At 37.2% G+C, this 288,358-nt stretch overlaps 2 protein-coding genes and 1 long non-coding RNA gene across 5 annotated transcripts in view; all 3 read left to right on the top strand.

Annotated features, from left to right (window-relative positions):
• Positions 1-24,280, top strand: part of LOC141376089 (uncharacterized) — a 1,000,182-nt gene extending 975,902 nt beyond the window's left edge. The window contains exons 2-3 of the long non-coding RNA XR_012385233.1: positions 17,889-20,018; positions 21,080-24,280. This is a non-coding gene — a long non-coding RNA (uncharacterized lncRNA). The remainder of the gene's footprint in view (positions 1-17,888; positions 20,019-21,079) is intronic.
• A 35,414-nt stretch (positions 24,281-59,694) lies between these two features.
• On the top strand, positions 59,695-197,705 carry nrp2b (neuropilin 2b). Of its 3 annotated transcripts, NM_212966.1 has the most exon segments (17): positions 59,720-60,371; positions 73,015-73,189; positions 94,107-94,288; positions 117,062-117,289; positions 120,308-120,463; positions 121,103-121,272; positions 130,354-130,509; positions 150,320-150,464; positions 153,330-153,679; positions 156,067-156,211; positions 174,512-174,589; positions 178,211-178,354; positions 183,822-184,087; positions 184,191-184,287; positions 186,015-186,047; positions 192,804-192,866; positions 195,968-197,705. In NM_212966.1, coding segments are annotated over 17 exon segments (2,763 nt in total). In that variant the 5' UTR covers positions 59,720-60,301; the 3' UTR covers positions 196,273-197,705.
• A 34,032-nt stretch (positions 197,706-231,737) lies between these two features.
• abcb6b (ATP binding cassette subfamily B member 6 (LAN blood group) b) overlaps positions 231,738-288,358 on the top strand; it is a 143,054-nt gene continuing 86,433 nt past the window's right edge. Inside the window, exon 1 of the mRNA XM_073912547.1 lies at positions 231,738-231,998. The gene's annotated coding sequence lies outside the window, so the exon portion shown is untranslated. The remainder of the gene's footprint in view (positions 231,999-288,358) is intronic.

Genomic DNA, 288,358 nt, shown 5'->3' with positions numbered 1-288,358 from the left:
TTTCAATATCATAATGAAGCTCTTAAGCCACGCCCCCAAATCCATTTAAATACCCTTAATAAGTGTTCCATTCACTGCCATTTTAACTGGTCTACATGCATATCTTTGCATAACAGTGTCCTATAGACTTAGGGGTTGGCTCATTGGACTCAGACAACCAATGAGCTTTTCAATATGATAATGAAGCTCACAAGCCACGCCCCCAAACTGCTCCCATAGACTGCCATTGTAACTGGTCTACATGCATATCTTTGCTTAGCAGTGTCCTATTGTCTTGGGGGTTGGCTCATCTGACTAAGACAACCAATGAGCATCTCAATATGATAATGAAGCTCACAAGCCACGCCCCCAAACTGATCCCATTGACTTCTATTATAATAGGGCTGGATGCATATCTTTGCATAGCAGTGTCCTATTGGCTTGGGGGTTGGCTCATCTGACTCAGACAACCAATGAGCATCTCAATATGATAATGAAGCTCACAAGCCACGCCCCCAAACTGGTCCCATAGACTGCCATTATAACTGGCCTAGATGCATATCTTTGCATAGCATTGTCATAGAGACATGGGGGTTGGTTCATTTGACTTAGACAGCCAACCACATTCAAGTTCACTTTGTAACCTCGCCCATAGCAACAAAACAGAGTACCCTAGCAACCGTTCATCAACAGCTATATCTCAGCATCGGAACATCGTAGAGACTTGGGGATTGGCTCGTTTGACTTATGCTAGCAAACGGAACTTCCTATATGCTACGCATGCTAGCAGTGACTAGCTACATGCTAATATTGACTAGCCAAGTACTGTAACTTGCTAGAAATGCTTACTAACTATAAATATTTCATCAGGCATGTATGTGAGGCTTGCCTAGTAACCACCCAGGGTACCCTAACAACTGCCTAGCAACCACCCAAATTACCCTAGCAACCGCCTAGCAACCACCTAGCAACCGCCTAGTAACACCTTAGTAAGGGCCTAGCGACCACTCAGGACACCATAGCAACCGCCTAGCAACGCCTTAGCAACCACTCAGAATACCCTAGCAACCACTCAGAACACCTTAGCAACCACCTAGCAACCACTCAGGACACCCTAGCAACCGCCTAGCAACACCTTAGCAACCACCTAGCAACCACTTAGGACACCCTAGCAACCGCCTAGCAACGCCTTAGCAACCACTTAGAATACCCTAGCAACCACCTAGCAACACCTTAGCAACCACCTAGCAACCTCTTAGGACACCTTAGCAACCGCCTAGCAACACCTTAGCAACCACCTAGCAACCACTCAGAACACCCTAGCAACCACCTAGCAACCACTCAGGACACCCTAGCAACCGCCTAGCAACACCTTAGCAACCACTCAGAACACCCTAGCAACCGCCTAGCAACACCTTAGTAACCACCTAGCAACCACTCAGAACACCCTAGCAACCGCCTAGCAACACCTTAGCAACCACCTAGCAACCACTCAGAACACCCTAGCAACCGCCTAGCAACGCCTTAGGAACCACCTAGCAGCCACTTAGGACATCTTAGCAACCGCCTAGCAACACCTTAGCAACCACCTAGCAACCACTTAGGACACCTTAGCAACCGCTTAGCAACCACCTAGCAACCACTCAGGGCACCCTAGCACTGTTGCTAGCATGATGCTAGCAACTCGATTAGCATGTTGCTAGCATGATGCTAACACGATTAGCATGATGCTAGCTACATGCTAATCATGTTAGCTTGATGCTAGCAACTCGATTAGCATGTTGCTAGCATGATGCTAACACGATTAGCACCATGCTAGCTACATGCTAATCATTTTAGCATGATGCTAACAACTCGATTAGCATGTTGTTAGCATGACGCTAACACGATTAGCATCATGCTAGCTACATGCTAATCATGTTAGTATGATGCTAGCAACTCGATTAGCTTGTTGCTAGCATGATGCTAACACTATTAGTATCATGCTACCTACATGCTAATCATATTAGCATGATGCTAGAACCTTGATTAGCATGTTGTTGCTTTTTGGCCAATACGGTGATGCATTTTCCCCCATCGATTTGCCACGCAAACCCCATTCACATTTCCTTTAGGAAATGTACAATTCTAGTTATCATTATTATTTTAAAATAGTCATTTTAAATCATAAATGTTAACCACATTTTCTCTTTCTTAGTGCCCCATATCCTCTGGAATTAAACCCAGTCCTGCAGATACGAAGGACACAGTCACACCACTATCCTGATAGCGAGTCGATGCCACAGTAGAGCTCACAGCAGTGTAAACCGGTACAGTATCACTGATACCGCATCCCTGAAAATCTGTTCACCATGAAGGTCACAGGCAGAGTATTAAGATGCATGGCTCGGGCGTATTAAAGCACAGTTGCATCTGGCCGGTTTAAATTCCATTTCCTGTCCTCGTATCAGTCTAATGGTGCTTGCAAACACCGGAGCAGCTGTTTCCCTTCTGGCTGAGGTTCCCCACCATACCCACTCTTGACCCAAACATATTGTGCAGAGAGCAGAGGAACGGCCAGAAAGCAAGAACAAATTAAAGCTTGGGAAAGAGAGATTTCTGGCATAGTTTGGTTTCCCCTCTCTATTAGGCCTTTCAGGAATACAATATTCCCTTTGTCTCTTGTGGTTGGCCCACATTCCAAGAGTGGCTAAAGGCTGTTGCGCTTTTTACTTCCTGTGGTCAGGCTTACTGCCAGGGGTCTTATGATACAGGTTCATCTAAAGCGTCCCCAGGGTCATGCCTGGGCCTGCGGAAAAAAACCCAGGACACAGCGTTTAGCAAACAACAAACTCATTTAAATGGTGAGTGAGCAGTCCGTGATTTTGAAGTATATCTTTAATTCAGAGGAAGAAGTGTGACGACTGTGTGACTACTTGCAACTAAACCAAGCATGTTGTCATCATGTCTCGCACTTTTCATCAAGGCTGATGTTATTTTGGAGAGAGTTTGCGAGCTGATTGCGAAAGAGTCAAAGAGGCAAGTTTCTTCGTTCACTCAAAATGCAAAAAAACACGAACAAATTGACCTGTATTCAGAAATCAAGCCTGATCTCATCTGGTTTGTTCTCGCCTGATTCATTCACTCAATCACTTAGTTCACACTTTTCTTCACCTCATTCTTTCTCCTCCTGATTGTTGGACCGCCAATCCCTCCATTTTCCTGTTTTTGTGTTTTGAGGGGTGTTACTGTTTTTTTGCTCTTTGCAAAGTGACTAAGATAAGCCCTTCCTCAAAGACTTTAAATGTTGAAAAGATGACTTCCTCAATTAATTAAGGACACAATGTGCTGGAAACAGTCATGAAGACCCTGGTAAATGATTTGATTAGCAGTTTGATATATTAAAGTGTCTGCTGCATGACCTCAAAAATCCTTGTCACAAAAATAGAAAGAACTGTTTTGTCCATATAATGCTATAGTTTGTACTGTTGAACGGTTAGTTTACCCATAAATGCCATCAATTATTTGTTCCAATCATTTATTTCTGTTTTCTGTTGAACACAAAAGAAGATTTAAAATTATTCTGTTTACTGAGTGTAACCACAGATACAGGGACACTGGAGTGTTACAAAGTCACGTCGATCAGCTAGTTTGTCTATAAGCTAACATACGAGTGATGCGCTGATGAATCCCGGTTTTAAATGCTCCAGTATACTTGTATTTGTGGTTACACTCAGTAAACAGCGATGAGTTTGGTGAACTGATGACCTTCACGCCCACAGTTATTTCTGTTGAGCACGCTGAACACATGGCAAATAGGCGCTGTTTAAGAATGTGCTGAAATGTTAGCGAATGGTATCGAATTCCAGTATCGTGCAACCCTAGTTAGCACTCCAAAAGAATAGTATGCTGAATTCATAGTACTAGAAAAATAGTTTAAAAGTACATGAATAACAAAAATAGTCATCGTTCTTGGTGTGAATGGCCATTGTTTGCTGAAACCAATTATCAAAACTCTCACAGTTTGATTAAAACTGTAAATATTAAAAGGCACTTTCCTAAAAATCCATTTCTGTTTATGCTTTATTTTAAAACCCCATTTCCGTCAACAGTACTTTACGACACCATTATTGGAAACAAAGCTTATTGATATATCATTTCAATGAATGTTTTGTTTTGTTATTAAGAGATTTTAAATGAGAACTACAGAACATGAGAATATGGATAGCCTCAAAGCTAGTTTTTGAGTGTGGAAACTTCTGCCTCTTAAAACCATGCCAAACAGGACAAAGATCTTATCTGCATTTTGAGCTGTGAAGATAATACAGCCAGAATCTTATATGCTTCATTCTGCATAACGGTGCAACTAGAGCAATGCTACGCCAACTGGAGCCTACAGCTAATTGCTTTGTTTTTGCACCATGTTACTGCTGTCTAGGGAGCGTTCTGTCTGCATACTCCTGTACTTGGATCTCACAATTACTGTCAAAAAGGCATTCATTTCCAAAGAGAAAATTTTCTTTTGAAAGAAAAAAAAAGTGCTTGGAATTTCTTCAGCTGCCAGTGACGGTGTAAATAGTCTGCGTCGGCATGTGCTAGCATTTAAATGGTTTTGCATTAGGGAAGTTGAAGTCTAATCCAAAACCACTGAAGTGTCCAAGCGGAGTGATTTGAAAAGGCAAAGCCATTTAGATCTGCTCCTCACAGATACAGAGCTCTTGAGCAACCCTCAGAGAACCCGCAATTTACGCCACTGGAAGATCGCTTACGTTCTTCACACAGCTATTTGGGTGAGAAAATGCAGAAAAGGGATTTTCCACCGCACATAATTTACAGCCCAGATTACCAACATGTGTTGTTTTGTGGTTCCTCGTGATAACGGGATAAATAAATATTTAAATGCATAAATAAATGGGGGAAATGCCTTCCACCGTTTTGGTGCACTCCAAACCATTGCGAGAGCAGAAGATGGAGTCACTGTGGTAACGAATGCCGTTGACGGCATGTTGCCGTGCGGGAGCCAGACGGCACAAGTCTCTGCCACTCTCACGCACTCGCCACATTAATCCGCTCTGTTGGAGAGTCTTATCCTACTTGTTAACAGGGTGTAAATTCAAATCCTCTCCGGTTGAAATGCGCACAGATACACTTCCAGAGCGGGGTTTGGGGCTTTCTAGCGGGGTGTCCTTAGGAATATCATTGACGCCAATTGCCAGTTGCTATGGAAACCTCCCACACAGCAACGTGGGTCACATCTCTCCGGCCTGTTGGCGGCTGTGAGGTCCAGGAATACTGGCCCTCTCTAGTCCTCATTGGAAGTGGTGCGATGAGCTCATGTTGGAACACTCTGCGGAAAATGGGAATACAAAATAATTGAGGCTGAATGAAGTTTTAGTGTGTCTGATGAGCTGAGAACAGCAGTGTGAACACTGCATGTGTTTAACACATACACAATGCTAAACATCTCCCAAACTTTTTATGGTGTTTGTTCAGCACAGTATAATTCATTCCCACTAATGTAAACACCCAACTGGCTCAATCTAAAATTGTTTATATCTTGGCATATAGAAAGGCATTCCTTTCAGCAAAACTAAACAGACAGGTCATTATTGTATTCCGATATCCATTTGTGGCGTGAGTGGTACAGTACGGTACGGTATGGGTCGCCATTATCAGGCTTGCGTTTTTACTGCCAAAAAGGTACAGAAAGTTTCAGTCAATGTCATTCTTGGTCGAGGAAATGTCTACAGTAAATCTGTATGGGTCATTCACATATCATTTGAGAATTAAGCACTTCTCACAAAACAGATGGTTTATACACATAACTAATTGTGTATAAATGTTCATTACTAACCTTTCTATGAACATAATGTGATTATAACAGCAGATTAATGAATTATGTAAAATAGCCTACTGTAACGTCTGCAATTATATAAAATAAATAAATAAATGCAAGATAAAGTATATGAACACATACAGCCTACAGTCTCCGATATGTTATCGATTACAGAAAAGCTACACACAGCATACATTTAGTTCTTATTTGGGTTCAAAAACAACATGCAACATGTAGCCCACAGTCAGTGCAAACCTCTCATCTGTATCTTTAATCTTTAACAGCACAGGTAACCTCTGTTAGAGAGTAATTCCTTTATTCTGTGTTCATTATACTCCAGAAGGTGATGATAAAAGTTAAACATGACAGTTTGTTCATGTTTTAGGTTGCTGAAAGAATTATTTGCTCCTTTGTTTTTTCCGGCTTCTCTTTGTTTTTCACGCGTCATTCTCACGTTTGTCCATTTCTGAAAGGGTTGGATGTCAGAAGCACTTCAAAAATCACGCACACATTATTATCATCAGCTCAAGAAGTTTGTTATTTCAAATGTAGACGTGTGACTCATTCATGTGAGAAAGCAAAACCGTTCGGGCTATAGACGGCCTTTTAAAATAACCACAGAGCACAAGGTAGATTCTGCTCTATTTGGCTTTGTGGCTGCTCATCAAGATGATGACAAGGTTTGTTTAAGCTTGGGTCGACCATGGCTTGTTATTATATGTAAATATTTTATGGTGTAATCTCTGCTAGATAAGCTGTGTTTTTAAAAATATTTTTCATTTTCATGCCTCTGTATGAGCTGGTGATGTTTCTCTATAAGCCAATAACGTTTGGGCTGCGCGTCTTGCTCTGCCTTTGGTACTCTTTTGTTGTGCTATGTACCCTTCCGAAAGGGTACCCAAAAAATGGTATGGTATGATTTGTTTTGGGGAACCTTTTGACAGCGGAAACAGCCATAAAAGCAATACCAAACCATATCATACACTCAGTGGAAACGGGCCATTGCTGTTTATGGCAGTGAATTTAAGCTAAAAATTGTTTGCAGACACAAATATTTGAGAAACTAGCACCTTTTGGATTCATAAACGCATTAGTGGATTTTGGCTATAATGGGCATTTAGCAAAATGTATTTTAAGCTCATCTCTCAAAAGATCTTTCAGGGAGATTAATTTACACGCTCAGAGATGTAAAATGGTCATTTTAAACAATTGGACAGTTGAAGTAAAACACTGCGGGACCGCTCTGTCTTCTTGTTGACTCGGAGAGATAAGTGGTGAGAACATGCAGAACCGTGTCCGAGGGAATGTAAACAACTTGACACCTAGCACCGCAGCGCTTAGACTTGCTGGCGTTCCTTTCCCTCCTGCTCACTCTTTCATACTTACGCCACACATCTCCCCTGCTGTTAACATGTATGTTTCAGTTAGCAGGTCTGAGTAGGATGCATCGCAGCACAGTTTATCCGGGATCCCCAGAGAGGGCCCATATGTCGCAGTAATGTAACTTGCAGAGAAGTTTGCTGAACTTGGGAGTAAAAATTTCTGATCACGTTTCTGTTTAAAAGCGCTTGCCTGTCATTCATAAATAAATCTGCAGTCAGGAGATTGTTCTTAAAGTCAATCACAAAACTAGAATAGATCTATTTTATATCTGCTGGTTCTCCTAGACAATAATGAGATTAAATGGAGGGGAAGTGGGGGATTTAGGCTTAATTCTCCTGCTTTTCGGATTTTTCTCCTGAGAAAGGACAATCACTGTGTCCTAAGATATGCAGAAGAGATGTCAAAAAGTCAGGATATTTATTTTTAAATGGAAATTCGGCAACCCAAATTATTATATATCTTAAAATGGTATAACTTTTTTTGTAGAAGAATGTGTTGAAGACCAATTATAAATATTTTATTCTGAACAAATGAATAACTTTTATTCTGAACAAATAACTTGCCTGAAATATCACACTGATCTTTGTGACAGCATTGGCTTCTGTAAATGGTGAATTTGATTTGATACTGTAAAAAAATGATTAAGCCTCTTAGTTTAGTCAGTCAGAAAGCTTTTAAAGCACTTTTTTCCCTAGTCAAGCCAAAAGCTCAGACAGCATGATAGATTCATTTTGGAGCTGCTTATGACTTTTAAAGGTGCATAATGTTCATGATTTTTCATGTCAACAGCACACAGGTTAACACAAAACATGTTTTTCCATTCCAGAGTCCTGCTTTCGAATAGTTTTTTCTATTTAAAATGCACTAAACTGATCTTGTTGTTTGTTCAGGTTTTCGTGCTCTGTTTTTGAGACAATCTGTCAAGGTAAAACTGTGCTCGAGACCCTTGAGACTTTTAATTGCTTTGCTCCAATTCATGCCCAATTTAACATGCAAGCCTTTGACCATAAATGCATTTGACACCTTTTTTAAGCAATCATATCATTTGCACAAGTCCTCACAGATGGCAAAAATTCACATGCAAATCTAACAGACTTTCTGCAAGCCAGAGTGCAAAACATACACTGGATGTGTATATGTACCAGTTAGAGCAGCTCAATATATCACTTTAGCATCGATATCGCAATGTTAATAGTTAATAATCACATCCGCTTGTTAAGTGTGACATCAAGCGAAGTGCTCTATTAAACTGATTGGGGAGACTCGTAAAATGGTAATTATAGACGTTTACAAAGCGATTTAATAGTTTCGAAAATCACAATCGCAATATACATGTCCATGCCTAATATCCAATGGCCAGAAAGTTACAGAAAGTAATTTTTTTTATAAATTGTTAAAATTTTAGTATTTATGATGCAGCAAGCCCAGAGATTGTTGTGTACAATATGGCTTTATATAAAATTAACTTTAATGTGTGATATGACTAAAAAGTGAGCATAAACGAATGATTTCTCAACTCAAATGAGTGGCAGATGGAAACAGTATTACATACGTCACCACTTAACAAGAGGATTGCGAGTATTCGCAATGTTGAGTCTGGATTATAATATTTCAGGTGTTTTTTTTGAGGCCTGAGACTGTGTGAGGGATGTAAAAGCATTTAGGCATAAAAAGTTGTACCATTTGTAACTTGACAAATTAATAACGATTAATTTTATTGAATTGTTTATAAAACAAAGACTATGCAGTATAATTTTACATTTGATTATTCAATTACTGTATACATGACTACAGTTCGACTCCTTGGAATACAATAAAAAACTGTATATTAAACACTGTTATATTTTTCTTTCTTAAATTTATCTGTGCTTGTAGATCGTTTATTATATACTAAGCACTCCCCTACAGACTTATCCCAATCAATCTAAAATTATAAATTCTTTTCAAATTCAAATTCAAATTATCTTGAAATTATAATAATATTGCAATATTTATCGTATTTACGGTGTCATGCAGCCGTAATACCAACATATATTTATATTTCTTTGCATTCCCACACACCTTAAGGTGGCTTTTACATATCCATCAAGTTTTAGAGTGGCTGTCTGTAGTATTGGAAACTTAGTAACCAATAGTAAACAAGCATAATGGAGAGAACAGATTGATTGCCATCTCCCACTATTCACAATAACTTTTTTTTTTTTTGCAAAAGGCCACCTGAAGTGATTGAGTTTTGCCAATTAAGGGATTTTATATTTAAAATTGGACATTTACATCATTCGATTCACATGCAGTACTTCAAAATGTGCATTAACAGGCCATATATAGTTGTTACATTGCTGTTTTTGTCAAGTGTATGTCAAAGTGGTGAGCATACAGTGACTATGTTTACATGGACATCAGTAATCAAATTATTTTCCTTAATCTGAATAAGACAATAACATGATTAAGGTGTTTACATTAGTTGCTCTTTGAATGTTTCTTTCATGATCCCATTTTACATGTTATAGCAAGTAATTCGATTAACATCATTGCGTCACCACGTTTCCTCTAGAGTTTTATGTAATTTTGGGTGTTTAATTTTTGATTGGTCGACTTTAATTGCACTTTGGCAATTTCACTTTAATTCAGAAACATTTCATTGTCGTTTTAATGGAATTGTTTTAATGGAATGGGTGGGGGAGCATTTTGTGATGTGGGTGTCTGCACAGCAGAAATCCTACACGATGGTAAGAGTTTAATTAAGGTGTATAAATGTCTGTACTGCACTTCAATAATGCAACTAAAATCGGCATACTCCACATGTCTTAATCCGATTTCTGTTTAGTTCTATTATGACCTTAATTGGATCAAAATAAATCAAAAATCTCTGTTTACATGGTACAATCTTAATCTCAAACCTTTGCCAACTCTTGCAAACTGCTGTTGTTCCAAGTGGATGCTGCACTTTGATGGTGGTGTGGAAAGACCCCCCTCATGACCCTCATGATTGTGAAGTCCTTTGAGTGTATAGCCATACATGATAAATGCACTAAATAAATACAGATTAATTGTTTATAATAGAATAGAACACAATACTAGTTTGTAAATTTGCTCTTTTTGCCTTTGGAACCCAAAATGTTAAAACATATATGTAAGTTTACATAAAATTGTAGGTGTTTAGTTGAAAAAGTTGTCGTGCAAACGTCTAAATTTTGTGTGAATGCCTTCTTACACACCCAGTAAATGCCCAAATGTCCAGTAACCCAATCAGCACCAACACAAAACACAAAAAAAACATTCATTTATACTTATTTTTTTGCTATAGAAAATCTCTAAATAATGTCAAATTTGGTGGTCAAGTTTCAACACTCTATCGAACAAGCGAGAAACATTTTTCGCTATTTTTTTTATTGTGCATAGAAACTATAACTCATTTGTCATTTGTCTGATTATCTCTGTCAGAAGTTTACTTACACTGAGACGTCTGTCTCCTCTCCAGTCATGAATGAACTGTGCAATGTCTCACTGTTCAGTATGTCTCCCAAGCAGCCCATAGCCAGGGTTTGGGTTTCTTATGTTTCTGTTATAATGCCCGTGTGGCGTTCCTCAGAGGACTGGATCGCATGGCCCTTCTGTGATGTGAGTAATTACGCCTGAGCTGTGAGAAATGATTATCACCTGGCTGCAGATTGCATTTCAGCATCTCAGGTTCCTCGTTTATGAGCAGTTTAGCTCCTAATGCCGGCTTCGTTCACCGGTTTGCTCTATTTCACACAGTCTAAAGAATGTCGGAAATCTCGCTCTCTCTTTTTACCAATGCGTAGACGGCTGATCCATGTTGCTGAGTGTTTGGTTACTCTACAAGCCATCCCTAATGCCCTTGAAACATTCCAGGATTGGAATTTTAAACAAACATCTTTTAGAGAGAGCGAGAGAGCAACACAGTCCCTTTAGAAACTAGAGATATATGAGGTTTCCAACAGCAAACACACTGAGAGTTCTCGAGGCGCTGGGCCGTCACCTCTCAGAGTCTCATTAGGGCTGAAAAATGTCACCCTCATTAGAAATGCAATTAGACTTAATTGAAGTCTAAAGCAAAAATAAACGACGGGGTCATGTTTATTATTTCACTCTCACCTCGGACATTTTTTTTTCGCTCCTCGCCAATTTTCTCAATTGGATTTCCTTCTTGAGTGTGTTTTCTTTGCCTGAGTGGCCCTTTCACTTTTATCGCTTTACTGAGAGACTGAATTATTCTTTAGCAGCCAAATGAGCGATAGCTTCATCATCTGTAATGTCTGAACACACACCCTGGAGTTTCTTCATTTACAAAGTCGTGCTCAAGTTCGGAGTGCGAAGGCTTGCTGTTCCAACGTGGCATGTTTTGTGCAGATGGTTGCTGATTCATGATGATTAATATCACTTCAAGTTTGTTTTTGTAATTCATTATGAATTTAAGTAGAAATAAATAATTATAATTGCCAACATTATACCACCACAAGCTGCTTTTCTGAATGGGGTATATTCACAGCACTGTTTTTCAGCCAATGATAAACTTCCAAGGAAAGCTTAATGTGACTATTTTCAAGAGCATTGATGTTGTAATGTAATTACAATACAATCAGTGTAATAGACTTAAGCATTTATTTATTTGTTCTAGCGTAAAATGAGATGAAAGATTGTGTAATCGCTAGCATCGTCAGGAACAGCAGGCAAGCATTGAAAATGCTGGGGGCAAAATAAACTGTCATATTTTAAAGACATGGCGGGGGAAATGGAATATAATGCAGTGCTTCTTGTCCAATCTGAGACCCACTTTATATTGAAAATTTATCAGGCAGTGAAGATTTTTATAATGGAAAGACAGTTCACTGAAAGTGATGAGACTGGCTGGCTAAAATTAAAAGTCTGCGTGCATATACCCCATTAACTAAATGTTAGGTAAATCTACACCTATAACCTTTTTTTCTAGAGATGTCCTTTTTTGGGATATTTATATATCCTCTAAAATGTCAGGGATTTAGAATTAGCTTTTTACAGTCCTTAATTAATTTTATGTGTTCTTGCATTACTTTTAGCTTCATTTTAGTGTGATGTAAAATGTGTTAAATGTTACTATATAATATTCTCGACACCCCTCACAAATCAATATTTAATTTAAATAATAGTACAATAAATTTGTGGGCATCTTTCAGGCATCCTTCTGTCTGTAGAGACAATGGAGTTTGCAGTCTGTGGTAGTACCAAACCCAAATTTGGAACTAATTAAAAAAAAAAAAAAAAAAAAACACCAGAAAGATAGCAGAGCAAAAACGTGTACACCCAAATTAATATGTTGGGGTAAAGTATGAAATAAAATGAATAAACTGGAAAAATCTAGAGAATTGTAAAAAATATACATAAAGTTTAGTTGACATTTTGTAGTTTTTTTTTTGCAATAAATCCTTTGGATTAAAATGCATTTTCTTTTTATTTCTAAAGGCATTATGAGATCAAACTCTTATTTCATGGATCTAATTGTTCAATAAAACAAATGCACAAAAAAATGATTGCATTTATTCACTGAAAAATGCATAAGACTATTCATTTTCAAAAGGGGGTGTGCTAATATATGCTGAGAACTGTATAAATTAGATATTTATACAAATTTATTGTAATACAAAACTTTAGTGGAAAGAATTGATTTATGTAGTAAAGTCATATCACATAAGCGATACCATTTACCCAGCACTGTTCTGTAACAAGATCAATGCTTTAATTCAGCAGGGAAGCATCCAATTGATCAAATTTTACATACATTTATATTAACATATATAATTATTATCTTAGTATATGTTCCCTAGCCCTTTCCTTTACCCCTACTCTTTGTTTTGCGCGTTCACATGAAGAAGTAGTGGTGTCCCAATTGTCTTTAGCTTGAAAGTGTAGGGCTAAGGGGAAGGACTAGATAGCCCTTGAAACTGATTTTTCAGGACCACACTCGAAACCAAAGGAAAAGAAAATTTCCTAAAATATACTGCACCATCTACAACAGCAGCATGGCTGCACGCGGAAGTCAGGAGATGCACAAATTAGTATTTTTTGTCTACATTACAAATTTCTACAACAAACAAGCACATGCTTAATACATTCATAACCACATTCATGTGTTTACTGAGATGCTTTTTAAAAAAGCTAAAATTATAAACGCTTAATTTTGCTATCTATAATCCATAATAGTAACTACATCCGTATAGTAGTCCCACAACATTCTGTCACTCGATGACACTCAAATACCCTGTCAGAATAGTCCAGTGGCTGGGAATGGGCTTTTTACAGTGTCTGCTATAATGTTAATGTTGTTTTTGTGTGTTTACATAGATGAATAAGGCCACTGTGTAAATGCGCAGTACTGTTACAATCTTATTGTCACATGTCGTTATGATAACATAATATATGCATTTAGTGATTTGATAACACAACTGGAATAACTACAGCAGTAGTCAATCTCATATGAAACAAAAGATCGCAATGACATATGATGACGTGTGCAGGCATTGTAGTGGTGTCCCATTTCTTAGGGGTAAATTTTGAAGCCTTTTCCCTTCACACTCTATTTCAAGGGCCAAGGGAAAGGGGTAGGGGTACAACAATAGAATTAGGATTGGACATATATGAATAGCTTGATTTCTGAAGAATTGTGTGAGTTTTAGAAAACCATAAAGATGCCAACCATAAAGGGCAACATGGTGGCACATTGGGTAGCACAATCGTCTCACAGCAAAAAGCTTTCCCCCACAAGTCCAAAGACGTGCTGTAGGTTAATTGGGTTAGCTAAATTGGCTGTAGTGTATTTGTGTAATAGAGTGTGTATGGGTGCTTCCCAGTAATGGGTTACAGCTGGTAGAGGATCTGCTGCGTAAAACATATGCTTGTTAAGTTAGGGGTTCATTATGCTGTGGTGACCCCTGATTAATAAAGGGACTAAGCCGAACAAAAATTAATAAATGAATATTATACAGCATTACAGTTTTATTGTAACCTTCATTACAAACTTGAATTGATTTCTATTGAACAGTTTCCTATATTGTGCAGCTCAGTTTTAACCATTAGGAACATTATCCACTAGAATCCATCAGCCAGAAATATCGCCACGACAGAGACTGTAGAAAGTCGATGTGCTATATTGGGTATGTTTTGTCAGGTTGAACTGTTTAAAAATGTTGTCTAGTGGACATTATATCACACCTGTGTCTTCTGCTGTTATTCAGGCCCTAGACACTGGATTTATCTCTGAAAAAAAAAACAGTCCCACTGTCCATGTTGAAGATTTCCAGTTTCCACAATTGATAAACAAAGTTTGACTTCAGCCTTATACATTTGAATAACACCATTTTAAACTTTCTCTACCTCTGCCTTCATGCCTGAGATAAAAGGTGACGCTTGCTTCCCCTGTGTTCTCTAGCACAGACTTTTCTGAATGCATATACCCAGCCATCTCGGGCCCTGCAGACTGCCAGGCAAGTGCTTTATTCTGTGGCGCTATCAGCACTGGAGGAAGACAGCGGTGAAATTTGCCGTGAATCAGCACTGTGCGTGTTAATGTCTCAGATCCCCTCCCGTCCTCATTTCCTGTCCTGAGAGAACCAGGCCGCACTGTGACACTTCACTCCTCTGTAGTCAGCAGACGAGTAGGGCTCTTTCTCTCGCTGTCTCTCTTATCTCTCAGCCCAGTCACAGCCTCACATACACAAATCACTTTGCCCCATTTGAGTTTCCAGGGATGGGCTAGAATAGACACACTCGACTTGACAAAGTTGGCTTTTCTAATGGAGACTGTCTGTGCCACCCTAGAGGGGGAAATGGTTCGTTTTGTCTAGAAATTTATGGGAAAGGAGAATGAAAGCAGCCATCGTTTTATTGTTTTGCTGTTTCTGTCTTTTAACAAAATGTTTTATATACATTTTTACATATATATATATATACATATATATATTGATGTATTGGTTGATCTAATATAACACTGATCTGCAAACGCTATGTATGCAACAGTATGCAACATATGTCCAGTCAAGTCTTTATTTGTATGGCCCTTTTACATTTTAGGTTGTGTCAATGCAACTCAAAATAGATGTAATACTAAAAAGAAAACTTTATTCTAGATTGTGGAAACATTTCGGAATGTGAGAAAGGGAGGAGAGTAGTGGTAGAATGCTGCTGTAAGTCTAGTATAATTAAACTTAATTCTTAACTTAGTTCAGTTAAATACAGTTGTCACTGCTGAAAGCCAATCCACTGAAGGGCAACAACCGAAGCAAAGAGCAGTTCTTTCAGCCCCAACCAAGCAAGCCAGAGGCCACAGTGGCAAGGAACCCAAACTACACCATCTAGCAAGCCTTGGGAGAAACCAGGCTCAGTCAGGGTTACTAGTTTTCCCCTAGCCAAATGTAAAGTGGCAGAAATGCAGTATAAAATGTTGGAGGGCTTGACAAATTTGAGCATCAATTGAGGAGAAAGTACAGGTCCAGGTGGATCCCCAATAAGTCAGATATGGACTGGATCCAAGGTAATGTGAGCTTCACAATAAGGAAAAACAGACAGAATAAAATGCGGGGTTCAACAATAAGGACTGCTCGTTGACCCGGGGCCAGCTTGTCAGATGCTCGGGCCAGTGTACAGAATGGTTGTACTGCCTTGTCACAAAAGTTTGACTGCGACTCATATGTGAATCCAGCAATCGCACTCTGATTTGCGCCAAATCAATTGGTCTCAGATTGCCTGAATGAGGTGGTCTCTGCTCGATTGAGTGGATCGATGTTAGTGACAAAATTTTGAGGAGAAGTGGAAGAAAGTGAAAGTGAACAGCAACAGGAGAAGAAGGCGGTTGAGGAGGGGGATTGGTAAAATGAGATGCCATATCAGATATCAGAGGTGCTGAATCCGAATCCAGCGTGTTCCGACACAAATTAAGCCCTGGGTGACTATTTTTGTGGGTGTCAAAATTAAAGTGCACAATTTCGTTCAGAACTAATAATTAGTTAGACTAATATATATATATTTTTTTACAATCCCATTTGTTGATATCATAAAAGAAAAACTCCACGATGGTGTTATTAAGACTTAGAAAAAGGTCAGATGTGTTAAATTTACTGTCCTGTCCATATACTTTGTGTTAGAAACACTTTGCATAAGCGGTAATTAACTTTTTTTTGTAATTTGATGCAAACATGATAAAATTCATACTGTTGAGAATTATTACCCCCTTTCGTTTTTGTTTCTTATTTAAATATTTTCCAACTGATGTTTAACAGAGCAAAGAAATTTTCACTGTATGTCTGATAATATTTTTTCTTCTGGAGAAAGTCTTATTTGTTTTATTTCAGCTAGAATAAAAGCAGTTTTTAATTTTTTTATGAAACATTTTATGGTCAAAATGATTAGCCCCTTTAAGCAATTTTTTTCGATAGTCTACAACAAACCATCGTTACACAAAACTTGCCTAATTACCCTAACCTGTGTGTTAACCTAATTTACCTAGTTCAGCCTTTAAATGTCACTTTAAGCTGTATAGAAGTGTCTTGATAATATTATCTACTGTCATCATGGCAAAAATAAAATAAATCAATTATCAGAAATGGCGAGGCAGTGGCGCAGTAGGTAGTGCTGTCGCCTCACAGCAAGAAGGTTGCTGGGTCGCTGGTTCGAACCTCGGCTCAGTTGGCGTTTCTGTGTGGAGTTTGCATGTTCTCCCTGCCTTTGCGTGGGTGTCCTCCGGGTTCTCCGGTTTCCCCCACAGTCCAAAGACATGCGATACAGGTGAATTGGGTAGGCTAAATTGTCCGTAGTGTATGTGTGTGTGTGTGTGAATGTGTGTGGATGTTTCCCAGAGATGGGTTGCGGCTGGAAGGGAATCTGGTGCATAAAAACTTGCTGGATAAGTTGGCGGTTTATTCCGCTGTGGCCACCCCGGATTAATAAAGGGACTAAGCTGACAAGAAAATGAATGAATGAATTATCAGAAATTAGTTATTTAAACTATTATGTTTAGAAATGTGTTAAAAATCTTTTATAAAAACTTGGGTGCAAATAATTCTGACTTCAACTAAAGTGTTAAAAAAGATTTTTAACACATTTGTATGTACATACACATAAATGTACATTAAAAAAATCAAAATATAAAAGCTTTTAATGATTTAAGATTATGTTGACCTTCAAACACAATCCTAACTTGTTAAAAGGTTCCATTGGATTGTTACTAAGTTATGTTTTATGTATTGTATGAATCAGTTACAATGTATTCACAACAGTATCAACAATGAACAAAAAAGACTGAGGACTATGAATCTTTCTGAATGCCTAAATAGAGAATTCAGTCAAATATACACCAACTCTGATCGTCCATATGTGGTGGTCAGTTCCCATACAAATGGACTGTTTTTCTCATTTTACAAAATGACCCTTGTTGGCTGTAGTCGTTACCCACATGGTTTGCTGTAGCTCATTTCAAAGCTTGCTGAGTAAACCCTCCGCAGGTGATGAGTTGTAGAGGCCATAAAATGCACTTGGCTGTGACTAGTTTGGACCAGTACAAGTCCGAGTGGGCCCATTATCAGAGCCGCTTCACTGATTCGCCAGGAATAACAGAGAAACACTGCTTCAAGCTGTGTGCTGGGAAAGGTCAAAAGGGCACAATGATGACTCTAAACCTAAACTGTCCAGACACCAAGGGCAGGTTGAAAGACAATCTTAGGGCGTACTTACACTACATAAAGTTGCCTTAGCGATACAAGTGCTAAAGCGATATTGTTCCCCCTCCCTTTTCCCCTTATGGCCTACACTTACACTGTATTTTGCCTTCCAAACCTGAGCATGCATATGTCATCGATGATGCAACTGTTCAGTTTAACAGGGAGAGAAACACTCTCGTTCAACACAGTGAACATTGCTTTATAGTTAAATCAATTTAATTATTGAGATGCAGTGACACGCAGGCAGGGCCGGCGCGTCCATAGAGGCGACCTAGGCGGCCGCCTAAGGTGGCAGTATACAGAGGGTGGCGTCCGCGACAACTTCCTTACCACCCGCATCCTCAATTATGTCCGCGACACCTCCCTCACCACCCGCGTCCTCAGTTATATTCGCGCATTGACGACAGAATAGAAAGGACGGCGTCAGCGACACCTACATCAGCACCCGTGTGTCCTCAGTTATATCAGCGCATAGGGCGGCAGAATAGAGGTCCGCAACACCTCACTTCATTCTCATAACCGGTCACTTTCGTTATCACATTGGGGTTGAGGGCGGCGTGATCATCCTTTGCCTAGAGCGGCAGTTCAGCTTGCTCCGGCCCTGCACGCAGGCAAATATTTTGCCGAACAGATCCGCAACTTTTGACGTTTATAAATAAGCATGAAAGTCCTCATGCTGCATGTATTATGAGGTTTGCTGAAGATACAGCTGACATGCAGCGAGGGGTTTGCATTTTTAATAAACTACAACAATTTGTGTAAATAAATGATTAATAAATCCTTTTGAAACAGTCCCTTAAAATTGACATGAAAAAGTGATCTTCAGCTTTGAGCTCAGGCATGCTTGCATTCACACTACAAGCGTACTGTGCCAAAACCTAACCGAATCACTCTTTAGGACACCTCTTCTAACCAGGCCAGGGCCGGCCAACTGAACCCCACCTAGGCCTGATTCGGAGCACTCACGCTTGTCAAATGAACCTGAAAACACACCTGGACACGGTTCAAATAGCATAGTGTGAGTGCACCCTCACTTTATACCAGATCTCTGCAACCTATTACACTGGAGAAGGTCACATTACACAATTAGTATTTTTATCATGTATTACCATCAGATATCCTAAAAAATAATACAAATAGACAAGCAAAATACTGTAAATGTGACTGTAAACTCTTGATTCAATCATAAGATGTATGCTTGAAGCAAGAAAACCATATTACTTTTATTAAAATAATTTATCTTACGACAAGCAGTTTAGCTCAGAATGATATGTGAAAGAAAATGTAACAACAAATATTCTGATTAAGAGAAGTTTTTGTTCAGTTTTTGCTCATTTGTGTACAGTATATAATACACAATGACTACAAAGGATTTTTCCCACCTGCCTTATTTAGTTCGGTTGAATCGCACTAGATTTTGTTTTCCCTCTTAGTGCGATTTGTGGGCAGGTGTGAATGTAGCAATCACACTCGAGTGCGCACCAAAGGTGGGCCAAAAAAACCCTGGAGCAGTTTGTTTGTGGTGAGAACATGATCCGAACTATAACAGACCAAACCGCAAAAAGTACTGTGCCTTTTTGGACTAATCCAGCAGCCGTAGTCTGATGCACTGTGCATTATGGGGTGTGGAGAAAAAATATTTGTTGATAGCACTTTACCAACAATTTTAAACAGTAAGAGAGAGAAAGGGGAAAAACATTACCTGATGGATTGTTAGTAATATTTTTGAAAGATGACCATGTCGCAGCTTAGCAAAATCAATTCAAGCCTCCTCCTGAAGTGACTTGTGATGCTCCTTTGCTGTTTGCAAGCATTAAAACATTGCTTTCCAGTCACAGCTGTGCTTCATTCTTGAAATGTACAGCTTGTCTAAAGTGTTGTCTACAAACTATATAGTATACTATGACCAGGGATAAAATCAGTCTGCACAGTTGTCGCTCTATAGTAAAAAGTGACGTTTTGTGTCTGCCGGTTTGTTTACTTGCGGGAGTTTCATTGGCATTTTCTGCATGTTAATTTTGACAGTTAGAAAAGCACTTTAGGAAATACATTCAATAACATCTAGCTAATGAGTGATGTGGAGTTTGTCACATGACTACAATTTGGTTCTTTCCAGCTAGTTCGCACCAAGTGTGCCGCAAGCCTACGTTTGAGTGAAGGTTTCGGCCGTTAGATCGCCCCCTGGGGGCTGGCTGCAGTACAAGTCATAAAGCCCGCCTCCTCCATGTTAATGAAGGAGACTTGAGCCCAAATAAAAAAAAAATATTACACTTGCAATAAAATGTCCCGAAAGATAGTTCTGGTCGATTAAGGCACTGGTTATTGTGCTGAAATAGGTGCAGATCTTCATTTTTGTAAACAGTTTGTTTTTAGCAGTAATTTAATGCTGGGCGTGTCATCGTGATTGACAGCTGTGATTGACAGTTTCTCAAAGCGCGGCGTCTGAGCTTCGGCAGGAGACTGAAGTAGACTGAAATGTTATTATTCGATTTCTGTGTTATTTTACCATGACAAAATGAGTTCAGCAGTAAACTATAGTTTCTGACATACATGATCCTGGTGGAACACTTTATTCGCTAAGTTCAGGGCTTTTTTCGGGCTTTATTAGTTTGCTGATACACGCCTAGCCACCCAGATAGCAAAACACAGTTCCGGCTAGATTCTCGCCAGCCGGAGACTTATCTCTTAGAGCTCAGACTGACTAATGTTACCTCTGCTGGACCTACTCCGGATGCCTGGACTCACTACCCAATTTCAGCCCGAGTCAATCGAGCCAGATGCGGCGGCCGAGCGAGCAGGCGCTGCCGCATGCGAGCCGGAATCAGCCCGCGACGCCGCGAGTAAGTTATGCGCTGCGGCCTGGAGCTGGCGCGATTGAATATATAAAACCCTCATATTTGTTAACGTTATTACATCCATTTGTGTTGATATGACAGCAAACGCATGCTGAGAAGTTCGGGGGGCGTAGTTGATTTTACATAAAGCGTTTGATTGGAAGCTCGACTCTGCTCATTTTCGCGGCTCCTCCTCTGGCTCCATCAGACAATCCTTCTGCGCATGTCTGGCTCCAATTTCAGCAGTCTGTTGCGACAGTTTGTGCCCGTCAAGCAGGCGTTTTGCCCTCAAGGCGTTCAATGGGAAAAAGGGCTGTTGCGTCGTCCATATTTTTTACAGTCATTGGTTCGCACCAAAGTAATCAGTGTGGTGTGAAAAGCACCCAAATATGGCAGAAAAATGCAACAATGTATCATTTGTTGCCCTTGGTCTGGACACAATGAACCCAACCACAGATCTAAAAGCACCCCAAAACTACCTCGAAATGAACCTTGCAATTTCTAAACAAACAGTCATTCTCGTTTTTTATTTAGGTCTTCAAGGAGGTGAATGTGTTTAGTTTCTTTACTGATGGATCCAGAATCATCCCACGCTGGAGCACCATCAGGATCATCTCCTGATTTTAGGCCTTGATGATAAGTCTTGTTGCAATAGGAATATGACCCAGATGGGTCATTCTATTATCTAATAACACAGCGCCTCAGTCTCAGCTGCACCAAACCTCATCCAAACATCTGCATGCAGCCGCACAGCAATCTGCATAAGCTAATTACAGCTAATCACATTCAGTAGGAGATGGAACTATTGAAAAGACCTTTAAAAAATATTGGCACCGTTCTTCCTCCTCGATGACGTTCATTAAAGAGATGGGGAGTGTTAGCATGTGGTGTTTTTGTTGCTTGAAGCAAGAGTGTTTCAATAGGTCTGTGTTTGTTTGCTTGAATATGTTTAGTTTTAATTGCTGAAAGCAAATTTATGTTTGAAGATTGCTCCCAGGTTGTCCAGAGTTCACCATGGCAACACCAATCAAATTATAAAAAGTGTATTAGGAATCAGCCTTAGATTCATCGCCATTTTAATAAGCCTCATGCCTACCGCTGAGGAAAGAGAGGGAACAGAGATTGTCTGGCTAATCTTATGGTTATGTAGCAGTCCGTGACATTTCTCCAAGACATCTCATATAACCTAGCCTTCCCTGTGCATTGCTTTTTTAATATAACCTTGACCTGGAAAACTGAGCCTTGAAAATAAATGTGTTCTTCAGAAGAAACACAGGTCAAATTGTAAAATCAAACCTATGATGTGCTATTCTCACACCCAGACAGTACAAATACAAGATTTCATCAATAAATATATTTACACACACATTTGAAGGTTGATTCATTGGCAATGCCATTTACTGCATTGAGCAACAGCACGCAACTTTTGGTTAGGTTGTCAAGTACTCATGCTTTGCTCACAGAAATTAATGTTCTAAAACTTTACTTAGGTGGTCACAACCTTAGTAATAGGTACACTTTTATTCTTTTTAAGAACCAACTTGGACCGTTTAGGCAAAAATATGTAGTTTTGAAAAGATACCACCTCAGTGACAGCTTTCATATTTGTTGAGTGTTGACTGGTGAACAAATAACGCATTACAGCTGCACAATCGGTAAAAAAACCTAATTGCAATATTAAAAAAAAAAACTAAATACAATAATATAGTTGAAGTCAGAATTATTAGCCACCCTGTTTATTTTTTTCCCTCAATTTCTGTTTAACGCACAGAATTTTTCAACACTTTTCTGAACAATATAGTTTGAATAACTTTTCTAATAACTGATTTATTTAACTTTGCCATGATGACAGTAAACAATATTTTACTAGATATTTTTAAAGACACTTCTATACAGCTTAAAGTGACATTTAAAGGCTTAACCAGGTTATGTTAGGTTAACTAAGAAGGTTAAATGATGGTTTGTTCTGTAGTCTATAAAAAATAGCTTAAAGAGGCCAATAATTTTGACCTTAAATGGTTCTTTAAAATGCTTTTATTCTAGCCGAAATAAAACAAATAAGACTTAAAACATAAAGCAAGTAACCACGAGAGCAGGTCAAAGGTCAACAGAGAGAGAAGCAGAGCAGTGATGGGTTTATTACAGCTATCTTTTTATCTCCACTGCAGTGAAATATGGGCTCATGGGTTCTGCTGTAACAGTTATTTAGATCATTTTAATATCTTGTATAGTAATAATCAAAATAATCACAGCTCTTGCGATTTAAAAATCAGACCTTTTTAGTTCACGATTTTAGTTTAAAGTTGATTAAACAGCCCCTATTTTGCATTATAAAAGGTCATATTTTGGTTTTAGTTGTCTCCAACAACAGACTGATATGTATGCAAAGCCACACTTTCACTGTCTTATCGCATTTATTTTTACCTAATTATCCCAATCACTCCCATGAATATCCCAATGACTCCAATGATTCCTTCAGCGATTCATTTGTTCCCAAACCTCTGCTTAGTGCAAAGCTTATCTGCACTGATTGAACTGATGACACAGACTGTGATTGGTTGACTGCGTTCAGCGTGAGAAACGCCAACACGGCTATGAAATAGCAGCCAGAGAGTATGTGAGAGTGCACTATAGCAATGCAGTTAAACACCAGCATATTACTGTACTCTTAAACCTAACCCCAAAGTAATAACAACGACACACATTCAGTATTAATCCACTTAATGGCAAAAGTTTAACAATTTTGAAAATTGACCTTGCTGCGCATTTATGAACAGTTGATGGTGGCCATAGCAAAGGCAAACAGCAGAGGATCACAAGTTCAGATAGAAGCACGCGTCGCGTTTTCAACATGGTTTTGGACACAATGTGTGAACAGCTCCATGAACATTTAACCTGAGATACACAGTACAAGCATCTATAATAGATATGTGATTGTGACGCGTCGAGTTACAACAGAAAATTAAACACATATTTTGCAAACTACACAGAACAAGGCAACAATTTTAATTGCACTTACATGTTATGATCTGGAGAAAGAAGAAACTGGTTCATATGAACTGTATCCTAAGTCCCTGTCAAAGTCTGACAAAGTCCCATACATAATAGTCTTTGCTGCTCCTTCCTTTAATTGTAAACAACCAAGGAATCCTGCAAAGCAGGGTAGGTTAATGTATCAAAAATCTGAAAAATGACAGGAGCAAACACAGCACTAGGTTAGCTATACTGTGGTATTGCTGTAAAAATAAAATTTTACCGTTTATTCCCCAGTTAAATCTCCATCTGTTAGTAATCTTCATCACATCACATCATGATCAGTGCTGTGAACGCACACTCCACTAGTGTCTGAAGCACAAGCGTTTTCACATTTTACCGGAACCGATACTACATATTTGGGGATGTACCTATCAACGTCAATGGGTTCAAGCAAAACATCTGAACCCAGCACGATTCATTAATTTAACTCTGAGTCGACTATTCTGTTAAAGAATCAATAGCTTTAAACATGACGCACTTTCAGATTTAAACATCAGCTGGATGTTTTCATTCACTTAGTGCTGTTACACACTGCATTGAAGGTCATTTTCAAAAACCCATAAAAGTGGCTCTTTAATTGTGCAGGCCTAATATGCGTGTAGATCAGTGTTTCTCAACCATGTTCCTGGAGGACCACCAGCACTGCATGTTTTGCATGTCTTTTTTGTCACATCCATTTCAGGTCTTTTAGTCTCTGCTGATGAACTGATTATCTAAATCAGGTGTGTTTGGTTAAGGAGATATGGAAAATGTGCAGAGCTGGTGGTCCTCCATAAACGTGGTTGAGAAACACTGATGTAGATGATGTCATCATTTATCACAATATCAAGCTGACTCCTAGAATAATGTAACTGGGCAGAAAAAATACATAAATATTAATAATTTTCAGGAACACTGGGGCATTGTAACCTAGATGTTGAAAATGTTTCACATTATAATTTGGCCATTCTGGTTACAAAAAGTTAGTGACAATGTGTAAATACAGGAAGTTTCATGTCTCTGCAGCACCTCAATGCTAATGAATGCATAATAGATACTTTTTCAATTGCTGACCGACTTTAAGTTCTGTAAATAGAGTGCTAATGCAAATCACCAGAGAGGGGGAAAGAACAGCAGCATTTGTGTGCGTGTGTGTGTGCATGGTGTAATGACTGCCGGAAAACCCAAAAGAACCTGACAGGTTGATTGATCGTCGTTTGAGATTGCTGACAGGAAAAAAAAAAAGTTTGCCAAATGTGACCGTTTGTTTGATCTGGGCACCTATTAGCAATAGTGTTTCAGGATTTCAGGTTTCAAAGGCTGCTTTACAAAGATCCAGCATAGACTGATGCCATCTAAAAAGGGAGAATAGATTCAATGTGCTTTCTATTACAAAGTTGTCATCCAGTTGGGCTTGGACAAATTGCAAAAGCAAGAAAGATAAGAGATCTCTTCCAAACACTGGAGGACACAGGCGGCTCTGTTTCACGTTTCTGTGTCCACACTGCAACAGACGGGTGACCTCTACCGCAAACAAACAGCATCCTTGACCTGCCTGGCAAACATGGCTGAAAATTGGCCTTTTTTATGCTTGCCTTATCTGACTTTCCATAACAGCTTACCCTCCCTGGAGCAGCCAAACACACTACGTCACACACACACACACCAGTAGTAGCCGAGTACACAGAGCACTGTAGTCAGCATGAATGTAGCCATTGATAACAAAACACAAGCTGATGTTGTTCAAAGCTCCCCGCCGCACTGCAAAAGACTCAAGGCACACATGTTTGGCAGCGGGTGCTGCACGAAAAACATCTTTTATTGCTAGCTTTGGCTTTTGTCACAAATAACGCGCAATATTTCCCCCTCCGTGCCTTGGATCAAGATAAGTGCGGCGCGAGGGTGCGTTTGGCTCTGCACAAAGACAACAGGCCCTCTATGACACAGTGAGAGATTTGGCTTTCGCCCTCCATGTTGTCTCAGTTGGCCAGGATGTATGTGCCACATAAAATAACACATCAGGGCAGCTATAAAAGACCTCATATCTTTCGCTAGACACTAAAACGCAGTCTTGCGAGATGTTTGAGAGCATGTGTGCTGGCGTTCAGCAGTCGTTAAGCCTCTTAAAGGTGTGTGTTGGTTCCCCGGAAGCTCCAGTCTGAGGGAGTGTGTCAACGCTTTAATATTCCAGGGTAATTCTCCTCAAATATCTCCTCTCATTCCCAACCGCTGAAATCCTCTTAACGGCAGAGTCGGCAGCATCTATTCACCACGCTTTTCCATCCTCCTCTCTTTCCATTTCTCTCCTTCATCTTCTCCAAAGAAGAAAGAGCTCGGCTGTGAGTCTTCTCTTTCTTAATCATTTGTTTGCGTTTGTTTACTGAGACGCACTTCTTTAGCCGCAGATCAATTGCGCACCAGTGTTGGAGGGAAGCTGCTTCTTTGTCACTCTTTGCCAGATCTCAGACAGATAGGCTGAATGTCAAGTGCATATTGATGCACCGTGTTGAGGTTTGGGTCTGGAATGAGTCCCACCGTGACATTTTCTCTCGCGGGACTATAATTGACTTGTTAGAGTGTCTGTCAGGTAAACAGATGCTCACCTGGTGGGGTCAAATCGGCAGGTCTCCACCATCCAAAGCCCATGTCTGAGAGTCTGGCATATGTTTACAAACATTCTCAACCTGATTACCGATAAAACACTTCCCGCTGATGGGTTCCACCACATCTGGTGCAAATCCTACACAACAGGGAAATGGTCTGTCTAATAAACGCTGTAAACAGGTAAAGGCGACTGTGGTGTAAATCTGTAATTCTCAACACTTAAAGTCATCCTGATTTCCATGTGCATTTGTTTAAAGTTTATGAATTATTTACATGCTAGCACTCAGTAAATATGTACATCAATACTCAATACATGCGCGCACACGCACAGCTTGTCAGAATGATAAAACGGGGCTATTCAAGGTGCCCATTTTGCTTGTTTATTGTGGGGTGGATGCACTTTGTGCTCAGAATGGCACAGTAATGACGGAGGCTCTTAAATTATGAAACAAAGGTTGGTGCTCGTCAATTAACAGCCATTTGCACACACACGCAAACAGTCTTGTCGGGGAGAAGGAGTTTGTTTTTGCCATTGACAAATGCGTGTTGGTTTGTTTGTGGGTTTCTGCGTATCTCGGCAATTACAGGGGATCTTGAGACAAAGGAGAACACTTGATGAATTAAGCCTGATTTATACTTCTGCGTCGAGTGATCGGTGTGACCCACAGTGCATTGCTGTGCATTTATACATCTGCTGATGTTTGTGTTGCTCTGCAATAACACTTCTGAAATGCTTGCTGGCAGTAGGTGCTTATTGTCCTCTCTTTTGAGTTTCTTCACTGGTGTTTTTCTGAATGCTACCTTAATGTACAAGTAGCTCAAATTCACTAATTCAGAGGCGAGAACTTTAATCATAAGGTAAACACAAAACAAAACTTTCCATATGGAGCTCCTTCATGACGAACTTCACACTTGTAAACACTCGAACGGTTTTGCACGGCTCTCAATCACGCCCACACTTGTAAGCGCTACTAAAACAACCAATCACAGAGCTTGCGCTATGTGTCGTTACGACATGTAATTACATTTGTTAAGAGGTGCATGTCAGCGTTGCTGACAGGCACAGCGAGGACCACACGAAAGAGCTGGAGCATACATGTGTGCTTAACAGAAGTATAAATCAGCCTTTAGTCAAGTTAAAGATGTCACCACAGACATGCTTGATATTGAAATGATCCGCTAGTTTTACAGTAAAAAGTGATGTAGTGTTGATATAGTGGGAGGTACAGTATGTGGGCGTTTGTGCTGCTTAATCTGCTCACTGTAAGAGTGTGTTTAGAAGGAGGTGGTTCTGATCACTAATAAGCAAAGGCAATCTGTTTATTTGTTTTGTCCCGGCACCCTGTGTGCTCAGTATCTTTAGGGGCTGTTGAAGTCTTAAGAACTTGCTGAAATCTAGAAATACTATTCCAAGGACCTATGTATTTGGAAATCCATACACTCTTAACACAAATAGTTGACTTTAACTGAAAATTAGAAACTCATTGCCTTAAACAACAAGAAACTAAACAGCCAAACTACATGGAAACAAAAGAAAGTAAAATAACAAAAGATATCACTTTAATGTTTTGATTTTCTTTTTTCTTTCTAGTCGTGATATGCTAGAGAGCAGAACAATACAGATATTTTAATTTGGAAACAGATTTATTTTGTATTTTACAAATTTAATAAATAATAATTAATCTTACATTACCTAGCAGGCACACAACATCATAAGACATAAATATTAGGTTAGATTTAGGTCATGATGTCAGGTGATCAAAATTCAATGTCTAGCCAGCATCTAAGGACAATTGTCACCGACTCGGTCCCAGTCATTACCATCGCTGGCCAGCAGAGGTCATCATCACCAACTTCTAGACATTACGTCATCCACTTAAACTGATAAGCACACACACCTGTGTCTCATCCTACTAACGACCCACACTCACAGATATAAGCCAAACTCTCACTCCAGTTCAGTGCGAAGTCTTGTTCTGCCCTGGCTAACATTATGGAACGGTTCCTCATCCTTGCCTACTTTCCCGTTGACTATGTTGGACTGTATCTCGACTCTGTCTTGCCTGCCGCCTGCCCTGAACTCTAGCCTGTTTCCTGACTTTGATCCTCGCCACCTGCCTTTGACCCATGCCTGAATACTCCACTTGTGTTTGCCAGCCGCCAGCCCTTCGACTAACTACAACTGTGTTTTATGTGAGTTTGCACACGCTTAACATCCGTGTGCTATTTGTTATTAAACTCTTTTTAATAAATATACTGCAAATGGATCCCTCTGTTTCAGACCCTCCATTACAACAATGTTGTTTTGGCGTCCAGAACAACTTCAAATTACACTGATTTTAGGTTAAGTCGGAAAGTGTCCAAAATCCAACATCTGATAGATGTTATAGTGGTGACAGCCACACAATGTCAAAGTGTAACATAATTAAACATTGATATTTGGTTGATTTTTTTTGGTTTTACGTTGAACCCTGATGTCAGCCTGATGTTGGGTTCTAACGTTAACACTATTTTCATGTCTAAACAAAATCCAACGTCCCCACGACATTGGGGTACAACGTCAAACTGACGCCCTGGTGACATCCTGTGCCTGCAGGATATGTACACTTTCTAGAATCCCGCAGTATGTACTGTAAGCAGAAGAGAAAAATCGTTGATGTGGTATCTTTCCAAGATACAATTAAAGTCCCCCTTAATCGCAGGAGTTAATTGTAACAATAACGCGCAATATGCATAATCCAGTTAGTAGTCAGAAGTCAGCTTTATTTTTTTCTACAATTATTATGGATCTGTTAAGGCTGTAAAACCCCTCACTACACCCTTTCTACACTTTTCTCAGACAAGCATTTACATTTTATACTTTTCTCTCTTGTTTAAACTCTCTCTTTAACTCTCTCTTAAATTAAGTCCACTATTATAGAATAAAACTAAAGATCAAGACCTGTTGACAGGAGCAAACATTCATCGCTGTATGCAGAAGGTTCATAAACCTTTAGTTTTTGTGTGGATAATATTTTTAGTGCAGGACCACTGTTTATGCAACCATGTTCTCTTTTAGTTTCTGTTACTTGCGTAACATTTTTTACACTATCTTGATTAGTGTTAATTTACACACTGAACATTGAACGGTTTGGAGTCTGTAGATTTTTTTTTTTTTGGTTTTAAAAAAATTCTGACTCACCAAAGCAGTATTTATTTGAACAAGCATATTGTAAAATGCATATATAATAGATATATTTTAAATTGCAATATTTATAATATAAATAATATTGCAATTTAAAATGGTATTGTATATTATTTCACATTTTAACATTAATTCATTTCATTAATGTCATTGAACAATTTTCAGCAGCCTTTACTCCAGTCATCAGTATCGTAAAACTCTTTAATAATGGGCGAAAGAGTATTATTTTAAGTAAATCATTTAACCAGAAATGTGTATAGTTGTCTTTACTGTCACCTTTTACCCATTTAATGCATCTTAATACTTTAAAATATTACAAAATATGGGCAACACGGTGGCTCAGTGGTCAGTACTGTCGCCTCACAGCAAGAAGGTTGCCGGTTCGAGTTCAGAGTTGGCATTTCTGTGTAGAGTTTGCATGTTCTCCCCATGTTGGCGTGGGTTTCCTCCGGGTGCTCTTGTTTTCCCCAGTCTAAAGACATACGCTATAGGTAAATTAAATAAACTAAATTGGCCGTAGTGTTTGTGAATGTGTGTATGGATGTTTCCCAGTACTGGGTTGCAGTTGGAAGGACCTCCACTGTGTAAGGGACTAAGCCGAAGACAAATGAAACTAATTTAATATATGTCAATCAAAAAAAATTCTAAGAATTAATGATTATTTACACACCACCATTTAATGAACATTTATTATTCTCATGAATATTAAGCGAAACATTAGATAATAACCTTTAGATAAAGTTTGAACACCACTAAGAAGGCCAATAAGTCCCCAAAGCAATGTCTGTAGCAATAACATTCTCTTTTAGAAGTCTATTTCAAATTCCAGTTAATACCAAAACCCAAATCCTCATTTTCCAAGACTGTCAAAACACAATATTTGGACATCTGCACCGTTATTTCACACTCTGATAACTCTTTTTAGAAGAGATGCCTGGAGATGCCGTTCCACTGAATTCTGTCTTGATGAAAGTAATGAAGCTGAGAGAGCGAGAGAGCGAGAGATAGAGATGGGAAAATACACTGATGTTTGACCAAAAAGCTTTGGCTTGCCATCCAATCAGGACACATTAAAGCTAATGGAGTTGGAAAGCCATGTGTGTACATGTGTGCTTTTGTGGGTGACGAGGCAGGATGGGGGCACGCTTGGATTCGGCTGCCGTCATATTCTTTTTGGGGTTTGCCTAACAAAGTAAGCACCCCTCCTTCTGCTGCTTTGTTCAAGACCCCCCTCCACTTTACAGTCACAGCCCGCAGGACCGCAGTCATTTACTGATGGCCATTTGTCTTTTGTCTGCCTTTTACAGCGCTGTTATAAAACTTGTGGCGTTGCTTATGCCATAAAAGAATAGAGTTAGAGTGTGCAGAGGCGCTTCATTAAATCTATTGTGTCATTTCGAGAAGCTTGTTCGGACGCTTGGGTAAAAGACAAAGACGGGATGGGGAATTACTGTCTACTGTTGGTTTCCTGAGCTCATCAAGCTCTCATTCCCTCCTTCAAATAAATCAGACCTCTTTCAGATGGTAGATCAGCTACCTGTCAAGTACCTCCCTCTCTGCTGCCTACCTTTTCTTATGGAAAATAAGCTGTACTTTCACTTCCATGAAAGTGTTTTTCAACAGACAATACCTAAGTTCCTGCATTTGCTTCTTTTTTTATTTTTTCAAATTTACTGCAAACACAGAGCTTTTGTCTGTGGGTATGGCTGCAAAACTAAGGATTACTACTGTATTTATTTATGGTTTGCATATTGAAGGGTTGGTGGTTTTGATCTTATTAAAGGATTAATTCAGCAATATTTTTTACTCACCCTCATGTCGTTCCAGTCCCGAATGACTGACTTTCATCCGTGGAGCACAAAAGAATGAACAAAAATGTAGTTGGTCGTGTTTTTCCGTTATGATGAATGTGAATTGAGGCTTTAAAGCTTCAAAAAGGGCACAAAGCACTATAAAAGTATTAAAAAAGAAGACCATGAAAAATGTGCACTCCAAGTTCCTGAAGTTATATGGCAGCTTTATGTGAGAAGTAACTATTGGTTATACACTGATTAGTTTCCCTTCCGGTGAGCTGTTTTAACTGGATTATTGACTAATAAGAGAATAAATCATTAGGGACAGAGCACCTATAGTTCTTCTTCTTCTTTAGAATGAATCGCAATTTTGAGGGTCTAACCATGCTGGAAAACAGCCCCACCTATGCACATTTGACGGAGTGGCCCTCGAGCTGCGTTTCATGCACATATACGAAAATTGGCACACATATCCAAAACCTACCCAATACCTTTCCTGGAGCGAAATCTCAAACCCAACAGGAAGTCAGATATTTTTAACTTCTTCTGCCAAAAAAGCGCAGTTTTTGTCATTTTCAGGCATTGTATTTTAACAAACTTCTCCTAGAGATTTAATAAGATCAACAGCAAAATTAGGAATTGTCATCTAAAGACCTTGGCGATGTTAAATTGTGAAGATCTAGAGTTTTTGTCGAAGGGCATGTCTGTGGCAGCCTCACAAACTTTGATATTTTGCCACGAAACAGCAAGATGTTATAACTCAGGCATACATTGTTTAATCTACCTCAAACTTTGATAACAGTCCTGACCTGAACACGTTCACATGCCAATATCCAGTTACAGTTATAGCGCCACCTGCCGGCAACAGGAAATTACATGTTTTACAGTGTAACAAACTCTTCCTAGAAATTGTATCAGATTGAATCCATGTTTAATCCAAAGGCCTTTGTGATGTGAAATTATTATGTAATTAAATTATGAAAATCTAAAGTTTCGCCGAAGGGCTTGTCTGTGGCGGACTGAGAAAGTTCAGTGATTCCCCTGGGAGGAGGAAGTACTTATAACTTAGCCACATAATGTCCAATCTGCCTGACAATCAACAGGTTCGATGAGATTCCTCTCCTGAAGACATCTACAGGCCAATATTGTGTCACAGTCATAGCGCCACCTGCTGACAGAAGAAAGTTAAACAAATGTTATTTTCTCAGTTTTTGTTTATATTTATTAGCTTAAATTATTATTGTCCATTGTGCTCTGTCTTCCTAAAGCTTAGTAACGGTGAGCCCGAGTGTGAGGTCCATTTTATTGCTGCTTGCAGCTTTAATTTAGACTGGTTTTGTTAACTGGGTTAATTGACTTAATGTAGAACACAAAGAAAAAATTGCATGCTGTTTGTTCGAACTACTTATTTAAAATGAGCTGAAACAACATCATTCTTTAAATTTTGGAAGGAAAACTACTTCTATCACTACAAAAAACTAAATGTATCACTACAAAACACAAATCAAACCCAAGACTTTAACAGTGTTAAATAGCAACAACATTGTTACTGGATGTGTATGGGAGGGGGGTGGGTGGGGTTTATATTCTTATAAAAAAATTGAATTGTCATAATGTTATCAGACCATGTCGTCTAGACTTTTTTAAACATGCCATACCTGCTTTATTCTCTCTATAACAAAACAAACGCAAAACAAAAATGACCACAGAAAGAAAACGGCAGTAAAGTAAACATCTAATCAAATGGATATGTTTGCATTGTGGACGGATAATAGGAAACAGACAGTTACACTGTGTCCTAATAACACGCGATGCAACAAGAGTTCAGAGACAAGTAATTTTTCTGTCTGCACCAAAAACAAAGCGACTCAACAGAAAATTTAAATATCAGCCATTCATTTAGATATCATCCACTGGACTCCCAATGAAATGGTAAGGGTTATAATATAATTACTACATATTTAACATTATTAAATCTACATAGACTAAGTAACTGTTGTGGTTTGCACTGAGCAGACTTGGGTAGTAATAAATTACTTTTACTCTGTTACATTTATTTGTGTAAAATTGTTGGATGACTAGAACTTTTTAAGTATATTTTAACATGTGCTCTTTTCAACCCAGGCTCATTCTGAAAACATGTCCCTATATACATTTCTGGAGAGCACTCAATACGTCCCAGGAGGTAAGTTTTTTTTGCTGTATTTGTTTTCACGAATCTGCCAGAGGCTGCTGTGTACACTTTTTAGAGATCTCAAATTTCTCTTGCGAGTTCCATTCACGCTTGCTCTTCTTGCGTAAATCTACCAGAGGCCTCTGTTGACTGACTGACTGACCAACCGACTGATCCAACCCTCCCCCTTCACTAAACCCAACCGAAAGTTTATCAAAAACCACCAATTGACCAGCGCCCACCCACTTCCCTAAATCCAACCAACATTGTTTTGGAAAGCAATCCAGAAAAAGAAAAGCCCCTTGATTATTACCATGTTTTCAGATTTTACGACATTCTCACCGTTATTTAGGTGTTTATTTTATTTTTTGGCTTTTGTTTTTGTCTTACCTGATTTCTGGAACCCTTCTTTGCTGGACTCGAATCCCTTCATCGCTGTCAACTCCTCTCTGCATATCAAGTCCACCGACATATGCTACAAGCCACTGGGCAAACTGGTAACAGCGGGAAAGTCGTTCATACAGAGCTAAGTGATCAGCTGAAAAAGGGCAGCATCATACCGCCCTGTAGCATTTATTTAAAAATGAAATGCAGACATACGTACTTCTAGCTACAAAATTCATGATCTCCAGAAATGTATACATAGGGCTACGTTTTCACGTTTTGGTATTTTACACTTAAGTTAATTTTTAGAAAAAAACTTGGCCTCGTTCCTCAGTTACTGTCAAATGGTAATAAATATGATTCATATGACGTATTCACAAATATCGCTGCATGCTGCTTTTTTTTTTTTTTTTTTAGAATTTTTTTGTTTATGTATAAAGCTTAAAGTAACAATATTTACTTGCTTTAATATACTTTTTTGCCCTCACTCGAGTAACTTTCAAGATTTTTACATTGAGTTAAAAAATTACCTCAAATACTTGTTCTTTTGCACATGAAAAATATATTCTTTATTGTGTGTCATGGCACAACGTCATGTGTAGTTAGGACACTATTATTATATATATATTATATATATATATATATATATATATATCAAGAATATATGTATCTATATTTAAGGCAACATCTGACTATGTTATTGTATACTTTGAATTAGTATGTTTCTTTCCATGATACATTGATTTGTATGGTATGAAATAACTCTTTCGTCCTTAAACATTTTTAAAGCATATTAGAGTGGCTTGTACACATCGATTTTAACTTCCCTTTAAAAAAACTTTATTTTTTACATAAAAATGAACCCAAAGGCTTTCATAGACAGCAAGCAAGCCTTTTTTAACCCCTCATTGTAAGCTGTAAAATAGGAAAAATCTTATTTATAGCTTATCTAAATTAATAATTTCTGTAAGATTTGTGTTTGTTTGTTTTTTGTCAAACTTAAATATGTGATCCCCATTCCCAGCATTGCTATGGAAACCACTATCATCCCCCTCTAAACTAATAGAGGGACATCAAAGCATGTATTGAAAAGCTCCCCAGGTTCCCTGTTCACCACACTGATTGTTCGTGAATCCATTCACTGAGCCCTCCGTCCACACATCAAAGATCCTTTAGCCAATAATGTCACTATTATGTTTCTTTGCAAAAGAGCACAAAAGCAGTGAGGATTTAAATGGAATTATATTGGAATCTCTGTGTGTGATTGTGAAACTCTGCCTATGTGTGTGTATGTGGTTATATACTTGCCTGATGTTCAAATCCTCCTAGACCTGTTTGAACGGTGACAGGCGAACACTAGTTGGTTGTGGGTAATGGTGGTGTGAGGTGAGTTTGAGTGTGTAGGCTTCTTATATTCAGTGTAAAGTGACTATGGCGGAGCCAGTGGGTAATTCTTCAAGGGTTGTGCAGGGAGTGTGTATTGCTTGTTCATGTCTTTCTGATCCATCACACTTTGCTTAATACCCATACTATGTTCTTTTTAAAGCCAACAATGGCAAAAATGAATTATAAAAGGAAATAATATATATATATATATATATATATATATATATATATATATATATATATATATATATATATATATATATATATATATATATATATATATATATATATATATATATATATATACTCTTAAATATACTTTCATATTAAAATGTATCTTGATGTTTATGATGGTATACAGATGAAAAATACCCATTCTTGGCTAATTCTGGCACATTTTACCGTAATGTTTATTAATGTGCATTAACCCTGTAAACAAATAAACCTAAACTAAAAAAAATAAATAAAATAAAATAAAAAATGTTAAACTTGTATTATAATTAATCATTTGGATGTGATTTTGAGGCCTGTGATTGTATTATGATTTTAAAAGCATTCAGGCTAAAGAAATTGTACTATTTGTTACTATTAATGATAAATGTTATTGAATTTTATTTTTATTATTCAATTACTGTACCTGAATACTGTTAGGCTTGTAAAATGAGAAAACGCTGTTTCTTAGAATTGTATATGTATTTTTTATTGTATTTTATATATGATTGTAGATTATATATCAAACAAACATATATATATATAAGCTTAAAGTGACAATTAAAGACTTTACTAGGTTAATTAGGCAAGTTATTGTACAACGATGGTTTGTTCTGTAGACTATTGAAAAAAAAAAGCTAAAAAGGGCTAATAATTTTATATTTAAAAAGGTGTTTAAAAAATGTATAACCGCTTTTATTCTTGCCGATACAAATAAGACTTTCTCCATAAGCAAAAAATATAATCAGACATACTGTGAAAGTTCCCTTGCCCTGTTAAACATCATTTGGGAAATATTGAAAAAGAAAAAAAAAATTCAAAGGGGGGCTAATAATTCTGACTTTAACTGTGTATGTATATAAATATAGTTGCACACACACAGCACAACAGAGATGGCAAAAGTACACAAATCCTTTACTCAAGTAGAAATACAGATTCTCATGTTTAAAACGACTCTGGTAAAAGTTAAAGTATTGACTACACTTTTGTACTCAAGTAAATGTAAAGAATGGCCTCAAAATGTAAAAAGTACCCATTATTATGACACATTTTAGTTTTATTAGGTAGTTAAATATCCGGTCTCCCTGATTTGATTGTTTTAGTACTAAATGTACAAATCTTTACAAAAAAACACAACACTTTTTTTTCTCTATATTAGATTGAAAGATCAGAGAAATCCCATGCAGTATGATCGTAAGTGGACAAAAGACTATTTACCTTAAGCATTTGTATGGCGTGTTTTTAAACTGGAATGTGTCTTTCTTGTTTACTGGTGATCTGATCTAGGAAAATGTGTCTTATAACCGAGTAAACAGGGCAACATCAGTCATGTTAAATTCACCGTCTCCCTCTGTAGTCATCCTTGCCTTTCTCATAGTAATCCTCATAAATTACCCTACATTTGGTGCGTGATAGCCTTGGTTGAAAAAATCGCACACTGCAGCACGCAGGAACAAAAAATAGACAGACTGCATCAAAAAGGCACTCAATTGTGCAATGACAAGAAATAATATAGATCGTACCACAAAACACATGAAAATTAAAGTAACGAGACTGATTTAAAAATCTAAGGAGAAGAAAGAACAGATATTTGTGTAAAAATGTAAGGAGTAAAAGTAAAAAGTTGTCAGAAAAATAATTGGTGGAGTAAAGTATTGATACCAGAAAAATCTACTTAAGTACAGTAACAAAGTATTTGTACTTAGTTACTTCCCATCTCTGCAGTGCAATATGGCTGTGTATCAGCCCTGGTGGGAGGCGTACCCAACCAGGGCTGATATACAGCCATATCGCACTGCTACTAGTGTGATATTGCATTTATACAACAGTTTGACGGCATTATCATGTGTATATATATATATATATATATATATATATATATATATATATATATATATATATATATATATATATATATATATATATATATATATATATAAAAAATATCTAATACGGAGAGTCTCAAAACCCTTTTGTATGAGGAACTACTTTCTTCCAACATTCAATCACATCTGCAGCTGACATCAGAACAGCAGAAACTAGCTCATTCACCATCATCACTTTAGAGCTAGTATTTGAATGATTCAGTGTAATGTCTTAAGTGATAACAAAACAGGTGATTTTGCTCACATTTCAAGATGATAAAGCTGAACAGCTTAAAATGCCATCAGTTTACAGAGATTTCCCAGTATTTCTCTTTTGCAATCGGGATATCACAATAAATAACCCTAAAAAGGCCAAAGCAGCGCAATCACTACCAGATTACTGTTGTGTTTGCGATAAGGAAAAACTTTCTTTTTTCCTTATTTTAACTGAACTAGTCTGCAGAAACAAACAGATGGACAACCAAAAAAGTAATTCAAGGTTATACAAAGAGTGGCCAATACAAAATACACACATTTCCCAATGCTCGAGTAATATTTTATACTCAATACACTACAATTACTATGATATAAATGATACTATGGTATACAGCACTACAACATAAACAAAGGAATGATTGACGTTGAATGTCACTTACCTGTTTAATAATGATTTAATCAGCTATAGTTAGAAATTCTGCATTTTTATCTTCTAAGGACTTATTATGTGGTCCTTATTTATTTTAAATAGGCACTATCCTTATAAATAAATTGCATAGTTGCAATCTAAACAACTACATTCTCGAGTTAAAAAAAGCTTCAAAAGTACATTGTTGTTCTACAGCTGCAATATTTGTCAAACTGTAGTGTCAAAACTGTAGTCCTCTGCTTGTTGCTGTATGTGGGTGGAGTAATACACAAGGGTAAAAAGGGTGAAGGGATATATCACACACACACACACACACACACACACACATACACAAACATTGCCACTGTTTATTTACAATACCGATATTTAAGGTTGTCTTAAGTTCATTTTCAAACATGTAAAGTTAAGCAGTTCTCTTTACAAGTGCAGAAAAACAGCAAGCACCCTGAACTCAAAGCAGATGCAGATTGTGAAAGTGTAAAGAAGCATTTGCTGCAAACCAAACCACTCTCAACACCAGCAAATTATGGGATCATGGGAGAACACAGTGCAGTACTTTACTCTAAAACACAAAGCACATGTCACAGCCTTTGCGATTTGAAAAAAATGCAGACAATTTTTAGGTGCCAACAAATATATGTGAACATATTGTGTGAATGTGAGGAGAAATGACTGTTTATTCATTCATTTGTTTTTTTTTCGGCTTAGTGCGTTTATTAATCTGAGGTTGCCACAGTGGAATGAACCGTCAAATTATCCAGCATATGTTTTGCCCAGCGGATGCCCTTCCAGCTGCAACCCATCAAAGAAATGACTTCTTAAATTCACTACAATTACTTTCTGAGAGACGTTTTAACATCGTTTATCTGCATTGTCAAATTTGTGATTTGGAAATGCGTTTGCTTGTTTGTTTTTTTAAAGTGTTCGCTCTGTGTCCACCATCACTTATTGTGTTATATACCTCTGAACTCCTCAGTATCAGCCTGCGTGACTAATAATCTCCACTGAGTAATCCAGCACACGAATGAAGGTCATTTTGTTAAATTTTTGTTAGCTTAGCTAAAGCCAATAATCAATAGCTCTTCATTTGAGCGAGGCCGTGATTTCCTTACTGGGTCACATTAATCACAGTCTGTTTGAATGGATCAAAAGCAGAAGAAGAAACAACAATTAATCATGTCTAATTAAAAATTAATGCCATCATTCAGTTTTCATCCTTCCTTCAGTTTTTCCACATAACCTCCAGTGACTGCTGGATTTCCATTGATGTTTTTGTGTGTGTGTGTGTGTGTGTGTGTGTGTGTGTGTGTGTGTGTGTGTGTGTGTGTGTGTGTGTGTGTGTGTGTGTGTGTGTGTGTGTGTGTGTGTGTGTGTGTGGGTATTGGGGCAGAGTGTTTTGAGGGGTAATGGGATAAGGTAAAGCAGGGGGTTTGTGGGAAAGCAGCAGATGTTGACCCCCTTGTCTCCATCTTAGTTCGCCGGTGTGACGCTTCTCAATCAATTAGCTCGAGTTAATCAGTCACTCATATCAGATGCTCAGTGAACCGTCTTACTGACACTCCAATGCTAAATTGAATCTGAGGGCCACACACGCATGCACACAAACACCGGTTTGTTTTTGTGAATTGTGGGGACATTTCATAGGTTTCCATTGTTTTTAAACTGTACAAAATGACCTTTCTATTGCCCATACCCAACCCTACACCTAACCATACCTTTTATAGGAAACCGTGTACAATTTTACTTTCTGAAAGAAATAAAATAAAAATTCTGTATAATTTATAAGCCTTTTTAAAAAATCGGGACATCAGCAGAGTCCTCATAATTTATCATAACCATCTCATACACAATTGTGTTCTGACACACACTAACGTTCGAGGTTACAGAAGTAACCCTTCGTTCCCCGAGGAGGGGAACGGAAGTGCCATGAATGGGAGGATTCGGATCAGAAGCCGCTTATCTGGAGAGTATTGAACGGGCCAATGAATGAAATTAATTGGCAGCGTAAGCTTGCGCAGGTGTGCGACATCTGCAATCATCTCAGCATATAAGCACACCTGAAGCCAGCAGACGCCATCCTTTTAAGCTGAAGAGACTTTCAAACAGCTAAGGGACAGTCATTATGGCGACGGAATATGGCACTTCCGTTCCCCTCCTCGGGGAACGAAGGGTTACTTCTGTAACCTCGAACGTTCCCCTTCGGTTGGGGAACTTCAGTGCCATGAATGGGAGAATATGGAAAGCGCCATAATGACTGCACCTTACCAACACCCCCGATGAGGAGATAGTCAAGCAAGCGTGACGCACCCACATCATGGGGGGCGCGGTCCTCCAACGTGTCCCTGGCCCTAATTTATCCTACTTCAACAGAAGTTTTACGGATTTAGATACATTTTTTGGGAAGTCGTGAGCATCTAGATAATTCTAGGAAATACGACAGTACGTTGGGAAGCGTGCAATCCCGATAGGGAGGACGCTGCGGAGGCCATCCGTTACCCAAGGGGGGGATAGATGGCAGAATTTACCTATGGACTAGCCCTAAAAAGGGGGAGTACGCATAGCAAAGAGTGGTTAGCGGAGAGGGAAGACACGGGTCCGCCCAGGGGGGGGACTTAACCGTGGCGGAATAAGCATATGGGATCGCCTAGTGGGGATCACGCATAGCAGGCACCTATACCCAAAACGCGGGCTGACCAGCGGGCAGACCTACAACGTAGTGGGCCAGCAAGTGACTCCTCCGCTGAGTCAGTGCTGGGGGCCACGGAGGAATCTGCAGGGCTCACCTGACGGGGAACTTTACTGACAGATAAAAAAGGCGCACGTACCTCCGTGTTAGGGAGAATGGCGCAGCAAGCGTGTTTCAACACCCTACCGAGTTGTCTCCTCAATCACCAAAGGGTTACCTAATACCCTTGAGGAAACCGGCTCCACTCGCAGATTGTAAAACCTTGCAAATGTGTTGGGTGTCGCCCAGCCCGCAGCTCTACAGATGTCTGTTAGAGAGGCGCCGCGTGCACGCGCCCAAGAGGATGCAACGCTCCGAGTGGAGTGTGCACGTACTCCCGGGGGACACGGCTGACCTCGACTCGAATAAGCGAGTGAAATGGCATCCACAATCCAGTGGGATAATCTTTGTTTCGATACGGCACTTCCCTGCTGCCGACCGCCATAACAGACAAAGAGCTGCTCAGATGATCTAAAATTCTGAGTACGGTCCACATAAATGCGCAGAGCGCGAACTGGACAAAGTAAAGAAAGGGCTGGGTCTGCCTCCTCCGGGGGCAGCGCTTGCAGGTTCACTACCTGATCTCTAAAGGGGGTGGTAGGAACCTTGGGCACATAACCGGGGCGGGGTCTCAGGATAACGTGAGAGTAATCCGGCCCGAATTCCAGGCACGAGTCACTGACCGAAAATGCCTCCAGGTCCCCGACCCTCTTGATGGAGGCCAACGCAACCAGCAGAGCTGTCTTCAGGGACAGAAATCTTAGAGATACTGATTCGAGTGGCTCAAAGGGATCGGATCGCAGACTCGTGAGAACGAGGGCGAGATCCCAAGAGGGCATGAGAGGGGGGCGAGATGGATTAATTCGCCTAGCACCCCTAAGGAACTGGATGACCAGGTTATGCTTTCCCACGGTGCCGCCAGCTACCGCGCTATGATAAGCGGAGATGGCGGCCACGTAAACCTTGAGAGTGGAGGGCGACAGCCTGCTGTCCAACTTCTCTTGAAGGAAAGAGAGCACAACACTAATCTGGCAATTTCAGGGGTCTTCTCTGCGAGAGACGCACCATTCAGTGAATAGACTCCACTTCAGGGCGTAGGCGCGCCTCGTGGAGGGGGCTCTAGCCTGAGTGATGGTATTAACCACCGCAGTCGGTAGGTTACCTAAGTCTTCCTCGCGTCTAGGGACCACACGTGGAGGTTCCAAAGATCGGGGCGAGGGTGCCAGATGGTGCCCTGTCCCTGAGAGAGTAGGTCCTCTCTCAAAGGGATCCGCCAGGGGAGGGCCGTCGCGAGGAGTGAGAGCTCTGATATCCAGGTCCGGTTGGGCCAAAGGGGCGCAACTAGCAGAACCTGTTCCTCGTCCTCCCTGACCTTGCACAGAAACTGCGCGAGCAGGCTCACTGGGGGAAACGCATACTTGCGCATGCCCCGAGGCCAGCTGTGGGCCAGTGCATCCGTGCCGAGAGAGCCCTCGGTCAGGGAAAAAAACAACTGGCAGTGAGCGTTCTCGGGGGAAGCAAACAGATCGATCTGGGCCTCCCCGAATCGCGCCCATATCAGCTGAACAGACTCGGGGTGGAGTCTCCATTCTCCAGGGCGTAACAGCTGTCGTGAGAGCGCATCGGCTGCACGATTGAGCGTGCCTGGGACGTGAATGGCGCGCAGCGATTTCAGCCGCGGGTGACTCCAGAGGAGCAGACGGCGGGCGAGCTGAGACATGCGGCGAGAGCGCATACCCCCCATGCGGTTGATATACGCCGCCGCCGCCGTACTGTCCGTCCTGACCAGCACGTGTTGCCGCTCCAGCACCGGTAAAAAGCGGTGGAGAGCGAGGAACACTGCCAACAGCTCTAGGCGATTGATATGCCAATGCAGCTGGGCACCCTTCCAGAGGCCCGCAGCCGCATGCCCGCGACACACGGCCCCCCAACCCGTGTTGGAAGCATCTGTTGAAACAACAACATGGCTGGACGCCTGTCCTAGAGGCACACCGGCCTGTAGGAACGAGGGGTCGTTCCAAGGGCTGAGGGCGCGGCGACACAGCGCAGTAACCGAGACCCGGTGTGTGCCCGCGTGCCATGCGCGTCTGGGGACCCGATCGTGAAGCCAGTGCTGAAGTGGTCTCATATGGAGCAACCCGAGCGGCGTGACGGCGGCTGCGGATGCCATATGCCCCAGGAGCCTCTGAAAGAACTTCAGTGGGACCACTAGTTTGCTGTCAAGCTCCCTCAGACAGTTCAGCAACAGGCGAGCGCGTTCCTCGGAGAGGTGCGCTACCATGGTGATCGAGTCCAGCTCCATCCCGAGAAAAGAAATCCTCTGCACGGGGGCGAGTTTGCTCTTTTCTCGGTTGACCTGAAGCCCCAGTAGGCGGAGATGCCGAAGCACCTCGTCCCTGTGCATAATCAATTGCTCCCGCGAGTGGGCTAAAATCAGCCAGTCGTCGAGATAACCGAGTATGCGAATGCCCGCGAGCCGAAGGGGCGCTAGGGCACCCTCCGCGAGTTTGGTGAAGACCCGCGGAGACAGAGAGAGCCCGAAGGGGAGGACCTTGTACTGCCACGCTCGACCCTCGAACGCAAACCGCAGAAATTTGCGGTGGCGTGGAAGAATGGAGACATGGAAATACGCGTCCTTCAGGTCTATGGCTGCAAACCAATCCCGAGGACGAACGCATTGGAGAATGCGCCTCTGCGTGAGCATTCTGAACGGCAGCTTGTGCAGACAGCGGTTCAAAACGCGCAGATCTAGGATTGGCCGTGACCCACCGCTCTTTTTGGGTACGATGAAGTATGGGCTGTAAAACCCACTCTCCATCTCGGCTGGAGGAACCGGCTCGATTGCACCCTTCGCCAGGAGGGCAGCAATCTCCTCTCGCAAGACAGGGGCGGACAGGGGGTTGACCCTGGAGAAATACACGCCCGTAAACTTGGGGGGCCGTTTCGCGAACTGAATCGCGTAACCGAGTCTGATTGTGCGTATGAGCCACCGCGAGGGGCTGGCCCGCGCTAACCAGGCAGGCAGAGCCCTCGCTAATGGAGTCATCGCTACAATCGCTGACGTACCAGCGGTGGGGCAGCGCGGAGTGGGTGTGCTGATCCGGGAAGCACGAGGGTCCCGCGGAAAAGCTGGAGGAGAGCGATTCGCTCTGGCTCCGCACCCTGACTCCGGAGAGGGGGCTGGAGGGCTGAGGGAAGGGAGACCGTCCCCCCAGCGCTCGTGAGCCACTGGCGAAGCACGTAGAGTCTGCGAGCCGGAAGGCAGCGCGTCCCGGACTGGCAGAACTCGTGCAGTCACATCCGGGGAAGGGAAAAAGTGCTCTTTTACTGATGTTTTGGTGGCACTGAAAAGTACCGTTGTTATCGGGGCCCCGCCCTCCAGCGGGGAAAGAGCAAGTTTCCTCTTCTCCGGATGGCCTGTCTCAGGGACGCTTCGCGGTCCGTTTACTGGACTTAACGGCGCCCTGGGCAGGAGGGGCTGCCTGCTTTCGAGGTGAACGCCGCGCCCGCTTGGCCGGAGGCGCAGGCGGGGGCGGGGCAGCACTCGTTGGCGGGCGCCCTCGGCGAGGAACAGCGGAGGTGGATGGCTCGGCGGGCGGAGCGGGCTTACGGCCACGCCGATAGATGACATTGCCCATCGCATCCGACTGCTCTTTCACCGCCTTGAATTCCTGGGTGAATTCACCGACGGTGTCGCCGAACAGGCCAGCCTGGGATATGGGCGAGTCAAGAAAGCGAACTTTGTCAACGTCGCGCATATCGGCCAGGTTTAGCCAGAGGTGGCGTTCCTGAACCACAAGTGTGGACATCGTCCTCCCCAGCGCACACGCGGCGGACTTAGTAGTCCGAAGAGCATAGTCGGTCGCGGTGCGCAGCTCATGTAATAAGCTTGGGTTGGACCCGCCCTCGTGCAGCTCGGCCAGCGTCTGCGCTTGGTAGCGCTGGTAGGTGGCCATCGCGTGCAAAGCAGAAGCAGCCTGGCCCGCAGCCTTATAAGCTCTGGCTCCGAGGGAGGCAGACAACCTACAGGCTTTGGACGGGAGGCGGGGCAAACCCCGCCACGTAGAGGCGCCGCGCGGACAAAGCGATAGCGCGCTCCACTGACGGGATCGCCTCATACCCCCTGGCAGCTCCGCCGTCAAGGGCGGTGAGGGCGGAGGCACTCGCAGCACGGGCAGAGAAAGGTGCCCTCCAGGACTGCGTGAGCCTACTGTGCACTTCCGGGAAGAAGGGGACGAGAGGCTTCGAAGGCTTCGCCTTCTGGTCCTCTACGTAGCACCCATCTAGTCGGTCCGGCCGCGGAGCTGGGGGATAAACCATCTCCAACCCCACGGCCGAAGCAGCCCGGGAAAGCACGGCTAACATGTCCGCTTCAGGATCCGATTTGACAGCGCTCACCTGCCCGGAGGGGGCGAGCGGGTCCGGATCTTCGTCGGACAGTGAAAGCCCACCCTCCGATGCCGCGGAGGACATCTGATCTCCGGTGTCAGCGAGTGTGAGAGCTACCATCTGGTTAGACGGATCACTCTCACCACCCGAAGCTTGGATGGAGCGCCGTGAGGAGCGAGAGGTCCGCGAGCCCGTGGGCGGCGGATTAGCTCCCGCTGAAACCCTCAGATCTGCCCGAGCGCCCGCTGCTTTTTTAGAACAGGAGGCAACTGGGGTGGCTCGCTCTCTTGCGAAAGTTAGCCGCGATCTTAGCTGTGCAACGGTCATGGCATCGCAATGACGACATGAACCGCCCGCGAGCACCGCATTAACATGCTGGACCCCCAAACATGCAATGCAGTGATCGTGTCGATCATCCGGAGCCAGGAAACCCCCGCATCCAGAAACGCACAGTCGGAGCGCCATCCTGAAAAGGACGTGCTGCACGACTGTGTTGCTCTTTTAGGAAAGTTGCAACTATACGCACCGCTCTGGAGGACCGGACCCAAAGAACCGCAGGCAAGGGAGTAACCCAGCTCGACCGTCTGCCACCGCGAAGACCCACTCTGGACCGGGAGACACACTCGTTCGCTCTGAAGTGCTGATCAACAAGAGGAACCCTCATCGACTCACTCAGAAAGGATCTGAAGCGAAAAGGATGGCGTCTGCTGGCTTCAGGTGTGCTTATATGCTGAGATGATTGCAGATGTCGCACACCTGCGCAAGCTTACGCTGCCAATTAATTTCATTCATTGGCCCGTTCAATACTCTCCAGATAAGCGGCTTCTGATCCGAATCCTCCCATTCATGGCACTGAAGTTCCCCAACCGAAGGGGAACTATGATCATCTCGTTTTTCAGTTTCAGTCTCACAGCCCTCAATCGCTACTTAAAGTCCAAAAATGTTAAACCTACTCCATGATGAACAGTTAGACTTTTCTTTTTAAAGTCTAATTAAGCTTTTCCTTTTTCCTTTCTTTTTCCAATCTGCTTATTGTTCGAGAACCATTGCACCCTGCTCAGTTTAAACAGTGTTGTTTAGTGATTCATTACTTTAAGTGCCCCTTTATCATGCACTGTCTTCTGTTGTCTTATTGTTATTGGCATTCTCAATGGGTTTAGTTTAGGATCCCAGTTCCACAGAATGCTTGAAAAGCTGCTTTAAATTAGCTTAATCTTTAAAGTAAATAACATTTAAATAAAATAACCTAAAATAAAATGTAAGTAAAATAAAAGAGTAGTTGCTACCAGTTTTTGGCAGTTTTTATACACTCACCGGCCACTTTATTAGGTAAAATTTTTTAGTACCGGGTTAGACCCCCTTTTGCTTTCAGAACTGCCTTAATCCTTTTTGACATAGATTCAACAAGGTTTCCAGTATTCCTCAGAGGTTCTGGTCTTTATTAAATTATAGCATAACGCAGTTGCTGCAGATTTGTTAGCTGCACATTCATAATGTGAATCTCCCGTTTAACCAGATCCCAAAAGTGCTTTATTGGATTGAGTTCTGGTGACTGTGGAGGCCATTGGAGTACTGTGAACTTATTGTCATGTTCAAGGAACCAGTCTGAGATGATTCACGCTTTATGACATGTCGGGTTACGCTGCTGGAAGTAGCCATCAGAAGATGGGTACACTGTGGTCATAAATGAATGGACATGGTCAGCGACAATACTCAGTAGGCTGTGGCATTGACACGATTGGTACTAATGGGCCCAAAGTGTGCCAAGAAAATATCCCCCACACCATTACACCACCACTAACTGCATATTTTCTTTTTTTTCTGAAAATTCTCTGTAAACCCTAGAGATGGTTGTGCATTAAAATCGCAGTAGATCAGCAATCTTCTGAAATACTCAGACCAGCCTATCTGGCACCACACATGATTAGAAATTTGAGTAGTTGGACAGATATACCTAATAAAGTGGTCAGTAACTTGTTTACAAACAAAAACCATTCAAAATCCTATATTTATTTGTATATTTTGGAACTTTGGCAAAATTTTGTACTTTCTGTTGACTTAAAGTTAATTTGTGCATTAAATTAAGAAAAGTGCTATGTCAACATTTAGCAACACCAAAATAATCGAATTACAAAATTATTCAATTTGCTTTAATTTTTATGTATATCTTGGAACTGACAAACTGTTTTGGGGTCTATCATTAGACAAGCCATAATGTAGAGCTTTTAGCAGAGAACGAGGAAAAAATCCACATGTTTCAATTGCTTTTGATTTTACTGCATCTCATAAGAGCAGAGAAAAATGACCCAACAAGTGAAAAATGCAGATGTGTGAATTTTTGTGTACATTACTCAAATTAATTACCCAAATGGCGACTCGCTTTGATTAAACGCAGTGAACACACAGCAGAAATGTCTTCACTGCATCACTCCAACAGTCACACGACACGCCATTCATTACGCAATCGCATGATTGCTATCTCCGTTTATACAGCATTGTTTTACACGTTTACTTCTGATTAATCAAATGTTTATGATAGCAACCCTTCTTACGAGGGGAAAGTAGTACAGATTTGCAAGCTTGCTGGGCCTGGGGTAGTGCTGCAAATATTAATCTCAAACAGTAACGCACAATCATCAACTCCCCTCATTTATACTCATAACTCAAAGAATATATTACAAAAGTGCTGATATCAAAGCACTCTGTGGCTCCTGCACTGATGTATGTTGTGAAATAAGACTTTGCTGCTGTCAAGGCTTTTTCTGTCCGAACAGCTTAACTCCAGCCAATAAAGTCTTTAGAGTCCAATAAGTTCCACTTCCTAATGCACAGGAACCCTAACGTTTACCAATCAAACAATCGGATGTCTGTTTTATGACTCCAGATTGTGTTCTTTGTAGTCTCCCTCTGATAAGATATAAAGACGTTCTTCGCTGAGGACAATCACCTATTTGTCCGTCCTGCTGCTTTTGCTGGACCTTGATGTTTACAGTAAACAAGCGAAAGACCTCGACACAGATGGGACTGCTAGTTGCAAACATGTAATTAGAGTGAAACCCAATAGGAAAGATATTGTTGGAGGGCCAAACATCTCATTCATGCTGAGCTGCAGATAAGCATTGCTATAGGAGACCTAACTTAAAGCTGAGCAGAGTGAGGAGGAGGAGACCCCCGTATTTGATCAGTGTTCCTTCACATTCCCTGGCCTCCTTGCTTGCTTAGATCCCAATCAGCTCGGTGGGATTCCAGAGACGGCCTTATCAGTGTTAGAAACCCTGACCTCCGACCCCCAGGCTTATCAGTGACCAGTATTTGAGGTAGAGGGAGAAACCCATTAGTGGATGCATTTACTCTAGGTGTTTCAATAACAGTTTGTGTGTGAATATGAGTTTCATGGCTCTCTAGTCTTTTACACCTGGTACAAAGACAGGTTTTCATGAGCCTGATCATGAGCTGACAACACTAAATACAGGTATAAATAGGATATAAAATATTTTAAGTGTGTCAACTTTTCAATGTTTTTATTTTTATTTTTTTTACGTTTTCCTTGTGTAAACACTTACATTAAGGGAAAAAGGTATTGAACATGTCATGTTTTTGTTTTGTTTCTCAGAATAATATTTCTAAAGCAGCTGTTGACATTGAATTGAACCAAGAATTGGTTTCATACAGGTCTCATCTATCAAATCTGATCTATATTTTGTATTCTCTATTGGATTCAAGTTAGTTAATTGGCTGGGCCATTCTACAGCTTGATTTTCTTTTTCTAAAACCATTTGAGAGTGTCTGTGTTTTGAATCATTGTTTTGCTGAAATGTCCTCCCTGGTTTTATCTTCATCATCCTGGTAATGAGTTGTTGGAGAAGCTAATATTTACGATGACAGAGGGCAGAGGGTTGCTGAAGAACTAATGAGAGGTTTTAGCTGCTGTCTGGTCTTTCACTGCCTTTTTTGCACCTCACTTTCTTCATTTGTTCAATACTTATTCCCTGCGTCATTTCATTTTATCCAACATAACATTCTTTGTGTATCTTGATTTCTTTCAAACCAGGCTCATTCTGATAACGTAGCCCTACATACAATTCTGGAGAGTGCCAAATACATCCCAGGAGTTACTTCTTTTCCAGTTTTTGTTTTCGCAAATCTGCCAGAGGCTGCTGTTGAATGACCGACTAACTGACTGACCAACTAACCAATATCCCCTCCCACCTCTTCCCTAAATCCAACCAATAATGTTTTAAAAAGCACCAATTGACCAGCGCACACCCACTTCCCTAAACCCAACTGGCAGTGTTTTCAAAAGCAATCTAGAAAAAAAAACTCACTTTTAGCATGTTTTCAGATTTTGCCACATTTTCACCCTGTTAATTACTTCGTTGTTTACTGTTTGACTTTTGTTTTTGTCTTACCTGATTTCTAGAACCATTCTATGCTGGACTCAAACCCATCACAGTCAACTCTGCTCTGCATCTCAAATCCCACAAGTATGTGACGAGCCACTGGGCAAACTGGTAGCAGCGTAAAAGCCATCCATATGGAGGTAGGTGGTCAGCTGGTAAGTAAAAGGAATGCCATCATACCTCCTCGTAGAGTTTGTTTTAAAGACAAAACGTTTCTTGACATCTGGTTTCATTCATCTGGCTACATCATTCATGATATCCAGAAATGTATATAGGGCTACGTTTTCAGAATGAGCCTATGTCATGCCTGTCAATGTTGGGATGTAAAAATAAGGGATATGTACACGATATGCTTGTTTAAAACAAAATTAGTTGTGTTTGAAAAAATAATCCAACTGAGATCGACATCTTTAGATGTTATTATTTATAATAATGTGTATATGTCTGTGCAAACACGCACGCAAAACCTATACTTTTGCTTATCTTTAAATCGCGTGTACAGAATTGATTTGGGAAATTTTTATTACTATATGACTGTGGATTTCATAGGGGGGGGCCAAAGGTACTTGTAATAAAAAGGAAGGGAATTGCACATTTCCAAGTGTTTTTATGCCTAAATAAAGCAAAAGCACAGAACAGATTCAAATTTAAAAGCAAGGGGGTTCCCCTGGTGGCTCGGCGGTATAGGTTGTGTATAGGGAGGATCGGCTCTTTAATGTTTATTGCCACTCTTTTATAAAAAGATTGAAAATATGGGAGAAATACGAGAAAATATCATTATGGGATAGCAGGATAGACCTGTAAAATACAGAAAAAACCCAAGAAAAACGGGAGGGTTGACTGGTATGGCCTATGGTGATTTCTTTGGTTGTTACCAACTTTTGGTGAGTTTCAAGTCAACAGCACCTTTTTCCTCCACTGTATGTGGTCTGACAGAACATTATTAGGGAGGCTGTGAGAAAGTGCACCTAAACAAGACGTATAAACATTTCTGTAACAAAACGCATGGATTACAAATGAAATCAAAGCTGCTTTTCTCCTCAGTTATAAGCAGGGTAATATGGGTTTGTTGAGTTCTCACTGAGTTCTCCTGCACAAGCAACGTAGAGTATGTTAAAATAAATGGAAAGAGTCTAAATGAAACTTAAATTTAGATGCATGCTAATGTTTAGATGCATGTTACTGCAAGTTTAAATGCAGGTTAATACTTGGTGATGCAAATGTATAATCTAATTAATTACAGAACTTTGCAATTAATCAGTCTACTTAATCACACATTCAGTTAAATTTAGAAATTACCAGTTATTATTAGCACTATCACCTCACAGCAAGAAGGTGCCTGGTTTGAGTCGCAGCTGGGCCAGTTGGCATTTATTTGTGAAGTTTGCATGTTCTTTTCTTGTTTGTGTGGGTTTCCTCCGGGTGCTTCAGTTTCCCCCACAGTCCAAAAACTTGCATTATATATGTGAATTGGATTAATTAAATTGGCCGAACTGTATGAGTGCATGTGTGAATGTTAGCGAGTATGGGTGTTTTCCAGTACTGGGTTGTGACTAGAAGTGCATCCACTGCGTAAAACATATACTGGACTTGTTGGTGGTTCATTCCGCTGTGGTGACCCCTGATAAATAAGGGACTAAGCCAAAGGAAAATGAATGAATGAATGAGTGATTACCCCAAAAGAAAATAGAATTTCAAGGAATAAACTAATTAGTATTTTGTAGTTAACCAGTTCCACAATTTTTGACTCTTGACACCAAGTTTTTAAATTTATTATTTTGGCAATATGTATTGTCAAGTTATTCTATAACAATGGTTTGTTCTGTAGACTATTGAGAAAAAATTGCTTAAAGGGGCTAATAATTTTGACATTAAAATTGGTTTTGAAAATTTAAAAACTGTTTTTATTCTAGCCGAAATAAAACAAAAGACTTTCTCTAGAAGAAAAATTATTATCAGACATACTGTGAACATTTTTTGCTCTGTTAATCATCATTTGGAAAATATTAAAAAAAGAAAAAATAGTCAAAGAGGGCTAATAATTCTGACTTTAACTGTACATAACTTTAGTATTTGTGATTCTTTTAAGAAACTGACCATTTCAATCACATTACATGCAGTGAAGTAGAAAATGTGTTTATGTGTGCAATGTTTGAACAGAAGACTTCCTTTTTTTCTTTCTTTTTATTGTATTAGGTGCTTGATTTTATTTGTAACGATAAAAAACTAGTCCGTGCATGAGAAGTATGTGTCTGCCTTTTATCATGTGGAATAAAGGTGTTTGCCTTCAATGAATTGATTTAATTTCTACTGCTGGGTAAAGCACTGCAATTTGATTTGTTCATCTGTCTGATTCATTTAGGAATTAAGTTAATCAAGCATATCCAAACCTGTTCCCTTTCGGTCTGTCCTGCAGAGTCGAGCTCTAACCCAAATCATGCAAACAGCAAATCAGCAGCTTAAGAATGACTACAAACTAAGTGTGTTGGAGCTAGTTGACGTTTGTTGTTTCAAATTACTTAATTAAAATGAGCTGAAACAAAAATTAGCTTGTTTTTTGGGGGTTTTATGTTTATATTCAACATTTGGAGTTAATTAAAATAAATATAGGTTAATCAAAATGGATTGATGGCTAGTTGCCATCAAAAAAAATTGGTTAGTATAGTCTTTTCTGCATTAAACATGATAAAAAAAAATTGTATTATTCTTTCTAATTAATTAAATCAAAGTTAATTTGACAGCCCGAAATTAAAGCTAAGATTAAAAGATACCAACAAATACCTAGAGATCAACCTTCTCTCTTATTTCGGGATATTTGACAGCTCTTACAAATAATATCCTATAGTCTATGTCATATGCGTGACAGATGGGGTATATCAAGTTATTACAAAAATGAAATCCCAAATCAAAGAGGAGGAAATTGTGTTTACTGATATACAGGGGCCTCCGTTAATACGGTATCCCGAAGGAGACATCGACACACTGCAGAATGAGCTATTGTGAAGATAATTACAGACGACTGAATATCATTTGTCATCGTTATTCATCAGGTTCAGATATTATATTGTTATTTAATAATTCACTCATATTCTTCTGGTCCACAATGAGTTGACTGAAATTCAGCCGGCTGAAATGATTATGCCTTGATTCAGCATAAATGCGGATGCAGCCGTTTAATTTGATGTGAGTGTTCCAGCAATAGACTTTAATTCTCCCCGTTTGTTCCCTGATCCTGCCATGCTTTCATCTCTCTCATCTCGCCCCCTATTGGTTCTTAGGTGAACTGCACTGGATAATTCCCACCAAAGTTCATATTAGAGGACTCTATAAAGGACTGAATCCTCATCAAAGAAATAACAGCATTAATAACATCACTTGTGCACCTTCATAAACATTGCATGTTATATAATCCCTAGACTAATTAAATTCCGCCCTCGTTTACAGGTTACACTATTAGCGGAGGACCAACACTGCTGGTAAGTAGGTATTTCTCCAGGCTGGTTTTAAATGAATGTGAGCGTATGGAGACGAAAAGGCCTTGTGGGAGTTGGATGGCTTTGTGGATAATGAGAACTACAGTTTCCTCCACCACTATTCTTCTGTATGAACCCCAGGACACCGCTTCAACCTGCAGTGATAATCACGCTGGAGGCGGACACGGCTGACACACAGCAGTAAATAGGGGAATAAAAGTCCGCTCCTGCAGACACCCGGACATAAGATCTACGGCGTTCAGATTTAGGTTTACTGCACCCAGCGCAACTTCTGTACACAAACAGGCAGATCAGAGAGGATAGATGTGATTACTGGATATGTGTATGTGTGTGTGGGCAGTGGGTGAAACGGAGAAGCAGATATAACTCAAAGAGTCTTCTGAACATGGGGACACGCTGATGGGGTGTGTTTGTTCCCGGTAAATAGGCAAAGCTATGTTTCAGCCGAGCCACATTAGAGAGTTGCCTGTGTGTGTGTGTGTGTGTGTGTGTGTGTAGTGCTGATATAATAATTTACTGTTGTTCTGTGCAGAGGTGAGTTTATTGAGGAGATCAGGGAGTGAGGATATGTGTGTGTTTTTGTATGCGTGTGGTTGCTGTACTCATTTAGAGAGACATGAGTAATGAAAGGTTAGGATTTATCTAGTTTGTTTTGGAATAATGCAATCTTTATTAGACTTGGCGTAAGTGGATATTAGTGTTATATTTTAGTTATTTTCACTTTCTTCACCAATGACACTTTCTTTTTATATAAAGTTTACATATTGCTATTGTAGCACAATGGTGAAATTCATCCAACTGTTCACAGGCTGACATGTTTACGCTTGGTAATTTATCCACATTGTGCTTGGACAAAACTTAATACATTACAGTTTCGGTCAGTGATTCTGACCCTTAAAAACCATTTCAAACCGCTTGAAGCATCACTATTGTGATGAAAGGAAGTTCATAGGAATTGTGGAAGAGATCGTGGATACCATATTTGTATCCTGGATGACAAAAGCAGCCTTATTTTGCACTGGGACATTTGTGGGAACACCAAAATATATTTTTCATGTGGATATTTTGTAGATTTTAAACTGTAAATACATCAAAACTGAATTTTATGATATAGATAGATGACTTGATAGATAGATGGGTGGACTGACGAATAGATGGATGAATGGATAGATAAATTGATAGATAGATGGATGGACGGATGGACGGACGGACAGACGGACGGAGGGACAGATAGATAGATAGATAGATAGATAGATAGATAGATAGATAGATAGATAGATAGATAGATAGATAGATAGATAGATAGATAGATAGATAGATAGATAGATAGATAGATAGATAGATAGATAGATAGATAGATGAACTGATGGATGAATTGATAGATGGATGAATGGATTTATTGATTGATCGATATTTTTTTTCACCTTCAAATTCCAGATTTCTAACTGTTGTATCTCAGCTAAACGTTGTTCTATCCTAACAAATCATTTATCAATGGAAAGTGTATTCATTCAGATGATGTATAAATCCCAATTTCCCAAAAAATGACTCTTACGACTTGTTTTGTGGTCCAGGGTCACACTTGCTACTCATCTTAACAAACACTGGTAGCCTTTTGATACTTGTATCCACAGTAAACAGATTTATCTCTGGTTCCACTGTAGATCTGCTTCAGACCAGTGTATCAGCAGTTTTCTTCACTTTGGGTGTTTCTACTTCAGATCTGATGTGGGCAGAGAGTTGATGCCCATTCCAGCTGTGGTACACTATTTAGCCCCAGGGCTTGCTTAGCAAGGGTAATTGGATCTGAGTGTTAATCTGTGCAATACGTCTAGAGCTGTTCACTGTACTGACAGTGAGAAACTCATTCAGGCATCTGACTTTTACAGGAGTGTTTTGGCTGGCTTCAGGCCCAAGTATACTTCTCTTTCCACATTTTGCTGTTTCGCGCACAACCATTTAGTTTACTCAAAGTTTACTCAACCACAGATGAGCATGGATGGATGAATTTGACACATGGGGAGTAACAATTGACTTGTTCTTTCTTGACTTTTATCTTGCATGGTATGTAATTGTTCACAGGCATTTCTGATGCTAAAAACTGAAAGATTTTTGACCTGTGTGGAAGGTGTATGGCTTAGGTATCAGAGTGTCCAAGGGGTCTTAAAAATTATTAAAAGTTGATAAATCAATGTAGAGAAATTTAAGTCCCTTAAAAGAATTAATGCTGTTTTGCAAGGCATTATATGTTATATAATTTGATTATGCAATGTATAGTTGTATGCTAACGTTTGCCTGAAATGAATCTGAATATTAGGATGCTGTGTTGTTTTATGAAATCAATGAAATGCTACTAGATTTGCCATCATGCTTATTTGTTTACTGCAGTAACATCATTGTTTTTGCAGTTCTATAGGCGCCAACCGGCTGAATTAGCTAGATTTAATTGATTTTTAATCAGTGAATAATGTTTTAGTTTTGGAGTAGTTTCTTGCATTATTATTTGGTAAATATACTGTAAGTTAAAATCTCATCAGTGTTTCTGGTTGAAAAGTAATATGTATGTAGAGTCTTAAGAAGGTCTTAAAGGGGATTGAATTTCAGTCTCTAATTCTTGTATGGTTATACTTTAGCCTTTATCAGCAAGCTCCGTCAGACTTTTAAAGCGTTCAAAATGAAGCTGCAGGACTGCTGACTCTTACCAGACAGAGGAATTGTGCAAGTCTAACTCTTAACAGTCTTTTCTGAGCTACCTCTATACCTTAACAATGTGATTGTGAAATATATTAGATTTATATAGACAAATCAGTTCAAACAACAGCTATTTGTATCTAGCATGGCTGAAGAGTCAGCGTTTAGCCATTATGGTTCCATGCTGTGAAACTCCTGATGAGTTCCTTATGGCCTATCTTGAGACAATTAGAACTTTTTAAAGTAAAGCAAACTTTGGAATTTGCTTTACTTGATTATCTTCTTGTTATATTCTTGTGTAATATTATCACATTTTGTACAGGTCAAATAGGGTCATCTTAAGAAAACGTCTTTTGTGATTGGATCATTCTAGGTATTTCCTGACTCAAACAGGCAAATACATTCCTTTAACATTTGATGCTTGCACTCCTTTTTTGAGTATTTCCTTTTATTCAATTATATTTTAAATAATGCAAATTTTGATAATGGTGGATATTGCTATCAAAATCAGTGTTTTTGTTCTTTTCAAGCAGAATAATCTTTAAAAAATTATATATTTATTTATTTATATGATTCTATAATTACTTAAGTTACAAAGTTAAAAGTATTTTTACTTATTTTTACTTGGATACACTTCACTGTAAAGCATTATATGATCAATTAGTCCTTATGTTTTTAGATCATTGTAACTTATTAAACTAAGTTAATCATGTTCTAGCTTAATTGTATAAGTTACGCAAGTTGTTTTAAGTCAGTTTAACATAAGTTCAATGAACTCATGAGGTTAATTTGATTCATCGTAAAAATTTAAGCCAACCAGGATTTTTTTTTACAGTGTGGAAGACAATTGTTTTGATTTTTTTGGAGCCTTTACTTAACTTAATACTTGTTATTTCAATCGTTACAAAAAAACAAAAAATCACCAAGATGTTGGTAAAATTCATAACATTATATCATTAGGTTATAATTTAATGCTATAATGTTAGTCACGCAGTTGTGACTTAAGTTATGACTTAAGTTGTTAAGTTGTCTTATTTGTTTATTTATTTAAGTATTTATTTATTTTAGCTATTTATTTATTTATTTATTTTAGCTATTTATTTATTTGTTGTATGTTTAACTTGATGATTACACCACTTGACAGTTTTGTATTTATTTATTTTCCATATATCTGTGAACCGTTAATGTACTTTCGTTTCCTCAACAACCATTCGTTCCAGACATACATGCATCAGTGGTAGCTGTAAACAAGCAGATGTGTCAGCTTTGGCTGCAGTTTGGCTCAAGTAGGACTTAAGCTCAAATGGCGTAAGAAGATGAAGTAGAGCCACTGCTGGGACCGCAGCGGGGACTTTCCTCCATGTATGGCCGTCAAAAACCTCAGAGCTCTTTCCCGCTCACACACACACACTCAACACTTCCCCCGTGAGGCTGAGTGTGGGGATAACCCCACCAGCCCGCACAGAGGCTCCACTGTTGTGCAGAGATCTCCTCATGCTCAGCCTGGCATTAGCCAGTAAGATGGATGATCACAGGTCTGCTGTGGGTCGAGGTGTGTGTGGACAGCACAGGCCAGGCCTGTCAACACTTCAAAGAGAAGCTGTTATTTCGCCCTGATCCAAGACCAGCCCTCACTATACCCAAACTCTGACCTCATCCCTGATAGGTGACACCACAAGACTGTGTAAAAGAGCAAACCTTTATCAAGCATTGCTGTTGACAGGCCCAAGTCCCCAGGTCAAATAGTCCAGTGTTCTCAAGAGCTGAGAGATGGAGTCTATCAGAGAGATAAGAGATGGTGACCTGTCACTGAGGGCTTCTATAGCCATGTTTCCATCCAAACGTGTGAATTAAACTGGAGTATTGCAAAAATATTTTGCAAATAAAAATAAAACAGGATTTCCATCCAACAAGTCACTGTGCGCCTCAGAAAACAATACGCAGCGAATACATGGTGGCTTTTTTTTTATGAAAACCTTTCATTGAGAGGTTGGTGATAATGACAAGAAGTCCAGTGTTGCAAAAAACAATCGTGCGTTCTACACTTTTCTTTCTCCTCAATTCCCAGAATTAACAGCTCAGGCATGGCGTAGCACATGACTAATCATCTGACTTCAATATAACATGACCTGAAACTGACAAGGCATCAAAGCTAAGAAAAACTTCCCTGTGCTTCCCCAGCTGCCTGCTGTCACAGTGTCGTGCTTGTGCACAGCGTCTGCAGGATGCCTGATAAGGGTAAAGTTTTATTTTGGGATCTGCAGGGTAATGCTGTGTCATTAAAGCCACTGTAGTTAGTGGCGGACTGGGGCCCTCGCTGGTCCCGCGTTGGGTGGATCTGAGAAGATCTGTGCACAAGAACATATCTGAGAGCTTGGGTTCTTCGCTAGCTTTGATGTGCACAGTGTGGTTTATTCTAGCCCTTCTTTCTAAACCAAACCTCCCGCTGTAACTTACTTTCTCATTTTTATATTTCTCAGCACAGGGGGTCTAAATTAAAGGATCCTGGATGAGCCAAAGGGACATTTCTCTCCCCAAGATCTGTTTTCTCTTCTCCTTTTTCTCAGTGACCCACACATCCTACCACAAACTTCTCCTTTTTTGTTCTTGTTAACTGTGTGTGTGTGTGTGTTTATTTTCAACAGTGCATCAGTCAGAAGGAAAGAAAAACAGATGTTTTTAGTTTCTGTCAAACATCTGTCGTCATGGAACGTTTACCATTGGATTGTTCGGTTTCTTGTATTTTTACACAGAGTTTGACCCCCGTACCCTTGTTGATCTTTCCTTGGCTTTCTGTCAGAAACATTTGCATTAATTCAACCTCAGCCACACATTACCATGCACAACGCCTTACCTAATGTATGGCTCAACTCAGCTTTTTTACTTTTCTTCTTAAAGTCAACTGGAGGGCATCAAAACTGCTAGCTCTCTAACATCAATCATGGATCACATGGTCAAACTTAATGGCAGCTTATGCATAATTATCATAATTACAACAGTTTCAGTCTGTTGTTCCCCCTATGTGGTTCAGTGATATAGCATTTTTTCCGGTTTATTCTACAATAGTTTTTTTGTTTTCTGAAACATTTCATTTGCTGTCAAGATCAGTGTTTTTGTTCTTTTCAAACAGATTAACCTTATAAAAACTTTTTTTTTTCATTCATATGATTACATAATTACTTAAGTTACGTAGTTAAAAGTGTATAAAAGTATTTTATTTTACTTAGATGCACAGGGATTATTTGTTTTGATTTTTTTTAGTGCCTTAACTTAATACTTTTTATTTCAATCAATGCAATCAAAGAATATCACCAATATGTTGGTGAAACATAAAATTATATCATTAGGTTATAATTTAATTTTATTATGTCGTCAAGCAGTTTTGACATGTTTATCCTGCAATACTTTGTTTTTGTTTTCTGAAAAGTTTCTTAAGATTTTTAAAGAGTTTTGGTATAGTTGGGCAATTGATAAGTTCCCAAATCTAATTAATTGTTTATTGATATTTCTTTTATTTTTTCAAAAAGTAGTTTTGACCTAAACTTATTCTACAAAACCTTTTTTGTTTGTTTTCTGAAAAGTTTCTTAATATTTTAAAGGGTTTTGGAAAAGTTAGGCAATTAATAAGCTGCCAAATCTAAATAATTGTTAATTAATACTTCTTAATTTTTTTTCACAGTGCTGTGAATATTTGAAAACTTTGATCTAAAAAAGTCGCTTTGTTCATTAATGAGACGCTAAATATTTAAATGAGACTTTAAAAGGACTTTTTAAACCTCATTATTTGTCAGCGTGTAGCCTACATCGTCTACCACCTTGAAGAAACTCTCCAAACCACCTTGTGGTTTCGCACAGCCACGAGCGTTTGACGAGCCCGTGTGGCTGTGGGCGCTTGTGTTTCCCTCGCTCGCCTTTTTATAGCGTAACTGCGGGACTAGTGGCTGGTCTTTAATCAGAGACTGGAGAGGCGGGCCGAGGTGCTGACTGTAATGCGATAGCTGCGCCCGTCCTTAATGCTATTACATCCACATGCTGCTGCCGCGCAAGACTCAGCGCTCAAACGCAGAGACGCGCAGTGCCAAAGAGACAGCGCGCGGAGGATCTCTATCCCAAGACTTCAGTCACGGACCCACTGTACGGAAGACCACATCCGAGCTGCCTTTCTCTGATAGTGTTTCTCATATGCGAGTTATAGAGCGCTTGGTGGTGGATTCTGAGGCGACAAGATCGGGAAAACGCTCCATGTCACTTGGGTTGGAAGGCGAGAGAACGCGCGGCTCACCTCACTCCTCGTTCACTCGCGCGCCGCTGTAGCTCGAGGAAATCAAGCCAAAATATGTTTTCGCTCTGAACTCTGGCTTTTAAAGAGAAAGCGGTTTAGCCTTTTTTGTTTTGTTTGCGTTGCTTTTGTTTAGGATACAACCGGAGATGTTAAACAGCCTGGGTTGAATTTACGCATCCAGCATTTTGAAGCACACCGAGAAATCAAGCGGAAGATATTGTAATCGGACTCAAAGACACAAGTGGATACAACATCAGTGGAGAAGAACATTTACAAAGAACATCACAAGAACTTCAGCTTTTTCCTCTACGCGCGCTGGGTGAACATTCACCCAGGAAAGATGGATTTATTCGCAAAGCTCTGTGGATCTTTACTTGTCTTGTGTGCGGCATTAGTTTATGGACAGGAGGGTAAGTTCTTGTTTTTTTATATTTTCTCTTTTTTTAGTTGTATTTGTCAGTGCAGGTTCGAATTCACGCTTATGTTTTTACGTGACAATGTAGTAGGCATATAAGCTGTGTATTAAATTATTCATAATTATAGGCATTTATATTGAATTTTGACTAGGTATATTTTCGTACCTAACTGTCAGACAAAAAACGCCAAAATGTGCAACATTTAACATTTATTATTAACCCTGGCTGGAAAATGAGGAAGAAGTAAACTAGCAAACTGAAAGGACGAGCCTCTCGTATTCTAGTTCCAGTTTGTTTTAGTGTGATTTTGGTGAAAGCTCATCTCGTGCGCTGGCAGTCTCCTGCCCGCTGGAGGTGACGCGCGCTCGGCATGAGCACCCACAAACGCTACGCTTCATACTGTACTCCACTATGCTTTCCAAACACCAGTTTTGCATTTTAAATAACTATGTAATATGATTTCTTGTTTTGTTTTTAAGAATAGATTTTTTTCTTCAAAAACGCACATATGAACTCCTGAGTAAATTACGCAGTAGATTCCCTCCGCAATACGATTGGGGTCCAAAATTAAGCAACTTGTCACCTAAACCCTCAAACGTATGATATATATATATATATATATATATATATATATATATATATATATATATATATATATATATATATATATATATATATATACCTCCTAATCTACAAAGTCGTAACCCATCATTTACGGTGTTTTTCCAGTCATGGTGTTCTCGTGTCATGGTTACTTAGTCTTGACGACTGTATTTGTGCAGCCGCGGGCACATGAAGCACCTCCAGTGACTATCATGAAGAGGATCAGCGCAGATACAGAATGTAACAAACATTTTGGCCAATGGGCTATATAAATGGTACATACGTTTAAACATAAGCTATAAGTTGATATTTTCATATGTTAATGACCTGGTTTGACATTTTTGCACTAATTGCTGATGATTCTCATTTTGGAAGACAGATTTTCATGCTGAGAGTTTTACTAGCGGGATTTATTATACACTGTCTGACTGATAACTCAATTTTACCAAATATACACTGAGGCATCTATTAACAGAAACAAACTAAGTAACGGTCGCACATGTTCGCAGTTCTGGTGGGAAGCTACGTGTGGCTTTTATAAACGATTTTAAACTTGCGTAAAATAAGTTATTTTTCACGGATTCCCTGTGATTTCTTGTTTCAATTTTAAGAGAAAACTAATGCTAAACAGTTTCAAGGGGACTTTTAAAGGGCCTTTTTATTGTGGTGGTAGTCCACACGTCTTTGTGACAATACGTATGACTAGTTTTATGTTTATCATTATTTCAAACTCATTTTTCTAGAGTCTTTATTATATATCTCAAAAGGAACTACACCCAATAGCTATAAATATGACAATACGAAATAGTTAAACAGCCTTACTAAATATTTTTTAAAGTACTTTTGCTGAGTAGTTATGGAAATAACATGAATAATATAAATTGAGTCATTTCCCGGTCAGAACACATGAGATAACCTACTTAAAGCGGGATTTGTTCACTCAAATATAAATATTGTGTCATCATTTACTGACGCTAATTTTGTTTGAAACTGCCTTCTGTGGAAAACAAAAGGAGGCAAATGGTTTAGGATTGACAGTTTCAGTCACCATTCACTTCTGTTCCATCTTTACTTCAGACAAACAAAGTGAGTGAAGACCTCCAAATGTGTCCCTTTGTGTTCCACTGAAAATCCCGAAGGGGTATAAACATAGACACAAGTGTCATTTTGGGGAACACTGTTTCATTTAAGCTTTGTTCTTAAACTTTTTTGTCTCTTTTGACATATTTTTCCACAAGTAAAGTCCTTTTGGACTAGCATTTGCTTAATTTTTCAACCAAATGTCGATGGAAGTACTGCCAGACTCAACAGATCTGTGTTGGGATCTGCACCTGATCCAAGAGAGAGCTCTCCACGGGGGTCTTTCTAAAAGCCCAGCTATCTCTCCAACACAACAACAGTGCCTTAATTAGTCCTGTTAAGCTTCAGACGGTCTGAATCAGACGCATGAATGCTTTTGAGAGCGGGAGAATGGCTTAGCCATCTACTGCTGGGACAGGAAGCCCTACTGAAGTGAGCTGGACTCAGCAGCTGATGAAGCACACGCTAGACGATAGGGGGGCTCAAGCCTCTTGTTCTAGTGCGGACAGAATGTAATAAGACAGAGCGCCGGAGCTCTAAGTGTCTCATCACTGCTATTAAATATCAGCTATTCATCAGCAGATGCTCGCTCAGTGAAAATGAGAAACCTTATTGACTTCTGCCAGTCAGCTGCTGATATTTTCCAGCTCCTCTCCCGTGGCGGCGGTTATGGCTGTCGAGCAGTGTGTGGTGGTAACATGCAGATGCGTGTAAATCTACATGTTTGAGCCTGAGAAACGCTGTGTCCGGATGCTTTTCCATATTTTCTTGGTGTGCCTACTGGTTCAAGTGCAAAAGAGCGTGCTGTTGGCAAAGCCTTGGCCACCTGTGCCTGGAGGGAACGCTACGATTGATTACCTGCTTGTGCAGCTGTGCAGACACACCTGACCACCTGCAGATCCTCAACGCGCTCCAGAGAAACTATAGCTAGCGCGGCAAACTCCACGGGTAGCTGCTTTGGAAGCGAGACTGCCGCGTGTCGTGCCGAATTTCCGAGGGAATATGAGAGCAATTCTCTCCTGGCGCTGGTTGTTTTCCGTGGCGTACAGAGTGAATGGGATCTCTTTAAAGTTTCATCGGATCCCTGCTAAGCCCATTTGTCATGTTCGTTTTCTGCTGTTCAGTGGCTTTGAGCTTATTTCATTTTCCATATGCACATCTTTGGTTTTCTAGCCGATTGGTTCTGAGTTTCACTTTTGAGTTGTTTATCCAGCTCTTAATTTGAGTCACCTGCTTGTAGTCTCACTCTCTCTCTCTCTTTCTCTCTTTCTCTCTCTCTCTCTCTCTCTCTCTCTCTCTGTATGTGTGTGTGTAGCGTTAGGTTTCTTCCAGCAGCACCTCCTCTGAGCCCTCTTAGACTATTGATACTGATGAAAGGCAGATGTGGACTTCTGGCAACTTCTGTTGTTCCACAGTCCTCAGAGTTTGATATCAGATTAACAGATGAGTTCAGGGAGATGCATTCCATGTCTGTTCTCTTCAGATTGTGTGTATCTGAGTGCAGATTGGGATGAAACAAGATTCTGATAGAGTTTTCTATAGAACCGGAGAGTTTAAGCAGGAACCAAAGTTTCAGTCTGAGCGATGGGACAATTAGTATCTCGAAAGTTCTTGCGATGTATTGTCTATTTGAACTGGTAAATGCTCTTAATCTCCAACAACAACTGCTATTATGTAAATCACTGCAGTTTGTTGTCATGTCTGCTCACCGCACTGTTTTCTTCTCTTTTCCGTCTCGTGTAATGGGTAATATTAGCACTCCCTCAGCAGAAAATGGGCTTGTAAATCAGCTTAAAGAAGGTCAGATATTTGTATTCACGCCAGCAAATGTGCCGGCATTCGTTCACTCACTCTCGTGTGGCAGGCTTTGGAAAAGTGCTGAAACAGTGCTATCGGGATGAAATTCAAAACAAGCAAGAAACCCATAAATAATGCAGCTCCATTCTCATTCCTCCACCCACCTGCTCAGCACCGTTTACAGTTACTTATGGCCCTGGAGCGTGGGGGCCGACGGCAGGCCTACCCACCGGCAGCATCCTCAATCCTGCAGGAAGTGAGGCGGGGAGAGACGACTCGTATCTGAACAGAGGAGAGGAGCGGGCCTGTGCGAATTGACAAAGTACCGACACCGGAAGCTCTGACAGGATGAGATCTGTGGCTGTTGTTGTGTGTACTCAGCAGAAGACCCAGCTGACTGGGGTTGTGTTGAACAGTGAGCATCCATGTGCTGAGTCTTACGCTTTGTGAGGATAGACAATACTATTGATTTGACCTAAAATCAAAGCAATTGATTTGTTTGATTTTGCCAATCGAAGGAGCTCTATTAGAAGATTTGGTTTCTATTGAACACCGTGACAGTTTGATGTAGTGTGGGATGTAACTCACAAGGTTTTTACTTAGACATTTGTTGTTGCAATTGATGCAGTTCAGTTGCCAGCGCTTGCAGTAATTGTTGTGACCTCTAATAAGGCAGTTGACTTATTACACTGATTGATTTATACTGACACCTAGTGGTGTGGATGTAGTATTCGCAATGTTTAAGTCCATGTTGTTTTCGTTATTCTTACTTTCTATGTAATTTTTTAAAAATTATTTTAACTGTCTTATCAAACAACACGTCTCTGTTTGCTTCCACTGCTCAAAAGTTAAGCCAATACATCCCAGGTATGGCCACTGATAGCTTTAGAATGATAATGATCATCAGGGATTGGTTGTGTTTGCCTTCATGAAACCACCTCTTCCATAAAGAAAATAAATAAATAAATGGGATGTGAGCCAAACTCCAAAATCTTATTTCACTTTGGTAATCATGCTAATTACCAGAGTTGGGTGTAACACGATTCACAGTAACACAATACTGTATTCTAATTACATTTTTGAGGAATGCAGTAATGTAATTAATTACTTTTTAAATGTGTGTAATTTGATTACAGTTTCTAAAATCAATGTAATTGCGTTACTTGCGTTACAATTAAAGTTTTTATAAGAAAAAATACCTTTCAATCACGTTTTTTACTGCAACGTCAGTTAATAAGCATGTGCTTTTCAATTGCTGAAGAACGCGAGCTGAAATGTCGAGAGCGGTTGCTTCTTCTTCAAGTGGAAATACAGACATTACTTTGATTTTATTGTGCGTAACAACAAAAATATTGTTGTGAAATGTATTTAATGTCCTGACTTTAAAAAACTTTCAACGTCAATGTGAATAGTCTTTAAGGAGTACAACGGCACCCAAAAACATGGCGGCCCAACTCTGCCAAAACAGGCTAAATTAGGTTTTTGTGCATGAACAAGAGTGAAGGGATCTTCTGCATGTGAAGAGAAGCATAGATGCTTGAGGCAGTTCACATATCTTTTATGTGCGCGCATATCGGGAGCGCATATTGCATGCGCATATGGGGTATATATGGAGTGTGCTCGCATTTTCCAGGAGCCCTAGTTGAAAACTGCGAGTCTCGCAACAAAAACTGACTGATCAGCTTCATGCTTTGTATGAAATATACACATTTCGGTAGACTAACTACTGTAGACGAACACAGAACACCCAAACACTGCAGTGTTTTTTCATAGAATGGATGTCAATGGTTTCAGGTATCTAGTTTTCTAGTCTTCTTTTGTTAAAAAAAAAAAAAAAAAAAAAAAAAACAGGCTTGGAACAAGTGAATGATGAGAGAAGTTTTGGTTGAACTCTAAGTCTTTTGAATATGTCAAGCTGCTGTGATCAACCCATTGTAATGCTTTTCATTGAATATTAAAAGATCTGGGATTTATTTGGTATTTTTAAAGGTAGATTTTATATGTTTTAAAAGTAACTTCAAAGTAAAGTAATTAGTAATGATTACTTTTTACATTAAGTAATCTGTAATGTAATCAGACTACAAATTTCCAGTAGTAATCAATAATTTGTAATCTATTTCTACCAGAAAGACGGATAAACGTTTTACTATTTTATTGAGAAAGTGTAAAACATTGCTATTTCAGTTTCTGTCCTTTGTGTGTAGTCCTTTGGCATAAGCCCCATCAATGATGCGGGTCTCATGAAGACCTGACAAATACTGCCCGAAGATGAAGGCAGGGCCCAACCTGGTGGTGATGGGGGGGATGAAGGGAACTTCACCTATGAACAGCAAAATAAATTGTTTAGACAGCTTATTTATATAGCTCGCTTGATTATTATTGGCTGAATTGATATTATGAAGAATGACATAGAATTAGTCTTCCTGGTAGAACCTTCGCTGAAGCTTTCATTACTTTTTAAAGTAATTTACCCAACACTGCTTCTCATGCTTACAAATGTATGACTCTGGTTTCAAAATGATCTTCATCATCATTCTAAAGCTATTAGCGGCCAAACCTGGGATGTTTTGGTTTCATTTTTGAGCAGTGGAAGCAAACGGAGACATTTTTGTATTTACAGTCTATTTTCTGGGTAACCTGCATTTCCATTCCCCAACATATAACTTTCAGTTGTATTTGGTGCATAGCAAATCATTCACAAGAATGGCAAATGCATCTAAAGTCCCCCCATACACAAACCGGATGTTTACTGTGGCCCATTCGCCAGGGCTGTGTACTGCTGTGATAGCATGTGGCAGAGCCTGTAGATGGATAGACTCTTTTAGCAGTACAGACACAATAATTCATGAGGCCACCACACACACAGCAACACAACACTACTGCAGTATCTGTCGCTCTCTCTGAATGGAGCGGAAATGAATCTCTGCACTGTCAGACCGGTTCTGTTGAGAACCAATGCTCAGGGAGGAAGAACACCTCCTAATGAGAGCCGTCAGCCTGTCGACCCTCCTCTTATTTCTGCATACACAAACGAATCGACCCTGAACATATGAGAAAGTGATGATGCTGGGATTGTTCAGGCACAGCCAAGAGTGCATTTGGTGCAAAATATACTTCTTTTTGAAATTGACTACTAAGTAAGATTTCCTGAATGACTATAGTTAACCTGTTTTAGCCTAACCCAGTTCGGATGAGATCTGTGTACATTGGTGTGGTGTTGAAAAACAGCTGGATGAAGTGCAACAGAATGGAACTGAACTCAAGAGCCCTGAGATGTGTTTTTAAAACGTGGGTTATTTTTAGCTTGACATGCTGTCTTGAGTGTCTTGTTGTGGGACACTTAGAAACTGCTTGAGATCTGATGCAAGCAAAGAACACAACAATCTGCATGTGTGTGTCTGTGTAGCAATGTCGGAGGGAATTTAATGTTTAACTCTTTGCACATCTTTGGCATCACTTTTCAGTCATGATAACACAATGTTTCCAATTAATGGGGTTTCAGTGTAACCAATGTTTTTGCATTTGTTGTAAATACTAGGGGTTTCAAACCTAGTTCCTGGAGGGCTTCAACCCTGAATAGTGTAATTGCAATCCTGCTTCAACATACTTACCTGTAGCCGCAGATCTGCACAGTTTAGTTCCAACCCAAGTTAAACCCACCTGATCAAACTAATTGAGTCCTTCAATCTTGTTTAAAAGCTACAGGTTCTGAAATCCGCTTGTTAAGTCATGACGTGTCATTTGAATTGAGAAAATATTCATTTATGACCACTTTTAGTCCTATCACGCATTAAAGTGGATGTTATATAAAACCATTGTGTACACATTGTACACATGTACACAATTTATAAAAAATTAATCACTTTCTAGCTGTCGGAAATTAGGCATGGATATTTTGCGATCGTGATTTTCGAAAAGTATTACATCACTTTGTAAATGTTTATTATTAACATTTGATGAGCCTCCTCATACAGTTTAATAAAATGATTGGACCTGGAAGCCGCTTCGTGTGATGTCACACTTAACAAGTAGATAGTACAGAAACCCAAGATACAAAAGCACACCAAGAAGCAACAGGAAATAAACTGTTAGCTAATTATAGCAACAAACATATAACAACAGTATTTAAATCAAACACGGCCTTGCCTGACCAAATTTTTAAAATTTATCCACTGTCACTTTAGGAGTGTTGATGGTCTTGATCTGCTCAATCAGTGCATTAACGATGTGCTCAATCCAATCAATACAATTTAAACCAAAGTCAATCTTTTTATTGTTACTGTTTTATCATACAAACCCACTGACTGGGAAAAAGTTAAGGACTATACAGAGTTATAGAAAATACAGATTTTTTATCCTAAAAACTATTCCAGTAAAAGCACAGAACACCAGTAACTGTCAAAAATGTCATTTACAAATACATCAACATCGCATAAAATAATGTTAGCATCACCATTTTATATATTAAACAGGTAATAACGGGTAATAAACAATTCAATAAAATTAATCTTTATTAATTTGTCAAAGTTATAAATGGTACAAATTATTTTGCCTGAATGTTTTAAAAGCCTCAAACAGTCACATACCTCAAAAAACAATTGTGAAATGATCGATTTTAATTCAGACTCAACATTGCATGTACTCAAGATGTGCCTATTGCAAATGATTGCATTGCGATATCGATGCTGAAAAGATATATTGTGCAGGTCTAAAATAAATACTCACTATTTACTCATCCTCAAGTGGTTCCAAACCCAAAAGTAAATATTTTTTTTAAATGTAGATACCTGTAGTCATTGATGTGAAAAGTAGAAAAAACATATACTAAGATAACAATGCCAGAAAGTTTAACCTGGTGCCATAAAATCAATCTGCTGCATTTGATGCTAATGCTGCATCTTTAATACAATGTAATCAACCCAAGAGTTGCAATCCAATCCAATAGAAAAAAAAATCAAAAGGCTGAAACTATAAGCTACAATTTTTAGCTTCAGTAGGTTATGGATAACATATGGTAGTTCTAATGGTTTAAAACAATTAATTAGATTTTGGAAATCACCATGCGACCCTCCCTTTAATGTCTCACCACCCCCACTTTGGGAACCACTAATCTATACCACTGTTTTGAGGTGATCTACACTACACTAATTGGTCCCAACACAAATTGATTAAGTTAACTTAATTGTTTTTGCAAGTTTAAGGTGATTGAACAAAAAAGTTAATAATTGTGTCGTTTTAACTAATTGTACTTTAAAATCTACACGCATTATCAAATCTGTGCATTAACGATGTGCTCAAGCCAATCAATTCAATTTTCAACAAAATTTTTTTTTTTGATTTTTTTTATGTTACTTTTTATGATACACATCCACTGAATGGGAAAAAGTTATAAAGTCTACAGAGATTGTTTTATCCTAAAAACTGTTTTAGTAAAACCACAGCACACAAGAAACTGTCAAACACGACATACACAAATACATCAACAACACAAATTACTATTAACTCACCCTCAAGTGGTTCCAAACACAAAAAGTAAATAATTTAAAAAACTTTAGATACCTGTAACCATTGACACCCATAGCTGGAAAAACAAATACTATGAAAGTCAACCATAGTAGGAAAAACAAATACTATGGAAGTTAACCATAGTAGGAAAAACAAATACTATGAAAGTCAACCAATGTAGGAAAAACAAATACTATAGAAGTTAACAATAGTAGGAAAAACAAATACTATGGACGTTAACCATAGTAGGAAAAACAAATACTATGGACGTTAACCGTAGTAGGAAAAACAAATACTATGGACGTTAACCGTAGTAGGAAAAACAAATACTATGAAAGTCAACCATAGTAGGAAAAACAAATACTATGGAAGTTAACCATAGTAGGAAAAACAAATACTATGGAAGTCAATGGTTATAGTTTGCCAACATTGTTTAAAATAACTTATTTTGTTTTTTAACAGAAAAAGGAAATTAAAAAAATGTGATCAGTTTTTATTCTAAAACTATAATCACACTTTTTCCTGTGGTCATGTTTTCTGTTGTGAGTTCTGTATAAAAAGCGAAAGATGACTGGGCTTTAAGTCCAGTCCATCATGTTAAGTACAGTCTAACACCTCTCTTGTCATCATAGCGTTCCAAAAACTCTGAATTTGAAATTCTGTTATGTTGCGAACACCTCATGTCGTCGCCCTGTTCAATATTTGACAAGTCACTGTGTTAGAGCAAAGGTGAGTGCTCTGCTCTGTTTCAGAATTAGGATGCATTTTGTCTGGTTTACTTGCAGTGTGCTTTGCATGTGGAGTAAATCCGCAAGGTATGAAGAGGTCGCATCCCACCACATCCATCTTGTTTTCTGACGGTGAGAAAAGTCGGTGACTGAGTGTGAGAGATCAAGTGTGCAATACAGATGAGTTGTAATTGTTCACAGAAAGCGCTGTGGAAACCAGCCACAGACCTCAAACTGTCAATCAAAGCTTTCACTTCCTCTGAACTCCTTCCCAGCGTCCCCACTGGGCCGCTATGTGTGACGCTACAACATCAGCTCTGTGCATGTCGGTTGCGGTGTATTTGTTGTGAATTTCAAGTAACGGCAGCAAAATGCGTGCCTGTGTCCGTTCCTGCCTGGCCACTGCTGGCGTACAGTAACAGATGAGCAGGACCACACACAATCCGGCACCACAGGATTGATTCATCAAGCTTTGGGTGATTGTGCTTTCATCTACAAGCAATTGTTGTTCCTTTGGTTTGCTAAGATCTGAAAAGTTCTGATGAAAGTCATGAAAGTTCCTGAAAGCAAAGAAGGTCAAGGTGCTCCAAGATTGGCCTGCCCAGTCACCAGACTTCAACATTATTGAGCATGTCTGGGGTAAGATGAAGGAGAAGGCATTAAAGATGAATCCAAAGAATCTTGATGAACTCTGGGAGTCCAGCAAGAATGCTTTCTTTGCCATTCCAGATGTCTTTTTTAATAAGTGATTTGAGTCATTGCAGAGATGTATGGATGCAGCTGTTCAAAATCATGAGAGTCATACACAATATTAATTATTTTTCCACTGCATTATGACTTTATATTCTATATTGTACATTTTTTCTGTTAAATAACAAGACTTTTGTTTAGGCAAAGTCAAACCTTACTGTCCTAATTAAATAAATAAAAAGCAAGACATGATCATATTTTATGTTGGTAAAATAAGCGTAAGTAAAATAAGTAAAATAGAGGCCTTTGCCTTTCATATAAGCCACTTCTGATACCAAATGATCAACTAGAAGTCAAGTTATTTGTTGTTCTCAAAATTTGGATAGGCAAGAAGACTTCTGTCAGATAGTGTACATCTCTAATCCTACCTAAACCCAACTTCTACTTTACTGACTATTAATAAACAGCTAATTAGTAGTATATTAAGTTAGTAGTGTTAGTTAACGGTTTGTTAATACCCTTAATTGTGACCTAAACTAACGTGTTACCAATATATTTTAAATGAATAAGCTGTTGAATGCATTCTAATTGGCTGATTGACATACTGAGGTGTGCGGGTATTGTCTGATAAATATAAAAATTAAAGTAGTTCCAGGCAGGTAATGGCTAAATTACAGTATAAGTAACTATCCGTACACACAGCAGTGGTTTAAAGACAAAAAAAAAAAAATTTCATTGACGTCAAATGTGGTGAAATAGTACATATAGACAATGACTTTAGTTGTAGTAACCATAGTTTAAGCAGAATAATTGACTCCAGTCCAGGCATGGGACGATAACCAGTTTCAAGGTATACCACGGTTTAAAAAAGTAAAGGTTTTAAAACTGGCAAAATTTTCTGTTATACGGCATATTATATGGCATTTGTAAGGTTTCGTTTTAAGTTTTTAGGACAAAAGAAATCCAGAGATGTCGTTTTAAATTGCAATAAAATCCATGTTTTTGAAACTAATGAAGACAGCAGAAGTCTGAATGATTCATTTGAAATATTTAGCCTGACATGTTTACTGCTCCAAAATATTTAAAAGTTTCTCAAAATAAAATATATTATGATCAAAAGGGAAAAAAAAGGTTTTGTTTTTTACCCAGACATTTAAAAAGTGTATATTTTAAAGCAGTAATCACAATAACGTGATGTTTTTATCAGGGGTTAACATACTGTCTGAATCTTATACCAGCCCATGCCTATACCAGTTCATTGATTTATTCGAAAAGAATTAATACCCCATCATTATTTATTAATTACATAAACTATTTTTCCCATTTTTTTCTCCATCTAATAAAATAACATAATTGGACCCTTCAAACTATAATTTCCTGGACAAAAACATTCTTCAACACACTGTACCTTTTTGGGCTACTTCTCGAAGCTCAGTTAAATCATTCAGTGCCTGTGCGCGTTAAAACATTCATACGCCGCCTCTCCTCGAACATGTGTGTTCATTGCACGCCGACATTGTACCGTGCTAGCAGAGGTTAAACAGCTGTGCCTCAATACTACGATCAGAGCAATAATAAATGAGCGCCATATCAATTATTTGAGCTGTGGGAGCCGAGGGCTTGTTCGGGAAGAGAATGGTAAACACAGACAGGGGAGAAAGAGCGAATGAGTGCACTATCTATGCGCTTTCCACTCAGAAAGGCGTCTTTGTGGCCGTTCTCCGCACCAATGGGTTGACCTTTGACCTCATGCAGACACACTTCCTGTCACTAAATAGTTAGTTCTTTGTCATCGAGTGTTTTTTTACTCTTTATTGTGGAGATACTGGTGAAGCTTGTGTCTTAATGTTTGCAGATTGCTTGATAGTGATGCGGTTGTATGGTAGATGACAGCTGGGACAGGCACATTTGACACTAGAGACAGGAGATTCTTTGATTTTCCAGCTTGTGTTGATTTGTGCTGAACGTTGGGACACAGAATTGAGGCTTTTAGTTGTCAAGTCGTGACTGCTTCACTTATTGACTTGCAGAGGTCAGCTATTTCCTTTGAGTCGCTCAGAATCATTTGTGTCATATTGATTAATTTGTACCGAATCACTTCAGTCAGTTTGAAAAATGACCGTCCAAATGAACTGGTTTGAAGTTAAAATGTAATTAAGTTTGCACAGATTCAAGCAGTCAAACTTTTTTTCACAGTGCTGGCGAATCACGTATTTCACATTTTATCTCCACAGAACCGTGTGGTGGGAGTTTTGATGCCAGTGATGCAGGGTACATCACTACACCTGGTTACCCGCTGGAGTACCCGCCTCACCAGAATTGCAGATGGGTGATCACAGCGCCCGAACCATCCCAGCGGATCGTCTTAAACTTCAACCCACACTTTGAGCTGGAAAAGCTTGACTGCAGGTCAGTTGATTAAATGTTTATTGTCATTGTGTTTATTCTAGGTCAGTAGTGGTAATATTTACTGATTTACTGACGGTTTCATTTTTAGAATTGTGATCGATGAACATAAAACCAGTCATAAATCATTTAAATAAAAAAATAATTATACATTTACATAAAAAATTAAATATATAAGCAACTAATTGATTTATACTTTGTTATGCTCTGACAATATTTATTTGTAAATAAACAAACCATTGTTATACAATAACTTGCCTAACTACCCTAACTTGCCTAGTTAACCTAATTAACCCAGTTAAGCCTTTTTGTCACTTAAATGTCACTTTAAGCTGTATAGAAGTGTCTTGAAAAATATCTAGTCAACTATTATGTACTGTCATCATTGCAAAGATAAAATAAATCAGTTATTGGAAATGAGTTATTAAAACGATTATGTTCAGAAATATGTTGAAAAAATGTTCTCTTAGTTAAACAGAAATTAGGGAAAAAATAAGTATTCTAATAATTCTAATAGTTCTGACTTAAACTATATATACTGTATATTGCATTACATATTAAATATCACATAATTTAACATACTATAACATTTCTCATAAAAATGAGATAACATTGTCATAACATTCTTAAATATTTTACAGCTCTAAAAGAAAGTATATCAAAGCAAAAAGTGTTGCATTTCTTTCAATTCATCTTCTTCTCTCTTTCTGTTTTTTTTTATTAAGAGACTTCTATTAAGTGTGCTGCTTAATGTGAGCCATATCTGTAGTGATTTCTTTTAAAAACAAAATGAGTTGATGTGAAAAAGACTTCTGATGTTTCTTGCCTAGTGATTATCGGAGCCTTCCTGCGATGCCCCGCTGAGCCTGGCTCTCGTCGACATTACACAGTCTCTTCACTTTAATTAAATACCCAATAAACAAAGCTTTGACACACATTTCTGGAAATCATGAAATGTGCAGGCTGGAGCTCGCAGCGTGTGCTTCACCGGCAGCTGTGTCCACTCCTCCCTCTATTGGACGACAGCAGAAATACACGCAGTCGTGGTCTGGATTATGAGAGTACACAGAGCTCAAGTTGTGTTCTTTCGCAGTCTGGGCGGATTTGTTTTAAATCATAAAGTGCGACGAATTTGAGGGGAATTAGCAAGACTTTGACATTCACGAGTCTTGTTTTACAAACCCTTCTCGGCAGAGCCATAAAGCCTGTCAAAACCTGCCAGCTGCCTCACTCTTCTCACTCAATGCTGCCCCTTTGTCCTTTTGGCATTTATTACCATTTTGGCTCTATTAATTATACATAGAAGTGTTTTTAAAGAGAGATTTGCGGGAACGGCTTCTGACATTCCTTTGTTGAAATTGGAGCATTAATTTTTCACAAGCTTTTGTTGAAAGTGTCTTCTCCGAGCACTTCCAGTGAGCAAGAGATCAAAAGACGGAGACAGGAAAGTCTGATTTGTGTTTCATTCCAGCGCTTTGCTTACCCCTCGGTGGTTTGGGGTAGTACTGTTGTTATTTTCGTCTCTGTTTTTTTGTTGTTTCTCCCTCCACCCCACTGTGATTGACAGAAGATGCGGCACGTTCCATTACATCACACATCCTATTCCGTTCTTTCCTCCCGCTGGGGATTTCGTTGAGCGTCCATTAGTAAACAGAACTCCATATTGAATCAGACACGTTGCCACTTTTGGAAAAGAGGAAAGTGGACAGTTTTCCAGTAGTTCTCAGGTTAACACATCCAGATCTAAGACTTAAAACAGATGTGTCTTTTTATCTAACCTTCTGTCTTCACTTTCTTCTTCTGCTGCTGCTGAGCTACAAATGTTCTGACTAGACTTTAACGTCTTTTGAAGATATTTAAAGAGCATTGTTTGTCTTTGCTTAACTTGCTGTCATGTTGTGAGTGGCGAGCTTATTTCTTTGTGGGGCTGCTTGGGTGTTTTGATTTGGTTAATTACTGATTAATGGATTTTTAATCTAAGAAAGTTAAAGTTTAATGACTTTTAAAATATAAAACTGATACATTTTAAATATGTTTATCTGTCAATTCCACATTTAACATTACTGAAAGTGTGTTATATAGAGAAATTCATATTTGATGCTCTTTACAGTACTCTTGATACTATTGAACTTGGTATTATGGTATTTTATTATTATATACTGTGTGTATATGTTGTTGATTAGATATATTACTCATATCATTCATTCATTTATTCATTCATTTTCTTAAATCCGTGGTTACCACAGGAGAATGAAATGCCTGCTTATCCAGCAGATGTTGAACGCAGTGGATGCCCTTCCAGCTGCAACCCATCTCTGGGAAACATCCATACACACTCAGTCACACTCATACACTACGGCCAATTTAGCCTACCCAAATTACCTGTACCGCATGTCTTTACATTGTGGGAGAAACCGGAGCACCCTCAGGAAACCCAAAAGGACGCATGAAGAACATGCAAACTTTACACAGAAATGCCAACTGAACCAGCCGAGGCTGACCCACTCCGTTACCATTACACATATCTAATATATTTATTATTTACAAATAAATATAAATGAACAATAATAAAAAAAAGATTATGAATGATCAGTTTGTACATTTTTTATTTATTTAAAATATAATTTTATATATTCAATATTATTTTAAATGATTTTATTATAATTATATTATTATTAAATATAATTAATATTATTTTAAATATAACATTTTTGAAATGCTTTATTATTATTATTATAAATATTATTATTATTATTATTATTATTATTATTATTATTATCTGTATCGTAATAGTTATTAGGTTATATACTGTTTTTAAATATATTATATATTTTATATACTTCTTTTACAAGTATTATATACTATTTAATATATAATTTATGTTTAAATATATTACACATATCTAATGTTTATTATTTACAATTAAATGTAAATGTAAATAAACAATATAAAATATTTAAAAAGTTATAATTATTATTTGTATTATTTAAAAAAAAAAAAAAAAAAAAAAAATATATATATATATATATATATATATATATATATATATATATATATATATATATATATATATATATATATATATATAATATTATTTAAACAATTTTATAATAATAATAGAATTATTAAAATAATAAAATAATTAAAAATACTTAGTTAAATCATTTATTAATTATAAATAATATATATGATTATGCTATTATTAAAAATTACTATTATTATTTTAAATATTATTTTTTTGTATTCTGTATATAAATACTTTATTATTCTTATTCTTCTTATTATTCTTTTTATAATTGTTATTATAAATGGCGGCGTTAAGGTGCAGGGGGTAGCGTGGGTTTCTTCCGGGTTATCCAGTTTTCCCCATATTCCCCCCATGAGTAAATTAATGTATGGGTGTTTCCCAGTGATGGGTTGCAACTGGAAGGGCTTTCACTGTGTAAAACATATGCTGGATAAGTTGGTGGTTCATTCCGCTGTGGCAACCCCAAATTAACAAAGGGTCTAAGCCAAAAAGAAAATGAATGGATTATATACTATAAATTATTATTATTATTATTATTATTATTATTAGTAGTAGTAGTAGTAGTAGTATTATCAGTATTATAATAATCATTAGGTTAAATACTTATGTTTTTAAACATATATAATATAATTTATACACTTAATGTTAAGTGCTATTTTAATTTGACGCCATCCTGACCCGGATTTCTATCTTTATATCTCTCTCTGAAGCGTCTCTGTGAGCATTTAAAGCACATAAAGGTTAAGTATGATTATTTACAGCCTGTAGTGCCCAAGTCTGATGTAAGCTACTGTTACGCCTGATCTGTAGGCCTCATAAATGCACAAATTATATATCAGCCTCTTCTGTTTATCACAAAGCCAGACTCTTCTTGGCTAAAATCAACACTCTTGCTCTCATGTTTCTTTAAACTCCCTGACTTGTTCCCTGCCGTTTTTCTAGCAATTATTGTTTTTGTCCCCTGGCCAGACAGATGAATTAAGGACAAAGTTGGGAGTATCGAGTTCTGTTGGCGTTCCAACTCAATTGCAATTGTTAATGCCTAGTAAACACGATCACTTCTTTAATAAACAAGTGGTTTATCCATTAACATGTTTAAACACAAATATCTGTTGATTCTCTGGATTCACACTAAAGAGTTGTTGCAACAATCTCTCTGTGAAGTGAACGGATCCTTTAGTTGTGTTGTCGAGATTTAAGCAGACGAAGTTAAACAGTTGTGCATTTACCTGGATGAAATACACTTGAGTAAAAGTACAGATTCCAAAATAAAATCTTACTCTAGTAAAATGAGAAAGTTCTCATTTTTCATTTTACTTGAGTCAGAGTACACAAATACTTGATTTTTAATGTACTTAAGTATTAAAATAGCTTATTGACGAATGTTAATTTTGGAAAATTGTATTACCAAAACGTGTCATACTGATTATTCATTATGATTATTTATGTGCAAAATGTTATACAATACAGCATATACAAGCATATAGTATCTAGCAAATACACTAGTTTATTACAAAAACTAAATGTGCACAACATATATCCATATATAAATAATATATATTATATAAATATAAACATACAATAGGACTATAAAAAGACATGCGATTTAAAAAAAAAATGTGTTAACATATACATAAGAATTAATTTACACATTCAAGTTTTATATCTATGATGTGTTAAAGCAGCTAAAATACATGATTATTAAGTTATGTAATTTTAATTTAATGTTAACCAACTTCAGTGAATTGTTTACTGGACACTTACTCTTTTACGAATTCTTTAATTCTGTGTGTTGTTTACTAAAGATTCAATCTAAATGGATCATTTGAATTAGTGAGCTGTTTACTAGAGGCTCTATGAATGAATCAGCTGAATGAATAGATCAGCTGAATCAGTAAGTTGTTTGAGATTCACTCTGAATGGATCAATAAAATCAGTGAGCTGTTTACTGGAGACTCTTTATGAATGGATCATTTGGATCAGTGAGTTGTTTTCTGGGGACTCACTCTGAATGGATTGTTTCAATTAGTGAGTTGTTTGCTTGAGACTCAGTATGAATGGATCAGCTGAATCAGTAAGTTGTTTACTTGATAGTCGCTCTGAATGGATCATTTCAATCAATGAGTTGTTTAAATGAGCCTCTATGAATGAATAACTTTGGGTCAATGAGTTGTTTACTGGAGACTCACTCTGAATGGATTGTTTGATTTTATTGAGTTGTTCACTGGAAACTCACAATGAACGGATCAGCTAAATCAATAAATTGTTTACTTAAGAGTTACTCTGAATGGATTGTTTCAATCAGTGAGCTGTTCACTTAAGATTCTTCATGAATGGATCACTTGGATAAGCGAGTTGTTTACTGGAAACTTACTCTGAATGGATCGTTTGAATTAGTGATTTGTTCACTGAAAACTCACTATAAATGAATCAGCTGAATCAGTAAGTTGTTCACTTGAGACTCACTCTAAATGGATTCTTTCAACCATTGAGCTGTTTACTGGAGACTCTATGTTTGAATCATTTTGGATCATTGAGTTGTTTACTTGAGACTCACTATGAGTTGTTTACTGGAGACTTTTTAGTCAGCTTCATTTAGGAAATGCAGACTAAAAAGTATAACATTTTGTTTTATAGTGTAGTGATGTAAAGTTTCCTACAATAAAAATAGTGCAGATACTTAAAAAAAAAAATCTCTAAGTACAATAGTGTAGTGAAAACACGTAGTTACTTAGTCCACCACAGGCATGAATATAGACTATACAAACGTTCAACCCTGCATTTTTCAACAGCATGGTCTAACTCAACAATTTAGTTATAAGAGAGTGTAATTAAGATCATTCAGTGATGTTAATTAAATATTTGCCTTTATTAAAATCTATCAAACTGGATTAATACCACATGAGCAGATTTTTAGGTTAACATTTCATGATTTGTGATGAAAATACCATTTGATATGCTGTGTGTGCAATGCGATAGTGCTGTATGTATCATAAACGCTCACCCTTCACACATATTGCGGTATAGACACTGTGGGAAGGCTATTTATTTGATCTGTGTTGATCCCGATGTAGTAACAGCTCAGTATCTTTCCACTGGACATCAAACTGGCTCCATCAGCAGCTAAGTGCCATACTTAATTTATTTAACCTGGAGCGTTTTCCCTGTCAGATATGATTATGCAGCTCAGGGATCATATCCAGGCATGCCTCTCAGTCCTAACTGACAGATGTTTATATGCACATGTGGCCAAAACTGGCTGGACTACTGGGTTTCCCCTTTAACCTCATGAAGTTTAGTCTGCATGTCTGCAACACCACACCCTGATGCCTCATCTTTCCACTCATCTCTCCTTCAACTCCCTTTTGCGTCTATTCTTCATTGTAATTTTCACTCTCCCTCCACCTATCTGAAGCATGATTGTATAATACAGCTATAGAAATATAACTTGTTAGGAGTTGAGAGACCACTTGAAAATTAAAAGCATCTGGTTTTGTTGGCTTTATCTATTAGGGCTGTTGGGCATGGGTTTTAGTAAAATTGTAAAAAAAAATGTATTTTATTATCGTCTGGTAAAGTTGGAAAGGACGAGTAATTTGGAGAATTTTGGATGACAGTTGGAGAGAGAAACAAATGTTTTCCTTTGTTATAAATTATAATCAGGGTAACTCCACCAAATATTGCTTTCTTAACTCTTCAGAAGTTAAAACATAGATATTGTGCCATTTTTTGTTATTTTAAGCAAATAAAAAAATACTCTAAAATATTTTGGAAGAAATAAAAGTACTTTACATTAGGGTTGGGCGATGTTGACCAATTTGGCACCGTACAATGTCTTGTGTTTCAAGTCCGCTATGAAAATAACTAAAGCCATTTACTGTAAAGTCTGTGGGAGGGGGTTTGCAGGTAACAGCGTTTGCCACTGAGTCTACACGTACTGTAAAATCCTTAATTTAATCCTTACCATACTGTCAGCTGTGCAAGTGGCAGCTATATGAAAAATATAACACCGCTCATGAAAAGACTGTTTTTGCTATTAAGATGATATTATATAAAATAAAATAAAAGTTATATATCAATATAAATGTGGAGCGGGCGATGGATCGCGATACCGCCTCAGCATCATGAAGTTTGTCGGACATCGGCGATGGAAGATGGCATCATCTGTCGGCCCAACCCTACTTTACATAATAAAAAAATTACACAAACATAACAATATTGTCATTTGTAGCATCCTTTGTACACAATGTTTTAGGCTTGTCTATATTTACTTTTAGAGAACACACTATTTTATACACAATATTATAATGTTTTAAATTCAGAAGAGATTAATCGATCACATCTTTACTATCTGCAACTTAATTAGTGTAGTAATATAATGTTTTAAATTCAGAAGAAATTAATTTAACTGCAACTTAATTAATATAGTAATATGATTTACTTTAAAACACACTATTATATGGTTAGCCACCATTGTTTGGGCTATTTTCACAGTACTGAACACCACAACTACCACTCATCAATTAAGATTGTTTTACGAAAAGGGAAATATGGGGCAAAACATTTTTTATTTTTTTTCATAAGCCAGGACAACATTAACAGAACTGAAATATGGGACTCTCCTGAGAAAAATTGTCAAGCTAGCTGACTAAGGACTAGCTTAAACTAGTTAAAGCCTGGTACAAAAGAATCACAATGGATAACCTTTAGTTTTGGTCTCTACCCTTCCATTTCCCACTTTATTATTCCCCTCTTTCTTTTCCTTCATACATTGAATCTGATTAAAATGACTCGCCTCTCAAGCTCAGCCCTTTCTCAGCATTGCTTTGTTTCGCACTCACCTCACTTTCTCATTGCACAAGTATACAGTGTAGCAGGTGTACAGTGAAGTAAACACTGTTGATAATTCAGCCACACTGGCATTTCCAAAACAAAAGGACTAAATGCCACTTTGGAAACAGGCCTCTTCCAAACTTTGATATACAGCAAGGGTTTAATGCCAGGCAGAGATTTAAACTCACTACTGATCAACTGTTCACAAACTCAAACTCAAAACGGTTCGACGCACTAAACAGCTTTGCAATAATCTTTATAATATATACAGCTTTATAATCTAATTAATAAACATTATACCTGCTTAATATTAAAAGTACACATGCTAAGTGACTGATGTTTGCTAGTCATTTTATTTAATTTTAGATCTAAGGTAAATCGTCTGCTGGCACTCTCAGTATGACTATAAATGTCAAGTAAAGAGGTATTCAAATTGACACTGGTAACATTTAAACTGAAAAAAGCACATGATCAGTACCTGAGGTCATCATTGTCATAGTAGTTTATGCTGTTGTTCAGCTGCGAAATCGCAGAAATGGAACCATTTTTAAATAGAATTTTTTGTTGTGGAGTTTGGATAGTTTTTAGCATGGAAAGGATATAGCTTATATCTTGAGTTTTAGCATTGTGTGTAGTTAGGACATGGTGTAACGTAATGGTTTTCCCTTTGATAAAAACCTTGCTCCCCACTTGCCAGACAAAGTAAGTTACGCAGTTTCTTGTCAGGTGCTCTTGTAGTTATACAATTCTGGTAGTTTCAGTGTTAATTGCTGCATGCTAACTCAAAATATTTGTTATGAATAAATTGTTGTGTTTATTGGATTGAATGAGTTTATTTTTTTAATTACAGGATGAATCTTGGTGTGACAATGTAGGCCTATTGATTCAATTACTTCTATTGATTCTAATTACTTTACTTCTATTGACATCAGTTGTATCTGAACTGTACCTTTAGCTAAAAGAAGACATTTGAAGTGTTGTATATTGGTATTAGTCTTTTACCCCTTATTGGTCTTTTTTCCCCACTCATAAGGAGCACTAATTACTCTGCCTTCCGATTTGGAACAGACTTTATGTCTGTAGCTCAACTATAAAAGCATTTGGAACAGTGCCATTATACTGTAGGTCATGAAAAGGATAAGCAGAAAAAGATAAAAGAGAGATGAGATGTACACTGTTTATTGTCCAGTTGCCAGAGAATGTGATGAAACCCAGAGCTCTCTGAAAAATCAGGTAGGTGACAGGGACCAGATGCAATGTAAAAAAGGTAAATCTGTCAAAGTTTACAGGTACAGCTCGGAGCTTACATGAAATACACTGTTTCCCTCGTCATAGCGGCTTCATTCAAATTCATTGGGTTGTTTCCTGACTCCTAGGCACAGCATAATATGTGTCCCGCTCCTAAAAGTTATAAATAGATTATTGTGGAATAAACATAATAAGCATGGGTTGATTTATCGTGATATATCTGTAATGCAATCAGCAAAGCTCCTCGACTGAATGACATGGCTATAGAAAAAGGGCTGAGCAGGTTGAAGTCATGCTTCCCTCTCTCTCTTTCTGTATCCCTCTCTTTCATCTTTATCGTTTTCCCCTTCCTCTATCTTTACTCTCTCTTTTCCTCCCTCTGGCACAGTATTCCAGTTTTTGATATTATCTAATCACCATATTAATACACAAGGAATAGATATTCCATTCTCCTCCATCCCTGGGATTTTATTAATTCAGTAGAGCGATAACATCCCTGAGGCTTCCTGACTGTGGAATCCACAGTTTGCACTTTATATATTTTACCTTGAAAATTGGCAAATTAAAGTTATAGAGTTTTCAGAGATTCTTTTACCTAGTCCAATATAGCAGTGGCTTTCCAATTTATTATTTTTTTGTGTTTGTTTTGTTGTTTTTTCCATCAAACCCCATATTTTACTTTGGAGATTGAATAAAGATTAATAACCTCACTAAATGTTCTTTAAAATATTTTAAGTTGTATTTTTGCTAATTTGTTTTGTTGATATATTTTAAGGTATGAGAGCACATCATAAGACCTGTCCATGTTTTTATGTCCATATCTGTTTTTGCAAGCTATTATCACATGGGAATAAAATTTAATATATGAAATAGCATTCATTCATTCATTCATTCATTCATTCATTCATTCATTTTATAATTATATAATTAAAAATTAATTATCACTTTATATATTTTTACATTTTTAATTAAACATTCCCCAGAACTACAGCCTAAAGTGAGAAAAAATAATATCTGAATGAGAGCATATTTGAGCATTTGAAATGTTGAAATGAAATAGTCCTTTCAATATTTTCAATATTAACTAATTTAATTTACAGAAAAGGTACTATATCATCATATATATATACTGTATATATCATTATAATGATATGAGATGACATATCCTTATATGAGATTTTTGTAGGGGTGATTTGGCCTAAAGTCTTGGTTAATTGAACATTTTAACTCGATTAAGCTTAATAAACCATTATTTTATTATTTTATTTGTTTATTTTATGTTTTTGCCCTAATAGTTCACAGTTTTGAATGTAGGGTGCATTACTTGATTTAAAAAAATTGAAGGAAACGCACACTATTATCTATGATTATTTATTGTACATCAACGTTGAACAACTAAAATTAAAACACGGCTCTCTGCAACGCCCACTCTTGTCACCTCCACTAAACTGACCAGACACACAGCTTCCGCTAAGCATTGTTGTGACGTGTAGTAAAATTTTTTGAGAAATGCGTGGGTATGCGACGGCTGTGCCGGACCGTATGCGTGCGCTTAATATAAGAATAATATAGTAAGTATAAAAAAAATATAATAAGTATAAATCAGCCTTAACAAAGCGGGGTCAGGTGACTCCACACACGGTAGAGAAAGTAACTGAAAAAATTAACCTGGAAAATTAGATCGATGGCGATGCAGTGGCGCAGTAGGTAGTGCTGTCGCCTCACAGCAAGAAAGTCGCTGGGTCGCTGGTTCGATCCTCGGCTCAGTTGGCGTTTCTATATGGAGTTTGCATGTTCTCCCTGCATTCGCGTGGGTTTCCTCCGGGTGCTGCAGTACAGGTGAATTGGGTAGGCTAAATTGTCCGTAGTATATGAATGTGTGTGTGTGGATGTTACCCAGGGATGGGTTGTGGCTGGAAGGGCATCCGCTGTGTAAAAATGTGCTGGATAAGTTGGCGGTTCATTCCGCTGTGGCGACACCGGATTAATGAAGGGACAAAGCCGACAAAAAAATTAATGAATGAATTAAATTAATTACAGGTTTTGAATGTCGATTTTAATTAATTTTCGATTAATCGCCCAACCCTAGATTTTTTTCACTTTTAGAACAACTATTTTAGGGCGGCACCTTGGCTCAGTGGTTAGCACTGTCCCCTCACAGCAGGAAGGTTGCTGGTTTGAGTCCTAACTGAGCCAGTTTGCATGTTCTTCCTATGCATGGGTTTTCTCCAGGTGCTTCGGTTTCCCCCACAGTCCAAAGACATACAGTAGGTGAATTGAATAAACTAAATTGACCATATGTGTATAAATGACTAATTCTGTGTACTTTGCTGCATAAAACCAATCCCGGAATAGTTGGTTCATTCCGCTGTGGCGACCTCTGAAATAGAGACGAAGGAAAATTAATAAATGAATCACCATTTTTGCAACTAAATACTTCTCAATTAGTACATTCAGTTTAACTAAATGAATTCAGTTTTAAATTTTAAACTGTTTAAATGTTAAATTTTTAACTTAAACTAATGACTTTAAAAAAACTTGGAAAAAAAAATCACTAAAACTATGGTAAATGAAAAAATGCTATTAAAAAAATGAGAAGTAATTCAAACTATGAATTACATACTCCAATCTCAATGCTCACCTAACGCTGATTTCTACTTTACACTTCACCGAGGGGAGTCGAGTCCTCTACGGCAATGCTCAGTAAAGTCTCTATTGTATTTTCTGATGAAGGCGATCTGAACTGACGATTGGCCGAGAGCATTTTTAGACTCCTTAACTCTGGCCACATGCAGAGCTGTGATCACAGACCCCGGGACACCCCACCGTCTCCAGCTGCCTTTGTTCCTGCACTAACCTCACAGGGGACAGTACTGATACTACTGTCTAAGCACTAGCCTCTTAGTTGCTCGTGACTGACGTGAGCATCTATGAAAGGAACAATTTCACACAGCAATTTCCTGCTCCGTCTCATCGTGTGGGGCTTTTTTTCATGATAGATTTGACAAATGAAAGCGTCTAACCTCACAGCTAGATTTCCTCTCGAGCGAGGCCAATGGTAGTGGATGATATCATGGCTCCGTGAGGCTCTCTTGGGGTCCCGCTGATCAATGCGCGATTTCCGCCTTTAATGAAGAATCGATAGATGGTGTGAAGCCGGACAGGACTCAAGGGGGTCACACAGGTCTCCCACACAAATCACTTCATCAAGCATATCTATTATGACAATTATAGGCCTTCTAGAGTTACAGATGAGGATTGATATGCTGATAAATAGCATAAAGTAGACTTATACACACACACAAAAATGTTTTTTTGATTGTTTTTAGTGATTTTTAGCAGGTAGGCAAGAAATAAAAATGTATAATGTTTATTTTGCTAGCTCACATTGTTATTCTTAAGGTGAATTCCAAATCTGTCCAAGTCAGTCCACTGAAAAAAAAATGAAGGATTCAGATGCAAAAACCTCTGAGTGCCATCTGAAATTTTCTTCTAATGTTAGCATTTCTCTCAGGCTCTTATGTCTTGATTCAGTAATTTCACTTTTATGGCGAAGATTAGTTTATTTTTTTCACTTTTAACATGAAATAACTAAACATAAATATAAGAGGCTGAGAAAAAATGCTAATTGAAGAAGAAAATTCAAGATGGCACTTTAATTTGGTACATATTTCGGTAATCTTTACTTTCTGCTGTTCTTCTCTGTTGACATTAACTTGATAGCTTCCATAGCAATATTTTTAGCCATGCCCCTCTTACCATTAGTTTGCTATGAGAGAATGATGCTCAGAAAGAAAGCTTGTCCCCTACTCAATATTCCATTTCAGTTGAAAGAAAATAATTTTAAAAATGACATTAAAATACTGCATATTTCCTGATGATGATGTAGTTCTCAACCTTTTACCACCAAAGCCCTTATGCTAAGGCTGCACGATATTGAAAAAATATTTTGTTTTACTGCGATACACAATGCTCAGCATTATTGAGTACACCCTATTTTGAAAATTAATGTTTTTCACCATTTCTCAGTGAATATAGGCAATTTATTTTGGTAAATTTAAATAAACCAGATTTATTAAACAGATATATTTATTAAGATAGTATGTTAGTCACCAAACATATATAGAAATTGAAAGGTAATACAATTACATTTAAACAAAAGATTGCAAAAAAAATTACAACCTACAAAATTTCAACTAAATTTTTCTTTTTTTTTTTTTTTTTTTTGCTTCCATTGATTTTTCTTCTTTTTTTAAACTTTGCATTTATTCTTTTTAACATATAGTGTTGAAGTCCGAACTATTAGCCCCATTTTGATTTTTTTTCTTTTTTAAATATTTCCCAAATGATGTTTTGAAATTTTCACAGTATGTCTGATAATATTTTTTCTTCTGGAGAAAGTCTTATTTGTTTTATTTTGACTAGAATAAAAGCAGTTTGAATTTTTTAAACACCATTTGAAGGAAAAAATTATTAGCCCCTTTAAGCTATATATTTTTTCGATAGTCTACGGAACAAACCATCATTATACAAAAACTTGCCTAATTACCCTAACTTGCCTAGTTAACCTAACTAACCTAGTTAAGCCTTTAAATGTCACTTTAAGCTGTATAGGAGTGACTTGAAATCTAGTAAAATATTATTTACTGTCATCATGGCAAAGATAAAATAAATCAGTTATTAGAAATGAGTTATAAAAACTATTATGTTTAGAAATGTGTTGAAAAAATCAGCTCTCTGTTAAACAGAAATTGGGGAAAAAATAAACGGGGGCTAATAATTCTGACTTCAACTGTACATTTGGGTGTACTAGTTTTTGAACCATTATTGTAAGTTATTTTGTTAGATGAATATAAATTTTGTATAGCTTAATATTTAAAAATGAACTTAAAACTGTTCATTGCGATATGAGCATAATGTCACCATATATGATTGGCTCTACTTTGAAATATTTCATTCATTTAAATCTACTGGGATGATCAAGTCATTTTCTATGCAGTGGATTTGCATAAATTATAATAAATTACAACCAAAAATAAGTAAATAAACAGGGCTTTATGTTTTGTGTCATATCTTACAGCAATTGAACAATCAAATGTAAAATAGCATGGTCATCATTGTATAAATAACTTAAAAATAATAATATTTAATCATATCTTTTTATCCTTACTAAATAATCTAATCCTGCATTGTGACTATCACAGATACAAACATTGCTATAGCAATGCCCACACTATATGTTTTGACCTTAGAATAACAGTAAGGTGGTTCAAAAGAGCTTTTGTCATTGTAGTAAATTCCCATTCATAGCAAAACATATGAGAGTGGAGTAACCAACCTAGAAACTGTGGTTCTACATGGCACCATTTGACAGAGGTGTTGTATAGCACTTAAAGCATTTCCCCTATGATCACGAGCCAACGAACCACTTTTAGTGCTATTTAGCACCATTTTTTCAAAGTGCACAGTATTCCATTATAACACACAATTTAAATTCTTTATTAGATTTTGTAGACGTTGTCCAAGAATTCTCACATTTCAGATTGCAGTGCCAACCTCTGTTTCTCTCTTCATAGCCTTTTTTGGTTTTACGACTAAACAAATGGCTGATCTGAGCACAGTCTGGGAACGCTCTGAAACAAGCACTTAATATTTTAGAGGCACTTTCAGGTTTTTAATTCTTCCACAGGGTAAGATTGAGGTTTTTAGGCAAAGCCTGTGATTATTTACTTTCAGTCAAATGAGCGAGACTTACTTGCGCCTGGGGTGCATCTGAATCCATTCACCTACTGTAAATACAGCAGATGATGTAGGGATCAATTTACACAGTACATGTGCTCACAGTCAAGAACATTGCTTTTTTTAAAGTTTATATGGTTCAATAGCATGTGCCACTTGGTTGGCAACTTTCGCACCACAAATTCATTCTTTTTTATGGATGGAATATATACATAACCTAAAGTGTCGAAAATCTCAAATGTGTTGAAACACAGGGCAACTTTTTAAACAATGTTATTTATTTATTTATTTATTTAACATGGAATGTCCCATTGAGAGACAATATCTCTTCTGTATGGGGGTCCTGGTAAAGACAGACAGCATAGGACAGAGTTACAAAAAAATACATGTCACAACACATGGACACACACAAAAATAATGTAAACCATAATCTATTATTAAAACACATGGACTGTTCTAAACTGACACTCCTTAAAATATTTTTATTAATATAGCAATATATGCTAGATTTCATATGTAGTATATCTTGAAGCTCATTCCAGACATATGGAGCATATTAAAAGAATGCAGATCAACCTAATATATAATATATAACTCTCTGTGGGAAAAAAATGGCATCTTAAGTAAGAGTATATCTGCTGATCTGAAATTATATGTATTTGAGCAGTACACAAAAAAAGCTATATATGAACCATTCTCCAACTACAGCACTTTTAGCCTTGTGAAGTTGAGCAAAAAAAATTTGTTCAAAATTAACGTAACATAGCCTCATAAGTTTAAACAATTTGACTAGTTTTAGGATCTGTAATAAGACAAATTTAGAGAGAAACATCTTTTTTCATCGTGAATTCAACAATTGTCATTTCCACCACATTTCCACCTAATCTTTTTGTATCTAGTTTAACCAATCTTTCCACAATATATAATAATTATACATTTGTCAATGAAATAAATAAATTATATGCTGAATTGTGCACCTGTCACATTCTAAAATTTTATATTAATTTGGTTAAACTTATTAGAAAATAAATAAACTGAATTTGTATATTAAATAGAACATGAACTTTGTGAAAACACTTTTAATGTGTGATGAGAACTTTTTAAATATTTTTCAAAAATGTGTGTGGTGATGGAAATGACAGTGGTGGAAATGACATTTCAAAATTTTATTGTGAAAAAATGAAAATAAGCTTCACCGATTAGCTTTGAATTGATACTAGCCTTTTCTGTATACAAAACACTTTTATTTACCTTAATTTTTGTTTGGTTTTTAAAAACATCTTTGAAGGTACAACATGTTTGGAAATGACGTAGAATAAATGTATTTCCTTATCAAGCGGTGTTGATAAAAATTTAAATTCCCTCCATCTTGAACATGTGCTCAGATGCCACTATTTATTTTCATAGAAACCTGCTAAATAATCTTTCACACAAACCTTTTAAAGCGACATTACAGTGTTGTGGTGAAAATGACACTGATTCTGTGCGACAGCTATATTTTGTATAAAAAATAATATTGATAATAGTCTCACATTAATAACTATAAAATATTAAAATGATTTACCAATGCTTAATTAAGATATATTAAAAGTTACCAGATAAATAATATTTTAAAAGATTATTTTCATTGTTGACATTTAAAACTCTTCGTGTGCGTCAAGACGAAAACAGTGATTTTGACACCTAAAAGAAGGTTGAATAATATGAAAAAATACATAATAGAAATGTAATAACAAAATTTTAATTAGGTTTTATTGTTTGACAAAGAAAGAGGATTTTGAACAAAATGATATATATTTTTGGATATAAGATCAAAGGACATAAAAGTGCCCATTGTTGAATTACCCTTATATACTGTGGTAATTTATCAACTACAGTTTTAAAAATTAAAACTGAGGTATGTCGTTTTCTCCTTCACTGTAATGAGGTCCATTCTGTCTTTTTACATAAATTACAGTAATGTTGTTAGGTTATTTTGCAAAGCAACGTTGTTTGGCTACTTTTTGATTATGAATGGGCAGCAATATTGTATCTGTAATTCATTGCTCTAATTATTTGCACTGTTTCTTACTTGGTTGCCCATTTATGGCATAATTTCCCAAAGCTCAAAACGTTGACCTTTAAATCATCAGCAAAAGTACCATCTAAAATTTTCTTCTAAAATTATTTTCCTCAGGCTAATGTGTGTAGCTTTAGTAATTTAAATTATATAGAATATGTGTTTTTATTGTCTTTAAAGTAAAATAACTGAGCATAAACAAAGCAGGCTGAAAAAGTTCCCATTTTAGAAGTATTTTGGATGGCATTTAGATGTTTTTGAATATCCATATTGCAGTAAGGTGTGAGATGTAATGTAAATATTTATGTACTGCATTATTAGTTTGTTTATCCCAAGTCTGATCAATTAAATGGGCCTTGCTATCTTTATACCTTCCTCCCTAGTAGGTGCTATTATGCTGTTGGCTAAGTAAACCTAGTGCCAGTTAAAAGTAAATACTAATGGTAGGAGTATAGGCGAGAGCAAAATGACAGCAGCCAAAAAGAATCAGAATATATGGCAAGGTTTCTAGTCATTTGTACTGTTTTGAAATGTAAATATTTTATGTTTAAAAATATTTAAATATTTCGTAAGTATTACTAAATATTTAGTTTATGTAACTATTTTTGTAAGATCATTAAATAAACAAATAATTTAATTATATATACTCTAGGCAAATGTTGCAAGAAATATTGTTATATTCAGTACTCAATATCATTGCATAAGTCATATTTAGATCAGTCGATCCATTCCAGATCCTGAAAAAAAACAGGAATCAAGCAAAAGTTACCCACAGCTTTGCTAAAACTTTATTGCAGTCAATTACTAAATATTTTAACACTGTCAGCAAAAAAAAAAAAAAAAAAAAATGTGTGTGTTCACCCTATCAGATGCCTGAATCTGCAGGGGACGTGTGGTGCTTGATAGCTTTGTCAGGTGTGAAAGAGAGTCCTGCCTCATAGATGCAACGTGTGAAAGACAATTAACATGCGGCTCTGATGGAGGAGGAGGAGGAGGGGTAAATCTGAAGATACTTCCTTACTCTGCTGTGGTCAAGTCAAACACATGATTTAAAAAGCTCAGGGTGCTAAATACAGTGTTTATCCTAATTTTCTAGTGGAAAAACAAGTGGAGGAGTCTCAAAATTAGTCTTTGCTACGAAAAAAAATGTGGCATTTATTTAGTATGAACACATTTTTTGGGCCGGTCCTCAATGCTGGCATGCTCACCCCAAATAGATTCACCATAGTAACAACATTCAGTAATAAGATCCATGAAAATTGAATTAGCCTCACATCCGCAGTAAATACAAGCGAATGTTTGTGTTGATGTTTGCCAGCCATGTGACTGTTACAGTCCCACACAGCATGTGTCCTCAGTATTAGGTGAAAAATGTTTTTGTAGGACAGTTTTGTGTGGAGTTAATTGGTAACTGTGACAAATCTGAGGGAAAAAAGTGAGAGTACTTTTTAGAACAATACTGATTTGAATTGAAAAGCTCCTAAAAGTTGACCTAAGGTGATCAGAACTGTGTGGTTTAGTTTTATGCCAGCAGAAGATTGTTTTGAGAGTGTTTTTGTGTGTTTAAGGCTGGTTAAAGACAGCTGCTGGCGTCTGTCAGATGCTTCCTCTCCACTTTCATCTTCTCTTGCTGTTATGTTTTTATGCTCTATCACAGGGGGTCCTGTCATTTTTGAGGAAAGAGCCAGAAGTGCAAGAGCTGAGGTGGGACGTGTTATCAGAGCCACTAGAGGAGGGCTGTACAAATGTTTGATTGGAGAGTGTTTGGTGCTTTTTGCTCACCATGAGATATCATTCTTTACTCGTCTCAGATTATGTGAACCCAAAATCCAGTCAAATAGAAGACAAACAGACAGAGTTGATGTAATTAAGTTGCTATATGCTCAAGGCAGACTGAAAGGTGGAAAGTTCTTAAGAGGTCTTCAAGTTTAAAGGTTTCATAGGCTTTGGAATCAATACATATATAAATGTGTTTATTAGGTCTGCACAGATAATGAACTGGAATAAAATAACATTTAATTGATCAGAATTCAGTTAATTTTTTTTTGATCTTATTCTAAATCAAATTCCAGTTCATTGTCCTGTGATTTTTTTCCTGGGTCACATATTGTATATAATCACCTTACTTTTATTATTAATGTATTGCTAAACAATCACAAGAAAGGTGAACATCATTTTTGACCAAATTACTCTTTCTAATTGTGTCTTTTTTAATGTTTTTCAAGGAATTTCATGAGAAACTTGTAAGACTTCAGTCGACATGTCAGTGAATTATAACTGAGAACACCATTAAGTCTCCCAAAGTATGACAGAGCAATGTATTTGTCTTTTGGGAACACACAGCACACTGAATAAATATGACAGAGGACAGAAATCATGGTTTCTCCAACTCAAGGCTCATTGATTTCTCTGTCTGTGCGCTCATCTCTAGTTGGAGCAGTGTTTTAGACAATGACTGTCTAGCGCTGAAGGGTACAGATGTTCTGAGGGTCCACAGGCTTGCTGAATTGGTGGTTAAATGAGGCACAGCATGCTGTGTGGAGTCACACTCCTCCGCTAGCACAGAAACATAAACCTCAGCCTTATTAACGCGACAGCACTGTGCTAAGTAGCAGTGTTTTTACCCTCGCTGCCTGCCAGCTGGACCCACAATTACTTTAAAAAAGAAACTCTTTCACATTTTTAAAAGAAAGCAGATAATACAGTACACCTGTCTTTTCTATTTCTTTTATTATTATTATTATTTATAGTACCTGCCATCAGGTCAATTTTAAAAAGCATTTCAAGGAAGAATCCATTTAGTAAACAGGCAGAACCTGCCTTAGCTGTGTATAATTGACATAGTTTCATAGGTAATTGAGATCAAACACCTTTTACCCACAATCCCATTGTAATTTTCTCTGGCAAGGCTTATCACATTTCGAGAGTTAACAGGAGAGGAAAAAAAACCAGAACAAGAAAAGACCAAACTCATTATGTAGAGGTGGCAGAACAGACGGACCTTTAACACACACTGTGTTGTGTGTCTGCTCTATCTGCTGTGTTTACAGTAACGCAAAGACCTTTTAATGCCTGTTTGCGAGGTACTTTTATGGACGGGCTGCCTTCAAACTGGGCTTGCACTATAATGTCAGGATCGATGGATGGTTATATAGATAGATGGATAGATGCATAGATAGATAGATAGATAGATAGATAGATAGATAGATAGATAGATAGATAGATAGATAGATAGATAGATAGATAGATAGATAGATAGATAGATAGATAGATAGATAGTTAGATAGATAGATAGATAGATAGATAGATAGATAGATAGATAGATAGATAGATAGATAGATAGATAGATAGATAGATAGATAGATAGATAGATAGATATTGTGTCCATTCCCATATATATGAATGGATGGATGAATATATAGATGGATGGGTGGATATGTAGATGGATAAATATATAGATGGATGGATGGATGGATGGATGGATGGATATATTTATTGATTGATTGATTGCTTGCTTGATTGATTGATTGATTGATTGCTTGCTTGATTGATTGATTGATTGATTGATTGATTGATTGATTGATTGATTGATTGATTGATTGATTGATTGATTGATTGATTGATTGATGGATGGATGGATGGATGGATGGATGGATGGATGGATGGATGGATGGATGGATGGATGGATGGGTGGATATATAGATTTTTTCATGTTCATGTTCAGCATTGTTCTGCTGCTTAGTGAGGGGAAGAGATGGTGTTTTTTTATTGTGTGCCCTTAGCTGTGACATAGATGAACTTGAATTGGTTCTACTGCACCTTTACTGTCAGTAAAGGAAATGTGTCCAGAGTTAGTCATTTTTAATTACCGCCGTATCGCCGTAGTATACTACTCACCTCTATCACCATAGTATGCTACCATGACCAATAACAAATTGTTATTCTCAATGCACTGTTGAAACTATTCATTTTGACACCCCTAATAAACATGCCTTGTTTGTTCTGTTCTAAAGATATGACTTCATCGAGATCCGGGATGGGAACTCAGATGGCGCCGACCTTTTGGGAAGACACTGCAGTAACATCGCGCCCCCTGCGATCATATCCTCAGGCCCAGTTTTGCACATCAAGTTCGTCTCAGACTACGCCCACCAGGGGGCAGGGTTTTCGCTGCGCTATGAAATCTATAAGACAGGTAAGCACGCGTTACTCAGCATGATGTACTGCATCATTAACAATGTGGTGCCAAAGCTTCGCCTGCTGTTTACACATCTCTCCTGTGTGCTTTAAGCAAGAGCCCTGTGTTCTTGCTCTTGTACTAACACAGCGTTTACAGCGTGGGGAGAGTTCATGTGGGTCCAGCGAGCCTGTTAGGAAAGCTTGATTTCTCTTAACACAGATCACAAATTCACCTCTTCGCACAGGAAACACGTACTTCACCTTTTCCTTTGTTTACCAACTAGTTCTTGGATCATAGACTGCGATGTGTTAAATCCCACCTGCCTGAGAAGTGTTGATTGGCTTTTGTCAATCGGAGGGAAAAGTCCCTATTGGTCAGTGTGGTGTCACTGGCAAACCACCGCTTTTATTACTTGCTGGAAAGGTGTAGATTTGCTTTTGGAAACTGGAGAGAAAGGCTCTCATTGGTGAGTGCAGGGGCTGGAAGACAGGGGTTGCCATTTATGACAAGTTCCAAATGGGGTTTATGGCTTGGAGGGAAAGACTGTTATTGGTTCAAATACTGTAGGTCTCTATAATCTCCTTTTTTTCTAGTGGGATTTGGTCGCTGTTTGTCTCTAGCTGGGATTTGCACCACTAATAATGGAAGTCCGAATTGCTTTCAAACTCAAATTTGAACTGAGGTAGGAAACAGGGTACTGGATTGTAATATGAATGTAAAAGTTAAGGCATAAATGAAAACAAACTGGACTTTACAACATAAAATAAGTATAAAAGGTTTTTACAAATCCTTTGGTTGAGTTTTAATGTAAAGATAGTTCAGCTGTAGATAGGTTGGATGTAAAATCTTATAATGATGTTTAATTTTTATCATATTTAATAAATGAGCTAGGAAGAAATTTAATTTTAATTTATTCATTTATTGTTTTAAATTAATTAATTTATTTCTATTGTATTTACTGTATTTTATGTATTTAATTATTTTTAGTTATTTATTTTATTGTATTTATTTAATTTTTTTTATTTATTTACATATTTATTTTTTATTATTTATGAATTTATTTATATTGTTTAATTGAATTTTTTTACTTACTTTTTTATCTATGTATTAATTTTTATATTTATTGTATTTATTTTTGTGTATGATTTTTATTTGTGTTTTATTTATTTATTTATATTGTATTTATTTATTTTATTTGCTTATTTATTTACGTATTTTTAATATTTATGGTGTTGTTTTTATTATATTTATATTATATTATATTTTATTGCATTTTATTTATTTGTATTATTTATTCATGTATTTTATTTTATGTATTTTATTATATTTTTATTTTATTTTCATTTAATTAATTAATTAATTAGTTTATTTATTATTTATTTATTTTCATTGTATTTACTGTATTTTATTTATATTTTATTGTATTGTATTGTATTTAATTATTTATATATTTATTTTTATTATTTATTAATTTGTTTTATTGTATTTTGTTTTTATTTTTTATTAATGTATTTGTTTAATTTTTATTGTATTTATTTACATATTTATTTGTTAATTTATTTATTTATTTATGTATTTTTATTCATGGATTTATTTTTATTGTATCTTATTTATTTATTTTAATTCATGTATTTTATTTTATTTTATTTTATTTTATTTTATTTTATTTTATTTTATTTTATTTTATTTATTTGTTGTAACCATTTAAAAATCACAATCAGCAATTAAAAGGAAGCCAGTATTCAAGTTTGAAATTCAGGTTGCTTTTCCATTATTGGACGTTATTGTGCATCTGGCCAAAAAGCGTAAAATATTTTATTCTGTTGTCAGTATTCATTTGTTCTGTTTTAATAAGCATATGTTATTGCTTCCAAAAAAACACCCTGCCGTTTTGCATTTTGTCATTGTACAGTATGTGTGAAAGCCCTCTGTGTGACCATCTGACCTCTAGTGCCTTCAAACACGATGTGCGATTTTTGTCTCCTTCATGGAGCCTGGTCGACATGCAACAGCGCAAATTCAGATCAAGGCGGCTGCTAGCGGGCAAAATAAACAACATGGAGACATCACTAGTTCCTTTTTCACCCTTCTGAAAGCATTCCGGGAATGCCTCTTTAATTGACTCCTGATCTACCCTCCCTCGAGGCCGGTGTTTGGAGGGGGCAGGGCAGCTGGGGTTACTAACACAACATGTGTGATAGCCTTTCCTCTTAGCTCCCTTCTGTAGTGTCCTGGGATAGCCATGCAGACCAGCTGTCATGAAGCTGGAGATGCACATTGGTCGGAAATGATCAGTTAGCAGTGTGCAGGGGTGTAAAATACTTGAGTAATTCTACTTGATTACTGTACTTAAGTATTATTTTGGGGTATTTGTACTTTACATTTCAAGCTGACTACTTGTGCTTTTACATGAGCAGATTTCTGAATAATTAACTGCAGTTTTTATTTTTAAAGTTTAATTTAAATTACACTGTAAAACATGCAGGGTTCCACACAATTCATTATTGTTGTCACAACACAAATTGATTAGGGTAACAAATTTAAGTGGATTTAACATAAAACAATCAATAATTGTGTTGTTTCAGCTTAGTTTAAATAAGTAGTTTGAATAAGCAAGAAGCAACACAGTGGCACAGTATGTAGTGCTGTCGCCTCACAGCAAGAAGGTCACTGAGTCGCTGGTTCGAACTTTGGCTCGGCTTGGCTCAGTTGACCTGTGTGGAGTTTGCATGTTCTCCCTGCGTTCACGTGGGTTTCCTCCTGGTGCTCCGGTTTCCCCTACAGTCCAAAGACATGTGGTACAGGTAAATTAAGTAGGCTAAATTGTCCAGAGTGTATGAGTGTGTGTATGAATGAGTGTGTGGATGTTTCTCAGAGATGGGTTGCGGCTGGAAGGGCATCCACTGCGTAAAAACGAACTGGATAAATTGGCGGTTAATTCCGCTGTGGCGACCCCGGATTAATAAAAGGACTAAGCCTACAAGAAAATAAATGAATGAATGAACAACCAAGAAAAAAAAAAATATTTTTTTAACTGAGTACTGTAAAACTCAATAAGTTAAGGTAACTCAAACTGTTTAATGAAACCGATTGCAATAAACCATGTAAGTTAAAAAACTAATCCTAATGAGTACTGTGAACTTAATCCATTTGAGTAAGTGAAGCAATTTGAGCACAATAAAATTCGATAAATAAAGAGAACTCAAACCAACTGAGTACTGTAAAACCCGATAAGTAAAGGCAACTCAAACCTTTTGAGGAAACCGATTGCTACAAATCATTTGAGTTTAAAAAATTTCCATCTAAGTTGAAGTAATGAGGTATTTAATTAACTCATTACATTCAACGCTGAGTTCAAAACTCTTTTCAGATGAGTAGAATTAGCTTTCAGTAAATTTTGAGTTAGCTACACTCACTTCATTTGATAAAGTTGACTTTTGGGTTTTACAGTGTATGTATAGTTTAAGTTTTACATAACTGTGCATCATAAATCAGAGAAACTAAGCATTTTCAAGTGGTCTCTTAATTCTGTCAGTACCTGTGCATGTCCATTACTTGTCTGTTAAGTATATTGGCAGAATGCACAAGATTGAGTGTAAAGGACATCCTGTCATGACAATTTGATTTAGCCTATAGTTAATATTTTACCACCAAAAAAAATGCTATTAATATTTGATTGCTTTAATAATAGATGTTTTTATGAAATGTTGGAAAAAAAGCAACAATCTATTTTAAATCAAATTTAGATTGTGCTTAGTGATCGTACAAGGAGTGAATAAATGTTAAATGTATAATCTTATTACATATTGACTACTATATGCAACACAGGCTCATTGTGGATATGTATCCCTGTCTACATTTCTGGAGAGTGTGAATTCTGTAGCCAGAGGTATGTCTGGCTGCATTTTGTCTTTAAAAATTAACGCTACGTCCAGTAGATGGCTTCTGTTCCTTTTAGCGCCAAAGCTAACGGCGCACCTCCATGTGCACGGCTTTTCCAGTGTTATCAGTTTGCTGAGTAGCTAGCACATACGTCAGCAGACTTTGGACGTGAAACAGAGTTGACTGTGATGACTGAGTTCAAGTTCGGCTAAGAATGTTTCCAAAAACTAAAGAAGCTTTGGAAAACACTAATGGGTTGGTTTTAGGGAAGGTGGGTAGGTTTTGCACAGTCAACAGCAACCTGGCCTGGTTGGATGAATTGTATATAGCGCCCTCTAGTGGAATTTCGTGAGTAAAGGACAAGTAAAAGAAATTATGAGGTCATCAAAAAGTGTACACAGCGGCCTCTGGTAGATTTGCCAAAACAAAAACTGAAACAAGACATAAATCCGGTTACTTATTTCGCTGTTCCCAGAAATGTAAACCTGGCTATGTATCTCCAGTAAGCCTGGGTTTATTATATACTGACAATAAAAATAAAAGAATATCAAATCAAGGGCTTCATTTTTTTTGTTTTTCACATTTGAAAGATGTTTTTAACCAGAGAAGTGTTTATCTGTGTGACAAATTAATTTGTAATTTATTTTTTTAGAACAGTTCAGTTTTATTCGTTTTTTTTGTTTGTTTTTTTTGTGAGACTGCTTGTGCAAATACAATTGAACTTTATTTTACTTTATTTTACCCAAATATTAAAATACTGTCTTCATTTACTCATCTTTAGCTTTTCAAATTTCATTCTTAAAGTGAACAGAAAAGAAGATATTTGGAAAAATGCTGGTACCCATTGACTTTCATGTTATTTATTTCCTACTACTGAAGTCAATGAGTGCCAGCAACCAAACTTCCAAACTTTGAACAGTCTTCAAAGTGTCTTCTGTTGTGTTCAACATAAGAAAGAAACTCATAAAGGTTTAAAACCACTCCAGGGAGAGTAAATAATGAATAAATAACGAAAAATAATGTTAGTTTTTTAGTCATCTATGCCTTACAGTATATTTTCAACCAGATATTTGTACTTTTAACTGAGTAAAATAATCACTCTGTATTTGTAATTTTACTTGAGTATCATTTTTTATGCTTCTTACACCCTTAGCAGTGTGCAGTTGGGTTTGGGCAGGAGTGACAGTTGCTTCTGACAGACCGCAACATAAATGCACCTTCCTAATGAGATCCACCAAGACAAAGGACTAGCTAAATTCAGTCATTAGTGTGAACACCCGACGCTGGAAGACATCAGTGAACACTCTATCGTGAACTCAGGCCCCACACCTCCTGCTTTACGGAGGAAGTGATGACACAATGCGCCGAGTGTGATCTGATAGTGTGAGAGCTCCATAGCAACCTGGCTAACGCGGCGCAGAGGTACGAACAGAGACAGTGATGAACGCTGAAACAACGGCAGGTCGCAGGTTTTTTTTTTTTTTTAATCATAAACAAGCAATAATGATGAGATCCGTCGGTGTGTGGAAGCTCGCAGTTGCCATGGCATTAACAAGATCTCATTATACTCCGAGGATGCGTGTGAAAATGTGTGGGAGAGTGTGGATGTGTGCGCGTTCGAAGACAAAGAGATTTTATTGGACTGAGTTTTGATGAATTTGAAGAACTAAGTGTGTGTGTTTATGACTCTAGGAGATGGTGTCATATGACAGTTATTATGCATGTGGAGACAAGAGTTTGAAATGTACTGAGGTCCTGTTACACACCAATATTATTGCGTCACCTTAGAATTATAAGGTTCTAGCTGACATTTTTGTCAAAATTGAGTTATTGACATATTCCTATTAAATCACAACTTATTTACATTATGGGTTGTTTTTGTTTAAGTTGTTTACATATTAAAACTTTTATTTAATAAAATAAAAAAAGGTTTTATCTACAAAGCCGAACTCTAGCTTGGCTCTATAAGGATCTTTGTGTGAGCCAATCAGCATTTTCAATGCACAATCAGGATCGGCTTTCTTTGTCATTTCGCCGGATTGCTCCGTTGACAGAGGGGAAGACCAGAAAGAAACACAAAATCAGTGTCGACTAAATAATGCCGGACCTCATGAAATTGCGAAGAAACCTGAATCTGAAAAGAAGTGTGTAAATGTGAGAATTTAGAAGCAGGTTTTGACATTTAGATGAAATGTTAAATTTGACATTGTTGAAAATGAAACCGTTATTAAAAAATGTAATATATTAAATGTGAAATATATTTATTTGTGTATATATATATAGTCAGCCAAACATTTTTCAGTGTTTATTAAGCTTGTTTTCTTTTAAATTCTTTAAATTTTATATTGAGGCAAATACTTCATTCAATTCATGGGGCATATAATTCAATAAATAAAAATCAATAGTTCATATAAAGCATAAAATTCAATAAATATTACCATATTAATACTTAAAATTATCACCTGCACTGGATAAAATATTTAGCACAGCCTTGAATGCTTAATTTGAACAAGAAAAAACATTCATCCTAAATCATTAAATAAATGTTATAGAAAACAAACAAACAAAAAGTTTAGTTCCAACCCTAATTAAACATGCCTGATCAAACTATTTGAGTCCTTCAGGCTTGTTTGAAACCTACAGGTAAGTGTGTCGAAGCAGGGTTGTAACTAAACTGTGCAGGGCTGCGGCCCTCCAGGTAGTGGCCTTAACACCTGTGATATACAATGATGGTGGAGTACATGGTAGTGTTGATGCTTGCTCAAGAGTTTGCTAACACTTTTTCAGCAAAGTGTGGATTTACTTCACCTATATTAAAATCAATACTTAAAACACGTTATATTACACATAGGTCAGCTAATCATCACACATGGATATATACACTAGATATCACATAAGGACTCTTAGTATGCATCAATAGCACCGCCACATTTGTACAGTGCTCCCAGGACAAATGTCATTCAACCACAGTGGCCAAGACAGTGTGCCGATGTGAAGATGCTAGGCTTTAGTGCTGTGTACAGGTGTAGTGATGAGCAAAGAAAGAAAACAAAGCACAAAAGCAAAACATTTCATAGGTAGATTTCGTTTTTTACGTTTTTGTATGTTACGAACTTTTGTGCTTAAGCAAGGATGTTATTGATGATAATTCACCTACTGCATTCACCATAAGGTAAATGAGCACCAACTCACACTAAACTCTTGGCTTATACTAGTTTTGTTGAATAAAATAAGCAAACAATGTTTTAAAATATGACAACAAGCTGCTGCAGTGCCAGAAACGTGTATTATTGTCGGCTAAGTGACTGTCGCTCTTAACAGGGATTCATTCTCAAACAAATCGCTCCCTCCATCAAAATGAGAAGTGAACGCAGGAAAGGTGCTGTGTTTCAGGAGTCAGCACACAAATTAAATCAAATTCAACAGAGAGGGAGGATAATACATTTTCAAGCACACAAACACATGCTCTTTGTCGGCAATGCCCGTGTGGTCACTTATCCATCAATGTAGAAAAGTTATGTAAAATTCGAATTTTCGTCATTTAAAAAAAAATAATGCATACTGACCACCGGGAAAACTCTCAATCATAGATATATGTGTATATGTGTATATCTCTGGCTTTTGATGGCCACAGTCCTCCACTGCTCCTTGAGGTTGATTTATACTTCTGCATCAAACGCCGGCGTATGTTACGGCGCTGACACATAGCCCTTCGCCATGGCCGTCGGCGTCGCTGACGTGCACCTCTCAAAAAATGTAACTACACGTCGCAATGACGCGTAGCGAAAGCTCTGTGATTGGTCGGAATGGTAGCGCTGACGAGTCTGGGCGGGACCGAGAGCCGCATGAATGGTGCGAGCCTGATGGAGCGATTGTTTACAAGTGTGGAGTCCCGTGAAGGAGCTCCGGATGGAAAGTTTTGTTTTGTGTTTACCTCATAGTTAAAGTTGTTGCAGTCCGAAGGTTCCTGCCTCAAAACGAGTGAGTTTGAGCCACTTGTACATCCCGGAAGTGTTCAGGAAAAGCAAAAAAGTAGCGAAGAAACTCGACACAGAGGAACATTTACACCTCACTGCCAACTAGCGTTTCGAAAGTGTTAATGCAGACCAACAGAGACAGCGCGCAGAAGTATAAATGCACAACTACGCGCGTTGCATGCGCCGAGGGTTACGCCGGTAACTTGAAGCCGAAATATAAACCAGGCTTTAGTCCCGCATTCATTTCAAAAGAGCGCTACCCTGTACTAAAATGGCAGGTCTATTGACGCATTCCTTCTAATAGACAACAGCAGGGCAGGCGACATCTAATGTAAATATGTATGATCATCACACAGCTATTCATCACATCCTTACAGGTATTTAGTAATAAAGTAATGGCATATTGTCCTGGCATATGTAATTCAGCATTTTTGTAGATGTGCTGTATGTTAATGTGAATTATTTTGAAACACTACTTAAAAATAATAATAATAATAATAAACTTTTCTGTTTTTAATACAGTATTGTCTTAGCTTTAAACGTAGGCTTATTTTGATTTATGCTCATTTTTCAAATATTTTATTTCATATTTCAAGTTTTTTTTATAATGTGCTTTAGAACGTACACATTTTGAAATATGTTTAAATATTTGCCTTTATGTTATGATAACTTCAAATAGGGCAGTGACCCTTGAATTTAGAAACATGTAATTTTGATTTTAATAACAAAATGAAACAAAGATATTAGTAAGAGAGAAACTGGAAGAAAATACAGAAGGAAAATTCTTTAGAAAAACAGCAGAAGCTGAAACATGTCCCGGAGTGTAAGTGTTGTTTATTTATTGTGGTGAGAGAACTGGATGTGTCCTGGCGTGGTCAGGGCAGTTTTCCCTAGCAGCGATAGGGATCTTGGGTAAATACACAGCCTGAAGGTGTGTCCGCCTCGTGCCGTATGACCCGCTGGGAGGAAACATTGCATCAATTCTCCTCCTCCTGCTGCACACACTAAGGAAATCAGTATCTTGTCACCCTTGAGCTGCCAAAAAAAATCTACCTGTGCCTCCACACTTGGAGATTTCAGCCATCACCCTTGAGAGCAAAATGATATGTTATTCCTTCAGCTGTTTGAAACTTGTGTCTTGCAGAATGAATGCGCAAAGTAGGCATGGCTCATGGGGAAAACACCTCAAACCAGGCATTAGTTTTCAAATGGCCATCATCAGACGCCTTTATTATGTTGTTAAGTTGCCGCGCTCAGTGTTGGAAAGCCCAGTGACCTTACATTGTGACTTACATCTGAACCTCATTCATAATAACCACTTAGTTTACTCAACCATGCACATAGCCACATGGTCCTGTTGCCACGGATACAATCTAAAAACTCGCAGCCAATCAGACCTTCATCGGTGGAGTTGGAGAAGAGCGAATTACAGCTCACAACACAACCGCCCTACAGCCATAGTGGTGTTGCTGTGTAGCGACTGAACCCTGTCTACTATTAGAATTAACAGCCTAATGGATGGTTCTGCCCTACTGATGTGTTGATGCTTTGGGACATTCACCAATCAGACCACACCATTAAAACAAGATAAAGAAGAAGAAGAAGAAGTGGACAAAGAAAGAAATGTGCTATATTTATGTTAGAAACCCAGCAAAATTAAAAAAAAATAAGTGTTTTTTTTTTGTTAACAACTGTTTATAGTGTATATGCACAGTTAGTGTTTCTTCCCATACCGATACACTTCCGGTAAATGGTTAACGTGACTTTTTAAAATTGTCATTCCATGTTGTTTTCCTCCATTCTCTTCTACTGTTATCCCAGATAAACAGAGTTGCGTGGAAGCATTACTGGGTCAGATGAGCTGTCAGACAGCCTTTACCCTGCAGTGGTAACATTCTGCATCACTACAGCTTGTTTCAGAGAAAAAATAAGGCTTCTTAATGAGTTATGGGTGTGTTTTTAGCACAACGTGCATTAAACCAATCAGATTATCATCTCCCATTCCCTTTAAGAGTCAGTTGTGTCGTGCCATGGCGCATTTGCCAATTACATGGTGGACTTTGTAGGTGGAAAAGCTGAATGCTTCACTGAATACTTCACTAATAGTTAAACAGACCATCTGCAGCACAAGGATAATGAACGAGCCTCCTCCATTCGGCCTCTTTACTTTTATTTCTCTTTAAATCTTATTCCTTAACTTTTGTGAATAAGGAAACAGTATTGTACGCACTCAACTGAAGACATCCATCAGCCTACATATTTTGTTTGTTAAGCACACAGATTAGCTTTAAAACTATTTTTAAATTCAGTTCAAGCAAGTGAATCAACAAAAATAATGAAGTGTGAGAGTTATATCCAAACACAAATCTTATTTTTATGCCCCATATGGTGATGCAAACGTCTCCAAAACACGACAGGTGGACAAATCTAAACATGCTTTTATTAAAACAAATATAAAAATGAATATAATAAATAATACTGCTAATATTAGCAACATTATACAAATGAAAATTGTCATGAATCAACTGAAAACGCCCCCTGAGATGGGGGCATGGAGGCAGTGGTTTTTATATTTATATTTATGTAGAAAATAATAATTTTTGGAATATTTTAATCCTTAATTTTTTTTTTCATATGTTAAGATATTTGTGTATTGCTGTACATCCTGTGTGTATTAGGCAACGTGTAACCCACATAGGCACATAACTAACGTGCTCTGCGCTGGACTTTAGACAAGCTTTTAGTTGGTTAATGATGCGGTCCACTTCAGTTCCATAAAATAGTAACGTGCCTTCGATGTGCCTTAACACACCTCTATTTTAGACCAGCACACCCATAAGTGCACAAAGTGGCGCAAATGGATTTGAAATTTAAAGAACTGGTGCAAAACGTGAAAATAAGAGTTGCGCTGGTCTGAAAATAGCAACAGATTTTGTCAAACATGTCTTGCTCCTTATTGCGTTGGGTTTATTAATGGACCCAATATGGTAAAACTGTTAATTTTAATGTTTTAGTTTTCATATGTTACTGTATAACTGTTGTTTTTATTCACAAATTTCATATACCTTTAGGACAAAATTCTAAGGTAATAATAAAGTTGCACCTGACATTCTAAAATGTAGGAATCTGCCATATAAATATTCATAGCAAGCTCATATATGCGTATTGCATGCCAGTACACCTCACATATATATTACTGTAATCTCTCTTACACACGCACACTCATGCACACATTCACTCATCCATGACAAACATTCCTATTCTACCCAGCAACGTTCCTTAATAACAGCCGCCCCATTTCCCTCCGGCCACAGACAGATCCAGCCACGCACGGCCCAGACGCGGCTTTCCCCTGCTGGAAGAGGGGCGGGGGAACAGTTTCCCCATCCTTCTGTGGGACGCCTGTTTTTACCATGCTCACAAACATGAATTAATGAGAGCCAACAAAAAAAGGCTGATGGCGTCGGGGTCACTCATGCAGTGCAGTAGCGGCTCAGCAGGGGTCTAGCATACTGTCTGAGGTGGCATGAGTATGAGGGGTCACCGCGGGACTGGCAGGGTCTCGTATGTTGCAACGGAATATACTGTACGCTCTGAAACAAGCTGTAGTGATGCAGAATGTTACCACTGCAGGGTAAAGGCTGTCTGACAGCTCATCTGACCCAGTAATGCTTCCACGCAACTGTTTATCTGGGATTACAGTAGAAGAGAATGGAGGATAACAACATGGAATGACAAAAGAAAAATAAAATAGACACATTTATTAATGATATAAAAAATGCTATTAAATAGACAATGATTGAAGTAATTTTAAATTATAGTAAATTATAGTAAATTTTAATGTAATTAATTACAATAATACAAGTTTTTTTTATTATTATTATTAAATATTTCCCAAATAATGTTTAACAGAGCAAGGACATTTTCACAGTATGTCTGATATTATTTTTTCTTCTGGAGAAAGTCTTATTTGTTTTATTTCGGCTAGAATAAAAGCAGTTTTTATTTTTTAAGAGCCATTTTAAAGTCAAAATTAGTAGCCTCTTCAAGCTTTATATTTTTTTTCAATAGTCTACTGAACAAACCATGATTATACAATAACTTGCCTAATTACCCTAACCTGCCTAGTTGACCTAATTAACATAGTTAAGCCTTTAAATGTCACTTTAAACTGTATAGAAGTGTCTTGAAACATATCTAGTAAAATATTGTTTACTGTCATCATGGCAAAGATAAAATCAAATCAGTTATTAGAAATGAGTTAAAAAATTGTCTCTACGTTTAACAGAAATTGTGGAGAAAAAAAAAAACAGGGGAGCTATTAATTCTGACTTCAACTGTTTTTACTTTATAAACTTATTCAATTTCTTTTTGGCTTAGTCCCTTTATTAATCAGGGGTCACCACAGCGGAATGAACCGCCAACTTTTCCAGCATATGTTTTGCACAGCAGATGCCCTTCCAACAAACATTTGTGTTTTTAAATAAAAAGTCTTAAAATGTAAACAACTTATAAGAAACACCCCATAATGTAAATAAGTTGTCATTTTATAAGAATATGTAACTAAATAATAACTAAATAATAGCTAAATACTAGAATAATAACTAAATTAATAACTAGAATAATAACTAAATTTTGACAAAAATGTCAGATAAAACCTTATAATTGTAATGTGTCAAATTAATAAATTAAATAAATAATTTAAATCAAACATTATAGTAAATATTTCTTGTAATCAATTACAGCAATAATACAATAAATAATTGAAATTATATTTACTTGAGTAATTGATGATTGAAAAAAAAATAATAAAATAAAGCTCTGAATGACATCATTTCCAAATTTTATCAGACTTTTATCAAATAAAAGAAATATCACTATTTTACTTAAACTCACACCTTGTCAATCTGGTAAAACTAGAGAAACTCAGAATTTTCAAGTGATTTACAATAAATACAGAAAAAAAAAAGTTAAGTTGTAAAATAAATGAACAAAACAATTTGATAAATTTCATATTTCAGTTGTATCTTCTAGACAAAGGGGTGTAAAAAAGGTCTAAAATTTGTTAGGTTTGTCACATTTTTTGTATTCAAAAATATAGGATTATGGAGCCTTTTCACAAGACTGTTATGACACGTTTAACGGTCATCATATTCTTAAATCCTTGTAAGTTTTTAATGATTTGATTTTTAAAAAGCATGAACATTTATATGCATTTATGAATGTATTATATCATCTTTGCGTCAAATTACAAAAAATTAATTACCGCTTATGTGAGGTGTTTCTAATGCAGCCTCTTGGGCTGAGAGTAAATTTGACGTCATTCTCTCCTCTGACTGTCGTCATCAGTCTTACACTATTTTATTGTTTTTCTGAAAGTCTTGATAACACCATCATGGAGTTTTTCTCTTATTATTTTGAACAAATATGATTGTAAAATAATTATTTGTTGTACTCTCCGATTCACTGTTTATCCAACCATGACGCCTTCAGCTACTGAGAAACCTGGATATGTGAAAATGGTCTATTTTATTTTATTTTATTTTTTATTTATATTGTATTTTTAACTAGAATTACTCTAATAGCTCTGTTATATAAAGTAAAAATATTTCAAATCAAATTCGGGATTATTGCTCCCCACATTTAGTAGATATTAAAGCACTTCAGTTTCATTCAGGAGAAACATCTGAGGCTAAATTGATGCTTAAAACTAAACAAGTATCATCTGCGGTATTAAATTTGCTTTTAAAAAGCCTTACACTGTATCATGATCTATGTTTGTGATGAGAAAACTCACCATGAAGGCTTTAGATTAGACCCCTCAATTGCTTAAAAAAAAATAAAAATATATAGGAATAAGATTGCAGGATCAGTCCCTGTCATTGTGTCGGGATGTGCTGGGGAATTGTTTTAGAGCTGTTTCACCAACACAGACAGTATGTAATGCGTTATTTATATCGCTGAGCATTGCAGATGAGAGAAACAATAAGCAAAGGCAGAATACGGCATTCAGAAGGGTGACGTGTACGAGCAGGTGCTAATGGAAACACATAAGGATGCGAGACGGACACTTTCAGACGCACGCACATGTACACACACCAGTCTTGAACAGATGTATGGTGCTGTATTAGTGTAACATTAGCCCTGACCTGCTGTCTCTTTGGGACCCGTCTCTTTTTCAGCTGCCAGGGTGCCAGACAGAGAGGCTGATTTCCTGTGCGCTGTCCTCATTGAGCGGGTGCACGGTCAGAGGCCATTCTACACCCTATTTAGGGGACTTCAGGCACCCATGTCTGTCATTTTAGACTTCCTAAAAATATTTGATTAACTCAGCTGTCAGCGGGACAATCTGAGCCTGTTTCTGACCTTGAAGAATAGACAAATAATAAGGGAGCTGTTATGATTAAGGTTAATAAATGATAAAAACACATAACTCACAATGCATTGCAGGTATATAGATTTCTAGAAATCAAATATACATATGTATGACTTTGATGTTGCTAGTGTAATGGTCGTTTTGAGCTGCAGGGGTGCAGTTTATAAGATAAAGTCATATTGTTAACGGGCAATTATGTGATTTGAAGCTACAAAAGTAAGATATGAAGTTGCAGTTGTTTAAAAGCTAATATTTAAAAGTATTTTTAATGAGAATTGTAAATTTATCTTTTACAAAAAAAGCTTCTCACTGGCCTTTCCAACTTGTTTCCTTATCTCTTCTGTTAAAGGCGCGAGCGGTGATGTTAGGCCCCAGTGTTTTCACCTTTCCCATGTGCTCCTTTGTTCTGTTTCCCACAATTTCATTATGTTCATCAGTTTCACCTGTTCATGCCCTGTGTGTTATCAGTTTCATCATGTCATGTGTATTAATAGTCATGTGTGTTGTTTAATCGTTGTCCGGTATTCTCTTGGTCATCCTTGTCAACACCCCATGCCGTTCCTGAGTCGCCTGTGTTTCACATGTCCTTCATGTGCATGTTTATCAATAAATCTACGTGTTAGATACCTTCTGCGATCCTTTGCCTTGCTGAGAGAGCCCAGGCGTGACAAACATGTTTGTAATTTAAAACTATGGCTGCATGCAAAATCGGCTACCACTCAGTAGGTACTGCATTTGAATTTAAATTTACTTCTCGACCATAAGAATAATGTGTACTATACAGTATGAATAAAAGTTGTATGAATGGAACTCGGATGTATTACATCCGCCATTTTGTCATGATCACTTGACCTACCCATGTCAGTTGGATCGCTTATCTCCCATTCATGAATTCTCTCATGGGGCATCATGGGATAGCGTAGCGTACATCGGATGCGTACTTCAAAAACTTGCCGGAAGAAGTAGGTCATCCGGGTACTTCTCGCATACTGTTTTTCAAATACTATGCATTCGGACATACTACATTACTTCGCACGGATACTGTTTTTAGTGTACTATATAGTATGAAAGTATGCGATTTCGAACACAGCCTTGGATTTTATTTTTATTTTCATTTATTTATGCTTTTAAATTACATTGTGGGACTTTGATCTTTCCTATAACAACGTTTAATGTCTAACTTTTAACTTTTTTTTCGTATATATATAAATATAGATGTAAATACATATAAATGTACATTTAATATACAATATAAATATTAACATTTAAAACACAAATAAATGTCTAACTTCTAAATTAAAAATCTAGAAATGAAAAGAAATATTTATTTATTACTGGTTTTGACATGTATCTGTGATCCTGTTTACTCCCCAAAAGAGTGTGATTCTGGAATCTGTATATAGATTAATATAAATCTATAGCTGTAAACAGTAAATGAGCCCACTTTGAAAAAGTTACGTTTCTTGACATTTTTAATAGTTAGAAATGATATTTTTTTCTGGGTTGGGGCTGTAAATTATGGTACAAAAACCTGGTAATAAACTGCCAGTACTTTTTTCTGTTACTTTAGATACTTAATTATATAATGTCTATGATTCAAACTACTAAAATGTCAATAAAAGTCATCCTGTTAAGCTGCAGAGTACATCAAAATTAGACAAAGCAGAGATTAAGGTCCCATAAAACAATTCATGACATCAGAAAAAAAGGAACACCAGTGATACTAAATTTAGGAACTGTTTATTATTGGCAGTGTAATGCTAAGTAAATTTGGTGATTTTAAATTAACTTGCTCTGTAGAAGAATTCATGGATAGAAAACTTTACTATTTTATGCTTACTATATTTCAGGTTGTTATCAAAAAATGTTTCTTTTTTATTTAGTTTTTTTTATTATTAAATATGTACACATTTTAAAACACAAACAAGTTGATGAAATAACTAACTTGAAAACTAAAAATCTAGACATTAAAGAGCCAAATGAAATGGTCGACTCAGAGTTGAGTAAATAAATGTTGTTGGGTTCGGATCTTTTGCTTGAACATGTCAACGTCGATAAGTACATCACAACAAACTGGGTCTTGAATGAATCACCGCAGATTAGCTTTGCACAAAAATCATATGGGAGTCGTTGGGATAATTAGGTAAAAATAAATGCATATTATAAGACAATAAAAGTGTTTTTTGATCTTGCATGTACATCAGCCTATTGTTGGAGACCCCCAAAACCATAATATGATCTTTTATAATGCAAAATAGGGGCTCTTTAATAATAAAATCTGCAGGATTTATACAATGTTTTTAAAATATCACTAGTTGCAATTAGGAGAAATCACAGATACTTTTATTTGTTGTCCTGAAGTGGTTTTAATATGTATCTGTGATCCTGTTTGCTCTCTAAAAGTATGTGATTGTGTAATCTGTATATAGCTTAATGGAAATCTATAGCTGTAAACAGTAAATGAGCCCACTTTGTATAGATTGGTTTGAACATGGGGTTAAATTTGTATTTGGTTGGAATGGAGCTCCACACATGAGTTCAAGGTTTGCCTTGTTAACTATAAAATGGACTTTTTTCCATGCCACATTTGCTATTTTTTGCACAAAAAAAGTGCTTCTAGGGCAGATACTGGAGTTTAATTTGTAGCCTTATGTAGCCTTACACCTCTAAACCTCAACGTCCTCCACTCTCTGTGGGCGTCCAGTCGGCGCTGAGGCTAAAATCTCAGACTCACTCTTGTGCATGACCGAGCATGTCTATTAGTCTCAAGGGCAAGTCCAAACCCGTCCACCTGGGGTCACAGACCTGGCATGAAGCCCTAAGACATTAAACTACCCTACTTTAAATAGCTTCATGTAAGGATATGATAGGTGTGAAGGAAGAAATCAGTCCTGGTAAATGTGCATTGGTGATTTTGAGGTTATGCGAAGCACATTTGTCACTGCAGCTGCTCTGCAAGCGCAGAAATAGTTATTGAAGAGTTAAGAGTCTCAGATCACTGAACGTTTGTTCTCTGATCCGTTACCCTCACAGCTCCTGTCAACAGCTCCTCAAACGCTTTTGCTTTCCCTCTTGTCTGTACTTTGAGTTTTTAAATAATGCAAGTGTCACTTCCTATGGCTCAAACTGAGAAACCTTTGAGGTTATAGCAAGGATTGTGTGGGATTTTGTGGTTTGACGGCATGTATGGATTTTTGTCCAGTGTGTGTGACTCTGCTCAGCAGGACTCGGCTCAGCTTGGTTTGCTGTATTTTGGCATGGTTTAATTTTCCACTGCAGTTTACTGTCACTTCAGAGTGAGTGGGATTATAGACATATTGTTATATGAAGCTATTCAGTTTTTGTGTTTTTTTTTGTGATTGCTTGTGATTGTTTGGTCTCGGTTAAATAGAGAAATTGAATAAGAGAACATTTTGGAGTCTCATAGCCATATCCACCAATTATGTAATAAACAAACCAATAGCAGTTTCTAAAAATTTTGCTTTGGGAAATAGTTTCAAACTCCTAAAATTAACTCTAATGGCCCAATGCTTTAATGATCCAATGAGCAGTACAGTACAGTACGAGTCGGTACACGTCACCTTTATGAGGCTTGCATTTTTACCGCCAAAAGGGTACCATGGTCAGTTCGACTATGGCTCGTTTTTATATGTATATATTATTACGGTGTAATGCCTCAGCCTTTTTTTAATGGCGCTTTCTTTGTTTTCATTCCCCTGGCTTGCTGCAGGAGAGAGTGATGTATCCCTGTAAACCAATAGTGTCCACTTGCTCGTCTAGCTCTCCTTTTTGGTACCCTTTTGGCATGCTACGTACCCTTTGCAAAGGGTACCCAAAAAGTGGTATGGTTTGGTTCGCTTTTTGGTACCTTGTGACCGTGGAAACGGCCATAAAAGCATACTGAACCAAACCGTCCCATACCGTACCACTCAGTGGAAATAGAGCATAGAGGAAATTAAAGCACAGACTTGTGTTACAAAATTAATTCGAAGTAGAATCCTTAAAAGGTTAGTTTGCACAAAATGAAATTTTCAGTTGTTTATTACTCATCCCCATGACAATTCCCTAATATCTTTGTTCATCTTAAGAACGCAAATTAAGATATTTTTAGCTCTCTCAGAATATGAGGTAGAAGATGTTGGCAAACAAAGTTGTTTTTACAGTTGTATTTTATTTATTTATTTTTTTTTTGGTTTCTGTGGCACAAAAGTGTTCTTGGAGTTTCTTAAGATTACTGTTGAACCACTGAAGTCACATGGTAAGTTTATGTAACTGTGGCTGTCTATGGAGGATGCTAAAATATCGAAACTTGTGTTCTGAAGATGACCAAGTCTTATGGAGAGTGACTAATCAATAATACAGTTTTTATGTTTAGGTAAACTAATTATTTGCCACTGTAAATGTGCAAAGACAACAATAAAAACCCCAGAGAATTAACCTTGAAATATTTATCACTACAATCACATTGCCACAATTTGGTAGGAAAAGACTTTAGTAGCTATGTTTCCATCCAGAGATGTGAATTAAATTTATGCTTAAAACTAGAATATTGCATAAAAGACATGCAAATAATGTAGCGTTTCCATCCAAAAACTCAAACTAAATGGTCTCTTTCTGATTTACTGGTTCCAAATATCAAAAGTGAAAAATGAATTTGCTGTGGTGGGAGAAGCTGCGTCAATCCTTTCCTTATTTAATAAATGACTTGTGCCTCAGAAGAAAATGTCGCTACGCAATGAAGGCGTGGTGATGTTTAAAGGTGTGAGACGCGGAACACAGACTCTCTTAACAGTTCTGGAGGTCATTAATAATATAATAACACTAATATTGAAATGGTTATGGCATTTTATAATGTCCAAAACAACATTTCAGATGTTTTACAGTGTCCTCAGCCTGCTAGTTTGTCTATTCACACACACTTTTATCATCACATGACCTCTTAAAACAAAATCACATGACTTTTTTAATGCGCACACTGGATTTTTTACAGTAAAAGTGTTTCCATCGTAGTTTATGTGCTTCTTTTCTTATCGAATAAAATGTTTATCCTACTCAGTTATGTGCATACATTTTTAATGCACATTTTCAAAATTGATGGGCATCTTGGCGTTTCCATTAACCATTTTTTATGTGCATATCCAAAATGCACATAAAGATAGGTAGGTATCGATACTTTAGCATTGAATGAAGTGAAACTACTTATTTAAATCCAGCACTTTTGGTGTCCTGCGTCTCCAAACAATCATTAATTGGCAAGTGTTAACATTTAACATTTTAGTAACAGTATGGCTTGCTTGCAATCTCAACTAAGGTGGTGCTAAAAAGTACCCAGTGTCATTCACACTAAAGTGAGCCATACCGAGATGCTCCATGCAAAGGAAAAGAACACTAAGTGTTAAAGTTTGTGTATGTGTGTGTGCCTTTGTGCATTAGTATGATGGCTGTGACTCCGCATTGCTTTGAAGAGGTGGCGTTACACACGAACGTGCTGTGCATTGTGTCAAAGGCTGGCGTGTAGGACATGTGTCACATCTGAAGGTGAAGCATGACTGTGCATGTGTTAGCATATGAGCAACATTAACTTTCGTAATACAAAGCCAACCCAGGCTAAGAAGCAATATAAAACTATATAGGTTTGTGGTAAAAAAAAAAACTATAGTTTTATTCTAGTTTCGTCTCCTTAAAGGGATAGTTCACCCTCAAATTAAAATTCCATCATTATTGCAAAGCATTATAACACTTTTATTTCTACTATTAAACATAGGAAATTTTCAATTACAAATGTTCAGTTTTTGGACAATTAAAGGGATAGTTCACCCAAAACTAAAAATTCTAAAGTCATTTTCCCTCTGTTTACTTCTCAACTTTCTTCTGTTAAACACACAATGAGATATTTTGAAAGCTGGAAAATTTCAAAATATCATTTTAAAAAGCTGAAAAGAAGCCTGTGGTCCATGACTTCCATGCTATTTGTTTTTCCAACGATGGAGGTCAGTGGTTACAGGTTTTCAGCCTTTTTCAAAATACATTCTTTAGTGTTCAACAACTAAGAAAGAAACTCATAAAGGTTTGGAACAACTTGAGGGAGAGTAAATAGTGAGTGAATTTTCATTTTTGGTTGAACTCTCCCTTTAAAGTAAAAGAAATGAGTACACTCAGGGCAAAGTACTTTTTTTTCTTTGTTTATGGTAAAAAGAAGTTTGAAATACCTAGCTAATAGCAGTTTAGTGTTGGCAAACATCCCAACACAACCCACACTGCTAAGAGTAGCATGTAGATGAATATGCAGGTATATAGTTATCTTCTGTTGATGTTTTAAAGTCAATTCAGGGAACCTTATTTTAAAATCTAATCTTTACAAGAGCCTGAAATATTAAATATGCTTATGCAGAGATGCGTATTATATAACGTAATGTCCTAAGATGACACTTTAACTCGCTCAGTGCTGTCCCAACTCTCTATTTGTGTCTGTTAGACTAAAAACCTCTCCTTCATCAGGCGCACACATGCAGTATGAGAAACTCTTGAGCGTCATCTCCGACTGTACTGCTAAAGCAATATTGACAGCAGCTTCAGGGATGGGAAATCATTCTAATTCAGCACTTTTGCAGATGAAGGGTTTTTCAGTACAGATTTAAAGCTTCGCCTTGATGAATGTTCCCGTTTTCATTTCCGTCAATATGTTTTTCTCAGCGAGCTAACCGAATGTGTCTCTTTCTCTATGTGCGATTGACACAAGAAAGCAAGTAATGTGCTTGCTCTTGCCCCTCCAGAACAAGTCCACTTGCTGACATTTTGGTCAATACAAATCGCATCAAGTCTTGCACGTAACCATGCGTTTTAGTTTCTTTACTGCAAAAAAATTCATAAATAAATAACGATCTAAATATAAGAAATAAATGAAGGATTTCAGAAGATACAGACAAGAAATGAGACTAATGATCTGCCAGGGCAGTAAGAAAATTATATGTTATTCTGTCTTAATTTGAGCTTAAGCATTTAAATTTTAAAACAAGATTACTGTATGTATTAAATCAAGATCTGACATGCATGTACACAAATTTTTATTCAAATTAAAAATTGAATGAACTTACATTTCCTTCAGCTTATTCCCTTTATTCATGGGGAGTTGCCACAGCAGAATGACCCAACTTATCTATCATGTGTTTTACACATCGAATGCCCTTCCACCTGCAACCCAGTTCTGGGAAACACCCATACACTTTCACATTTACACACACACTAGGGCAGTGTTAATTTTGACTGCAAATTTGATTTAGTTTTAGTCTTTGTCTTTTCACAAAAATTCAATTTTAGTCATATTTTAGTCTTCTGAATCATTTTAGCTTTAGTCTATTTTTAGTCGACTAAATTTCATAACATTTTAGTCAGCTAAATCTACTTTACAGATTCCCCTATGGAAGATGATGTAAACGTATTCCACCTCTACTGTGGATCAAATATGCACACACCAAGATTAATTACGGCTAAAACATCCAATTATTATGGCTTAATTTTAAGTCTTAAAATACAGACTGGTCTTAAATGATGTCTCTGATTGTAACTAAGCTAAATGTACATGTACAATAAGCGACTTTAAGCTTTACTAAGTGCGAAAAAATATAAATGAACAAAATAATCAAATGAATCTGACACACTCAAAAAATGATGTTTGCTGTTTGTTCAAACTACTTATTTTAAATGAACTGAAACAACACAAATATTGATGTTTTTTTAGGGACAACTTAATAGTTTTGTGTTCAATCCACATACATTTGTGAAACTATTATGTTAACTTCATTCTTTCATGCTGTCTCTACTCAAATCGATTCTGTGGAACCCAGCATTTTTAAAGTAATGTTTGTTTAAACTACTAATTTAAATGAGCTGAAACAACACAATTTTTGATGTTTTTAAGGGGCAACATAATAGTTTTGAGTTCTATCAACTTAAATTTGTAAAAACTATTATGATAACTTTAATTTTTTTATATTTTTCCAACTCAAATCGATTGTGTAAAACCCAGCATTTTTTACAATCTAGACTCAAAAAAATTATATTATATTTGTTTGAACTACTTCGAACTACTACTTTTGAACTACTACTACTACTACTTGTTTAATGAGCTGAAACAACACAATTCTTGATGTTTTTAGGGACAACTTAATAGATTTGTGTTTAAGCCAATGAACTTTGTAAAAAACTATTATGGTAATTAAATTCTTTCATGTTGTCTCAACTCAAATCTATTCTGTGAAACACAGCATTTTTTAATGTTTGGTCAAACTTCTTATTTAAAATGAGCTGAAACAACACAATTCCTGATGTTTTTTTGGGACAACTTAATGGTTTTGTGTTCGAACCACTGACATTTTTTACTTAATTCTTTCATGTTGTCCCAACAAAAATCCATGGGACCCAATATTTTTACAATTTATTCTTAAAACAAGATCAATACAACTTATGGGCTAGAAATAAGCTTGTTACTCTTGACTAGATAAGGAATTTTTCGGCGTGTTGTCCTCATTTATTTTCTGATTTCTCTTCCTCCAGGCTCCGACTGTTCCAGAAACTTCACCAGCCCTTCAGGTGTGATCGAGTCACCTGGTTTTCCTGACAAATACCCGCACAACCTGGAGTGCACCTTCATCATCGTGGTCCCGCCTCACATGGACGTCACCCTCACCTTCCTGACCTTTGACCTGGAGAACGACCCCTTGCAGGGTTCGGAGGGCGAGTGCAAGTACGACTGGCTGGAGGTGTGGGACGGCCTCCCGCAGGGTGAGTGGAGATGCCGTAATCCCAAAGAATTCGGATTAGACCGCGCTTTTCCAAAGTCCAGACCACCCGTGACTTTAAGAGGATTGCTTTTTTTCTCTGACCTCATTGTCTGCTTTGAGATCAGTACGTTGCATGTCTGCCGTACATAATTTGGTCACTTAATGATTTCTAATCCGCATAGCATTCACTGTCACACTATGGGCCATCTGGTTGGTTGATCTCCCAGTCTATACAGCTGTTGGCTCTTACCCTGTGACACGCAGCACCCGTCGGTCGGCCACTGTGCCAGCGTTTCTGCCGGTGTGCATTGCTGTCGTGCTGTTACTGCGGCTGCCGCTGGAGCTATTTTGGTATTGAGCGTTGGCAGATGAAAGCGGAGCCCAGGGCCTTGCTTTGCCTTATCTGCGTCAGGCGGGGCCAAAAAGCCACGGCACCCGTATTCTTCCACAGAGGAGACTGAGGACGGGGGTAACAGCAGCCATGGTAACCTTTATCAGGAAAGTGAAAATGGGGCGTGAATAACACTGCAATAGGATTTAATCCTTGTCTGGAACAGAGCGCTATGGAATACTCTCTTTTTTTCCCCAGCTGTCTTATTAATGCTTCAGCCCCTAGACCCCCGTTCTGCCCCCACCCTCGTCCTTCTGCCTCTGGGATTGGCTTCATGTTGTGGTGCTGAACACGCACATCTAATCAGACACTTTATAAGTGTCGACTAAAACATGACAGGGTATTTAGTGTAGTTTAATAACTCGGCTTGCTCTAGATCATCAGGTTCACCAGTTAGTAGTGGAGTTTTCAAAATTTACTGTAATAAAATCATTCTTGTTAATGTTATGTGATGATTATATATAAACTGTTAACTTGAGAAATGCAAAAATTATTTATTGCAATACTTAATTATTTTACTTAAAAGCCAAGAAAAGTACACTGGGGGTGTACTCACACTATGCACAGTTGCCCTGAACTGGGCCGAAACATCCTTGTTCACCCTCCGGTCTCCCCCATCAGCCACCACTCACTATACACTCAGCTTACATCACTTACAGCTATACAAGACTCAGCTGAGCACGCTTACATCATCAATGATGCGCTGTTCAGTAAGAAACGCTCTCGCTCAGCACAGTGTAGATTTCTTTAGTTACATCGTTTAAGTCGTTTGATATTCAGTGACACGCAGTCAAATATTTCACCACTTTTGTTGCTCATAAACTATCATAAAGTCATCTTGCTGCAGGAGTTATGAAGTTTGCTGAAGGTGCAGCTGTCGCGCAGTGAGGGGTTTGCGTCTTTAATAATCTACAACAGTTTGTGTTCATTGAACAGTAAGAATGATTAATAAATCGATATGAAACAGTTCCTTAAAAGTCACGTCTCGTTTTCAGTTTCAGACTTAGGCGTGCTTTGCACTCACACTACAAGTGTACCGCGCAAGTGAGCTGCGCTCTGGCACACCTCTTTCAACCGAGCCAGGGCCTGCCAAGTGAACCGCGCCTGAGCCTGATTCAGAGCACTCTCAAACGATCTGGGAAACAGGCCTGGGCACGGTTCAAATAGCATAGTGTGAGTAAGCTCTAGTTCCTAGCGTATTGTATAATAAAAAGAAATTAACACTGAAATCTCACAGCTGCTGGTAGCCCATGTACAAACTGGGGAACACATAAATTCTTACATTTTAAACATACATGTGAAGTTATTAAACATAAATTGACCATTTCTAATAAACATAATTGTACTTCAACAAACATAAATAAACCATCTTATTTAAACTTAACAGTACTCCAGTACAGTTAAGTACATTCTTCATTCAGAATGTAAATGTCACTTAGGTCAGCCATCTGTTTCTGTGTTTTAAGGTTCGTCTGTAAAAAGATAAGCCTGCCAACATTTTGAGGATTGTTGTTTTTTAGAGGAGTTTATTACCTTCTATGCTATTCTGCCTTCAGACAGTGATATTGCTGGGTGATGGCGCTGCAGATGTGCAGTCATGATTGGATATGTTTCCGTTTGAGTAGGCTATACATGTAAAACGATGCTTGCACACAGTCATTTTTTTGTTCATCGTTTTTTCTTTCTCAACACTACACTCAACGGCAAATGAGAAATGTCCCAACACCGCAGATTTGAAAAACGCCGACCCTTCATCGTACTGTTGCTTCACTTCACCTCTGCTCGCCATGTTAAAGTGTGCGATCATGGTTAAGCGCCCCCTAACTTTAGAGCATAGTGATTATATATTTACTCGCAGGGAGGAGTTTCCTCATCTCAGCTCGTAGACTTACAGGCACACACAAACAGTCAGAGAGAAACAAAACGCACATACATTATTTAAACGTAAAACCGAAAAAAAAGCAATTCACTAGCACATACTGAATCTTGGATGTCGTACTGAATGGTTCAATATTATATTGAGAATTTTGGCATCCATGCCTATATCTGTTCTGTTTTTTCATAAAACAGGCTTTACATGTTATACATTTCGTTTATGCAACAAAAACATACTTTAAAAACAATACTTGCTTGGTTTGATCGTCAACACCATCAAATGTGAAAGACATTTTTTTTCAACCTAGCATTCGAGAGCACTTGCGGTATTAAAGCCCTTCCCTCTCCAAAAGAGAAGAAAATCAATGTACTTGATTGATACTAGGTTATTTCACCCATCCGGGACTGTGTGTGTGTGTGTGTGTGTGTGTGTGTGTGTGTGTGTGTGTGTGTGTGTGTGTGCGCGTGTGTGTGTTTGTGTTTGTGTGTGTGTGTGTGTGTGTGTGTATGTGTGTGTGTGTGTGTGTGTGTAGGATGGATTCATTACTGTGAGACAGCAGCCTCTCTATAGCATTATAGCCTGGCCAAACTAAATCACACACCTCTGTTGACAGGATTCAGAGAAGTGGTGTTGTATAGGTTTTAGCCACACAAAGTCTTATAAATGGTCAGTAAGAGCAAAATTAAACCTGTGCACATCCCAGCACTGAGAATGAGTTTTTGTGTCTGTGTGTGTGTGTTTTTTTTTTGCAGTGGGACCTTTGATTGGACGCCACTGTGGTACCAAAATCCCTTCTGAAATCCAGTCGTCCACTGGTATCCTGTCTCTGTCCTTTCATACGGACATGGCTGTGGCCAAAGATGGTTTCTCTGCACGCTATAACATGACTCTCAAGGAGGTCAACGACAGTAAGTGGTCCTTCATGCTTTGAGAATGAACAGGTAATGATTTAAAAAAGTTGTTTGTTAAAAAGTTGTTAATATAAAATACAGACAAATATATAAATTTTTATTATATATAATCAAATATATACATTTTAGTAAAATAAAACATATTTTTTTTATTTTGATTGTTTATTTAAACCAATTTAAACCAAAAAAGTTAGTTAAATATGTATTTTTTTAAATATGTTATAATATATAAATAAATTGAAATGTATATTTAAAATGTTAAAACAATACTGTCTCAAAATTATAACCAAGCAAAATTACCAAACAGTATTATAAGAAATATAATTTTAATTAAATTTTTTTTTTTTTTTTTTTTATTTATTTATTTTTGTAATAAATTTTATTGTTTTTTATATATAGAATTTGTTAAACTAATACAAGGGCCAGACTATTTTTTTTTTTTTTTTTTGTTGAAATTTCTATCATTGCTTTAACTTTTTCCCACAATAGCATTCTAGAAATGTATATTTTAAAACAGCAAATAACTGCTAAAGTTGGTTGTATCCATTTTTTTAGTTCCTCTTCAACATTGCTGTATATTTGCATGTCTGTCCTATACCCCAATGATAATATGAGAAAACTCTCTGTGCTCCTCAGATTTCCACTGCAGTAATGATCTTGGCATGGAATCAGGAAAGATCAGCGATGACCAGATCTCTGCATCGTCCAGCTTCTACGACGGCCGATGGTCTCCAAGACAAGCTCGACTCAACTTTGACGACAACGCTTGGACGCCCAACGAGGACAGCAACAAAGAATACATCCAGGTGAGGTTTCAAGAACAAGTTTGTGGGCCTGTACCATGACAATGGCTAAACAAACTCAGGGTTACAGGGTTACTTAAAAACTGTCAGAACCAAATCAGTACAATCAGGCTTTGTCAGTAGTAGGATTCTTATCAACTTTCTTGAGTTGTAAACTTTTCTATAAATGAAAACATGAAGGCAGGACGTCAGTAGCAAAAAAGCCAGTCAAACACCTTGAAATAAAGACACTGTGATTTACTTTTTTAAAAATATATATTTTATTACAAATTTACTTTAAGATAAAAGACATCTATATGAGCTAATAAACAATCAACTAATAAAAAAATATGTGCTTTATAAATGTGAAAGTTTGCGAAAGTTTCCAGATTTTGTGAAAAGGTGAATATTTTTGATAAAATCATACAAACTGCATGCTATATTTTATTTACTTTAGTACAGTCCTGGGTAAGAATTTTTTACAAACAGTCCACTGGACAGAAAAATAGTTCAAGTTATTAAAATAACCTATTGAAACTTTTAAAGTTTGAAGGTTAGGGAAAAGTTGTAAATTGTTCTCCAGTAAACATGCAAGTATCTTGCCTTGCTTTGGAAGGGCAGCAATAATTGGAAAAATATATATTTTTCAACAGAATCAGAAATCTTTAAGCATCTTCATGCTGTTCAAAAGTTTTCACCCCCTAGCTCTAAGGGGCCGATCACACCGAACGTGCTTTTTGTGTTGAAAGACACTTTTTTTGAATGATTTACTAACTGCAGCGAGCATTTTGTGCGCGGTTTATGTGCCCTCACGTTTTAACTGCCTGCTGCACCTTGCGTTTTTGTTTTTGTGCGTCGTGCACTCTTAGTTGAAAAAAGTCAACTCGAAGCTAAAAAGCACGTTACATAATTTGCATTTGTTTCATTCTCCAATCAAATGAAAGCAATGGAGGTGTTTCCATTGAGGTGCCTTCAATGTCTTTTGAAGATGGAGCAGAGACTTGTGGTTGCTGTTTTGAGTTATCTGGAGCTTTATGACCTCACAAATCTTGATTATTACAATATTGATACATATTAAAATTATATTAATATCAACAGCAATACTCTCGCACAGTACCCAGCTGAATTAGTCGTTGCATACCAACATAAAAAAGTGCACCATGCTTCTTTTTTTTCTTGTTAAAAAGGCAGTGTGGTGCCATTCGTGTTTTTGGAACTTAAATGCTCGTTCGGTGTGATCGGCCCCTTAATGCCTCGTGTTTCCTTCTGGAGCATTAGAGCCTTATTTTTATTTTATTTTATTTATTTATTTTAACGGTTGTGTTTGAGTTTTCCTCAGTGTAAAAAGATGGACCTTAAAATCATACAGTCAGTGCCGGAAAGGTTTAAATATCCAGAATTAGGAATCTGCAGGACATGGAGACTTATCTGAATAACAGAAACAGTTCTGAACAATTGAGACAACCGTGGCAAAGCCAAAAGACAAACATACACGAATATCGTCCAGTTAAACACACAGTATTAAAAACTTACAATTACTATTACTAAAACCTAATAAATACTTTGCAGTATTCAACTTTTGCAGGGGGGTATTTAAATAAGTTCAGCTATTATTATATTTTAGTAAAATTGATTTATATAACAATTATTTTAATCATATAAAAATATTATAATAAACCATCTTTGTTTAAAGCAAGGAAATTTCCTTCATAACATTTGGTCATAATTTAATTTATGGTAAATTTCTTGCTACTAACAAACCATTAAACATGAATTTTAGTTCAATAAACTACTAATTTGCTGCTTATAAGGTGGATAGATTAGGGATGTAGAATAAGATCATACTTTATAAATATTAATAAACACTTCAAATCTTAATAGGCAGGTAATAAGCCAGTAGCTGAAGGAATTTCACTCAAAAATGAAAATGTACACATTATTTGCTCACCCACAAATGGCTAGAAACCTTTGAGTTTCTTCTGTTAAACAGAAAAGGAGATAATTTGGAGAATGATAAAAACCTGTAGCCATTGACTTCCATAATAAGAAAAACATACTGTACCATGGATGTCGTTGGTTACAGTTTTAGCTTTCTTCAGAACATCCTCGCTTGTGTTCAGCAGAAAAATAGACATTTGCTGGAACAAGTGAAGGGTGAGTAAATGATGAAAGAATTTTTCATTTTTGGGTGAACTGTCCCTTATATTATAAAATAGCGAGAATTGATACTAAAAGCTACTGTTTACCAAAGGTACAACAGAAAAAACAACTTTTTACACCTATGCTGGTACCTTTAGCATTAGTAAATCTAAACCAAAATATAACCTGCCCTGAAGCAGTTTAGCAAATGACCTTGAGTTATAACAACTAAAGCCCTATCTAATCCAGTGTTGATGCCTGCTAAACTGAAACCTACCTGAATAACCAGCTAAATCAGCTTGGTGGTGTACTGTAGGCCCTCTGTCAAAACGTCTTTCTCAAAGTGCTTGAGAAGCTTGCCAGGCCCAGATGGATTTGAGATTTCGGATTGTGTCAGGAAGTCAATGGGGTCAGGAGCTGCGCCAGGCCTTTCGAAACGAGGCTCATTACTTGTGGTGTTACTTTAAGTGGTGTGTCGTATTTGTGTCAGGATGTTGCTGAGTTGTGGAGCCCACAGCTGTTGTGTTGTGTTAACACCTGACATCACTCGCTTGCTCTCAGAGTCCACGGCCCAGACATCCATCTTGACAAACAGCTGTCGTAAATGCCAACATGCCCGAGGAACATACTTCACTTGGACGCCCCGCCTCAACTCGCCTCGTTCTGTTCTGTGTGTGTGTGTGGGTTCAGAAAAAGAGGCGTCGTTCTGTTTTAGATGCAGTGTCATTGATCTTCATTGATTCATCTAGGGTTTCAGGGTAAATTAGTTGATGTAACTTGTAACTTAAAGGAATACTATTGATGCAATATAAGCTCAGATTTATTGTCAAAGGCATTTGTGGCATGATGTTGTTTTTTACGATGAAGAAATAGGTAGAAATGCCCAGCACCCCCCAACAACTACTGGGTTTGTTTTTTTTTTACTTTAGGTTTATAGTTGTAATACGGTACTTGCATGGTAACAACCATTTTCAGAAGTCCCAAAAATGCTGTTAAAAATATCCACAAAAAGGCCAGATTATAGGGAATGTCATTTCAGAGAGTAAAAATGTTTTATTTTATTTTATTTTATTTTAAATTTTATTTCATTTCATTTTATTTTATTTTATTTTATTTATTATTTATTTATTTATTTATTTATTTATTTATTTATTTATCTATCTATCTATCTATCTATCTATCTATCTATCTATCTATCTATCTATCTATCTATCTATCTATCTATCTATCTATCTATCTATCTATCTATCTATCTATCTATCTATCTATCTATCTATCTATCTATCTATCTATCTATCAATCAATCTATTTATTTATTTATTTATTTATTTATTTATTTATTTATTTATTTTATTTTATTTTATTTTATTTTATTTTATTTTATTTTATTTCAATAAATTGTTACACTAAGACCAGGACCGGACTTTTTTATTTAATTTTATTTTTATAATATTATTTTTATTTTATTTTTTATTTTTTATGTTCTTTTATTTAATTTTGTTATATATATATATTTTTTTTATTTATTTAGTATTTTATTTTTTGTTTTATTTTAATAAATTGTTACACTAAGACCAGAGCCAGACTTCTTTATTTTTACTTTATTATTTTTTTTATTTATTTATTTTAATAAATAATAAATAACAATACAATTTCATTAAGTTTTTTTTTTTTTTTTCTTCTTCAACTGAGCGATGCGACAAACTATGTTCTGGGCTAATTAGCATTACCCCACATGCTGATAACAGAGTTTAACCCAGAACTTCCCTTTAACATCTCATCAGTTTTTCTTGTGTGCTCTTTTTCCCTCCATTGTTTCTCTCTGTCTCTCTTTATTACTATTCATCAGGGACTGGTTTCACAGACGCAGTAGGCTGCATCTCTCTCTCTCTCTCTCTCTGGTCTCTGGGCGCATGCAGGGCTTTATGATGCACGGCCCGCTCTGATGCTAACAGCCACTTGATTGATGAGGGTCCTTTCCTAGGAATAAATAGTTAGCAGCAGTCCTGGGTTCTATTGATTTTTGTGTCTAGGTGTGTTTCTCTGTGGCCCTAAGCAGCTTTGCAGAAGGTACTAGTGTGTGTGCGTGTGCTCGTATCAGTGTGTGAAAGCCACACCTGTCTCTCTGACAGATAACAAACGCTGCAGTTTTCCCGCTCATGTTCGGATGACATCCCGCTGAGCAGGGAGAGCCGAGGATCATGGGTAACAGCCCTCCTTTAGGACGGGAGCTGAATGCCTGATTAAGGCGAGACACTGCAGGCTAAATTTTATTATTTTTTTAATGCAGCAGTCAGTTATGAGGTTTTGGCCTATTGGGCTTTTCTTTTTTTTCTGTCCAATGTAAAGAAAACATCCACCTAAGTCCGCCACAAAGTGTTTCTTTTGTCGTACTTTTGAAATTTGCAGACATAAACTGATAATGTAGTACATATATTAAAAGCCGTTTTCACATGCATTGAGTCATAAATCTCCACTTCAGCAGTACTTACAGCACACCCCTCAGAGATCTATCTTTTAAATTCATATTTTTAATAGGAAGCTATACAATATTATATGTGTGCATGTACATTAGGTTAGTCAGTACTGAAGCTGAATCTGGAGCTTATCTAACAAAATAACTTACGATAACTAGTACTAATTTATATGTTATAGAAAATATTAAATACAAATTTAAAATGAGAAAAAATCAAGAGAAGCTAAACAAATTGTAAAAATTTAGTTATGATTAATGTAGGTTATAATTTTTCTTTTATATTTTGATTGAATTTAATTGTATTATCTTTCCATTTCTAAATATTTTTTCTGACTAAATATTACTTTAATAAATATATCTGTTTAATAAATCTGTTTTGTTTAAATGCACCAAAATACATTGCCTATATTCACTGAGAAATGGGAACAAATATTCATTTTCTAAATGGGGTGTACTCAATTATGCTGAGCACTGTACATACACCAATCTTCATTCTATTCATGTTGATATTCTGAAGATATCAGTATGTGTTCATTAGGGATGCAACGATTATAGATTTTAATTGTGCGATTATAGTCTGAGGAATAATCACGGTTTCACGTTTATCATGATAATTATGATTATTTTCAAAACACTACAAGTTCAGAAAATCACATGAAAACTCCAGTGTTATTTACTGCTACTCCGTAACCAAATAATACACCATGTTACAACCTCTTTGATGTTAGTCTAGGGTAAAAGTAATAACATTTAAGAGGTGTGGTACCTTTACAAGATGATGGGTGAAAACAAAAGACACAATCAACAAAACTGACAACAAAAGTGATTTAATGTACAAAAAGGTGAAATCAGAATAATGCCCAAATATATACACTCAGAAAAATATTTACAATAATAAAGTAACAAATTAAACAAAGTATCAAACAAAATTAGGTCAACTCAAGAGTTAGGGGACGCCAGTGAAGCCAAATCAAAGAAATAAATATAACAAAACAATTCTAACTCATAAGCAAAAACCCTTACCTCACTAGAACATGAAAAGAAAAAGAAAAGAAATCTTCAGCGCCGAGCGCCGTAAACTTACCTATTCTGAACTAAAAACAAAACAAATACATAAGTGGCATTCACTTTCTTACCTGGTGTTTTAAACAATGGATTGACTACGTGTATGTAAGATGGAAGTCGTACGACATCTTCCCTGTCCGCCTTACTCTGAGGACAAAGTCAACTCTCAATAATCTGTTTTGGATTTGAGCAGGTAAGAGTTGTGCCAAGAAAAGCGCGCTGTCATCCGCTCTCCCTGGCGTCCTTATATGTGACAGCGCCACGTCTCCCAATGATGAGTGACTGGTCTCCTGACCAATCAGATTCCGCGAAGGCGGACCTAAAGGATGTGACAGGTAGAGATGGGGAGAGAGAAAGAAAGGGAGATAGAAAAAGAGAGAGAGAACGGGACGCAAAAATTCCACCAATATACGACAACCGTTACACACCACAAAACCATTATAAAAAAACAAACAATAATCCATTTATTTTTGGACTTATTTAAACATAAGTAATAATTTTACACTGAAAATAAATATCACAACAATAAATAAATAAATAATATTATGTATTAAAAAGTAGGATTTGTGTCATGTAAATCTAAGCTACATATTAGCTAAGTATTTCCCTTCTAAAGAGAACAAATGCAGTCATAGGCTACTGAACCTCGGCTAAAACACGGTGTTGAGAAGCCTTTACAATTAATTAAAGCACTGTTAATAGTGAAATCGGACTAATGCTCATACCTAATTTGCCTGATTATATAGTTTGTGGGATTTTATTCTATAAAAAGTGAAAAAAGAATGTATCACAAAACCTCTCCATCAAAAAGTTGACTCTTCTATTAAAAAATAAATGAAACAAATAAATACTGTCTATTCATATAAGTGCTTATGTATTAAATAAGGCCTATATAAACATAACATTTTAGAAAACAAGTAACACAAAAATATGTTTTAATATATTTAATCAACTGGGAAAATATGTTGATATTATTATTATTATTTTTTTTTTACCGTTCACTCGCAGTGTCTTGCATTAAAGCAATAGTTCACCCAAAAATGTAAATTTACCTACTAATTACTCTCCCTTAAGTAGTTCCAACCCTTCATGACTTTCTTTATTCACTTAACACTAAGAAGATATTTTGAGGAATTTTAGAAACCTGTAACTATTGACTTCCAATGTAGGAAAACAGTCACTATGGAAATCAATTAATACCGGTTTACAGCCTTCTTTAAAATAACTTATTTTGTGTTCAACAGAACAGAAACTCACACAGGTTTGGAACAAGCAAAACGTGAGCAAATTATGACACAATTTTAATTTTTGGGTGAACTATCCCTTTAAAGATGTCTCTGCAATGGAGGCGGTGGGCTGAGATGCTGGTCTCTCTCTGCACTCATCCTCATCATCATGGGGGGGGGGTTGAGGAGCGAGGGTGATAATCTGTGTGGAGAGAGAGAGCTGAATGAAGGTGGTTAGTATTGATCAGAGCTCAGGTGATTGATCTTAAGGCTCTGATAACACCTTCACTGCTGCCCCGTGATCTGCAGGGAGGAGGGGGACGCCTCATATTCCCACAGCCCCATCCATCTTTCAGCTCTTCTGCTCTCATCTCGCCCTCTACTTGCTCCATTATCTCCATCCTATCACTCTCTCAACATCTCACTTTAGGAAACAAAAACTAAATGAAAACATTGTGTTAACTGAAAAAGGTAAAAAAAAAAATGTTAAAACTTAAATAAATAAAGTACAATAAAGTCTGTTGGTTAATACATTTGTTTCCGTTTTTATAAATCTGTCAGTAAATATTAATAATTTTTGTTTTACAAAATACTTGATTTAGAAATTATTTAATAGTTAAACTTTTTAATTTCAGTTTTACCAATTATGTTACTTTGCGTAACACTTTATAGTAAGCTTAAATTTGTTAATAGTACATTAATTAGTAACAATTAACTAACCATTATAATATCTCTCAAGCATTTGCAGTATGCACTCTAAAAAATGTTGTTTAGACCAAACAAAAAGAATTAACTTAACCAGTTTGCATCAATATATTTAAGTTACAACAAAATCTAACAAAATGAAGTTCAGACAACAAACTTTATTATGTTAGCCAAATGACCTTTTCCTTTTCAATTAGAGGCATTTTAGTTGAAATACATTCAACAACAACATGTTTTTTTTTCAGTATTTTTTTATGTATTTTAAACCACAGTTTTTCAGTGTTTTACAAAACATAAATTTGTACTGTTCCGTATAAACAGTATGAAAAATAACCAAAAAGATCAGTGTCTGGACTTAAAACTGCAAAACATAAAGTACAACATAAAGGGCAAAATCTACTCTCAAATAAGTAGAGACTTTAGAAAATAATTGTCTTGAGACGCAATACTTTTGCACAAGTTCAAAAAACTTTACAAGTATATTTAAGTTCCTTGAGGTAGCTTAGATTCAGAGCATATATTATGCCCATTAGCAGAGCATAGCACCTTGAAATATCCATTCCATTTAGGATTTTCATGCCCTCAACCATGATGGTTTCCGTCTTGTTCAATTCCAAATTAGACTGAAAACCAATGATGGCAATTGTCATCACTTGCCTTTCAAAGTCCTCTTCAAATTCTAGTGTATTTTTGTTAAGCGAGAAAAAAACTTTTTAAGTCAATAAACACTGCTAAAATCAAGTGTATTTACCAGGATTAGTCAACACTCTGGTGGAAAAGAGAGAAGCTTTGAAATCCAGAACTCTATTTGTGTGGAAATATTATAAATGCAGTTTCTTTGGGTTACTACAAGTTGAATATTATTTCAAACTAATTGACAAACATTGATTCATTCATTAATTTTCTTTTCGGCTTAGTCCCTTTATTAATCTGGGGTCACCACAGCAGAATGAACTTATTCAGCATATGTTTTACGCAGCGGATGCCCTTCCAGCTGCAACCCATCACTGGCAAACATCCATACACTCATTTACATACACACACTACTGTGTAGTGGTCACAGACCTCTTGAGTTATTTTTTATAAAATGTGTGTATTAATCTTATGTATAAATGGTTATTAAATTACATAAATTAATTAAAATGATATCAGTTAACACACTAATTTAATTTTTATAGCATTTAAATATTAAAATACAATTGAATCTAAAACACTTAAAAAAACAATAGTTTTATTGAAAATAACAAAATATATCTCACTATAGAAATCTTGACTAATTTAGTTTTTTTAAATCCTTTTATTATTTAATAATTCACTTTCCCTCATGTGCTGCAATATTGTGGATGTGTCACACTGAGGCTACACAGCTGAACCTGCTTAAAAACCCAGGGATCAAGACGAGAACAAAATGTCCTGTTACAGTAATTAGAACAAAACCCCTTATCACAAGAGATTTAATAACACACTGGCATTTCTTTTTTTTTTATTGCTTAGGTGGACCTGCACTTCCTGAAGGTTCTGACAGGCATCGCTACACAGGGTGCAGTCTCCAAAGAGACACACAAGTCCTACTTCGTCACCACCTTTAAGCTGGAGGTCAGCACTAATGGAGAGGACTGGATGATATACAGATTCGGCAAGAACCACAAGGTATGATAACGGGTGTTTTCTCTCTTAGTGTGAAACTCTGAAAATGAATAAAGACAAGGTTTATTGTTATTTTTTGCAAGGTATATTGCTATTTTATTTTTACCAGCATTATATCCAGTAGTTATTTACCGTGGTGCAGTTGAAATCTTGGTTTGCCTACAAACGTCATATGGAATTTAAAGGGGTAGTTCACCCAAAAAATAAGAGTTTTCTTACTGTTTACTCACACTCAAGTCATTCAAAATTTTTATGAATTTCTTTCTTCTATTAAAGACGAAACAAAATATTCAGGGGAATGTTGTAAAAAAGCAGCCATTGACTACTATAGTAATAACAAAAATACTGTTTCACAATATCTTCTTTTGTGTTCAACAGAACACAGAAACTCAAACAGGATTGGAACAAGTGGAGGATGTGTAAATGATAGCAGATTTTCATTTTTTTGGGTGGGGAGGGGGGGGGGGGTGAACTGTCTTTATTACATTTATGTCAATTACAATTACTGTCCTTCAGACCATTTTGTAGATCAGTGTTTCTTACCCACGTTCCTGGAGGACCACCAGCTCTGCACATTTTCTGTATCTCCCTAACCAAACATGACTGATTCCGATCATCAGCACATTAGCAGAGACTGAAAGACCTGTAATGGGTGTGACAGACAAAGGAGAGATCAAAAACATGCAGTGCTGGTGATCCTCCAGGAACGTGGTGGAGAAACACTGCTGTAGATGATGATATTTTTCTTCGGTGTAACTTGAAGATATTTTACTGAAACGATGGTCCTTGGTCATTCATAAAACCCAAGCATCTACTGGCACTTTGAGAGCCAAAAAGTATTCCCAGGAAAAGCAAAATGAATACCTGTGGCTACTAACAATACATTAAGATATTGTGAAGAAGAAACATGGGTCTTTGCTAGAAAAAGATGTGGATTAAAGGTAATAACATTGTAAATAATGTTCAGTTTCATTAGAGCAGGGGTGTCCAAAATCGGTTCTTGAGAGCTGGTGTCCCGCATAGATTAGCTTTAACTTCCTTAAAACACCTGCCTGGAAGTTTCTAGTATACCTAGAAAGAGCTTGATTAGCTGGTTCAGGTATAATTGGGGTTGGAGCTAAAATATGCAGAATACTGACCCTCCAGGACTGAGTTGTACACCCTTGCATTGGAACTTCATTAGACCTCAAAGTATCATCAGGAGCCACGTGAATGAGCTTAGTTTGGCCTGTATGTGTTTTGTTCACTCTCAGTCGTTTACTTGGGTTTTATAAACGCTCTTTTCTGCAGTGACTTAATTCTCCAGACTGATGGGACGAGCTAGACAGGACTCTATTACTCACAATCTGAGTGAACAGACAGATTTAAAGGCTTGAGCAAAAGCAAAGTGAAGGGAGGTCAGAAAAAGGAGAGAGCTGAAATGAGTGAGAAGGTCTGTGTAAATCTAATCGCCCCTTGCTGAACATGCTTCTAATCTTCAGTTATTAACAAATCCCCTGGAAATCCTGTATGCAGTTGATTGCTTAACAGGGGAACATGTGAAGGCTCTGATGTTAGCGCAATGATTTTGGAAGAAGCTGTAAAATATCATCAGTAGCCACTAAGAATGAAACCACTCTGGGCACCATCAGCTGGCATTGGGGTCTTTCGTTCCGGACCCCCTACTGGAAAAGCCTCGGGCTTTAATCTTCCTGAAAATCTCTGAGGCCTTAATGTGCTCATGTTTTTACGGCTTTGGTTTCAGTTGGACTAAGCTTTGTTAAGAAGTCTCGCTGTGCTGGAATGGAAGATTTGTGCCCTATGGGAGGCATGACCGAGCAGTGTCCATTTAGAAATGGTGCTATTAAATAATGTACTATTTATGCATGTGCCTTGAAGAAATGTATTTTTATATTGGCAGCTATCTACCAACATGCCTGCAGACCAAATGTATTCGGACATGGCTTTTTTTAATAACACCAATCATTGTTATGTAGATTTACAGGAAATAGGGTGTCTGCGGTGCAATGAATATGTAAATGTGCAGTACTGTAAACGACTTTGAATGTGAGCGTCATGTAGAAACAGGCTGTGAGTCAGCAGGTTATTATTTTTAGGAGCTGTGTGGCGATGTGTTGGGTTGATTGCTCAACATCAAGCTTCCATCGCTTTCAAATGATGGTGCTAGAGGTGTGTTTCTGTCTCTGGGGGATTGTGTGTTTACGGACAAACAGGAAGAGCTACTGAAGAGATCACTGTGGGCTTGTGGCTGATAGTCTCATTGTGTGTGTGTGTGTGTGCGTGTGTGTGTGTGTGTGCGTGTGTGTGTGTGTGTGTGTGTGTGTGTGTGTGTGTGTGTGTGTGTGTGTGTGTGTGTGTGTGTGTGTGTGTGTGTGTGTGTGTGTGTGTGTGTGGTGTAAGTGTGATATCAGCAGAGCTGGGCTTAATTTCTCAAACTGCCTCAGTCGCTGTGGCGGTTCTTTCAGTTCAAGACTAGATTACCTTCTGCACACTCATTCAGCTGCTGCTAAATCAGATCTGATAAGATCTCACACACATACACAGAGCTCTTATCCAGAACTTTACTGTGTGCCCTGTGTGTAGGCAGCTACAGTATAAGGAAGCATCATAACTAAGATGTAACTTTATATACTTTATAATGCAAAAATAGCACATTAAATATCTTCTTTTAACACTAGAACTTCAGAGAGAGTAATTTTGATCATTTTTAGATTTTGTAACTTTGTTAAAATGAAACATCTCTATAGTAGCCTGTCTTTTCCAAAGTGAAGTTTATTTATAAACTAATTTCAAGAGGATCACTTGCTTATGATTCACCATGGCTGGACCCGCATTAGCTAATGCATGATTCTCCAATCAGACGATCCCTAAGTGACTTCAGTCTGTAAACCACAGTCATCTCCGTCTTGAAGAATCCCCCTTCCCACTTTTTCCAAGATTGGGTGGCACATTAGCCCAGTGGTTAGCACTGTTGCCTCACGGCAAGAACATAACTGGTTCTTATCCTTAGTAGGCCAGCTGACATTTCTGTTCGGAGTTCCCCCAGGTTCACCGATTTCCTCCCACTGTCCAAAAACAGGAGTCATAAGTAAATTGACTAAACCAAATTGGCAACATAGTCAAGTTCCTAGCCAACAGTATTTTCTCCTCATAAAGCAATTCATCATTAATCACAAAATAAGCGGGGAAGTTCTCGAGATCTACCTGAGCTCGAGGATCCTTTGAGCCAGGTACAGCATGCCAAACAAGCTTATATTCAATCATCAGCTAAGTGTGAACTCTTGAATTGTATTTTTTTTCTAACATTGTATTTTTATTAAAATGACAAAACACAAAATAGTTCAGATTACTTTAGATAGTTCAGATAACTGATTGCATATGTTTCAGCATTCACTACTTTTTCAGTGCCTTTGAATATGCATTCATCTGTTGCCTAGCATACAACTCTCTGAGAGCAAAAACATAACTTTACTTCAGATGTGTCATTCAAACATTCAAAAACAATTATATTACAAAAGTGATCTTATTTATATGCATTAAACCTCTAAAATTAGACCAAAAAATTCAGAGTTAAATTCTAAAATCTCAATAGAAGCTTCCCATGTAAATATAACATGACAAAAACTCAATTCAGTACAGTCAAATATGGATGGTCAGAATGACTGTTATGTCTATTCTAATAGTTATGTAATTCTGGTAGTTTCTGTGGTAAATGCTAGGTTAAAAACAACCCAATTTTGACTCAAGTATAGATAAACCTATGACTGGGTTGTTTTGTTTGAATAGGTTGTGTGGAGTGTATAGTTTCGCACGTCATAATTTAGCCAATTATGATGCGACCCTGGTTTATAATTTTTGTTCGAAATTATAATCTTTACCTATTTCCTACCCCTAAACCCAACCATAACTGTAAATTATTCCAAAAATCAGAGGGCAATAATAGACATTAACGGTAAACATATCCCTTAATGCTGATTGGGATGTTGTTCCAGGATCAACATAGATATTAATACAGGAACATGTCCTACTTAGTGAAAACAGGTTGGTGGTATAGTTTCAATGTCAGAAATTGACCCAGTCACTAACACTACAGCTGAGTAATGCAACTACCCAACTCTGGGGAAAAAATTATATTTTTTTCTGGTATAAAAAATATACCAGTATTGTTTGCATTCTACATCTTGACTTATTTGCCATAGTGTTTTTACTGTGTTACATTCTGGGATTGCCACCACTGTGAAGAACACACATTCTAGGTTGCTGCATCCCATCGTTGAATCAAATAAAGACAAAATTGATGCTAGGTTTTTGTTTTGTTTTTTTCAATTAAATGTAAATTAAATTTGTTTAACCCCATACAATGTTGGCTTACAACAACCCAGCATTTATTTAGAGTGCACATATGCCAGCAGCTAGCTCTCTGCAACTCTCACATGGTCACCCACTGAAGCTAAGCAGGGCTGTGCCCTGTCAGTAACTGGATAGGAGACAACGTGTCTAGGTTGCTGCTGGAAGTGATGTTAGTGAGACTAGCAGTGGATACTCAACCCACGGTCTGTGTAGGTCCTAACGCCCCAGTATAGTAAATGGGACTCTACACTGCTTAGTGAGCGCCGTATTTCAGATGAGATGTTAAACTGGGGTCCTGACTCTCTGTGATCGTTAAAAATCCCAGGATGTCCTTTGAAAAGAGTAGGGATTTAACCCCGGCAGGTTGGGCAAATTTGCCTTCTGGCCTCTGTCTATCAAGACCTCCTGACCATCCCCATATCATTATTGGTTGCATCACTCTAACTTCTCTCCACCAATCAACATGTGTGGTGTGCAATCTGTTGCAATATGGCTGTCGTTGCATCATCCAGGTGGATACTGCACACTGTTGGTGGATGAGGAGATTCCCACACTGTAATTCCCCCACGAGCACTTTGAGTGTCCAAAAAAAGTGCTATTTAAATGTAGGTAATTATTATTTAGTGCCTTTTAGAATTTCTAGGATATATCCAAAAACAGTATATTTATACCTTTTGGAAGAGCCATTTGTATTGGGAGACTTTAAAGCACTGTGTGTTTTGGAACAGAACTCCAGATTCCCTTCTCTTTCATTGGAAGCATAGAAAAGTACACACCAATGATAGAAACACATGCATATACAGTCAATCCCACAACCGTGTGGTTTCCGCACTCTTCCTCCTGAAACCATATCTGATAAAGCCATCAATGTAATGGCAGAACAAGCTATGCTTTTCCACCAACATATTGTTTTAGATTGCAAAGAGGTCAGAAGGTCTCAATCCCATTCCCACTGGTGAGTTGGTCCCTCATGCAATGTCCCACACCTGCTCCTAAGGTCAACATGACCATTTAAAGCAGCAAGGTCATTGACCGAGATCATTATAAAAGTCTAGTAAACTCCTTGCTTGTTTAACAGTACCATCAAGGAGTTTTTTATAGAGAAAGAGAGCATATGGTTTATGTGTTAACATGTAAACTTCCAAAGCAGAGCAACAGAGTGCACTGTCATGGGAGATGACATCAGCTCAAACTTCAAAACGGCAGCCTGACATATTCGTCCATCTCTGCGCATTCCTTGACTTCACATGGAGCGCGTGGATAATGGAAGACTGCTGCCAGATCCCAAGAGGAGCCCTCTGTTGTACCGCTGAGGGTTTAACCTTTCGTGATGTCATCGACTCGAGAATAGATGCTCTTTGAGTCGAGTCGGCTGCATGAAGCCAAGCCATCGTGCGTGACAGTGGAAGGTGTTCAGTGTATCGAGGAGACCGCGTCACATGTATTCAAACAAAAATACAAGCTTACCTGTCGTGTAAATGTGGTTTTCATTCACTGTGACAAATGGTGCTTTTGGAGGAAACATTTACACCTCTGAGGGTCATAAAATATATGGTCTGGTCTTACACTTACAGAGTACATACAGATTCTAGCTTGACTTGTGTTTCATTTCTGTGTTGATGTTGTCACCAAAATAGAAGGAGTGCTAAATTATGCACGTTTAAATAAAAAATGGCCTTTTCATTAGCATTCGGATTATTCAATTCAATTCATCTTTATGTCTATAGCACTTTTTATGATGTAGATTGTGTCGAAACAGCTTTAACCAAGTAAATTGAACCTGCTTTATTCCAGTTTTTACAGTTGAAGTTAATTTTTTTTTAGTTCAGTCTTATGTAAATGTCACTGCTGAAAGCCTCACAAGTCCCAAACCAAGCAAGCCATACTTCGATTATTGCAGAAGATAATGTTTTACTCTTTAAGATCATATTCACAGATAATTGTCACAATTAAAAAGCGTAAGTTATGGCCTGTTTTTACTGAGTGGTACAGTATGATATGGTTCAGTACATTTTTATGCCGTTTTTATTGTCAAAAAGTAGCAAAAAGTGAACTGTACCGTACCACTTTTTTGGGACCCTTTCGAAAGGGTACTAAAAGACAGAGCAAGACACCCAGCTGAACACTATTGGTTTACAGAGATACGTCATTCGCTCATGCAACAAGCCAGGGGAATGAAAACAAATATAGCGCCATTTTTAAAAACACAGCCGAGACATTACACCGTAATAATATATACATATAATAACAAGCCAATGTCGACCCGAGCTCAAACAAACATTGTCGTCGTGTTTATGAACAGTCACAAAGCCAAGAAGAAAAGCAGAATCTACCTTGTGCCCCGCAGTTGTTTACAAGGCCGTCTAAAGCTTGAGAGGTTTCACTTTCTCTCTCGAAAGAGCTCGTGTGCGCATCTATCTTTAAAATAACCAAATTGAGCTGATGATAATAACGTGCGGATGATCATTGAAGTGGTTCTGACATCTGATCCTTTGAGAAATGGACAAGCGCTAAAGTGACGCACAAAAAAACAAAGTCGGAAAAATCAAAAGAGCAGATGATTTTTACAGCAAACATGAACAAACTGCCATGTTTAACTATTATCATCCCCTTTTGGACTATTATGAACTCGGAATGGCGGGATTAATTTCTAACAAGAGGTTACATGTGCTGTTGAAGATTAAAGATACAGATGAGAGGTTTGCACTGACTGGGCTATTTGTTGCATGTTGTTTTTTAACTCAAATAAAGACTAACTGTATGCTGTGTGTAGTTTTTCTCTAATTTTTATAACATATCAGAGACTGTAAGGGTCTCTGTCTGTTCATACATGTTGCATTTATTTATTTATCTTATATAATTGCAGAAATTACAGTAGGTTATATCACTGTTCTGCATTTATAATCAAATCATGGTTATAGAAAGGTTAGTGATGAACATTTATACACAAGTATCGGTGTGTATAAAGCATCTGTTTTGTGAGAAGTGCTTCTCATATGACATGTGAACGACCCGTACAGCTTTACTGTGACATTTCCTCGAGCAAGAATGACATCGATTGGAACTTTCCGTCGGACACCACACCCACCAAAAGAGTACCATTGATACCCTCCTGGCTGTGGAAACGCAAGCCTCATAAAGGTGACTTGTACCGACCCGAACCATACCGTACCTTACCGTACCGTACAGTACCACTCAGTGGAAACAGGCCATTAGGCTGTAAACAAATGAAACTACATTCTAGAAAATTGTATATAAAATCACTTATTTGTAAAGTTTAAGAACATTTTTCTAGTACTTGTTCTAAAATATACATTGCCTATAATTGTGGGCTGAGTAGAGCTTTTGTGTTTGGCGTGATGCTTGTCCATAGTCCCATTTAGCCACTTGTTACCAACCACTTTTAAGTCAAGTAAAAGCTTTTTGAGTGGGGAGTTATCGACGTGTTTTGTCATCAAATAAAACATGAAAGGTTTTTGAGCTTGAACCAAACATTATTACAGATGGAAAAAAATGCCATTAAAAAAAAATCACTGACTCTTCATACCGGACATTAATGATACCTATTTCCAGCTTTTCTGGACTCCTTCATATAGCACTCTATTGATCATCCTACACAGTGCTTACAGTTGTTTGTGTGCATGAAACCACAGAGAGAAGAAAGTGTTTCAACAGAAATTTCCACTGTTTTCCTCCCCTTGTATCACAGTAGGAAGGTAAATCGAAGAGGGAGGGCCTACACATTCCAATCTCTCTAACTCAATCTCACATGCAGACTGGGAATTAAGAGGAAAGCAGCAACCAAATCAACATTCTGCAGTTTTTCCCTCTATCTGAACAGGATTTAGCCAGACATTGTAATCCACAAGATAATATTCTAAACCGAATGAGCTTTTCTTTCAATTTCACAACCTGCAGACTCACACCCTTGAAATTTTTAATTCATGCTTAATATTTGTCACCAGTGTTTAAAACTCATGACACAAACACACCAAATGGCACAAACACACCAAATTTGGCCACTGTGTTCCACAGAGTACCACATCCATCTTTGACAGCCATGCATACAACCAAGAGTAGCCAGGATACTAGACACGAACCATGAATCAGGAAAACCTGACACATCAAGTTGTACTTTATCTACAGGCCTTTTGAACTTTATAATATGTGTATAATTATTCTACATGCGGTTTCTTTGACCTCATATTAATCGAAAGCCTACAAGGAATATATGTACTTATAAAATAATTTGTCACAGGACTATTCTGCTCTATCTCTCTCTGTGTTTCCTCCTCCTCTGAGGCTGAGCCTGCACTGGCCTGCCGCCAATTGGAGCCCGGCTGCTCTGTCAACATCTTCATCTGGGCCGTGGAGGTGTGGGAGAGAGCAGAGGAAGGGCAGAGAGAGAGAGTAATGACTCAAACAGAGCTGTGAACGCTGACCACATTTCCCAGCGGCCCCATCAGTCTGAGGGAAAAAAAGCATGGCAGCTAGCCAATGCAAAGCAGTGAGAGATGGAAGGGCCGAAAGACAAAAAGACAGGCAGGCATAAGGATGGACAGAGCGGGGAATGCAGCACCTCTTTCATCGACTGTGATCCCTGGTGCCGCCATGTGACTTTTTGTAACCCAGACCAAGTTCTAATGCACTGTGTCCACTTTTATGCAACGACAAGCTTTTCTCGTTCTATATTACATTGAAAGTGACAGCATCTTGCAGGAGTGTGTGTGTGTCCTCGCACCCCAAGGGTTCAATTTGGAGGGTTTTTATTATTTAGTAGACCACCCTTGTGCCAGACGTTTGCATAATTCACGTTCATTTTTAGGGGGAATCTCCCTCACTAGTAACCTGCCTTGTTGGCCATTACTGAGGACCCAATTTTACTGTTTACTGTCTCTAGTGCAATGCACTAAATTACTTTAAGCATAAAACGAAACAATGAGAACTAGCCATGCCATGATCCTAAGAAATTTAAATATCGTAGATGTTACTATACCGGGCGAGCCCCCACAACTAGTAATGAATAATGCAATCAATATTCGCACACGTATACATTTTCATACACTGATGGATTTCTAAGGAGTCCCTAAAATGTAACTACTCTTGAAATGTCAGACTAAATTTTTTAATAATTCATATAACAGTTAATCTACATCCGCCCCATTGATCTGTCTCTGTGTGTGTGTGTCTAGACAGACCAGCAGCACTGCGGCTGTTTACTCTGTCACAGATTAGATCTTCGTGCATATGCGTATACAGAAAATAGACATATGAAAGCATTTATTTTTTTTTTTTTCTGTACACATTTTTTTAAATGTTTTTTTATGATTTTTAATTCCATTGCCATTGTTTTGTAACAGAGATTGAATAATAGCCAGCAGTTGTGTGAAAATGGAAATTAAAATACGTTGTATGATCATTTAAGTAATTCTTTAAGCTTTTAAAATAGCCATTCGTCATTAGTATCCTCAATAACCATGTTTCATAGTTTTGGTTTTGTGTCTTTTATAGTGTATCATGCGCCATGGTGCATATTTTAGAAGACATTTAATTGTTGAGTAATTCCGATGATGATCTGATGTGCAGAAAATATATTTAGCAAATTTTAATTTCAATTATTCAAATATCTAATGAATACACACTCTCAAAAATAAATTGACGCGGGCTGTCACTGGGGTGGTACCTTTTTAAAAGGTACAAATTTGTACCTAAATGTCCAAAAGTGTTCCTCTTAAAATTTGTAGGTGATAATATATACTTCCTAGGTATCAATATAGACCCTTTAAGTACAAAAGGTACCACCCCAGTGACAGGTCTCATACCGTTATTTCTGAGAGTGTAGTAATATTTTCATTCTATTTCTACTTCGTTTTTAAAAGAGCATTCAGCGAATATAAAGAGACAACATCGCGAAACGCAAAGTTTTTTTTTTTCTTTCCATTTGGAGTGCGTTATTCAGTTCCATAACACTGTCACCAGTCCTTACTCCTTATTTGTGTCTAATACCCCAGTTTGTCACGGTGGCATGAATGAAATGTCCTGGAGTTAAACTGAAACTGCCGAGCTGCAGTTAAAGTCTGGCATCCTGCTGATTTGATTCAGAAGGGTATTTTTTTGTTAGACTGATCACCGGTCAGGTATACATCCACGCTAAATTATCAAGGTGAAAGTCATTATAGCTTGCGTAGAATAGACCCAGCTCCCAACCCAACTTTTATATATATATATATATATATATATATATATATATATATATATATATATATATATATATATATATATATATATATATATATATATATATATATATCTTCTTTGTTTATGCTGAGATATTTCACTCTTCTTTGCAATAAACTTGATATTACTGAACACACTCAGGAACCTGGGAAAAATTCTTATTTTAGAAGAAAATTTCAGATGGCATTTAGAGGTTTAAACTCTTCATATATTTGATAACAAAAAATGCAACATAGATGAACACTTTAGTTTAAGTATTAAACCTCACTCTGAACTTCTAGGGGCTTACCTGCCTATCATCAACATAATGGCTGTTTACTTGTACTTACTAAATATTCTGCATCATCTGTTTTCCGACCCAATACCTAAACCCGACGACTAGCTAACTAACCATTAATAAGCAACAATTTAGTATAATATTGAGGCAAAAGTCAGCTTTAATGTTTTGTTAATAGCGAGTAAAATATTGAGTAAAGTCCCAAGATGTGGATCAGCTTGTTCTTTTGTATTACATTAGAAAATCTGTCATGTCCCGCTGACATCTTGTCAGTACACTGGCATATAACAACTGGCATCAGGTTTGAAACACTGTTCTCATGTCAGTCATTTTTCACATGTGGGTACAGCGTCTGAGCACACGACAGACGAGAGAGCGAAATAGGAAGAAGTGAAATGAGCGCTTACTTTCACACAGAATGAAAAGACGAAAGAATAGTCTCTCTTTCTACTGATGTTATAGAAGCTAAGAGTTCAACACACTTGGCCTATTATTCTTCTATGATCGGTTTTAAAGCCATCTGCACGCTTCAATCCACAAGCGTAACACATTGTCTTTAGTTTATTCTTTGCTGTACAGCCGTGCTTGATTTTGCATGAGATGTGGGGTTTTCTGTTTTTTTAAAAACCTTTTCAGTTAAGTGCAGTTCCAAAGCTGTTTATTTTATAGTATACTATATTTATTATACTATATTTTAACTAATAAAAGGGCATTTAGTTGCATTGGCATTTTAGGGCATTGCTTTTATAATAATAGTTTTGGATGTTATACTATCAAAGTTGGGATGATGAGTCTCTAGCTGCGTCCCAAATGGCACACTATACACTATGCACTCATGCACTATGTACTTATGCACTTACACATTCAACAGGATAGTATATGTATGTAGTGGTGTCCCAAATGGCACACTAATGTTTTTTTACCAAGCGGAAATTCAAACCGTTTCCCTGATGACGTTTGACGGTTGCCAAATCAGTGAAATAAACAATAGAATTATCAAATAATACCTGCCGTGAGTATTGCCGTATTCACCATCGGTAGGCGCTATAATCACTCTCGTAGGAGAATTTTGCTTTCACCATCCAAAATAAATAAAGTTATTCAACATGTGCGTCCGATAGCTCCGCCCCTTCCGCTACGTAAGCAAACCTGCGGTCGTTTAGTGCGTGAAGTGTCCATCATTCCACACTTCATTTTAGCGGCTGAATGAGTGCATCATCCGGGTAATTAAAGTGAACTTATTATTTTTAGAGTTTTCAGTGTGAACACACTACTTACACTATTTATACCACAAAATGGAGTAGAATAGTGCATAAGTATGCGATTTGGGACGCAGCTATTGTCTTGAGTTTAATGTAAATGACATTGACAGTGAGTTTTTAATTACGTTTACAAAATGCCCATGTTTTGTCTTTGTTTTCAGATTTTTTTTTTTTTTTTTTTGGTTAGCTGAACTGCGCTCAAAAAAATGTTTGCTGTTTGTTTAAACTACTTATTTAAATTGAGCTAAAACAACACAATTCTTGAGTTTTTTTAAGACAACTTAACTGTTTCATGTTCAATCCACTTACATTTATAAAAAAATAGTTTGACAACTTAATTCCTTTATGTTGTTCCAACACAAATAGATTGTAAACAAAATGTAAAAAATGCTGGATTCCACACAATTTCTTCATGTTGTCTCAACGCAAATCGATTAAGCTATCTTAAACTTATTTTTACAAGTTTAAGAGATTGTGACCTGTAAAGAGATGATGCCAACCATAAAGAACTTCTAGAGGTATCCATAATCCTTGACCAGGCCATATCCTGAGAAGATGTTGTGGTGGTCATGGAGTGGAGAGTGGTTTCTCTCTGAGTCTGGTTTTTCTCATGGTTTTTTCCTTCACTTTCATCAAATGGTGAAGTTTTGTTCCTCACCACTGTCACCACTGGCTTGCTTGGTTTAGGACTTGTTGGTTTAGTTTGATGGATTTGTTCTTCAGTGTTTTGACTTTCAGCAATGAAAATTGAACTGGACTGCCAGTTTCAATTTACTAGAATGTCTATGTTAAGCTGCTTTGACACAATCTACATTGTAAAAGCGCTATACACTCCAAAAAATTACTCTTGCTGTTTGGTCAAACTACTTATTTAAAATAAGCTGAAACAACACAATTCTTGATTTTTTTTTTTTTTTTTTTTTTTGGGACAATTTAATTGTTTTACATTAAATTTAATCATACATGAAGTTTGATTAAATAAGCAAATAAGTTAACCTGATTCATTCATGTTGCCCCAACACCAACCGATTGTGTGGAACCCATCATTCAGTGTAAAATGCTGGATTCCACACAATTCCTTCATATTGTACCAGCACAATTCGATTAAGATAACTTGAGCATTTTTACAAATTTAAATGGATTGAACATAAGACATTAACTTTTAAATAAGTAGTTTGAACAAGCAGCAAAAGTCATTTTTGAGTGAAGATATAAAGATGAATTAAATTGAATATAAGTGTACTGAACATAAAACTTTTAAGTTGTCCCCAAAAAAACCTACGAATTGTGTTTTTTCAGCTCATTTTAAATAAGTAGTTTGAAAAAAGCAGCAAAAGTCATTTTTGGAGTGGGTGCAATTGCTAACTCTTTTTGTATTGTTGGCAAAGGAATATAATATGTGTTTTGTTGACAAATTTTTGTTTCTCAAATGAGCAAAAAGAAAAACACTACTTGCTGATTGACAGCCAATGAGCATAAGAGTTTTGTTAAGTGTTTTGTGAAGCACTGGTTCTACTCTTACAGTTTCTATATTTCCTGCAATCCCCCTAAGTGTGTGTAATATTGTTTTGAATATTTGCATAATTTAATTATGCTTTCCTTTCAGCTTTTCTGTGTGTACCTCTCTGCAAAGCAAAAAAAGTGCATGGATCAAACAAAAGATACACCAAGACTCCCATCTAAGTATAAAAATCATTGCCACCCTTGACAGATGCCACATACCTGATCCCCTCACAGGCTGCACGCTAGGAAACACTAGCAGCCATGCTGAAAGGGAACATGATATGAGTAACACACGCAAATGCATGATTCATGATCGTAATTTAGCATAAACCTTCCGATGACGGCAGTGTCCATTTGTTATGTCTCTGGCTACAGGCATGCACATGCACACGCTGAGAGTGCATCAATCAAAGATTACGCCTAGACTGCATAGTGAGAGAGAGAGTGAGATTATAGAAAAAAACACACACACAAAAAAGAGGGAACGGGAGTGAGGGTGGCCTTGTATCAGTAGACGACCTATGACAGCAGGCTTGACAGCAGTTCTCCTGTTTCGGTGTGTGGGAGAGTCTGTCATTACCGGCACCTGTGTGTCTGTCAACACAACACCACCAGTCAGGGGCCAATGTAGCTCAGGGATGCAAAGAAAACATTAGCAGGTGCGTGTGTGTTTTGGAGTGGGGGGGACAATAAATGTGTAGTTTGATGTTTCTAACACAATCCGTTTTGATCTCCGCCTATCTCTGCTGCTGTCAGAGTCTGGGACTTTGTCATTTTTGTCATTCCTCTCACTTTCCCTTAGAGGACCAGAGGGAAATCACCATTCTTCAGCTTCATCTCAGCCAGCTCCCTAACGTCCTCTCAGTAATTGGACTGCTCAATCCTGTTACGCTTTTTTAGCTTTTTTCTGGGCTTTTTGATCATTTTGGCATCTTCATGGTTAATACTCTTCTCTTTGTGTTTTTTGGAAGTTTATCTGTAATGAACAGTGGGCCTTCTGTCCCAAATCCCATGCGAGAAACATCTGTTCGTCTGTTATGAGGGACTCGCAGCCCCTAGTTTTCTGCTGGTTTGGATTAAATTTGTCAGCCAATCACTGGCCAGGGAAGGGAGCCGCCCAGTCCATGGACAACGGTAGATAAAAACTGACTGAGAGGTTGCTAAGCGGTCGCTAATGTGTTCTTTGGTTTCAGCAGTGTTTGTGTTTACTGAGCTCTAAATGATAGCTAAGACTGTGGCTAAAGTTGTTCCTTCGATGCAAATCTTTTTTTTTTTTTTTTGCCTAACATCTTCCAGAAAAAAATAATAAGATTGATTAGAAATTATTATTTAATTCAACTCAAGTTTGTTTGTATAGCACTTTTTACAATATTTATTGTTTCATAGAAGCTGTTCAAAAGGTGCACATTATTGCATGACAATCAAATTCATTCATTCGTTTTCTTTTCAACTTAGTCCCTTTATTAATCCGGGGTCGCCACAGTGGAATGAACCACCAACTTATCCAGCACATATTCAACGTAGCGCATGCCCTTTCAGCTCCAACCATCTCTGGTAAACATCCATGCACAATCATATACTATGGACTATTTAGCTTACCCAATTCACCTGTACTGCGTTGCCCTACAATCAAATTAATTTATATAATTAATTAATTAATCATATAATTGAACAACTTTGCTCAATAAACCATGCATCCATCAGTGTTAATATCAATTGATTTTTGTTAAAACTAAAAATATTTTAAAATCATATGAAAAACAGACATAAAAACATCATATCGTAAGTTTAAGATAAAGTACTAACACTGTTAAAAAAGAAATCCGAAAATAAATGTTAATTAGAATTATATACATGTGTTTAAGGCTACCTGTTTTACCTTTTTCAAGATTTAAGATGAGTCTTTCATGTCTCCAGAATGTGTCTGTAAAGTTTCAGCTCAAAACACCCAGCAGATTATTTATGATACTTTTCAGAGTATTGGAATTTTCTGCAATGAACACAATGTAGCTGTTTTGGTTGCCTGTTGCTTTAATGCTAGTTCTCCCCGCCCACCCTTCCCACATGCCTCAATCTCTGGCTGCGTCAGATAAACAGCACAGTGACAGACATAAAGGAAGCAGATCTTACATAACGTTTGTGAGAAATACTACTGTAAGAACTTTCCCAATGATTATTTGATGTATTTGTTGTAGAGTTAAGCCTTTCTGCAACGATGAGTCACACACAATGTTGTTACAAAGTCCACGCAAAGTCAGAGCATTTAACTTTGCACTGTTTTTGCACGGCAAATGTGACAGGATACACGTTAATATCCACTGCTGAATGGATATCGTTATGTTAATGTACAAAATAAACCTGAATTAATGTCCACACATTGGGGTTGAAGCGTCTTCTTTTAGAATTGTACTGACATGCGGCTGTGGTGATAAAGTAAAAACAGTAAAATCGCTGTAATTTTTTACAAACATGCACTGTTTTAACAACTTTTTAAACTTGTAAAACTCATTTTTGATTACATTTGCTTATAATTGATAATCACAGAGAGCTAAACAGATCTTTAAATAGCAGTTGCTTAGTGCACATCCTGTCTTGTTGATATGATTATACGCGTTTCTATGGAGATATGTTAATATGCGGCTGCCAATCAAATCGCTGAGAGGGGAAATCGCACTCCTCTGTCACGTTGTGGTCAGCCTCAAAATGGGAAGGATTTGGATCCTATTTTAACATCAGTACATTTTAAAAAAAGAGACTTGTTGTCTTTAGATTACCCCAATATGTTTGTGGACACACTATACCTACTCACAGTTCTGTCCAAACTGTCTTTCATCAAAGGTGTTTTTTAAGAAAACAAATTAAAATAAAAACTCACTAAAACTACATGACATCACCATGGGTTCCCTCAAGATTAACCAATGGGGTTTTCAAATGTCTGTGGTAATAATAACTTGAGAGTAAACTTAACACTACATTTAAGTTGTATGACAAAACACTGAAGTATCATTGACAGACACAGACCTTATTTCACTGATTAATTGGAAATCTCCATTAGAAAAACATCATAAGAAAATCTTGAGGGAACCCACATCAAATACTCTAATTATTCTGCATTCTGACATAACTGCATCACTTTATTATAAGGAAAATTAATTAAACCTTCATTTAAATCTTCATAAATGCTGTAATAGAATATAGATAATACTAAAATAACACTGCCACATGTATAGCTTTGGAATATTTCACAGACTTCCTAATGTAGCTGAGTTTTTTTTAATTTACTTTTTCGGAAGTGCTGGGTGTGTGTCAGGTTATGTCAGTGAATCGTGAGAAATAGGACTCTCCCACACACTAAAGAAGTGATATATTACACACTGCTTGCCCCTAGTCGTCTCATACACACACATGGACTCTCCTTGGCTCTCACACACTGCACTGTGATGAAAAACTTCACAGGCAGTGAAGGGCAAGGTTACACACTCCATCATGAGGTCATTAAACAAAAGCAGATTTTCTGTGCTGCATGTCTGCATCTTCCTACTGACAACAGCTCCACACACTCCCTTTTTCTTCTGAAGCATCTTGCTCTCCTCACACACACTTTTTCTCAAGGCTTGTCTTGTGTTTTCGCCACACCTTTTTTGCACTGCTCCGATTGCATGTAATTATCAGCTTGAAATCGAAAAATGTTTTTGGCTTCTGTTCACTTTATAGTTTCATTGTATTGTTAATTAGGGATGCATCGAAATAGAAATTCTGGGCCGAAAACCAAAATCGAAAATACTTTATTCTGATTATTTATTATTTTAATATTCAATCATTCATTTTCTTTTCGACTTATCCCTTTATTATTTTTTTATATAATGTAATTCTGTAAGACTTAAGACTTAATTCTGTAAATTTAACTCTTTTGCTTTTTGGTCGATGCAGCAACAATCCGGCCTTTGCATTGCTTTCGTAGCACAGTACTTTTCACTTCATGTGTGAAAGCCACTTCATTCTTTGTTTATAGCATATGTTTATAGCTAGAGCGAGGTTAAAACCAGCGTGTTTCTTTTTTATTGGCAAATAATATTCGGCGGTTAAAATTAGTAATGACTCGCATGAAATTAATGTTTTGACACAGTGTCGAGATCCTGAAGCGCAAGTGTTTCGAAACACTGCACCAAAGCATGAGGTCACGTGACTAGGGTGTTTTGAAGCACCAAGTCACGTGACTTAAGCGATTCAAAGCATCAGTTATTTCAGAAGCATTTTGAGACCTGGGTCGAAAAAAATCTCATGTAGCTTAGTGGGCAGACTTCATGTGCTCTAATTGGCCCCAGTTCGAAATCCGAATTTTCTGAAATTATGACGATGTATTTAATAATGTTACTTTTATGATCAAAAGACATATTTAGTTGTTCATCCGGATGTCAGACCAATGTTAAAACAAAACTTCACCCTGGATTCAAACCCATTACCTCTCCATGCTAGTCAGGAACTCTCACCGCTTCACTAACTCACTTGAAACCTCAACTCTACAACAAGGGATTTAGTTCCTTAATTTGTTTACCTCAACAGTTTCTTTGCTGAAGCTTCCAGAGCAGTGCATAAAAATGACTACTAGGTGTCACTGTGGAGATGGGTTTTGAAACTTTTCGAAGCTTCGACATGTTTCCTTCAGCTGTTTCAGTGTTTTGTGAAGCCTTGCTTTGCCCGCCATTATCAAAAATACAGTGCATCCCTAATGTTAATGTAATATTTTATATTTAGTTAGTTAATTAGTGTCACGGGTAGGCTCACTCACAAATGTACGGATTTATAATGCAAGGAATTATCAGTAATACGTATTTACTGCAACACTCACAACAGGGAGTGGTGACAAATACCGGACATACAATATACGGTATACAATACCAGACAAAGGAATAAACTGAACTCAGGGGTACAAATGCACAAGACATGATTAAACAGATTACAAACAGGGGTGTGACACAGTTGGAACTACTGGCGGGAAAACTGAACTAAAGAAATACATGACGTAAACAGAAGGCACATAGTCACCTCAGAGGCACCAGACGTTTTTTGCAATACAGTACATTATGAACATTAATTTCCTGATGTATAAACTTAATATTTAAGGCCACTGAATATAAAGGGGGTCCAAATCTTTCTTAGTTTTAATATTTTAATAGTTAAACAAAAAAAATGACACTTATGTTCGTTACATAATACAAAAAATGACAGGTAGATTTGTAGTAGTCTCTAAGTTATGATGAAACAAGTGAAACATTTGTACAATTGCCCGAGGCCTCCACTGCTTTTAAACAACCGTATGCGCAATGATTAATGATCGCAGGTCCTCAGTTCACAGTTTTCAGCTTTTATTTCATGATATATTAGGGTGATTTACCAAATTTTAGAAGGCTGTGCTTTTAGTTTTTCTAACCCGTCTTTAATCTCTTCATTCACTATCCGCACAAGCCAGCCTTACACAGACCTGACCCAGACCAGCTGGCCCGGATGTCATTGGATCTGGAGACGGGTCAGGTCCTTAGGGTCCAGGCTTTGTTTCTGTGTGTGCAGTGGAGCAGAACTCGCCCTTTTCTGGTCCTTCTCCCCTTTCCCACTTCCTCTCTCTGGAGACAAAGACCATGACAGAGGCTTGAGTCTCCAAGGAACGAGGAGAGATGGATATTGCTATCAGAGCTTGTCATCTTGTCCATCCTCGCCACCCCAAGATGCAAAAGCTAAAGCACATGTTTCTAAAACACCCTGGGAACTGCCTGCTGAAATACCAGTGATCCATCTGACATATTGATGTAAACATTGACAACACCCAAAAACATTTGCTTGCATCTTGTTTTATGTCTTTGTGACAACGTTCAAGCTTATGGAGTGATTCTTCAAAACCCCCTCATTCATGTCTGTGGTCTTTAACTCATTCTGGAGGAAGCAGCGTTTCATGTTTGAATTTATGATGTGAACATTGGCGTCTCTGTGTGTATTCAGTGGTGTGTGTATTTTTGTTGCAATTAAAGTCACAATCTCACTTGACCCCGGTAAATAAGCTCTCACTCTGCGAGGATTTGTGCTTGTTTGTGAGGTTAGTTTGTTTTTGAATGAGTGGCCTCAGCCTAACCACCTCCTGAATAGCTGTAAATCTCTCTCTCTTTCTTCCTCCCTCTATGTGTGTCCTTAGGTTTTCCATGCGAACGCAGACCCCTCAGAGGTGGTCCTGAACCGGATCCCCCAACCCGTCTTGGCTCGGTTTGTCCGCATCCGACCTCAGTCATGGAAGAATGGAATCGCTTTACGCTTCGAACTTTACGGCTGTCAAATCACGGGTCAGTAAACCTCACACCACAAAACTTTCTTTAAATCTGCAAACAATCCATGTTTCATCACTCCTTAAGGGAACACTACTATGTAGTGTTTTACATTAAGGATGTACTAAATGTAAAATGAGACAATAGCAGACTTTCATACAAAGATAGTTCAGTCCATCACAATGTACAAAGTTCCATTAATCAATAAAGCTCTCTGCACTGCAGAAAGAATGTAATATTTACATTATGTCCACACATTGCTTGCTAAAATGTGACTTGCAAGGAATCCTGACTGTCCAGAACTTGAACTTGGAGGCTGACTATTTTGAACTGATTACTTCTGATTGGCCATTGCTTTTATGAAATCAGCAGAAATGTCTATGATTGGCTGCTTTGCTCAGGCTGCAAGAAATCCTGCAAACACACTAACAGACACATACTTGTACAGCTTTTTATGGGGACATCCTAGACTTCCTTCAGAGACTTAGTGATTTACTTAAAGTACAAACTGTATATTCTATCCCAATTCCACCCCAAAACCCAACACTGACAGCATTTTTAATTTTTTTTTTTTTTTACTCATTTACACCAAAATGTCCCCACAAGGTCAACACTCACTGGTATTGCTATACAGGTGGGGACATTTGGTCCCTACAATGGGAGAAACACAAGGTACACACTACTAGGGATGCTTCGATCAATCGGCTGAAGATCGGTATCAGGCGAAAAACACATTTCAAGACTTAATTGGTACTCCCAATCTAGCCGATGTCATGAAACAATGGCTGGTTTGTTTATGAGTTTAAAAGCAGAGGAAGACGCACATCCACACTCGTATATTATACACCAGCAGCCCTACAACCCTACAGCCCTACCAGGTCAACACTTACAGGTATTGCTATACGTGGGACATTTAATCCGCCCAATGTAGGAAACACAAGGTACACACTAGGAATGCTCCAATCGATTGGTCGAAGATCGGTATCGACTGATAATCACATTTCATGACTCGATCGGTACTCGCCAATATGGCAGGTCTCATAAACTGATTGCTGGTGTGTTTATGAGTTTACAAGCTGAGGAAGGCGCATGTCCACACCCGTATATTATACATCAGCAGCCCTACAACATGTAAGGAGGTAAATGATGTGTCGGAGTTTGAGCAATCGATGCGCATGCGTCATAACAGCTAAATAAAATATATACAGATGTGGTGCGATCTCTGTTTATACAGTTTATTGGCGGAGCTCACGTGAATGATGCTCTCTCACCAGTGTTTGGAGCTGCTGTCTAGTGTCCAACATGTCCTGGAAGCTCCGCTCGTCTAGGACATAGCGGCACAGTGATGCCCGGAAATTAGATAAAATACCCTGCAAATCATGGCGACAAGAGTAAATGAGCAAGAGAACAGATGGAAAGAGGCACAGTGATGTTCTAAGCATTACTTTGGTTAGGTTAAATAAATAGAGCAGTGAAGTAAGAATAGAGTATTTTTAAATCTGTTATATCTATTATTTTCTCTAAAGCTCCTTCTGACCATGACATGTCCACGCTAAATGGTTAAAAGAGACATGTTAAAGGGATTATATGTAGTATTCTTCATTTATATACTTAGGTAAGGAAAAACTTTACTTAAGTCAACTTAGACGTAAAATGTGCCTTATGCATTATATAGCTTGAAAGATCAGAATCTGTATTTGGTATTGGTCGATTACCATGACAAGGAGTCGCTACTTGGTATTGGCTGCAAAAATCCTGATTGGAGCATCCTTAGTACACAAACCAAGTATATATAATCTAGAAGTTTCCTCCATCTCATATGAACTTTAGAGCCCAGCAGGCTATCAAATGCTGCATGTGACAGATACCGTTCCAGACGCCTACTGTGTCCCTGTCAAGTGAGCTTAGATGTGTATTTATCAGAGCTCTTTAGGGTCCTGATTGAGTTTGGCTATTTATGGAGATGGGGAGATAGCAGTCACCTAATTCTGTTAGCATGTCCTGCAGCAGATGAAGGAGGTGAGCTGCTTTTGCACTGATGTTATCAGAGACATCACACTCCATCATTACGCTATTAAACAGTGATTCGCTCCTATTTTCGTCGACACTGAGCAGGACAAATGTGCTTTTAGAGACGAGGTCTTTTTCAGCACTGACACAAACAACGCACGGACACGCCACCGGCCTCCATATTAGACCTACTCTAGTCCCGCGGGGGCTGTTGTCCCTTGGGCATCCAGCCCAGAACAAGCTGCTTTCAGTGAGGCGTGTTGCTGCCCTTCCTGTCTTTCCTGCGAAAGAGTGATGCTCAGCCCGCGGGATATCCGACAGTGCAGAGCCCATAAAGATGCCCGTGAAACCATCGATCACATTGGTGCCGTTAGCCTCGATCCGTGTTTTACTGCTCTTTCTGTCGGAGTGTGGGCGGGTGTACCTCTGGGTGTAATTCAGCTGAGATTGTTAGGATGGGCTTGAACCAGATGCCCCAGCCTGTTTTCCTCTTTTTTTTGTTCTGTGTTTAAGCCATAGGCCAAAATCAATCATTTATTTCTGGTAGCTTTTGTGTTTGTGCCGGTTGAGCCAGAGAATGGCTGTTTTGGGCTGAGTGGGTTTGCTTTTAACTCTGTTGAGGTGAACCTAGCGAAACTAGAACACGAAATTCTTCCTGTAATAAATCCTACACACAAACACCCACTCCAGGGGGGATGTATACATGAAAAAAAAAAAAAAAAAACTGCACCCACACATGCTGTATTTATTTATTATTTACTCCTAAGGCCTCTCTCATGACATAACAACATGAAACATTGATCTCTTCAGCCTTAAAATGTCAATTCCTCTTTGCTTCACCATAACTCATCTGCTTGTCTATCCCTCATCCAGACGCTCCATGCTCCGAGATGCAGGGAATGCTCTCTGGCCTTCTTCCGGATTCCCAGATCTCTGCCTCCTCCATGAGGGACATCCATGGGGCCACAGGTGCCGCACGTCTGGTGGCCAGTCGCTCAGGGTGGTTCCCCAGTCCCACACAGCCCGTGGCTGGAGAAGAATGGCTGCAGGTAGATCTGGGAGTCCCCAAAACAGTACGGGGTATCATCACACAAGGAGCCCGAGGAGTGGATGGTAGTACCAGCGCAGAAAATCGTGCCTTCGTGCGAAAGTATAAACTGGCCCATAGCTTGAATGGAAAAGACTTGAGCTACATCATCGACCCTAAAACTAATCTCCCAAAGGTAAAGACCAATGCTTTTAAGAAAAATCATAAGTTTTTTTTTTTTTTTGTCTGATTGATTGGTTGGTTGATTGATTGATTGATTGATTGATTGATTGATTGATTGATTGATTGATTGATTGATTGATTGATTGAGTGATTGAGTGATTGATTTACCACTTTAAAGATAATTAAAAAAATGTTTTAGATCACATTTTTTGCAGTGTAGATGCTCTTGTATTTGATCGGACTCGAGCTGCTACAATATGATCTGCTCTTGCATTACTAACCTTATTCTTACAATAAACGGAATTGTTGTAAGCTGTTGACTTACGCTAACCAGGTGGGATTTTAACTTTGATGTATGAAATTGATTTTGAAACTGGTTTGCAGAGGTAAAAAGAGTACTGAAAAATCATACTTAAGTTAAAGTACAATTACTTGCCAAAAAATGTAATGCGAGTAAAAGCCCATATGCTGCAGTGATTTACGGTACATGACTGGACCAAGTCTGGGTTCTAAGGGCCAAACATGGACCATATATGGGCCTAGTCTCAGCCAAGTTAATAACCCATAACTCGGCCTGAACTGGGCCAGCTATGGAACATGTTTGATCATTGTCATTATTTGGTTTGCCACGACTGCGATGAAATTGATAAACCCATGAAGCACTGCGATTTAGGCACGTTAATAATGGTAATGGTTTGTAATGGTTAATAATAATATAATTTGTTAATCAATTATATGAAATGCAGGTTAAATTCGGTTATTTTGAAACATACAGGAAACAATAGATTAATAAATAGTGATTGTTTCCTGGATTAAAATGAAGGCATTAGAAGATGCAAACAGGAAGATGGAAATGACTTTGTACATCTAAATATTCCTTTACTCATAAAATAAAAAATAATAATAATATTTTAAATGTGGGTCAAGACAGGCCAAACTTACATGGCCCACAAATATTTTTTTTTTACATTTGGGCCAAATAATACATTTGTCGTCTGGCCCAAGTATTGTTTGCCACCTTAAATATGGTGCCACCTCTGTCAAACCTGGGCCATGTTTGGCCCACATGCTGTATGCCAGAGCCGGATGAATTCCTGCTGTGCCAGCTTCATGCCAAATTTGCGCCAAAACCTGCTGCTACCTGGGGCCAAATCTGACGCCATGTTTGCCAAATCTGACATGATGTTTACTTTTTGTACCTGCTGGGTGTTTAAGGACATTTTGGTCATCATACAGTGAACATCCATCATCTTCTCATCAGTGACATTCATCTAAACAGTCTCTGGGTCATTGCGTGTAAAGATTTTGAACATTTTGGACACTTTTAATGCTTCCAAACAGTTTGTTGCAATTATAAATCACCCTTGTCTTGGGGTAGTTTATTATGATGTGATTTATCTTCTATGTGGGATTTGATTGAACAGGAGTCACAGGACTGATTATTGTAATCCCCATAGACAAGTAGTAAAGTAGTGACTGCAGCCTGAATGAAAGTAGTGGAGTAAAAGTACTGATACAGCACTAAAAATGTACTTAAGGGAAAGTAAAAGTACACATTTAAAAAATCATGAATAATAAATTAATAAATCACAATTTCTCTGATAAACTACTTCATTACAGTAGTTTGAGTATTTGTAATTTGTTACTTTACACTACTGTTGGTTTGTAAGCCAAACAATTTTATTTTGCCAGTCCTGATTCGACCCCAAATTCATGATTCTTTTGGTGAACAGAAACAATAACTGCTGCTCTCAATATCTCATTGTTTGCTTAGATGTAAATTGCGTGGACTTACTTTACAATAAAAATTGTAAATACTACAATTAAAAATACTTATTAAAAGACGAGAAAAAAGTCCATACATACACCCATTCAGAGAATGTGTCTTTCTCAATAACTCTTGATTTAATCAACCAAAGCAACAGCTACAAACAGGCCATGAACAGACCTCCTTAAACCAGTAAAAGACCATTGATGACCTTCAGCGCGATATATAAAGCCTTTTTTAGCTGAGCAGGACTGAACTAAAAATAAAGTAACTGGAGTTGAATTAGGTTAATTAGTTAATCGTGCAAATTTAAATATCTTGGGTCGTTGAAAAGGCTACAGTAATGAACAGTTTGTCAGAATCAGATTATTAACAGACTCATTTCATTCTTTCCTGCTCGTCTCAGCGACTCAGCATTTCACTTCTAGATTCCCAATCTCCCACTCTGAGAGCAGAATTCAATTATGCTGCGAGCTTTGATAACATTCCAGTGAAATCATCCACAGTTGTGTTAATTAAAACCTGAGCTGCAGAGATGCGTCAGAGACTCGGAAATATAGAGCATATCCAGTAGCTTTGCTCTTTCAATCACACAGCTGTGCTAAAGTGTTTTTGCGATTTTGTTCCTCCAGATTTTTGAGGGTAACACACACTACGACACCCCAGAGATCCGTCGATTTGATGAGATTGTGGCCCAGTTTATCAGGGTGTATCCGGAGAGGTGGTCGCCCGCTGGCATTGGGATGAGAATGGAGATACTGGCTTGTGACTTGCCAGGTAAGACCCATTTTATTTTTGTTTTGTTTTGTTTAAATTGAACTTTATTTTAATAAAAAAAAAATTTTGTATTTTTTTATTTTATTGTATAGTATTTTTTTTATTTATTTTTTATTTTTTTTATTTTATTTTATTTTATTTACTTTTAATTTAATTTTACTTTATTTTATTTTTTATTTTTTTAGAGTATTACATTAGCTTCATTGGACTTTGATTCTATGGATTTGCTTTTTTTTTCTTCTCTATTCTTACATTTTTAACAGTATGCCATTTCACATGACACATCAGATTCATAATAATCATGATAAACAATTAATCTGCTGAGTAATAAAGTTCATTAACCTAGCCGAAGGCTGTTTACATTGCCTGTAGCCATATATAATGCAAATGATGTACGATCACACCAATATGTGAATCCATTGGCTGTTGGCAGCAAACTTAACTTGGCACACCCATCCAGATTTTAGCGCCAGAATTATCTGTTTTAATTAAAAAATAAACACACCACCCCCTGGCTAAAGCAGTCGCCGTGTCACTTGCATCTCTGCTCTCTGTCCTCGATGCCCTTCATATCTTCTGCTCCTGAATCTTTTACCTGTCACAGCATGATGATCAGCCGAAAGGACACACGGCTGCTCCCTCTGGACCTGGCCTGGGCTCTATAAAGCGGCAGGCCGAGGGGCAGTAATCGACGGGCTGTCTTCATGGCTCTGTGTCTGCAGGAGCGCCAGGGGCGAGCGAGCATTAAAAGAGTTGCTAGAAAGGAGAATGTGGGTGGAGGCCAGGGGAAGCCTCGGGGCTCAGTGCCCAGGTTTATTAGCATGGCAACACTGCAGGAGGAAGAAGGCATGATGAAAAGTCAGACGGAGAGCTGGTGCTGGCTCAGGGTTAGTCGGTGGCACTTTTGCAGGCGGAAGATGAAATCCAGGATGAAAGCTTCATGTGTCATCGGCGGTGCTCGGTGCGATACTGGCACACGTTTACGGAGCCTGTGGGCCAGAAATGAACGAGAGTGAAAGAGACGATAATCAAAGCGGATGAAAGACATTTGGGAAGGATCAAAGCCAGTGAGTTAATGAGTGTGGAAAAACGGACTGACGGTCGATTGTGTTTATGTACGCACGGTTATGTTTGCGTGAGGGAATGCGATGACAGTGCGGCGAGGCTCTGCAGTGCACAACTGCGCACCAGATGTTGGAGACACGAGGGGCTCAATCTACCCCACAAACTACAGCCCCAGTGCCTAATCTCCACAGTAAAACTAATCACGTACAGATCCTCAGACACACAAACACGCTCGTGTGTTATGTATACTTCCATGCGACTTTGAATTGTGTGTATTTTTCTTTCTTACTTTCTTTGTTACTTGCGTTGTACACACAGCATCATGGCTGTTTCGTTTCCTACCATCTGTTATGCACATCCACGGTGATTACAACCAGCCCTCAAAGGAGCCGGTTGACAGCAAAAAAAGCATACAGACCTATGGGTTTGAGGTGCGTGTGAGCTTTAAGTTCATGCATTGCTTCGATTTAATAATGAAAACAGAAAAATTTGCACGTTTTAGTTTTTTTAATTCAAAATAACGAAAGTTTTTATTGAGGCTATTTCATGAGAGTAACTAAACATAGCTTCAATACATTCTTTACAATGTTATTAGACGATTGACTATTGACTGTTAGTGGATTTCCTAATTCCACCCATATACAACAAAGAATTAAGACAGCACGGTGGCTCAATGGTTAGCATTGTCCCCTCACAGCAAGAAGATTGCTAGATCGAGTCCCAGCTAGGCCAGTTGGCATTTCTGTGTGGAGTTTGCATGTTTTCACTGTGTTGGCGTGGTTTTCCTCTGGGTGCTCTGGTTTCCCCCACAGTCCAAAGACATGCGCTATAGGTAAATTGGATTGACTAAATTGGCATATACTGTAGTAGTGTATGAGTGTGTTTGAATGAGTGCATGGGTGTTTCCCTGTACTGGGGTGTGGCAGGAAGAGCATCCACTGCGTAAAACATATGCCAGAATAATTATCTGTTCATTCCGCTGTGACGGCCTCTGATAAATAAGGGACTAAGCTGATAGAAAATGAATGAATGAATGAGTTAGAATTAAAATGACACCTAGATTTCTACTGTTCAGCTGTTTTTTAATGTTTATGCTTTTATTTATAAATTCTTAAAGTCTGTGAAATGAATCAAGGAAATGAACTGAAAAAACGTTCTAACTGTGCATTCACACCGAAAGCAGTGAGAATGTGCAAGGTCACTCTGGCCGGCGTGGCGACAACGCTGTCTGCCTTCAGCTCCGGCGGCGAAAGCGTCAAAATTCGTTACATTGATCTCGTATTTAAAGGTTCTGTTGCAGCATATCAGTTACATTCCTTCATAAAACATGTTTTCTAGCATGAAAATGTTGAGCACTTCTTATCAAATTCATTTAACAAAGTAAGATAAAGTTGCATGTGGTGTGTCTTTGCTCCATTTAATTATCCAGTGTGTCCATTTATTTGAAATATCTCGAAGCAGCAGTACTGTTTTGTAGATTCCCGCTTTTTTAAAGATAAATATATTTAACATTAATGCACATAAGTATTTGGCCAGTTACTTATTTAATGTATGTTCTTGTAAGAAAACATTGTAAATAATTGAAAATCCGGCGACCGCAATAATCAAACCCTTGGTCGAAACCAAAGTTCACAGGTCTGTGTTCTCTGAACTCCTCTCAAGCGGTGAACTTCTTCATTCTGATTGCTTGCCATTCTCCAGTCCTCATACAGCTCTCTCAACAAAAATGCTGGCTGGAAACCAACAGCTTTGCTGTATCAGCCCTGATAGAAGCACTGTGAAAAAAATGCAACAAACCCTGTGAATCATGGAAACAAACACATATGACCTGTGCCATGTGCGGTCTCATCCAGTCGTTGGGTCTTACAGCTTGGCATGTCTGTCTTGCTTCCGGAAAGCACGTGCTCTCATGCATAATTAAGAAGCAGAGTCTTCTCATAGAATAAGAAAACTCTGCTATAAATAAAGACAAACAGACACTTCATCACTTCACTAGCAGATTTGCGCTGTCACTAATTTTGATTCCACCCCAAAAATTATTTTAAACCCGGAAGATGAAATTAGCTGACAAACGCTCAAAATTATCCAGTTTTTCCCACTTTTAAAGCTAACAGATGCTACTGATGTCTTTACTGATGCTCAACACTCTGTTAAAATTTTTAAAAAGTAATCACAGTATTCACAATTCATCCACTCAGTAACAAAGTTCATTAGCTTAGCCTGTAGCCTTTTTTAAATTGCCTGTAGCAACTTCATATTAATATATAATCTAAATGATGTGCAGTTGCACAGATGCTCGTGTTCATTGGCTCTTGGCGGCAACTTTAATGTGGCTCATCCATCCAGTTTTTGCAGTCAAACTCATCAGTTATAATTAAAAAGTAAAATCCACCCCCAGCTACAGCAAGGTTACATATACTTACATGTCACTTTTGTTTTTCTTTTGTACTTCTTTGTTTCCGTCAATATGCACAAAACCATGGCTGATTCGTTTCCTACCATCTGTTATTCACATCCGCGGTGATCACAACCAGCACCGATCCTCAAAGGAGCCGTCTGACAACAAAAAACATACAGACCTACGCTATGAGAGAGATTGTCCTAATTCACTGCTCTAAAGCCAACAGTACTTTTGTAAATTGCGGGCGTTTGCAGCTGTGGCGCGAGGGTGAGTGATGCAGGGGCCCGGGCTGCTGTTGTTCGGATTTTGAGGGGCCGTGGGGAATCGTCAGGAGACAGAGATATGTTAAATATTCACTGAGCTACATCAGTCTCACTCCACTGCACTGAGATGTTTACACCAATCACACACATCTGCCACCTCTTCGTTCATATACACGCATGCACATATTGCATTTCATAGACGGAGAGAATATTAGAAGTTATACTTTTAAATTATACTCTTAAATGCTTAATATTTCAGTGTTTTTATATGGTGACCTCCTAGCTGTATTGTTGACTTATGTCTCTGTTTCATATCTTACTGTACAAGCACAACATTTACACTGGAAAGAGTGCTTCTTACTGACATTGCAAAATTTTAGGAAGAAGGATCATATTGGCCAGCAGTGTTGTTAAAGTTATTCAATATTAAGCAATATTAAGTTACTCTCCCAAAAAAGTAACTAATTGCTTTAAATTTTTTTTATTATAGATAGCAATGTGTTATTTTAAACTTGAGTTATTTTTGCGTTACTTTTCCTTACCTGGCTAGGTTCAGAACCTGCGAGTGTTTTTTCACTGTTTTTATAGAGAAGCTCTGCATTTAACAACCACCTACAGTTTTTTTTTTACTTAAAAAAATGTAGGATAAAATTATATATTTTTTTAACTTTCTGAACGTAGAGCTATATATGCTGTATATACAGATTAATTACAGTGTTTGAAGTAATGTGTTTGCTACTTTTGAATGTTTTGTGTTATTAGTTAAGTAAATTCCCTGTCCATTGACATAAAGACTGCAATAAAGTCTAAGAGTACAAAAAAGTAAGGCAAAAACTTTTAAACCTTTGTAAACCTTTTTAAACCTCTATTAAAAATGTTTAATAACAAAATGAACAGTAAGACGATAATCCTTTAATCAAAATAAATCGTCGAGCTTTATACATTAAATAAATTACTTCACGTGGCCTTAAAAAATGTATAAGTCGTTTCCCAAAAGAGAAAAAAATCGTACTATATTATGAAATGTAGTCGCTTCTACAGTAACGTTAGACAGTGGCTGCACCTCCTCAACGATAGAAGCAAAAACCGTTTTTTAAGATTGGTCAAATTAATTTTTTTTAACCTGGAGAACGTGAACTGATGTCAATCATTGCTGATGACGGGGGCCTGCGGGTGTAGTGCTTCCCATACAGATTTTTTTTTTTTTTTTTTTTTGATGTTGTATTTCTTGCAGTTGTCAAAAGTCTCCGTCTGGCCTGCTATTGTTTTTGTTTCTGTCTGTAGTGATATCACTACATCATATGCGATTCATGAATGAGTCATTTGTTTTGACTGGATCTTCTAAGTGAATCGTTCGAACCAGTTTATTAAATTGAACAGAATTGTTGTGCAACGGTTTGCGTCTTCAGTAAGTACTAACATACCAGATAACTCTTCTGACTCGTATTAAACCAATATCATTTAGTAGAACAGTTGGTCAGTTAGTAGTTTCAGTTAGTAGAAGAGTACACTGACCCATCTGCGATGAAAAAGGAGACCTGATGATGATGAGTGCAAGCCGTCTTTTCCCTCGCAACACGCTCTCACCCTTTACTTGTTGCAAACCTTTGTGTTTCTTTTTTCAGTTGAACACAAAAAAAGATATTTTGAACAATGCTGAAAACCTGTAACCACTGTCTTCCATAGTATTTGTTTTTTCCTACTATGAAAGTCATCAAATGTTACAGATTTTTAGCTTTCTCCTAAATATGTGCTTTTGTGGGTCTTTTTAGGTTTGGAACCACTTACGGGCAAGTAAATCACGAGCAAATTAGCTTTTTTGGGTGAACTACGGCTTTAATATTTGGTTTCAAATTATCTTCTTTGAAAAAAGCAACACAATTTGCATTGTTTAAAGCTCTATAAGAATTAAAGTGACTTAATGACATACTAAAGTAATTTAGACTCAAATCAATATTCCATACCCATCTATTTGCATTGAAATAAACAGGATAATGTAGAGTCGTGTACTCAGTGTCATGGTTTTGATCACCCTGAAAGTGTTTATTTGATGGTAATGATTGTAAAATTACGTATGTCATACTATAATTACATACCATTATGCATTCTATATTGCTCCTATATACAGTACAAACACACAAACCAAGGTCATGCATTCCTGAAGTTATTCTCTGCTGTGGCTAAGCTACGATTGTGTCCCCAAATCCCATCATTCTCCTGAAGGAAGGAAATGTGGAGTGAGGGATACGAGGAAAGGAATAATGAATTGATGAATAAATAAACAGAGGCGTGGCAGACAGGCCTTGTGTGAGCAGGAGCGTGAAAGACACAGAGGGACTTTAGATATTTCAATCAGACACCCTTGTCTATTATTCATTGCTGGACTCTCATCAAGCCAGAGGTTCCTGGGTGAGGAGCGAGAGGTGGAAAGAGTGAGGACAGTGACCTCTGCTGGGTGCTCAGAAATGAAGGAGCGAATGGAAACACCTTTAACAGAGCGTGCAGCCCTTGAGACTTGGTCCGAGTGAAGATTCTGGGACAGTTTAGGCACATGGACGGGACGGTTTGTGGAAGCTGGAAGTACTGTAACGTGACACTGATGAAGGCACACAACCGAAACACTCATTTTTTTTTTCTTTTCTTCTGTGATTTATTTAATAAATTATTGAGTGCAGACCTTTTTGGTACTGAATAAATTTGATCACAGCACCAAATTTATCTGGTAGAGTGCGGTGATTTACATATGATTGGTACTGTAAGCTAAAAAATCAACTTGCTTAACTAAGAATTATAAGAATCAGTAAGCGATTATGTGAACAAGGTTACAAGACCTTTTTCGTATGAAGGACCAAAAACCAAATGTTAGAGACGTGGGCCAAATGTAAATATACCAAACTATATTTAATTAAAGTTGCTATGGGTAATTTCTCAATTTATTTAATATTATTTTAAACAATAAATAAAAAACATTACCTTAAATGGTATTAACTAGTGCAGTGTAACGTCTTAAATGATAACTTATTGCAATAAAAACGTAAACAATCACATTTATAACACATTCAATGCTGAATACACTAGTCTAGCTGAATCTGCCTTTGACTTGATTTGCTCACCAAAGTCTCTGCTTTGTCAGGTGACAGTATGTACATTTAAACAAAATCTGAAACATTTAGTTTCAGTTAGTATTTAACAATAAAACTTTTGAATTTAAATTGTCGATCTCGAATGGATTCCCTTCATTCTCCTTCTCTTCTCAGATAGGATGGCGGGCCAAATCAAAGGTTACCATGAGCCAACTTTGATCCGGGGGCCCTAGTTTGGGCATCTCTTGTTTAGAATGAGTGTGAAAACATTTTTAAAATGACCTAAAAAGAGGAAGTTTAATAGGTAAAAAATTAAGAATATGCTATAAGATATATGTAAGATTTTTATAAATAAAGGATTTTTGAAAGAAGTTTACATTCACCAGAGCTTTATTTATTTAATTTAAATATCACCATTAATAAACTAATTTAAATATATTGTTGGAAAGCCATCATGGGATACATACCAATACAAATGCAGTATCATTCAAAGCAGGGGTGGGCAGTTATTTGCGGGTGGGCCACATTATACTCTGGGAGTTTTAGAGGGCCAATACAGTTCATTTGTTTTCAAAGAAAAAATTCAGTGAAACTATTCAATAAACATTCATACAAACTAAAGTATTTGTAAGATCAGCATCACAATATCACCTTCATATAAATGCCACTGGGTTGTTTGTCTAATTGCTTCACCTTATTTATTTTTTTATAAATTGATTATTTATTCATTCATTTATTCTTTTTTATGTTCAGTAAGAGAATTCTAGCCTAAACAAGTGCACTAAAGTCAGGTTGAATGTGAGGTGGATATGTGATGTAATGATCATCACCGAGAGTGGATCTGTATCTGCATTTAAGGCATTAATCTGAGGTAATTAGTCTACATTTATTACTGTGTGATTCCATGCAAAGTGTGAAGCTGCCTGGTTGGTTCCTATCACATGATTTGTGGTTTCCTCATGGCACTCTGAAATGTTTAAATTTTTTCAACTCACTCCATCTGGAAAACGTGAGCATGACACGGCATGTGCATGCCTTCCTATTTGCACGCCGATCCCGCACGTCTCCATTTGAAATAACGAAACTGAGCACTCAAAAGATGTCTCATGTGAAAGTAATGCAATATCGGACCTACCTACTGCAAGGCCCTGTTTGCGATTGAATTTAAATTAAATAAATACTTTACTTAGGCCGATCAAAGAAGTCCAGCGGGCCGCATGTGGTGCGGGGGCCGTAAAATGCCCAGGTCTGATCTAAAGCAACACTACCATTTTACTATAGTATTCCATTTTCTAGAAGGACAATTCATTAATAAAAAAAAATAATAAAAAAAACAAATAGGTGGTAATCATTGTCGAGCCTCAAAAACTTCAAAAATAGCTGTTACAGCATTAATTTGACTTAAGAAATGTTTAATTATTATAATGTTGTTGATTGTATCGGAGACTCAAACAAAGGTTTGTAATTTTGACAAGCTTTCCCTATTCAGGTATACACGAGCTGTACTTTTATGGCTACTACTTGAATATCAATTTGGCTTGGGCCCAGATGATTGTTAAGTTAAACTCATGCACTTAAAGCAATGGTCTCAAACTTAATTCCTAGAGGGCCACAGCTCTGCATAGTTGAGCTCCAAACCTCTCCAACTCACACCTGTTTAATAGTCTCTAGCAGTCCTGAACACCTTGATTATTTGGATCAGCTGTATTTGATTAGTGTTGGAGCTAAACTTTACAGAGCTGCAGCCCTCCAGGAATCCAGTTTGAGACCTATGACTTAAAGGAATAGCTCAGTCAAAATAAAAGTTCTGTGGTCATTTACTGACTCTCAACCTATTCCATAAAATGGAAATGTGTCCCTTTTGTTGAAGATCTAAGACAACTTAATGGTACACACTGTCTCTCATAGTATGAAAAAATACAATCTATCTTTCAAGTGTCTGTTTAATATCATTAACCAAAATCTTTTCCTTGTGTTCACCAGATAAAGGGAAACTAGTGTGATATAAATAATGACATTATTTAAGTCTCAGTTCTGGTACCTGTTACCCACTCTTGGTACTAACATAAACACACCATAGCTGGGTGAACAGTAATGTCACAGACTTGACAGAGAGAGTGATGTTCACTGATGACTCTCAGATGTGTGGATGGGGGAACAGTGGGTGTTGTTTTAGGACACAGCGATCCTCTATTGCGTAGGCAGCTGGAGACGGGATGGAAAATTGTTTCCTCTTCTTCACATCTTTTGACAAGGAGAGCGTAATCACTTTTCTCTGCTCTCTGGCTCAACCTCACACTCGCGCCAAGTGCGAGTCTCTCTCACCATCGTTCACTGCTATCTCTCTATCGGGATGAACCCAATGTGAGCTGCAGGACAACAGCTCCTCTCTTCTAGCCGAATTGGCTCTTTGAAGATATCGAGCACATGTTTCTATTTAGTGTATTCCCACTACACAAGCCATGTTTGCACACAGGCATTTACCCACAAAGCCCACATGTCATTCTTCATATCCTCCCAGTGTAAATATTTAGGTTGATCTGCAATCCTCCCCTCCTCTTTTTCCATACAGCACGTCTTCCCTGCTTTAATATATATATATGACAACAGTGCTTTTGTCCTTCTAGAGTACAGTACTGGAATTTTTAACAAGAAAAATTTGGTCAAAACATTAGGCTTTTCTACTATAGCTGCCTATAGTTTTATTTCCATTAAGTTGTTAGGGGCTATTTACACTGGACACATCTTTGCATCTTTAAATGTGAGATGTTATGTTTAGGGATGGTTTTAAAAAGCACTTTCTCTGCCATGCTAAAGTTTAAAAACATTTATTATGCCAACTTGCTACTGTAAACAGAAGTTTGCATTGCTTGCCCTGTCTCTGAGATCTTCTAATTATAGTGGTTTGAAAAATTCGTAATATGTTTATTCCGTCTTCTTCTGAGACTAATTTCTACATGCAGCTCCTTCTAAACCGTTCAAGCTACAAACACCAAATTTTCTCCAGACCTTCAAACTGGTCTGACTCGTGTTGCTACATCTTTTCCAACTGATCCGACTTATGGTATTCAGAAAACTGACTCAAAAAATTCAGAAAAGTTCCATTGACCTAACATTGGACCAAACTTTATGACCTCATAACTTTTACGCTACACTGTCATACAGACTAAAGGTTGGGTTAATTTAACTCAGATTACCAATATGAAAATCACTGATGACCTTTCAACTTACTAGCCACACTTTAGCAACCCCTTACGGCACCCTAGCAACTGTCATTGCCTTTACATTGGACATACTAACAACATACCAATCCATCCTAGCAATGTACCAATCCATACTAGAAACATACTAACAACATACCAATCCATACTAAAAGCATACTAATCCATACTAAACAAACCTGCTAACATATATGTAGTTATCTATCTACTGTATGCCACCTGTTTCAAACTTTTTAAAAGCTTTTACTCAAGTCACCATAAAGTTAGTCTACGAACTTTATTTTTCTAGTTGGTCCAATGCATTGCAAGTAGCATTGATGAGGGGCTTCAAAAGACATGATTGTAATGGTCATGCACATCCATCAAGCATGTGCATTGGAATAGAAACCCTGTTTTGTGTGAATGGCCTCTTTAAACAGGTGGCACACCGCACCATGATACATCTTTGCATTGTTTTCTATACATTACTAAGCAAAGCCAACAGACGCCGAATTGTGGTACCGGTGTGCATAACCTCATAGAAAACAATGTTTACAATTCTAAATCATATGGATTACTGTAATACTAATTACCTAGTACCCTAAGTAATCAAGGCAAGTATAATGGAGTCAAATTGGTGGAACGTTTACTATGTCAGAGTTACGTTTTGTGTAGTGGATTCCTGGTCCAAGAGCTATATCAAACTATATGGGGAGACATTAAATGGTAATTATAAATGTTTACAAAGCAATGTAATATTTTTGAAAATAATGATTGTAAAACACACACACTCACACACACACACACACACACACACACACACACACACACACACAAATATATATATATATATATATATATAATGTATATCCATGCCTAATACCAGATGTTAAGAATTTTTTATAATTTTTAATTTTTTATAAATTGTTAAAAGTTTGGTATTTGTGATGAAGCAAGCCCAGAGACTGATTATGATTACATTATGATTTTATATAAAATTCACTATAATGTGTGATTAAAAAGTGGTCATAAACAAATATTTTCTCAATTCAAATCAGTAGCGGCTTGGACCCAGAAACAGTATTTCATATGTCACAGATACGTCATGAATTACCAAGCAGATTAGACAAATACATTTTCATCTCCCATTATTCCCATTTACCCATTTTCTCAAAAGGCCGAAGCCATCTTAAGCGAGCATACTTTTGCTTTGTGAATCAACATTTTTAATTAGAATTTTTAATCAATTTGCCATTTCTGTCACGTGTTGATCATGCAATACTTTGAAATGAGCATGAACTTAGAATGACGGAAACCCAGCTTGATGTTCACTGTACTAACAAAAAATAACTTTAGAAATAAAGTAATTTCCCTAAACAAAATTCATATGGATTGTTTCTTAAAATATTCAAAATAAATTGACTAGTAGTAGTTTTCATTTCTCAAAAATCTTTCATATCACATAAAGTTGAAGTCAGAACTATTAGCCCCCCTGAATTATTAGAGCCCGTTTATTATTTTCACCAATTTCTCTTTAATTGAGGGAAGATTGTATTAGCACATTTCTAAGCATAATAGTTTTAAAAACTTTCTAATATATTTCTATCTATTTCTAATAACAGATTTATTTTATCTTTGACATGATGACAGTAAATAAAATTTGACTTGATATTTTTCAAGACACTTCTATACAGCTTAAAGTGACATTTAAAGGCTTAACTAGGTTAATAAGGTGAACTAGGCAGGTTTGGGTAATTAGGCAAGTTATTGTATAATGATGGTTTGTTCTGTAGATAATCGAAAAAAATAGCTTAAAGGGGCTAATAATTTTGTCCTAAATTTTTTTTTTTTTTAAATTTATAACTGCTTTTATTCTAGCTGAAATATAACAAATAAGACTTTCTCCTGAAGAAAAAAATATTATCAGACATACTGTGAAAATTTCCTTGCTCTGTTAAAAATCATTTAGGAAATATTAAAAAATAAATAAATAAAATCAAAAGGGGGCTAATAATTCTGACTTCAAATGTACATCCTCTCAAACTTGATACAGTGGTCACTTAACCACTCCAATTAATAGCTTCCCATCATTGTTTAATGTGCATCATAACTGTCTATAAATATTTAACGAGACAAGCATTTAGAATGTCTGGCTTGGTTATCTGGTGCTGAACAACCAAAATCAAAATCATAGTTCACCCAAAAGCCATTTACCTAAAAATCATTTACTTGTTCTAAACCCATATGAAATGTGTTCTTTGGAGCACAAATGAGGATTGTTTTATTTAAATTAATAAGATGGATTCCTTTCTATTCACACTAGACACATAAAGTCAAACAATATATCTGTATGACTCAAGCTGTTCAATCCAGGTCGCTTTAAATGATTGATAGATTTAATTTTGGCTGAAGTTGCTTTTATTTTGTGAACTGACAACCCTTGAAGTGCAGTGCATAACTTTACAACTCCATTTTTTAACTGTATACTTGCATCTGAAAGGTTTGTGATAAATATTCACTCTCCTAGCCGGCTGAAGAGATTAGTTTTGAAAATCGCTGCTGTTGTTTTGAAGCAGAGTTCTCTGAGGACAGCACTCAGTATTTCTAGGCATGTGAAGTAAATTTGATATCTATCACCTGGAGATGATTTGTTGGCGTAACTGAGCTCGAGAGGAAAGTCCTTATCAGGGGCCAAGCAAACAGGCCCGTCTGAACTAAGTGTATGTCTGAGCACTTGTATTTGGGGAATTTACTAGCTCACAGATAACACGATAAACCTTCTGTTACTTTCTGTGTTCAAAAGACACAGAGACAAAAGCTTTAATTAGTTGGAAAATGCCTTTGTTATTGGATTCTGGAGGCCAAAAGTCTTGTCTTTCAAGTTGGAAATGTTTAATTAGGTTGCCTATGAATAAGCATCAGCGTTTGTGTTTCATGTTTGCAATTTAGGTTTAATGTGGATGTGTACTTTGTTTTTCATTCACTCACATCAGCTTTTGATGATCAGTTTCATTCCTGCTGATCCGATTGGACTCCTGTTTTCTGTTTGTTGCTCCACACAGTCCAACAAACACACATCAGTCTTCGTTTTTTTTTTCCTTATAAGCTCAAGATCTCAGTCAGGCGCTGCAGAACAGCCCGTCCGCATGCCAGGGGCACAGATTTACTCCAAGGCTTTCTACATAATTGAACATTTTTTCCGTCTTGCTACAAAAATGCTGAGTCAGAGATTGCCAGAGCTCTGCGGAGCCCATGAGGCATGACTAACTTTTCTTTGTGCACTGAATATAAAGGTTAAAAACAAAGTAATCCTTCAGGGTGATGAGGAATAACCCCAAAAACGGGTGTTTGCTTGTAAATATCTGCTCTGTTTTTAAGACTTGGAAACATTTCATGGCCTTAATGTGTTATCAGGCTGTGGAGGAAATCTCAGGCGACGCCCAGAGAGTTCTGGGATAGAAATCAATTGGCTCCGTCAGTAGGGCTTTGGAGCATATTGGAAATCTATTGCCGTGTCTTGCTCGGATCTATAGATGGGCTTCAGGTATCAGAAGTCAGGAACATATTTCATATGTGGTGATTATAAAATCACTTGAAGAGGAATGCTAGGTGTCAAACTTACTGTTAGTAATTGTTGCATCAGTTTTAAAAAAAAATGTTTCAGTATCTAAACATATTTTAATATGTACTTTCACTTACATTGATTTCTTTACCGCCATCAGTCCTGGTAAAACACACATAAACATGCACTACTTGACAAAAGTATATGTCGATTCTAGTTGTAAAAGCAACAAATAATAACTTGACTTTTAGTTGATCATTTAGAAAATGACAGAAGGTAGATTTTTCAGATGAGCCATCTGTTGAACTGCATCCCAATCATCACAAATACTGCAGAAGACCTAATGGAACTTACACAGACTCAAGATTATCACAGAAATCAGTCAAGTTTGGTGAAAGAAAAATAATAGTTTGGGGTTACATTCAGTATGGGGCTGTGGGAGAGATCTGCAAAGTGGATGTTAACATCAATAGACTGCGGAATCAAGACATTTTTGCTGCCCTTTACATTACAAACCACAGGAAAGGGCAAATTATTCAGCAGGATCGCACTCCTTCTCATACTTCAGCCTCCACATCAAGCTTCCTGAAAGCAAAGAAGGTCAAAGTGCTCCAGGATTGGTCAGCCCAGTCACCAGACATGAACATTATTGAATAAGTCTGGGGTAAGATGGATGAGGCATTGAAAATGAATCCAAAGAATTTTGATGAACTCTGGGAGTCCTGCAAATACGTCTGCGTTGCCATTCCAGATGGCTTTATTAATAAGTTTTTTGACTACACTGCACCATGACTTAATGTTCTATACTGTTAATGATTTCTGTTAAATGACAAGACTTTTTATCTAAGCAAAGTCAGACCTTACTGTCCTAATGTAATAATTAAAAATCAAGGCATAATCATATTTTATTTTGGCAAAATAAATGTAATCTAGAGGTCTTTGCTTTTCATATAAGAAACTTCTGATATCAAATGATCAAATAGAAGTTAAGTCATGTTGTTTATGTGTTGTTCCTAAAACTTGGATAGGCAACAAGACTCTTGTCAGGTAGTATAATTCATTTTAAAGAATTAGTTCACCTAAAATCTTCAATTTTGTTATCAATTACCCATCCTCATTCGGTTCCAATCCCTTAAGACCTTTGTTCATCTTCCGAACACAAGTTAAGATATTTTAGATCTGACGGAGACAATCAGAGAGCTCTCTAATCCTACATAGACAGCATTGCTCTCAAGACGTTTAAAGTTCAGAAAGTCCAAAAAAACATTTAATGTCACTTCAGTGGTTCAACTGTAATCATAGAAAGCTCTATCTACTTGTGTGTTCCAAAAGAACTGTAAGAATGGCTTTGTTGGCCTATATGCTTTGGATCAGACAATAGTGTGCATTTTTGTGTTTTGAAGATAAAGTTTTCAGGGGTTTAATATGAGGGTGTTGATATTAAGAACTAGCCCTTAAGGGTTTAAACACTTTACATTGCAGCTTGCTTGTTTGTTTTTTCACCATTGAATCACAGGAATAAATTACATTTTAAAAATACATTCAAATAGAACATAACTTTACTGTAAAATATTAAATAAAAATCCCAATTTTACAGTATTGTTTTTCTATCTTTGTAATAAAGAGAGAAAGGTGTGCTACAGTACAAGAGAAAGAGCTTTCAGATATCCAGAACTTGCTGGGAGGTTAATTGCATTTGTAAAGGGCAGAAAATTAATTGAGTTTAATGTCAGAGGCAGCCAGCTGGTGCATCCCTTTCATGTACGCACCCGCTTATAGAAATTAATAACATATTAATATTACAGTAGGCCTCTCCTTTTCATGTTGTGCTAAAGTGTCTACATGATTAGTGTTACGCCACTCACGTATTTGCCAATTAAGCAGGGAATTGTTAAGAGTAATGACATTAATGACTTTAAGAGCTGACAATCATTACTCATTTACGCCTCGTTGTCTCTAAATCTTCATTCGCTCGAACCCCCGCAGGGAACGAAGAGAGATGCAGTGGCTGATTTAACATTTTCTGTCATAACAAATTATCACCGCAGAAACCACGTAAGAGCACTGCAGAAATTGTCCACTCTGAAAGTTTTGTTATTTATTGTTTTTTGTTATTATTATGGGAGTTTATGACATCTCTTTATAGACGAGAAATTGTGAGGAAACACACAGATGTAAAGCTAAAGAGAGTTTCACCACTTTGGAAGTCTCATGACTCATGGAAAATAGCTGTGGCATCAGCGGTTTAACATTTAAAGGCATCGTAGCATTAACTGTTACAGTAAATGCAGTTGTCTGAGGTGTAATGATGAATCTATCATTTACACTATATACTCTCACTCTCAATTAGAGCAGTTCACACTAAATCGTTCTCAGATGCTTGCAGTTTCTTTGCAGTTGCAGTTTCTCTTTTTTTCTAGTTGTGGTTTTGTAATATTTCCCCTATTGTAAATGCAGCGTGTGCATGTGCACATTTTTAATTGCCTCAGTCTGGTTTGCGTGTGTCTGGGGGTTGTGGCCAGTTTTTTTTTGGGGGGGGGGGGGGGCAGATGCTGGTGTGCGATCATGTGTGATTATTCTGTCATTTCATATTTGAGGAGTGTTTTCAAAATACAATGTGTGCGTAAGTTTGGATCGCTTGCAAACCCTTCAGAAGTGGTACAAAAATCTTATATAGAAAACAATAGGTATAGCATATGGGATGGACAGTGAAGCATTAATCAATTATGGAAATGTGATTGGATCCTGGAATTTGTTCTTTATTCAATTCAATTTAATTTGTCCTGTAAAAATGAATTGGTCTATATGTTACCAGCAATGTGTGAAATCCTGGTATTGTGTAGAATGCCTAGGAAATGTATAGAATGCCTAATGGTTTTAGGCAAAATATGAAATATCACATTTTTGCAAAGATTTTGCATACTTTTCCTACACTGAAAAAAAAATATGTCTGCAAAATTGTCGCAAACAATTTATACGGGTTGAATTTAAACAAACAAATTAAGTTTAGTAATGTTTAACTTAATTTTTTTTAAATTCATCCAAAATTTATTCGTTTGTTTAAACTCATCTAAAATAATTTGTTTACAACCACTTATCTTAAAAAGATTTTGAAATCCAAGTAGTCGTCTTGGAATAATTGTTTTCATTGTACGCATTCTATACAATTCCTAGGCACTATATTGAATGGCAAGTATCATTTAGGCAACGTATCAGAAGAGCACAACAAAAGCCTTTATTGATCATTAACTATTTTAAAGTCAAAAGATTACAAAATAAAGCATATGATGTTCTTACAGAACAAAACAATGACAGCAGAACTGAGAAAGTATTTGGTACTATATCGTCTGTGATGTGGTAGTGGAACCTCATATCAGCAATATGCTGTCTTACAGTAACATTCCCCAGCAAACAATTGTGTGTTTGATAGAGGTCTAATAGACATCTACATGAAGACAGCTTGGCTAAAACAAGGCTAAAATTGAGCTGTCAGTAAAAATCTAATAGACTTTATATGTGTTGTGTGTAGCTTATATGTGTGATGACTAGTCATGTTTTGGCCTATACTTCTTTTAGATTTTAAGTGACAGTACAAATTTTGCTTTGTTTTCGCCAAGACAACTATGTTTAGACGTCTATTAGACATCCATTAGACATCTTTTAAAAACAAAACACTCACGTCCTTCGATATAATCAAAATAATATAATTATAAATATAAATGATATAATCAAAAACAATGACCCAAGCGCCACTTGGGAGTAGGCCAGTTACATACTCTGCCGCACGACAACTCTGCATTTTATAGAATGCCTAGGCAATGTATAAAGTTACAATCATTTCACACTTGACGTTCGATTTTAGGCATTCTACACATTTCCTAGACATTCTATAGAATGCCAGATTTTACACATTGCCAGTAACATATATACAAAATAAGGCCCGTAGTCAGAGGGGTTTGGGTGGTTCGAAAGACCTACCCTTTACTGATAAAAGTCCAGAGTTTGTTCCATACACAAGCTCATTTGTCCTATTATGACTGCTATGTCATAATAAATTGTAAAAATAACCATCGAAGTCCTCTTTTGGCTGTTGCTTCAGTGTGACTGAGGAAAGTTGAATGTGGTCATCAGTTTGTGTTTGCCTAATAAATGAAAATAGGCTAGTTTTTCATTAAAAATTTGAACAGCATTTTTTTCCCCGATTATATGTGACGTAATACATTTGTATTTGAATAATAAGTATTATTATCATATATATTTTTTTTTTTTCTTATAAATCTTTAGAAAATGTTTTTGGTACATCAAAAAGTGTGCTTGATGACTATCTGACAAGCTAATGCTGCAAAAAATAGTGCTTAAAAATTATTTAAAACTTCATAATTAAACTACAAAAAAGGTTCATAATTAAAAAAAAAAAAACCCTTTCACCAGGCTGGCTACAGGCCTAAATATATAAGTTGTGACAAATATGTGTATGATTTTATTTGTACATTTTAGTACGATTTGCTCATCTCCCAATAAGTGATAGGGTTGATTGTGTTTCCTTTTAAAAATAAATTATGAATGAAATCGTATGAATTTATATGATCTAGACTTTGACAATAGTTGTTTTAAAGTAAAATAGTTATCCAAAAGTAAAACAATTACCTTTACTCGTGAGGTAGGGCTATTTATTTAACATATTTGTTTCTAAAATGTTGCATTTTCTACTTATTTTGTCTTTCAGAATCTACCACCATTCCTGACACTGCAACGCCAACTATCCCAGCTCAGGAGGAGACAAGCACAGCACACAGAACGCCAGGTAATCAAACAGACCACTTTTACTGGCAGAATATACTGCTGTAATGAGCAAGCTCAGATCTCATAGAGTGGAAATCAATATATCCAATCAGATCAATGCGTATATAAAGACTAAATAGGAACATCTAGTAGAGCACGTCTCGTTCATTAGTGTTTATATAAGCAGGCATTTCAGTAGATCATACATCCACTTGTATTTACAGTACTCCGCTGCGTAATTGCAGCCTTGCTTTTCCCAGAGCTCTAATAACAGATTGCCGCCCCTCCATTTGTGCACACTTATGTGTTGATGAGTAGAGGCTCGCAGCATGAACGCTAACATTATGCTAACTAGCATAGCAGCATGCCTTTTCGATGGATGGCTGACGGAGGCCCTCTAAATGCTGAGGCACAGAGCATCATGTAGATGAGACTGTGCTGGAGTCTGTCAGTGTCTGCATGTTAGCACAGCACTGGCAGCAGTATGTGTGCATACAGTGATATACAAGCAGACGGTAAACTGTCTGCTACAGTGACATTAGAATCTGTGCACATTCTGTATACTATAAGCATGCATATACACTTAGACGTTAAACTGTCATGTGCAGTAAAACTGGAAGATGTTTTCAGTAATCACAAGTGGTCAGATGACAGGAATTAGCATTTCTACCTGGTATTTATATGTGCTCTCATTCATGTGTTTCTATTTAAGACCCTTCTCTCCTTTTCTGTCAAGCTCTGTATTACTATTTTAGCACTAGTGCTATTAAATGAACAAGCCAATGTCACGCAGCTTATGGATGGGTACTCATGAAAATGATTGGGCAAAAAACATTGAAATGTCTTTTAAAATAAAATAAAAAGTAACATCAATTTATATTTTATCATAATAAACTACAATATACAGCAGCCACATGTCATGTATCAAAGTAAAATACTGTATTTTTTGTACTGTATTTTGTGAAATAAAAAAAATGCTTTTAAATAAGGGAACATGAAAAATCTTTGATTAATTTGTTCACTATTACACTACCGCTGATCACCTTATTTAGTACTGATAAATTTTCTGTTCAGAAAACTACTGTAAAAGCACCAATCAGATGCGGAATTTTCTATGATGTCATCATTTAGGCAAGGCAAGGCAAGGCAAGGCAAATTTATTTATATAGCACATTTCATACACAGTGGCAATTCAAAGTGCTTTACATGAACAAAAATAAAAGAATCAAGTAAAATAAAAATAAAAACAAATAATAAAAATGGGTAAAATGTGATATAAAAGAATGAAGAAGAAGAGAAAAACATAATAGTACAATCTGTCGGATGCAGCACAGTGCTCATTCAGTAAAGGCACAGCTAAACAGATGTGTTTTCAGTCTTGATTTGAATGTGCCTATTGTTGAAGCACATCTGATCATTTCTGGAAGCTGATTCCAGCAGCGAGGGTCATAGTGGCTAAAAGCTGATTCACCCTGCTTTGACTAAACTCTTGGAACTTCTAGTTTATATGATCCTAATGATCTGAGTGATCTGTTAAGTTTGTATTCAGTGAGCATATCTGTAATGTATTTAGGTCCTAGGCCATTTAGTGAATTATAGACAAGTAAAAATACTTTAAAATCTATTCTGAATGTAACTGGGAGCCAGTGTAGAGACCTGAGGACAGGTGTGGTGTGCTCTGATTTTCTGGTTCTGGTCAGAATTCTGGCTGCAGCATTCTGGATGAGCTGAAACTGTCTGACTGTCTTTTTGGGAACGCCAGTGAGGAGTCCATTACAGTAATTCACCCTGCTGATGATAAAAGCATGAACAAGTTTCTCTAAGTCTTCACTGGAAACAAAGCATCTGGTTCTTGCTATGTTTTTGAGATGATGAGTTGATTTAAACTTCTTGCAAAGTATTTTTAAACTAAAAAACTACCAGACACTGAGGTATTTTGCTAGAAAATATGATGCCATATTCCTCAACCCTATTAAATGCAATTGACAAAATACTATTTCCTTTTTGAAATTCAGTACATATTCGAAATACATGTATGAAATTATACTACCCGTCCCTGTAAACTACTACAGTAATTAAATTATAATGCATGTGTTTTTGCTACAGCGCAGCAAATAATGAATAATTTATTTTGGTGCGCTTTCTCACAACACATCCCATTACAGGGGCATTAGGTAATAATTGGAAATCAGTCAAAGCAACTAGCCACCATGTTCTGGTTCTTTGAAAAGTAATTTCCCCCAAGAATAATTTCCTGGTTGCATCCCCAGCTCCAGCTGGAACTCTGAAGTAACATAAGCTGGCAATGAGTGACATCAAGCAATCCAGCAAACAATTTTGTGTTTAATAGATGTCTAATAGACATCTAAATATAGACAGCTTGGCTGAAACAAGGCTAAACCTGGGCTGACATTAAAAATCTAATAGACATCTAAGAATAGCCCAAACAAAAGCCTTTTATGTTCATACATGATATGTCTCCTATATAGCTCATATCTCACTTTGGCAACTCCCATGCATGATGCCTTGCCTATAGGTCAAAAAAGAAATGTATAGCAAAATGTTTGTCTTTTTTTATTGTTGTTTTTTTACCTTATTTTTGTTCTTGTTCTATATTTATTTCTTGTATTATTTGATTAAGTAAATAAAATGTAAATTTATTTTAAATAATGTTGTCTAGCAGCTGAATTTTAATAATTTTACTAACATATAAACGAACATATATGTACCCATATATGTGCATATATATACACATATAATATAGGAAAAAAACCTATATCAAAACCTATATTAAAATATATGTTTATATAGGTTCTTTCCGTGTGGGTTTATATGTGTAGTCATTCATTTCTGTTTATTTGATGACTAGTCTAGTATCTATTAGATTTTCACTGACAGCCCTTTGTTTTAGCCAAGAAGACTATGTTTGGACGTCTAATAGACATCTATTAGACATATTTTAAAAACAAAAAATGCTTGCTCGGAATTCATTAAACTAAATTAACAACTGAACTACAGAATGGAGGATGGAAACAATGTGATGTCTTTATGTTGTGTATTGTGTAATATAAGTTGTGCAATTGAAATCTCGAATAAGAGGGCTAAAAATATACCTAAATATTAATAAGGCTTTCTCAGAAAAAAATATATTTTTTCAGAAAATATATTTTCCAAAAAAAAAAAAAAAAGAAAACGTTGCAAATGCAACAGCTAAATGCTCCTAACATTACCTTTTTCTATGTGTTTATCTTGTAACACTTAAAAAAACTGTGTATTTTGTGTGCCATTTATTTTCTAAAATCAGCATTTTAGTGCCTATTGCTTGTATTACACTCTGCACTAGGAATCTGAGTTCCTGCAAATGCAAACTTCCCAATAGTTTGTACTTCCACTAGTAGTCCACTAGTAGTTATGAAAATGTTCCTCATTTATGAAAGCCCCTGATATTCACATGATAGCTCAGCGGGCATATGGTAGAGTAGTGGTTTTGTGACAATTTTTTTTTTCAGTTACAGTATAAAAGCAATCCAATTGAATAGATTTGGATATAGATGTCATGAGACAGTAACATGGGAGAACCTACACCAGGGTCTGCGGTCATGGAAAATTAGTATAATCTGTTTCTCTCTCGTTTTCTCCTCAGCTCCCACTACTCTTTCGTCTCTGGGTGGTCTGTGTGACTTTGAGCAGAGTATGTGTGGATGGACCCACGACCCCATGTCTGATCTGAAGTGGTCTATGTATAGTTCCTCCAGTCCGAGTTTGGACCTGACACACGGACCTGACAGTAAGTCCATCTTAATAAAAGATATCGCATAACCTAAAACAAACTAACAAATGTTTGCACGGATCTCTGCAAGTATAAACAAAATGATTCATTTGGGATAGCATTGGGAATATAGGGAACTCTGAGAAGACCTCTGTTGAGAAAATAAACAGGGGCAGCGGTAGATAGTCTGAAAAAGTATTGTGTTGTCTGGTGACTTCCCTTGATCGCACCAAACAAAAGACTTTTTAGACCTTCCTTTGTCCTTGTCAGCTCTACCAGTCCAGACCCTCACACACACGCTCACCTCTCATTTTCCATCCATCCATCTCATTACTGATGAGTAATTAATGTGATAGTTAAAATCTGGGAATAATATCTGTCACTCTCTCAGCCTGTCCTCACTCTTCCTCTGGGAGTTTGTACATCTCCTCATATCCCTGAGCTTAGGTGACCTTTATTAACCCTGCATGAAAAAAAAAACTGATTTTGCGCACAACACAAACACAATAATATTAAATTTGATCTTTTATGAGGACTTACCATAGGCATGTTTTTTACACTGTAAAAGAAAAAACACTTATGATACAGCCTCACCTTACCCCTTCCCCATAAACCCTAATTTTGAAATCCAAAAGATCATGTTATGTAAGATTTTTAAAAGTTTTGAATTTGAATTGCAAGGACACTTGTAACAATCATCATACCCATGTCATTCATGCAAATCTTTCAAATCATAGACCACCAAAACCAACACACACACACATGCTGCTTCACAGTGTTCTTTGGAGCACTCTGCCCTTTGAGGCTGTTAAAACAATCTTGTGCTCTTTTCCATATGTCAGGTTTTAAGAGAGTTCCAGGAGTCAAGAGGAAAGAATCCTCTCCTGTTTTAACCATTCCCGAACCAAACCTGAGACTTTTACCTTTCTCTCTCTTTAACACCAGGGGTGTCATTTCACAATTCTTCTCCAAGCAAAACATGTAGATCCCCAATGCAAAAACGTCTTTGAACGCAACCTTGATTTCACATATTTAGGGGGATTGAGAATATGTTTGAATACAATGTTCACATGACATTCCTTGTGTTTTTCCTTCAAAAAATATTTAGTACAGTAGTCTCAGGTCTAGTGGCAAGAATTGACTACTAATGCCGAGTTCAGACTGCTCGATTCTCAAAATAGTCATGTCACAGATATTTTCACACTACATGACTATCTGGGGTAGCATTTCGTCGCTGCTGTGTTTACACTGCAAGATTGGCGAGAGGGAGTTTCACACTGCATGACTTTACAATAGAAGATTCGCCGACAACTTTGTCTCAGTACGCAAACTACATCTCACAACCAAACATGCGAGAAATGACATGGAAGAGGTATATACACAAGATAATGTAGTATATATTTTGTTATTAACTACATAATGAGAAAGAAGCCTTTAGTGAGGTAGAAAATATATTTTATTTTGCTTACCTGGGTTTGAAGGAAATCAGCCATTTCTCCTCAGCTTTTTTCTTTTTTAACCCAGTTGTGATATTGCTCAAATGACACATCAAACAGACACAGGTGCTGCTGCCAAACTAGTTTTTCCTCCATTTCTTGGGTCCAAATAGACCAAAAAAAATAAGCGCTTTTAACTTCTCCTCCATCCTCCATACCCATTCTAGTAGATGCCGCTCTCTCATTGGCTATAGGTGATCGCCGATATTATTTTCAATCAGAACACATTCGCCAACAGGTCCAGATATTTAGCATACCAAATATCTCACGGGTGTCAGCGACTCATCTGTGATTCTCTCAGATTGTGTCTTTGATAGTTCACACTGTATGATTGTTAGTCATGTGAACGAGCACAGATTTGCCTGTGATTTTAGACATTTGTTGGCGATTTCTCAAAACCTGTTGGCAAGTCAAAATCGGGGCTAAAACCATGCAGTCTAAATTTGGCATAAGCCCAAGCTGGTAGATGATGTAACATAACATGTGGCCAAAAAGCTACCTTCCCAGTTAACTGTTTTTTTAATAATCTATAAATCAAAACAAACATTTCATCATATCACAGTAAATGTTTTGTATGGTAGGCCATTCCTGCCTCAGAAAAGGAAGGAATTCACAAATAAGAAAAGCAGAAAGTCACCATTGTGAGATAAAGTTGGCAATGGTGAAGTTAAAAAGGCTTCTATAGTGATGTTTTGGCTTTGTTGCGTAAAGTGTGTTTCTGGCTTCCCAGCGTCCCTGGACAGGAGCTGCTCAACTCATTCACTTTATAGCACAGTTCACTCCCATAAAACAATCTCAACATCACAGTAAGCCGTGTAGATCCCATGGCCCCTGGAACAGAATTGAGCATTCCAAAGTTTTCATACCTCAGTGTTTTAACTGGGAAATGGAAAAAAGGGGATCAGAAGGGGTTAATCCACAGTATGCTTAATTAACTCTAGAAGATTCCACTCAAAAACAATAATCCCAGAAGTAATTTCCCTGCCCTCTGGTTACCTTACTAGCGCTTCAGCCTACAGTAAGCTAAACATTCTCAGAGCTACGGTGAACTTTCCCCGTGAAAAGGGTAATTAATTTTAAAATACATATACCCAGGATCAAACAGAGGATGTTTTTTTGCATTTATTAAATGCATAATCTATTTGGGTGTCTCATACAAGAAGACCAGCTATCTGATCTCTGATTTCAAAGCTGAAGTTGGGATTAGAAAATGTGCCAAAATAGAGCAAATGGAATGAAATGGTTATGTCATTTCTCCATACATCTGAAGGAGGTGAGAGCATTCATATTATAGCTGAGGCAGCATGGGTAATGATGATAATTTCTGGTGCCACGCTGTCCAGTCAGATCACTCAAAGTGTGTTTCCCAGCCTCCTCGCTGATCGCCATTTTCCGCTCTTCCTCACCTCTCCATCATTTTTCTTCCATGTCACTGAGACATCCATGGCATGTGGGATGTGACACAGATTGTGTTGTGAAGACTCTTTCCTTTGAAAACAGCGGGGATGTGCTTTTTTTTGTCTGAGCTTTTTTCTACTTCCACTTAAAAAAAAAAAAAAAAAAAAAAAAAAAACATCAATTATTTATTACTTAGCAGACATAGCATTACCAGAATGAGTAATGCAATATAACGGCAAACAGAATGGAGAACTCAGATTTTTTTACAGTGATTTCACTAAGTAGGGCATGTTTCTGCATCTGTATCACACTTGTCTAGAAGTTGTCTGGAAGTGAATCTGAAGACTTGGTTAGCTGGTTCAGGTTAGTTTAACTGTCGTTGGAGCTAAGTTCTGCAGGAAAAGGGTTGGATGCTCCTCAGTTTTAAGGGTTTTAATTTGGGGAAAGGGTATTTAATCCTGCTCTTAAACTATTGCATTTTCAGACACGTTTTTATTGCATTGCAGATAAACAATCTTCATCAACATTATACATTCATTCATTATTTTTCCTTTGGCTTAGCCAACCTATCCAGCATATGTTTTACACAGCTGTAAACCAGTTCTGGAAAACACTCTAGCATTCACATACATACACTAAGGCCAATTTAGTTTATTCAGTTCACCTATACTGCATGTTTTTGGGCTGTGGAGGAAACTAGAGCACCTGGAGGAAACCCACTAGAACATTTGGGAGAACATGCAAACTCCACTCAGAAATGGCAACTGATTTAGCAGCGACTCAAACCAGCGACCTTTTTGCTGTGAGGCTTTGTGTGCTAACTACTGAGCCACTGTGTCAACATTATATATTTAAAGTAAATATGCATAAAATATGACCATTCACACCCAATGGGTATGCGCATATTTTGCCATCATGCATACTTGCAGTCTACCGCTCGCCAACAGTACAATGTGAGGGGCATGATGAATCAGAGAACGATTCACAGATCAATTGTAGATAGCTGCACCTCCATTTTCAAAAATTTCCATTTTAGTCGGTTTATGCTGAAACAGAATACCAGCATTTCCAAACTAAAACCCAACTCCCACTAGTAATCCTCTATGATTGTAGCTTGTCAGACTGCATGAATAAGATTCCCATGCCCGACTATAAGATCTCAGTTGTCATAATGTTTGACTGAATGACAATCAAGACGTAGCAAACAGGAACATGAATAAAAACTCATCCATTGTTTGATGCCATCCATCTGTGACCCAGGTTGTGAAATAATACTAATGTAAATGATCTTTAGCATTCATTTTTAATATAAAAAAAAACTTAGCATATCTCCTTGGTGGTTTGAAGTTGCGCTGATTGTGTTATCAAATTCTGCACTTCTATTGGTTCAACACTCGTCATAGCCAAAGTGCATGGGAAGTGTCTGAAATCTTCTAACACTACCAGAACTTCATAAGAGGGAAGATTTGATTGCAAAAACTATTAAGAGGCTATCAGTGAACATGTCAAACCAACGATCAAAGACCACATATTTTAACCTAGGATGACAGGAATATTTTGGGATTGCCCAAATTTGTCTTAGACAACCAGATTGTGGAGCAGGTCATAAAACAAATTCTTTCTGTGGTGGTTTGAAGTTGTGCTGATTATGTTATCAAATTCGACACTCCTATTGATTCAATGCTTGTCATAGCTGAAGTCACATTGCAGGGAAGTGTCTGAAATCTTTTAACACTGCCAGAACTTCCCCTTAGGAAAGATTTGACCACAATAACTATTAAGAGGCTTTTGATGAACATGTTACATCAATGATCAAAGACCACAGATTTTAGCCTAGGATGACAGGAATCTTTTAGGATTTCCCAAATTTGTCTTAAGCTTTGCTCACAGTGTGAGATTTTGGCCGCGATTTTGTCATCTGAGACAAATTTGGGAAGTCCTAAAAGATTCCTGAAATGTCAGACACTTTCCTGCAGTGTGACAATAGCTGTCATGTCCAAGAACCAATAGGAGCTCTGAATTTTATGATGCTTATCATGGACAATTGAAATGAACGTGGGGAAATGTCAAAACAGATTTTTCCTTCTTGGTTTTATTATTAAGACACACCGTGTGCAAAATTGCCGCTACAGATTGTTTACGTTTGGTGTGAGGAATTATTTCAAAACGCGAGATAGTGAAAGTGTCGTGGGTGGATGAAGTCAATCTCCAGGGGAGTTTTCTTCCTGGTTTGGTCCATCTTTAATCTGACATTATGACGGTTGACATCATACAGTGTAACTATGTTTGTGCAGTCTGACATGTGACAATCGTTCAGGATTATAAAAATTCTCACAATATGAGCTGGCCTTTAGACAACCAAATTGTGGAGCAGTTTTAAACAGGGTCATTCTTGTGGGTCAAAGATGACAGAATAATGTGGACAACAGGTGTGAACATATGCGTTTTAAAACAAACAAAAAAAAAAAAAGCATTAGTGTAAGTGCCACCTTGGAGGGACAATGTCCTGTAGAGTTTATCTCCAAACAACTCCAACACATAGAGTAATTTCTAGATGTTTAACTTTGTGACTTGTTTCATTTTTGCTGCAGATTTTGGGAATTTCCTGTATGTGGAAGCGAGTCCCATGTCAGAGCCTCAGCGGGCACGGTTATTGAGCCCATCGGTGGGACCCGAACGGCGTCTCGTCTGTCTGCTCTTCTACTACCAGCTTCGGGGTGCAGGTCAGGAAAGTCTTCGTGTGCTGCTGCGGGACGACGACCAAGAGGAAACTTTGCTTTGGACACTGAAAGGAGACCAGGGGTCCATGTGGAGGGAAGGTCGCACCATTCTGCCTCAGTCCCCTAAAGAATATCAGGTACATTCACATTAATAAGCTATGAGAGTTTATACCATGCTAAAGATTGACTTGAGAAGAATACAAGTTTAATTCCCTTTTTTTGTTTGTTTTTAAATTGAAGGTTGTGATCGAAGGATTTTTTGAGCGTGGCAGTCGAGGACACATCCGGATTGACAACATCCATATGAGCTCCAGCATTGATCTTGAGCAGTGCACACGTAAGTATCAACAACTGGAACTCTCTCTGTTTCTCTCTTTCAGCCGTTACCCACCAAATTTGGCACTGGGGACCAAGTGAACACATGCCAGGCACCAAATGCAAATAAAACTTGTAAATAAAACGGGAATCTCATCAAGTTACTAATTCAATTCAATTCAGCTTTATTTGTATAGCGCTTTTACAATGTAGATTGTGTCAAAGCAGCTTCACATAAATGGTCATAGTAGCTGGAACAGTGTGGTTCAGGTTTTAGTGTTTAAGTTCAGTTCAGTTTAGCTCAGTTCAGTGTGATTTAATCATTACTGAGAGTTCAAACACTGAAGAGCAAATTCATCGATGCGTAGCTCTACCAATCCTGAACCATGCGAGGCAGTGGCGACAGCGGAGAGGGAAAAAAAACTTCACCTGATGAGAGTGAAGAAAAAAAACCTTGAGAGAACCAGACTCAGTTGGGCACGACCATTTTAATTTCTCCGCTGGCCAAAAGTCTACTAATATTAAATACGCAATTAGGTTTTATTATTTACATTTTTAGGAATATTGGTTTTTATTTTATCAAATGTGTTGTACGAAACCAATCGATTCATTCTGACTATATTACAGTGGATTTCCATGCCCACCCTACTCAAGCCTAAGAAAAATTAATCACATGGAAAGTGTTTTTCAAGTACTCGCCTCACACAAAAGCCGAAAACTAGGCCACAGTCACCCTGTGGGCTCTGATCCCAATCTATGTTTCATTAGTTTCTTTTCCTTCTCCTCTCTTATTTGTAAACAGAGCTTTCCAGAGCCATGCCAGGGAATAACCAGGCAGCCGCGCTCTCAACAGTGTAGCTTTTCACAAACAAAGAACAGACATTAATGTAAAAAAAGCACCACACGGCCAGTCACTTACAATATTACGAAGGTTATTTACAGAGCAAAACATTGCTTGTCCTCTGAGGATGTATGACTTATTATATTTAAACACTGATCTGCAAAGTAAGATTAGTTTTAAATCAAGATATCGATGCGAGTTCTCATACGTGCTTACATTGAGTCGCTCACGTACACACTTCCACCACGGGCCCGAGCTTTGGGACTGCTCTTATTAATTAAAGCTGTTCGGCGTGTATGCGCCAGTGCCTGAATCGCTGCCAAATCTGTCCCCTGTCTCTCTGCAGAGTTTCCTTTTAAAGTGACTGCGTTCCAAACATTCTGAACTGGCATTCTGTTTTTCTGGCATTCTGGAGTGTGTGTGCAGCGCAGTTTGCCAAATGACACACAGCCCAATCCCATTATCCTTCCCTCTTCACTCTTTCTGTCTCGTTTTTTTTTTTTCTTCTTAACCTGTGTGTCTCGGTTCAGACATTTCAAAAATGTCTCTGTAATGAGTTAAAGGTTTTCTGGGAGTTATAATTTTCTATATGTTGTTGAAGTTGATTTTAATGAATATCATGGAGGGATTTGCCTGTCTGACAGATAACCCTCAAAAATGTGTCCTGAGTAAGATTTTGGAAGTTATTGAAGCAGTTAATATCACTTACAGCGCATAAGATTTAATTTTGTAAAGGATTTAGAGCTTCTGAGTGATTTATTTGTATGATATTAATCACACACAGCCACGCGTGTCAGGATTCCATCTGCAATGTTATTCATGTGAACAGATTTTATTGGTGCCAGTTTATTTTTTAATCTTTTCTCTCTCTCTCCCAACCCCCCCCCCCCCCCCCTCTCTTGTTTCAGAACCCTTTGCTGCATTCCCTCCTGAAATGACTGGTGAGTTTCTGGCATATTGTCATTTCCTGTGCCAATGTTTGTGCTTCCTGCTTGTTGCCTAGCAGCTTGCATCACCTGAAGGGCTTTTGATAATCATTGTATTTTGTTTAAGCTTTACACCAGCAGCACACTGGGATTCTGTACAGTCTGTTTCCAATTCCGCAAAACAAAAGTTTAAAAGAATCCGATTCTGTGCCAGATTTTGTGTGTGCAGTTGTATGTTCAGTGACGTTGGTGCCTTGATGTCAAACCATTTCCATCATTACAGTTATTGTCCCCACCATCAGTTTTGCTATATATATATATACATATTTATATATTTGAAGCATGGGCTGTATCCCAGCATGCATCTGTAGCCCACATCATGTTGTGTGTTATAGTGTTGGGTCATGCTAAACATCATCAAATGTGGCCTGTAGATTCCGTTGGCATATAACCTATTCTATGTAAGATTTCAGTACAAGTTTTTACATAAATCATACTATCTTAGTCATGGTATCAACATACATACATCTAAATATTGGTATTATTTTCATTAAATAATATAAAATAATTATGATCATTATTATTATTGGGGCATATTCATATTGATAATATTTTCCAGGGATAATAATAATAATAATATATTATTTTTGTCAAGTTGTGAGCATTGCACTGGTGGTGTGTGTGAGCTGCTGAGCTGCTATGAATATTATATGTTTATTCCCCAACAGCTGTATGATTGCGGTCAATGAGATTCAGCTGCAGTGGAATAATCCTCCATTTTAAATGATTGTGGAGCGCACAAGCACACTGATAACATATTCCTTTAGTAACTAACTCCCTTTCTTTTAATTGAAGAGGAAATGATTCCCAGTGCAAGTAATATTCATTTTCCCATAGCAGTTTCCCAAAGAGTTAGAATTCCTAGATTACATGCGTGCTTTTGCATAGACGAGATTAACTTGAAATGAAGGGAATAGAATGAGTGATTGGTGAATGTTTATGTGTATGTGTATGTGTGTGTGTGTGTGTACATGTGATGGGTGAGCAGTTTTCATGCACCGCTGGGTTGGGTTCATGGAAGACTTTGGCTTGAGGCAGATGAAGTTGGCACAGATCCATTCCTGAAAGAACACAAAACTTTCCCCCTAGAAAGAAAAACCTCTGCGCACACACTCTCACCAATATACTATGTTATAAAAGAGAAAAGGTGCTGACATCAGCCTATGTCTTCTTACACAGTAAGGTTGCATATATAAGTAGCACAGATTCCACAGAGAATCAGCACATCTCAAGGGAAGAACTGTATCTGAGATGTGTCATCTGTTCACACGCCATAAAACACACGTTTGCACTCCTAATATGATTTAGTAGGGTAAAACTCGATCTGTGTCCTTGCTAAGGGGCCGCGGACAGGCGACGTGCATGTGCATTTGCGTGTCTGTGTTTGTTTTGTTTGTATGCAGCACCAAATCAGAGCAAAATCATTCACGTACAATCCAAGATGGCTTGAAGCTATGCAGTCTGCATGCCTCTCTACCCCAAGCCAACTCTTCTGTGTCTCTCCACCAGGGGGAGCCTCAACTAGCTGGAGCAACCCCACTGTTGACACGACAGTGTCCCTGCAGCCCATGCCCACTTACTGGTATTACGTAATAGCCGGAGGTGGAGCCATTTTCCTCCTGGGCTGCATCACGTTGGTCATGGTGCTGTGTTGCCATCGCTACCACCTGGCGGCCAAGAAGAGCCAGCACTCTGTGTCCTACCAGAGCACATACACGGGACAGTATACAGGCAGCGGTGGCACCGGCGGTCTCGCCGGGTCTGGGGTAGAGCCGATGCTCACGATTAGGTTAGAGAAGCAAGAGCCCTGTTCCCAGTGCTGAGAAGACATGGATGAATCCCTTCATCCCTCGAGGACACCAGTGTGGTGCCCCTCAAAGTTAAGAATGATACGAAGAAGACATGAACACATATAAGCACCAGTGTTGACAAGTTTTCTGTGACTCTGTTGTGGAGCTCCAGAGCTCGGAAGGAGGAGATCTGCTGTGCCGAATGGACATCCAGCCAAAATCCTGATTTGCAGGGACCTCTTTTTCTCTCTCTTTCTCTCTCTCTTTCTCTGTGTGTGGATGGGAACCTAACTGTGAAAAGCTCTAATCTCCTGTTCATGACCAATCCTATTGTACAGTCAAGAGAACTCTGCAGCATTGGCAGACTCCAAAGAGAGCTTGCAAACAGTGGCAGAAGGGAGGCAACGTAACAACCAGGAAACTTTTCTTTGCACGTGTGCCGCATCTCATGTGCACACAAGAACACTTGAGGAGTTTGACAAGAAGCTTAAAAAAGACAAAAGTATGAACACTCTGGGACAAAAGTACTTGCTGGAGATATGTCAGGATATGTGGGGAAGGGTTAGTGCCATGTTAATGTACTGAATTGTTAAACTCCTGGTACCCTCTACAAAGTGCTTACATTATGAGGACTGGTCCTTTTATCTTTCTTTTGTAGCTCGGTACAGTAGAGCAATGGATTCGGTCTGTTCCAGTAATCTGTTTGGTCTTCTTTGACTATTGAATGAAGCTTCTTAAAAGCATTTTGAAGGCTGTTTTCCTTTTCCCAGAATCTGTCAATATGTGTCTATATATAAACTCTTCTTTTTCTGAAAGTCACTGGGGCTTTGGCACTTACAGTACGTTTAAAGAGATATAGTATGTTTTCTGCCTATATGCAAAGGTCACATGACCCTGCCTTAGCCAGCCTACTTCTCTGATTGGCCGACTGACTGACACAACATTGGCCTTAAGACGTTTCAGTGGCATTGGGCTAGTTCAAGCCGATCACTGTTCTCATTTATTATTTAATCCTTTCGTATTCATGCTCAGCTGAGATAAACCGAAGTGCAAATGCAGCGAACTGATGCACTGACTTTATTTTTATAGCCAATACTAAAGCGGTGTGTGTATTTGTGTGTTGTTCCCCCCGAGATTTCGATTACACATAGTCTTGTAAAAGAGCAGAAGAGAAAAGCTTTGTAAATCTGCCAGATGTCAGACGGTGCAGGAGTGCTTTGCTAGCTGATTTTGCTTCAGGGAGTGAGTTGGCACATTAGCATGAGCCCATCTCCAAGTCCACCCTCTATAGTGTCACTCAATACACCTGCTGATGTCTTACTAAATCTATTCAATCTCTTATCTGCAATTTGGGAGGCTTTTTTGCCCTTTTATCAGTCAAGGGTTTTATTTATTTATTTTTTATTTTTGTAGATAAAAAGAACAATAGCGTTTTGTTTTAATAGCATTATTTGCATATGACAATCTTGCTGCAGATTTGTTTTTGTGTATCAAAACATCCTATATATGCAGGTGAATGTTTTAAAATGCACTTCGAAATCCCAGTTTAAGAATTTGCTTCATGTGCTACGTGAAACTTAGTTGTATACCTCAAAAAAATGCTATGATCTTAGATGTCATGTCCAAGTACATAGTGTTCAGTGTTCTCCTCTTTGCCAAACAAACACATAAAATAAGCACCATCAGAGCTCAGGATGGAAATTCCCCCAACAAAACATTTTCTTCTTTACACATAAAGAGTCTGAGGCTTCATCCATTACTGAAAGCATCTGTCAGGCGGGCGCGTCAGATTTTGGCTTCATCTAAAGCAACTGGGATGAAAGGAGAAAGTAAATCCTGATATCTTGTTATGTCCTCCATCTGGCAATAGGTGAAAATAATCCCCCATCACGGACGGCCTGGCCCTTTCTCGCCCGTTTATCTGCTCCTCGCTAAAGAATGTGTGGGGAGATGGAAGGCGAGATCAAAGAAAAGGCCTGCTCTAAATTTAGAACTTCTCTGCAAAATCCAGGGTCTGAAGGGGTTTGTTTAAAACACAAAAGCACATGAAAGATCCCCACAGACAGCCAGAGAGACCACCTGACCCGGCAGGCTCATAACGGAGCATTGTCTCCTCTTTTCCCGGCTAATCCTTTATACAGTAGAATGTGTTCTGGGACACACGGCGGCTTTTCATGCGAGACGTCACTTCAGTTTCGAGTCTTCTTCAGTGATCCCAGTAGCACTCCCAGATTGTAAAAACTCGCTTGTTTAAGTTGCAATATGCAACACATTTTTTGAGTTTCTATGCCCCCCAATTGAACGTGTATCAATGCTAGTGTCAAAAATTGTCAAGTCTTGTCTCGTCTTCAGCAGCTATTTGATTCCTTTAGCCCAAAGTATTCTTCATTTTTTTGATGCATACACAAACATCCAATGCAAAAACTTTCAAAGTATACTTCATTTCCCTCATGTGCGTACCTAGGCATTTGACCCAAGTTTCAGTATCTCTCCTGACCTACAGCATACCTGTCAACTCTTTTCCCAGGATTCCTAGTATTTTAACATTCTATCCCACTATCATCTCATGAAAGATGGCAGCAACACAGAACCGATTCTCCCTAAAACCATACTGTAGTACTGCTAAACCACCAGGGAGCCCCCATGATCTCAAAAGTGAAATAATGACAAGAGCTGTTCGAAAGACTTATGCTTTCATTTTATTTTATCTTGTTTTTTTTTATTATTATTATTTTGGCTTGAGAACACTCGATCATAAAAATGGGCGAATTCCCTTCTTTCCCATTCCGTCGCCCTGCCTATGAATCAGTCAATTTGTGTAATGGTACATAACTGGCAAATGCAATTTTCCAAAATTTGTATTATTATTATTTTTTATTTAGTAGTTAACTTATATTAATTTGAACAATCTTTTTCATACTTTTTACTATGATTTACGTTTGGGGACACGCCGCCTTTAAAAAAAAATTTCAGATCAGGCTGGACTTCCGAACACGCTTCATGGTTATGAAAGGATGCTCCTCCTTATGCGACTTCTGATTTGATTTGAGTCTGTGCATTGGGTCTTAACGTGACAATATTTAATGTTAATTAAACCAAAAATTAAAATGAAAAATTAATTATTAACTTCACTATATAACTATAATAACTTTAATCAAATAGAATTGAATTTTGAGCCTGAACTTAGTAGAAGTATCTTAAAAATGGGTGTAGGATTACCCCTATGTTACCTGGAGCAATCAATACAATCTCACGGCAAAACATAACATCATCATTTAGTGAATATTTCATACGATCTCATTCGTACAATTTAGTACGATTTGCTTATCCCTCAATGACAGTTAGGTTTAGAAGCGGGGTATGTTGCCACGCCACCTTTTATAAAATTTTACATTTTCATACTACTGAATTTGTACAAATTTGTACAAATTCCGAATTCATACAAATTAGCTCCTAATCTAACAAACGTAAAATAGTTATGTTACCACGTGAGATCAGGCTGGAGCAATGTAGGGCTCACAGGTATGATCTGCAGTTTTTTAATTATTTGCACAGTCATTCATCATCATAGCCATTCATATTTGTCTTAACATTCACCTGACCCTGACTGGTACATTGTTGTTTTTCTTTGACTACCTTCCAATTTGATGCACGATTACTACAAAAAAAATTAATTAATTAAATGCGCATGTGCGATTTAAAAAGTGCACAGTTACTAAATTATACGCATACTAATCTGAAGACACAATTCATGCGTACATGTAAAAGGTGAAGTATACATTGGGCTTTACATTTGACATAAATGTTTCAAATCCTGGATGTTTGTATGCCTGTATAATAAATGTGTGAATTTTTATCAAGCTTTTAACAATCATGACTCTCTATTTAGTTTTCTTAGTCTAAGTATTAATTTAATTCTTAGTGAAATATGAGTTACTTAAAATGACATGTGATCATATGAAATGTTTTTAATCTACTGTGGCTGCTTTCTTGAGGTTTCCTTTGAACCGCTTCATATTTCTAATTAGGTAATGGACCAGATTACATTTTATTAAGTCTGTCGCAAGCATTCTTGCTGTCTCTCGAAAGATATTAATGAGCAAAAGCACTCAGAAGGGCCCTATGTGATGCCAAGAGTCTGTCTTTGATAGTACCTGCACAAAACAGCATATGCTCTCACTCCTCAGAGACCCAGACAAGACAAGGCGGTAGACGTCTAAAGCATAATGTCTGGAGAAACAGATTTTTTTATTATTATTATTGTGCAAAAATGACTCCAGGTTGTATACATTATATGTTTTTATCTTTAAAAAAACAGGTCAAATGTTTTATTTACAGAATTTAAAGCTGATTAAATCAGTTTGGTCTGTTGAAGTATTTAATCATACATTTTTAATGTTCATCATGCTTAATTTGCATCAGTTTGACACACGTTCTGATAAGTTTATGGTTATGTGCACTTTTCTTTTGGTCCTTTGTGAATGTAGGGCTGTGACCCTGCCATCTGTATAAGCTGTTTCTTTTTCTCTTTTCGACGCAGCATTTTCAGCCTGTTTAAATACACACAGTATGAGGTATATTTTAGCCTGTTAAAATTTGTGGTCTTGGAAATGTTGTATGGAATGTTACAATAAAGTGATATTTTTCTACAAACTGCAGCTAAAGTGGTTTGTGCTCCTTTTTATTGGTGTTTAATGATGTAAAACAGACTTCATAGCTAAAACACACAAGTCTGCGTGATCATGAGTGTGCAGTGTTTGTTATGTTGGCCACTTTGCACTCACACTGCTGTTACTGACTCATGCTAAAATAGTGTACATGTTTTCTTGGAATATACCAACAAAAAAAGCTTGTTTTAATTCACCCTCAACTTATCTTGGGCATTGAGTGGTTCATTTGGGTTGTGTTTGTCTTCCAACAGAGCGAAGACCTGAAGACCTTGGGAATAATCGTTTATTCAAAGGGAGAGATCGCATTGGTCAAGGTAAATCTATTCATTAGCCTTCAAATGCAAACTGGTGTGTTTTGATAATAAACAAAGATAGAGTTTTAGACTAAAAGCACAAATACACAAATGCGGGTGAAAATGAGTGGCCGCTGCATAACAAACACACAATTCTGACGATATTAAGACCTGATTTTAGGAAATACTTTTAAAATAAATCTAGCTTGGCACACTATTTATTTAATATTTTTTTTAGTTTAAGTAAATATCTAAATTGTTAACATAAAACTATGTGCAGTGGTCCAAGCAAAATCAAGTTTATTGTCAATTAACTTGTGGTTTTTTTTTTTTTTACCAAAATCTATTAAATTGATTAAGGAGATAAAAGCTAGTGATTTTTTTTTTGTTTACATTTAATCGTTAAGCAGATGCTTTTATCCAAAAGGATAAGGACAAATAAGGACAATCAAATTAACAAAAGAACAATGTGTAAATAGAATTAACATTTCCATTTAGTCTAATGCAGTACTCAAATTAAAATTAATACACAATGTACAGTATAAAGAATATGGTGTTATTGTTGATCAGATTACAAAGTGTATGTATGTTTGTGTGTGTGTGTGTGTGTGTGTGTGTGTGTGTGTGTGTGTATGTGTGTATGAAATGGTCATTACCTTTCATCAAAGTTGTCTTAAAACTTTCGAAAAACACCCATTCTGGTCCTAGGATAATTTTGAAAAACATTTTTGATTCACTTTACATGTTGATGACTGTACATGGCACACACATGAAAAATACCTATCACATGTATCCCACAAACATTCATTTCACATAGGTGCCAGAAAATTACGTCATATATATGCCAGAAACATTTTTCACATATATGTCTGAAACATGCATTTCGCATATATGCCAGAAACCTACATGTTCCATATATGCCAAAAACATACATGTCATATATATACCAGAAACATACATGTCACATATATACCAGAAACATACATATCACAAATATACCAGAAACATACATGTCACATATTTGCCAGAAACATGCATTTCACATATATACCAGAAACATACATGCCACATATTTGCCAGAAACATGCATTTCACAAATAAACCAGAAACATATGTCACATATACGCCAGAAACATACATGTCACATATATGCCAGAAACCTACATGTTCCATATATGCCAGAAACATGCATGTCATATATACGCCAGAAACATACATGTCACATATGTGCCTGAAACCCAACATTTTTCATATATGCCAGAAACATGCATGTCACATACTGTATATGCCAGAAACATGCATGTCACATATATGCCAAAAACATGCATGTCACATATATGTCAAAAACATGCATTTCACATAAAACAAAAACATACATGTCACATATATACCAGAAGCATAAATGTAAGATATATACCAGAAACATACATGTCACAAATGTGCCAGAAATATACATTTTACATAGATGCCAGAAACATGCATGTCACATATATACCAGAAACCTACATTTCACATATATACCAAAAACATTCATGTCACAAATATGCCAGAAGGCTGCATTTCACATATTTGTCAAAACATACATGTCACATATAAACCAAAAACATACATGTCACATATGTACCAGAAACACACGTCAAATATATGCCAGAAACACGCATTTCACATATATACCAGAAACATGCATTTCATATATGTATACGCCAGAAACATGCATTTCACAAATATACCAGAAACATACATTTTACATATATACCAGAAACATATGTCACATATATGCCAGAAACATGCATTTTAGATATTCCAGAAACATACATGCCACATATATACCAAAAACATACATGCCACATACTGTATATGCCAGAAACATACATTGGTAACACTTTATTTTGATAGTCCATTTGAGTATTTGTAGACTGTCTGCTTAATATCTTTTGATAGTGACATTTAACAAACCTTCAACAGGCATTTAACTGACTACAATAAATTTTGCAAGTACTTCAACTTATACCTGTCCCAACGTAACAGTCTAATAATAGTCTAAAGAGAATTAATAGGCATGTAGATGCAATGTAACTTAAACTCTACAAACAGACCATCAAAATAAAGTGTGACCCTTTGCCAGAAACATACATGTTATATAAATGTCAGAAACAAACATTTTACATTTATGTCAGAAGCATATCACATATATGCCAGAAACATACGCCACATACATGCCAGACACATACAGGTCACATATGTATCAGAAATTTACATTTCCAGCCAATCACCTGAGTTCAGTCCAATTGAGAATACAACTTAAAGATCAGATTTAGGTTAGGCAGTGGCGCAGTAGGTAGTGCTGTCGCCTCACAGCAAGAAGGTTGCTGGGTCGCTGGTTCGAACCTCGGCTCAGTTGGTGTTTCTGTGTGGAACACACTTCTACCCCTCCCTCATAATCTCCCTGCCTTCGTGTGGGTTTCCTCCGGGTGCTCCGGTTTCCCCCACAGTCCAAAGACATGCGGTACAGGTGAATTGGGTAGGCTTAATTGTCCATAGTGTATGAGTGTGTGTGTGGATGTTTCCAAGAGATAGGTTGCGGCTGGAAGGGCATCCACTGCGTAAAAAACTTGCTGGATAAGTTGGCGGTTCATTCCGCTGTGGTGACCCCAGATTAAGGGACTAAGCCGACAAGAAAATGAATGAATGAATGAGATCAAATTTAATAGACAAGACCCACAGAACCATCAAGATTCTTACACTCTGTTGAAGTCTGTGTAAAACTCACACCTGAGCAAATCATGCGACTTTATTCTCCACATGAGAGATGTCTTTAGTCTGCCATCACCAAAAAAGACTTTTTAATAAAGTATTGAAAATGTGTCAGTAGTTCAGGACTTTCTCCTGTAATTCCATTGTTCTTACACATAACTAATGTTTAAGATTTAATTTGTTTAATAGTTTATTTTGATGTCTGTATTGTATTTGTCTGGTTCAATGTCAACAGCTCCTTTAGAAATATTATTGCCAGGAAAAAAAAAAAACATGACGTGTTCAATACTTATTTTCCCTGTTGTACGTTCAAAACAAACACTTTTATTTCAGCACAATCTAAATCTTTTTCTATGTCTTGCCTCTAGAGTATCCATTCCCTGCCTGGACCACACCAAACCCCTCACGAGACCCTCCGGTGACTCGTATTTCAGAGAAGGACAATGCCTGGCTCTACACGCTGGACCCCATCCTGGTCACCATCATCGTCATGAGTTCACTGGGTGTCCTGCTGGGTGCAGTGTGTGCAGGTCTCCTGCTCTACTGCACCTGCTCCTACAACGGCCTGTCATCCCGCAGCACCACCACACTAGAGAATTACAACTTTGAACTGTACGATGGCATCAAGCACAAGGTGAAGATCAACCAACAACGCTGCTGCTCCGAGGCCTGAGAAAAAACACTCTGCCCGCTTGCCAACTAGTGCCGGCCTGATCCAAAACTGTGAATGGACCTCACATCACGCTACAATAGGGCTGATTTCTGACTGACCAGGGCTGTTGAAGAGGTAACGGCTGAGCGCTGATCAACACATATCAACCCAGTGACGTTCCCCCAAACCCTTTCAAGAAGAAAAGAACTCTATAAAGAAATGTATATTGCTCTAGATTTGTAAGGAAAAATACAATCTAATAATGCTTAATGGAAGTTAGAAGAAAGAGGAAGAGGCACTAGGACTAGAAGACAGATCTCTTGTGAAATCCCGGCCTCCTTTTTAGTTTTAGACTCGTGTCTTAAGTTTCCATCCCATTCCGTTTTTCTGCCACTATCCACAAGCGTTTATAAATGTTTTGTACTTAAGTTCAAGTCTGTTTGTAGCATAATGTTTTTGTTGTGACCATTAGACGACGAGGACAAAAAAAAACGCTGTATTACCTTCAAAACAAATCCTTTTTAGACGGAAGTATTAGGACTGTCTTTTGTGACGCTTATTATTTTCTTCTCTGTTCTTTTGACGGTTTGATTTTAAGCGCAGACTCTGTGCTGACAATTTCAGACTAATTTATCGCAACCTATGGATTGCTAAGGATTCAGAGCCACTGAGCTAAAGAGTGTTGTGAGAGTGGAAAAAGAGAGCGAGAGCATCTTCGGTTTCTCTCCTTCTCGTCTCTTCAGCCTGTTCTTGAAGCAACAAAAGACTCCGGTGAAGGAGCTGGAAAATCCCCAAGCCACTTTCATGTACAAACAATCGAGCCTTAAGCAAACTGTTTTGGAGGAGAGCCATTCTGAAACACCAGTCCTTGGGTTTTAAAGCCACCGGGGCCTCGGAAGAGTCAGGCCTTACGCTTGCTTGCTTGCTTGCTTACATTTCACCTGTCTGTTTACTCCGTGGTTTATTTTGGGCTGCTGAAAACGAAGACTAACAAGATGAGGTTTTGGGTGCAAGCCTGGGAGAATGGTGAGAACTTCACACAATGCTTTACCTGGAGGTGAAGAGAGAGACACACAGTGTGTGTAAAATTCCTTTATTGTACCTCAGACCGGCCTCTCGCTCCCCTGAGCCACGCTGGGAGTCCTGTTGACTTATGGGTGAGCCAGGCGCGGGACGAGGGGCTTGTCTTAGCAGCCGGAGACACGGACGGTTCAGCTGCTGGGGGAGACAGCGATAAAGAGGGAGAGAGATTGTGTATTTTCAGCTCGGTTTTTCATTGGACTCTGTTGACTCTTTTCCAAGTGCCTTGGAGCTCTGGCCTGTTTGGGCTTTGCTGCAGAGCTGTGATAGTATTACCTCGTCTGTCTGGGACAGGAGGCCAACACCAAAAGACATGGAGATCCCGGCACTGGTCAGAACATTCAGATATTGTTGTTTGTAGACTTTGTACAGAAGAAAAAAAGGTCTTTTTTATTGTTATTATTATTATTTAATAAAGTATGATTAACAATATTTATGACTGCTGTCAACTTATTTATTTGTCTTTCTGCTAAATTATCTGTCTATTTCTTTTTGTCTGTTTTTCTATCTATCTATCTATCTATCTATCTATCTATCTATCTATCTATCTATCTATCTATCTGTCTGTCTGTCTGTCTGTCTGTCTGTCTGTCTGTCTGTCTGTCTGTCTGTCTGTCTGTCTGTCTGTCTGTCTGTCTATCTGTCCTTTCGTTTATCTATCTATCTATCTATCTATCTATCTATCTATCTATCTATCTATCTATCTATCTATCTATCTATCTATCTATCTATCTATCTATCTATCTATCTATCTATCTATTTATCTATCTATCTATCTCTCTGTCTGTCTGTTTGTCTGTCTGTCTGTCTGTCATTTCATCTATCTATCTATCTATCTATCTATCTATCTATCTATCTATCTATCTATCTATCTATCTATCTATCTATCTATCTATCTATCTATCTATCTATCTATCATCTGTCTGTCTGTCTGTCTGTCTGTCTGTGTATCTCTATCTATCTATCTATCTATCTATCTATCTATCTATCTATCTATCTATCTATCTATCTATCTATCTATCTATCTATCTATCTATCTATCTATCTATCTGTCTGTCTGTCTGTCTGTCTGTCTGTCTGTCTGTCTGTCTGTCTGTTTGTCTATCTGTCCTTTCGTTTATCTATCTATCTATCTATCTATCTATCTATCTATCTATCTATCTATCTATCTATCTATCTATCTATCTATCTATCTATCTATCTATCTATCTATCTATCTATCTATCTATCTATCTATCGTCTGTCCGTCCTTTCGTTCATCTATCTATCTGTCTGTCTGTCTGTCTATCTATCTATCTATCTATCTATCTATCTATCTATCTATCTATCTATCTATCTATCTATCTGTCTGTCTGTCTGTCTGTCTGTCTGTCTGTCTGTCTGTCTGTCTGTCTGTTTGTCTGTTTGTATGTCTATCTGTCCTTTCGTTCATCTATCTATCTATCTATCTATCTATCTATCTATCTATCTATCTATCTATCTATCTATCTATCTATCTATCTATCTATCTATCTATCTATCTATCTATCTATCTATCTATCTATCTATCTATCTATCTATCTATCTATCGTCTGTCCGTCCTTTCGTTCATCTATCTATCTATCTATCTGTCTATCTGTCTGTCTGTCTGTCTGTCTGTCTGTCTGTCTGTCTGTCTGTCTGTCTGTCTGTCTGTCTGTCTATCTATCTATCTATCTATCTATCTATCTGTCTGTCTGTCTGTCTGTCTGTTTGTCTGTTTGTATGTCTATCTGTCCTTTCGTTCATCTATCTATCTATCTATCTATCTATCTATCTATCTATCTATCTATCTATCTATCTATCTATCTATCTATCTATCTATCTATCTATCTATCTATCCTTTGTTTGTCTGTCTGTCTGTCTGTCTGTCTGTTTGTTAATATATCTTGTATCTACACAGTCTTTTCTCCAACTATCTATCTATCTATCTATCTATCTATCTATCTATCTATCTATCTATCTATCTATCTATCTATCTATCTATCTATCTATCTATCTATCTATCTATCTATCTATCTATCTATCTCTTTGTTTGTCTGTCTGTTTGTCTGTCTGTCTGTCTGTCTGTCTGTTTGTTAATATATCATGTATCTACACAGTCTTTTCTCCAACTCGACTACATTCCATTGCACATCGATCCTGAAAGAAAAACTCCCAACACCGCTGGGCCAAATTTCACATCAAGTCCATTTCAGTCCCATTTAAGTCCAGCTCATCTCAGACAATCCATCGAAAATCTGTTTGCAGCCTTAATTCAGCGCCTGACCTCGCTCTGCAGCTGTGCTGTGGCAAGACAGACGAGAGCCACCGTCTCTGAAACACTGTTAGTTTATAGACAGCCCTTCACGACCAGACCACACACACAATCCAATCCAACGCATTACCTCCATACATGGACAGAGACCCTCCATCACTGCGATCTTGTCTTTCACTTCAAACGTAAACACAGCAAATAATCAACGCAGAAGACGAGAAACAACATCACACCACATGAATATTTAGCTATGTATACATTCAAAATCTCATTGTAGTGTGACTGGTTGTTGAAGTGGTGTTTATTCAATGTCACACATGACAAAAATTAATATATTTAGCAATGATATGATAATTTAAAATGCAGTAAATGGTTAAACATTACTTTATCTTCCATGGACTTTTTTTATTTTTTTATTTTGTCTTATTAAATTTTTATTACATTTTTGAGCTAAATCTAAAAACTGACCATCTCAAACATAGTCCATAAAATTACAACTCTTCTAAATTAAACAGAAAATCATAAAAGTGTTAATAAATACCTCAGGTATAGATTTTACAGGTGGCTATTTCAGTAAAAAGCAATAATTTTTTTATCCATATTTTTCTAAAAACATAGCAATGATACACTTATTTGAACTGCACATACCCAGTGCACATGGACATTTGTAATTATGTACACACCCACTGTACATATACAGTTCTAATCATGTTTATCTATCTGCACACTTCTGATTATTAATAACAAGGTGTACATATATTCATGTATTGTATTGTATCTCTGTTTAAAGCTAATACAACCTGTATATAATGTTCATAGTACATTCATCTGTAAATATCGCCATAGTTTTTCTATAACTGCTCTTTATAACTTTTACCTGTATCCTGCACGTGCTGCTATTGCGCTGCTGGTTAGACCTAAACTGCATTTCGTTGCATTGTACTTGTACATGTGTAATGACAATAAAGTTGAATCTAATCTAATCAATGTGATACATTTTGTCACTGAAACTTATATCCTCTTGTCTGACTCCATATTCCAGGGGTCATCAATCTCAGTCCTGGAGGGCCGGTGTCCCTGCAGGGTTTAGCTCCAACTTTCCTCAACACACCTGCCTGGATGATTCAAGTACACCTAGTAAGACCTTGATTAGCTTGTTCAGGTGTATTTGATTAGGGTTGGAGCTAAAATCTGCAGGACACCGGCCCTCAAGGAACAAGTTTGGTGACCACTGCCATATTCAATTCAATGTGAAAAGCAGAAGGTCCAAACACTGAAAAGCAAATAAATTTATCCATAGCTCCATAAGTCTCTAATTCAAGAAAGACAGTGGCAAAGAACAAACTTCATCAATTGACAAAAGTGAAGGAAAAAAATCTAGAGCGTAACCAGACTCAGTTGGCACAACTATTTTTCCTCTGGTCAAACCTTTTGTGTGGAGCTGCAGTCTGGGCGCCAAAGGCTGAAGAGTGCTGGACGTCCATCTTGGAGAAGCTGCAGATGTGAGTTGGTCACTGGCAGGTTTTCAGGCTGGACCATGGGATCAATGCAGAGCCTCATCTGTCACTGCATTCTTTCAGGAATCAGTCTCATGCTCTCCACTCATCAGTTTGTTCAGGATACGGCCTGGTCAAAGATTATAGAACCCTTGGGTTAATGAAAATAGACTAACTTAAACATAGATGCCATTCAAATTATGCTTTTTGGGAAGTGTTGTGCTAATTACATAAACCCCCCCTGCGTAGATCATAACGTGCACCTGTTAAGTTTTTGACTTTGAATTTTTCACATTATTTTTGGAACCATTATAAAATTTGGCTAATTTATTCAAAATATCCAACCAGTCACGAAAAAATAAAAGTTATAATTCCATATGAAACAAATAGCACTATATGAAGATATGTGTCCAACAATGAAGATAAACCACTGTCATGTTGTTTATATATTGTTAAGAGTTATTTTCTTATTTTTTACTGTCACAGCAAAGAATTTAATTATTGTACAGAATAGTAAAAAATAAAAAAGCTAAATAAATGATAGTTAGTGACCTTTACAGATGTGGCTACTGAAAATGCGCAAGTAAATGAATGTGACCACACACAGAGATGCGATACATCGTGGCACAGCACAAAATTGTCTGACACAAGAAAGACCAGCAGGGGGCACCAGTAAACCAATACTGCTCAGATCCCGCTCTCTTATAGGCTAACCCTTATTTTTTTGTTACTAAATAACTGTCTAAAATTAAAGCGCGCTGATAAAATAAGCTTCTGTTTCAAAGCTGCATTCTTTCTTCTGCTTTTTTTGTTTCAGTACAGTTTTTAATAATATGTTAATAGGCCTAAATGATCAACTGTGTATTTTATTTAGACACCTGTGTGTGTTAACTTATACTATAGTTGAACTGATGGTTGATCTAATAAAAAATACGGAGCTCTGAACATAATTCAATGGTTGCGAATGGCGCAATACACACAAATTAAGCATTGACTCGCTTAACACATTTCGACAGAAAATCTAAACTTCAGCGGACATTCGCGCCACTTTAACCAATCAGTAGCTTGCTCTTGTGGGGGTGTGATTATGACGTAGTGCCTCATACTGGGCTTGGCTCAGTCAGAAGCACCGCTTCTATCATCCAGGTTAAGTATCTGGAGGAGGTTATTAGCTCACATAGCTGGGTGCACCTCTGAAAGTATCTAGTGGACTCACTTCTCCAAATAAATCAATGCTGTTTTTATAGCTTTTATAAAGCACATAAACAGTTATTTTCTCAATAAAATCCATGTCAGCCATTTAGCAACGCAACAAAGCTACAGTCACTGGGCAGACAGTAGCCCTGGCCATGACGTGAATCTGCATCTGTTCTGAAGTGAATTTGATGTGCGAATGAAGCAGATTTGACGCACGATTGAAAAGGATTTTGACGTGCAAATGAAGCGAATAAACTCAAAACTTTAAGCTCTATTTATATGCAATAGCGCAATTTATCCGTGCGTTCCGCGTCTGGTGTGAAGACAGCATTAGGAGAGAACTCCAGACTTCCCTCTCCCCAGACACTTTTTCCAGCTTCTCCAGGGGGATTCCAAGGCGTTCCCAGGCCAGCCGAAAGACATAGTATCTCCAGCATGTCCAGGGTCTTCCCCGAGGCCTCTACGTGGTGGGACATGCCCTAGGTAGGAGTCCAGAAGCCATCCGAAACAAATGACCGAGCCACCACAGCTGACTTCTCTCAATGTGGAGGAGCAGTGGCTCTACTTCTACTCTACTCTACCTTGCCTGCCAATCTCTTGTTCCTTCTTTTCCTCACTCGTGAACAAAACCCCAAGATACTTCACCTGTGGAAAGGACTTTTCTCCAACCTGGAGATGGCAAACCACCTTTTTCCAGTGGAGCTCCATGGCCCCCATCCCATACTCCCACAGCACCCTCCACATAATGCCACAAGGGAAACAGTCAAATGCCTTTCCCCAAGTCCACAAAACACATGTGGACTGGTTGGACATACTCCCATAAACCCTAGAGCATCCTGGTGAGGGTATAGAGCTGCTCCAGTTTACCATGGCCTGGGCGAAAACCGCATTGCTCCTCCTAGATCCTAAGTTCAACACATACAGGCATGTTATTTAAATCAAATAGATTCTAAAATGAATTTTTAATTAAAGTCATAATATGTAGCTTAAAGAAAACTATTCTTAGTTTGTGCTCATGATTTTGTCTGCATGTCATCAGGGCTCTGCAGTCTAATAACAGACGTGAATATTTCTCAAACACCTTTAAACTACATAAATTATATATATTTTTCGTCAAAAATTGTGTTTTCACAAAAAAAGAACATTATTTACAACCTATTTGTCAACTACACGGCTTGCTGTGCATCACTGCACCACAGCGGCCTCCGTTCCTGTCTAAGCTCGAATCCCCACCGATACAAGGGCACATTTGTTTGTTCCCGCTTTGATGTTGACTTGACTAATGATCCAAGTGCATAATTATTTTGTTCTGGATCCTGACAGCCCCCCGACCAAATAATATCATGAAGCGTCAGTTATGTGGCTCGTTCAGGAATGCGCTGTCATGCGGACGTCTGCTATCCTTCCTCATTAACAGCAATGCCACGTTCCAGAAACGCAATTCGCCATCCATCAAGGACGTGTGAGGAGCACAGAACGAAGCAGGGGGAATTTGTCAGTAATCAGACCTGAAGTGTTTGCTGACTCAGTCTTGTGGTTTCCCTGATAATTTGTGATGTTTGGGTTTGGTTTCGAAGGCCTTGATCTGAACTTCAAGCGCCAGTGTTTCTGGGTGGTATTATTTTTCTCTGCTTCTTGTGATGATCTTATTGAATCCCAAGATTTCATGGGCCAAAACTTTGATTAAAGCTCACACTGAGCTCTCTGTTTAAACAATCCAGGGAAGATCAATGAAATATATTAAAAATTGAATTCTTCAAAAAAAAAAAAAAAAAAGTGCAAAGGATAGAAAAGGTGTTCTATAAATGATCTAACATTATTAGTAGCCCTGAGGATTGCAGGCAATATTTAGTATTTATAAAAAATGGGATGTGCTGAAAATGTAGCATTCTTTCTGCAGATTTGCTTACTAGCCACTTTACTAGGTACAACTTTTCAGCTGCTAGTTAATGTAAAAAACTAATCATATGGAAGCAAGTACGTACTGTAATTTAAGAGATGCTTTTGCACCTGAAAATAGTTTTCTTTGTTCTGAAATAGGGGAAAAAAATTATTTCTTTTTTGCATCGGTTTGGTACCACATGAAAAAAAAATACTATAGTGTATTAGGTAACACTTTATAATAACTACACACTATAAATAATTTATTAAGCATTAGCAAATAGTGAATTCATTATCTGTTAAGCATTAACTCAACATTATTAAATGTTAGTAAGCAGTTTATAACTGCTGCTACAAATGTTCTATTCTTGACTTACAAACATATTTTAAATATGCTTAATAATTGTATTTTCATACTTTGTTAACGATTTTTTTTTTTATTACTTAAGTATTGCATTACTTACAAACCATTTGTATTTAAGAGTAGTTGAGGGTTTTTAGGATCATTCAGAATGAGTTAGTAAATGATTAATAAACTATTGAAATCAACGTTTATTTGTCTTATTATTCAAGCATATATTAATGTTTTCTATGTATGTTAATAAATGCTTTATTAGCTCAACTTCATCTAGTTTTGTGACCTAATCTAAAGTGAGGACTATTTATGCTTTATAAATCCTTTATAAATGACAAATAAAGGCTTAGTTAAATTCTAAACAGTAAAAAAGACATTATTCATTCCTCTTCATTTAAAGATACACAAATTAAACAGTACTTCAAAGGAAAAATAAATTTTTGCAACCTTATCTAAAATAAAATCACTGTAGAGTTTAAACGTTGCATCTTATTATATTGTTAAATTATCATATTGTTGTTGTTGTTTTATCCAGTTTTATGTCGAATTTGACACTCCTGTTATTCAGCAATGTTTAAACTTTACATTAATTTCACTTTTTTTAAATAAGATTGCAAGGATTATTGTTCATTTGATTCTGAGCCTTTAACTGTCATTTAAAATGGATTTTTTAAGCATAAATAGTCCTCACTTTAGATTAGGTCACAAACCTGTGTGAAATTGAGTTAATAAAGCATTTATTAACATATTAGTTAACTATTAGTATATGTCTGAATAATTAGATATGTAAATGTTGATTTCAATAGTTTATTAATCATTTACTAACTCATTCTGAATTATCCTAAAACCCTAAACTACTCTTAAATACAACTGGTTTGTAAATAATGCAATACTTAATTTAGTAATGAAAAAATAAATCATTAACTTCATACTTTAAATCATTAAAGTATGAAAATACAATTATTAAGCACATTATATAGGTGCTAATACGTCAAGAAAAAATCAGTTATAAACTGCTTACTAACGTTAATTAATGTAGAGTTAATGCTTAACAAATAATACATTCATTAGATGCTTATGCTTAGTAAATGATTCATAGTGTGTAGTTATTATAAAGTGTTACTGTGTATTATAGTACTATAGTAACGTGTATTTTACTGTATAAATTATAATATTGACAATGCTTTATTAATAAATGCTGTGATATTAACTATAGTTAACTGATTATCTGCAGTATGCATTAGCTTTTACTACAGTAATCTGGTGTGTTGCAGTATAATACTTTATGGTTGTAGAAAACTACAGAAATATATATGACTATACTGTAGTTGTATTACCAAGGAAAGTATAGAATTACCACAAAAGATTAAATCAAGTGCTGTACTATACTAGCTGTGGTCCAAAACCACTATAGTACATATACAGTTATAATATAGTTACTATGGTATTTGTTTTCAATGTGGTCTTTTTTCAAGGAAGTATTTCTAAATCGAACAAATTGCAAAATGTCACATGCTAGAATCTTTCATGTCACTGGTCAGTGTCCACTTGTTGAAATGCTGGAACTCTACTCATATTAGACATATTGTTATTGCAATGCAACAAATGCTGAGAGATAGGTAGGTAGGCGGTGTAGCAGATGAAGAGTCATCTCACACACAGTTCATATGGTAAGTTTCAGATCTTCAGTAATACACCATCAAAGCTTAGTCACTTCCCTTAAGCAGTTGTGTTTATATCCACAGGAGAAGAAGGACATCCACAGAAGAGTACGAGAGGATGAGAGAATTTCGCTGAGAAGTATCTGACATCGATTGCAGACGTTGAGTTTATGAAGGAGGTAGTGCATGGTGATTGTAGGTGGAGGTAATCAGTAATCAGGTATGTTTACGAGTGTGGTGAGGGGTGGATGGTGAGGGAGAGCGGCGATTGGAGCTGCATGAACGAGCCGAGGGTGTGACATATATCAGACAGCAACTTTTTATGTTTATTTGTTTTGAAGCTGTCGTTATTTTATTTTATAATTTTGTACACAAATAGCTTTGGGGGTATTTGTTTACGTATAAATTGGACAGTCATTCTGAAATACACTGTTAAAAATTGTCCCGTTAAAAAACAGTAAAATACTGGCAGCTGCAGTTGCCAGCAATGTACTGTTATTTTACAGTATGTTGCTGTAAAAATACATGGACTACATTGATTTACACAATACTCAAGTGAACTCATTTTGCTCACTGAAAGCAACTGCCTCAACTTGGTCAACTGCTGAATGAGTTTATGAAGTAATGTGCTATATATGCTTAGAAGCATACTTATAATGATAACTTATTTTAGTTAATTAGAAAAGTTCGGTTTAACTCTAATGTCTTATTTTTCACAACAGCACACATACATGTAAATCTGGAATCACCAGAGAGATTCTGACTGCATCAGCCACTAAACAGCCGCTATCTTTAAATAGAGAAACATGCAGAATAACATCAGCAGTTCATTGTTCATCTTTAACTCATACACTAGCTCTACTCTCCTCCACAACGGTGACACACAGAAGAAATTAGCTTCAGGTTTTACAGTAAAATACTGTTTTTCCTTGATTTAACAGTAATCTACTGGCAGCTGTGGTTGCCAGCAATATACTGTTTTTTTACAGTCTACTTCCGTTGTGTAAATTAACAGTATATTACTGTTAAAATACATTTTTACACTGCGTTTTTACCTCTCACACCTTTAACCCTTTAAACCCCAGAGCCTATACTTCAGTTTTAATTGAAGTGTCCACACTACTGAGTGTTCAAGAAACATGGAGCAAAGCTGAAGTAAATTCATTAATTAACTGACTAATTAAATGATAATTGAGGATTAACAATGAACAAATGAAGAAATACTGAAGGGAAAAAACAAGAACAGAACATACAAAACTTTAGTCACAGCTTTATAATGAAATAACCTGAAGAACAACAAATGATTAAATCATTTAAATGATCAGCAGATGATTAAACAACTCTACAAACATCATCACCAGCTACGCTTATTACTTAATACATGTATTTTTGTATAACATCTACTAAAGTTCTTCTTGAGAAAAAGTTAAAGTTTTACGTCACCATCATGGAGAACAGAGTTTGCTTTAGTTGGGCTCTTAGCCCTGTCATTTTTAACATTTATTTATCTTGGCTGCTGCAATTGTTAAGAACTTTGTTTAAAAAGCTCCTTTGTTGAGGCAAGCCAGCCAAAAACCTAAATAAGATCTGGTGATGTTCATATTGCTATTAAATGGCAGAGTCTGTTCTCATTTAGTATTATAAAATGTACTGCTCCTATTCAATGTTAAATCTATTGTTTTACATTATATGTATATATATTGCAATGATTTCTGGAAGTTTTTAAGAATATCTTGGACAATAACACTGCTCTATGGTGTAAATCGCACTCAAAGAGACAATAATCAATAATCAGAATATGAACCTCAATAATGGTGACAACAAATTTAACAAAATTAACAGTTTAACTCACAAACAGGCAACTGAAAGTCTAAACATAAACAACAGCAGAATCAAACACAAATAAAGAAAACCGTTAGACCATTATACAACATTTATTTATACCGCAATGCATGCTGGGATATTTGTACAGTGCCACTCCCAGCATGCATTGCAGCATGAAACATTTGAGATGTTACCATTGTTGAGATACAAGGTCAGATTCATGAGGTCTGGGTGTGTATTTGTCATAACTGAACTGTTTTTGTATGTTATTTCTTAACTGTTAAGTAATTTCAGAGGTATCTTTTCTGTTTCCACTTCTCATTAATTAAATTAATACCTGCAACTAAGCATATAATCTATTGCATGAGGCCCTTCAACCAGATTTATACCAAAACATTTATCAGAACTAATTTCAGATAAATAGATTTCTTCATTTATTGACTTCCCAACTTTATTGCTATAGTACAAACGTTTTGTAAACTCTGTATTACAGCAGTTGGAAAGTCTTCTTAAATGAGTTCAAGGGTGAAGAACCCAACTAAATCAGCCCCTCACTCCATTACGGTGACACAAAAAACACCTTAATTTCTGTTGGATCTCAATGAGAATTGTATGGACGTCAAATCAGTCAGTAATAAGTGTGTCTGCTGTTGTTTGTGGAGTTGTTTAATGATCCTCTGCTGAGACTGAAGGTGTTTTATTTTATTTTATTTTATTTTATTTAATGTTGTAACTCAAGTCACTGTTTGTGTTTCTTGTTTATTTTCTTCAGTAATTGTAATTATTAACAGCAGGTGTTCATCAGAGTCTGAATTCACTCATTAGTGTTCATTAAAACTGTCAGGTGAACTATATTAGTTAACTAGTGTATGAAATAGTGAACAAGGACACAAAGCGTGATTTCAAACACAGACTTCAAAACATCGAATCTGAACTCTGTTAGCTCACAGTTTTCTGCAGTTGGTTACTTTCTCGAAAACAAAAATGATACCCAGAAAGCACTGTTTTTAACAGAATATTACTGTTTTAGTGAAAAAACATTATTTTATCGTAGAATCTGACCGTTTTTTAACAGCAATTTTTTACAGTGTATGTTTTTCTAACAAAATTTCAGCACACTGTAAAACATGTTATTTCAACTAATATTATTGTGTTTTTTTTGTGTTTTTTTTACAAAGTTTAACTTTATATTTTTAGTCAGTTTAAATGATGTAAGTTGATTTGACTATAATGGCCCGTTTCCACTGAGCGGTACTTTTTTGGCACCCTTTGCAGTACCAAGGGTACCAAAAGGCAAAGCTAGGTGCACAGCTGAGCGCTATTGATTTACAGAGATACGTCATTTGCTCAAGCACCAAGCCAGAATGAAAACAAAGGAACCGCCATGTTTTAAATACACAGCTGAGACATTACACTTTAATATTATATACATATAATAACCAGCCATGGTCGACCCTAGCTCAAACTAACCTTGTCGTCGTCTTGAAGAACAGCCACAAATCCAAAAAAAACTAAATCTGCTGTGCCCTGTTGTTGTTTTACGAGCCTGTCTAAAAGTGCGAGCAGTTTCACTTTGTCCAGAGAACTCGCAATCTTGTCTATATTTGAAATAACTACTTGAGCTCATATTAATAACCTGCTTGTGACCATAGAAGCACTTTGTAATCCGATCCTGTCAGAAAGGAACAAATATGATACTGAATGAAAGTTTTTTTCAATTTTACACTTTGATCCACTGCAAATGTTGATTATTGTATAATCAAATGGCTTCCACAGTCACCAGATGCCAGTTGAGTAGACCAGATGTCGTTAACTGTGCTTTTGGAGACCCATTGGAGTTTAGCTTACCTTATTCACACACACTTGAACCAGCTAATCAAAGTCTTCCTAGCCTCTTAAAAACCACAGGTAAATTTGTTGAATCAATATGTAACTATGTCTTCATTAATCTGCATAAATTTCATCTTAAAATTCTCTGTGTCAATTGAAAAAATTTGGTCATCCACATTGAAACGATTGGAAATGCTTTCATTCCTGTAGTGCGCATGTGTTAAGATGTAGGACACAGCGACCTGGGTCATTTCCGCCTTGCATTTATTTACTTTACTTTCTTACTTTAAAACGTTACGAAAATATATTCATGAGCTGTTGTGGCATGTAACACAGGAGTATAGATTTGCAAAATAGAATGAGAATACAGACTAGAAGACATGCCAAATTAAGAGCGTCCTTTGAAGAAAAGCAATCTAGAGTATGTGCAAATTGACATTTATCCAACACAGGCTCATTCTGGAGACTGCGAATTATGTAGCCGGAGGTACGTATGTCTGCATTTCATTTTTTTAAGCAAACGCTATTGATCCAGTTAGCTGGTCGCGTACGTCGGTGGACTTGGCGTAGTGAGGAGATGACCACGACAATGACCGGGTTCGAGTCTGGGGAAAAGCGGTTCCAGAAAATGTGGTAAAAATCAGACGAGGGCTTTTCTTTTTCTGGATGGCTTTTGTAAACTGTCGGTTGGGTCTAGGGAAGTAAGCGGGTGGGCGGTTTATTCTGTAAAATTGGTTGGGTTTAGGGAAGGAGGAGGGTGGGTCGGTCGATTGGCCAGTCGCCCAGTCAATCATTCAGTCATTTAGTCACTTGACAGCGGCCTCTGGTGGGTTCACACAAGAACAGCGCAAACAGGCACTCGCGAGAGACATTTGAGATGTGAAAAAGATGTACACAGTGGCCTCTCGTGAATTAAATGAAAACGTATTAGTTTGGACATGCCCTCAGTCTCTATAAATAGGGTTAGAGAAATGGTGCACCTTGCTGAATCTTTTCTTTAAAGAATTAAGGCAGTTTGGAAGACAAAAGAGGGTGCAAGCCTGGTACTGCCAATGTGTATATGTGTTTTTACATTTCCCCCAAATGATTTTCCTTAAAACAGAGTAAAACATAGGCTGGATATGTTGGCAATTCATTCTGCTGTGGCAACCCCTGATTAATAATGGGACTAAGTCAAAAGATGAATGAATGAATGAATAAATGAATGAATGAATGAATGAATGAATGAATCAAATGATTTCCCTTATATTCTGAAAATGCTGCTGTAACTGCAACACTTGTTAATTTGTTCTTGTTCCAGGTTTTTACATTTTCGAAGCAACATGTAATGTTCAAGATCAATACGCTCTCAACAAGTCTTATGTAAACATTTTAGCTCTCATAATAGCTTTCATAACAGGTACAGTCATTGCATTACCAAAAGTAAAGTGTGATGCTCAGAAGCTGCTGATAGGAATTAATGCTTCACTGCAGGCAGACGGGGATATTGTAGAGAGCTGTCAGAATCATTTCAGTTAGATTTGAACATCTTCCCAGTGGCAGCCAGCTGGAATTGGCCTGAGACAGCAGTGACAAGAGGCCTGGGGTTTATTCTAGAAAGCAACTTTAACTTATTCTCACATTAATTCTTAATTCCGGGTTCATAAACCATAAACCCTGCTTATTTGAAGTATATGTTGTTTCCAAAACAGCTCTTGTTAGTAAGTTGTCAACTCAGAGTATGATTCACCATGGAAACAGATGCCAAAAAATAGCATGCTATACCTTTTCTTTCTGCTTCTCTTTTAATAGTGAGTCAATCTTAGTAATTTTTGCCCCTATTAGCAATTGTCATGAAGTGTTTCTGGTTTACTTCTGTCCTATTCTTCCTGCAAACAAGTCTTAAGGTAGACAACAGCATAGGGTCTTTGTTGTCACATTTTGCGCTTCAAAATGTGCAACTAATTCTCTATTGGAGACAGGTCGGGACTCCAGGCAGGCCAGTCAAATACCTTTATCATTTTTCTCTGCCAGGACTTTGATGAAATATGCATGGGCATCCATGGAAAAGAAGGCAAAATCTCTATGTACTTTTCAGCATTAAATGGTGCCATCACAGAAGTGTAAGTTACCTCTGACACAAGATTATACCATGAACAACCCTGGCTTTTGGACTTGTTGCTGGTAACAGTCTGGATGATACTTTTCTTCTTTGGTCTGGAGCACACAGCATCCATTTCTCCCCCCAAAAAAACCCTAAAATACTGATTCATCTGACCACAGTACATGTTTCCACTGTGTGATAGTCCATCCCAGATGCCTCCGAGCATAGAGAAGTTGACATTGCTTCTGGACACTGTTAACATAGGGCTTCCTTTTGGCACAGTACAGTGTTAACTGACATTTGTGGATGTTAATATTTATTGTGGTACTTGACAAATGTTTGCAAAAGGAGTACTGAGTCCATATGACAATATCGCTTATAGATGAATGACCATTCTTCATGCAGTGCCGCCTGATGAAAAAGTCAACATAAATTTGGAAATTACTACTTTCATTTTTTTATTTGCATTGTGCAACTGTCCCAACTTTTTCTAATTTGGAGTTGATCTAAGGAAAGAAAGGTCATCTCTATACACTGTTAGACCTTACCGGGTTTTTTTACAGTAGAACACAGGCAACACTGTTGCCAGCCACTCACTGTAAAAGTTCGGTTACAGTAAGTAACTGGCAACGGTGTTGCCAGTTAATTACTGTAACTGAACCATTGCAGTGAGTGGCTGGCAACAGTGTTGCCAGTTATTTACTGTAACTGAACCATTACAGTGAGTGGCTGGCAACAGTGTTGCCAGTTAATTACTGTAATAGAGCAGCAGTGGTAACTAACTGGAAACTGTACAGTTAATTACTGTATTGTAGTTTTACAAATCACAGCATTATACTGCATACACATTAATAGTATGTCATATATAGTTATTGTAGTGTTACTAAAATTAATCAGTATTCTTAGCTTTTATTTAAAAATAGAAGGGATAACATTTTTCAGACTAATTTATTTTATTGTTTTGGCACCAAACAAATAAATAACAGAAAAAGTATAACAAAATTAAGAAATCGGCAGATATAAATATTGTCTTGCATATTACATGTCTGCACAGTAAGGCTGTGGTCACATTAACGTTTGAGCATGCAAAATTCTGTCAAACTGCACAGCGAAGTGGAATTAAACAAAGCGAGTAGTGGAATTAATTAGAGATTGAAAAAGCAAGCCAGAGATGTCATGATTTGATCTTTGATTGGTCTCAAGCAATCACATGATGTGATTTCGCATGTCAGCGTTCTCCAAGCTTAATCTTTCTAATGCAGCGAATTATGAAATTTGTCTCATGAGCTATCATTCCAGGTCAGCAGTACTCACATGAGTATGAATGGAAGTCTACAGGGAGAAAAGTGCAGTGTGACCGGGACTTTAAGCTGTAACTCTAATTAAACAAACCTGATCAAACTAATTAAGGCTTGTTAGAAATCTACAGGTAATGTTGAAGCAGGGTACTAAACTCTGCTGCGCTGCAGTTCTCCAGGAACTTGGAGTTTGACCCCCATAGTATATAGCAGGGGTGCTCAATCCTGTTCCTGGATATCTACCTTCCTGCAGATTTCAGTTGCTACCCATATCAAACACACCTGCCTGTAATTATCAAGTGGTGTTCAGGTCCTAATTAATTGGTTTAGGTGTGCTTGATATGGATAGCAACTGAAATTTGCAGGAAGGTAGATCAGCAAATGAACAGCAAAAAACACAACATAATTATTTTAAATTTTAAAGTTTTAAATAATTAAAAACTGTGTCAAATCTCAATAAAAAGTTTTAAATAATTATAAAAAATAAAAATAAAGTTGGCAACACCGAAAAACCTAAGGATCCAATCTTTTATTGTTATAATTATCTCATGACAACAAACTTTTTTTATTGTTTCTAATATAAATTCATAGGTGGAAACGCAGCTCTGAAAAATACTTAGCAACAAACTCACAACCTGGGATCGGACAGTGGAGCTTTTGTGTGTGGATGGCTTTGTGTATCATGTTTTTGTGATTCCCTGTGATGATGTGCACGTTACCTTACTGAGATGATGGAATTTAATTTTGGCTTAGTTGCCAGAAAGATACATAAAACTGTTAGCATCTGTACATTATGGCAGTATGCAATATCCAATAAATACATATACTTAAACAAAAGTAATGTAAGAAGTTATATGAGGAGAGGCTAACTAGCTAACAATGTAGCTTTCAAGTACACAGTTCAAGATAATATATATAACAATAAAACTTAAAACACAGCCTTATTTTAGAAACCCTCAAAAAACATTTGAACACATTTTACTTACTCATTGTAGATTCTTATTTAAAGCCTTATGCATATCAGACTCTACATCTAAATTGATGGACAGAGAATAGAGTACACTCAGCAGTAAACAAATCAAACACCTGGCTCCCTTAAAGGGCCAGCATTTTCTGAAACATTTTCTAACACCTTTGTTTTTAGAATAAGACAGACAGCCTGTGGGAGTGTGTGGTGATGCCTAAATCGTTATTTTCTGCCTTTAAAATGCACGTCTCTATAAATAGCAACATAAACCATCAGAGAAGATGGGACAGTAATGGTTGAACAGTAATTTGTTATTTATTGTCAGTTACTTTATGTAATGAGTACATAAAGTAAATTACTGGAATTTATTCTTTGCACTACACAATTTCATACAAAGTCTACTCCTTTTATAGTAAAATAATATGTGTTAATAAATAATAAATGTTTCATTTTATTACAGCAAAACACTGGCTATTTTACAGTTATTTACTGCACAATCTACAGAGTAACAGTGCAGTTATACTAATTAAACACACCTGATCAAACTAAATCTAAAGGTAGTGTGTTGAAGCAGGGCAGGAACTAAATTCTGCTGGGCTGCGGCCCTTCAGGAGTTCGACATCCCGTGTACCTAGCATATTTTCAAAGGAATTGCCTACATTTATCACAATCATGCACATATCATTGAATAAAAACAATAAAAATATAAAAACTTCATCCAAAGCAAATAAATAAATAAATAAATAATCTGATCCTCATGTTGTTCCAAACCTGTAGTAATAAAAAAAATAATAAAATAAATAACCTGATTAATACATTTATTTAGGAAAGTCTACTATATTGTAATGCCATTTTTACCTACTTCATTTGAAGTTTTCCAAACAAATTCATTGAGTCTCTGCAAAAATGTATATACGTGCTGTTTAAGATTTTTTTTAAATAACACATTTTTACTAGTTATTTAGCAAAATTGTAATATTCAGCTTAAAGTGCAATTTAAAAGCTTAACTATAGGCTAAACTAGGCAAATTAGATTAATTATAGAAAAGTAAACAAAGTTATAAAAATGATTGTGATAATTTGGTTGCTCTGTGTGAATATTTTTGCCTTTAAATGCATCTCGTCGATATCTTTACCTTTCAATTAGCTCTGTGACATTGACATTGGTTGACTCCTGATATTCAATGTTAAAAACATAATAGGAACCAAAGAAAGCACAGAGATGGCTGCAGAGAAATTTAGCTTATCACCAATGCATTGTCTCACTTTCTCTTCAATATTGACCATACACATACCAAAACTGAACAGAATATATATATATATATATATATATATATATAGAGAGAGAGAGAGAGAGAGAGAGAGAGAGAGCAACATAAAGCATCAGAGTACATGGGGTAATAATGGTTGAGCAGTAATTTACCATTTATTATCACAGTAACTATCTGTAATGGGTACATAAAGTAAATTACTGTAATTTATTCTTTGCACTACAAAATTTCATACAAATCCTGCTCCTTTTACAGTAAAATACTGTTTCCTTTTATTACAGCAAAACACTGGCTATTTTACAGTTATTTACTGAATAATCTACAGTAAGGGTTAACAGTGTACCACAAGGACTATTTGACTAACATGACTTGTACATCAGAAGGAAATGGAGCCAACTTCTGTATATTTGACCTCTTTTGGAAGTGCTGGACCTGTGAATTCCTGCCACTACTACAAGAGAAGGAGAAATGGAATTAATGGCTGGAAAATCTCCAGCCAGGTTATTGTGATCATTACGGATCCCATGGCATCAAATTACTCATGGCCACTAACACAAGTATTGGAGGCATTTCATTATAAGAAAGATTGTGCGCTCTGTGCATCTCCTGATGAAGAGTAATATCATGGAACGGCCTCTGATTATTCTATCCTTACTGCATGAACCAGTTTAGCATAAGTACTCACCAAAATGTCCTCATTGGGTTAATGTGTACTATGTATAAGTGCTCATGACTGTTTATATAGTTTCTTTGTCATGTCTGTATACCATTACTGTACAACAAGGGGCTGTGGTGTAGCAACCATTCAGTCACCCCTGTTATTTTAATTTCAGTAGGTGCTACTGTAACTATTTGTTTCCACTACTGCGTCAAATCTGTACTCAGTGCTGCTGGCAACGCTACAACGCCACCGCTTTGGGGCATGTCAAATTTATAGCCGAGCATGCTTGTTTGAATCATGTGGAAGACAGCATGTTTACATGTTTATCACAAGGAATGATCAATGCATAAACACACAGGCAGACGTGGTTCAAAATGTTTGTGTAAACTGAAAGTGTGAAGGAATACTTGCTCATAGTAGCCTACTTGTAAGTGATTTCAGCTCAATAATCCAGTCGCGCAAACATATGTGAACATCTGCATTTTTTTCTTGACGTTTGCATGAAGTTGAGAAATGCCCAACATTTCTGATGCTCTCGGGCTTCTCTCAATGCTCTTTCTGTGCTGATTTCAATCCCATACTGCACCGCATAGCCATTTACACTCAAGTTCCATATGAATGAACTGAAAACGCTTGCTGTGCCCCAACATGCCGGTGGAAATGTGTCAGAACTGCACTCATGGTAATTTAGGTGGGTACAAATATTCAGGAATCAGGTGTTGCTAGATGGAGGGCACCACAATTATTGACTGTTGTACCGCTTTACCTTTACTGTTTGTTTGTTCGTTTGTTTGTTTGTTTTTTTGCTGCTGTGTAAGTCACAATGGGTGGTCATATAGCATAAATTCAATAAGGTACTGGAAATGTTCCTCAGATTGTCTTTCATGTTGACATGATAGCATCATGCAGTTGCTGCCAATTTGTTAGCTGCACATAAACTGATGTGAATCTCCCGTCCCACCACATCCCAAAGATGCTTTATTCGATTAAGATCTGTTGACTGTGGAGGCCATTTGATTGCAGGGAACTCATTGTCATGTTCAACAAACCAGTCTGATTTGATTCACGCTTTATGACATGCATTTGTGACATGCCTTATGACAGGTATTATTCTGCTGGAAGTAGCCATCAGAAGATTGGTACACTGTGGTCATAAAGAGATGGGCATGGTCTGCAACAATACTCAGGTAGGCTGTGGCATTGACACAATGCTCAGTTGGTACTAATGGGCCAAAATTGTGCCAAGAAAATATCCCCCACATCATTACACTACCACCACCAGCCTGAAACATTGATAGCCTACTAGACAGGATGGATCCATGCTTTCATGTTGTTGATGCCAAATGCTGACCCTACCACCGAATGTCACAGCAGAAATCGAGACTCATTAGACCAGGCAACATTTTCTTCCATTGTCCAATTTTGATGAGCCTGTGCAAATTGAAGCCTCAGTTTTTTGTTCTTAGCTGACAGGAGTAGCATGCAGTGTGGTCTTCTGCTGCTGTACGTCTCCGTCTCAAGGTACGACATGTTGAGCTTTCAGAGATGCTCTTCTGCATACCTTGGTTATAATGAGTGATTATTTGAGTTACTGTTGTTTTTCTATCAGCTGGAACCAGTCTGGCCATTCTCCTCTGACTTCTGGCATCAACAAGGCATTTGCGCCAACAGAACTGCCGCTCACTGGATGTTTTTTTTCTTTTTCGGGCCATTCTCTCTAAACCCTAGAGATCACTAAAATCAGCCTTCTTCCCTATTCTAATGCTCTGTTTGAACTGCAGCAGATTGTCTTGACCATGTCTACATGCCTAAATGCATTGAGTGTCTGCCATGTGATTGGCTTATTAGAAATTTGCAGTTTGACAGATGTACCTAATAAAGTGGCCAGGGAGTGTATGACAACATAAGTAATAACAGTTTGCTTTTTCTTTGTAAATGTTGGAATAATGGAGTGATAATCTAAAATCCTAACTAACTAGTTGGCAATGCTTGTAAAATTTCAACTCAATCTCACAAGAAACCATAACTATTTTATTTATTGTCAAGTGACAATTCATTCATTCATTTTCTTTTTGGCTTAGTCCCTTTATTAATCGCCACAGAGGAATAACCGCCAACTTATCCAGCATGTTTTTACGCAGTGCATGCCCTTCCAGCCACAACCCATCTCTAGGAAACATCCACACAAACTCATACAACCGTAGCACCCAGAGGAATCCCACGCGAAAGCAGGGAGAACATGCAAACTCCACACAGAAACGCCAACTGACCCAGCCTAGGCTCGAACCAGCGACCTTCTTGCTGTGAGTCGACAGCACTACCTACTGCACCACTGCGTCGCCCTGTCAAGTGACTAATTTGGGCAAATTCATAATCAAATGAGATTGTACATACTATTACTAATTAGCCACTAAATAAAAAAATTATGAATTGCAGCAAGATTAAGTTGAAAATTCTCAAAATTTTCTAAAACAAAACCATCATTTAAAACAAACAGACACTGATCATTTTAATAGTGTGAATTATACTGCTGAAATGATATGCTCCTGGTGAGCATCTCTTTTTCCTCATGATGCTGTTCAGTTGATTCAAATATAATGCTAAATCTGTCACTTGTGATGTCAGCTTTCATGTTTATAGCCCCGTATGCTGCAAATATTCCTTTTTCCAGCGAGGTACTAAACTTTTTTTCCATCACATATGTGAGAGGATAAACGTCTAATGAAATGGGATCACTTGAGAATCCTGTCATATGTTGGCACAGTGCTTTTCAATCCTTTTAGCCACATTCTGCACGTCTCCCTTATTTAACACACCTGATTCAGATCAGCAGCTCGTTAAGATAGAGCTTCTTGAGCTCCTGAGTGAGTCAGATAAAATATGCAGAAGGTCATCAGGACCAGCACTGGAAACCTCAACACAAGCAAATGGTCAGAAATGTTAGATAAGCATCACTTCCCCTCTTTTACATTCAACACAGCTGAGCTCACAGGAGTTTTAAAATATAAAATGTTTAAACATTCTGGATTCAGCATGCTGTAAGGAGCGTTTTCACAGATTTTCTTTTCTCAATATGCAAACATGCACACACAACACAATTTGAAATTTGTGGTTAGATGTTAAGATATTAAGATTGTATTAAGACGCACATAGTATACAGGTCATTTGCTAGATGATGTGCTAGCAGCTTTCTACACACAACTCAATATGTTCTAATACTGAGGCGATTTCTCCCCAGAGGGTGGATTAGACTTTCACCCAGGTAAGTTTGTGCTTAGTAATTATGTCGTCAAGCTCAAGAAGATAGGTGGGTTTTTGTCCACATGGTAAATTGGGCTAAATGGCTAACCTGCTAGGAGCAGGGTTTTTTATTTTTTATGTTTGGGTAAAACTGTCGTCACGCTGCACTTTCAGTCCAATAGACTTCCATTCATGCGCACACAAATGAGACAGAAATGCAAGTGCGACAAGTTTTGCAGGGTAAAGTCAAGATAGAATGCACGGTTGGCACTTTTATGACACTGTATAAAAAATAACTCGTAGTTTTACAGTACTGTGACGGATGGGTTTAGGGTTAGGGTAGGGGTAGATGTTAAAAAAATACAATTTAGTGGGTAATTTAATAAATAACATAAATAATACTCAATAACTACTGTTTTTATGTTACTGTGACGATTTGGTTTAGGGTTTGAATAGAGGTAGATGTTAATAAAAATCCAGTTAATGGGACAGTTAATACACATTATAAATAATTCTCGTTGTTAATCAGCTATACTAAAAAAGAGAACTCCAGATCCATATCTGTTTTTACATTACTGTCACAAATAGGTTTAGGGCTGGGGTGAAGGTAGATGTTAATAAAATAAAATTAATGAGAAATTTAATAAATAATATGAACAATTTTTGTTAACTTACAGCCACATTTGTTCTAGCAACAACAGTTTTGCAGTTCGCTGCATTACAAAGTTCAAGCTTGGTGAAAAATGTAAAATATGAACTAATCGCTAGCTTTTTAAAATCTTATCATCTTGTTTACTCCTGCCCCGTATTCCATCTTGTTTTCAGCACCGTATGACAGGATTTTGCATGCTCAGGGGCGTCAGAAACCGCCTACAACTCTGTGAGTACTGCATTTGAATTTAAACGTACTACATGGCTGTTAGAAAAGTATGTTATATACAGTATGAATTTGAGCAGTATGAATTGAATTCGGACCTACTACATCAGCCATTTTGTTATCACGTGACCTACCTGCGTCAGTTGTGTCTCTTCACTCCCACTCATGAATTCTCTCGTGGGGCTTCATAGGATAGCACAGCGTGCATGGGACAAAGAGTATAGAATCACCAAGAGGTGACAGTCTTTTGCAATTTGGAGAAACAGCCACTAGATGGCCCGGCGGCCATTTTGAAATAAAAACTCAAATAGAACTGAAGCATATTATAAGTCTTTAAAATAAACTACTAAAAGTGCTGATGATTGTGATAGTAAGTGTTGTATTGTTGTCTTAGGTTGTATCTCAGCTTTAATGTGCTCTTTAAATAAATAAATAAAAAAACAAAGCAGCTGCTTACCATCGCAACAGCAATAAGATCCAATGGACGGCCGACCGCTTTCACTCCAAAATGGTGGAATTCGGGGCTGTTGCTGAGTGCTGCTGTTGCAATGGAACGTTCTATTGAGTGTCGCCTCTTGATGATTAGGAATATGCGGTTAAGTATGCGGAAGTATGATAAGTATGATAAGTATGATAAGTATGCGGTTTCGGACGCAGCCAAACTCGCCTCCAAAGATTACATCCAAACTGAACTAATCAGCTGAGTAATTAAGAGATTCATAAATCCAATGCAATAAAGCCACTCCCAGTCCCCATACTTGTTATTTTACTTAAAGTATTGTCTTTTGTTGCTAATAATTTATTTGTTACATAAATTGTAATTATTTATGGCAGTGGTTCTCAAACTGTGGTACATGTACCACTAATGGTACTTGAAGGAATTGCTGAATAATTAAAGTAAAAAGTAATGAACACACTTTTAACACTTTGACGCATACAATACCACCGTTGTGATCAGTAAAATGATTTTAATAGGCTAAACCTTTTATTTTATTTTGTTTTGAATTTTCTAATGTTTATGTATTCTATCATTTGAAGCCAATCTCCTCCCCATATTTGTAACGAATGTTGTGGGGCGTATCTCGTCTTTTTAAATCCCAAAGTTGAAGGGTATAGTTTAATCGCTTACTTTTCTGACACGCATAGCCTACTCTAACATGCAGTAAGCAGATCTAATTGCTAATTTAAATATGTAAATCCAAATCATATATTTAAAATACAAGTTAATGTCTAGATTTCAAAGATATACAAATAAGTCATATATACATGCAACATCTGTTTAAAAAAAAAAAATCAAAAATATTTATATACAAATATGATGACATGTAGTGGGGAACCTATATTTATGAGCTCCAAGGAACATTCCAGGTTTTCATGAATAGGTGCTCTTTTTGATTAACTTTTAGAAGCAGATTTTAATTTATCTTAATTTCATTTTTTTATCTGTAATCACAGGGCAGTGTAAATTTTCAAACTATGTATGTTTACAGTGGCTGATAATAATAAATATTCAAAACAATAGGAATTAATCTGCCTCATTTTTGAACTATGCAGAGCTTTAACTGCTTAATTAGGCCTGCTACCCTACTGTATTTTAACCTTAGTGGCCACATATGAAATATGCAGCATATGAAATGTCCCAAACACTATATTTAACTGTCCAAAATGGGGGTGGGGGTGAGGTTTGTGGGGGTTGTTTTGACTATCAAAAGTAAAAACATGTTAAAAATTTCTGTGTTAAATATGCATTACAAAACCGTTAGGAAAAAAGTGTTATGTAAATTCGGACCAAGAGTCCACATATATGGACATCGTTTTTCGTTGATACTTGGGTTTTTATTCTAATAAGCCCAAATAGCAAAGAGAAATAAAAAGTGCATGCAAAAACACATTGGGCCTTAATACTTGTCATTCTGGTGGGATTTGGAGAGAGAATTTTTTTTTCTGAGGTGGTACTTGTTGAAAAGTTTGAGAACCACTGATTTATAGTGTAGGGATGGATTTTCTAATTTGATTTTCGAATGTGCCATGTAATAAACAACAAAAACTTTGGAATCTGAAGGAAAAGGCCCTGGATAGACTTTGACACATTCTTGCCCTCTTTCCTGAACTTTCTTTCCCCTCTGGAATTGATAAATACTCAGGTGTGACTGGAATTTGTTCACTATCTTTCATAAATTTTGATTAAATTCCAACAGATGAGTAAATCTTAAGTCACTGGTTAACTTTAATCATTCATTGCTCTTATAGGGTATTTAAAAAGAAGGGTGAAATGTTTCAGGGTCACAAGTCTGCATCCAGACCGGCCTGTAGTGAAGAGCTCTCAAGCTCAACCTTATGTATACTTTGGACTCCCATTTTACTTTGATTTATCTTTGAGTAATTGATGTTGTGCATTTATTTCTGAATTGGCTTTTATAGTTTGATTCTGTAATTGGCATGATACACTTTTATCTGGAAAATAAAGTGTTAAATTTTGATGCGTTTTGAACTCTCCTGAAATTGTTTATATCCAGTAGATTATGTGGAGGTTGGTGCTACCTTGATCTGTGTTTATGATATCCAAACGAATTGCATGAGACAGTATGGAGCAGTCTGAAGTTCAGCTCAGAGACTGTATTCTGGTAATTGCTGCTTTGGCAAGTTAAATGTAAATGACAAAATTAACCAAACTTTTAGAAAGAGTGAGCAGGATGCAACCGGACTAAGTGAAGTTTATTCATAAACTAATTTCGAGAGGATCACGTGCTTATGATTGACACGGCTGGCCCCGAGTCAAGCTATTGTATAAACCACCAATCAGACTACTCCTAACCAAGTATAAATAACCAAACACCTTACCTTTAATCATCTTCGTCTTGAAGAATCCCCCCTTCCACCCCTTCGCCTCCTCCTTTGTCTACAGGGCAGCACGGCGGCCCAGTGGCTAGCACTGCGGCCTCACAGCAAAATGCCTCCAGTTCGGGCATCTACCCAAACGGTCAGCATTTTCGCGTGGAGTTCATGTTCTCCCCATGCTTGCGTGGGTTTTCCCCGGGTCCTCCGGTTTCCTCCCACACTCCCAAAAACATGACACTTAAGTAAATTGACTAAACCAAATTAGGACCAAATTCGATTCAATTCTATCAGCAACGCATCACCTTAGCAACCCTCACGCAGCAGGAGGGAGGGGGGTTCTCGAGATCTACCCGAGTTCAAACTCCCCTCTCGCCCTGCAACGGGAGGGAGCCCCGGGCTCGAGGCTCTCATGCTCTCTCCCGGGACAGCATGCCAAACTAGCTTATCAACAATCATCAGCTAAGTGTGAACTTGAATTGGGTATTAGTTAATCCTGCATCCTCTCAAGATCCTGTTCATGAGAAACAAGTACACATGTAGGGTTTTTGGGTCTCTAATGAATGTATAACTAAAAAGTATGGGATCAGATATGAATCAAAACACTAAATTGACTCATGAACGAAAAATGTTACCCATTCCTAATTATAAATACAGTCTAAATTTGATTGTCACTTAAAATTGGAGTCGGATTGAATTCAGATTTGAAAACAAATATGAATAATTTAACACAACCTAATTCTGTTCAGAAGCGCTAAAAGGCTTGCACGTTATTAACCTTTGACCATTCATTGGATTCCATCATTGGGCTGCCAGAATGAAATCTTACAATAGAATATCCTTTATTATACATTTAAAAACTTCCATTTTAAGATAAAACTGACATTTAAATGCTTACATTTACTTTTTTTTTTTGTAAACGTTTAAAATGACTATATGGAGCTGTTTGTGAACCTGCATTTGCAGTGTTTTCTTTTAGTTTCCTTATTAAACTTTTGCTCAATCAGTGTTCATCTGTGTTATATTTCTGATAATGATATCTCTAATATTCATCAGAAAAGTGAATTGCTGATACTCTTGTGCGATTGCTTGTTTGCTGCATGTGTCGCACTTTTAATCTCAGTGTTAATAGAGAAAGTTTATATTAGGGATGCCCAAACTCAGTCCTGGAGGGCCGCTGTTCTGCATAGTTTAGCTCCAACCATAATAAGACACACCTGAACCAGCTCATCCAACTCTTACTAACTTGCTGCTTCTCACTATGCATTCTTCAGCGGTCCTGCATCCTCGTGCTGTGTAACGTCATCATCAACTGCCAAAACTCAAAAACCACAAGAACAGAGGATGCGTGAAAGTTCTTGATATCGAGGACACATCGATGCAGACTTGAGCACAAAATTAGTTTGAGAAGTCCCAGAAGTCATTGCACCCAAATAAAGGAGATGGGAAGTACTTAATTTAATAAAGATTTATAGTTAAAGTTCAGAGATATAACTTTATCTTAGGAGTTTCGAGAAGGGTCTAGAAGCAGACCTGGTGCAGTGCAATCTGTGCTGCATCCAATGCTTTTTAATGCGCTCCCCTAACTCTATCTCTCACAGTGACGTCACTCACTCCATTAAGTGCATTGTGTCTGACATTGCATCGCTGAGTGATGCAATCTTAGCTCGCATCATAAAGGCTGCATCCAGACACTATTGGGAGTTTCCCTAAATGAAACTGTGAAAGTTTAAGTGACGAAACATTACCATGAAAATCTTAAAGGCATAAATGCAATAAAGTTGTTTATTTGATAAAATTCATATTTAAATCTGATTTATTTGTATTGTGCAACGTATATTTGTAAGGTCTTTAGGCATGGTAAATATTGTAAAAACAGGAAAAACAAAAAATGTTGAATAAATGCTGTAATGTTTAAATAATTTTCTGTTAAAAAAATGCGTGGTCACGTGACCATTAGGATGAACTAGGAAAGATCTCATTTCTCACAGGACATACAGTATTCTGTGTTCTTAGGGTTTCCTGAGTTCGTTTTTCCGAGGTAGGCAATAACAAGTTGTACTGTATTTATTTTATTTTGAGAAGCTGAAACTTGCTCTGCAATCCAGAGCTTGTCCAATTCACTTTGCTCAACAGGCTTTTTTTTTCTGTTAAATACAAACAGGTGTGCGTGGCCAAATTCTGTGACTTCTTCATATCTGCTGTCTAATAAACATGTACAGCAACTTTTTTTTTAGCTGTCTCTTTGGTGCAAGTATTAGTATAGTCATTATCATCCTGATTTAAAATCCTAAATGTCAAAAAAAATTATATGATCAAGGTGCCCCTTATGTGTTCTATTTTAAAGATCAAAGCGCAAAGTCTAAAGTGTCCAAATCCACTTTTGTTATTTTAATGACAGAAAAATATCTTTTGCATCATGGCACATGGTCCATTTGGCCTCTTCACTTTCTCTTTACTTTTACTCTATGGATAAGGAAACTGTGTTGTACTCCACTGAAGACATCCATTAGCCTACATAATTAATTTTGTTTAAGTGCAAATATTTGTTTCAAAACTATTTCTAAATTCAGTTTTATTCATTCATTTTCTTTTCGGCTTAGTCTCTTTATTAATCTGGGGTCGCCTCAGCGGAATGTGCATAGTAACTAACACACTCTGTGCTAGACTTTAGACGCAATCTATTTCAGTTACTCAAAATGGCAACGTGCCAACGATAAACGCCCTAACACACCCCTTTTTAGGCGCACACAAGTTTAAATGTGGTGCAAGTAGATTTGCTATTTAAATAAAGTGGCGCAAAACATAAAAATTAGTTGTGCTGGTCTGAAAATAGCAACAAATTACTTCATGCTTGACTTGCACCTTATTGCGCCGACTGTATGATAGGGCCCTATGTGTTTGTGAGCAGTTTTGGAGCTTTAAGATGTAAGTACATCACATTACCAAATAATCTTAGCCAGACATTATAGATAAAACACACTAGACTCCCCAAAACTACAGTTACCTGATATCTAGTTAAATTTTACAATGATTCTTTTCTATTATTATTATATTTCTTTTTCATGGGGTTTAAAAAGGACATAAATCTAACTCTATCTCATTGTCTTTCCCCACATTGAATTCATTTGGACTTAAAAATGTGATGGGTCTTTGCCACAGACAGGATAATATTTCTGTGAAGAGTTTCCACACCTGCTTTCAAAACCTTTTGCTTTTATCATGTTCCAGAATCTTTTAAATGAGTGTCTTTGAGTTTATTTGGTGTGCATGCGTACTTGTTTATCACCACATGAGAGCAGCTGTTTCTGTTCTACCCAGAAGACCTGTTTAGTTTCAGCTCATGTATATACCAGCCTAACAACAGATTTACTGTCATGTTGAACAAACCAAAGCAACAACCTGTCATTTCTTTTTCTTCTACTGCCTCCCCTCCCCTTTTAGGGAGATTGTCAATAAGAAGTGCCCACCAAATACCCACTTCAACTAGGCACGTGGAGAAAGACTCTTGCTATTTTCCATTAAGGTTGTTTAACCAGCATAAGTGGCATGTTTGGGTTAATGAAAGTGTTGTTAGCCTCGTCTCGATGCGCCGTCTGCCGCCGTTGAGGTATTTGGCAACAGTACGCAAACTGCTGCTGAGATCAGACGGACTTCATACTTCTCACATTTCCCTTCATGCCGCATTTCTGTTTCATAGCCAGGCAGAAATTAACACCACCCGTCATATTGTTGTTTCTGTAGTCTAACATCTCCAGGTTATCATTTCCCTGTATGCAAATGAGGGAATGCGGGAGAGGGTGAAGGCAGGTTAAAAATGGCCAGTCATATGACTGTCGGAAAATTAGAGATGTCTTTTGCAGGCTGTTCGCAGTCAGTCTTTTTTCCTGCTGCGCTCCGAAAGCCTCTGACTCATCTGCCTCCAGCAAAATCAAATTACATTTCTGCAAAAAGGCTTTCTCTCTCGCTTTCCGCATGGTGATTGTTTTGAAAATAATTATTCTGGATGTTTTGATCGTTTTATATTGTTGGTGAAAAGTTGGACGTTCATTGTCGTGGAGGAATGGACTTTATGAAATATGATTATATTGATGCTGTAAAAATGCCTTCGTCGATAATGACATTATAAATCATCTTCGGCGCTTATTATCTATTCAGAAGATAATCAAATTCACGTCTCGCGGGGGGAAATGATAACGTTTGTGTGAGTGTAAATATGTGATTGTGTGAATAAAAGGCAGAGAAAAGGGCTGCTGGATCAGTTATAATTGCAGCATCAATAATAGGATGTTTTATTTTGTTAGTGTTACCTTGAGATAGTTGGATTGGACATCAAAGACAGGGTAGACAGTTTTTCTAGCATATAGCAAAGCGAACGTAAAATGACTAGAAGGAAGGAGACTGATATTTTGACTCTGCAAAAGAAAGATTGCCAATTATTTCCTAAATAGAAGCAACACTGAAATTATTATTTGCAATGCAAACTTTTGTATCATTTTGACAGATGATGCAGACAGAACAAAAATCCTCTAAAGCAGTGAAGAAGCAATGTGATGTGCATTTTAACCTAGCAAGAGGCAAGCAGATTTTGCTTGAGTTGGAGTCAAAACGGGAAGACTTAGTAGTAACACTTTACAATAGCAGTACACTAATAATGATATGTTAATATGGAAACATTACTTTATTATGAACTAATGATGAGTTAATGCATGAGCTAATCGTCAACTAACGTTAACTACAAGTCACATGAGTTCATGTGTGAATAACGGCTACCTTAATTATTGGTTAGTACAGGATTATTTGTTAATTATTTTATTAATTACCACATTAGTTTATGCTTATTTTATCATCATGAACTCATGATATGTTAAGGTATAATTATATCATGATTTTTCGTGGAGGAGCACATCATCATAAACTCCTTTTTAACTATTCATGAACTCCTAATTCACGTCAAAGACAACATGAAACATTTAAACACGGGTTCATCAGGATGAGTTAATGGTGATGTGCATATCTACATATCTAGCAAATTGTCTCAGTATAAAACATGAAAGCTGGATCTATTTATGCAATTTATTAACTCTAAGGATTAAATGAGATATCCTAAACCTGTATTGTTGTACTGTTTAAACATCAGAACCGAATTTTGAGCCGAAATTCAACCTACAGTAAGTCACTAAAACAAAGAATGGAAGTAAAAGGCTTGTCTTGTAAAACAGTTAAAATTTCTCAGCAAATGTACTCTAAAACAGAAAAACCTAGAGTTTCCTTTTCATTCACCTTCCATCCTAAAATGTCTCATGTGGTGACTAGTCTTTCTGAGAGTCAATCAAATGATTCATTTAACTACATGACTGGGGGAGTCATTGAATCATTTCTTCCCATTTTTTTTCCATCTGATACATTCAAGGACACAAACTATATTTTGTTGTGACCACGTAGCTGGGAGATGTGTAGGTGTTCATAAAACAGTTGTTAAAAGATACCCAACCAGATGTCCATAGAGCTACTCAATCAGGGGTGCGTTTCCTAAACAACAACAGAACTCGCAGCTGAACTATCATAGTACAATGCATTGTTTATGAAAAGTACTATGTAATGACGAGTGTTTCCCAAAACCCGTGGTTTCTCTGTCGCAGATTCATCGCTTGAACCAAGTTAGTTATGGCGTAAAATGCCCATAATGATGCTCTTAACTGGGTTGAGTAACTACTTTAGAGAAGAACCCCATAATTTATTTATGCAAACTATATTGTTTTACACAAACACTCATTTAAAATAAAATCAAATTAGATTTGGTAAAAACTATAACTGAACTGTAAAAATGCTTTGAAAGCAAATTACACCTAAGAGACATGACCTTAATGCTTTTTTATTGTTAATCATTCCAACTATGAATGTTAGAATGTTCTAAATGAATAGGGTATATGGGGGGGGGGGGGGGGGTAGTGGGAATAGAACATAGCCAGGAACTATGTTTCTAACTACAGCTCCAGACATGTAGTTGCGAGTTCTCAAATTTGCAACGCAGTTTGCAAATGCTCATTAAAGCAATGGATTTGGGAAACGGCAAATGAACAAACTATGCTAGTAATGACAACTGGCAACCTTAGTGGGTAACAATGGTTTTGGGAAACACACCCCAGGCGTCCATTCTTCGCATGTGGATTACTCAGTTAAGCTGTGATCACATTAGAGTTTGAGCATGCGATATTCTGTCATGCGGCGCTGAGAAAATGGGCGGGATTAAACAAGCTTTTCAGACATTTTAAAAATCTAGCGATTGCTCCATGTTTTAAGTTTCTGTCCAAAGTGGTCATGTTTTGATCCTCGATTGGTCTCACACAGTCAAGTGATGCGATTTCGCAGGTAAGCGTTCACCAAGCTTGAACTTTGCATCGCAGCAACCTGCGAAACTTGACGCATGACCCCACGTTTCCGGTCTGACGCATTTGCGTGCGTGTGAATGGAAGTCTATGGGAGGAAAAGTCCAGTGTGATCGCAGCTTTAGCTGGATTTGGTTATTGGTTATTTGGTTATTAAGGATCCAGGATCATATCGTTCTTTAAAACTGATCTGAGAGTTGTTGTCATAGCAACAGTTCTGGTTGCTTAAACCTGGTCAACCTGGTACCGTCAGTCAATTGTTGCATTGCTGATCATGATTTCGAGGGTCGATAGATCAGTCCTTCACAACGCACGCAGCGATCTCAGGTCAGTTCATCCAGATATTTTAATCTGATTCGCGAACTTGTTTGAAGAATCAAATTAGCCAGAGATCAGTTATCAAGATTAAAAGATCCAGGATCTTCCAAATCATCTTAGATCATTTAAGCAAGGTATGAAGAACAGACCCCAGAACTGCACAGGACGTCAACACAACATCGGATTGAGGTTGTACCCCAACATTGTTGACTGTTGCATTTTGGATGGAAAAAAAATCAGGTTAACCTCAAAACCCAACACCAGTGTCCAAAGTTGGACAGATTTTGGAGTTGCATGCGAGGATCAAAGCAAGGAGATGAGGATCCAAGTGTAGATAAAATAATATTTTATTTAAGGCAAACAGGGACAAACATAAGTGGCTGGTAAAAAAAGGGCAATCCAAAACCATGGTCAAAAAAAGGTATAAATAGGCAGCAAACAGGATCAAACAATAAGCAAAGTCAAGGTCAAAAGCAAACAGGCAAAACAGAGAAATCCAAATGTACATCAACATCCAAGTGTTACATGCTAAACTGGTGTATGTGTGGTGCATAAAAAATCTAATTGATCAGTGATCACAAGTCTCTGCTGTGTGTCTAATTAGCCGTGATCAGCAACTGGTGTGTGTGACATGGACTAATGGGAGTTGTAGTTCCTAAACAAGACATGTAGTTCACAAGTGATCTGTCAGGAGTTGATCGCTGGTGATCATGACAGTTGGATTCTGTCACTTTCCAATGCAAACTAAAATCAACCAAATATCAACATCTAATTGCTTGACGTTTTGTGGACGTTACCACTATCATGTCTATCAGACATTGGATTTTGTTTGCCATGCCGGAAGAATAAATATCAGTATTTGATGTCAATAAGATGTTGGTTTAAGATGCTGGATTTTTATCACCTTCCAACACCACCCAAAGTCAACTAAATATTAATATCAATTGGTGTCGCTATTGGACGTCAAAATAACCTTGTCATTAGACTCTGGCTAGACTTTGAATTTTGGTCACCTGACATCACAACCTAAATTCATTTATTATTTTTTTTTTTCGACTTAGTCCCGTTATTAATCAGGGGTCGCCACAGCAGAATGAACCGCCAACTTATCCAGCACATGTTTTGCACAGCGGATGCCCTTCCAATCGCAACCCAATGCTGGAAAACACCTATACAGTCTTGCATTCACACACATACACTACGCCTAATTTAGCTTACCCAATTCACCTATAGCGCATGTATTTGAGCTGTGAAGGAAACCAGAGGAAAGCCACGCGAATGCGGGGAACACAAGGAGAACATGCAAACTCCACACCGAAATGCCAGTTGACCTAGCCGGGGCTCGAACCAGTGACCTTCTTGCTGTTAGGCGATCATGCTACCCACTGCGCCACCGTGATGCCCAGGGTAAGACCATAAAATTAGCCTTTTTTAGAGTATTAAAATACAGTATGCCTATGGAGAGTACTCATACAACACATATACAAGTATGCTGTGTGTGTGTGTGTGTGTGTGTGTGTGTGTGTGTGTGTGTGTGTGTGTGTGTGTGTGTGTGTGTGTGTGTGTGTGTGTGAGTGCATATAACTAGATAAAACTAGCTACAAAAGGTTTTTATATCTACTTTACATTGTTTCTCACAGCACACATTAACACAAACACAAAGTCATCCCTCTCCCTGCACTTTCTCTACTTTTTAATGGCCTTATTTTTAACATTCCACAGCTTCAGCAAGGCCATGGGAACACAAGAGGAAAACATTAGCGTTACCCAGAGGGTGGCTTAGCCAGCTCCAGTGGGTATTGAGAGGTATCATTACCTTCCCTCTCCGGTTCATTCAATGAGTAAGCTGCTGCGAGACATGTTTTATCAATCACAGACTATTAAAGCCCTTGGTTTAGCCCCTTAACTATGTGTGTGTGTGTGTGTGTGTGTGTGTGTGTGTTTGCAGGTGGTGGCTGTAGTATTAGTTTTAGTATGCAAAGTAAAGACGCCGGTGTGTGTGTGTGATTGCTCTGGAATGGCATATGAGCTCTGTGGTTTGGTCCCCCGTCTCTCCATCTCTGCCTCCGTCTCTGTGGTGGTGTCTCAGGCAGGGAATATAGCGCTGCATGGTCCTATAAACTCTAACATAACAACCCCCTCAGGAGCTGGAATTACTGACAGCCTCAGCTGCTCAGACTGCAGCCCACTCACCAAAACATTGACTGAGGTATGTGCACTAGAAGTATTAACTTATTGACCTGTTTACCATCGTTTATGTATGGTACATGATGCACAGTGAACCATAAAACTATTTGGCCATTTGCGCCACTATCAAAATATATGAATGTGACGATTTTATTGGAGTTTCACAGTTACTTAAGCAGTTGTATGATGTCAATTTTCCTCAAATTAAAATTTATATGCATTCATTGTTGTAATTGTAACCATTTTTATTGTGTGTATATACAAGTAATAACATATGTGTATACCTAATAATGTAGTATTTAATATTAAAGTTAAAATATTAGTAATTTTAAATGATCTCTTCTACCTGTAGGTCTAATTAGTTAGAATAGGTTTCTTAATGAAACATATAAATGCAACTGTATAATTTTGTTTAAAAATTCATTTATAGAAATGTGTGCAAAATATTAGGATTATAATATACAGTAAATACAACATGTTTCCTAAATTAAACGACAAAAAATATTAATTTTAAATTGAGTTGACTTTTTTTTTAATCTTTCTTATAAATTTTTTCAGTGCACTTAAAACTGCCTCCTTTGCCCGTGTCACCCAAAACATTACACCACATGATTGTTTTTTCTTTAGAAACATCGATTTTAAAGTTAAAAGATAAAGTTACTTTTTTTGTTAATGTATTGATAAAACTAATTTTGCTTTGTTGTATTCAGAAACCAGCAGCAATGAGAAATGCGATACTGTTCAGTAATGTCAATGTGCCATGCTAAGAAAAGGACTATAGGCTGGCATACCCAATTCTTTATAGTCTTGAACATGCATTATAATCAAGCTGTACTTAGTGCAATTAGCATCGTAATCATTTGACAATACTGCTGTAGTATTTGACAATACTCCACTCCACAATAATCCAATGCATTCTTAACTGCTGTTTATTTTATTATTTAGAGGAACGAGCGCTACACACATTTACCAAGTGGCACCCTCCCGCTTGTGAAGCAAATACAGAAGTAACTGAAACTGCAATTCATTGAAATTCCACTAGTCCTGGCTCCATAATAGAGCAGATTTCTATTGACCCCACTGTTAAAATGGCCAACTTTACAGCAGAAAAAAAGGTGTTTACAGCCTGGTACAAAGAACGATTTTGGATCATATAGCTAATATTATGAGAACTGTGAGGGGGGTGACTTTTTTTTTTATAACTCATCCATTTTGTTTAGATTAAGTTATATCAAGTGCATAATAAAAGACGTGCCTACTTGAGTGACAGCTAGGTCTTGCTGTTCACCGTCTTGTCACCTCAACTGATTCCGGCTGATTAGCAGCTGAACTCGGCATGTACATCGTATTTTTGTTTTGTTTTATGTGACTTTACAGAGTCCTTTTTGAAAATATTTCTTACAATTTTTAGATGATATGGCATGCTGTGTGCATTGTGCTCACAAACTGTTCACATGGCCTCTGCCCCAAGTGAGTGAAATTATATACTTGTATAACATATCTATACATGTATTTGTTTTATTTAAGATAATTTATCATTTAAATGTTTCTTTAGACCTGTTAAGCACTCCAGAATATGACAGATTAATTAGTCGTAGGCTCTAGAACAGTCATCTGAAGCGTTTTCATGCAGTTTTTGAATTTCATCAATAGCCTTGCATATACCAACACAGACTATTGTATTTGTATTGTATAAGTATTTGGAAGTGATTTGCATTTTCCTCCTGTAGAAAAAAATCATAAGAACAGTGCTTAATGGCTCAATGTATTACAACAGTGTTTTTAAAAGTCTAAACACTTTTGATATAGTGTGTAACTAAGCACATGTGGTCAGAAAACAAACAAGTCGCAGAGAATGACATATTAGGCATTTTCGCAAAGAAAATCCTGTCTAAGCAAAATCTAACAGGCATCTAGTAGCTCTACTCACGCTCTGCCATTTTTTACTTGTTTGGTATCCCCAGGTTAGTGCAATGACGCGCAAACAAAATGGCGACCTTTGGCCACGCCTACTGGTAGCTTCTTTTGTGTTCTTCAGAAACCTATGGGTGACATCACGGATACTATGTAATTTTATGATTTCAGTAATAATTTTCACTTGCATCAATGAGTTTTGGAGAAAAGATGTTACTATTTTTGTTACGCAACCTAAATACATAGTTCACACCAGTGAAAGTATTAAAAAAAAGTAAACACTGACATCCATAGTAAAAACAAACTGTTATAGTTGTCAATGGCTTCCATTTTCCAATGGAAGAAATAATGTCAAACAGGTTTGAAATTGTCAGGGTTCTGCCACTCTGGTCTTGTAAATTCTTGTTTTAGTGGCAGAGCTCTGACACTACCCATGTCTGGTCCTGTTTCTGTCTCTGTGTGCTTGCGCGCCGTCAAGGGTGTACGCAGAGTGTGCGCGCTGCCGCTTGATGTGGCCGCGCACGCTCTGCGTCCGTCAGACGCGCGCGCTCTTGTACTAGTGTTTGTGTTTGTTCTGTCAGCATCGCGCTGCTTTATTCTCGGCGCCTCCGTCTAGTTGGTTTCAGTTTTGGTTGGCGCTGAGATGAAGCATGCGCGTTGCTTATGTGTGAGCGCACAGTAAGGTGTTCATCTATCGTGTGCTCGTGTCTTGCGTCTTTTGTCAAAGCACGTGGCTCGATGTTTACATTGTGGTCACGTGCTTTTTGTCGTATGCTTCAGTGTTGTGCTCGTCTTGTCATGAACATGCGGTTGATGAGTTCTCTCATTGGCCGCATGTTCTTGTCCTGTGTTATGTGATCGCATGGCTTGTGTTGTCTCTCTGTGTCATGCGCTCTCCCGTCTATTGTCTAGTCCCACCCTCCTTGTTAACCCATTATTAGTTAATTGTGTTCACCTGTTTTTTTTGTTAATTTCCTACAGTTTATAAAGCCCTTATGTCTGCTGTCCTGTGCCAATTCGTCATCATATGTTGTCGATGTTTACCTGTCCTGGTGTGTCCAGCCCTGCCTTGTCGTGCCTGCCCAGTCAAGTTTGTTTGTTTGATTGTTTGTTGTAGTAGTGTTTTCCCCCTCGGGGTTGTTTATTTTTGCCTTTTATTTTATTTTATTATTAATAAATCCTTCTTCACTCTGCGCTTGGGTCCTCGCTCCTTTTTCCCTTCACCGATCGTGACAGAAATGAGTAAATAATGACACAACGTTCAGTTTGGAATTTGAATGAACTATCCATTTAAACAACCCCAGAAAAGTATCTTCTTTTCCATATCATATTACCTAGAGCCCCCTTGAGATCTCAGAGGGTCTCCAGACACGGTATCAGTCAAACCCCTAACCTAAAGCACATTCAAGTACATTTTGTACTTTTTTGCTTTAGTTGCCAATGCATATTCTCCAATGGTCTCATTACTTACATGGTTAAATTTGACACATCTTGCACTCAACAAGTGCACTTTTCCTGTTGATTCAGTGAATATACCACCTTACTACAAGTGAATTCGCACACCAAACACTTATCAGCAAAGGGAGAGACAGACAGAGAAAGGTGTTTTCACACACATGTGCTATAACACCTATCCAATTTGTGCGCTGTCAGAAAGAGAGAGAAGTATATCAGTATGGCATTTTCCTAACTACAGGCTGTGAACTATTTCATTTCTTTCTGATATTACACACTAACTTTAAGTCCATGTTATTTGTTTGCTTCATAGGTTTTTACTCATTGGGAAGAATATATTCTCTCAGCTGGTTATTGAAAAAAAAAAAAAACAATAGGAACCATTTCAATAGATTTTAATGCTTTCCGCTACAAATACCATTAACACCATTACAAATGATCTAATTTTGCTCATTAAAGCCAGTACATTTTAATAGTTTCTAATGTGTTTTGGGTCATATTTCATTAGGATTTATTAGTTATAACTAGGTTCACACGGAATCTGTGCACACAGAATTCGGCAGATTTTTAACCCATCATTGATTCTGTTTATTTCTTGTAAATGTGTGTAAAATTAATATTTATTCAGTTTTTAAACAAATTTCAGTGAAATTATTGACTAATATGAAAATATTTATGATTTAAAATACACTTTGTAAAGTAATATTTTCTGTCTTTTAGAAGATATATTGGTAACACTTTATAATAACTACACACTATAAATCATTTACTAAGCATTAGCAAATTTTGAATTCATTACCTGTTAAGCATTAATAAACATCATTAAGAAGGTTATAATTGCAGCTACAAATTCTGTTTTTATGACTTACAAACATATTTAAAATGTGCTTAATAATTGTACTTTTATACTTTGTTAATGATTTAATTTTCATTATTTAAGGAAGCATTGCATTTTTTACAAGCCATTTTTATTCAAGAGTATTTGAGGGTTTTTAGGATCCTTCCGAATGAGTTAGTAAATGATTAATAATAAACTATTGAAATCAACGTTTATATGTCTTATTATTCAGGCATATATTAATGGTTACTATGTATGTTAATAAATGCTTTTTTCACTCAACTTCATGCAGTTTTGTGACCTCATGTAAAGTGAGGACTATTTATGCTTTTAAAAATCCCTTATTAATGACAAAGGCTCAGTTATATTCTAAACAGGAAAAATGACATAAACTACATTATTTAAATGAAAAATAAATCTGCAACCTTCTCTAAAATCACTGTAGAGTTTACACATCTTGTTGTTAAATTATTATATTGTTGTTGTTTTATCCAGTTTTATGTCGTATTTTGACAATCCTGTTTTTTGGCAATGTTTAAACTTTACAGTAATTTTACTTTTTAGAAAATTGCAAAGATTATTGTAAATTTGATACTGAGACTTTAAATGTCATTTGTAAGGCATGAATAGTCCTCACTTTAGATTAGGTCACAAAACTGCATGAAATTGAGTTAATAAAGCATTTACTAACAAATTAGTTAACTATTAGTATATGTCTGAATAATAAGATATATAAATGTTGATTTTAACAGTTTATTAATCTTTTACTAACTCATTCTGAATTATCCTAAAAACCCTCAACTACTCAAATACAAATGTTTTGTAAATAATGTGATTAATTTAGTAATCAAAAATTAATCATTAAGTATGAAAATACAATTAAGCACATTATATATCTGCTTAAGTCAAGAATACAGCATTTGTAGCTGCAGTTATAAACCACTTACTAACGTTTATTAATGTAGAGGTAATGCTTAATATATAATGAATTCACTAGATGCTAATGCCTTATAAATGATTCATAGTGTGTAGTTATTATAAAGTGTTACCTTTGCATTATAAAATTAAATACAAGTTTAAAAAATGATTACTTTTTATTTCATATATTAAGGTTTTAGTTACTAGATCCTACCAAAACCATTTTGCATAAATCCGCAGATTTTTAACAAAATTATGCGCAGAAATGTCAAAAAAATGTCCGCAGATTCCATCTGGCCCTAGTTATAGCATGCCACAAATAGAAGGCAAAACATTATTAGTACAAACCCAAAGGACAAATATAATTTCCATTTATAACCAATATAATTTCCATTCATAATATTTAAGACAATTACTAATTACAAATGGCCAAATGTTTTGAGACCCAGCTCTTTCTTTTCATTCATTCAGGGCCACTAGTAATTTGGCCAATTGTTTCAAGAGCCCATTCATTCATTCATTCATTCATTCATTCATTCAGGGCAACTAGTAGTTCGGCCAATCGTTTCAAGAGACAATTCATTCATTCATTCATTCATTCATTCATTCATTCATTCATTCATTCATTCATTCATTCATTGCCACTAGTAATCTGGCTGTGAGATCTGGCCAATCGTTTCAAGACCCAGTTCTTTTCCTCCTCCGTTTAATTAAATCTGTGTTGTTTTTAAAAGTGCATGCTGACAGTACACACAGCCCAGGGGTGAACACACACATTGACACTCTTCTTTCCTGCGCACAAACTCACTCATACATCTCTACCTAAACAGACCCTGCTGTTATCCAAACCATTAATTTGCATGGTGTGTAGGAGGATGAAGTGTGTGCAGAATGCTATAGCCGTGTACATTCATACAAACAGACCTGTAAAACAAAGGTATTATTAAACTCCAGCAGATGTGCACCTCAATCTCTCTCTCCATCCCTCTCGAGTTTTTTTTTTTTTTTTCGGCGTGATAAAGCAGCAGGCAGTAACAGGTTGTTTTTTCTACCTGAATTTGTTTTTGTTTCAGATGTTCACTCCATAGAGAGATCCAGGTGGCTCCTATGCTAATTAAACTCCTGGGCATTTAATATGTAAGAGCAGATGCCAGCAACTGGCCTGTGAGAGCCATCGTCAGTGGCTCTGATAGAGAGAAAGGTGATTTATCGTACACATTGCACAAAGATGTGCTTTTCCGTTAACTTTTTTTCCATTAAATTCAGTGTGAGCATGTGGAAATGTTGCAATCTTGATTATGCTGGACCTCTGAGATTCATGTTACACAGCTGGTTAATAGGATTTTAAGTTGATGTTTTGCTGATTACAGGCCATAGCCCATAGTTCTAGTCTTCATTAGCATCCCCAATTATCCTAAAAGTGCCATACACAGCATTGATTCAATATGTTAAATTGTTCTCTGATATCTACACAATAGTTAAGACTATAGAAGTCCCTAATTGACCATATTTGGAATGGTGGTGTATAATATTAATGATCTCTGTTATGATATGTAGCTCAGTGCCCTCTCTGTCTCTCTCTCTCTTTTTTTTATAAATATGTTTTTTTTTTTTTTTTGACCGTTAGAATGCAATTTGTCCTAAAGTTCTCATGGCAAAGCTTCCAGTTTATCACATGATGCATCAGCCCCAGTGATCTATGTATATATTGTTTTTTGTTTCTTTTTGCCCTTTTCTGTAAATATTGTCAAATGTTGTAATTATATTGTAAAATATCTGATATTCTGATATGTGTTAGAACAAATTTTGTCTTTTAAACAAATTAATAATGATTGTATGTTTATTCATAATTTTCTTTTGAAATGCATGAAAGTAAGTAACTGTTTGTCTGGGAGAGGATTAGAGAAAATATTCTAGTAACAAATCAGTCTGTATCTTGCATGAATAAAGCACATCAACCAGTTGTATTAAAAACGATTATTAGTACCGTCTCCACAGACATCAGTGTGTATTTTATTAAACTTAAATATTATGTTTTGCTTGTAGTTATGTGTATTTGAATGTCTGAAAACTAAAATAAATGCAACCCAGGCTCATCCTGAAAATGTACCCCAATACATATCTGGAGAGCGCCAAATAAAACCCAGGAGGTATGTATTTTGCGTTGGATCTGTTTTCGCAAATCCACCGCTGTGTACACTTTTTCAGATTTAAAATTTATCTCAAAAGTGCCTGCTCTTCTCAGGTAAATCCACCAGAGGCCACTGTAGACTGACTGACTGATCAGTTGACCCACCCTCCTCCTTCCCTAAACCCAACCGACAGTGTTTTTAAAACCAATCCAGAAAAAAAGCCACATTTTCAGATTTTACCACATTATCACCCTGTTTTTTTACTTATTTTATTATTGGGCTTTTGTTTTTGTCTGCTTTATGCACGGTGAGCCACTGGACAAACTGGTAACAGCGGTAAAGCCACCCACATGGAGGTAAGGTTCATACCACCCTGTATAGTTCAATTTTTAGACTAATTGCAGCCATACGTACCTACATAATACTCCAGAAATGTGTACAGGGCTACATTTTTAGAATGAGCCCATGTTGAATGAATAATTTGTTCAAAAACACAGATAGATTGTGATTTTATGATAAGCCCTACAGATCTTTTTCTGTGCCTCAGCGTGAGCTGTCAGATTTAAATATGAGCAGAAGATGACATGCACTCTGTACGTTCTAGTCATACCCGTGTGATCATACATGTGAAGTAGTTAAATCTAGGGATGTGCCGATCCGATATTGATATCGGAAATTTGTCCCATATCAGTCCAAAAAACTATATCGGACTGCGTTAAAAATCTTCGATATAGGCAGTCCGATACTCTATAAACTCTGTTACAGCTATTCTATCCAGCAGCATCCAGAGCCAGCGTGCAAAGCCCATGTGATCACAACACTGCTTGCTAGCAATGTCTCTAAGATTTAACATGCTCTTCACACTAAGTTATGGTGTATTACGATAGAAATCTATTGTGACTGTAGCACAAGCTGACGCTAGCAACAACGGCACATGTCTAACGTTACTGGTTTATTTACTTCACGTCAACCGGTTTTTACATTGTTTTGTATAACATTACGCTGCAAAGCAACATAATGCACCGAATGGCGACATAGCACACATTTTTTCATGTGCTGTGGAGAAAATGTGTGTTTCAATCCAGCCTCTGCAACTATATTTATGTTAAAGATAATATGTGCAATATATATTATTATAAAATTAATAATGTTTGGGAACATTGATACAGTCATAATCTTCCTATGATACAAACACTGATGAAATACATGTAGATATGATCATGTAAATGTTTGTAGTAACAAAATTGAGCTGTATGTGAAATTGAAACTTTGGACACTGAACCTTTAGCAGTTGTTCAATTAACAATGTTTTTTTTTTTTCTTATATTCCTGCTCTCAGCTGTTTCTACTATTTGCTGATGGTAAAAAAAAATAAATAACTGAAGGGACCTTTAATTAGTATTTTGCCCTTTAAAAATGTATTTGGTAACACTTTATTATAACTACACACTATAAATCATTTATTAAGCATTAGTTAATAGTGAATTCATTATCTGTTTAGCATTAACTCTACATTAATAAGCGTTAGTAAGCAGTTTATAACTGCAGCTACAAACGCTGTATTCTTGACTTATAAGCACCTATATAATGTGCCTAATAATTGTATTTTCATACTTAATGATTTATTTTTCATTACTAAATTAAGTATCGCATTATTTACAAACCAGTTGTATCTAAGAGTAGTTGAAGGTTTTTAAGATCAATCAGAATGAGTTAGTAAATTATTAATACACTGTTGAAATCAACATTTATATATCTTATTATTCAGGCATATACTAATGTTAATAAATGCTTTATTAACTCAACTTCATGCAGTTTTGTGACCTAATCTAAAGTGAGGACTATTTATGCTTTATAAATCCCTTATAAATGACAATTAAAGGCTCAGATTCAAGTGAACAATAATCTTTGCAATCTTTTCTAAAAAAATAAAATTACTGTAAAGTTTAAACATTGCTGAATAACAGGAGTGTCAAAATACGACATAAAACTGGATAAAACAACAACAACAATATAATAATTTAACAATATAATAAGATGCACTGTTTAAACTCTACAGTGATTTTATTTTAGATAAGGTTGCAAAGATTTATTTTTCATTTGAAGTACAGTTTCATTTGTGTATCTTTAAATGAGGAATGAATAATGTCATTTTTCCTGTTTAGAATTTAACTGAGCCTTTGTTTGTCATTTGTAATGGAGTTATGAAGCATGAATAGTCCTCACTTTAGATCAGGTCACAAAACTGCATGAAGTTGAGTTAATAAAGCATTTATTAACATACAAAGTAACCATTATTATATGCATGAATAATAAGACATATAAACGCTGATTTCAATAGTTTATTTATCATGTTCTAACTCATTCTGAATGATCCTAAAAACCCTCAACTACTCTTAAATATAACTGGTTTGTAAATAATGTGATACTTAATTTAGTAATGAAAAATAAACGATTAACAAAGCATGAAAGTATAATTAATAAGCACATTTTAAATATGTTTGTAAATCAAGAATATTGCATTTGTAGCTGCAGTTATAAACTGCTTACTAACGCTTATTAATGTAGAGTTAATGCTTAACAGATAATGAATTCACTATTTGCTAATGCTTAATAAATGATTTATAGTGTGTAGTTATTATAAAGTGTTACCATGTATTTTTGTTTATTCAATTAAGATATATTTTTCAGAGTCTTAATATTTATTCTTTAATTGTTTTTATATATTCTTGTGTAAAAGGTTCACATTTATGTAACCAATAGTTAATAAACTGGTTGTTTTTTTCCATACTTACTGTTGCTGACTTTTGTTCTCAATTTGATCTAGCCTTTCATACATTCGACTCAACAAAATAGATAAAAGTAAAGTTTTCATAACTTGTGCTGATATCGGATTTATATCGGTAACGGTTCGAACTGAAGGGTGCAATATCGTATCGGAAGTTAAAATGTTGTCTCAGGACGTCCCTAGTTAAATCATAAGCCAGGTAAATGATCTATTAGTAAACAATGCAAAATAAAATTACTATTAGATAAATGATTTGATTAGATTATTTAATAATATTATAGATCTTGAATGGTTTTAAATATAAACTCAACTGTTGACCATTTCTTATGTTTATTTATTAGATCAGTGTATCCGTTTACAGACAAATTAAAATAAAATTGTTAAAATTAAAATTGAGTTCTTTTATGAAATGCTAAACTGATAATATACACACATATGATGTCACAGCTGTGTTTTTGTTGTTTACACAGGAAAAAAATATCATTTTCAAAAACCTTTTTTATTTGTTTTCAGTTCTTCAAACATGCTTGTCCTGTAAATGCCTCCTGTAAGTCTTCTCAAGCAATGAGTTTTTTTTTTTTGTATTATTGTTTTTTTTGTCGCATGCCTTTAGGATATATACCTTGTTTTGTTCTATTTTGTGGTAATACTGCTGTGGAGGTCTTACTTTCTGAACTTTGGACTTCTTTGGAATTCTTTGGTTTTTGTTAACTGAGGATTGACCTTTTGAAGTTTCCTGCTACTCTAGTAGATTTTTGTTTATTTCAACTTTTTTTTCATACTTTGTTGTTTCTCCAGAGTGCATCTTTACTGTTGGGTTCACCAACACCACCAATCACAGACTTGAGAGTTCACACTGCAGATTCTCAGCTCTTTTTTTTTCCCCTCTCTGACATGTACATGAAATGAATGATATGCGAGCACTATTACACAGTCTTCACATTTGCTCTTATTCACAAAGTTGGACATTTTAATTTTCTGTGCCTCTGGACATTCCTACAACCTGTCACCAAGAGTCTCTGTTGTCACTTGTGTCAACAAAAGTCATTTGATCTATATAGAAAATCAGTGTTGATGCTTTGGAGCTTAAAAAGTTGAGGCAGTTGGTACTTATCACTTAGGTAAGTCATCCATTGCAACCCTAGAAATGCTTAGCACTGCACCAAACACTATATACACTGCTGAATGTGCTGGCAACTATCTACAAAACTCTTGAATTGTTTATCATGCAAGTTTAGCATGGTCTAGCCTTGCATAGCCAGAGGTTTTCTTTAGCTCCACGTTTAGACACATGAAAATGTAACATCATTACAAAACTAGAACCTAAAGTTCGTAGACAAACTTTGATGTTGGCTTGAGAAAGCCAACGTGACTGCGCCGGGGACTCAAAGGCAGTTGGCAGGAAGCACAGCGGTTGAGAAGTGGTTGCTAGGCGGTTGCTAAGATGTTGCTAAGGCATTCCTAGGTAGTTGCTAGGGTGTTCTGAGTGGTTTCTAGGCTGTTGCTAGGGTCCACTGGACTGTTAATCGGAAGGCCTCATTTACATTTTTGATCAAATCGAGAGAGAGAGAGAGAGAGAGAGAGGGGACTGATTTGTTCAGGTTGTTTAATGCAGATCACTATAGTATAGTTAGTATTTATAATATATATTATAATCTGAACAAAATTACATTATAATAAATATCATATAAAGAAAAATATTAAATTAAAATACTAATGAAACAATAGCACATGCATTTAGTTAATTTGTCTTTTATTTAATCAGTCTTATAATTTTTGCAGTTAATATAGAGTACAGTCAATTTACAGTAATTTGCAGCATTATATATATAGTTATAGTTATATAGTTATATACAGTTTACAGGAAGAAAATCGCATTAAATACAATATTATAGGACGTCTTCATCACGTGGTTAATTCTGACCAATGACGTTGTTCCACCCCACTGGCCACTAACACAATGTTATAATCGTAATATTTAATTGTCATCACCTGGGTGATTTTATTTATTTTTTTGGTACAGCATAGGCCAAAAGCTTGGCTTTCATTGTCATTATCACAAGTGAGGAGAAGGCTCTTTTGCGGCACAGAATATTGTTTTGAAAGAAATATCTGAAGTAAACTTATGTTTTTGCTAACATAAAAGGGGGATTAAGAAATAATCCTTATAACCCTAACCATAAATGTGTGTATGTGTTATATATGTATATATGTATGTATATATATACATACATATATACAGTTGAAGTCAGAATTATTAACCCCCTTTTGATTTTTTTTCCCTTTTTTAAATATTTCCCAAATGATGTTTAACAGAGCAAGGAAATTTTCACAGTATGTCTGATAATATTTTTTCTTCTTGAGAAAGTCTTATTTGTTTTATTTCGGCTAGAATAAAAGCAGTTATTAATTATTTAAAAACTATTTTTGGGACACAATTATTAGCCCCTTTAAGCTATTTTTTTTTTGATAGTCTACAGAACAAACCATCGTTATACAATAACTTGCCTAATTACCCTAACCTGCCTAGTTCACCTTATTAACCTAGTTAAGGCTTTAAATGTCACTTTAAGCTGTATAGAAGTGTCTTGAAAAATATCAAGTCAAATATTATTTACTGTCATCATGGCAAAGATAAAATAAAGAAGTTATTAGAAATGAGTTATTAAAACTATTATGCTTAGAAATGTGCTGAAACAATCTTCCCTCCATTAAACAGAAATTGGGGAAAAAATAAACAGAGGAGCTAATAATTCTGACTTCAACTGTATGTATATATATGTATACACACACACTTTATTTTCACTGTTTGTAAATAATTGTTCTTAACATTTTTGCTTTAAAACATTATAATACTGTTAATACTGGATTTTCCCCCCATAATAATAAATTGTGAACATTGCAGTGTAAATTGCAATCCAGATGTTACAGAGAGAAATTGATGCAGCAACAGCAGAGCATATTAAGGGGATATAAAAAATCTTCATACATTGTATATTTGTATATATATATATATATATATATATATATATATATATATATATATATATATATATATATATATATATATTCACTATTTTAAAATACATTTTCTTTGCTGTGTGTTTTTATTGGTTATGATGCTGTTTGGATGTTTTATTTTTGCACAATAAATAAAATGTGATTTAAAAAGTGCAAACATTGTCTTTGTTAGAATTTACACGTGATTCCAACGGTATAAAGATGTTCAGGTCCGACCGCACCGAATGGAAAGAAATTGTAGGTTTTGAAGATGGATTATTAGTTTTGTGGCAAGGACATAGCTGTTTTAGAGGGTTAAATACAGATGAAAAATAAAGTTAGAATGATTTTATATTCAATATGTTTATTGTATAATATACGTGAATGTTCGCATGGTTTTCATTTTCATTATCACAAGTAGAGGAGTCAGCACGGATATCCCCGCCTCTTAAAGGGCCATTACTAAATTACAAAGGGCTCAAAAATAGTCTTCTGGCGCCATCTCGTGGACACTCTGACACGCTTTGAGTCTGAATTTTACAAATTTAATATAAAAAAAATATTTATAGGAAAACTGTTATTTATAATTACACCAAATAAATATGATAATTATCTGCAATTTAAAACACATCTTTTGGCCAAATTTGAGGATTGTATACTTTTTTATATGCCCCAAATACTCGATACAATTTTTTAATAAAAAAATTTTTAATTCAAAAACTACAAATCTTATCGGCATGAGGACATACAGCAACCATCTCCTGAGCAAAAGACAGCTTTTGACCAAATTTGGGGCTTGTAGCATCTAAGCCCTGGGAGGAGAAGCGATTGCTTTTTTTTGGTCAGAAGCCGGAATAATAATAATAAGAATAAGTTTAAGTAGCATTACAGTATGTTGGCTTTCTCAAGCCAACATAACTATTATAATATGTACTTGATGTACTGTATTGCAATGGATCTGTGTAGATATTTACACTTTATAAATGCACAGATCAGCTGAAATGACACCCAAATCCACGGCTTCACACTAATCATACATCCACCATCCACCCACACATTTACTTTTATCTGATATACATTTTATATATTCGCACCCAACCCGCAGCCGATTTTTACTATTTAATAATTGAATTCTTTGTTTTAGGCATGATGATGGGTCACCATGGATATTAACAGCAGATTAAGTGAGCTAAAATCTGCGCATCTCTGATAGTAAAATGATACGTTAGTAAAATAATATCGTAAACTGTTTTAAATCAACAAATTTTTTTTTTCTAAAAACGAAAGTTTGTCTTTTAGACAACATTTTCTTAATTTTCAAATAGATTTAGAAAGTAAAAATAAGACATTTTAACTTTTACAGAGAGTGCCACGTCAGCCTTAACAGCAGCTTTGTTATGTTTACCTGGCCTTTTTTTTTTTTTTGCACTTTGCAAAAACAGAATAGCATCTACTGTGCCTAGATTCGGGCGATTCCGCCTCGCCTCCAAAACATGGCCAGCTGCTCTGAACGAGTGTTCTAGGAATGAACAAAATTCTCCTCGTAAGGCACGGCTGTCGTGGAAATAAGCGATCTTTTTCCCCCAGAAAGATAGCAGATTTTCCTCTGATGATGACTCTAACTGAAACTTTGAACAGTAGGCTAATCTTGCACTTTATCCATTATTTTGGGCGTCTCATCTTCCCATTCTGCAAAGCACCCGCAGATAGAAACCGTCATTCGCGCATCACTATTACACATACTTATAGAAAATCTGTCCTTTAGCTGGAGCATTGCTCCATCTCAGTACTCGCAGCCCACCGATCAGCATATTGTGCAAGTCTTTCTAATTTAAAACCGGTGTTTTTTTTTATAACCAGCTCATTAGAAGAGCTTCATGTATGTTCTGAATCTGATAGACGGGTCTCTATACAGAATGTGCAGTGTGGTGGGTCATGAGGAACAGGATTGAGAAACATTGCTATATACTAATTACTGTATGCATGCTGTATATGGCCCCCAAACCACCAGGGTGGTCCATATTTTAAAACAAAATATAATGACAAGAACTGTGTATTTTTTTTTTTTTTTTTTTTTTTTGGCTTCAATCGATTTGAAATGGTTATGCAAACCGCCTCTTTTCTTTATGCGTCATTGGCCTTTCTGTCTAGATAATCTCCAAATCAATTAATTCATGTGACTGTGTTACTCTCAGATCTGATTTATAATGATAAAGAGACACTGTTTCTGTACATGTGATAGGAGGGGGAATGGACAGTTTGTGACTTATGTTGTTAGTGCTTTATAATAATGGTTCATTAGTTAATGTCAGTTAATGTATTCACTAACATTAAGTATGAATAATCTTGTAAAGCATTTATTAAACATGGTTCATTTTTTTTCTGCATTTTTTAACATTAATGCATTGTTAAAATCCAAAGTTGTGCTTGTTTACATTAATTAATGCACTGTGAGTTAGCATGAACAAACCTTTAAATAACAAATGTTATTTAAATAACGTTAACTAACATTAACAAAGATAGAATAAATGTATTACTAATAGTATGTTAGTAAATACTTTTAACTAATAGACAATTATTTCAAGTCAGTATAAGCCGTTAGGAACGTAATTGAATGGTTGTCATTATAGGTCTTATCAGCACTGAATCATGACAAACATTGTCACAATTAATTGCAATGTCTTTTTGTCTTCTATATGAGGATGTTTGGGATCATGTCGAGTTTGTTTCTAAATTGGTCATTAACGAATCTCACATACTGTAAAAAATCTCACAGGTATCCGGTAGAATTCAACCAGTAGCTGCATTTCCAGTACATATCTAGTTAAAAGAATAGTTTACTTAAAGACAAATTCTGTCATCATTTACTTACCCCTGACTTTTCAGTGACTTTCTTTCTTCTGCTGAACACAAAAGAAGATATGTTTGAATAAGACTGTTTGAATTTTTGTAACCATTAACATCTATAGCAGAAAAAAACAAATAAGACAGTCAGTGGTTAAAGGTTTCTAACATCCTTCAAAATGTTATATACACACACACATACATACATACATACACATACACACACACACACATATACCAATTTTTCTCTTTTTTTTTTTTTTGCATTTACAAGTCACCTGGCCTACGCAAAAGTCACACAGTTATTTGTGTTTGTGTTTTTAAAGGACCATAAATTTGGTTTAACATTACGCGGACAACATGCAACATTTGTTCAAGAGCAAATTTTAAAGGGGACACAAATAATACGCAAATAATACAGCTACAATCTTTTAAACCTCACCATTTAGTACTGCCCTTCAGAAGATACTTACTATACTGTGTACCATGTTTACTGAGGACCAAATTAAATGCATTTTACAATATTAAAATTTAACTTTTTTTTTTTCTTCACATTTTTACAAATTCTGCAAGGAGTTCACATTACTTTTGAACATGTGTGCCTCCCACTAGCTAAGGGTTCAAATGTATTTGGACAGAATAATAATCATTAAGGTAATGAGATGGCGCAGTGGTTAGTGCTGTCGCCTCACAGCAAGAAGGTAGCTAGTTCGAGCTAGAGATCTGCGCGGGACTACATTTTGAATCCCGCTCCCGCCCGCACCCGCCAGGTTTTAGCCGGAACCCGACAGCTCCCGCTTATATTAAGCACTTGATGTCCAGCTGCCCGACCTGCCCCATTTTCTATTCGCCGCGCCCGATCCCGCTAAAGAGCGGGGGGAGAACAAAACCGAAAATCACCCAGTTATACAGTCCAAACAGCCTATAACAAGCTGTCTGTATAAACACACACGCACAGCACCAAGCACACACACACAGACAAAGCTTTCTCTCTCATTCGCCCGTGCGCATACATATACACACACACACTGCAAAAAACAAGCTAAACACAGCATCGCGCTATTTCATTTACACACATACATACGCGTGCTCACTCAGGAGTCGGGAGCGATATTGCTAGACAGCCCGCTCCCGTCCCAAATTAAACCCGTTACCGACCGCTCCCATGATTTATTCGGAAATTTATACCCGCGCCGTAGAAATCTGGTCGGGTCCCGCGGCGCCCGCGGCACAGCCGCGGGAATGCAGACCTCTAGTTCGAGCCTTGGCTGGGATAGTTGTTTCTGTACAGAGTTTGCATGTTCTCCCTGCGTTCGCGTCGGTTTACTCTGAGTGCTCCAGTTTCCCCCACAAGTCCAAAGACATGTGGTACAGGTGAATGGGATAAACAAAAATTGTCCAGTTTATGTGTGTGAATGAGTGTATGGGTGTTTCCCAGTGATGGGTTGCAGCTGGAAGGCCATCCGCTGCGTAAAACATATGCTGGATTAGTTGGTGGTTCATTCCGCTGTGGCGAATGCAGACTAATAAAGGAACTAAGCCGAAAAAAAAAAGAATTAATAAATAATCTAATCAAACTTTCACTATTAAATACTTGGTTGCAAATCCTTACAGCCTGAAGTCTGAAATGCATAGACATCACTAGATGCTGGGTTTTTTTCCTGGTGGTGCTCTACCAGGCCTCTACAGCAACTGTCTTCAGTTCCTGCTTGTTCTTGGGGCATTTTTCCTTCAGTTTTGTCTTCAGCAAGTAAAATGCATGCTCAATTGGATTCTGGCCATGTACAGCTTAGAAGCCAATTGTCCGACTACATTAGGACCCTATCCAAGTGGGAGGCACATATGCAAACTGTTGTTATTCCCACAGTGTTCACCAGATTTGGATGTAAATAATCTCAAATTAATGCTGACAGTCCGCATTTAAAGCACATCTTATTTAATTTTAAATCAATTGTGTGGGTGTACAGAGCCAAAAATGTTAGAATTGTGTCGACATCCAAATATATATGGACTTAACTGTATATGATTATAGAATTTTATCAACATTTCGTAATTATTGCCCAAAAAATGTAACATCTGATGCTGAAACTTTTTTATATTTTTTTTTAGATTACCCATATGTTTAGCTAAAAACAAGTGCATTATACACGGTTACTAGTCACAGTCTCTTTATCAGAGCTACAGTCACAATCCTCAAGATATAATCCAGAAAAAATGCATTTGTTATGGTTTATGTAGGTGAGAGGCCACACTCTATGAGATGACTTCAGCCTCTTTAAAGCGCTTCAGTTGGTTTTTCCAGTGATTAAAGCTGTCTTTTGATATATGTTTGATCTCAGTCAAGCGTGTGAGGTAACTTCTGACCTTTTGACTGCAAAGACTCAAGTCTCGCTCGCTTGAGTAACTTCTGAACGGCTCCATCCTGCCTGGCAACAGTGACAGACAGACCATAGAAATGGATTTTATCTTCTAAATCAAAGCACTCTGTTGACCCAGACAGCCAGACAAGAGGATCATACCACACAATCTGGCTGGTCATTATGAGTAACAAGAGATTAAAATCAAAACAGCAGCAGCTGTCAAACAGCAAACGGCTTCACAGGCGGAGATCAGCCGTTGTTATATTCAATTATGAAGTGAATTAATAAATCATGTTTTGTTTATACTGTAAATACAGAAAAACAGAACATAGTAAACAAACAACATAATCTACATTAAAAAGAAAGTAATAATCAAAAGGTAAAAGAACAGACATTCTGGCCTAGTAAACTATATCAAAGCCTCTCGAAAACATTTAGTTTTATTCATTTAGCAGATGCTTTTATCTAAAGCAACAGACAAATGGGAACAATAGAAGCAGGTTAAATCAGATTAAATCACAAACCCATGACAGCTCTCTGATTTTGATATGTTTTGTAGTGGTTTGATAGAATTAGGTGTTCGTTAATCCAAATACATTTTCAGTACATTCAAATGATGCCAGTACAATTTTAATGAATGTAATGGTAAATTAATAAATGCAATTTGATTTATGTAAGGCTCTATGAACTGCTTTGAAAACAGAGGTTGCTTCCATCTAAAACTGTCAGGTGGCTTTTAAATATTTTGTTATGTTGTTTTCAGTTGCCACTACTCTTACTTCATAGAAAAATAACCTAAAATGTGCACATAAATGAATAAATAAGTTTGAAGAGAACCTGTGAACAAGTTTACACCACCCTTTAGCAGAAGTGGAAACAGTACTGAAAAATCATATTCGAGTAAAAGTATCATTACTTGCCTAAAAATGTAGTGCAAGTAAACGTATCTTGTAAAAATTGCTCAAAAAATAGGGGTAAAATAGTACTCAAGAGTAGTGAGTATTACACTGTAAAAGGTTGAAGAGTTTGTGTGCAATTTGTGCATGTGTGTGTGAAAATGTACCATTCTGTAGTACATTTAGTTATTGTTTAAGCCCATATCATACATATGTATAATCGACATCCACAGTCTTCTCATCAGTGATGTGTGGCCTAAACAGTCTCTTGGTCATTGCGTGTAATGATTTTGTATCTTTTAGGATGTTCTGTATGGTGCACTCTCTGGAAAAAAAAAAGTACACAGTGGTACAAATAATGTTCCTTAAGGAGCAGTTTGTAACTTTTGTAAAAGTTGTACCTTATATGGTACAGAAAAGACCTCTTATGATACTGTTCTGTACCTTTTAATGGTATTATTGAAATAAAGGGACACAATTGTTCCCATATAAAAGATACATGAGTGTTGGATGACTCCTCCTTTATTACAATATCTATGAAAATAAATATGACTGGAAAGGCAAAGTGATTTATAAATAATTTCCATATTTAAATATGAATCATCATAAAAATGTTTTAAAAAAACTTATAAACATTAATAATCAAGTTCTATAATAAATTTGTGTGTGTGTATATGTATGTGTGTGTTTGTGTGTGTGTGTGTGTGTATATATATATATATATATATATATATATATATATATATATATATATATATATATATATATATATGTGTGTGTGTATGTATATGTGTGTGTGTGTGTGTGTGTGTGTGTGTGTGTGTATATATATATACACACACACACACACACAAACACATACATACATACATATATATATATATATATATATATATATATATATATATATATATATATATATATATATACATATATATATATATATATATATATATATATATATATATATATATATATATATATATAYATATATATATATATATATATATATATATATATATATATATATATATATATATATATATATATATATATATACATATATATACATATATATAAAACTGGTAAAACAAAATTATAGTATTGTAAATTAAACATTTTAAGGCATTTTTAATAAACATTTTCTAAGCATTTTCTGATAAACACATTTTCCATTATTGATATCCGCACCTTTCGCCATTTGCTTTCCATACGCATGTGAACTGGCAAAAGTCCTGCCTGTGCAAAGTGTTCATGCAGACATTTTAGTTTTTAGTTTTGTTAAACTAATCAAACATTGTGCATATCGTTACAATATTTTTGCACAATTCTATTTCTGTTTTAAAATTAAGTAAATTGTATTAACTTTTACGTAATTACAAAGGTATTGTGTGAAAATGAGAAAAAAAAATTATATTGTACATGGGAGAATGCACTGCTGTAACATTTATTTTTTTTTTTTTTTTTTGAACAGTGTTGAGAAATGTTTGGAAAAAAATAGATCTTTTGATTTATTTTTAAGTATGTTTAATTCTTAATTGTAAATGGAAAATATTTTTTACACAAAAAGAAACTTTAAAAAAATATTGTTTAATAAATGTATTTGATGTTTTATATTTAATGAAAATAAATTGACACATTTTGAATAGACCAAAATGCCTTTAAATAGTTTTTGAAGGAACACATTTGACACTGTTTGTCACTTTAGTGATACCTTCATGGATCAGATTTGTACCTTTGATAAAGGTACGTTTTTGTATCTGCAGGTTTTAAAAACCAAAGGTACATTTTTGTTTCTCATGATACAAATCTTAAGGTACAAAGTCCTTAAAGGTACAAACTACAATGGTACAAATTTGTTTCTTTGAGTCGTTTTTGTCTGGTATTGTTATAAAAAAAATCTTAAGACATTTAAAGTAGTTTGAGTAGTTATAATTTATTACTTCACACCACTGCCCTTTAGTAACTTTCTTGTCACACTTGTAGGCTCCACAGTGGGCTGACCCAGATAGCATCAATCCAGCAACTAGGCAAGTTTTTGGAGGTTTGTCATCTTCAAATTGCAGTGACTTTAGAAATCTGGGTGTCATCTTCGATAGAGCTCTGTGTTTTTATAGCCATGTTAAGTCTGTTGTTCGTGCATGCTTTTTACATCTAAGGAACCACATAAATATTGTTTCAAAGGAAGAGATGGAGATGCTTGTCCACGCTTTTATCTCTTCACGGTTAGATTATTGTAATGTTCTGTTCACTTGTCTAAACAATTCTTCCATGGATCGATTACAAGTTGTGCAGAATGCAGCGGCGAGGCTTTTTACAAGCACCAGTAGAAGGTCGCACATTGCTTCTGTGCTTAAGGCATTTCACTGGCTTCCTATTAGTTTCAGTGTAAATTATAAGATTCTGGCCATTGCATATAGCGCTCTGCATGGTCAAGCACCCCTATATATTCAAGGTTTTTATGTAGCCAGTCTCTGGGGTCTTCTGGCAAAGACCTTTTAGCCATTCCCAGAATTCGTCTTAAGACTAAAGGTGATCTTGCCTTCTGTGTGGTGACCCCAAGGCTCTGGAACTCTCTCACTATAGCACTGAGAAATCTGTGTCCACCATTTGCTTCACGCAGTGCAACACGCCTTCTTTGAGTCGATCAGCTTGTTGATTTTGACCTGTGGAATGTTGATCCACACCTCTTCAATGGCTGTGTCACCTGATTCAAATGTTATCTCTTGATTTAAAAGGCATTATCACTAGTTATCAGATGATGGATATGAGCCAGTAGGGGCCTTCTGCGCCTAGTAATGGGTTCAGAAGGCTGTAATCATTCATCTTGTTAAATTCTGGCCATAGCCATATGTAATCTATAGCTTATTAACCATGTGGATGGATAATTAAAGCCTTCTAAGTCTACTAGTAAGCGCAGAAGGCCCCTACTGGCTTATATCTATCAGCTGATAACCACTGATTATGCCCATTCAGTCGAGTGATAACTTTCGAACTTTCAGCTTCCAGGAATTGTGTACAGATCCTTGCAACATGGGGCTGTACATTTCATAATGCTGTAACTATTAAGGGGATATTCATGGATGAGTGAACAACGGGCCTCAGTTTCATGTCTTTGGTATATCTGTGCATTCATAATTTGATTAAAATTTCTGTAAAGTATACTGTAAGAATTTGTTAATTTAAAAAAAAGGATTGATTACCTGCATAAAGATTTAGTAAAACTGTTGCCTTAAAAGTGATAAGTTCACTTAACTTACAGTGAGTAACCCAGTTTTAACTTGGAACTGTTAAGTTGACTTAACCATTTATTTGTATAATTATGCACATATTTTACATTTACTTCATCATTTTAACCATTTTAACTCTGCGGACCCGCCACGTCATCGACTTTTGCTTTCAGATTTAAAGGGCTAGCGTTGCACCAGACCCCCGTAAGTGGTGTCGTTTGAAAGTGTAGAATCTATATTTTATGCACATATGCATCACTTTGGTTTTTATTCTACTGTATAAAAGTTATTTACACTTAAATACACAGTATTTTGGATACCCGAGCTAGGTATTTTACATTGGTTCATTTTCATATTTTTCATATGACACATGTACAAGTTATAGCTCAAATGAAAGCTCTTGCCGGTGCTCATACAGTTCTAGTATTCTTTTTACTGAATTATATTCATATGCCAAACTGTGGTTGAATGAATTGTGGTGTTTCCATGGCGCAGAAATGTAAATAATACATTCATGATCAATAAGCAGCCCCAGATAGCACAGACAGCTGTCATCTCTTACCTTATGCTGTCCCCTTTAGGGCCATTCTCCTCTGTTTTTGAGGTGATGTGCATAAGTAATCCTTTTATATGTCTGATGTGGTCCAAACAAAGTGAATTATGTTTGATCAAACAAAAGAATAGTGAAATATGTAAACAAGGATTGGTCCCTGTGGCTTGTACAGCACCTCTCATCAGTTGGAATACAATAACTTTTGCATAGATTATGGTAGAGACATTTTTCTTTTTTCCTATGATTACAGACATGTGCAGGAACCACCAAAATTAATTACAGCACGCTAGACCACACAGAACCTAAAAGTTACACTTTCAAATTTGAGTTTATAAAAAAAAATACGAAAAGCGCCTCTTTTTTTAGGTGTTTATTATAACACTGACGACATATACAGTTATTTTAAACACTTTAAATAGTGTTTTATGAAAATTCAAAGGGTTTTCTTTAAAATGATACCAAATTTTTGCAAATGGAAAATCTTTTGGAAATCCCCAAATAGCAGCAGAGTTTAAGTGGTTAAGGCAAAGGATTTGCTCACTTTTTAAAGTAAAGTCAATTTTAATTATATAATATTGCTTTTAATATTTAGCAACACTATATTTTGATGTTACACTTGAATATTAGTAGACTGTCTGCTTAATATCAGTTCATATACTGCTGCTAAACATACATTTAACTGACCATAAAAAACTTTGCAAGTACATGTCAACTTACACTAGCCCTAAACCCAACCCTAACCCCAACCTAACAGTCTACTTATAATCTAATGAGAATTAGTTTGCATATAGATGCAATGTAATTTCAATTCAACAAACGGGCTATCAAAATAAAGTGTGCACTGATATTTTTGCTAAATCAACAGGACATGTCGAGGGGAAAACACTAAAAGCTGATAAATAGTCACCAATAACTAAAAACTAATTAACTAACATGGCAAAAGTAAATCAGTAGATCATGACATATTAATAAGTTGATCTGATTGCATGTTTTAAATAAGAGTCTTGTCAATCTAAAAAAAAAAAAAAGAAAAGAAATTGTCTAAATATCTGCTTTCTATCTAGGTAAAGAACTGAGTCTGATATGTGCTGTGCAGGACAATACGGCATTAGAAGAATAGCATGGCTAATAGTGGCTTGTTAGCTCACCACTGAGATGAGTCGGGGCTCCCCTCAGGTGGCTCCATTAAACTGTCTCAACAATAAAGACAACACATCTAATAAACAGTGGCACCTCAGTGAGCCTGAGCTTAAAAAATTCTCTCAATATGTGCCCAGAGCAGGATACTCTAAATCAGTTCAATTAAATGAACTGCAGCCCTATATCGATATGATAACAGTATGCACACCTGCAGCTGTGCGTTTGTGTGTACATCTCAGTTGCACTGTAGACAGTCCATTAAACACGCTGTGGGGTGGGCTTTTTCGTGTTTTTTTTTTTTTTTTTCCAAAAGGCAGTGGAAGCAGAAGGTAAACAGATTTTTTTTTAAAAAGTGTGTTTGGGCATTCCTAGCAATCATCTGAATTAAGTGTTAGTTCATCAGGTAATGGGAAAAGCTTTATATGCAGCCATACGTTCACCGTCTATCTTTTTAATAGTCCATGTAAATTGTGTTTTCTGGATGTATTTGGGTCATTATCATTTTATATGCATGAGTGTTTTAGTGGGGGTGACATGGTGGCTCAGTATGAAGCACTGTCCCCTCATTGCAAGAAGGTTACTAGGTCAAGTTCTCCAACTCAATGAGGTTCCTCTCTTTTCCTCATTGACCTGAAGCATCATGCTCTAGCTTTTACCATCATATTCACCTTGTTAGACATTATGGGCTCTATTTTGACGGTCCATGCATAGAGCGCAAAACGCAGGGCGCAAACGCTTTCAGGGCGTGCCAGAACGCATTTTTGCTAATTTAAGGACGGGAAAATCTGCTTTGCGCCGTGGCGCATGATCTAAAAGGGTTGAGTTTATTTTCTTGATGAGTTATAGGTGTGTTTTGAGAATAAACCAATTAGAGTCTCATCTCCCATTCCCTTTAAGAGCCAGCTGTGTCGCACCAAGAGCGCATTTGCTATTTACAGGACGCAAAGTAAGTCTAAGTGGAAAAAAATGAGTATTTTACTAGCAAACAGTTAACAGTTAACAGTTTTTTTTTTTTTACAGAAAACTGTTAAACAGAGCATCCACTGCGTGAGAATGAGAGATAATGGATCTACTTTCACATTCACTCTTGGATAGGGAAACCTTTATGCACAGACATCAATTAGTCTATAAATAAATAATTTTGTTTGTAAAGTGCAAATATTCATTTTAAAACTATTTCTAAATTCAGTTCTAATTTCCAGCAAACGCATAAATGAACAATAATAACAAAGTGTGCTCAAAAACCTGAGTCATATCCTAAAACACATGCTGTGCCCCATATGGTCTAAAACCTGACAGGTGAGCAAATCTAAGCTTGTTTTTAATAAAACAAATATAAATATGGATATAATAAATAATACTGCTAATAATAATAACATTATACAAAAGCAAATTGTTATGAATGAACTGAAAAGGCCTCCTGAGATGAAGAAGACATAAAAGCAATGATTTTTCATATTAATATAGGCTAGAAAATATGTTTTGTAATATTTTAATCCTTTATATTTATATCCTTTATCTATTCTTATTATATACTATATATATATATATCCTTAATATTTAAATTTTGTCATATGTAAAGATATTTGCCTATTGCGTATTAAGCAGTGCGTAAGCGAGGTCAGGTTTGCGCCGGAGTTTAGACCGGGTTTGTTTTGGTCTAATGAAAAATCTATTATAGTTTTGCAAAATAGCAACGCGCCAGCAGTGCGCCTCAGAATGCCTTCCTTTTTAGACCAGAACGCCTATGGGCGCATATATGAGCGCTAATGCATTTGCTATTTAAACAGCGTAGCGCAACGCCTCAAAACGACTCTTGCGCCAAGCTGAAACTAGCAAGACTATTGTGCCGCGCCTTGCGCTACATTGCGGCGGGTGTATGATAGGGCCCTATACCTTGAAACCCCAAAGGAGCTAGCTTGGATAGCCATTGCATTAATACAACCACAAATCAGACAAAGTTGAGACAGAATGGAAAACAGAAAAAGATAGTGATTTCTAAATTCCCTTTAACTTGTATTTCCTTGCAGACAATACATTTCATTTTATTTAACATGTTCCTCAGGATTTTTATTGTTTGTTTGTTTCATTTTGGTTCTTGCCCTTTGTAATGTTTTCATTCCTTTTCACAACACTTAAAAGACGTTTAGGGAATCAAGGCACCAAGTGATGAAGTGTTTCAGGTGTAATTTTGTCCCATTCATCCTGCATACAAGTCTTAAGGTGGGCAACACTACGGGGTGTTCGTTGTCACATTTTGTGCTTCAAAATGAACCACACATTCTCTATTGGAGACAGGTAAGGACTGCAGTCAGACCAGTCAGGTACCTGTTTCATCTTCCTTTGCAACCAGAACTTTTGTAAAGTGTGCAGAATGTGGTTTTACACTGTCTTATTGAAATATGCATGATAACCCTGGAAAACATGGCAGCATCCAAAATCTCTATACTTTTCAGCATTAATGGTGCCATCACAGAAGTGCAAGTTACCTTTAACAAGGGTACTGATACAACCCCGTACCTTGATAGACCCTGGTTTTTGGACTTGTTGCTAGTAACAGTCGGGATTATCTTTTTCTTCTTTGGTCAGGAGCACATGGCATTTATTTTTCCCCAAACAATACCTGAATTACTGATTCCTCTGGCCACACATGTTTCCACTGTGTGATGGTCCTCCCAGATGCCTCTGAACCCAGAGCAGTCAACAGCGCTTCTGGACACTGTTAACATAGGGCATAATGTAGTCATGCTAATAACCCTCGAAGATGTTCTTGTAGCCTTCTTCAAACTTTGATTTAAAGGTAGATGAATTCATTTGTACAAGTCGGTGGACATCTTCAAACTTATTGTACGTACATTGGCTGTAATGTATGTGTGTGAGTGACTGAGAGAGTGTTTGGGTGTTTCCCAGCATTGGTAGTTTATGATTCGGTGCACTCTCAGAGCTGGAAGGGCATCTGCCAGTAAAAGAGTAATTGGTGGTTCATTCCTCTGTGGCGACTTGCGAGGAAAGTGGAGTCATTTAGTGCACTGAAGGTTAAACTGATAGTTAACCCCAAAATTAAAATGAACTCACTATTTACTCACCCTCGTGATTCCAAACATTGAGTTTTAAGAGTTCACACTTAGCTGATGATTAATAATAAAGCTTGTTTGGCATCCTGTCTTGGGAGAGAGGATTGATCTCATAAGATGCTCAAGCTCTGGGCTCCCTACCTCCCCAGGGGAGAATGAGCTCAGGTAGATCTCAATAAACTCCACTGCTTATTTATGGGTAATGACAAATTTAGGGATGGCTAAAGAGAGATATACAGCATACTAAAGGCTCAGCTATGGAGCCAATTTAGAATGTTAAATTTACTTAGGTGGTTGGTTTTTAGACTGTGGAAGGAAACAGGGGAACCCAGGGAAAACCTACGCGAGTACAGTGAGAACATGTAAACTTCACACAGAAATGTCGACTGGTTCAGTAGCGACTAATTAGTTACATTCTTGCTATTAGGCAACAGCGCTAATCACTGGGCTGCCTGCCATTTACTGTATATGGCCATACACCCAAAGCGCTTCACCAAGATGATGGGGGGGGGGTTCTCTCCACCCCATCACTAGTGTGCACCGTCTATGATGATGTGACACGGATGCAGCATGGATGAAGTGACGGCAGCCACAGGACAAGTGTGCCAGTGCGCTCACCACACACCAACTAGTGATACAGGCAATTCAGTGGATGGGGATGATTGAGAGGCCATGATGGGTAAGGGCCAATGGAGGGAATTTGGTCAGGACATCGAGGTTAAACCCCTACTTTTTACGAGAAGTTCCATAGAATTTTTTAAGGACCACAGAGAGTCAGGACCTCGGTTTACGTCTCATCCGAAATACTGCGCCTACTGACAGTATAGTGTTCCCTTCACTTTCATGGGGACATATAGGACTCACACAGACCACAGGATGAGTGCCTCCTGCTGGCCTCACTAACACCACTTCCAAGAACAAACTAGTTTTCCCAAGTATTCTCCCATCCAGGCTCAGTCCTGCTTGGGTTTAGTGAGTAACCAGTCTTGGGCTGCAGGGTGATACGGCTGTGGCTATCATAAGCATGTGATCCTCTCGAAATTAGTTTATAAATAAACTTTACTACTTTTTCTGTTAAATAAAAAATAAGATATTTGGAAAAATATTATAAACTGATACCTATTGGCAACTGTAACTGTCGTTCTAAAAGAATGCGTGAAATGTTGAATGTATTCCCCCGAGTGCTGTACCTTTAGGAACAAAATAAATAATTATTCTGCTCTTAGACCTCTGTCATCATTGATCAGAGAGATCGGAACTAAGAGGACTTTCACCACACTTATCACACACTTGTGCACATTAGCACACTGGCTGTATCATATGAACCCTGGAAATGCAGGATTAGAGAGAGGGGCTAATTGCAATTTTAGGCTTGAATGTTGCCGCCCACAAGTGCCCCTATGAGATTTCAGCTTGAGGTGAAAGGAACATCTTTGATAATAGGCTAAAATATGAAAGGAAAACCGAATTGTTTTACTACAGATAAAAAAATTATAATAATTTTAATAATAATAATAAAATCAATGCAGTGACCTACCTGCTGACCAGATGATGCCCAAATGAAATCACCTTCACATTCTGCAACACAAGGCAAGTCTGGGAATGTGGAGAGTGTTTCCCTTTTAAAAACACAACCTTTCAAATAGACGTTTCCTTTGGTGGTACTGTTTTGTGCCATAACCAACACTTTGAGTCACAGAGCGATCTGTTTTTATTGTGTGAAATATATATCGAGCAGAGACTGAAGCTTTAGTGCAGTATCATCCCGGTGAGGTTTTTTCACAGGTAAAACTGTAGCACTGCAAGCGAACAGGTCTTTGGAACTAACACTCTCTACCGCCCTCAGACAGGAAAATACCAGCAGAGGATAAAAAGATGGGCATACAGCTGGATATGAACAATAAAGTATTCTCTGACCTTCTTTCATGCACAATCCAGCCTGAATTGACTGATAGGTGAGGCTATGCTCTGTCTGACTGGATGAGATACTGGTGCAGAGTGTTTATGGACATTTAATTATATTCCCTGCTGTGTTGTTGGTGATGCTGTTGAAGATCCTTATGATGATAATGATCGAATGATAATGATAGTGGCATTGGTGTAATAATAATATGATGCTGACGATGGTGATATTTCAATAATAATACTAATAGTAATAACAAGATGATGTACATTATGTAATATAGTCATGTAAAGATGTTGGTAATTCTTATTTTGTGTTGTGAAATTAATTATTATTATACAATTATTATTCTAAATAAATAACAGAAATCTATCCTAAATGTTACTGGGAACAATTTAACAGTTGGAGTGATATTCTAAGATCACTTAAAAAATATTTTGCATGAATATTAGTTATGACATTTCTAAAGAATACAAAAATATATAGAGGGGTTGCCACTCGAAGTTAATACACTTGCATAAAGGAAATCGTATCCCAATGCTTTTACTAGGGAATGTTTTTTTTCTCCACGTTCCGCCCTCAGCAAGATGCCCCTCTTGGGCCTAAATCTGCCACTGGGGGAGGGGGAGATGCAGTGAATCAGCTATGTCAGTGGCACCAACAATATTTTAGTGGCTTAATTTTATTTATTTATTGAAATGTTGGGAATTTACATAAGTACATTTCAATTAAAAATCTCAACAGAAAAATCTTACAGGGGTGACCACAGGGGTGGCCAAAGCTTACCCAGGGGTGGGTAAACTCTAGGGGTTTACCTAGGGTGGCGTAGTAGGTCATCCGGTTACTTCTGGCATACATTTTTTTTTAAGTCTATGAATTCGGACATACTTCTTGATTCGCAAACTTTTTTTTAGCGTATTACATAGTATGGAAGTATGCGGTTTCGGACGCAGCCATCCATTTCACTCACTTCTCTAGGTTTTGGAAGGATAAAATTGTATTTAGCCCAATCTTTTTGGGTTCCTGCTGTCTGCATTGCAAATCCCATACATGCACATTTTCATCATTTTTCATGTTAATAGCTGTTAAAATGACACAGAATTCAGGTGTTCTGATTGGTCAGATTGCCTGTCAATTAAACTGTGAAGAGGAATGGTAATGGTGAGGTTGTTTTGATTATGATTATATTTCGGTTGAGACGTTAAACCAAGGTCTTCTCTGTGGTCATTAAAAATCCCATGGCACTTCTCCTAAAGAGTAGGGGTCCAACCCCAGTGTCCTGGCTAAATCCCCTACATAGGCCCTTACCTATCATGGCCTCCCAATCATCCCCATCCACTGTCTCTTCACCCCCCTATAACTGGTGTATGGTGAGCACACTGATGCCGTGTCCTGTGGCTGCCATCGCATCATCCAAGTGGAAGCTGCACACTGGTGGACACAAGAGACCCTCTTGTGATTGTAAAGCACTTTGGGTGTATGCCCATAAATGATAAATGCGCTATATAATTACACATTACATTACATGAAGATAGTAACCACAATGGTGATAATGTTGCGATGACCAATGATGACCAACATGCTAATGCTGATAATAGTGATGGTGATGGTGATGATGATGATGCGATGGTGAGGTGACAATTATAATGCTGATGGAAGTGATGGTGATGATAACAGTAAGAATGCTTGTGATAAAAGTGATGATGAAAATAATGATCACAATGTGATGATTTTGCTAGTGATTCCACTATACTGTTGACATTTTTAAAAAATTCTCTCTTCTGATGATATTACCGCCTGTAGGTGGTCATGTAACTGTGACAGTTCTTTGTCAGGAGACTTGGTATGGCTATAACGTTTAGTTCCCTTCAGCCCTTCCACTAAGCTCAGCAGCACACAAATCTATGGCCATGCTTCTTTATTGATCGTCAAGTCGTGTGAAGGCTTTTGTCCTTACGATTCATTCTTTTACACTCTCTCTGTAATAGTATTAACAGCCATCTCATTCACAACACATCTCATTCAAATCATCATAATTTTGGTCTGCTATCAGTCTATGTGACCGGGGTTTTAAATTTAGACTGGAAATGTAACGACTTTCTGTATGTGCATATAGGCATGTGAATATTTTATTTTTATTACATCGAATAAAATTAAGACCCTCGTTCCCAATTTATTGTTTCTTCCAGACTTCCTCTCGCTTCTCTGATGGATCTGAACAATTTCTTTGGCATTTCTAATATGTGGCTGCTCCATCCCATCGCGCCGTGTGCTGTACACTAAATCCACATGGCGTCTGACTTATTAGCCTCTTTGGTTTCTTATGAGCTCTACATTTCACTGCAGCTCACCGTCGGCACATTTATTAAGGTCTACGCAGCGCACTGGCACCGTATGCCACTGAGGGGGAGGAAGGATTAACAGCAACCGAGCTACAGGTCTTAATTTGAGGGCAGACTGTCTTTATCTTCCCCCTGCGTGCACGTCTGAGCACACACACAAACACGAACGCGCCGTCTTATGTGTGGAAAGCAAAGAATGAGACCCTGTTTAGGTGTCCATTAGCAAGTACAAATCCGCATGCATCCCGCTGTAATGGCAACTGACTTGCAGATTGATGAGACAGTGCAGTTGCTTTTTAAATATTTATATCCGCAAGCCAAAGAGGGCTGGTACACACGTCAGTGGAAAATAAAAGGGCAGAGAGAGAGAAGACGGCAGCTTTTCTCAGGCCGGTCAGGATGGCGGGAATAATTCACCGTTCCGGCACGTCAGTTCTTCAGCTCGGTGGCTTCCAGCGTCTCCGCCCCCCTTTCTCCTCACTCCTTACATGGTGCGCTCTCTCAAAGGGATTTTCATGTTCATGGAAGCGCTGCTATGGATGCCTGGAACAAAAGATAAAGGATCACCTCCTCTTCATAAAACAAATTTTCTAGACTTTTGAGGAAGCCAACAGGACTTTTTCATGTGTGTTTTGTTTAGTGCGGCCTACTTTGCAGTTACCAAAGACACACCCAGCACATAAGGATGGACAGAAAGCCCCATCTGCTCTCTCTCCTTCATGCCCATCTCAGCCTGCCAACACACCTGCCCTTTTCATGCCACCCCCTAACCGCCATTCTTTGCAGCTGGCCCGATCAAAAAAGGATCCTGTCTTACATTTTAAAAGCACAGTTCTGCTTGAATGCTTTGTGGTCTTTCCATGTGCCTGTCTTCGAGCAGTGCTTCAACCAACTGACTAGACCTAACTCGTGCTGCCAGAAGACATGTTTGTGATTTTGAGGTAATTTGTTTCCCATGGAGAATCACTGAGGCCAGCGGACATACTTTTTCAAAGGAATGAGGTTCAGCAAAATGCCTGCAGCATTCGGCCCTTTGTTTGGTGTATTATGTCCAGTAGGATGTGCCAGACTGGACATAATACCCAAGATTAGAAGGCTCACAGCAGGGGTCGGCCATTCTCGTGGTCAGACTGGATCTAATGGAGGTGTTTCGTGCACTCGCAGATGGTCAGGGTGAGATTAGGGACATACACCCAGAGGTCAATAGAAGCATCCTGGAAAATGAGAAGGGTTTATGGGTTTGGGATCATTTTTCAGTAGGGATTTGAGAGAATTGTTTCTCGCTGGTGTATTTAACTGTTGTCAAGGAATGTGAGATTTATCCTAAAGACATTTTTCACCACAAACACCCCCATGATAGTTCTGACCACATGACTTCCTGTTTGTCATACAATATGCAACACAAACATGTCACCCTCACGGGACTTGACTAATTGTTTGGATGGTGTTCATGTGTGAAACTCAACTTCTTGCCACGTCTGGCAGCGCTGCAAAATACTCAACTGGGACTATAGCAGTCAAGCTCCACGGAAACCGCCAATGAAAATAAGCACACTCCCATACTTCCTCCAACAACTGCATTCAGCATAACACTGTGACAACAGGATGCAGCAGAAACACAATCTGCTGTTGTAATTTCGCCTTTAAAGATTTTTATCCCTCAGAAAAAGATGTTTTTGTCTTTTAGATTTAATATAATGTCTCACTATGAACACAAAGTGATAGTCTAGTAAAAAAAATCCATTTGCAAGTTTATGTACAAAGTTTTGTACAAGCAAAATCAATAATATCTGGATGCAAACTTGAATTTGCAAGATGAGACTGCATATCACAGACATGCAATGTCAGACACTATGCTCTCAATGGATCCAGTGTAAGCAATGTGAAAGGTAGTGTGGGGTGAGATATGTGTGCATTAAGAGCATTGCATGCATCTCAGCTTGAACCTGCACCCGGTCAGCATCCATAAAGCACTCTGCAAAACATTGAATAAATACTATAAACCAGCTTACGGGCTCTATGATGATTTGTAGTTAAATATATGTTTGCCTCACCTTTCTATCTCTCGTCTATGGACAACATTTCTGGATGTTTTACTTGAGAAGCAGAGCACTCAAGCAAAGTTCCAAAAGAGACAAAGTAATGTAAAATCAAGGTAAAACTGTGTGGTGACAGAGCCTTTTCTCTTACATTTGCTTTCGAAACACTGTTTATTGGTTATTGCTTTTGAATTCTAAACAAAAAAGTGGTTCTGCTCCTGTAGCTTGGTTTCAGTAAAAGTTGTTTTTGAGCTAACAAAAAAGTTTTAAGTTCTGAAACTAAAAGGATGTTTTTATACTACCTCATAGATCAAAAGGTAAAGGGGATACTGATTGTTCAGTCCTAGTTTCTAAACAGTGTTAAGATCAGTTGTGTCTTGAAATATGGAAAGGGTACTTTATAGACTGCATGCTATAAAGCCAAAGCCAAAGGACACTATAAAAAGTATTGTAAAAATATGATATTAAAATAAATTGACACTACATATATTTACTATCTGAAAAAAGTCTTGTCGCCTATCCAAGTTTAGGAACAAAAATATTAACTTGACTTCTAGTTGATCATTTGGTTTCAGAAGTGGCTTATATGAAAGGCCAAGCCTTTATAGATTACTCTTATTTTACCTAAATAAAATATGATTATGCCTTGATTTTAAATGATTTAATCAAGCCAGTAAGGTCTGAATTTGCTTAGACAAAAGTCTTGCCACTGAACAGAAACAATGTACAGTATAGAATATAAAGTTATGGTGAGGTGTAGTCAAATAACTGATTAATAAAGTCATCTGTAATGGCAAAGAAAGAGTTCTTGCAGCACTTTCAGAGTTCATCAACATTCTTTGGATACATTTTCAATGCTTTCTCCTTCATCTTACCCCAGACATGCTCAATAATGTTCATGTCTGGTGACTAGGTTGGCCAATCCTGGAGCACTTTGACTTTCTTTGCTTTCAGGAACTTTGATTTGGAGGCTAAAGTATGAGAAGGAGCGCTATCCTGCTGAAGAATTTGCCCTCTCCTCTGGTTAGTAATGTAATGGGCAGCACAAATGTCTTGATACCTCAGGCTGTTGATGTTGCCATCCACTCTGCAGATCTCTCGCATGAATGTAACCCCAAACCGTGATTTTTTTTTTCCTTCACTAAACTTGACTGATTTCTGTGAGAATATTGGATCAATCTGGGTTCCAATAGGTCTTCTGCAGCATTTGTGATGATTGGGATGCAGTTCAATAGATTATTCATTGTAAAAAAATCTACTTTCTGCCACTTTTTCCAAATAATCAACTAGTAGTCAAGTTATTGCTTGTTGCTCTTACAACTGGGATCGACAAGACTTTTGTCGGGGTAGTGTGTGTATGATACATTAAACTTGATGTTCTTTTTTAGAAACTGGTATAAAAATTTACAAACGCCAACAATAGAAGTTTTTCTCTGTAAAGTAGCATACGATCATATGCTGTACAACTGCATAAAATTTACTAATGAAAACATATGTTCTGTTAAGTGTAATAAAGGCTCCTTTTTTGTACATTGCTCTTACATGACATTTTGCACTAAAACATTTTCTTGGCAAAAATAAACCTGCTTTTCAGTTCACAATCAATTCCGAGAAATTTACAGAAAGTCTATACACAAGTGAGACGGGTCAATAAGCGTGTCTATGGGGGACTTATCTAATTTAAAATTAATCATACTTTTTGACTACATGCTGTGCACCTGAGGAAAAATGACATTAGAGAGAAAGCAAAGAGGTTAGAGATCTGCCTCCCTCACTGCAGTCAGGTGGCTTTATTATGGAATATGGATATTGTTAAAGCTGGTTAATCCTTGCCTGAGGAAAGGCAAGCAGACAGCAGGGATTGTACTCAGTCTGTCATATTCCTCACAGTCTTCTTTCATTTTTATTGCACTTAAAACTTATTTGCGGCCAAGCATGGACTCAGCTTTTTTTTTTTTTTTTAAGTAACCCTGCCGCGGGTGACACCGACCATAATATCACCCACAACTCATTTTGACGGTCTCAAGACAGAAAGTTCCTTTTTTTATACAGTTATATTACAGTAATGTCTTTGGGGGGTGAATTACTGTGTGAGCCACCAAAAATGCTTTTTGCTAAATTCCATGAGAGCCTTCTCTTTTCTTTCCTTTTTTATCTTATGGGTCAAACTAGGGCTGGATGATAAAATAACAACAATATTGCGGTATTCTTTTAACTTGACAAAATGACAAAATGTGTTTGTTAAATGGTTAATATAAGCAGACTATATACACTGAATTAACAGTGCAAGATTAGTTTCTTTTACATGCACATAATCAATCAAGCAGCTCCAAATAAAAACCTTTTGAATTTAGTGAACAACTCAAATATCTCTGTGATTTTTTTTTATTATTATTTTTTTAAGCCAAATGAAACACCACCAATGTTTTCAACAGTACTTATAAACAGAGAAAACATTGTGCCAATGGCCATCTAGGACCGAGTTTGGACATACAAGTTAATCCACTGCAAAAAAAAAAAAAAAAAAAAAAAGTTTGTTTTGGTAATCTTTATTAACCTTTGACCATTTCTGGAATGGTTGTTCTTCTCTGATGACGTCTGTTTGACAGCTTCCCTCACAATATTCTTAAACACAACCCTTTTACCATTAGTTTGCCGTGGGAGAATGATGCGCAAAAATCCCCACCCACTACTCACTCAATCAACAATAGGCCACTGTCTAGCTGGTGTATTTGCATACAGCGATCTGATTGGCTGACGCTTCCATCAGCGCTTGAAAAGTTGAGCTAGTCCTAACTTCTCCAGAGAGCAACGCCTCTAAAATGGCGCCGACGGATCCACAATGCAGTTCTGCAATGCCTGACGTCACCCATTCAAAGTGAATGGGAAGCGCTGACGCTGACGCCCCATGTAAATGGGGCTTCACTATTCCATTTCAGTTGGATATAAATCAACATACTGAAATAAGACTCAGCAACATCTGCTTCAGATGGACTATTAACAGTAAGAGAGTTCAAATTAACAATTACTCATCTGGTTTCTAGAAGCTTCAGGAACAAAAAACCTTTATTTATTGTGATTAATTATTATTATCTTCTGATGGCACAAAGTAACGCAGGGTTAAATGTATCACAGAGTGTTAAGGTATTTGTTCAGGGTTAATCATAGCATGCTTCCGAGGTTTTCACCACAATGTCGGCAGACGTCTTCTTGCCAGTTATTGTAAACGTTCAGCAAAATTTGAATGAGAAACACAGGAGAAACCATTTTTGCAGTATAAAAGTATTTTTTATTATAGTCGATATTTTTTTATCTGAAATAAAATCTGTAAAGTATGTTAGTAAAATCTTACATTGTTGTGACCACCGTCTTTAGGCGAAAAGATTAAACCATTTTGAAATATGTAAGTAACACATAGTGACTGCTAGCCAGTTTTGAGGAAAACATGAAACAGCGGGGTTAGTTGTAACAGGGTGTTACAAATAAGCTGCACATTGTTGGACACCAATTAAACTAACAAAATCTTTTTTTGAATTTTGAGTGTAATGTTGAGAACTTTTTAAATAAAAATGTTTTAATAGAAAATAAATAATAGAAAATTGAAAAAAAAAATTGCTAATAATGCAAATTAATGCATTGTATAATAATGGATAAATGGATAATAATGCAAATAGATTCAAAAGTGTTTATCAAATAAACAAATAAATAAACAATGAGCCAATTACTGAAGAATATATAGCTACTATTCAAAGCAAACAGAAATTAAATTAACTGTGTGTAATCTGCCTTTGTAAGCATGTCACAACTAACCCCCTGTCTGTTACAACTTGCCCTGCAGGTGGGGTAAATAGTAACATTTTTACTCATGGCACTTTTAGCAAAACTGCACAAAAACCATTTATCTGGCGATCATAATTTCAGTGCTCTTTTGTAGGAAAGGCTTGTGTGTTATTGGTAAAAAAAAAAAAAAAAAACATGGTTTATCTTACCCCATTACTTTGTTCATTATTTGACCAAAACCAAAAAGTGTTACTTTGTGCCCCACTCTCCCCTTGTAAAGTTGCTGTTGAACTGTGATAAACTTCCTCATAGATCTACAGGTGTAATTAACCAAGACACTTTCTCTAAACCGTTGAATTGTCACATCAAATGACCTGCAAAAAAAAAAAGCAAAAAAAAAAAAAAAACAGCAGCTTCTCTCATCTCTGTGTCTTTTAGGTAATCGACACTCTGTAACGGTTGGTATGGAAACAGAAGCTGGTAACCACTTTGACACAGATGAAGAGTAGACCAGGAAAACACACTCGGTGTGGGTAGAAGCTGTCCTTTTGTTGTACAATTGATCTGAGAGCACTTTTTGATGTTTTCCTTCATACGGATTGGATTTGGATGTATATGTGGGGAGCTCATCTCAGATCTGTGTTATGCTGGAACCCTCTGCTCTGAGCCAAAAAAACACTTTGTTGCTTTTCTGTGGTTTTTATGGCAAATCAAGAATCATAAGAAATCACGTCACATCAAATTTGTTAGCCCTGTGCTTGAGGATGCGAGCGAGCCAAACACAGATAACAGAAGAATAGCGAACACTTGTCTCTGAAGCAGCTGCATACTGGGAACTATCTTTAACACAATAGAAATGTCATCCCAGCCACTATCCTGCTGTTAGCACACTATGGGCGGTTAGAACGGTAGTTAAGTCTGAATGAAATCCTGTCTGTCGCATGTGAAGTTTGTCTGTTTTGTGGCTCAAACACAGCTGTAGGCTTACAGTAGGTGCTGACGTGGACGTGGACATCATATGAGCGCTGTAGGAATGTCCTCTCTCTGCGAGCTCTATGATCTAAAGATAGGTCTGCCTGTACTAATTGAGCAAATAAAAGCTACCGATCAGATTTTAGGTGTGTGGCTTCCTTTTGCTTTGTGTGGTAACCTGCTGGGATTGAGTGAGTCAGAACAGGAACACATGGACACAGCTGAGTCTCTTTCCTGTGGGATTGTTGAAGGACATGAATTCTGATGTCGTTTCTTGTTCCGCCTCCTAGTTTCCTGTTGTGAATCAATATACTCTTCTGTTCCGCAGTTTAGGTTCTATGACACTTTGTTTTAATCTCTTTACGTTTCTTATATTGTTTTACTGCTGAGAAGTTATCAACATTATTCAATGAATCTACAAGATATGGCAATAAAACAGTTTAAAAAGCGTCAGTAGCCTAGGTTTACTGCTGCTGTGTGATTTCCCAGGACATGAAGTTGATTTAAAAAAGAAATATGTTTTGGTTTATCATGGATTTCACATCACCACCTGCTTTTAGTGGTGTTTTTGTTTGTAGATGTTAACTTTAAAACCTTGGTGTATTGACATTAAGTCTAAGGGTTAGTTTTGACAAGAATCGTTCATCTTCAGAACACAAATTAAGATATTTTAGATAAAATCCAAGAGCTCCCTCATTCTCCATGTATACCAACAGTTCTGAAAAGAATCCATAGACACTGTCAAAAAACATTCAATGTGACTTCATTGGTTCAACTTTATTCATTTGAAGAACATTTTTGAAATCACAAACCCTAAAAATGCACATTTTTATTTTCCTGGTCGGATTGCCAGGGTGTATATTGACTATGGACAGTGCAACGTATTGCTGGTAAGCAGGGCCGGAGCAAGCTGAACTGCCGCTCTAGGCAGAGGGCGATCACGCCGCACTCAACCCCAATGTGAAAACGAAAGTGACGGGTTATGAAAATGAAGTGAGGTGTCGCGGACCTCTATTCTGCCGCCCTATGCGCATATAACCGAGGACACGCGGTTGTTGATGGAGGTGTCGCTGACGCTGCCCTCTCTATACTGCCGCCCTAGGTTGCTTCTATGGACGCGCCGTCCCTGCCAGTAAGTGCGCACCTTGACCTGATGAGGCAGAAATATGGCATTTACAGTAAATTTTGATTTTTTTTCCCATGTTTTTATTATAAGGTTTTGGCAACCACAGCTATCAGTTTGTTACTGTAAATTTTAGCAGATGTTGTCATACAGCAACAGTTCTGATGTTCAAAGTTCAGAAAAGAAACCAAAAACATTGTCAAAACATCCACGTGATTCAGCGGTTAAACTGTAATCAAATAAAATAGTTTGTGGCCCAAAAAAACTGTAAAAACAACTGTGTTTGCCAGTCAGACTGTGTTTTGTCAGTGTGTATATTTACTAGAGGCTGTACAAAGTAACACAAAAATGTTGTGTTGACTGTAGTAAATGTGCACCCTGTAATGATGTGAAAGATATAGTTTTACGGTATTACAATAATTTACTGTAAATGTAATAATGTTGCTACCATGTTTTTAATGATAAAGTTTTAGCAACCACCACAGCCAATTTTTTTAATACAAATTTTATCTGTCCTTTTTACAGTCCACTAAAATAACAATGTTGGGCGAAGCAGTGGTACAGTAGGTAAGGTTGCTGGGTCGCTGGTTTGAGCCTCGGCTCAGTTGGCGTTTTTGTGTGGAGTGTGCATGTTCTCCCTGCATTCATGTGGGTTTCCTCCAGGTGCTCTGGTTTCCCCCACAGACCAAAAATATGCGGTACAGGTGAATTGGGTAGGTAAAATCATCCGTAGTGCATGAGTGTGAGTGTGAATGAGTGTGTGTGGATGTTTCCCAGAGATGGGTTGCAGCTGGAAGGGCATCTGCTGCGTAAAAACGTGCTGGATAAGTTGGCGGTTCATTCCGCTGTGGCAACCACGGATTAATAAAGGGACTAAGCCGACAAGAAAATGAATGGATAAAACAACAATGGCAGAATTACTGGTGTGCCTGCAGGCACATACTGTATTGTTTCTTTGGTGACATTGTCACATACTAGCCCAGCATGAAAGACACAACTTTTTTTTTTGTTGTAATTTTACCAACCCAGGCTCATTCTGAAAACATACCGCTATATACAGTTTTAAAAAACTGCCAAATATGTCCCAGGAGCTACGTTTTTTTTTTTTTTTTTTTTTTTTTGCAGTTTGTGTATGCTTTTTCAGATCTCAAATTTCTCTCACAATTACCATTCGCACTTGCTCTTCTCTTGTAAATCCACCAGAGGCCGCTGTCGATTGACTGACTGAATGACTGACTGACCCATCCTCCTCCTCCCCTAAACCCAACCAATAGTATTTTAAAAAGCAGAGATTTACCCACCAACCCACTTCCCTAAACCCAACTGACAAATTTAAAAAGCAATCCAGAAAAAGCAATCGTCGCCTGATTTTACCACATTCTTACCCTGTTATTCACTTGTTTATTTGATTTTTGGATTCTGTTTTTGTCTTACCTGCTTTCTGGAACCGTTATTCACCGGACTTAAACCAAGGTCAGGTCCTTTCTGCTACCATGATGTTCACGGTGATCTAACTGGACAAACTGGTAATGGTGGTAAGTAGTCAGCTGGTAAGCCCGAAAAGGAATGCCATCATACTGCCCCCTAGCGTTTGTTTTAAAATAAAATGCAACCATACCTACTTCTGGCTACATAATTCGCAATCTCCAGAAACGTAGCGCTACATTTTCGGAATGTGTCTATGCTAAACTTTGGAGATTAACAGTCATACATTTAATTTCTTGTTGGCTTAGTCCCTTTATTAATTTGGGGTCGCCACAGCAGAATAAATCGCCAATTTATCCAGCACATTTTTACGCAGCAGATTCCTTTCCAGCCACAACCCATCTGTGGGAAACATACACACACACACACACACACAATACGGACAATTTAGCCTACCGCATGTCTTTGGACTGTGTGGGAAACCGCAGCACCTGGAGGAAGCCCACGTGAACTCAGGGAGAACATGCAAACTCCACACAGAAACGCCAACTGAGCCGATGTTCGAACCAGCAACCCAGCTACATTCTTGCTGTGAGGCGACAGCACAAACTACTGCGCCACCGCGTCGCATTAACTTAAAAAAAGTAAATTAAAATGTATGATTGTACCCAAATTCCTAGCTTTGCCCAAAATGCATTAAAAAAGTTTCTATATTTAATAAACTTGTAAAAACTTAGCTAAAAGTACAATAAAAGCATGATGTTAAACTTAATTTAAAAGGATTATATGATTTTAAAAAGTAACACATTTTTTTTAAATATTGTTTGTCTTCATTTGTTCTTTTTAATGAATTTACAGTCATTGTTAAATATAAGTTTCCATTTGTTTAATAATTAAAATATTGCAGATCCCAGATTTCTGAGAGTTGTATCCTAAAGAGGAAACAAAGCCTAATTTATGCTTTTGTAATTACCATTTAACATATTTCATGCTTAAACCTGTTCCTCTGGTTTCTGCCAAAACAAGGCCCTGACATCTATCAAAAATAACATAGCGCTGTCCCTATGTAAGGAAAATTCACCACAAAGACAGTAATGAAGCCAGACATGAAGCTCAAAGGGCCAATCTATCTCAGCCTTGTCATGGTGAAGTTATGGTTATTGACATATTCAAGCGCCTGCCCAAAAGTCACCTTGGACTTTCAAAATCACAGTCATTTCAAAGATGGCCATGAATAAACAAACAAATCAACTAGATAGGGAAATACGGAAGAGTAGGCCCACTGTGTATTGCATTGTTGTTATTAACGGGCGGGATTCAATAGCGCCGTCATCTTGGCGGGCGGAGTGACAGCACTGAAGAGCGGGAAGGGTGCAAACAGCAGCGCGCTGGTTTTATCACCATCAGCCATGCGGGCACCGCCAATCAGCGTCGCACAGGGGGATCGGCTGTCACTCACGCAGACTGACAGGGAGCTGCACGGGTTTGCTGTGGTAGCAGCTGGAGGCTCGTGATGCCGTCTGAAATGTACAGTGATTGCTCCTCAGAGTCCAGCACGGTGCTGGCCAAACCTGTACCGGTGACACACATGAATGAAGAGCTTTCTATAGTCTGTCTTGTGGGAGAGCAAAGGCAGCTCATGCGAAAACTATGAATTGGGCATCTTTACAGAGTGGCGTGTTACCTCTACTGTAAATAATGTGACGGGTTAATCTGTGAGCACAGAAAACAAAAAAAATCTCAAAGAGCTCATTTACAAAAGAGATGGATTTCAAACCAGTATGTAAATAGTACACTCATTTACTCACAGGAGATTTGACATCAAACATTATTTCCAGTCCAGTATGTATTCATCTTCACAGTAATGTCATTTAAATGATTACCATATTTTTGGTATTTATATGTATATGTGCTCACACACAAAGAGTTTAGAATAATGCCATCCCTGTTGGAAAAATGGATTGTAACAAGTGAACCATTGGATCAACTTGAAAAAAATACTTAAAGAAAAGAATTAAGTTCATTCATTCATTCATTGTCTTTTCAGCTTCGCCCTTTATTAATCCTGGGTCACCACAGCGGAATGAACCGTCAACTTATCCAGCACATGTTTCATGCAGCTGCAACCCTTCCAGCTGCAACCCATCTCTGGTAAACATCCATACACACTCATTCACACTCATACACTACGGACAATTTAGCTTACCCAATTCAACTGTACCACATGTCTTTGGACAGTGGGGGAAACCGGTGCACCCGGAGGGAACCCATGCGAACGCAGGGAGAACATGCAAACTCCACACAGAAATGCCAACTGACCTTCTTGCTGTGAGTTGACGGCACTACCTACTGTGATACTGCATCGTTCAGACTTAATTTAATACAAGAAAAATTAATTTTTAGGTTGAAGAAAGCTGAAGTAATTTAAAGTTGACCAAATAGTTTACATTTTCCATGGACTGAAGTAGAGATTGATCTCTCAAGCTGGGAAATTAAGCCAGCTTAAAATGGTTGAGCTGTTTTTGAAACATAGTTGGCTATAGAATACTGCAGTCTAGATCTAAAGACCAAAGTCTGGAAGACTAATCTGATGTTGACTCCTCTGGGATTTGCCTGTGGTTTTTATTTATTTATTTATTTATTTATTTATTTATTTATTTATTTATTTATTTATTTATTTATACAACAGACATGAGGAGAATATAAGCAGAAATAATTATCAAACAGACAGGTGAACTTATTAACTAATAATGGGTTAACAAGGAGGGTGGGACTTGACAATAGGCGGCAGAGCACATGGCACAAAGAAACAACACAACCATGTGCTCACATAAAAGACTACACAACACTAAAGCACAGGGCTACAATGTAAACACCGATAGACCAAACACAAAACACAAATAGAAGCACGCTCGTACCTCGCAGCACGACTGAGACGGCACTAATTTAAAAGAAACACAATGACAGAAAAGCAGTGAGCACAACACATAAGACATGACATAACTAGTGTCTGGACTCTAAACCAAATCTTGCCACTAAAACAGGAATTAACAAGACCAGAGTGGCAGAATGCTGACAGGGTTTAACATGGCTGTGTGGAAGTTATGTGGAAGTTTATCACATTGTGTATTACTCTTGATTCCAACAACACCATTATAAAGATCCATATGAACCAATAGTGAATTAGTCTTCTGGGCTTTGATGACACAGTTGCAGCACTTTATTTATGAAAAACTAGGATGTTTCAAAGCAAAATGACTAAATACTTTTCACAAGTATGCAACATTTTTGGTTTTGCTCCTATTTTAACATTTGCCTAGAAATGTATCAGTGAACACTTCTATTTTGCTGAGATAATCAATGCACCTCAGGGGTATCATATCAAGATGCAGCATGATTATTGCACCAGTGTGGCTCAGGATGGCCACAATAAAAGGCCACTGTAAAATGTGCAGTTTTATCACACAGCACAATGCCACAGATGTTGCAAGTTTTGAGGGAGCATGCAATTGGTATGCTGACTGCAAAAATATCCAGCTATTCCACCGTGAATCGAATGTTTCTCCTCCATAAGCTATATCTAAAAGCACTTTAGAGAGTTTGGCAGTACATTTAACTGGCCTCAGAACTGCAAGCCACATGTAACCACACGAGCCCAGGACCTCCACATCCAGCATGCTCATCTCCAAGATCATCTGAAACTGGACAACCGGATGGTTTGCATAACCATAGAATTTCTCATCTATTTGTTTATCATTCTCATCAGGGTCTCAGCCTAATTGCAATTCATCTTTGTAACAGACTTGAGTGGGCAAATGCTCACTCAAATGGAGAGGTTTTTCCTTTTTTATTGTACAGGGTAGGTACAGATGGGGGACAGCAGGTAAGGCATCGTGTGGGTGAGTGGTTTGATGTCAACGTTGTGAATCAAGTGGCCCATGGTGGAGGTGGTGTTATGGTATGGGCAGATTGTATATTATGGACAACAAACAAAGCTGCATGTTATTGATGGCAGTCTGAATGCACCGAGATACCATGATAAAATCCTGATGCCAGTTGTTGTGTGATTCATCCATGAACATCACCTCAAGTTGCAGCATGACAATGCATAGACCCATGTTGCAAGTGTGAAAACATACCAGTTCTTGCTTGGCCAGCATATACCAGACATGTCACCCATTGAGCATGTTTAGGATGCTCTAGATTGGAGTAAACAACAACATGCTACAGGTCCAGCCAATATCCAGCAACCAATGAAAAGGAGTGGACCAACATTCCACAGTCTACAATCAACAACCAATGTGTTGCACTGCATGAAGCTAATGATAGTCACATCAGATACTGACTGATCTTCTGACCTCTCCAAAAAAGGCAAAAAGATGCAGATAAAATGTCAATTACTGTCTACTACCCAGCATTTGTTTGCTTAAATTCAATAGATGTCCCAACATAGATGCCTTGACTAATACAAGATAAAATTTTGATCCTCAGTAAAAATATAATAGACATCTAACAGTAGTCTGACTAGTCATAGGCCCAGTTTACCATGTCAGATCTTGATGCCAAATTCCGATTTGACACTTATATCGGACTTTTTTGCCTGTCCGCTTACACGCCCTTTTAATTGTGGGTCACATTTAACTGGCAGTGTAAATGGGGCCATAGACATATTAGACAGGCATAGCTTGTGTAGTCATACATTGTTTTCTATTTGATGCCTATTCTATTTTTGGACTATTGTAAGACATCTATTATATTTTCACATCCCAGGAGGTATGTTTTTTTTTTTTGTTTTTTTTTTGCAGTTTTTACTAATCCACCAGAGGGGGCTTTGCATGCTTTTCAAGATCTCAGATTTCTCTCTGGAGTGCTATTCGCGACTGCTCTTCTCACGTAAATCCATCAGAGGCTACTATCGACTCACTGACTGACTGACTCACTGACTGTTCGATACCAACCCACTCCTTCCATAGTCCCAACACATAGTGTTTTTAAAAAGCAACTATTGACCAGCACCCACCCACTTCCCTAAACCCAACAGACAGTGTTTTGAAAAGAAATCCAAAAAAAGAAAAGCCCCTTGAATTTTCCAACGTTTTCAGAATTTACCACATTCTCACCCTGTTATTTATTTGCTTATTTTATTTTTTGTCTTTTTTTTTTTTTTTTTTTATCTGCTGTCTGGATCCATTCTTCACCGGACTGGAACCCCGTTGTCACAGTCAGCTCTTATCAGCGTCTTAAGTCCGCCAACATACGCTGCAAGCCACTGAAGAAACTGGTAACAGGGCCGTCCATACAGAGGAGCAAATTGGAATGGCGTCACTGCCCCGTAACATTCATTTAAAGACAAATTCAGCCATGCGTACTTCTGGCTACATGATTTACGATCTCCAATAATGTATTGGGCTACGTTTTTTGAATGAGACTATGTTGTCTATGACATCTTTTATACACACACACAAAAAAAAATGCTTGCTAGGTTGTAATGTAGAGTATAAAGTACTGCTCACAGCAGATTTCTATTGGTCAGCATGGCAGATTTGCAAATCTGTTGTGAAATCTTTTTGGCCACCATTCCAAACTAACAATTAAAAGGATTCTTTTTAAAATGAACAGATTTTGTCAATAAAATTTAACTGAACAACAATAAAAAGACCGTCTCTCTTCTCCACATTGTTGATCTCTCATGAAAACTATCTGCTCCTCCAGACGAACAGTTGTGTGATGAGACAGGAGCTGAAGTAATGTAAATAAAGTTTCTTTGGGAAAAGTGTTGGGTCTGTAGTTAATTGAAACAGCTCCCAATCTGAGCCGTTGTCTGCTAGCCAGAATAAATCATTAACTACAATAAAAGACCCTTACAAATAAACAAACACATCAGAGTTCTCCTCCACCGTCTCCTCTGTACTCTTGGTGCCCAGGCTGTTTTTGCTTCAGAAGTTTCTGGCCTTAACTTAAGGCAGAGATCTGAAGGGAGTCGGATGGCTCACTTGGGATCAAACACACACTCATGATGAATGAGTGTAGAGCTAATTTGGATGCTTTCTTTCCATTAATTAACCCCAAGCATTCCTCTGTCTCCAGCTCCTCGGAGAAGCGTTTAATTCACAAACAGTCATTATGGCTGTAATCAGCTATTTTCCCTCTAAAATACTCATTGTTTTAAGATTCCACAGTTTATATCAGAGTTTTTTTTTTTCTCTTTGTCATTAAAGCAATCCTGAAGCAAGTATAATTTCATGAATGAATGTGTTCCAAGAAAATGCTTGACATTTTCCCCTGCTTACCATGAGCTCTTTGTACTGATTTCTGCTGAATTTCAAAGACATAGCCCAGCTAGCAGTGTCATCCATAGACTTAGACTGCCCCCCAGTGACACTCTTGTGTAATTCTGTTGTACTGATTAAACATCTACCCTTGGCGGTCATAAGAAAAGACTTTGTAGAAGTCTCCTGATTAATCATAAAAGAAAAATTTAATTACTGTCTCTTTAAAAATATTAATCAGCACCATTTTCAGCATTGATTTTAAAAATATATATTTGTTATGGAGCTCTTGTGGACTCTAAATTTTAATAATATTTAACAGTTTTTTAGCACTATTTTTATCATTTAAATGCAACTTTGGGTGGCACGGTGGCATGGTTAGCACTGTCCCCTCACAGCAAGAAGGTCACTGGTTTGAGTCCCGGCTGGGTCAGTTGGCATTTCTTTAAGGAGTTTGCATGTTCTCCTCGTGTTGGCGTGGGTTTCTTCCGGGTGCTCCAGTATCCCCCACAGTCCAATCTTAACAAATTGCCTTTTGGATTTTCATTCTAGACGCAGTACATTGTATCCAAGAGGTTAAAATAAGGATTTTAACATTCGTCCTTTTCTTTATTAATTCTTTAAAGTTTGGGTAAAGTTTTTTGGCTTTATTTTGATGTATATTTTATTGTATTATTTTGTTGTATTTCCTTGTTATATTCTGTTTTCTTTAAATTGTGATGTAATACTGTGGTGTGTTTCTGTATTTTCGCTTTTGAATATCTAAGTTTTATAATTTATAAATGTGTATTTTTTTCGTTTTTACTTGTTGTGAGATAATAGGAGATCATGTGATACCAAAGTGTACAAGAAAGTGTGCCTTACTGTGCACACTGGCTGTTTCTCAATAAGCATTCTTCAGAGATCTTGTATTTTCGTGTTCTTGTGTAAAGTCATCATTAACCGCTTAAGTTCAGTTCCAAAACTCAAGACTGCAAGAACGGAGGATGCATGAAACTTTAGGGATGTGTTCTTGATATCGAAGATGCATGAATGCAGACTTGAGCACTGCATTCACTCTAGAAGTCCCAGAAGTCATTGCGACTAGAAGTAGTAAGTGCAGCATTTTACATAGGTATTTAACTACAGACAAATAACGTATTTATCTCAGGAGTTCCCTAAATGACACTGTGAATATGAACATCACCATGAAAATCTTAAAGAAATAAACGCATTAAGGGTGTTTTTGATGAAGTTCATATTAAAATCTGTTTTATTTATATTGTGCAACGTATATTTGTAAAATCTTTATCCATAGTATATATTTTGAAAAGGGGGAAACAATAAATCAATGTATGAATGCTGTAATATTTAAATAATTTTCGATTAAAAGTGCGTGAAGGTCACGCGGCCATCAGGAAGAATGCAGTATCTCAATTCTCACATGGCGCATTCTCTGTTCTCTTGGGCTGTGTCCGAAACCACCTACAACTCAGTAGGTACTGCTTGCGAATTTAAATGTACTACTTGGCCGTTAGAAAAGTACTTTCTACACAGTATGAATGTGAAAAGTATGAAGGGAATTCTGACGTTCTACATTCGCCATTTTGTTATGGTCACATGACCTACCTGCGTCAGTTGCGTTGCTTCAGTCCCATTCATGAATTCTCTATAGCGGGGCATCATGGGATAGCGCAGCATGCATGGAATGTCACCGGAAGTAGTAAGTCCGGGTACTTACTGATACTGATTTTTGAATTCTATGAATTCATACATACTTCTCTGTTCGCATTCTGGTTTTAACGTACTGTATAATATGGAAGTATGCGGTTTCAGACGTAGCCTTGGTCTCTTGAGTTCGTTCTTCCGAGGTGACCTGGCAAGACCAGTCTTCACAAAAATGCGTTCTCTGCATTCTTGGAATTGAGAAACTGCCAGTGTCTGATGAAGAGCAGGTGGGCTTGAAACGTGACACGCTTTGTGTCAGTCTCTTTTCATTGAATAAGTTTGCAGTTTGGAGCCTTGGTGTTGCTGCCGTTTTGAAATGATTCTTGGTATAAGTATATCTGCTAAAATATTTTGTTGGGGGCACGGTGGCTCAGTGGTTAGCACTGTTGCCTCACAGCAAGTAGGTCACTGGGTTGGGCCAGTTGGCATTTCTGTGTGGAGTTTGCATAGAAGTTGCTCCGGTTACCCCCACAGTCCTAACACATTCGCTGTAGTTGAATTGGGTAAGCAAAATTGACCTTAGGGCTTACTCACACTATGCCATTCGTACCTTGCCCAGGCCCGTTGAGAGAGTATGGGTGTTTCCCAGTACTGGGTTGGGGCTGGAAGGGCATCCACTGCGTCAAACAAACCGGAATAGTTGGTGGTTCATTGCGTTGTGGCGACCATTGATAAATAAGGGACTAAACTGAAGCAAAGTGAATGACTAAAATATTTTGTTTTATAAACTACAAGAAATTTTACTAGATATAAAAGTCTTTTTTAGTCATGCAAAATGTAAAAAAGATACAATCTAAGGCAGGCTTGTCCAAACTCTGTCCTGGAGGGCCGGTGTCCTGCTGAGTTTAGCTCCAACTTGCTTCAACACACCTGCCAGGAAGTTTATTAGTACATCTAGCAAGAGCTTGATTAGCTGGTTCAGCTGTGTTTGATTAGGTTTGGACCTAAACAGTCCTGGACACTGGTCCTCCAGGACTGAGTTTGGACACCCCTGATCCAAGGTATGAGTGGGATGTATTGCACTTTTTTGTTTCTGTTTCTGACTCTTGTACTTTTTTTCTTACTGGCCTGTTGTTCCACAGAACTAATGCTAAACTAAGGGAATGACCTTTTTACCAACCCTTGTATAAAGGTGGTTTACTTTTTTTATCAGCTAATGTGATCTGAGATTGAACATCCATGCTACCATTTCCTCTCTATACAATGACAATGGCACTGCAGATGTACGATCGCAATCGCAGCTGAACGGCCATTTGACTGAGACAGATGCATTATTTTCTCCATTCTGAGGCACTCTAAATTGAATGTGTTAATAAGACGAGATCTTATCTGCTCTTGTAGGACACAAGCAGGACGGTTTATGGACCACTGACAGTAAGTCCATTGTGTTCGGCCAAACCACAAAATGAGATGAGATCTTATCCAGCCCTGTGTACAGCTCTGAATGGGTGTCAGGAGTGTTTTCTGTGAGTTATCTGTCACATGCTGCTGTTTCTAGAGTGAAGATGTAAGGTTGTGAGTATATACAGCTGAAAAAAACATCTTGAGCCATCCGTTTCCCTTATGTCAGGCAATGTGGATCTGATCTGGACAGACTTCATGTTCACGTCTGTTTCGGTTAGACCACAAAAAGTAGATAAAAGACGAAGCACCAGGGCAGGCAGAGATGCTTTCACTTTTTCTGACTGAATTTATTGATCATTGGACATCACGCAGAGCTCAACATCTTAGGCTGTTTAGAGAGCGGTTGTTCTGAGAGCGGGGCAAAGTCTGGCTTTTTGCTTCTACAAACCACAAATGCTCCAGCAGGATTCCCCAACGCGAGCAAGCTCTGTCTGAATCAAGGTTGTCCACACACATTCTTCCATCCTCCTCTTATAAGACCACAGACATATGTCACATGTCTGTCTTTTCAAAGTAGCATATAGATGTGTTCACACCATGAGGGAATTAATGATGTTTTGATTTGTAATAAGCAGTCTCCACACAGTACTCAGTATTACTTAATTAAGCTAATTAAATTTAGGCCTAATCCCAATTCTTTTTTTGTACCCCTACCCCTTCTTCTTAGCCCTTACAACCGAGGGTTAAGGGGAAGGGCTTCAAAATTTACCCCCAAAGAATTGGGACAGGACTACAGCACCTGTACACATCATCATATGTCCTCGCGATCTTTTGCTTCATATGAGATCACGACTGCTGTAGTTATTCCAGTTGTGTTATTGTTTGGTATTTATCTTCAGGAAATTACTGAAGGCATGTATTATGTCATCATAACGATCTAATGTGGTAATAAGATTGCAACTGTACTGTGCATTTACACAGCGGCCATATTCATCTATGTAAACACACGAAAACAACATTAACAATATAGAAGAACAATATGAATATAATGAAACATGTGTTTGTTTGTTGTAAAAAAATTTTATAATGACAAAAAAAATACTAATTAGTGGATCTCCTTACTTCCGGGTGCAGCTGTGGCTAGTGTATTCTGGATAATTTTTCCTACCCCTTGGTTTGGAGTGTGGTATTGAAAAATCTTCATTTGAAGGGGTGTATACCCCTTGCTCTTAGGCCTACGCCTTCAAGCTAAAGAGAATTGGAACACCACTACCCCTTCACGGGCACGTGCAAAACGATGGGTAGGGGTAAGGGGATGGGCTAAGGGGTAGAATTGGGTTTGGCCCTTAACATCCCTCATAAAAAAATACTGCACTTTTTGTAAAGTAATACTGCAGTTTTAGTTTACTTTATTAGTTATAACATTATTTACGTATATTGCAGTATTAACTGCAGTTTAACAGCACAGCTGCAGTACACCTATTGCAATAGTACTAAAGTGATACTACCACTACAATGCAGTACACTGCAGTGGTACCACAGCTACTATAATGCATATGACTGCTACTGCAATACAACTGAAGTACTTCTACAATACAACTGCAGTACAACTACTACTTTTCCTGCTCGGTGGACAATGGTTTCAAAATGAGGTTTCAGTACTTCAGTTGTACTACCACAATATATTGTACTGCACTTTTCAGAAGTACAAGTAACTACAGAATTACATGTACAATACTGCAATACATAATAAAGCTGAAGTGCACTTGTATTACATATGTACCTAAGTACAATAAATTATACCACTATATTGCCCCTCTCAGTTTTTTATTATTACTTCAGTTGTACTGCAGAATATTCTGCTGTTGAACTTTATTGTATTGTAGTTGAACTTTGTTTATGCCTCTGTACTGCAATTTTGCAGTTGCATTGAATTTTGCCACACTTATTCTTGTATATAGGCCTGTACTGTTCAGTTCACTGCAGTTATTTTGTATTATTTGTTTTTGCAGTTAAACTCTTAAAACTCTGCTTAGACAATTACTTGAATCCAAAAAAAAAAATATCCCTGAAAAAAGTACAAAATATTCTTGATAGATATTAAAGAACAGCCTCTTGGAACACTAGTGCGGTACAGTTCTTACCACACCATTGGCCTTTTAGACTACAGCCGTGCATTAAAGACGGAGCTTACTTGTTTGTGCTTCAGTTTACTCCAACTTTTACTACTGCTGAACTTCATTGTACTGTATTTGAACTGTGTTTATACCTAGTTGTATTTTTTTTACTGCAGTTATACTTCAATACACTGCTGTTGGACTGCATATTTACTTTGACAGTTTACTGCAGTTATTTTTTGTAAAGGATGAAAGGTTTTATATAAACTGATGTAACATTTTGTAGAAAGTTTCAAAATAGTGTATAGGTTAAGTAGTCATCACTTATTATTTAGCTTAATAAGTGCTGTACATACAGTAGTTTGCAACTGTTTATTTCCATATGAACAAAGTACAGACTTTGGTATTGTATTGCACAATGGAAATTTTAAAAAAGAGACAGGTTTAAAAGATCAGTTTTTACACTAATTTCATCAGTTGTGTGCATTCTGAATCATTCATTCATTCATTTATTTTCTTTTTGGCTTTGTCATTTTATTAATCTGGGGTCGGCACAGCGGAATGTACCGCCAACTTATCCAGCACATGTTTTATGCAGGGGATGCCCAGCTGCAACCCATCTCTAGGAAACATCCACACACACTCATACACTAAGGACAATTTAGCACACCCAATTCAACTGTACCGCATGTCCTTGGATTGTGGGGAAAACAGGAGCACCCGGATGAAACCCAAGCGAACGCGGGGAGAACATGCAAACTCCACACAGAAACGCCAACTGACCCAGCCAAGCCTCGACTTTTGCAGCACTACCTACTTTGCCACCGCGTCGCCCATTCTGAATCACACACACAAAAAATTAATTTCTCATCATGCAGTCAGCAAAAAAAATAAATAAAAATAAATAAATAAATATATATATATATATATATATATATATATATATATATATATATATATATATATATATATATATGTATATATAAATCACCAGCAGTAAACAAACCTCACATTAGTGGTAAGAGTCAAAAAGCCAGAATAAACTTGAATGAGGACAGTATTGTGGAGTAGCTATAGCTACTAGCATAGCTACATTTTTCAGTAGCTTGACAGTAGCTCAGTTACTAATGATACAGTGTAACTAGATGCCAGTAACTAGATGCAGTTTTGAGCAAGTAGCAGAGTAGCTTGAAAACAGCTACAGTCTATTTAGTGAATCTGCAATGGTCTGAAGCAGCAGAGCCTCATCTAATAAGATCTAATGTTACAATAGTGTATTACAGTCATTGTACAATCATCTATTGGTAAATCACACATCTGATGGTTTATTTATTTATTTTGTAAACTTTATTATTTATGTAACATCCGTTAAAATGGAAATCATGTATTCTAATTATTGTAAATTATCCTTAAGTAAGAATGCTATACAAGGGCTTCAGTAAAATTATTTACTTATTGCATTGCTACATTTAATTCTAACCCAGGCTTATTCTAAAAATGTGCTCTATATACAATTTTAAAGAGCGCCAAATACATCCCAGGAGCTACGTTTTTTGCAGTTTTTATTTTCGCAAATTCACCAAACGACTCTATTTGCTCTTTCAGATCTCAAATTTCTCTCGCGAGTGCCATTCGTGCCTGTTGTTCTTGTGTAAATCCACCAGAGGCTGCTGTCGACTGACTGACTGACTGACTGACTGACTGACTGACTGACTGACTGACTGGCTGGCTAATCAACGGACCCACCCTACTCCTTTCCTAAACCCAACCAATAGTGTTTTCAAAAGCACAGATTAGCTGCTTTTCCACTATCGTGCCAAACCGTTCTAAGAACACTTCGGTACGGTTACGGTTGTTTCTCCACTGAGCCTGGAACGGCGCGGCACGATTACAAACCGTTCTCGGCCCGGAATTCTCGGCACGGTTAGACAACCGTGCTGAACTGTGCTGACAGATTCTGTGTTGACGTCGCGACTCGGTTGCTAAGCTACCACAGCTGGCTCAGCAGAAGCGCGCTAGTCATCAGACATCCTCAATAAACTACAGTAGATTTAATATAAAATAATGATCCAGGTCTAAACGATACAGTTTGAAAAGGGTTTTAAAACCATAGAGCAGTCTCTGGCAGAGAAGTGAAAAACTCATCACATTATTTTATTCATTAAAGTTATTATTTTATTGTCTTGAATACAGACCTACTTCGCCTGCCTGAATGTGAGTTTATTGCACGCAGCGCTGTATTTCACAGCACAAAACTCCCTCTGATCCGGGAGAGACATGCCAGCGACTTGCGCTGCTGATTTCTTTTCCAGCTGCGCATCGAATAAAGCGAATAAAGTCACGCTTTGCATCGTAGATGTCCAAATTCCACAACAACATCACTATATCCATGGGACACGAACTTGCAGACTCTTTTAACAACGAGGAAATAATTGCACTTTTTAATTCAAAGCTAGGACAGCTTGTTAATACCGGCGAGACCACCTGAAGGACGTCGTGTTGTAATGTCGGCCGTCCAAATGACTTTGCTTGACAGCTTTACGGAGCGGCACTGTGACTAGTACTGTTGTACGATTTATATTATAGCATATGCACTAATAAACAAGTAAAAAGAATGAATGAATTAAATAAATATGGATTCTTAAATGTCAGTATTGCTTTTACTCAAAAAATATCAATACGTTTTGACAAATGTTTTATAAAAAAAAAAAGAGCAATTTTCATCATTTCAGCTAAAGGCAATTATATGATTCAGTTATACATAAGTTATATGACATTTATGAGGCATGTAACATGTTTCTGTGTTTTTGTTTTTTTGTTCTTAGTGATCTTTAATATAGCTACGCAAATATTTTCTAAAACGTCTAGCAATAATTCGCCTACAGCTTGTTAGTTAATTATGAACAAAAAATAATAATAATAAAAATAAAATGATCAAAATAAAAAGATAATAGAGCAGCATTTTGCTAAATATAATAGTGCTTTATATGCTTTAAATCCTGCTATATATGTGTTGTTTCATATTCGTTTTTTTATTTCACTTGCTGCATTCGTTATTTAATGTTTGAATAGTAAAACAAATAACAGCCATTGCTTAATTGGTTTCATTTTACCATCAAAATGTAGTATATTTTATATCATTATCAACTTTTGATATAAAAACGCAGTGTAATTTAATTAATTGTTAAAAATGAAATAATTTATGTGCTGTGTTTTTATTAGTGAAAGTGCCCGCTCACCTTTGACAAGGCATGTCCAAAATTATATTTCTGCCACTATAATGCAAATGCACTATTATTGTTGTCTTATCATTGTTTATTTTTCTGTTATGTTCAGATATTTTAAATATTATTTATTTCCCCTCCAATTATTTTCAATCATCACGTTACATTTTGGTAATTTTCCCTCCAAATAAATTTAGCCAGAGCTGCGCAACATATAAAAAAATAAGGGTTCACATGTACCGATATTTAGCACCCCTATTTGATAGAGCGGCATAACAGTGTTTAGTCACATGGTTGCTTTTGCTTTTATGAAAAAAAAAAAAAAAGTTTCGGCTCTTATTTAACTTTAATTGAACAAAGGGAGCCGTTTACATGCGTTACCAAGGCAACTACTGATGCGTTTTGTGTAATGTTTTAAAGAGCTTTGTCGCAGCACGACAGTGGAAAATGAAACCTTATCCGTGCTGTCTGGCCCGGTTTGGCACGGAATGGAACAGTTCTGTTTAAAGAACGATTCAGCACGATAGTGGAAAAGCGGCTATTGACTTACCCACCCACTTCCCATAACCCAACCGACAGTTTTAAAAAGCAATCCTGAAAAAGAAAAACTCTCGCCTCTTTTTTACCACGTTTTCAGCTTTGATCACATTCTCACTCCATTATTTACTTGTTTATTTTATGTTTTTGTCTTACCTGCTCTCTGGAACAGTTCTTTTTTAGATTCGAACCCCATCGTCATGGTCAGCTCCTCTCTGCATCTCAAGTCCACCGTCGTACAAATACATATCCCAACCACAAAATAATTATGTATTTATAATAATTATACATAAACCATTATAACTGCATGGCAATGTACAAAATCATGCATTATACATATTATTGTATTACAGTTTTGCCGTGGTAACAACTGAATTATGCCTGCAACCCATTTTTTATACAAAAATCTTTGTATTCGAATGCTATTACTTTTCATTTGCTTTACATAATTTTTAACA

This window comes from Danio rerio, chromosome 9 (genome assembly GCF_049306965.1).
Source record: "Danio rerio strain Tuebingen ecotype United States chromosome 9, GRCz12tu, whole genome shotgun sequence".
In the NCBI taxonomy this organism is placed as follows: domain Eukaryota; kingdom Metazoa; phylum Chordata; class Actinopteri; order Cypriniformes; family Danionidae; genus Danio; species Danio rerio.
The sequence above is the reverse complement of the archived record's forward strand: the minus strand, read 5'-3'. Positions and strand labels throughout refer to the sequence as shown.

What these genes read in the sequence shown, in the direction of transcription:
- nrp2b (XM_017357663.4), top strand. Translation starts at nt 60,302, where the DNA reads ATGGATTTATTCGCAAAGCTCTGTGGATCTTTACTTGTCTTGTGTGCG. An exon ending in GCAACAAAGAATACATCCAG is followed by an intron (nt 121,273 to 130,353) that starts GTGAGGTTTCAA and finishes TTTATTGCTTAG; the next exon opens with GTGGACCTGCACTTCCTGAA. An exon ending in TGATCTTGAGCAGTGCACAC is followed by an intron (nt 184,288 to 186,014) that starts GTAAGTATCAAC and finishes CTCTTGTTTCAG; the next exon opens with AACCCTTTGCTGCATTCCCT.